The 229,239-nt window shown below is 40.1% G+C and overlaps 1 protein-coding gene across 4 annotated transcripts; it reads left to right on the top strand.

Annotated features, from left to right (window-relative positions):
- The first annotated feature begins 16,978 nt into the window (after positions 1–16,978).
- KIAA1549L (KIAA1549 like) lies at positions 16,979–221,237 on the top strand. Of its 4 annotated transcripts, none has more exons than XM_060766572.2 (21): positions 16,979–17,544; positions 116,882–117,208; positions 120,074–120,676; positions 121,555–121,667; positions 126,709–126,928; positions 128,196–128,329; positions 134,118–134,280; positions 142,289–142,348; positions 145,890–146,041; positions 147,334–147,505; positions 149,547–149,710; positions 165,297–165,487; positions 168,983–169,110; positions 181,590–181,768; positions 183,694–183,911; positions 192,322–192,451; positions 197,690–198,040; positions 203,764–203,861; positions 205,078–205,226; positions 213,310–213,461; positions 218,256–221,237. In XM_060766572.2, exons 1-21 carry the CDS (start codon positions 17,379–17,381, stop codon positions 218,535–218,537), a joined length of 4,152 nt encoding a protein of 1,383 aa, XP_060622555.2. In that variant the 5' UTR covers positions 16,979–17,378; the 3' UTR covers positions 218,538–221,237. The 4 variants fall into 4 exon arrangements, with proteins under 4 accessions (XP_060622555.2, XP_060622557.2, XP_067318787.1 ...); XM_060766574.2 differs by having other exon boundaries at positions 16,980–17,544; positions 120,524–120,676; XM_060766573.2 differs by lacking the exon at positions 16,979–17,544 and adding an exon at positions 105,287–105,482.
- The last annotated feature ends 8,002 nt before the right edge of the window (positions 221,238–229,239 follow it).

Genomic DNA, 229,239 nt, shown 5'->3' with positions numbered 1-229,239 from the left:
ATCAGGGACCGAGGGTATCCCTGACGAGGTTATGTTTTGAGGTCTGCACATGATGTCTCCATTACCATGTTCTGAACTTCTAAAAAAACCCCTGCAGTCCAACAATCACAAATGATTTTATCTTCAATCACATGATTAATAAAGTTTGCAGGGTTTTATTAAAACATTGGTTTGTGGTTTGGGATTTCCTTTAAGAATTAGAAACATTAAGGAAATTTTGGTGTGGAGCAGTTTCAAAGAACAGAAACACACATCTAAAAACATATAACCAGATTTACAGCACATCATTCCTGTGGATTTATGGTCTACTTCAGGTACACTTCCAACAGTGGTACTATTTACACTACTTCACACTTAATTTTCATTTATGATTTATTATTTAGCGCAGGGGTTCTCTAAGGCCCGTGGGCCAGATGTGGCCCTTCAAGGTCATTTACTTGGTCCCTGGTCTAAACTTTAGACTTAGGGTCACCCTAAGTCTGAAACAACTTTACATCACACAACAACAACAATCTGAATTGACTATCTGATCAGCCAAAAGCAGGCCCACCATTCCTATTGAAATACTGCTAAGTTTATGTTGATTAAAATAGTTCATCATTTTAAATACTGTATTGTTATTTCATTTTTTTTGCAGTACAAATAATATATCTGCAGTGTGCATAGGAATTTGTCCATGTTTTTCTCAAAATATAATCTGGACCCCCAACAGTCTGAGGAACAGTGCACTGGCCCTCTGCTTTAAAAGTTTGAAAACCCCTGATTTAGTGATTGGATAGAATATGCCACTTTTCTGGGATTCAAGGTATTCTGGGATTAAAAGAAGATAAAACAAAGTTTTATTTTACAAAAATTACAAAAGAAGTAGTTAATATTAGCCAGAATTCTGATCTTATTCTGGACTAAATAATTTATAAGAACTTATTCTGTTCTTATTCTGGACTGGTAAATTAATTAATTTACCTTTCTGTTGACACACTCTTCAGCCACTAATCCAATGGGTCTATGCTAGTTGGAACTAACAGAATTCCGTCCAATATTATTTAAACTGGTTCTAAAATGTAAAATACACTTAAAAGATAATTACTAATAACATATTTTAAAATATAAAATATAGCTTAACACTTCACACTATTGCTATATAATTTAAATAAAGACTTGTCTGGATGAAAAGGACTTCACCTGTTGGGAAAAACATAGGAAGGTGGCCAGATGGAGTTCTCATAGAAGGTTGTTCTACAGCTTGTGGAGAAGGCTTTCCCATTTCTGCACCAATTAAGCCTGTGAAGATGGTGGGACCGAGACAAATCTCGCTGCAGATTTTAAAGTTCATGCTGGCCTGTATAGTTTTCTTATCTACATCATCAATGAAAGTGCCTAAAGATTTATTTGAGAAAAACAAACAGACCTCTCAAGAAATACATAACATACAAACAAAACAGATACTCCTTATGTGAGTCATTTATCAGAAAACCAATATCTTGAAACAGACCTTGGATTTTGTTCTATAGAGAAGGTGAATGTTATTTATAAGAGGATTCTGTTTGGGGAAAAAGTAGAGTAGATCTTTTGTTATTTTTGTTTTCTGGGTCGTAAATGGGGGTCTTGACCACCTCCCACTCTTGTATGTTTCTGCCAATATTTTTATATCATATTATTATGATCCCCTTTCCTTCATCCTAGTTACTCCAAAATGTTTTTGAAAGTTACCTAACAATGTTTCTCTTCATTCACATTTTTTTTGGTCCAATAAATAGTACAAGAGTTTTAGCTCCAAAAACCCTTGCAGTGATAGTCTGCATATGTACAGATTATAGGCAGGTCCAAATGTTATGTTATACAGTGTAATCAATGGCACGTCAGAGACCACCCCCACTAGCTCTGGCAGGGGGACTGCTGTGCAGCGGGGTGGATGGTACACCAGCAGAATCCCCAAGCTGTTCCGGTTATCCACTCTCAGGTGAACATTCTTGAACCCAGAGCACTGCCCACTCAACTTACTTATACACACTTGCTAAGTCTTACCTGTCACTAGGGCAAGGGCAATGCTCCCAGCAATTGAATCAAAAATTAAGCACCAGCTGCCGCTCTGGGGCGAGATTGAAGAGGGGAAGCCAGGAAAACAGTTCCACCTTGTCTCCTGTGCCATCAGTTGGGGTACTATATAATACTAATATTGTTCTATGCTAATAATATAATATATTGTATATACATATAATATTGATAATAATGTAATACATTATAATACTACTAATAATACAATATAATAATATTAATTATATATTATATATTACATATAATATTACTAATAATATTGCAATATAGTGGTATAGTACAATATAGTAATATACTGTATAATGCTAATATTGTGCTATGCTAATAATATATTGTATGTACATATAACTTGTAAGCTGCTCTGAGTCGGGGTGAGAGAGGACAGGGTATAAATGTAGTAAATAAATAAATTAACATGGCCCTAGCATGTACATTCCTATAAATTAGAACTGTGTTTGATATCTTTCCGGTAGCTACACTAGCAGAAAACAGTGTAGCTTTTGGATCAGGCATGCTTATCAGCAAAGCATATTCTGACCACTCAATTCAGATTTTCACACTAAATCATAATCCGAAATCAATCTGTCCCTGGAAAAAATAACCAATTCAACATTAAATTTATCAAATAATAGAGTGGAATGCCCTTTGAATACCACCAGAGGGCTCTGTACTAACAGTCTATGTAGATTGCGATGGTAGAAACAATTTGTTCTTGTGGTTGTTTCTACAACTCCCTCCATTGGAGTTTCTTTATCATGTGGTAAGAAAATGGCAGGGGGGGGGGAGGCTTAAGTAAATTTGCAGTGTCAATTGTCCAAATTCAGGTTGGATTTTTATTTCATGTAGGCTTATTATATTTTACATTGTGTTATCTCTGTACTAAGTTCAGAAACTTCTATTACTTCAAAACACAGTGGCCAGACTGGTTACAGGAACACCTAGGAGTCAGCGTATTACACGCATATTAAAGTCACCCCACTAGTTGCCAATTAGTTCCTGGGCAAAGTACAAAGTGTTGGTTTTGACCTTTAAAGCCCTACATAGTTTGAGTCCAGGTTACCTAGAATATTGCCTTCCTCTGTACAATCCACTAAGGTTCTCTATGGGGCGTTTACTCCAATCAGCCAGAAACTGACTGGTGACCGTCATGCAGAGTACCTTTCCATCGGTCGCCCCAATGCTTTACAATGACAGCTAAATGAGCTGTCGGAATTTAAAACAAAATTAAATGCCTATCTCTTCTGGCAGACCTACCCAGTCAACTCTGAATCATTAGTTTTGAATTTCTATTACAGCTATATGTCGACTTTGTACCCTGTGTTTGGTGTATATTTTTATAATTATGTGTTTGTATCTATGTATTTTATTGTATGGATTTTATGTTCGTATGTTTTGATCCTGTTGTACTTGGTTTCGAGCTGTTTAGAGAGATAAGTAGCAAGTTGTTGTTTGTTGTTGTTGTTTATTAATTTAGTTGCTTCCAACTCTTTGTGACCTCATAGACCAGGCCACACCAGAGCTCCCTGTCGGCCTTCACCACCCCCAGCTCCTTCAGAGTCAAGCCAGTCACTTCAAGGATACCAACCATCCATCTTTCCCTTGGTCGGCCCCTCTTCCTTTTTCCTCCCATTTCCCCCGCCAAAGTACTTCATCTTTGCCTCTTATATCTTTCCTTCCAGTGAGCAGCCAGGCTTTATTTCCTGGAGCATGGACTGGTTTAATCTTCTTGCAGTCCAAGGCACCCTCAAAATTTTCCTCCAGCACAACAGTTCAGAAGCATCTGTCTTTCTTCGCTCAATCTTCCTTGTGGTCTAGCTGGGTAGCAAATACATTATTATCATTGCTGTTGTTGTTGTTGTTGTTGTTGTTGCCAGAAATGTAGAGTGGGGAGATACAATGTAAACACTAATTGTGAGTCCTAAAATATATTCTCGTTTACAGAACTAAAGGTTCTGGCCCAGACTACCTGTCTGAACGTATCTCCTGTTACGAACCATCACGAAGTTTAAGATCATCTGAAGAGGCCCTGCTCTCGATCCCACTGTCTTTGTAAATGCGATTGGTGGGGACGAGGGACAGGACCTTCTCAGCAGTGGCCCCCAGTCTGTGGAATTCCCTCCCCAGGGACATCAGATTGGCCACCTCCCTCCTGTCCTTTAGAAGGAAACTCAAGACTTGGTTGTGGGACCAAGCATTTGATCACTGAATAGCAGCAAGTGTGAAGAAGACGTAAGCAATTCAAAGCGACAATGAACTGACCTGGACTTTGATTTTAACTGGCATGCTTTTAACATCTGTTTCTTTAATGTTCGTTTTAATGAATTTGTTGAATGTTTTTATGTTTTAATGAATTTGTTGAATGTTTTTATGATTGTGATGGCACCGAATGGTGCTTGCTGTGAGGCCGCACCAAATAAATAAATAAATAAATAAATTTACAACAAATAAATAAATAAATACATTTACAATAATTTATCATAACCTCAGGCAGAATGTCAGCCAAATATACAATAATAATAATAATAATAATTTAATTTCTCGGTCACCTCTTCTCACAGCTCGAGGTGGGTTACAGCATCTATATGATTAACATATATATGATAAATTGTTTTGAAAAGTGCCACTATTATCTTAATTCTTCACATTATTTTATGAATTTGTAAAACTTGTAAATAATCAATAGAGCTTTTATGTCCTTTTCTACAATTTTGTCATATGCCTTTCTTGTTTGTTGCACTTCCCTTCCTTCTCTGACTTTTTAGAAAGTGTCCTCCTGCTTCCAAAGAGTATCCCCAATCATTCAAATGTTGAAATTTATATTATGTGCTGTGCCAGAAGAAAAATTAAGAGCAAGGTAGTAAGAATTTTTAATGCAAGAACTATGGGCAATAAATTTAAGAGCTCTTTGGCTATTCCAAAATCTTATTTCCTCCACCACATAAACTAACTATTCCCAACCTGACGCCCTCCAGTTCCCACCATCCAATCAACATGGCCAATGCCCAAAGGACAGTGGAAGATATAGTCCTTTGCTATTTGAAGGCAGGCCTTCCAAGGAGAGGAACAGATTGCACACTTTCCTCTTTTATTTATACAATAAATACAGTATTATTTCCCTTAGGAAACAAGCAAAATAAATTGTGTTAGGGACAGTTTTGAGGAAATGCAGAACATTATAGATAACAGCGGGGCACATTGTGTGTATGTCCATATGTTAGCAGATAGTGTCCAGACTGTTCTTGCTTGTCAGCTCATTTTGGCTCAATTAAAACATATACAGTCTCTACACAGTTCAGCTTTCTTTCACTAGGTATCAATTCGGCAGCTTCTCTCTTTAGCCAACCCCCCCCCCCAACAAACAAACAAACAAACAAACCCATCTCCAGATTAATATTAAGATTAATATTAAGAAACTCCCTGCTCTTAAATGTTTTGGAATTCAACCCCATGCTGCCCAAGTCTGCAGTCCTCAATGAGGAGCATATTGTTTTAGAATAGGCTGGGGGAATCCCTCCCACCCCACTCCTGTATTACAGTTGGGATGTATTTATTTGTTCTCTTTTCTGCTCTCATTCTGATTGGTTATGTAGAATGGATACTTTGCAGGTGCATGACTTTGTTTTGGACTTCTGCTTTTTACATCTTAGTGTATTGAGACCTCTCTCTGCTGGAATATGTCAGGAGAGATGCAGTGCTTGAAGATTTTCCCCTCTCTTTTGAACCCTAGAGATATGGGGTTTGATAGTAGCTCAGATCCAGTTCTTTGCTATTAAGAAATGTAGTTACTGTTTTTGTAAATAAACCTTTTGTAACTTTAAAGATTGAACTCTGCATCTTTGCCTCCTAAGCTTCCGAACACAACACTTCATGCTCTGCTTCTTGTGAACTGAATGCTCAACTATTAAGTATCCTGTTTGTATTTTTGGATGCTCTTCTGTATTTCTGTGAGCTCCCCTAACAAAAGGATACATGAAAAGGGTTGATGAGGGGAGGGAGTAGGGGAAGAAAATCTGGGCACTAGATTAAGGATGGGAAGCTGTAAAGTCCAAGGTACACCACTACCCCATTGCTCACCACTTCTTCAAACCTTAGCTAATGGACACCCATTCCATTCAGTGAAAACAGTAGGCCACTTACTTTATTTTAAAATGTACTTTAACCTATAACCTAAAACAAGGTGTGAATGGTACACACCTTGCTTTAAACCAGTGGTGCCCAACATATGGTCCATAGGCCACAGGTGGTCAGCATGAACTAGAATATCGTCTGCAGCCTCACTGTTACTATGAATCTCCAAGCGCTACATTTCTCCTGACACACACAAGCAGAGAGAGGTCTCAATACACTAAGATGTAAAAAGCAGAAGTCTGAAACAAGTCGTACACCATTGGAACGAGAGCGACTGGTCTTGCAAAACCCTCTTATAGTGCTGAGGCTTATTAAAAATGACTTTCTGTGAGTGAGCAGATGGTGACAACTAGTTGGCATCTCTGTGTAAACCACTTTAAGTCATCCCAGGGGTGAGAAAAGCGGTATATAAATATTGTAAATAATACATTAAATAATATGGCATACCTGAGATTTGTAGCTTGCGGAGGCATTAGAGCTCTCTGGTTGAAATATTTAAATGACCCTCCCTAAATCACCAGCCCCAGGATTTATTATTTCATATCAAAAGCACTGCATAAATAAGTATAAAACTGATAAAAATTGAAGGAGTACAAGCAGCTAAATATTTTTTGACCCAAAACAAGCAACAGCAACCACATTGTCTATAGCTTTAAACAATTCTTTCTCTGTACATGAGGCAGGACATTGTGGACAAGCATACAGATGCACAGTTGTTTGTTCTGCTCCACAGTCACACAAGGTGGAGGATTCTTTTAGGTAGTGCCATTTTGCCAGGTTGTTTTTTGATCTGCCCACTCCACCCCTAAGTCTATTCAGGGACTTCCAAGTTGCCCGTTCTTGGTTTGCCCTTTGTGGGTGGGGGAAATTGGGATTTCCTGGTTTAGCTGCCCAGGGGATGCTATTGGGGCATAACTATGGGAGTTCAAGCAGAATGTCAGCTCTATAATGTGAATGGCTCCTGGCATACTTTACTCACAGTTGATGGATGAGAACCATCAGCTTGTTGGCTCTGGAGAATCTCAGTGTCAGTGCCAACACCTTTTTATCAAGATCAACACAGGACTTTATGGTCATGAAGACACCCACTGGCATTTTGAGGGCATACGCTTGACCTGACATCCTCAAATAGACTGGAGACTGCAAGTGTTAAGAATGAGGGGTTTTTCATTAACTCCTTTGCCGTGACCGTTCTCTTCTATTGACCTATGAGATGCCCTCTGTGCAAATTTATCACACCAATATTAAATTGCTAGAGGAGGTTCCCTAGAAATATGGATCCATTACGATGCTTATGATACATACTTTGACACCATCTTTCCATCCAGTAGCCTTAGTTTGGTTCTACATTGTAGAATTCATGCAGTTTGATATCACTTCAACTGCCATGTCTCAGTGCTATGGAATCCTGAAATATGTAGTTTGGTGAGGCAGCAGCACTTTAGAAAAGAAGGTGAATGGCCTTGATAAAACTGCAGTTCTCATCATTCCGTAGCATTGAGCCAAGGCAGTGGAAGTGGTGTCAAACTGTATTAATTCTACAGTATAAATACACTCTTCGAGTCTTGCACAGTCACCTGGTGGGTTGATGAAGGTGAGCAATATGAGGCTCAACCTCGAAAAAGCAGATTAGGAAAAGGTGGGTGAGCAAATAATCAGAACTGGATAGAAGAGTAAGTTGATGTTGGATGGGGTTATGTTTAGATGTGCAGTTTGGAGGGTTCTCCTGGATTTGATGCCTTTGCTGGTGAGAAAGCGGACATTTTGGCCTGCATCAATAGGAGTATAGTGTCTAGATCCAGGGAAGTCATGCTACCCCTCTATTCTGCTTTGGTTAGACCACATCTGGAATACTGTGTCCAATTCTGGGCACCACAATTGGAAGAGAGATGTCAACAAGCTGGAATGTGTCCAGAGAAGGGCGACTAAAATGATCAAGGGTCTGGAGAACAAGCCCTATGAGGAGTGGCTTAAAGAGCTGGGTATGTTTAACCTGAAGAAGAGAAGGCTGAGAAGAGACATAATAGCCATATATAAATATGTGACAGGAAGTCATAGGGAGGAGGGAGCAAGCTTGTTTTCTGCTTTCCTGGAGATTAGGACGCGGAACAATGGCTTCAAACTACAAGAAAGGAGATTCCATCTGGAATTAGGAAGAACTTCCTGACTGTGAGAGCTGTTCAGCAGTGGAACTCTCTGCCCCAGAGTGTGGTGGAGGCTCTTTCTTTGGAGGCTTTTAAACAGAGGCTGGATGGTCATCTGTCGGGGATGCTTTGAATGCTTCTTGGCAAGGGGTTGGACTGGATGGCCCACGAGGTATCTTCCAACTGTATGGTTCTATGATTCTTTCAACGGATTTTCCAACTGAGCCTCCATCCCAGGCATGGGAAAACTCCAGATGTTTTGGTAGGCTGTTAGGAATTGTGGGAGTTGAAGTCCAAAACAACCGGAGAGCCGAAGTTTGCCCATGCCTGCTCTATTAGTAGGAAGCAAACATTACTAAAGTTGTGCATACATTATTGACATTTGGAGTTGGGCTACCATAAACTATGCTATGTGAAGCAACCATCTTAGAACAATCTTAGAAACTTCAATGGCTGCAGAATGCAGCTTCTCAGATATTCGTGCATGTCAATGACACTGGTTGCCAACTCCAGTGCAACCCCATTCAAAGTGCTGGTTAGCCACTTTGAATGCTTAAAACTGCTTGGAACTAAGTTATTTGAGAGACCCTGTGTACCTATCTGAAACTGTACAACTATTAACACAAACCACTGAGACACAAAAGGAAGGACCCTGTTAATGCTGGCTTAGTTACTGTGGAAACTCCCTGCCAGAAAAGTTCATTTTCCCTCTCCTGACTTTCAAATAGGTTTTAAAGATTTGGGTTTTTACAATTGTTGTTGTTCATTCGTTCAGTCGTCTCCGACTCTTCGTGACCTCATGGACCAGCCCACGCCAGAGTTCCCTGTCGGCCGTTACCACCCTCAGCTCCCTCAAGGTCAGTCCAGTCACTTCAAGGATGCCATCCATCCATCTTGCCCTTGGTCGGCCCCTCTTCCTTTTGCCTTCCACTTTCCCCAGCATAATTGTCTTCTCTAGGTTTTCCTGTCTCCTCATGATGTGGCCAAAGTACTTCAACTTTGTCTCTAGTATCTTTCCCTCCAGTGAGCAGCCGGGCTTTATTTCCTGGAGGATGGACTGGTTGGATCTTCTCGCAGTCCAAGGCACTCTCAGCACTTTCCTCCAACACCACAGCTCAAAAGCATCGATCTTCCTTCGCTCAGCCTTCCCTAAGGTCCAGCTCTCACATCCGTAGGTTACTACAGGGAATACCATGGCTTTGACTAGGCGGATCTTTGTTGCCAGTCTGATGTCTCTACTCTTTACTATTTTATCGAGACTGGACATTGCTCTCCTCCCAAGAAGTAAGCGTCTTCTGATTTCCTGGCTACAGTCTGCATCTGCAGTAATCTTTGCACCTAGAAATACAAAGTCTGTCACGGCCTCCACGGTTTCTCCCTCTATTTTCCAGTTGTCTATCATTCTTGTTGCCATAATCTTGGTTTTTTTTACATTTAGCTGCAACCCGGCTTTTGCGCTTTCTTCTTTCACCTTGATTAGAAGGCTCCTCAGCTCCTCCTCGCTTTCGGCCATCAGAGTGGTGTCATCTGCATATCTGAGGTTGTTAATGTTTCTTCCAGCAATTTTCACCCCAGCTTTGCATTCATCCAGCCCCGCACATCGCATGATGTGTTCTGCATACAAGTTAAAAAGGTTGGGTGAGAGGATGCAGCCTTGCCGTACGCCTTTCCCAATCTTGAACCAGTCTGTTGTTCCGTGGTCAGTTCTGACTGTTGCTACTTGGTCCTTATACAGATTCCTCAGGAGAGAGACAAGGTGGCTTGGGATGCCCATCCCACTAAGAACTTGCCACAATTTATTATGATCCACACAGTCAAAGGCTTTAGAATAGTCAATGAAGCAGAAGTAGATGTTTTTCTGAAACTCCCTGCATTTCTCCATTATCCAGCGGATGTTGGCAATCTGGTCTCTCGTTCCTCTGCCTTTTCTAAACCCAGCTTGAACATCTGGCAACTCTCGCTCCATGTATTGCTGGAGTCTTCCTTGCAGGATCTTGAGCATTACCTTACTGGCATGAGAAATAAGGGCCACTGTACGGAAGTTTGAGCAGTCTTTCGCATTTCCCTTTTTTGGTATGGGGATATAAGTTGATTTTTTCCAGTCTGATGGCCATTCCTGTGTTTTCCATATTTGCTGGCAAATGGCATGCATCACCTTGACAGCATCATCTTTTAAGATTTTAAACAGTTCAGCTGGGATCCCGTCGTCTCCTGCTGCCTTGTTGTTAGCAATGCTTCTTAAGGCCCATTCAACCTCACTCCTCAGGATGTCTGGTTCTAATTCATTCACCACACCGTCAAAACTATCCTCGATATTATTATCCTTCCTATACAGATCTTCTGTATAGTCTCGCCACCTTCTCTTGATCTCTTCAGCTTCTGTTAGGTCCCTGCCATCTTTGTTTCTTATCATACCAAATTTTGCCTGAAATTTACCTCCAATGTTTCTAATTTTCTGGAAGAGGTCTCTTGTCCTTCCTATTCTGTTGTCTTCTTCCACTTCCATGCATTGCTTATTTAAAAATAGTTCCTTATCTCTTCTGGCTAACCTCTGGAATTGCGCATTTAACTGGGCATATCTCCCCTTATCCCTGTTTCCTTTGGCTTCCCTCCTTTCTTGGGCTACTTCCAGTGTCTCATCAGACAACCATTTTGCCTTCTTGGTTTTCTTTTTCTTTGGAATGTACTTTGTTGCCGTCTCCTGAACAATGTCTCGGACTTCTGTCCATAGTTCTTCTGGGACTCTGTTTACTAAATCTAGTCCTTCAAATCTGTTCTTCACTTCCACTGTATATTCGCTAGGAATGTTAGTGAGATCATATCTAACTGGTCTGTGTATTTTCCCTGATCTCTTTAGTTTTATTCTAAATTGGGCAATAAGAAGTTCGTGATCTGAGCTACAGTCAGCCCCAGGTCTTGTTTTCACCGACTGGATGGATGTCCACCACCTTTGGCTGCATAGGATGTAGTCAATCTGATTTCGGTGCTGACCATCTGGTGAGGTCCATGTATAAAGCCGTCTTTTAGGTTGTTGGAAGAGAGTGTTTGTTATACACAGCGAGTTTTCCTGGCAGAATTCTATCAGCCTGCGTCCCGCTTCATTTTGTTCTCCCAGACCATGCTTGCCTGTGATCCCAGTTGTCATTTGACTTCCCACCTTGGCATTCCAGTCTCCTGTAATGAAAATAATGTCTCTTTTTGGTGTATTATCCAGTAGGTCCTGCAGATCCTCATAGAACTGATCTACTTCTGCTTCTTCAGCAGCTGTGGTTGGGGCGTATATTTGGATCACTGTGATGTTGAAAGGCTTTCCTTGCACTCGAATTGAGATCATTCTGTCATTTTTTGGGTTGTATCCAAGCACCGCTTTAGCGAATTTCTTATTAATTATGAAGGCTACTCCATTTCTTCGATGTTCCTCTTGTCCGCAGTAGTAGATCTGGTGGTCATCTGATGTGAAGTGGCCCATTCCAGTCCATTTCAGTTCGCTGACCCCAAGAATGTCTATCTTTAGTCTTGACATCTCACCAATAACAACATCCAACTTGCCCTGGCTCATAGATCTTACATTCCAGGTTCCTATGGTGTGTTGATCTTTAGAGCATCGGATTCGTCGTTCACCTCCAGTACCGTCGGCCGCTAGCCTTCCTTTCGGCTTTGAGCTAGCTGCGTCATCACATCTGGGGCTAGTTGAACTTATCCTCTGCTCCTCCCCAGTAGCATTTTGGCCATCTTCCGACCTGGGAGTCCCATCTTCCAATGGCATACCGACATATCTCTGGTTGTACTGGTCCATTTAGTTTTCTTGGCAAGGATACTGGGGTGGTTTGCCGTTGCCTTCCCCAGGGATCACGCTTGGTCTGACCTCTCTGCCACGACCGTCCCGTCTTGGGTGGCCCTTCACGGTTTCGCTCATGACATCATTGAGGTGCTCAAGCTCCAGCGCTTTTATTTGATACTTTTTGGGGGAATTTTTAATACAAGCTTTGCATTTATTTATTTGTCTATTTATTTACAGTATTTATATTCCAGGGCAGATTACAGTGCACATATACACGGCAAACATTCAATACCGTTGACACACAACATATATAGACAAACACAAAGGCAATGTAAGCTTCATGAGGGTATGTTCAAATTCCTGCCACTGGGGGAGCTGCCGCATCATGGTCTACTGGTGGCACTGAGTCCTTGATTATTTTTTTTGTGGTGTCAGGAGCGACTTGAGAAACTGCAAGTCACTTCTGGTGTGAGAGAATTGGCTGTCTGCAAGAACGTTGCCTAGGGGACGCCTGGATGATTTGATGTTTTTATCATCCTTGTGGGAGGCTTCTCTCATGTCCCCGTATGAGGAGCTGGAGTTGATAGAGGGAGCTCATCTGCCGTCAGTCCTGCTGGCACAGGGGTTTAACCCACTGCGCCACCGGGGGTTCCTGAGTCCTTGATTAAGTGCTTCCTCATTCTTTCGCCCACTGCTGGAGATTTTTATGGCATCATATATTAGTTAAATTAGCCCTCCTGCATAAGTGGTATCTAAATTTCCTACTTAACAGATGCAACTGTCTTTCAGGCTGCAAAGGTTGACAGCAAGCTAGACAAATCATCAGGGGCTTACTCCGACTCAGGCTGGCTTCAAACCCATGATCTTTCGATCAGTGGTGATTTAATGCAGCTGACTGCTAATCCACTGCGCCACAACTTATTGTACTGTGTTTACTTGATTTAAATGTGTGCTGCATGTTGGAAATAAGCAGCCTTTTCAAGCCTCCTCTGTTTAACGATTTGTCTGTTTATAATATGCTGTTTCAGTGCTGAAGTGTATATATGTTCTTTGGTATGCAGTTTTTCCTAATTCTATGTTTTTGAAGTTGTGGGAGGGACTACAGACCATGTGACACTGTTTAGAACACAGTCAGTTGAGGGAAGACCGTTGAAGGTGACAGTTGGAAGCAGACCGTTATAAAAGGAGAGTTGTATAGGGCTGTAAAGTGTTGAAGAGACTGATAAAGACTGAAAGTTGAAGACACAAAACAAAAAGTTTAAACTAAAAAGAAATGTGCCTGTATATTTAAATACATGAAGTTGTGAGGAAAACAAACATGTTATTTCAAAGAAGACTATTTTAAAGTTTGTCTCCTGAGAGCATGAAATAGAAACAAGATATTTATGGGAGAGCTTTTGAGGAGGCCCCGGTGGTGCAGCGGGTCAAACTGCTGAGTTGCTGAACTTGTTGATCGAAAGGTCGGCCTTTCGAATCCGGGGAGCAGGGTGAGCTCCCATTGTTAGCCCCAGCTTCTGCCAACCTAGCAGTTTGAAAACATGCAAATGTGAGATCAATAGGTACCGCTTCTGTGGGAAGGTAACGAACGGCACTCCATGCAGTCATGCTGGCCACATAACCTTGCAAGTGTCTATGGACAACGCAAGCTCTTCGGCTTAGAAACTGAGATGAGCACCACCCCAGAGTGACTGAAATTAATGTCAAGGGGAAACCGTTACCTTTACCTGTGTAGAGTTTGGTACTTCACAATGATTGAGAAACTGCCTCAGTGCCTCGCAAGCCTGCAGAGGAATGTTTATATATTTTTGGGGGCAAGGAAGGATTTTTCCAGAGAGGACCCATTCAAATAAAATTATGTTAGAAACAACATAACACAGGGCCTTAATATTAAAAACCATCCCTAGGCACATAACAACAATTTCCTTTTGTGTATTTGAGGACTGTCTCTCTTTCTCCAATCTTGTAAAGGTTTTCAAGGGGAGGGATTAATTTTCAGAGAGGACCCATTTTGGATCAACATAGATAACGTGGATTCAGAAACTGGATTTTCTTTTGTGTCAGGAGCGTCTTGAGAAACTGCAAGTTGCTTCTGGTGTTAACGAATTGGCCATCTGCGAGGACATTACCCAGGAAACACCCGGATGTTTGATGTTTTATCATCCTTGGGAGGCTTCTTTCATGTCTCCGCATGAGGAGCTTTATTTTTTATTTGTCGTGTCAGAGCAACCAGTCCATTATATTACATTTCTAACAAAACAAAGCAAACAGACAAATACAAAACTTGTGAGTTTGGTAGTTGGTTAAATGTCCTTTGACCAGTATTTGGCCACTTGGAGTGCTTCCGGTGTTGCTGCAAGAAGGTCCTCCATTGTGCATGTAGCAGGGCTCAGGTTGCATTGCAGCAGGTGGTCAGTGGTTTGCTCTCTCCACACTCGCATGAGGAGCTGAAGCTGACAGACGGAGCTCAATCCGCTCTCCCTGGATTAGAACCGCTGACCTGTCCATCAGCAGTTCTGCCGGCACAAGGGTTTAACTCATTACATCACCGGGGGCTCCAGAAACTGGATTATGTAGCAGTGTATAAAAACTTGGCATTATACTAAATGTCCTTTGACCAGTAGCTGGCCACTTGGAGTGTCTCTGGTGTTGTTGTGAAAAGGTCCTGCATTGTGCATGTGGCAGGGCTCAGGTTGCATTGTAGTAGGTGGTCTGTGGTTTGCTCTACTGCACACTTGCATGTCGTGGACTCCACATTGTAGCCCCATTTCTTAAGTTTGGCTCTATATCTCGTGGTGCCAGGGTGCAGTGTGTTCATGTCTTCCAAGTCACCCAGACTTCTGGGTTTTAGCCTGCCACTTTTGGACTCTTGCTTGCTGAGGTGTTCCTGAAAGTGTCTCTGTAGATCTTAAATTAAAGGCCTTGGTCTGTGGTTTGCTCTTCTCCACCCAGTGCCCTAATATATATAAAAACCCTCTAGGTACATAACGATTTTCTTTGTGTATTTGAGCATTGTCTCTCTCTCTCACAAGCCTGTAGATGTTTTCAAGGGAAGGGATGAATTTTCAGGATCAAAGCAGATAATGTGGATTCAGAAACTGGATTATATAGCAGTGGATATGGGACTGCCTAGCCTAACTGTGAAGGCCAGCATGTGGACTGCATTGTAATAGGTGGTCTGTGGTTTGCTCTTTTCCACATAGTGGAGTGTTAGGTACATAACAACGATTTCCTTTTGTGTATTTGAGAACTGTATCTCTCTCACTTTTACATATATATATACACAAACATGCATATATACATGTGTGTGTGTCTATATATATATATAGACACACACACACTAGCTGTACCCACCACGCGTTGCTGTGGTCAACCTTCCCACCCTCTTTCTCTCCTTCCTTCCTTCTCTTGTTCTTCTGTCCCCCCCCCCCCCTTCTTTCCCTTCCGCTTTCTCCCCTTTCTTCCTTCTCTACCTATTCTTGGACTGCAATTCCCAGCAGATCGATCAATCTACCTACCTATCTATATCTCTATCTAATCTATCTATCTGGACGATTGCTGGGAGTTGCACTCCAGGAACAGGAAATTGGAAATTTGCAGGAATTGGGATGCTCTCCAAGAAATCCCGTGAGAAGAAAGCTTGCAGCTTAGAAGCAGTGCATTTGGATCTTCCTCCTCTCCGAAAGGGCCTGGTCTAGGGGATGCTGGGAGCTATAGTCCGGAAAAGAGTGTGGATATTTTATTTATTTATGACATTTATATGCCGCCCTTCTCACCCTGAAGGGGACTTGGAGCAGCTGACAAGTAATATACAATGCAATAAATAAAATAAATACAACATCTTCCTGGACCCCTCTCTTTACTCTGGTCCGAAAGGAGCAGTTGGTGCTGGGGGGATGGGCTCCCAATTGATGACACTGAAGACAAGATGGCACTGTCCTCTTGGCCCCTCTCTTTACTCTGGTCCCATATTGCTATTGCATGCTAATTGTGTGCCGGGGGGATTTGTTTTTGCACATGTGCTGTAGCATCTTTTTGCTTTTTTTTGGCTTTTTAAGTCCCTTCCTCTGTGTTTTTCAGTGTTTTTATGGGTGATGGTCACTCATTGGCCTGATAAGTGTATTGTGTCGAAATTTGGTGTAAATTCGTCTAGTTGTTTTTGAGTTCTGCTAATCCCACAAATGAACATTACAATTTTTATTTATTGTGTCAGGAGTGACTTGAGAAACTGCAAGTTGCTTCAGGTGTGAGAGAATTGTTGGTCTGCGAGGACATTGTCCAGGAGACGCCCGGGTGTTTGATGTTTTACCATCCTTGGGGAAAGTTTCTCTCATGTCCCTGCCTGGGGAGCTGGAGCTGATAGAGGGAGCTCACCTCTCTATTCAAACCTCCGACCTGTGGGTCTTCAATCCTGTCAACACAAGGGTTTAACCCACTGCGCCACCGGGTGCTCCTTGTATCTCTCTCAAAAGCCTGTGTAGATATTTTCAAGGGGGAGGGATGAATTTCCAGAGAGGCCCCATTTTGGATCAAGGCAGATAATGTGGATTCAGGAACTGGATTATATAGCCGTGGAGACGGGGCTAACTAGCCTAAAGCTCTGAAGGGCTTCAGGTGGGCTTCGGCAAGGGCAATTTCCCTTTGGGGAAGGAAGGAAGGAAGGAAGGAAGGAAGGAAGGAAGGAAGGAAGGAAGGAAGGCAGGCAGGCAGGCAGGCAGGCAGGCAGGCAGGCAGGCAGGCAGGAAGGAAGGAAGGAAGGAAGGAAAGGGCGCTCTAGTGGCAGATGCTTGGGTCCTGTAGCGTGGATTCCCTTTGGAAGGTGGCCGCTGGCTGATCTCTCTCGCAGGAGAGAGAGAGAGAGGGGGGGGGTCGAGGAAGAGACGTCTCCCCCTCCTTTCCCGCCGGCTTTGGGGAGAAGAAAAGAGGAGGAGGAAGAGGCGGCGGCGGCGACGTGACTCCTTTGTCGACGGCGAGGGAAGAGGCGCCAAGCACGAGGCGGGCGGCAGAGCGGGGAAAAGGGGAGGCGGCAGCGGCGGTGAGGCGGCGTCTGTCTCTGCAGCGCCTCGCAGCAGCAGCAGCAGCAGCAGCAGCAGCATCGGCAAAGGCACCAGCCGCATCCTCCTGCTCTCGCTCCCGCTCCGCCCGCGTTGGCGCACCTGGGAGGCGCGAGGACTATGGCGGGAGGCGGCGGCGGCGGCGGCGGTGGCGGGGCCGTGGTGGCGGCGGCGGCGAGGGGCCCCCGGGGGGCATGACCGAGGCGCAGCGCCCCTCCAATGGCTCCGGAGCCCCCCGAGCCGCGCCTGAGGGGCCCGCGGGGCCTCCGCACGCCGGAGAAGGAGGAGGAAGAAGAGGCGGGCAAGGCGGCCCAGGCCAGGGGCCCGCTCTCCAGGGCTGCCATGCTGCTCGGGCTCCTCTTCGTCCTCTGCCACCGCGTCCAAGGTAAGCAGAAGAAGAGGCCCCCAACGCCGCTGCCTTTGCCTTTGCAGCTCATTGTCTTCGCCGGGGAGCGCTCTCTGGAGCAAGGCGGCAGCTGGAAAGAGGGGGGGGGGGGAGGAGGGAGGGATGGGCCATTGTGTCCCCGGAGCAGGTGAGGAGGGCAAGCCATGGCCCACCTGGTGACCTCTTGGAGGAAGCAGAGCGGGGAGGTCTTCACTGTCACCAAAGTTGACCGCCTTCTGGGCTGCCCACCCTGTCTTCCTCGCGATTGGTCTTTCGGGATCAGCCTCCATCATAAGCTGGGAATCATTCCTCATCTTTCTGTAGCACTTGGGAGTGTCAAAGAAAGAGAGAATGGAATGTATTCCTTAGGCTTCAAAGAAATGCCGGTATGCAGGCTGCAGATAAGTTTCCGGCCCCAATTCAAGGTGCAGGTTATCACCTACAAAGCCTTAACGGAGTGGTTCTTAACCTGTGGGTCAGGGACCATCACTGGGCCATGAGGACAAAAATCTGGCCCTCCTTCCTCTTTATTTTATTTTATTTATTTCCTTTCACACCGCTTGCCACTCCTTTCTTGTTGCTAACCATGGCTTATGTTCTGTATCAGAAGCTAGAGCTGATGTGGTCTATCCAATGTAATATTCTGAATCAGCACTCCAAATTGACTCTAAAGTTGACAAAAAATTGATTCGTAACCTTTTTAGTACTAATGTTGGAGAGTGGTCCCTGATCAAAGTAGTCCCTGGTCGAAGTGGCCCCTGTTCAAGTGATCCTTGGTGAAGTGGTCCCTGGTCAAAAAAAGGTTGCGAACCACTACCCTAAATAGTTCGGTCCTGCCTATCTTTGCAATTGCATCTTCCCCTATGAACCTGTGTGGGCTCAAAGATCTGCTGGGGAGGCCCTTTTCTCGCTCCCACCTCCATCACAAGCACGGTTGGTGGGGACAAAGGAGAGGGTCTTTTCAGTGGTGGCCCTTCAGCTCTGGAACTGTCTCCCCAGGGAGATTAGATTGGTGGTCACCCTGTCCACTTTCCACAAAAAGCCAAAAACTTGGATGTTCCAATGTGCTTTTGTTCACTAGATAATTTTGGCCCCTCCAGCCACAATTTAATATCTGGCTCCTGCACTTTACCATTGTCCCTGCCTTTTAGTTGTACTACACAAATAGACTTGGCCCGTTTAGCCCATACTTATCATCTGGTTCCCACACTTTTTTTATCAGCCCTGCCCTTGTCACTGTTTTGCACAAGCCCCTGCCTCGCCTCACACCTCAGTATATGACATCTAGTTTAGGCTATTGGTTGTTTTGGTGGTTTGATTGTTTATTATTATGTTTTTATGATGTTTTGTATTTGAATATTTTAATTTCTGGCAGACTGGGCTTGGTCCCCATGTAAGCCACCCCGAGTCCCTGTGGGAAGATGGTGGCGAGATGCAAAAACAAAGTTATTATAATATTATGATTAAAAGGAAAGGGGCTGAGGCTGTTAGGAATTGTGGGAGTTGAAGTCCAAAATACCTGGAGGGAGGTCCCAAGTTGGCCCATGCCTGATGTAGTGGAACAATGACCATTTGTTGACTCCTCACATTTTGCTTCTCATCCTCTTGATTGGCTGCTCCATTTCAAAGGGTTGGGTTCCTTATCTTATTTCTATCTTGGGAAGTAAGAGAAAAGTTCAAATCTGAGCATCATGATATAGCTTTGGCGGCGGGGGGGGGGGGGGGGAAGGTGCACGTTTGAAATGCACGGAAATAATAACCAACCCGGTGCAGTTTTCTATTGAGTATTATTAACCTATGAAGCACTCCATGCAGTCACATCCTGTATGACAGGGCAAATAGTATGGATCTGGCTGGATGTAATTTGGCTAAGTTATGGTTCATCATAGTCCCCTTTTCTGTACAAAGTGGCATCCCTGTTTGCAAACCTTAAGTTCTTTCCATTGGAGTCCATTATTAAGCCTCACGCTGGCTGTGGAAATTTTATTCACTTTCATACATAGCTTGACATGGTGTTTGGTACAGAAAATGAACTAATTTGATGGATTTTGCATTCTGGGTGTTGTTTTTTTTTATAGTATCTCTTTGATTAATATCCACAGCCCATCTATTGTTGAATGGCAACCCCATGCGAGAAGAAAGGGAGCGAGAAGGAAGGGAAAGCCAGCCTCCCTCTTGTTTCTGTGGTAACCAAGGTTTCTGCCGGCTGCTATAGATGGCCCTTCAAACATGGTTAGCTTTTGTTTCAGAAGTGTGTGGATCTGACAGGAATTTCTTGCTCCGAAAGTCTGGGGGAGCCTGGAATACTTCCTCTGCCTTCGGGAAGGAGTTCCCTGTACATTATAATCGGACGATTCCCTCCTCGCTGGTGAACTTTTCGGTTCATTGTTCATATCTGTGGTTCTTGTATCGCCTGCAAGGAGAAAACAGAGGTTGCTTAAATCCCTGCAAAATGAGAGCAAAGCCATTGTGTGTTCTAGTGCAGGCCTGGGCAAGCTTGGGCCCTCCAGGTGTTTGGACTCCAACTCCCATAATTCCTAACAGCCAGCAGGCTGTTAGGAATTGTGGGAGTTGAAGTCCAAAACACCTGGAGGGCCGAAGTTTGCCCAGGCCTGCTCTACCCCTATTTCAAAAAGGAAGTCTTTAGTACCCATTACTTTTTATTAACTCCCATTTAATTAATGTTCTTTGTGTTGTACTCCTTAGTATGCATCTTTGCTAGAGGGGCAAACAATTTTTTTTAAATTGAAGGGTGGTATTATTATATACTGATCTTGTTCAAGATCTAGGTCAGTCATGGGCAAACTTCAACCCTCTAGCTGTTTTGGATTCCCAACTCCCACAATTTCTAATAGCTGTTAGGAATTGTTGAAGTCGAAGTCCAAAGCACTTGAAAGATCAAAGTTTGCACAAGACGGATCTAACTGCTCATTGGGGACCCACTCCACACGAAAAAGTGTTTGGATCTTGATCACTCAAATAAACCCACGTGTAGAAGTTGCTTTCTACCATAGAATCATAGAATCCTTGAGTTGGAAGAGACCTTGTGGTCCATCCAGTCCAATTCCTCGCCAAGAAGCAGGAAAATCGTATTCAAAGCACTCCTGACAGGTGGCTATCCAGCCTCTGTTTATTTATTTTAAAATATATATATTTGTATTTATTTTATCATAATTCAATACATTTTTTATACATCATTTGTTGTATAGCAGACACATACTATTCAGTACAATCCATAATACATTTGGCATCTACTGTTATTTTTACGCTTATACATATTTTCTATCCCTCACCACCATGTTCCCCTCACCCTGAGCCACTCCTCTTATATATCATCTGCACAAAATGTTATTTCTTCTTGTGGAGGTAACTTTCCAGCCTCTATTTAAAAGTCTCCAAAGAAGGAGCCTCCACCACACTCCTGGGGCAGAGAGTTCCACTGCTGAGCAGCTCTCACAGTTAGGAAGTTCTTCCTCATGTTCGGGTGGAATCTCCTTTCCTGTAGTTTGAAGCCATTGTTCTGCGTCTAGTCTCCAGGGCAGCAGAAAACAAGCTTGCTCCATCCTCCGTATGACTTCCCTTCACTTATTTATACGCGACCCTCATCTTGTTTCCTCTCAGCCTTCTCTTCTGCAGGACCTACATGCCTAGCTCTTTAAGCCACTCTTCATAGGGCTTGATCTCCAGACTTCTCTGGACACATTCCCTTGTCAGCATTTCCCTTAAATTGCAGTGCCCAGAATTGACACAGTGGTCTGACCAAGGCTGAATAGAGGAGTAGCATGACTTCTCTGGATCTAGACACTGTACTCCTACTTATACAGGCCAAAATCCTATTGGCTTTTTTTAGCTGCTGCATCGCATTGTTGGCTCCTGTTTAACTTGTTATCCATAAGGACTCCAAGATCTTTTTCACACATATTGCTGTCAATCCATGGTCCCCATTCTGTATCTTTGTATTTCATATTTTCTGCCCAAGTAGAGTATTTGTCCCCATTGAACTTCATTTAAAGTCCAACAGATTTCCCTTGTTGGACTATATATAAACTGTTTTGTGCATTATGTCCACCTAAGCTACTAGAATTTGTCAGCAATTCTCTTATCTGTTCACCATTTGTAGTTGTTAACATAGAAGTCCATTAAATCACACTGTGCAATACTTGATGTCTTTTCAAAGTGTATTGACAGGGTTTTGGTTTTTGGTTTTTTGCATTTCTGCCCCATTCCTTTTGAAATGATATCTTGGAGAAAGCAGGTTTGAATTACAGATGCATTTAGCACTCATACACCTGTCTCCGTATAGTTAATGCCTTTTAACCTTTCAGAGAATATGTTTTCAGACCTGGAGTTGATATTCAAGTACTTTTGTGTTTTTACACTGTAACACAGGGTTAGGGGAGCAGATAGACCTCATAATGTAATATCCTGTGAATTCCTTTTCACATACATGCTCTTCTACTGTGTATACTAGTTGTTTTTTTGGGGTAACACAACTGTTGACAGAAAAGTTGGCAGTTCAAATGTGGGGAGCAGGGTGAGCTCCCGCTGTTAGGCCCAGCTTCTGCCAACCTAGCAGTTTGAAAACATGCAAGTGTGAATAGATCAATAGGTACTACTTCTGCGGGAAGGTAATGACACTCCATGCAGTCATGCTGGCCACATGGCCTTGGAGGCGTCTACAGGCAACGCCGACTCTTCGTCTTAGAAATGGAGATGACCACCATCCTCAGAGTTAGACACGGCTGGACTTAATATCAGGGGAAACCTTTACTGTAGTATACAATTAAAAAATGAATGAAAAGTGTTAACATTCAGTGCTGTTACACAGTCTGGTAGCATTTTAAGCCTTTATACAAATGAAGTGTCTTCCATCTTGGCAATTTATGTGCAGGGTCTGGAATGGTGTGATTACTTACTATCAATATTTAAAGTGTGTTCCTTAAACACAGTAGAAAACAGATTACAGAATCAGTCAGTTGAATAAAAGACTATTTACTTGACATAGGAAGTTTATAAAATAAAGAAATATACCTTATGTAAAGAATTTATTGAATCAGAAGGGGAACAAACCCTACAAAGAAAGTTTTGTTTTTGCTTTTGCAAATTGCAAATGTTACCAGAAAAGTGGAACTTGCTTAATACAAAAAATGGAAAGCAGAGTAAACTGGTAAAGTATCCTTGGGAGAAGCCTATTATCAAATAGTGGTTCTTTGTTTTGAAATGAACAAAAGAAGTTGAATTGTTTCAATCTCCATACCGCTAAAGCTCTGAAAAACCCATTTAAAAGAAACCATTATAAGCCAGATTTGCCTCTTCTTTTGATTTCTGTTTAATTTTTGTGACAGATGGAAATAGTTAGATGCATGTCTTTATTTCAAAGAGTAGCAACGTAATGGAAAAGAGGGAGATAAGAATGTTGATTGCATATAATTATGACATATAATAGAAAAGGTGTGGACCTTAATAAAATGATTGCATTAGAATGCCACAATTTTTTTGCCTGCTTTTGTTTAGTGTTCTTTGATTCTCAATAAGCATTTCCACTTCTTAGTTCTTTCTCTTTTCATTTTTTGCCATCCAACACAGAACGTGTTCTGGATGTTTTAACTTGTTTAAAGCCATCTACTTTATTGGAGAGATTCACCCCAGTTGCAGTAAAAATAAAGTTTTGGTTTTGTCATGAGGCTACAGAAGAAGAAAAAACAATTTTAAATAAGGGATAGCTTGATGTGGAAAACCCAGAGCCAAGTTACATGTGGCAAAAGGATCCACTGGACAATTTTGCTGATGGAAATTCTTCTGTCAGTAGGATTGGGATGTAGTAATTCTTCTGGAGCCTCTGTGGACTTCAAAACTTGCTCCACTGGTCTGGGAAACACTTGGAGCCAGTTTTTAGGAGAGCTGCAAGGCAAGAGGAAGAGGAGAAGAGTTGTGTTGGTGGTGAGGTGTCCTTATGGCATTGACTAGGGCACATTATGACTAAGAGGCCCTGATAACCCATTATAGTTAGAAAAAGCAATTTCAGGAGGAAATAATCTGGAGCAACCAAAGAATGGTAGAATGCCTAATGTTTTGCTAGTTTTTTTTTCAATGTCAGGAGCGACTTGAGAAACTGAAAGTCACTTCTGGTATGAGAGAATTGGCAGTCTGCAAGGACATCGCCCAGGGGATGCCAGGATGTTTTGATGTGTTACCATCCTTGTGGGAGGCTTCTCTCATGTCCCCGCTTGGGGAGCTGAAGCTGACAGAGGGAGCTCATCCACACTCTTCCCATATTCCAACCTGCGACCTGTCGGTCTTTAGTCCCGCTGGCAAAAGGATTTAACCCACTGCGTCACCGAGGGCTTGTTTTGGAGATGGGCAACATTCTAGATAAATATTCACCCTTGCAGAATCCCAGGGTAAGAAAAAGGACATTGGAGGAGTTGAATTTGAAGCAGAGAATGCCCTCTTAATCATTTTCCTCTCCAGGTTGCCATCTTCCAAAGCAGTGTTGCCTTATGAGATAACCAGTTTAGGGAATATGGTGAATGTAGGATTTTGGCTGGGTTTGGTACAAATAGTCAATGACTTTCTATATAGATGAATGCATCCTTCTCTGTTCCACTTTAGACCAGTAAGTGCCTGGAAATCATTTCTACTCCAGCCTGGCAAGTATTTCCTTAATCTTCCCCTCCTAAGCAAGGGATATACAATGATGTATGTGAGTATATAACTCCTCCACTCGACAAGATTGTGTTGCACAAGAGTACAACCTGACACTGTTTTGGCAAAGTCCGTCTGCCACTCCATGTGATGGTGTTGGCAGCTTAAAGAGAACATACACAACACAGCACCCTGTTTGGAATAGAGTAAAGTCTTTTGCTGCTGGTTCCCAAAATACTTGGCAGCCACTGGTTTTATGGAAAACTGGCTACAAACCTGTGTACATGGTGGCTTTGCATGTAACAAACTGTCTTAAGGCACTTTGTACAGTTGTCCTAGAGAATTATTGCACTGCACAACTGTTGTAGCTTGATTATCAACTTGCTAATTTTGCCATACATAGAAAATATATGAGCATCACTTAATCGTGTTCAAGGACTAACTCAAGGGAAATAAACTTGGAAGTGTATTAGATATGTGAATGTGAGAAGAGTCTCACTATGTGACAGTTTTGTTGGTTGAAAATTTGGAAAGCTCCTCTATCAACAGACAATGAAAGACGGAGAGTATGGAAATAATGTACACTATGGAGTGGGTCCTGATGAATGTCCTTGGCTCCATATAGACTGCCATATAATGCAGTTTGAAACTGCAGCATATGGTTAGTGGAGACTCCTATAATGCACTTTAGTTGCACTGATCATACAATGCCTGTGGTGGCGCAGTGGGTTACACCCTTGTGCTGGCAGGACTGATGACTGACAGGTCAGTGGTTCAAATTTAGGGAGAGTGGGTTGAGCTCCCTCTGTCAGCTCCAGCTCCCTATGCGGGGATATGAGAGAAGCCTCCCAGAAGGATGGTAAAACATCAAACATCTGGGTGTCTCCTGGGCAACGTCCTTGCCGATGGCCAATTCTCTCACACCAGAAGCGACTTGCAGTTTCTCAAGTTGCTCCTGACACGGAATCTCTATCTATCTATCTATCTATCTATCTATCTATCTATCTATCTATCTATAATGCAGTTTTAAACTGCATTATATGGCAGTGCAGATGGGGCCTTTTGCTTCCCTCTTCCATTTTAATCTCTCTTCCAGTTATCTTAAGTCACATTCTGATTGGTTTAGAGAAGCATTAATTCTTGCAATATTGTTCCATGGATTTTGCCAGGTGTTTTTTTCGGGGAGGGTTTTTTTTCAGGGCTTCTGCTCTTTTAATTTTTTTTAAACTGGGGCATGGGTTGCTGAAGAGGTGCTATCATTAGAAAGGTAAACACCCTCCTCTGAATTTTTATTGATTTTTTTAAAAAAATAGTTGTAGAGTTGTTGTACAAAAGTGCCATTCTACTAGTGCCCAATAGCCCTGAACTCTTAATACAGTAATAAAAATATTAAATAATAATAATAATAATAATAATAATAATAATAATAATAATAGCAAGGAGAAGAAGAGAACATATTTTTCCAGTATATCTTGGAATTAAAAAAGCCCACTTGAGGATGGGAATAAACTGTTTAAGCTGGTTCTAGGAATAGTCTGAATATGGTTGAACATAATAGAATCATTAGATATTTCTGTAAAAAATTCTGAAAACTATAGCAACAAATCTCCCAATTACACAACATATTTTCTGCCTCCTATTTGTCTTTGAGAATTGGGAGGACAAGAAACAGAGAAAAGAGGGGCATTCAGAAGGGAGTAAATAATAAACAACTAATGGGACTTAGAAGAATTTATCAAACACCTTGTAAACACTTGTATATCATCTTCTGGTGCTTGTTTAAAAACAGTTCAGTGTGCCAGGAGAAAACAGGAGGGGAGGCTTTTGTCTTCAGGCTTTTGGCTAAATTCTGTGATTCTGTGTGCTGGCTAGAATGAGCAGATGGCAATCTGAACTCTTAAATGACATTTTGACTTGGGAAAAGCATCTTGCAGACAGCAGGTATCAGGTAATCAATGCAGGTAGTAAGTAAGAGTTTTCTCATTGTGACTGACTAAAACAACAAATAAAACAGATCTTACTCCTACTGGTAACCAGAAGAGGAAATTAACCCTGTTTATACCCAAGTGCACTTGAATGTTCTTGAAGTAGCACATTGGTAGTACAGTCAGCACTCCACACGCCATGCCGTTGAGGCGTAGGACCCTTGTAAGAGTGAAAAATCACAAATGAAGAAATCACTATTTTTTTAACCTGAAAAAACACCTCTCTAGCAATTTCTAATTCTTCCAGCATGACTCTGTGGTTGCCTTCTATGTCTTAAGCTTCTGGTTGAAGCATGCCATAGAAACTCTGGAGGACGTAGAAATGTCAAGAGAAGTGTTCTCTGTAGAGCTCCAGGACAATTCTGTGGCGAACTCCCAGCAGAACTTCTTGTGGAAGCTGACCATAGAATTCCACTGGAAGACCCAGAGATTCCTAGAGAGGTGTCCTCTCAGAAAATTTCTACATCCTCCAATATGACTGGAGAAAGTTGACAATTGGCTCACAATGGAGGACCTAGAGATTCTTAGAGAAAACATTTAAATCAAATCCATGAATAACCATACCTGCAAAAAATGCAGACCTGAAGGGATGATTGACTATTAATAATAACATGGAGCATTAGTGCTGCATGAATTTTGTTTGTAGAGTTTGGAATATAAGTATATTTTAAAGAGTAATAAACATATTCAACATGTTAGTGATTGATTTGTGTTGGTTGCCTTAAATGGGTTTAAGAGATTAGTTTCTGGATAAAGAAGGAATTAAAGCTTTACCCTTCCCCCCCCCCCCCCAAAAAAAAAAAGAAAAAAAAGAAAAAGAAAAAAGGATTAGGGTAAACTGAAAAGGACAAGTGTGCTGGGCTGAATAGTTTTTTTCTGATTTCTAAAATGTCTAAAGATCTTTTCTAAATACGAAATATATTTGGATATTGACATTGGCAAGAGGATTTTAGGTACATTTACTTTTCCCTTAATATATATGTATATCTTGGCAGAAAATGTTATATGAAGTTCTCATTTATTCTAATTCCAGTTTGCACAATTTTTAATCCAAGTTTTAAACCACCTATCCCAGTGGTTCTCAAAGTGTGCTCCACAGAACCCTTGGGGCTCTTCAAAGCATACTAAGAGGCTCCATGTTTCTCTCATTCTCCCCTCCTCCTCCTCCAAGCTTTCCCTCCTCTTTCCTGCTCCTCTCTCTGCCTCCCTTGCCACCAAAAGCCTTTCCCCCTTGCTCCCCAAATGCCTTTTCCCCTCTCTGCTCAGATCCTTTCCCCCTTGCCTTCCTTGCTTCCATAACCCTATTTTCTCTCTCACCGCTCAGCCAACATAGTGATCTCATTTGCTGTATACTAATATTGTTGCATTTCGGTAATAATAATTACAAAGACAGTGTGACCATCTGTTGGGGGTGCTTTGATTGTGTTTTTCCTGCACTGCACTATGGGGTTGGACTGGATGGCCCGTGGGGTCTTCCACTGAAATGTTAAGTTTATGTTGGTATTTTTCCCCCATACATATACACATCATATACACTATACTATACCATAATTTATAATATAATATATAAACATTTAGTGGGGCTCCACAAGAAGCTTTTGCCTCAAAAAGGGCTCAGTGGCTGAAAAAGTTTGAGAATCCCTGATATCCTATTATCCATTTTTTTTTTTTAAAAAAAAGCAGAATTGTATTTTTTTTATTAATGGATCTGACTCAGGGCCTATAAACATTTCCAGTATTCTGCAGAATAATTGTGGAGAAGCCAGTTGTGTTTAGTGTCTTGTCATTTCAGTTGCCTGGTAGTTTGGAAGGCAATAACTCATTTTCTTCTTAATGTACTACTTTAACTGCCAGTTCACATTTTGCCAGTGGTTATTTGATGTTGCTTTTACTGAGACTGAAATACTGTTTTAAAGATCGCTTTTCACTACAAGCACAAATTTTTTTAGTGCAATTCATCTACACACACTGTGGGTGAATTGGGACAACATGATAAGCCAGGGCAGAATATTGGTGTTTGCAGTCTGATGAGTTAAACAAGCCACAAAGCTTTGCAGCATGGTTTATTAATGTTTTGCGCCATCACAAGTAGCTTGCCTGCTTTGTATTCCTTCTGGGTTGTTGCAAGAGAAGAAGGTCAGAGAGGAGTATCAGATTATTTTTGCCCATCATGATGAAAAAGCTATGGAGCTCCATAGTTTGTTTACCTTTTCATGAAGCAAGTGGGAATCACTGAGCCATGTGGGCCACCCTGGTTCATATAGAACAGGTTGGGGTGTCTGTCTACTACATTTCAACAAAAAGTAAACTAATTATTCTAGAATTACTTTCTTGGTGATTTCCTCGTTTGATACATATTGGATTGTCAACACTGGGCATCTGTTCCAGTTGAGCTATTGCAGATGACTGTATTATTCTAACATAAATTATAATATAAATAGTTGTTATGTCCTCATGGAATGCAGATTTATATGTCAATTCAGTCCTTGTACTCATACTAACATTTCACTGCAAGGCTGCATTGTTACACCGTACTGCTTAACACTGCCCAATTCCAGTTTAAAAGATTGTATTTTAGCAGTTGCGGAAGTGAGGTCTTTCTTTCAAAGAATTAATATGTCACTTGCAATAGCTCAACTCACATAAGAGTTCCACAGGACAAATACATGAAAACCTCTCCTAGCAGATGCTGACACCCAGTTGGACTGGATAAATTTCCAAAGCAGTCACAATACACAAAGAAAGAGAAAATAGTATCTGTTAAAATTCTTGAAAGAATACTGTTTTATAGTAATCTTAAGCCATGTCTTACAGTCTGTCTGAGTTGACCAAGTGAGGAATCTGAGGAGAAGCTCACAGATCTTCTTATTTATTTATTTATTTATTTATCTATCTATCGAGTCATCAGCAACCAGTCAATTATGTTACATTTCTAACAGAACAAAGCAAACAAACAAACAGACAAAATACAAAAATACAAAATACAGAATACAAAATTTGTGAGTTTGGTAGTTGGTTAAATGTCCTTTGACCAGTATCTGGCCACTTGGAGTGCTTCTGGTGTTGCTGCAAGAAGGTCCTCCATGGTGCATGTGGCAGGGCTCAGGTTGCATTGCAGCAGGTGGTCAGTGGTTTGCTCCTCTCCACACTCACATGTCAAGGATTGCACTTTGTAGCCCCTTTATAAGATCTTCTTATAAAGGAGAAGTAATCAGGCAGAACCTGTAAAGGATAGCACACACCTTCTAGATAAAGAGTCCAAATTGAGCACAGAACCGCCCAAAGATATTTGCTTTCCAAAAGGTAACTACTGGAGGAGTCACAAGAAGTTACCCAAACTCATCCAACAGTGTCAAGTTTTCATCAATTTTTTTTCCATACCTGGCTTTATTTCTTACAAGTTCATGTCTGGATTTGAAAAGGGGCAATGTCATCCCTTGAGGTTATTTTGTTTGTTTGTTTGAAAGAACTCTTTCTGAAAAATGAAACTATGATATTATTTTTCAAGGACAATCAATATTGGAAATATTTAATCCTTACATTCTTTCTCTTATATGGGAAGATTTTTTAGACTTTTTTGGGAATACTTTCAATAATCGTTTCATTTCCAGTTGTAGTTATGGCACCTTCAGTGCCACTTTGAGTTGCTGTATCACTGTACTTGTCAGAAGGAATATTTTAATAAGCTAGAAAAGTGAATAACATTGAAAGAATGCATTAATTTCCTTCACTGTTCAACTAACATGGTGTGAAATCCAATAGAACCAGGTGTCACATAACATTTTCTTACCCAGATCTGCTCCTCTGTGCTGGCACAGATTTTGAGCAAACAGTTGGCTCCCTACATTCATGGTTTCTGTATCCATGGATTCAGCCATCCATGGCTTTACAATACCCCCCCCCCCATTCCACCCCCCCCTTTGATTTTCCGTTTTATATAAGGGACTCCAGTTTACCCCACCATTTATATAGAATGGAACATTCCATGGATGTTGGTATCCATGGAAGGTCCTGAAACCAAATCCCCACAGATACCATAGAGCCACATTATATATTTGGGGAATGGCAGGAGGGGAGATTATTCTTCTCCCTGTTCCACAGTGATAAAAAGAGTTCTGTCCACTGTAAGAATCAATTGGATACCCACTGTAATTCTTACATCTCAAGGGGACATCCACCAAGTTTGTAACTCCTTTTTTTTTTAAAGAGATAAGATTAATCTGGTATGACTTGTTTCTGAGAAAAACTCAGTGCTTACAGATTGTCTAATGATCTGCTTCAGAATCTTTTCTGGTATTTCTGTCAGGCTGACTGGCTGGTAGTCATTTGGATCCTTTTGAAAATGGGGGCGACATTTGCCCTCCAGTCTGCTGAGACTTCTGTTCTTGAAAAATTCTCAAAGATTATTGCCAGTTGGTCTGAGATTATATCTGCCCATTAATACTACTACTGCTACTACTACTAATAATTTTTGTACCCCGCCTTCATCTCCCCAAAGGGACTCTGGGCGGCTTACATACGGCACAATGTACCTGGAACAACACAAAAAATAAACATACAATACAATAAAAGATAACACCAAAAGCATATAAACCAATTATTTAAACTTAAAAAATTATTTTAATACTTTTAGATATAGTTTATTTAGATTAGCCAGGTATACTTGCACTACTCCTTTACTTCATTTGTGTTGCATTTCCCCTGCTGCATCATCTGCTCCATTTCTCCCTGATTGAACACTATTTTTATTTTAAGTGAAGGCTGAGGCAAAGAAGGCATTGAGTAGTTCTATCCTTTTCTCTGTCATTGTTTACATTGTGGCATGTCGTTCATCTGGAGCAGTGGTCCCCAACTTTTTGCGACCAGGGACTAGTTTGATCAGGGACTCCTCTCCAGCATTAATACCAAAAGGGTTATGAATAATTTTTGGTCAACTTTAGATTCGGTTTGGTTATTTGGGGTGCTGATTCAGAAAATTGCATTGGAGAGATCACATCAGCTCTAGTTTCTGATACAGAACGTATGCCATCCAGTAATTGCCCACAGAAAACCATATTTAATAATCTAGAGCTGATGAAGTCTGTCCAATGCAATTTTCCGAATCAGCACCCCAAATAACCCCAGGAACAGGCCTAAAAACGAAGGCACTAAGGCTTCCAGGCACCACATGGAAAGGCTCCGTTCAGTGGGAAGGAGGAAGGAGGAGGAGAAGGTGCAGTCAGGAGGCTTGTTGTTGCGCCTTTCATGGGTAGTCAGACTCTCCCCTCCTGACATCCCTGTTGCCTTGGCACTATAAGAGGGTTTTGCAAGACCAATAGCTCGCGTTGCAACGGAGTAGTAATGGTGAGGCTGAGGACCATATTTTAGTTCTTGGGTATCACAGGTGGTCCACGGACCACAGGTTGGGAAACACCGGTTTGGAGGATCACAGGCTGAGTACTACTGATGTCTAAGACAGATAGATCAGAAAAGCAGCCTAAAGTAGACCAATAAAATAGATTTTTTAAAACAACCTAGCTAGTGTGCAGCTAGAACATTAGATAGGATTTCCTGCCAAAGAAGAGTTTGGCTTAGTTTGAATGACAGTGAGAAAAGCAGTTGATTCAATCAGAAGCAGAGTCAAACTGTTGACGTTACAGCTGTGCTATGTTAGATTGGCACTCTCACTTGAGCACTCTGAGTGGCACTTTCTCAATGCCAAATAATAATAATAATAATAGTGGAGAATAAAGGAAAGCAAGATAGAAATAATGAATTAGTGGCAAACAAGATTAGAATTTTATTGAATAAATTTTGAACTGAAGCAAAAGTCTTGGGAGGGCGTGCATGCCTTCATTCAAATAGAAAGATAATATTATGAGAGATGCTGAAGAATGTTGTATGCATTTTTTCTTGTCCCAATTGCTTTTCTGAGGATTCTGCTTTTTTTTCCAAATATTGTGTTCTTTCCATTGGTGCATTGGTTTCATTATGAAGATCGGAAACTTCATGTAAAGAAATATATCTTACATATGCTCAAGGGATAAACAATGTTCAAGGAAAGGTAGGCACTCTGCCAGTCGTATGAAAATCATCTTGCCTTCTCTTTTACTTTGGTAGCGGGATTTTAACAAGTCTCTCAGGAGATCCCTCCAACACACTGCTTCAAAAACTACTAGATATCCTTCTGAGTAAAGAAATCTTGCCTCATCTTTAGCTCCTTTAGGGACTTCATTGCTATGAATATTTTACAGGGAATGAAGTTAGTACATGCCAAACTGCCAGGGTAACATCTAATTTTGATGTCAGGAGTCTTTGTTTAACTGGTCATTACTGCTCGAATTGCCTAATTTTCTTTTGAGGTAATGCCAGCAGTGTGTTGAACTAAAGTTTATTGCTGGTGGAGCGGAAGTAAATCAGAAGCTCACCATTAAACATTCATATTGGCTTACACAACCTATTGTAGTGGGCAGAGGTGGAGGAGTGAAAATCTATGTCCTGTGGCTGTGACAAATACACACCCTGCAAAATGACTGGAAGCTAAAGAATGGTAGAGATGCTGGCAGCACCGCCTGCGGAATTCAATTTTATCTACCTTATTTATAAGCCGTTGTCCTTGATATGCTATCTGCTAGGTTTTCCAACTTTCAAGGCAATTTATAAACACTGATTAATTGAAAGCTTCATGAATAAGTCATACAATATATAAACGCCATACACACTTGTTGATAATCTTAGCGTTCCCATTTCGCAGTGATGTAAAGCAGATAATTAGGTCTTGTTGGAAGGCATGAGAACTATTTAGTGTTTGTAAACGATTTGCATGGCATTGAGGGGAGTAGATCCCATAGGTCTTCTCTTTCCCCTTTAAGTTCAGTGGACATCCATATCTGCAGTACCTTTCATTGCAGAGTATTCTGTCATTGGGTTGATAAAGGAAACCTGGGGGTGTATGGCATATGTAATGCCTGCCACATATGTTGGAGGCATATTTTTATGAGGAATTATTAAGCAGAGCACAGTGGTTTGGGCAGCAGTTCAAAGCTTGTATGGGTGAATAAACAATGTTCTGCTGCTTGCAGTGCATTGTGCTTGTGTACAAAATGTTCTTGCTTTTATTCTTGCTTTAGCAGGGAAGAATGTATGCCTCTTAATAAATACCGGTATTCTTCCCTGGAGTCTGTTGATCTTAATGCCCAGTTATATTTCTCAACATATTTGCTTATTCATTTCAGCACTATGCTTCAGCTTTTCAGTTGCATTTTTCATCCAAGTAGGCTATAACAATATTGCCAGCACTTACCAGGAGCAAAAGTTCAGAAGCTGGCAAGTGCCATACTCCTACTTCCCCACAGGTTTCATTAGAAAGTAAAGAAAACACAATAGAGATTTTAACTATTTCAAATGGAATTTATCGTGCACCCATTTGAAAAAGCCATATCCCATCAAATCAGTGAACCACTGAAATGCTTTTCAGGTAAGAATATTAATACTAATAGAATCGTTCTTTCAAAATCTTAATTATAGAGACAGAATGGTTGTACTTCATTGTGTCACACACCACAAAAGTCTCAGTTGAATGATTTACCTTTGATTTTGGATAATTTTCTTAAGTGCGGTGAGTCATATAGGAAGTCATAATTTAAGATATATGAAAGAGAATAATCATAAGAGCCTACAGCCCATGACTTGCCAGGAATAAATTCACAGTAATCTATTTGAAATGTTTACCTTCCTTGATTTTTTTTTTTTGTGAACACACATGCAACCATTAGTCTGAAGCTGGATTTGCACTGGCCTATATCCCAGGATCAGATCCCAGATGATCTGCTTTGAACTGGATTATATGGCAGTGTAGACACATATAATATTTGCTTATTATGTTCAAAGCAGATAGTGTGGATTATCTGCTTTCATAGTCGGGATTATATGGCAGTATAGAAGAGGCTTAAAATGAGGAATTGGACTAGGTGACCCATGAGGACTCTTCTGACCTGGCTTTTTACTAGAGCATTCGATCTCTGTTAATTTTTAATTTTTGTATGTGTTCCGTCTCCCAGGAGACTGGGTTTATTGTCTTTTTGGGTTGCTTAAATTGGTTGCCCCTTGCCTTTCGCCTAGGCCTCTGCAGCCTCTGCAAAGGCCTAAAAAGTTAGCAGCCAGAGGCAGGAAAGTCAGTTTTCAGGCCCTCTGCAATAATTGGCCAAAGAGTGGCTCTTTGGGCCCGCCCCTGTTTCCAGCAGCCATTTTGGAGGTCTCCCTGCCCCTTCAGTTTTAGAAAGAATCCATGATGTGCTGTTGGCAGACAAGGTACCTCAGAAAATATCATTGTAAAAACAATTGAGTAATTGAGTTTAATTTAGTTATAGATAGATAGATTGAGTAATTTAGTTTAACTGAGACCTATAGATTATAGATAGATAGATAGATAGATAGATAGATTAACTGAATATAGAGTTTATTAATATAGATGGAATTTATTATTCATTGATTGTTGTAATATTGATAAGCTGAGCCAAGTCTACCAGGACTTCGTAAATAAATACCCTGTTTATTGTTTAAGATTGAAGTGGACTCAGTTATTCCAGAAAGCTCAATCTGCCTAAAGAAAGATCCCAGCAGTTTCGCCCAGACATAGATAGCAGCACATCAAAGTTTTATTTTAAAGCGTCTGGGCGTAACGGCAAAGTTTTTACATAGGTAGCGGGGTTTTTTTCCGCCTGAGGCTAGCCTGTTCTGCCATAAAGACTTTAGTTTTAGTTGGTCTGTTGCAGTGAAGCTTGCTGCCAGACTGAAAGAAAGTGAAGGAGCGGGGCTCCATTCTCTCAGCCTTCGCTGTCCCCTGCTCTTTGGCTCGCGTGTGCACGCGTGGCCCAGCGGCTGCCTCTGGGTTTGCACAGCTGTGCAGAACCCAGCTACCCTCAGAGCTCTTCGGCGGTAGGCCTTGAATCGCAGAGCTCCAGCGGCAGTCCTTTTGGCTCGCACAGAGGCGTGGAGCCCAGCAGAACCAGGTCAGAATCCGGACGGGCCTGGCAACTCTGCTGCAGGATCTCGGCCGGAATAGTCGGCCAGCGGTAGCTCACCAGGATCTCGGCTGGAATAGTCGGCCAGCGGTGGCTCACCCGGATCTCGGCTGGAATAGTCGGCCAGCGGTGGCTCACCCGGATCTTGGCTGGAATAGTCGGCCAGCGGTGGCTCACCCGGATCTCGGCTGGAATAGTCGGCCAGCGGTGGCTCACCAGGATCTCGGCTGGAATAGTCGGCCAGCGGTGGCTCACCCGGATCTCGGCCGGAATAGTCGGCCGGCGGTGGTTTGCCTCTTTGCCCTTCGGTGGTGACCTCCCTTCACAGCGGGGAGAAGGAGTTTCTTCTTTCCTCCCCTCCAGAGCCAGCCTTGGAGCCACGGAGCACGAGGTGTTTGAAAATTTGGTGAAGCCGCCATCTTAGCAACTTGCGTCATTCGACCAAAGAAGGTTCCTCCCTCTTTTCCTGGTTTTTGCAGGGGAAGTATCAGGTGCCATTTTGCAGTTTGCCCACCAAAGTTTGGCGCCAAAAGTCTCGATTTCTGCAAAGTGTAGTTTTTTAAAGTGAAACGTATTGCTGTGTTTAAATACTATACACTGTGCCATATATTGCATTTGCCTTTACTGTAAGTTTAAATTGCTGTGCATTGTGCTATTTACTGTGTTTGCTTTTGTGTAATTTAATTGCTGTAAGGGTTCATAATGTCTGTGCAATCTCAAAAGGGTGCAAGTGAGATGCCTACTGCTGAGGCAGAAAGTAAGAGGCCCCAAAGAATTAAACATCCTTCAGCCAAGTTACTAGCCCAACTTGAGGAAGAAAAGGAATCCCTCCATGCGAAGTTAAGTTCAGCATGGGAGCGCATCACAATATTGATAGCCAGGATAGAAAGCTTAGGTATTACAAAGGTGCCATCCATTTTAAAGTCAGACCTTGAAAAAACTTTCGGTCTTTGGAAAGGTTTGGTGACAAAGGTAATTCAAGTTGTTGAACGCATAAATGCAGAGGACTCAGAGTTAGAAATAGTGGGTCTCTTAGCCGACACTGGGGAGAAAGAAGATAGGGTGAGGGCTACTTTAGATGCCCTAGAATCCATTTCCCCATCTGTTCAACCAAGGCCTGTGCCTAAAGAAAGACAGTGTCCCTCATGTAGCCTTAAGTCCAGCCCTTCTAGCCAGGCATCTAGAATAAGGGAGCATGCTTTGTCTAAGCACAGCCACAAGTCTTCCACTGCTGGAAGCGTCATCTCCTCACTAGCGGCATTGCACATTAAAGAAACTGCGCGTTTTGAATTACAAAGTAAGATAGCAGAGGCAGAAGCTGACGCCAAGATAGCTGACCACACCCTCCTTTTTAAAGCAGAAGAACAGCGACTCCAAATTGAACAGGCCCAAAGACAAAGTGAAATACAATTAGAACAGGCCCAAAAACAAAGTCAGTTGGAGATGCTTAGAATAAAAATGGATGCTGCTGCCAAAAGGATAAAGGCTGAGACTTTGGCTAAGGTCCTGGGTGGACAACTCACAGAAGAAAATGTAAGTCAGTTGCCAACACAGGACCCTTCTTCTAAAGTGCTTGCGCACCTCAACAGCATCAACAGCCAGCCTTCGGATGAGGAACATGAAGACTTCTATCCTCTACCAGAGCAGGCCCCTAAAGTTGCCTCCGAGTTCCCTGAAGAGCAGAGTGTCATAGCGGGGAGCTCATCCTTGCTCGTGTTGCCTGTGCCTCCCACTAAGATCCCAGGACAGCCAACCAGGGCATCAAGGCCTAGCACCAATTGGGCCCTACAGACAACTTCACAGGGAGCCATCGGTCCATCTGCAGGCAATGTCATCCCTCCAAAGAGCCAACAGTCGACACAAGGAACACGGCGGGATTTCACCCCACAACAGCCAACGCCTCACTTGTTCCCGTCGACACCTGAATCCCAGATTGTTTCCATCTTCAGGAGCCCCAAAAGGGACCTTAAAGACAAGGGAGTCGAAAAGTTTTTGGACAAGCCTGAGGAATTTCTTCTCTGGAAGGTCACCTTCCAGAGAGCAATCAGAGACTTAATGTTGCTGCCTGAGGAAGAATTGACTCTTTTGGCTGCGTGGTTGGGGCCAAATTCATCTTCACAAGTTAAGAAGATCTACGCAGCCCATGTAGCCAATCCTGACAAAGCCTTGGAAAAGGCCTGGGCCAGGTTGGAGCAGCGGTACGGAGCCAGCACAGAGATTGAAGCATCTCTTATGGACAAGCTCCAAAGGTTTCCAACCTTGAAGCTCAAAGACTTCAAGCTCTTGTGGGACCTCAGCGACCTCCTGGCAGAGCTAGAGTCGGCCAAGGAGAATCCAGAGCTGCCTGGTCTCAAGTGCCTCGATCAGTACCTGTCTCAGCGGCAGATCCTGAGTAAGCTTCCCTTCACCCTTCAAGAATCCTGGGGGAAGGAAGTTTTCAACTACAAAGAAGCCCACGCTCAAGCTTACCCTCCATTCTCTCATCTGGTCCAGTTCATCACCAGAGCGGCCAGAGAAAGGAACGATCCACAGACAGGCCTTCCCACCTTGTACCAAGGGGTCCAGCCAGAGAAGGCACCTAAAGTGGACAAGAAACCATCCAGAGAGGCCAAAAGACCAATCAGTGTAAAGGCGGTTGAAACTCAACATGACGAACCCAGGTCGGAGGTGAAAGAGGTGCTCTGTCCCATTCATCAGAAGCCCCACAGTTTGGCCAACTGCCGGGAATTTGGCAAGAAGCCATACAAAGAAGGACAACAGTTAGTCCAAAAGCAGGGCATCTGTTTTAGGTGCTGTGGAGCAATTCCACATTTTGCGTCCATGTGCAAAGAAAGCATCAAGTGCGAAAGGTGCAACAGCCCCAAGCATTGCACTGCAATGCACAACTCCAACGCTGTCTCCCACACCAAAGGGGACACATCTTCAAAGGAAAAGCCACCTACCGAAGCCACCAACAAGCAGGAAGATGTTCCAACAGTTGCCTGCACTGAGTTGTGCTCTGATGCGCATCAGTTCAGAGTCTGCCATCCCATCTGCCTGGCAGATGTGTATCCAGCCAAGAGCCCTTGGCTTAAAAAGAGACTTTATGTGGCTTTGGACTCACAGAGCGATGCTTCCCTGGCTACTCCAGAGTTCTTCCAAATGTTTGACCTTAAAACCAAGACGGTCGACTACACTATGTCAACGTGTGTAGGAAGGAAGAAGTTGCAGGGTCGTGTAGCTTCCGGTTTTGTTGTTTCCTCTTGCGACCAAAAGAGACAGTTCAAGTTGCCAGACCTCATTGAGTGTTCCTCCATCCCTCGGAACAAAAAGCAGATTGTTACCCAAGAAGTTGTGGAGGCCCATCCTCATCTGCGAAGGCTGAAGAATGCCATACCAGCTTTTCGGCCAGATGTGGACATTGCCCTTTTGCTTGGTGTGGACTGCCCGAGCTTGTTCTGCGTGAACGACCAAGTTAAGGGACCTCCAGGTGCGCCTATTGCACAACTACTGCCGTTGGGCTGGACAGTTATAGGCCCAGTGTGCATAAAAAAGATGCACCCTCCATCATCATTGGACTCCAAACAAGCACACGTGCTTAAAGGTGGACGTCCCACACTTATGCACAGCTGCCTGAGCCACATCTCAGTCTGCTGCCAAGGAATAGCTCCAGAGCGTTCCTCCATCTTTGAGGTTTCTGAGAGGGACGAAGACACAGCACTCTCAAAGGATGAACAGAGGTTCCACCGTCATCTGATAGGGAAAAATGGAGCCAACATCAACCGCATCAAGGATCAGCACAAAGTCTCTGTCCGCATCCCACCCGTCAACGAGAAGAGCAACCTGATCCGAATTGAGGGAGACCCACAAGGGGTCCAGCTGGCTCGCAAGGAGCTGCTGGGAATGACTGTTCACATGGAAAATGAACACATAAAAGACCTGATCATTGGGCAGAAAGGCGAGAAGGTCAGGGAGATCTGTGGCAAGTTCCCAGAGGTCATCATTGACTTCCCTGACCCATCTCAAGAGAGCGACATTGTGCAGCTGCGCGGGCCTAAGAACGAGGTGGGAAAATGTGCCAAGTACCTCCAGAAAGTTATTGCAGAGTTGATTGAAAATAGCAACTCGGAGGTAATCCTGAAAACTGGGAAGAAGGTCAATTGCAAAGGTGCCCAGGACCACATCCTGGCCATCCAGAGGGAGCTGGCTAACATAAAAGAAGTGGACGTCTCCATTCCAGCCAAACTGCACAATTCCCTGATTGGGGCCAGAGCCAGTCTTTTAGGGAGGGTATTTTGGGAGTGGGAGGAAGGTTAGCTAAGGCTAAACTTAAGGTGTGTAAGAAACCCCATTATCATACCCCCCAATAGTTGCATTGCATTGTTGCTTGTTTGTTATTACTATGAAAGGACAAAGACTTGCCCCACCATGCTTGGCCTATGGGCATCATACTAAAGACCTTTCCTTGCCCTGACGGTAAGGTCAGGAAAGTTCAATTAAAGACTTACAACAAGGACAAAATGTCTAACCTGGACAGACCAATCAGCGATCTTGTATTGCTCGTGGATAGTGTTTAATGTTTTTACTGTTTTAGTGTTATGTATACAAAGGAGTTTGTATATGTTTAGTGGTAAATTCCCATATCCTGGAGAATTTAAGCGGGGAGTGTTCCGTCTCCCAGGAGACTGGGTTTATTGTCTTTTTGGGTTGCTTAAATTGGTTGCCCCTTGCCTTTCGCCTAGGCCTCTGCAGCCTCTGCAAAGGCCTAAAAAGTTAGCAGCCAGAGGCAGGAAAGTCAGTTTTCAGGCCCTCTGCAATAATTGGCCAAAGAGTGGCTCTTTGGGCCCGCCCCTGTTTCCAGCAGCCATTTTGGAGGTCTCCCTGCCCCTTCAGTTTTAGAAAGAATCCATGATGTGCTGTTGGCAGACAAGGTACCTCAGAAAATATCATTGTAAAAACAATTGAGTAATTGAGTTTAATTTAGTTATAGATAGATAGATTGAGTAATTTAGTTTAACTGAGACCTATAGATTATAGATAGATAGATAGATAGATAGATAGATAGATAGATTAACTGAATATAGAGTTTATTAATATAGATGGAATTTATTATTCATTGATTGTTGTAATATTGATAAGCTGAGCCAAGTCTACCAGGACTTCGTAAATAAATACCCTGTTTATTGTTTAAGATTGAAGTGGACTCAGTTATTCCAGAAAGCTCAATCTGCCTAAAGAAAGATCCCAGCAGTTTCGCCCAGACATAGATAGCAGCACGTCAAAGTTTTATTTTAAAGCGTCTGGGCGTAACGGCACAGTATGTATGCATTTTATCTTTTATAATTTAGCTGTAAATCGCCTAGAGCATTCTTGGATGGAGGGCGATTAAAAAGTTATTAAATGATGATGATGATGATGATGATTCTATAGTTCTATGTTCTAAGGGTTCTTCTACACTTACCTAAAACCCAGGAGGAAGCGGGTTGAAATAACCCGCTTCCTCCTGGATTTGTGTCTCCACCTCCTCCCACAACCTTGGGCTTTCCCTTGGTGGGTGGATAGATGCCATCCTAGGTCAAACAAAAGTCAAACCAGATGGCATCAAGCCCTCCCCTCATGCCCCCCATTCTCCCCTCAAAATTTACCTGAGGGGAGCACAGACCTCTCCAGAGAGACCTCCTGACACATGGAAATGATGCATTGGAAGGGGGGAGGAGGGAAATCTCTCATCTATCCCACCTCCTGACATGCCATTTTCTTGCACAAGAAGGATTGTATAAAGGGGGCTGTGTTGCCACCAGACCTCTCTGGTAAGTTTTGGGGGTGAAATGGGGGGCTGGAAGGGAGGGAGTGGGTGCCATCTTACTACTCTGGGCTTTTGGGAGCCCAAAGGCGCAGGATGGCTGTGGAGACTGACCCCCGGGACTGTGAAAGCAGTCTTGGAATTCAGTCCCCATAGGGCCCTCATCTCTAAAGACCCAGACCTTAGTTTAAGGTCAGAATCTTTAGAGGTATTTAATAAATGTGGAATAAACTGGGAAAACCTGGTTTACTCTGCATTAATTTGCTTTTACCTGAGGCGTTATTTGGATGCCTCAGGTAAAAAATGAGACAGGTCCTACATTTTGAGCCTGTCTGGAAGGGCCCTCAGTTTACACTGCCATATTATCCAGTTCAAAGCAGATAATCTGGATTCAGAAACTGCATTATATGGCAGTGTATATGAGGCCACAATCAGACACCAACCAAGTCAGTTTTTGAGTCTTGACTTCCAATTGCTTTTATTATTTCGGAAGGGATATTCTTAGTTTAGTTAGCAAAGATGATGTAGTGTGCTTGCATAAAAGCTCATTCTCCAGAGTCAGCACTATTTCCAGTGTGCATCTGCACTGTAGAATTAATGCTCTTTGACCCTACTTTACCTGCCATGGCTCTGCTATGGAATCTTAGGAGTTACAGTTCTCTACTCTTCTCTGCAAAAGAGTGCTGGTCAAACTACAAATCAGTCTAGCAATTGTTGCCGGAGGCATCCACCTTAGGCTGGATCTTCACTGCCATATAATTCAGTTCAAAGCAGGCAATCTGAATTTTATATGACTTACTTTCCTTAAGGGTGGCCCCATCCTGTTTTTGTAATTATTGGGCTCAGACTGAAAAGAACAATACATGCACATTTGCTCCATCTTGTGTTCTTGACTGTACACTTTTCTCCTATACCCAATACATGTATGTACCTTAACTTTAGCTTCTGCTTTTGATATCTAGCACTTTGAAATATATATTTATCTGGTTGTTGTTTTTGTTCATTCCTTCGCTCAACCTTCCCTAAGGTCCAGCTCTCACATCTGTAGGTTACTGCAGGGAATACCATGGCTTTGACTAGGAGGATCTTTGTTGCCAGTCTGATGTCTCTACTCTTTACTATTTTATCGAGACTGGACATTGCTCTCCTCCCAAGAAGTAAACGTCTTCTGATTTCCTGGCCACAGTCTGCATCTGCAGTAATCTTTGCACCTAGAAATACAAAGTCTGTCACGGCCTCCACATTTTCTCCCTCTATTTTCCAGTTGTCAATCATTCTTGTTTCCATAATCTTGGTTTTTTTTTTTATGTTTAGCTGCAACCCAGCTTTTGCGCTTTCTTCTTTCACCTTGATTAGAAGGCTCCTCAGCTCCTCCTCGCTTTCAGCCATCAGAGTGGTGTCATCTGCATATCTGAGGTTGTTAATGTTTCTTCCAGCAATTTTGAACCCCAGCTTTGCATTCATCAAGCCCTGCACATCGCATGATATGTTCTGCATACACGTTAAAAAGGTTGGGTGAGAGTATGCAGCCTTGCCGTACGCCTTTCCCAATCTTGAACCAGTCTGTTGTTCCGTGGTCAGTTCTTACTGTTGCTACTTGGTCCTTGTACAGATTCCTCAGGAGAGAGACAAGGTGGCTTGGTATGCCTATCCCACCAAAAACTTGCCACAATTTATTATGATCCACACAGTCAAAGGCTTTAGAATAGTCAATGAAGCAGAAATAGATGTTTTTCTGAAACTCCCTGCCTTTCTCCATTATCCAGCGGATATTGGCAATCTGGTAGTAGTTCTAATAGACAAACAAACTATTCAATTCATATTTTGGAAGCCAAGGGCAGAAAGGAACACATGTATGTTTGATGTAAAATGCATGGGAAATGGTTTGTGTGTTTGTGTGATGTTGCTTTCACTGTACAGGTATAGTACAGTGAAAGCAACATCACTTTAAAAATATGTTTTGTGGTCACTTTGGAAAGCATGGGGAAATATACTCTTTTTCAGATATTGAATTGTAACCCACATTGATCCTTAACCTTGGTTGTGCCAACCAGGGTTGGAGAGCATTGCAGTCCAATAAGATCTAAAGTAATCATATGTTTCCACCCATGCATGAAATTGTAGTGGTTTGAATGTGAATGAAGAACATTTTTAATAACCAGAAGCTTAATTTGTTAAAATGTCTTGTGATATGTAGATGGAAATCCATCATGGGTACTAAATGATGAAATTCTGTTCTTAATGCTCTTTCATTGTTTTGAAGATACTTCATAAATAGTTTTATTTATACAGAAAAATAATTTATGAGTTCAGTGTTCCATGCTGACTGCGTGCAATTTTACCTGTCTTACTGAAGTTACATGTTTTGTTTGAAGCTTCCAGATGAAAAATAGCAATGTGTCATAGCTGCAGAGCATGAAATGGAATCTTTGGTGAACAATCAGAGCTGGAACTGAAACCTACAGGTAGAGCAGTCGTGTAAATAAGGCTGCGTCTACACTATAGAATCTATGCAGTTTGGCACCACTTTAGCTGTCATGACTCAATGCTATGGGATCAAGGTAGTTGTAGTCTCAAGCCTTCTCTGCCAAAGTGTGCTGGTGCCCACTAAACTACAAATTCCAGGATTGCACTATTGTAGTCAAAGTGATATCAAACTGCATAAATTCTGCAGTGTAAATGTACTCTTAAGTCCAAAAAAACAGCTAGCCCGGCAAGAGATTATAGTTGGCTCTCTGAATCCAAAAAGATTCCATATCTGTCTATCCGGATTAATGTGAAATCAAAAAGAAAATTAATACAAACTGATCATTTCATGCTTGACCATGATGCCAACATGAACTTCAAAACCCTGATGGCAAAGGCTTTCTATGAGGAGTAGGGACTATCATCTGCAGGGACTAGTAGCATGTGGTCTTAGACAAATACATTATTAGCAGAAGCACCTGCATTTACATGTTAATGTGGCTCAAGATAAAACAGGAATTACTAGAGTTTTGGAGGTGTGAATAGCTGGATTGGCCTGGAGCATACCTCCAATGAACTTACTGCTGTGCCACTGCCCACAAGCAGCTCCTTGGCAGAGACTTGCTGGTGATGTTTCCTCTGGTGAAGTCATACCAGCTGGACTAGCCATATGCCCTGAAAATATGATGTTGCCAGCAAGCTTCTGGCACAGAGCTATGCATGATTGGCCCCAATGCACACTCGACCTGCCTGTCCCTGTGGATGGCCAAAATGTTCTATGGTTGGGCCTGGACTGTATTGGGGCAGCTTTGGAGCAGTTTATCCTGGATTAATCAAGAAAGTGTAGACACGGCTGCAGGTGTTTTGATGTCACAGATAAGGCATTCAAATTGTGGTCAGATAGGAGCGATGGTGGGAATGACACAAGTGGGAATTATCTCCTTCCCCTGCCCTGATTAAAAAAGGGGTTTCATAAGTGGATGATCTATTCTAGAATGAGGATGTCTTCCTGAGGCTCTAGATTGACCAATTTAAATGCAACTTTATAGGCTGTCTGTCTGAGGCAGTAAGTAGTTAGTAAGGCATTTACATTTATCTCAAATTCTCAGACTTTGCATAGTATAGCAAGACTTCTTCTTTGATTAAGTTACTGTGGAGGACATCGAGGTCAATGAATTGCAAATTGCTCAAAAAGTTGAACATAAGACTTCAGATCCTCTTGTTCTGAACTGACATGAGATTCCTGCCCATCCAGCCTCTCTCACAGCAACAGTACACATTAAGCAGAGTGCTTAGGTGATGCCAACCTTAATGCACAGTACAAAGTGCACATTTTCAAAGCAAGAGTGGCAGACTTTCTCAGTAATATTTCCAGCATTTGGCATTTCCCCCACTTAACCGTACCTGTTCCTCCTCTATTTCATATTTTAACAACAATTTATATAACGTAGCAATTAAGTGGTCATCTCCAGAGTCTAGAACAATTTCAAGTTCAGGTTTATCAATTATAAATCCATTTTGTTTGTTTTGAATTGTTGTATCTGATCAGGATAAAGCAAAAAGATGATGGAAGGAATAAATTGAAATACTATTCCTTCAAGGAAGAACCTTTTGATGAGGAACTCACATTTTAGGAAGTAAAGCAGAACCTGTTTTTTCAAATGGGAGAGGGAGAAGAGCAAGGAAAGCAACCTATTGCTGTTAGGGACCTAGTGCAAAGTCTGTTACAAAAGGCAGAGGCAACAAGTGCTCTCACCTTATTATACCTGCCTTTCCCAAACCAGAGAAAGAAAGGCAGCCCCCCCCCTCCTTCTATACATTTTTCTACCTGTGCAGCACCCAGAAACAATGCAATGAAATCCAAAGAATGTGGTGCATTTGCCATTTGGTGCACTTCAGGTGAAGCACAGTGGTGGCAGTAATTTTAATAGGGCCTACTTCTTAAACCTCCCTGTAGGGAGATTGCAGTGGCCATTTTAAATAGGGGCTTACTGTATAAGCCCCACAAGGTTTGGCTGTCTCTGTATAGAGGCTTATATAGTAAAACTCCATTAAACCCCCATCAGAACTCTAGTTGTGTCCTGGGCACCATCTTTAGATAAATACATTCAAAACTGAAACATTTATATCCTGAGTCAATGGGGTCACATTAGACCATTACAGTTTGTTGGGTTTGATTCTAATTATATATGTCAACACAGCTCATCTTCCTGCCCCCAAGTCTTGCCTGCTGCTGCACAAGTGGCTGAAGGAGGGAGAAATTTAACCTTTCCATTTCAGTCACATTCCTCCAGCTATTAGATTGCCCTATATCTCAGGATCTGATCCCAGCTTATCCACTTATCTCAGATTATTTGGCAGTGTAGACCCATATAATCCAGTTCAAAGCAGATAATCTGGGATCAGAACCTGGAATATAGGGGATCTTAGATCCAGCTGTAGCGATATTAACCAAGTAGATATGCTTGTCCATCATGTAGTCCTGAATGACTGTTTTCCTCATTGCCTAGCAAGTGGGAACAGTACCTTGCATGTTTGGCCTATGATTCTGGCTATGGCATGGGGTTCTTGTGTATTTGATGTAAGTTTTGTATTAAGATTTTTATGTAGCTGATAATCTTGTGATAGCAAACACCTCCTGCCTAGTTGGGCATTTTGTCCCATATGTAAGCCGCCCCAAGTCCCTCCGGGGAGATAGTAGCAGGGTATAAGTATAAAGTTATTATTATTTACTATTGTGGAGCCTCTGGTGGTGCAGTGGGTGAAACCACTAAGCTGCTGAACTTGTTAACCGAAAGGTCGCAGGTTCGAATCTGAGGAGCGGCGTGAGCTCCTGCTGTTAGCCCCAGCTTCTGCCAACCTAGCAGTTTGAAAACATGCAAATGAGAGTAGATCAATAGATGCTGCTCCGGTGGGAAGGTAAGAGCACTCCATGCAGTCATGCCAGCCACATGACCTTGGAGGTGTCTACGGACAACGGTGGCTCTTCGGCTTAGAAATGAAGATGAACATCAATCAACCCCCAGAGTCGGACACAACCGGAGTTAATGTCAGGGGAAAACCTTTACCTTTTACTTTACTATTGTGGGAGCTCCAGTGACCTTCAAAGTTTGAACACATATTATAAGGCAGTACCAGCCACCATTCCATTTACAGAATAATGCATTTGAGTGAAAAGTGATGAAATCTCTGCAAATCCTGAAGTATATTTCCATGGAGAATTAGAAATGAAATGGGGTTGCTGAAAACATATTTTAACTATGTTTTGTTTTAACCTTGCAGCAACGGCTAACATGCATACAATGTGCAAGTGACAGTAGAAAAAGGCTCCCCAGGTTTTGCTGACTCCATTAACTCTTATCTTAGTTTTAAGGGCAAATAGAGCAAAACAAAAAGGATGAAGTCACTTTGAAAGATAGAAGGAGGAACAGACTCTAGGGAAGCAACATTTTCTAGGTAGTGGATTAATGGATAAACATATTAACACTCCTTTTTAATTGTAACCTGTAGATAAAAATGGTAGCATACTGCTACATCTCCTTCCTCATAATGGTTTAAAATTGCTGTCGATCATTTTGGGGTTATAGTATGATTATTGGGTATTAAGGAATAAAAGTAACGATAATCAGTTTCAGAAATATTTTAATCAAACTGTGTGCTGCAAAAGAGATTTTGCTGTGTTGATTCAAGCCTGAAGTGTTATTTTTGGCATTCATCCATGGGCACACATACCTAACTGCTGCAGTGATACACCCTGTTGTGTTGCTTAAATATTTAATAGAATTTCATATTATTGAAGCCAAAATGATAAATAATTTACACAACTGTTTATATTAGTAATTAAGTGTTACTGTTTCTACAGTTTGAACTATAAATGTAATCATTGCAATTAACAGAAGATGGTAAATTACACTGATTGCACTTCTAGTTTAGAATTCCCATTAGTCAGTTGTTTCAGTGATTTCCTCCTGCATGTTTAAGATGGTGCTATCAAAAGCTGGTTTTATTCTGATGGATATTCTATGATATGCACCAAAGCTTCCATGCTAGATTATCAAGATAATCAGTCAGATAGGGATCGACCACTATATTTTACATTACAAATACATTTGTTTACCAATTTAAGTATGCAAAATTATTTTTCCTGTATGTGAACTATATTATAGTGCTACTAATATGACAGAACAAATGGAAGAGCACTAGTAATGCTCTTTTTTTCCATGTTGTGTCTTAGTTGCAAATATTCTTATATTGGTAAATGTTATACAGGGTTAGTCAAAATGAATAGGCCAATAAGAAAATTAATTTTAGACGAATGTATGTTTATTGTAACCAAACTACAGCTACGTATCGACAGATAAATTATCAAAGTTTTGTCTCACCTTCAGAGATGTTCGATATGGGCGCCCCGTGTGACACGGCAGACGTCCAAGCGATAGTCCAGTTCATTCCACATCCGTTGCAGCACATCCGACGTAATGGCATCGAATGCAGCACATATGCGCTGTTTTAAGTCGTCCAAGGTCAGCGGTAATGGAGGTCGGAACACAGTGTCTTTCACATACCCCCAGAGAGAAAAGTCGCATGGTGTGAGGTCGGGGGACCTGGGGGACCACAGGAGGAATGGAAGATCAATCACTCCAGCACGGCCAATCCAACGTCTGGGAAGGTGTTCGTTGAGGTACACTGTTGTGCCAATGCGGAGGGGCACCGTCCTGTTGGAATACGAAATCGGGCACTTTCTTTTCTAACTGTGGCATCAACCATTCAGACAACATGTCAGCGTACACTATGCCTGTTACGGTTTTCTCCGCGAAAAAGAATGGGCCAAACACGTGACGGTTGGTTATTGCACAGAAAACGTTTACCTTCGGCGAATCCCTTACATGTTCCAATACGGCATGAGGATTTTCAGATCCCCAAAAGCGGAGATTATGCCTATTGACCTTCCCGCACAGGTGAAACGTTGCCTCGTCACTGAAGACCAGTCTGTTGGCAAAGCCTTCCTCCTCTAGTCTTCGCTGCATTGATTCGCAAAATTCGTGTCGTTTCGAATAGTCACCTTTTTTCAAAGCCTGCACCATTTGCAATTTATACGGCTTGAACTGCAAACGTTTGCATAACACGCGCCACACAGTTTTTTGCGGAACGTTCAATTCCATGGAAACACGATTTGTCGACTTCTGGGGACTTCGTTGAAAGGATGCACGAATGGATTCTACTGTGTCTTCGGAGACACGCGGTCGTCCTGTGGTTTTACCCTTGCATAAGCAGCCCGTCTCCTCAAATTGCTTTACCCACCTCGCAATGGAATGTCGATGAGGTGGTTCCTTGCCATACTTGGCTCGAAATTCTCGCTGGACCGTAATTACTGACATTGTTTTAGCAAATGTCATCACACAAAACGCCTTCTCTTTGCCTGATTCCGCCATTTTGAAAACAGCGACTCCTAGCGACGCCTAGCGGCATTAACGTACATGTGTGTTGCTCAAAAAAAACTTTGATAGTTTATCTGTCGCTACGTAGCTGTGGTTTGGTTACAGTAAACATACATTCGGGTACAATTAATTTTCTTATTGGCCTATTCATTTTGACTAACCCTGTATATTAAAGAGGCAAAGAAATGGCACCTAAAGAGAAGATGGAGAAATATTTTGAACTCTTAACTTTTAAGAATGTCTAGCGAAACTTATAGAAATCACTTATATGAGATATGGAGGATTGTTAAAACCATTAGATTTGTGGAATATAATCTGCCAGTGGATTTGTAGTATTTGTAGTCTTCAGGTAGGCCTACCCAGATAGTTTTAATCACAAATTTTAAACTTGTGTCTTATGTTTCTTTGTTATGTGTATTTTGTAGAAATACGTTTTAATATGTGTATTTTTTAGAATGTTTTTAGATGATTGTGTGTTTTTCACAGTGTTGTAACCCACCTTGAGTCATGAGGAGAAGCAGGTAAGAAGAAATAATAACAACAACAACAACAACAATAATATCTGTGGCCCCACAGATTCCACAACTATGGTGTCATATTGACTAGTTGCGTCATTGGTTGGAACTGATAGAAGATGTACTTCAGCAACATCTGGAGGGTCACTGGTTTCCTATCACTGGACTTGAACCATGTTAGCGCCATGTACAGGCAGTCCCCAAATTACAAACATATTAGGTTCTGTTGGTTTGTTTTCAAGTTGAATTTGTATGTAAGTCTGAACAGATACTTTTTAAAGTGTAACTCCAGTCATATATATATATATATATATATATATATATATATGTGTGTGTGTGTGTGTGTGTGTGTGTGTGTAAAAGAATTGGATAGCACAAGGAAGGAAAATGCCCCTGTGGTGTTTGTCTTGCTGTCTGTGACCCTTGTCTTCTTGTGGAAAAAAGGATTAGTGAGAAAGCTTCCACGGAGACCCCTTTCCCCTATGATAACTTTTTCAGGAGTAAATTTCTATTTCTAGAGATAGATTTCCTATTGTCTCAGTCCCATTTTTAACTGTCAGTCATTTGTAAATCACATGTTTGTAACCTGGAGACTGCCTGTACTGTACTTTTGTCATTTATTTAAAGCATTTTTACCAGTCTGAAAAACCTCACAGAATAGCTGATATAAGATTGCTAACAAGTGAGGCAGGGTCTGTATTTCAGATTTAAAATCTAAAAACATAAGATTTAAAAGCCATAAATCAGAAATAAATAAACCCAGACACCATTGAACAGATTTTTGGATATTTATTTAGAAAGAAAGCTTTTGCTTTCACCCCATACTTCAAGGTTTCCAGAGCCATCTGGCTGACCACTGTTGGAAACAGGATGCTGGACTAGATGAACCCTCTGTTTGATCCAGCTGGAATGTCATGTTTATGATGCTTTGCCGAGTAACAAGAGCAAAGACGCAGCTCTTGCCCTAAATAGCTTGTGCTCTCAGTAGTTCATGGTTATTTGTTTTTGAGAATATTTCCAATTTTGAAGGAAACTGTACACCAGAAAGACAGTTGTTTTAATTATGTGTAATAGAGCAATATGTGTTGTCTTTTCTAGAGGCAGTGTTGCTATCTCATTTTGATTTCAGATACTTTGGAATTATTTTTTATTTTATAAGTTCTCTTGAGTATACATGATAGAGACCAGCTCACTCTGAAGATCTTCAGCCAAAAACATAGCATATAAGACTCATTAACCTCAGACAGGCACTTAATGTAGAATCATAGAGTTTGAAGAGACCACATTGGCCATCTACTGCAACCCCCTGCCATGCAGGGAAAGCACAATCAAAGTACTCCCGATAGATGGTCATCCAGTCTCTGTTTAAAAGCTTCCAAGGAAGCCTCTGAGACAGAGAGTTCCACTGTTGAACAGCTCTTGCAGTCAGGAAGTTCTTCCTAATGTTTAGGTGGAATCTCCTTTCCTGTAATTTGAGCCCATTGCTCCAAGCCCTAGGGGTTTCTTCACATGGCTAAACACCCCAAAGTAAAAGGGAGGGCGTGGCTACGTGATGTTTAGCCAAAGTGTGGATGGAATCATGTTAACAGCTGAAAATCACAAGTTTAAAAGGTGCACTTTAAAACCCGATTCCACCTGAAAAATGCACACCTTCACATGACTGTATATCCCTGCAGTCATGCAAAACATGTACTTTCTTTTCCTTCCCCATGTGGATTGGTCATGCGCTTGTGCACTTTCTAAAAACCTGAAACAGCCATCCAGGCTGTCAAAACAGGGAGCTACAGACACACAAGTGGCTCAAGGGAAGCACAAGTGGAAAGCAATTAGAATTCTTTGAAACTATTTATTTTAAATTTGAAAATATTAAATAGAGCTTGAATTAACGATTTGGTGAAGAGAGATAAAAAATCTGCTTGTCTGTGCATTAAGATATTTGCATGTGTGCATATGAGGTCCAGCGCTTAACAGAGTGAATTAAAAAAAACGTCCTGTCAACTCTCTATCTTGATCTGCTACAAAGAAAGGCTGTGAGGATGGTGTGGGAACATTTCCTGGAACGGAAAGGTCTGTGTGTGGACCTGTTGTCAGGTCCTGGGATTTTTTGCTCCAGGACAGCAGAAAACAATATAGTAATAATAATAATTTTTTATTTCTAGACTGCCTTCTCTCCTTGAAGGGACTCAGGGTGGTTTACACACAAAAAAAGGCAAACATTCAATGCCTTCAATAAGTATAACACCTCAAAAAATACAGAGTAATGCACAATAATAACAGTAAACTTAAGAATTAAGCATCAAAATGAGAATAGAGTAAATAAGCCTAATCCCTCTTCCTTATGCCATCCTTTCACGTATTTAAACACGGCAATCATTCTCCTTTCCACCGTCTCTTCTGCAGGCTAAACATACATAACTCTTTAAGGCGCTCCTCATAGGGCATGATCTCGAGACCTTTGATCATTTCAGTTGCCCTCTTCTCAACACGTTTCAGCTTGTCAATATCTTTTTTGAATTGTGGTGCCCAGAATTGGATACAGTGTTGCATTATGATAAAAAAAACTCCAGAAAAAAACATTTATTCATTTTAAAATAATTTAAAATGCAAAATGGTGAAAAATAATTTAAATTTATTAAAATTATATTTAACAATGTAACACATTTAAGCAGTTCACGGAACTCTTACCATCAAAAAAATCTTTCTAATATTTAAGTGGTATCTCTTTTCCTGTAGTTTGAATCTATTGCTTTTTGCCCTAGTCTCTGGAGCACTAAAAAATAAGCTTGCTCTATCTACAGTATACTTTCAAATATTTAAACATGTCACTATTTAGCTTTCTTTTCTCCAAACTAAATAAACCCAGCTCCCTAAGCTGCAGCATTCAATATTTTAAGAATATCTATTTCTACAGTCAGCCCTCCACATTTGTGGGTTTGACCTTTGTTGTCAGCTCCTGCCAGATCTTAGAACAAAACCACGCTCACAAGGGCAATTTCTTGAACACGGGTTTATTCAGTCTATACAGGATACTTAGAAAGAGAGATCTGAGGGTTTCCCGCCAATGCCCAGCAACACATCCCCCTTGGTTTCCCCCCCCCCTCTTCCCCCCTTATCACAAGTTGTGGCTACATTCCATTCCCACATCAACAAAGCATTCTCTTCTGCCAGATGGCTCCCCCTATCAACCCATAATTCACACCGATGTCAGGAAGGAGTCTTCGAGGCAAGGAGGAGGCTCTGGCTGTGTTTTCTTAACTCGAAGGCCACATCCTGACATTTGTGGATCTGATTATTTGCAGATTTCATGAATACATTCTCTAGGGGCAAGTTGGATCACCCCCATGGCGTCCTTGCCTGAGTTAAGCTAACTCCTGATCCAGGATTTGGGCTTTCCCCCAAGTTAAGGGGAGTGAAGATAGTTGGGCCAGTTCCTAAATTGAACTGGCTGCAACTAGCTTTATTGCCATTCTGCATTCCTGGGCTCAGGTGGCTGGAAGACACAGGATAGCTGTCCCATGCCACCCCCTCCACCCTGGGTCGTGGCTGTTGCCTTCTTTGCTCTTTGGCACTCTCCCAGAGCACCCATGCGCTGAGTGGGATGGGAGGGGCACAGATTACTTTCCCCCTCTCGTACTCTGATGTCAGCCAAAAATACACAGTCAGCCTTCTACATTCACTGGAGTTATCAGTGATGTCAGCCAGAGCGCCCAAGACCAGCTAAGTGGTGGGTAGTAGCTGGCAATAGCTGTGTCACAGTGGGGAGAGGGGGTAGAATGGTTGCCCAGTGGCGCCAAACCGTATTCAGTGCAGTTGAGCAGTGGGGACTACTGCCAAGGCAGTTCAGGGAGTCCCTATTGGGCCTGTATTAGTTGTTAGTATAGTAGGGCCCCATAAATTTCTAGATCCTCCACTGCAACTCTGTGGTCCACCTCCACCAGAAATCATATTGAAGCGCACAGAGATTCCTAGAGAGATGTTATCTCAAATAAACAAATATTATTTTCTTTTATTGTGGTCTTTACACTTTTGAAGACTTCCTGTACCTCTAACCCCAGTTATTTTGGAGTGCTGAGGATGAGAAATAAAGTTTTTGTAAGTTTTATTTGTGTGCATGACTGACACTGATTCAGAACAGTGCATCTGTCTTCAGCAAAGTACATAGAATCATAGAGTTGGAAGAGACCTCATGGGCCATCTAGTTCCAACCCCCTACCAAGAAGCAGGAAAATCGCATTCAAAGCACCGCTGACAGATGACTGACTATCCTCTGTTTAAAAGACTCCAAAGAAGGAGCCTCTAGCACAGTTCGGGGCAGAGAGTACCACTGCTGAACAGCTCCCACAGTCAGGAAGTTCTTCCTAATGTTCAGGTGGAATCTTCTTTCTATAGTTTGAAGCCATTGTTCTGCGTCCTAGTCTCCAGGGCAGCAGAAAACAAGCCTGCTTCCTTCTCCCTATGACTTCCCCTCACATATTTATACATAGCTATCATGTCTCCTCTCTGCCTTCTCTTCTCCAGGCTAAACATGCCCAGCTCTTTAAGCTGCTCCTCATAGGACGTGTTCTCCAGATCCTTGATCATTTCAATCATCCTCTGGACACATTCCAGTTTGTCAACATCTCCCTTCAATTGTGGTGCCCGGAAATGGACACAGTATTCTATAGTGAAGAAGACTAATTTTTTTTTTACTGTAGGTCATGACTCCGGGGGCAGTGTCCAGCCTGGCCAGGACCGCATAAGTCTTGCTGCGCTATAACATCCTCTGTGTCACCGCCACCACTCACTACCAACCACAAAGTTCTGAATTTCTGGCTGTTGTGATCATGTCTGCTAATGTATGAATAGGGTGCCCTCATCATTAGCAAGGTTAGCTTAGGAAAAGACGATGGTATGTATCTGTCTAGACAGAGGATTGGGCTAACAGGACATGATCCAGTTGTCTAGACTGTTGTGAAGCCCCAGGACACATACTTTCCAGAAAACTCCAGACTGTAATCTGAGGCCCTAACTACACTGCCATGTAATCCGGTTTCACAATGCAGATTAATTGCATTGAACTGGATTAAATTGCAGTGTAGATTTATATAATCCGGTTCAATGCAATTAAATCTGCATTATATGAGTCTACATTGACCATTATAATGCAGTTTAAACTAGATTATATGGCAGTCTAAATGGGGCCTGACTTTGTCTAAAGTAAGAAAACCTGGGGTACTCATTAGAAGTTGTTGTGGAGACAGGTAGCAGTGGATTTGCAGTGAGACTAGGTTTTCTAGCTAGCGTAGACAAGCTTTACAAGCAAATATCGGGGTTATTTGTTTTGTTCTTTGTCATGTGCCTTAAAGAGCTGAACTATAGAGTATACCAGAAATTGCCTAATAATCTTTTTATTTGATCTGGTTGATTAGAAGTCAAAGTTATCACTAGATAACATTTAAGTGTTTTTAAAAATCACAGCAGTAAGTATTGTTGCTATAGTGATGGAATAAAACATTTTAGGTTTTCATGCTGCAAATGAAATTGTTCTGAAATAAATTCAGCATTAGTTAATGTATGAAGTTAACCAGTGACAAAATCAGCTCTTGGAAAGATGAAGCAATAAACCTTTTTGTAAGGATGTCAGCGTAGAGATGCTAGGACGCCAATAGATACAGGACTTGTCTACATTGGCTGAGAAGTCACTATTGCAGGTCTACACAGTGTCCAGGGACTTCTTAATGCAGGGTAAACCAGGTTAAGCTAGTTTAATCCTACTTTAAGGGAAGTTGGGAATACACCGAAATTTGGGCAAAACTCTGGAGCAGTCCGCGTACAATCGGGTCTGAAATGGACTGGTCCGTTGTCCAGGTGGGGTTTTGCTCTTTCATTCCTCTCTTTATCCATAGTTGTGCCCACGAAGGAGCTCTCCTGGATCTCTGCAGCTGTTTATCTGGTGCAACAGCAAGGTAAGGTTTGGGCTTGGTTGGACCATGTAGGCTCTATCCCACTGTTGGCATGGGTAGGGCATGGAGACACTTCTGAGGCCAATCTGGAACATTTCTGCTATGGATCGGCCCCAAAATATCTGGCCAGTATAGATGAGCCTACACATTGCATGAAGAATGTAATGATGGTTTTATGACATTTTCACTGACTTCACATTTAGTTTCTGGGCATAATTCAACCTGCTGCTTTTTTACGTCTAGATCCCCAAATAATCAGACTCAACAATGAGGATGCAGAATCATTCAAGTCTGCCTTCTCCCATGCAAGTCCAGCTGTATGTTTGGTGCGTCCTTGTTTGGTATAATGTAGAAGAAATATTTTTATATTTCTTTTTTATTTGAATTTTTATTTAAAGGCACAGTAGTAATAGTAGTAGTAGTAAAATGCCACAACAAACACTAATTCCAGCAGTATAAAATTACCCAGGCTAATTACATGCATCAGTAGTGGTAACAGGGATGGGAAGGTGATGGTCCGGTGGGGCCTAACTGGTTCACATTTGGTTGGATCATGTAAACTCTATTGCTGCAGAGTGTGTGGCCATCTTTGGGGCCAGTCCAGAGCATTACTTTGTCTTATCCTGAAGTGTTGACTATATTCTCCATTTTGATTTCAGACTGAACCCAGTAAGTCTCATTTAACTTGCTGTGACTGATCTCTGAATAGGCATGTATATTTTAGTCTCTCTTTCCATTCTGGGTTTTTAGTTGTGGTCTGAATTGGGTGATCCATTAGACTTTGAATATAAGTTACTGCATCCATTTTTTCAAAAGATGGCAACCAACAAAAAGTTATGCTAATGTAACCCACTTTAATGACAACTCAAATGCTGAGTTTGTCCGTGGTCTCAAAATTATATGCGCTGCATGTCAGAATAACTTAGCCATTCCAGAGGATAATTTCTGCTGATTCTGACCATGCACATGACACATCAGCTCCTGGAATCTGAAATCCTGGTGCTTTGTTGGCTATTGCAAACAGAGTACTGCAAGCTAGATTTGTTTTGACAAGGAGCTTTGGTATTCTAGATGACAGCAGCTCTTAAGATTCATCTTCTGCTTCTCTTTTTTAAAATGTGCATACAGACTTTCCTTAAGAATGCTTCTGAAAGCATTTTTCTCCCCGAATTTGCCCTTAAAATATATTTTGATATTTCCTGAAAACACAAGTTATGGGTATTGCCATTGGTCAGAGCTGACTATAATACAAGGAGGCATAACTCAAGAAGTTTGTATTCAGATTTTACCAAATAGTTGGTGCACCAGGGTGGCAGTTCATTCCTATAGGACTAAGCAGCTGAAATATTGATCTTAGAAAACATTTTTAGCTGCCAAGTATTCTGCCTGAGCTTATAGAGAAAGAGAAAGAAACACTCAACTACTTTTAGGATGTTGTAATGCTTTTTGCAACAATAATTTTTTTCCATTAACAGCCAGAAATATTGAATAGTTGAAAAAAGAAAAACTCATCTCTATGTGTAGGCCACTGTGATCTTCCCTCATTTTAAAATTGAAAATAATATTTTTTTCAGCATTGGCTGTGTAGCCAGAGATTAATGACACCAGAGATTAATGGAGCTCTAATAAAAAATATAGGAGCTGTAGTTGCCCATTCTTGCTTTAGAAGTCGTTGGGACTAGATGGGAAAACTCTTATTCTCCAGATTTTGGTGGACTTCTTTTCCTGTATTTTATATATTTCAAACATTTGTATCCTGTCCTTCTCAACCCCCAAGGGAGGACTCAGGGCGGCTTACATCCAGCAGGAATTCAATGCAAATGCAACAACAAAAAATATAAGACAAAATTGACATTAATTAAAACAATAAGTTATAAATATCGAATTAAAAACATTTCTAACAGCAGTATAATCACATCCAAGTCCAGTTCAGCACCCATAGTTCCAGTCTATAGCCTGTCCCTTATCAGTTCTCATGAGTCATTGCGGTTACTTGTTGGTCTGCTACCCAAATGCCTGGTCCCAGAACCATGATTTGAGCTTCTTCCCAAAGGAAAGGATAGATGGAGCCAATCTAATTTCTCTAGGGAATGTGTTCCACAGATGGGGGGACACCACTGAGAAGGCCCTGTCTCTTGTCCCCGCCAATCGCGCTTGCGAAGGAGGCGGGATCAAGAGTAGGTCCTCCCTGGACAATCTTAAACTTCAAGGTGGATCGTAGAGGGAGATACGTTTGGACAAGCAAACTGGGCCACAACCATATAGGGCTGTAATTTGTGGCCACTGGTCATAGTTATAGTCTGATTTCAGTTAGTCCAACAATGTGAGGAAGGTTACAGATTCCCCTTCTGAGAATTGTTTTATGTGTTTTGTCATACACTGGATATGAATAGAAAGGATATGCCTGGGGAGACATAGGCTTAAACTACATACTGCATAAAAATATATACACCTCTATATTTTGATGGACTCTTTTGCATGCTAATAAAAGCAGCTTGGAAGATAATGATTTTGAATTTAGATAAACAACAAGGTGGCACATAATCTTTCCTCACCCAAATTGTTCCTTGAATGGACTTTGGAAATTCCATGTATGTGTTCTGCTTTGGAAGAGTCTTTCGGAGTGCAGTTTGAGATGCAGACAGGCTTATGCACCTTTATCCCTCAACATCTGTCCTCAAAATCGGTCTCCTACATACACCTGTTATGCCACTGAACTGGGATTAGCCATCTTTAAATGGAACATGTGGCTTGCTTCACAGTGGCACAGTTTGCTAAGGCAGAGCTTTTTACTACACACAACTGTTTCTTAACAAAATATGCTTTTAGCGAGGATATGTAAGTCTTGTCAGCAGGATTGCCAGACTGAAATTTCAGACATTCTGGAACAGTAGCATGTGTCAAATGAGGTCAACATTTCAAGCAAAGTGAGATCTGAAATTTCAGTTTGCTTTGTACTAGCTCATATTTCTTGAAGAATGGTGGCTGCATTGTATTTATTTATGTATTCCTGATATTTGGAAACATCTGTATAAAGGGTTCATAAGTCAACGTGAGGACCCTCATTGCATGATGATTTTAAGAAAAAATATTTTGTAGATATAAGGCTCCATCTGCTGTAACATCTTGTATGGTAGGAATCTACAGGGACTAGCCAAAATGCTGTTGTTTTAATTCATCTTGATCAGCTTTAAGCTTTTCATTACATTTTGACAGAAGTATTGAAACATATGCACACACAATGAGAAGATACTCAAGGATAAAAAAAAGAACTTTCTCTAAGGATTAAAAAAGAACTTTCTCTTTTTATATTAGATGTAAGAACATGCTGCTCAGAGCTGGAATATATTTTCTTATGGTATATTGAGTACTGAGGGATGTCCATTTCCTTAGAGTTGGCATTGTTTATGCCCAGGGGTAGTCAAACTTTCTAATTTGAAGAGATACATGCTAAAATCTTTATATAGCCAAAGTCCACAGGGCAAGCATCTCTCCCTTGTTGCTGCTTCTCCTTTTCCTGGGGCCTTGGCAGCACCACAACTCCTACCAGTTTCCCCCCTGGGGAACCATTTAATTTTCTTCTTTTCTCACCAGGTGCCTGAGGGCAATCCCAGATGAGTCTTCGATCATGCTCTAAATCTTGCTTGTTTACTGAATGTTGTGGAGGTGTCACATGAATTCCTCCTAAACTAGTAACCCTCCCTTGTTTTTTTGTGTGGCTTTTAATGTTTTTTTTTAATTGGGGAAAAGGTACGTAAAGGGAAAAATATGGAACAGTTGTACAATGCATTCTCATTTGCCTAGCACAGAGAATCCTCTATCTGCAATTATCTGGCAAACTGTTTTTCTAGCAAAATTAAAATAAACTGTGAGGAACATATCACAGAATGGGAGGTTTAACTGGCTTTGTTAAAATTTCTGTACTCACATGACACCTCACTTTCTATATTGAAGGGATAGATGAGACAATTGGTCAGTGAGTGCCACAACTCAGAAGGTTCAGGATTATCCAAATTGCATATGACAGATAAGACTGGTTTGTCTCAGTCAAATTATTCTAAAGATTGCTTATGGAAAATAGTGAATATTCAGATTACATTGAATGAGAAATTTATAGTCCTTGTATTTTAGTCACTAACATTGGAAACAGAGGACTACAATTATGTCACTGGATGTATAAAACTGGGAACTACAGTTGTATAAAGTCCTCTATGTTTCACCTAATGCCAAGAGTTCTGAAAGAATAGGCCTGCTATAACTTGTGCCTTGAAACATCTCTTCAAAATATTTATGATCCATCTCCTTTAAAGTTCGAATAATGATTCAGAATCTTCCAAGTGTCATCTGTTTTATATGTCCATATTGAAAATGAGTTCTGTCAGTAATTTTTAAAAGCATATATGTCTAATCTGTATTTCACCACCTTCAACAAAGTATAATTTAGTTGGATTGATTTGGCATTAGTAAACAATTCAAGTCTACTCACACGCAAGCTTGAAGTAATTTCCGTTTTATGGAAGCTGAAGTCCCATCATTTTTTCTTCCTATCAAAGGCAAAGAGAGCAAAAAACACACACGGCAGTAATTGATTATATCTTTGCTTTTCTGAAATGTGCTCTAGAAATAATTTTCAAAGTTGGTTCAGCTGGGTACCTTGGGGAAACTGCGTTTACAAGGAAGCTTCTCTATAAGCAAAGCGAATCTCAAGTTGTGACAATCCATTACTGTGCCATAGCCTTTGGGAAAACATATCCAGTTAGCTTAGGTAGGCTTGTGTTCCACAATGCAAATTCCTTTCAAGTTTTGTTATGCTTCTGAATAATAATTGCTTGAAAGTGTTTGATACATTGAAATGAACTGCAGCAGTGCAGTAGAACATTATGTGTTAGATACCTTGATTTGGGGCACCTTAAGTGCAAAGCTACAGCTCTGCAGCAAAGTACATATGGTATGCTTCGATTACACTATTCAAGTGAGGATGAACTACATCACAGAGACAAAAAGTGAAGTCTAAGTATCAGAGTAAAAATACAGAATGAGAACTCTCTGAAATAATGGAAAACAATAAAGGCTGTGTATGGATGACAGTATTTATTTATTTTTATTCATTTATTTGTACTCATGCCTGTCTGAATACAAAAGCACTCCTGTCATGGTTTGAGAACTCTGCATCGGAATCCGAGGATGCCAAATAAATTCATAGCGGTGTCAGGTTTTGTGATGCAAATACTTTAAATAATATGGGGAATATGACAGCCGCACACTGTGGAGTATCATTGGACTATGATTCTGCATTGGGCTATGACTCTAGAGCAGGGGTCCTCAAACTTTTTAAACAGAGGGCCAGGTCACAGTCCCTCAAACTGTTGGAGGGCCGGATTATAATTTGAAAAAAAGCCATGAGTGAATTCCTATGCACACTGCACATGGCTTATTTGTAGTGCAAATAACACTTAAAAACAATGCAATAATTAAAATGAAGAACAATTTTAACAAATATAAACTTATTAGTATTTCAATGGGAAGTGTGGGCCTGCTTTTGGCTGATGTGATAGGGTTGTTGTTGTTGTTGTGTGCTTTCAAGTCGTTTCAGACTTAGGTTGACCCTGAGTGAGGGCCGGGTAAATGACCTTGGAGGGCCGCATCCGGCCCTCGGACCTTAGTTTGAGGACCCCTGCTCTAGAGATTAGGGTTTGGATCTCCATACAGCCATGGAATCCTACAGTGTCACCTTTGGCAGATCATCCCCAGCCTCCTTGGATTTTTTTGTTTGGTGAGGCAATACGCAGAGGTGATTTTGTCAGTTACTTCCTATGAAATGTAGATCATTCAAATATTAACTAGGATTGACCATGCTTAGGTTCAATAATCAGATGTGATCGAATGCCTTTTGGGTATTGAAGCCTTAGAAGGCAGTAGTGTAAAAACAGGAACTTTAGAAACATAAGTAAGAGGTTTGGGTGGTCTGAGAGGAAAAGAGAATAGCCAAGGCAAAAGTAGAACTGGAGTAAGTGAGGAGAATGTTTTATAGCAGGTAAGGTAGATCTAGAGAGTGAAGAATTGGGAGCCATGTTGATGGAACTTTACTAGAGGTGAATTCTGCCATCTCTGGTTTCTGCTATTACTTCAGCATTTTTATATGGCAGTCATAAAGAGACAATGAAGAGATGACTGGAAAGGACAAAGCTTTTGGTAATAGACTTCACGTTTTGTGAGATGGGCTATTCACATAGTGGAAAAGGTGATAATCCTTGGTTAGAAAAGAATACCTTGCTACAGCTGGATTGATTTAATCGAGGAAACCATGGCCCTAACTTTGGAAGATCCAACAGTAGAATTGATGACTGGAAGCCTGCCATTCATAGGACTCCCATATACAAAGTTGACTTCACAGCAAATAATAACAAGGGTGTTGTTGGAAATCAGCCTGTGTTTGTGTTCCAGGATCATGATGCTTCTGATGTGGGCAATGCTGTGAGAAATGATGAAGGAAATGATGGTGCCAAGGCTGAGGTGCAAGATGGAGATGGTTTGGTCAATAATTCTCATGCAGACAATGACAGAGAGACCCTAGTGCAAAGGGCAGTTTCTCATGAGAATATTCCTGCTGGGCATAGGGATGACGGTTTACTGCCTCTCTCTGTGAATTCTCAAGATTTGGGTTTGGAAAACAATCTGACACCTGGAAATTTTAATGAGCAGCCAGAAAGGAAGTTGAAAAATAGGCAGCTGGAGTTCAGCCAGGACCAACAACAAACTCAAGGTTTATGTCGCTCCAAAAGGCTTCATCAGATAAGAGTCAAGGGTGGGGGAAAATGAAACCAGTTTCTGGGTTTTGGGATATAAGGTTTGCTTCAAAGGAAAACCTGTTAGATCAGGCATTGTTTGGAAATCAAGTTCATGTGGCATGGAAATCTTGTTTAAGGGGTTTTGTTCCTGTCGATACTTCTAGCCTTTTGGTGTTGACTAGCAGCGTCTGGATTATCTTTTCATCCTGTTGATTCTTGTCTGGATAAATACTGCTTTGGATTGCTTTTATATCTTTTGTGGACATTGCTTTGAGTTACTGCATTTTACTGACTTTTACTTTTTGGAACTTTCCTATTTTCTTACAAGCATTTCTTTCTACTGGCTATTTTACTAAGCTTCAATAAAAAGGATTGGTGTATTGTCGAAGGCTTTCATGGCCGGAATCACTGGGTTGTTGTAGGTTTTTTTGGGCTATATGGCTATGTTCTAGAGGCATTCTCTCCTGACATTTCGCCTGCATCTGTGGCAAGCATCCTCAGAGGTACTTCTGAGGATGCTTGCTATAGATGCAGGCAAAACGTCAGGAGAGAATGCCTCTAGAACATGGCCATATAGCCCGAAAAAACCTACAACACCCCAAAAAGGATTGGTTTTATCACTCAAAGTGTGGTGTGTTTTAAAGTCAGAGGGTTTTTCCTGTCCTGGAGAGCAACAGGTGTGTTAGGATGAAACTGTACTATTTGTGTTGGGATCTGTTGGCGTCTAGGAATAGAGGGAAGACAAAAGGTGTGAAATTAGGAAAACTATTAGGAAGAGGATGTCTCATTGGCTTACAATTTGTTGTCATAAGGACAGAATGGGCGACTGAATTTCCCTTTCAGTTTTGCTGGTAGGTTGCAGCAGTATTATAAGATTCAGTATTGATATAATTCAGTTAATGACTGAATGAGTGAGAGTTATGATACATTAACATATACCCTTCTGTGGTGATATACTTCATGCTAATTTATAACATTCCTTATGCAATTAAATTTTGTTGCCTTTTATTCGGTGGTTTTGACAGCACATTGAGCTTAAATAAACATTACAATTTGAACTGCTTAATTTGTGATATGGTTTGTGACCCCTTTGATTAAAATTTTTTTTGGGCTTCTTGTCGGAAGGTGGTTCAAAGAACTAATTCATGTACTTACTTGTTCAGGACTTGTCCATATGGTTGATTGGATAAAAATCACCAGAGGAAAATGCTACTTATTAAGCCCCTGAGGATCAAAAGAGCTGTTATCTTCTCAAGAGCCCACCTAAAATTATATACTGTGTCAGATAGTTCAACAGGTTGCCAAGTTTGATTGGGAAAATATTAACAGATGTTTATAGAATTCAAAGACATAGCCATGGTAATCTGAAATATCAGCATACAAAGGATCTTTTAGAACTTTATAGACTCATTGAAAGAGCTATAAAGGTTGAAGGAATTATGGTCTTTTTATCAACCTTTTACTGCATTTGTTTTTAGCAGGGAATAGATGATTGCTGCTGCCTGCTAACAATTGAAATATGTACCTTCCTTAATTATTACTTTATATGTGCTCTTGACTGTGCAGTAATATTTAGTAATAATAATAGAAAGGTGAAACTATATTACTCTGCATTCAAAGCTTAATACAGTAGAGTCTCGCTTATCCAACCTTCGCTCATCCAACGTTCTGTATTATCTAATGCAGTCTGCTTCCCGCAAACTCTCCTGGCACATAGAAATTATGTGGCAGGAGTGTGTGTGTGTGTGGGGGGGGGGGGGAGGAGTGATTTTCCTGGTGCATCATTTCTATGGGCCAGGAGAGCTTGCCGAGGCTTCTAATGGAGGATAAGTACGTTTTTACTACTTTTCTAAGGGGTCTGGGAGCTTGGGGGGAGGGGCATGGGTATTCCCACAGTTTACTAGACTTATTTAGCCAGGTAAATTGAGGGAATGGTGTTTGGATTGTAGTATTCTGAAGTCCAGACCCAGAAGTACTGGATTTATCCCTCACCTTCCAAGAAGGCGTGGAATAAGTTCACTAACAAATTAATTCAGCACAAACCAAGATTTTCCTGATTTGTGCCAAATTAATGCGGGACTGCCCAGACCGTTGGCTGGACAGCTCCCATTTTATTGTGGAAGTTTCAATAAAGGGACTGTCTGGATGGGACCAAGGTTCCCATTGTGTTTGAAGTGCAGTGCCAATGCTTGACATAGGGGGCAGTGCCAGCACATAAGGGGCAGTGCCAGCACAGAGTGGTTACACTTTGTGGGCCACATAAAATGTCATGGCAGACTGAATTTGACATATGCATATGCATATGCATATGCAAAGTATGCATAACAACACTGCTCTGCTTGAAGGTATTTCTCAAGCATTTATAATAACACTGCCCTGCTTAAAGCTTTCTGCCCATCATAGGAATATTTAAAGTGAAAGTTGAAAGTGCAGTGACCCAGGCTTGTTTATGGACAACGGCTATGGCTTTGTATGATATGTGAGGTTATTTTATGTGATGTATTTAATAATGTTTAATATTTTATCAGGGGAGGATCAATTTTGATGTTTCATACTGTTTTTTATTGATGGCATTGGATTGTTGCCAACACCGTAAACCGCCATGAGTTCTCTTCGGGGTTGAGAAGGGCAGTATACAAATACCACAAGTAAACAAACAAACAAACAAACAAACAAACAAACAAACAAATATCAACATTAGCACAATTCTTTCTGCATACGATAGATAAATGTATACAGAAATTAGAACCCAAAGATTTTAATTTTGCAACTTGTGGGAGTTCTGAGCATGGGGACATGCTTTATTGTAACTTCAGCATGATATGCATGCAGTGATGTCTAAACTGCCCTAAGGAAAAAGATAATCCGTTTCTCTGAAAAAATGACATGAGATGTGAGGGAAAAAGAAGTGTGCCACTCCAAGTAAGGTTGTCCTATTACTTAAAGCTTTCTGGTTGGCTGGTCTTTTTTGAGAACCCTGTTGATGTTTGTTGCTTTGTTGTTGCGGATTGTTTTAAATATCTGTAAAAGGGATGCTCTTTGCCCTCCAAAACTGGGAAAATCCCATCTTAAGGCAAGGGAAAAATGTCCCACCCAGTTGATCCAGTAGCTCCTTGACTCCTTTGTGTTCCAGGGAAATTCTTATATTCATTTTATCCAAGATGGCAGTGATGTCTCATTTTGGATGACAAGAAGGAGGAAGCTCCAGGTCAAACCAAAAACAGGATGCTCCTAAGGAAGAGAGGATTAAAATTGTAGGCAAGTGTCTAATGGCAAATGGGGGAAAAAAGAAAAGAAAAGAAGGGCAGGCCTTAAGGAGGTTGGCATCTTAAGATGAAAGGGGCTTAATGTGTGAGCCAAGGAGGATGTTGTTAAGAAGTGTGACACGAGGGGCTGCTTTTTTGGGGGTGGGGTGGGACTGGTTGAGGAGGGGCATAAGAAGAGCAACACTTAAAGGTAGTTTTGATGTGGTATCATGGTAGTCCAAGGTCATATGATAAATTCCATGACGAAACAAGAATTTGAACTTTTATTGCCGTTTGAAGTCTAGCAATATAAATATTAATTAGTTCTCTCCAAAGAGTAGTTACTATAAGAAAATACAGAAGTATGAAACACAGTGGCATCAAAAGAACAATGATGTAATATATTGAATTTGCATAAGCAGAATGTATATTATGAATAATTATAAAAACTTGCACACATGCACATTAACTGATAGGCTATGAGGTGGTGTAATATGGCAACCCTAATCTATAAACTTGTTTCAGTTAACTTTTATAAAAGAAGTAATATAGAAATAGGAGTATAGAGTGGGATGAGGAGTAGCTGACTTGCCATTAGGAAAACAGGATTCAGTTTTTGACTTTAAGTTGCTGACCCAGAGCTCTCTGCCGTATCTCTTATGGCCAGTATCTTCAACCAAAAAACATGGATTGGAGATTTCTGGCTTTCAAATGTCCCCCATTCAATTCCCATCAATTCTCATTTTTGATATGCTGGCCAGGACCAATGGGAATTATAGTCCAACAATCTCTGGAGGTCCTGTCTTAAATGTTAATCTATTTCTCCTCTTACCTATGAATTTAGTCATCTCTTTGCTTTGCAATCTGATAACAAGCTCTGCATCAATATAGACTTTCATAGCTTTTTCTTGTCATTTCTCTGATCACAGTATCTTCTGCCTTATGCACGTACTGAGGTGGAACCACTATTTAGCTCTCTTGATCCTGCAACTGCCCCAAAGCATTTTCTTCTGAATGCTTCAGCCATGTAGAACTAATTCTTTGGCGTTCCATAGCCTTTTTGCATCTTTATAGAAACCTGCATAGGAAGGACAAAAATAGGATGACTACTTAGCCTAAGCTAATTTTCTTACTAGTTGTGATATTTTTTGTAGTATATTTTTAAATATATATCTTATTTTAGGACATACACATATACAAACACAACCGTTACAATTCCCACCACCACAAGGATTATTTTCTTTTACATATTAATCCTTTTTGAGACAATCCTTCTAGATTTACATGCTGTTTAACATTTCTTTTCTATTTCTTATGGCCTGATCTCTACACTTAGTCATAATATAATTCTTGACCCACTAGTTGTGGTATTTTGATCTCAAAACTTCGGGTGTTTAGAAGTGGTTTGAAAATCATGGTTCTGGGTAGTAAGTGCAAAGAACATCGAATGACCCTTGTAGGCTTAAGTGAGACATAAAGAAATCCACAGACTGCGCACAATGCCTTTCCCCCCATGATACAGCCCTGGTAGGATAGCGATATTTCAGAAAAGCTGTTGGGTATTCCGTCTGAGCACTTTTTCCAAGACTTTTTTTTGTCTTTCAAAGCACACAAAGGCATGAAATCTGCCTTTAACAAGTTTCAGGCTCAATTTTGTCTGGTGTCAAGAGCAATTAGGCTCCTTTTGTCAACTCCTGCTAAGCTCAAAATTGTTCTCACTTTGCACTCTCCGACACTTAAGGTTTGTCTCAAGCTTTAAGCTGACCAGCATAATCGATTGCTTCAGGTTTTTCATTGGGAAGAAATTGCAAAATAGACAAATTGAAAAATGGCTTATTTAAAAATGAGTGGTTGCAAGTATTTATACTAAAAACAACACAGCAATTCTTTCATATTTCCTGATGGTATGAACCACCTACGTTCCACCCTGCCCCTTCTGTTCTGACACCACTTCCTCTGTTCTAGCACATAAACAACACCCTCCCTTCTGCTGTCCCTTTTATAAGGGTGGGCAGAAAGAGTTGTGAACAGTATATGACTAAGCCTGCCATTTCCTTACAGAATAAGTAAGATGATCTCTTTGAAGTAATTTCTCTTGGTATAGAGATATGCAGAAATTTCATGTAGAAATCTTTATTTGCTAGAATGTAGACTGCCTGATCAAAAATTTTGAGTAAATGAAAGCTTGCATAAGAATTGCTCCAAAATAGATATGAATTTACCTGTTTTGAATCTGCCTTCCTCTCAACCAACTTGTTATAATTTGCTATTACCAGCAACAGTTCTTCAAGATTTCACACAGATGTCTTTTTCAGTCCTGCAGCATTTCATTTTCTCCATTTCAGTTCCCTCTGACCTAATTATTTACAATCCTTCTTTGGAATTGTGTGCATGTGTACATGTATGTGCCTGAGTATATCCATGCACATGCATACACACTGCTAATTTAGGTTAACAATTAATTCATCTGATAGAGTGGGTTGCAGAGAACATAGCTTCTGGCATGCATTTCTAACTGTTTTGTCCCTGTGAACACAGCTGGAATTTGGCAAAGTTATTACAGATTCTGTTCGAAAATGGCTTCCCTGGAGAGACTTCCTAGCCATTAAAAAACTTCCTTGGTGGCCAGCCTGGTCACAAAGTACAAAAAAAAAAAACAACTTTGTTGATGGAATTAAATACAAGATGGAATATGATTTGAAGCTCCAAAAGCCATTAACATTTTTATTCCCATGAAAATGAAAAGAATGCCCTTGGAAATTTGAGGCCCAGAGGTGTTCTGGGGACAGGACAAGGGCAATATATATATAATTTGAAAATTTGGGAGAAAAGGGGTTTTAGTTCATGTCAAAGAAGATGTTGGTGGGTTCTGTGATGGTATTGGAAGTCCCAGACTTACAACACTATAAATGTGTTAAGTCTTTATGGAGACAGAGCATTCTTTGTGGTTTGAATCTGAACTAGCCCCAGATGCAGTGATTTTTGACTTTCTGTTTGTGAGGGAGGCGTTCTGCCATTGGGATGTAGACTTTCTTCTTCCGTTTTAACATCCTCCCAAAATCACGCAATCCTTTTGAAATCAGTAGTGCTTGGTACAGTACTCCAAGGGGTCTGCACTACGTCAATATGATTTCTTTGGCCTATACTACTGTTTTATAAGACACTGAAATGTCTTTCAAACAAAAAAAATGTTTCAAACAAAAATTGAAATGAATTATTAAGGATTTATCTCCAGGTAACTAGTAGAATTATCAAAGCATTTTATTGCAGAAGGTTGTTGAGTGTTTGAGATCTGTTAAAATGTTTCATGAACAGAGGATAATTACTGAGGCCATTAGAAAGTGATTGTTAGGCAGTGTTTTCCCCATTTCTTGATAAGTAGTATCAAACAATATTAATTTGGCCACTCTCCTTCACTGATATCAATCAGCACTGATATCAATCAGCAATTACTCTATGAGCTACAATATCTATGACCATTGAATAAAACACACATTGGAACTCGGACCCATTATCATATCCTGAGACCATATTTTTTGGTAGACATTTAGTTGATAACACAGTAGATTCAACCACATCATTCCTTCTTTAAAGTTTGCTCAAATAAAGCATGCAGAATTTTTAGATATATTCACTCACCTTTGACTTTTCTGTTTTGTTTATTCGTGGAATTGAAATAGATTCCATTAACATTTTTAGCACCTCATATATACAAGTTAATCCTATACAAAATATGCTTATTGTGGCACAAAGTTATGCAAACAAATTGAATGTGGCCCATGTGGGTTGGATATCTTCACAGTATGTCTTGTACATGAAGTGGTAACAAAACCAAATAAACCCCTTTCAATTTCACACTGTAATACAACAACATATGGAGATGACAAAGTAATTCTGTGCAAAAGTAAATAAAGTCACCTGTGTTCACTATGTGTTACAGTGCTGTTCTATTTCCTTCTAATGGGGCTCTTCCACACAACCCTATATCCCAGGATATCACGGCAGAAAATTCCACAATATCTGCTTTGAACTGGGATATCTGAATCCACACTCAGATAATGTGGGGTTTCCTGCCTTGATATTCTGGGATATAGGGCTGTGTGGAAGGGCCCTTGGATGCTTTACTTTACAAGATTGGCATATATTCCCAAGGTCAATGTATTTTTGCTTTGGAAGTGATTGGCATCTACTCTGAAACTGAGGCCTGTCTACACTGACAATTTAGGTTGGTGTGGGGTTGGATTTGCTGTATACATTTCACTTTTTTCCACTATTAAGGTGGCCCTAACCCCAGTGAATGCGGAAGGCTAATTGTAATACAGCTGCAGCTCATTAAAAACTGGATAGAAATAATTCCTTAATTAAAGCTTCAGCCTTAAACATACTTACTGGATCCATGTGGATTCCACAGAATTCAGTGAAATAAAGAGCTAAGAAATACATTTAGCACTGAATATTTTCAACTTTTATAGTCAACGTACATATACACACACTAAATTAAGACAGTGCAGGTGAAACAATGGTCATTTGATTTTTTTTAGTTCCTTGACTTGATTTTTTGAGTTCACGATTCATATGTCACTAGCGTTAATTATATCTGCTCTTCATTTGAGTATGTATTCTACTCAAGGGATATGCCAAGAATAGTACCTCTTAACCCATTTCACATAATATATTATTTCTCTCAATTTACAATCCCAAATGCTTTAACAATGGAAGGAATTGCTTCCTGATTTTGTATAGTGTGGTTGATCACATGACCCATGAACATTTGGGAGTGATTGTATATTCTAGCTAGAGAAAAACAAAGAGCCGAAGAAGGGTATTGTAAGAAGCGGCCCTTAGATATATCAGGGCTCTTCTACACATGCTGTAAAACCTGGAAGTAATTGGGTTAAAAAGGGGTGGGTAGCTAAATGATGTTTAGCCAAAGTGCGGGAGGGATTGGGCTAAGAGGGAAAAACACGTGTTTAAAAGGTGCACTTATAACCTGATTCTGGTTGAAAAATTCACACCTTTTCATGACTGTATATCCTTGCAGTGATGCAGAACATGTGCTTTTCTTCTCACCCCCCTGTGTAGACTGCTCTAATGCACATGCACTTTTAAAAAGCCCAAAACAGCTGATCAGTTGTCAAACGAACACACTATGCGCTGGACCTCATGTGCACTTGCAAATCTCCTTATATTTATATTAAGATATTCATATGTGCACATATAAGATCTAGTGCATGCAGAGTGTTTTTTTAAAAAGACTTCTGCTGGATGTCCCCAGTCTGTTTTCTATCTTGATCCGCTGCAGAGGAAGGCTGTGACATGGTGGGAAACTGACAGGTCTGTATGTGGACCTGCCGTCAGGTCCCAGGATTTTTAAACCCACTTTTAAACTACTGGTTTTGGCGCTGTCTGGAAGCGCCATCAATTTCCCTTTTTTCTACCCAGAAAAGAATCTGCTGGTGTTGCTGATTTTTCTATATAGAATTATGTGGATAGGGAATGTCAAAAATCAAAGATGGGCAATAGTTAAAGGGTGTAGGATTTACACCATTTGGATTATTGCATTGCATATCTACACCTAGATTGAATTGAGACCGGATCTGCTCTATGACAACCAAACACCACACAGAGCTGATTTTAAGCTGTGCCACCTTAACACGGTCTTGCCTATGCTAACCAAAGTTCAGCCCAGAATTCAGACTATCCTCTGACTTTGGATCTGTTGGAACAGCTGGAAACTATTCCCACTGCCACCCCTTCTCCTGGGATCAGGTGGCCTGGGGACACAGGAAGTCCTACATTTGGCCATTGCCTGGACGACAGGGAAGAGAAGAGGGAAAAAGGAATAGGGAGAAGAGGAGGTGATGCCTCCTTTCTCCCTGGCTTCTCCTTCATTGTTCTGGCTGATGTCCCTGTAGGTGACAGCTGACAAGTAGGACCCATGTTATGGCTGGAGATCGCTGAAACATGGAGAGTGGGAGGGAATTATCAGTGTGGCCATCAAGTAGCACTGAACTGCAGCAGCTGGGAGAGTGCCTGTTTGATCCATGTTGGGGCCGATCTGGCATATGCCACACTGGATTACCCCTGGATTATTGGGTAGAGGTAGACCTCCCCTTAGACATACAATGTTCAAAGCAGCCGAGTTGAATTGGAAGTGTTCTCCCTATATTGAATTCCAGTTTTAACTATGAAAGCTTACAACAGAAATTAAATATGGACATGGTTTGACTGACATCTGTGATGCTGACTGGAAACCTTTCTGTGTCTTATGAAGCAAAGCATTTCCTTCATTTTAAATTAATAAAGTGATTAACTGATGGATAAACATATACATATATATAAACGGCGCTCCATGCAGTCATGCCGGCCACATGACCTTGGAGGTGTCTACGGACAACGCTGGCTTAGAAATGGAGATGAGCACCACACCCCGGAGTCAGACATGACTGGACTTAATGTCAGGGCACTACCTTTACCTTTAAACATATACATGGTACTCTAAATAGAAAGAAGGCAGCTTGCTTGAAACATGGGAGTGTGAGGGAGGGGGTGATTCTGTACAAGCATAGAATTTTCAAGAACGGTAATTGCTTTTTGGATGTTTTCCTTATTTAATGTCAGTTGCTGTGTGTGACAAGTCTAGTATTTTTGGGGAAAGAAGACACATCTATATGGGTGGTGTTTGACCATGTAGGATTTTTTCCCCCATAAAAGCAATACCCCTCCTTCCAGCATGGTGCCACCTTATTGGGAAAGGCTCATAAAATAGGGCTTAATCCATTTGGCTTGTTTTTTTAGAGGTCATCCCAACTTTATTAGAACTGCTCCTGAATAAAACCTCTTGCTATACAACTGAGAGAAAGAGCACATAAGACTGTCCTGTAATTTATGTTGCCATAAGGAAGCTCTTTGTTATTTTCTTTTCTTATGTTGTATTGTCACCAGATGCTGTGCCTGCAGACTTTGACAGAAAGAAAGTATTTTGTCTGAAAAGGCCCATGCATCACAATCATCCCTTCCCACCCAAATCCATGATAGCAAGCATGGAACAGGGACATAAGTATCCCCTTCCAAGCAGAGTGCTTGATTCTTCACAGTCTTCAGTTTCTCCATTATAGATGGATTTTCAAATACGATTACAAATTAGGACTCCTTCACACTACACATGTATTTCACTAGACTCTACTTGAACTACAGTGGCAACATCCTATGGCATCATGGGATTTGCAGATTAGGGAAGGGCATTTGGAATTCTCAGCCAGAGAGGTCCAAACTACAAATCCTCAGATCCCATAGGAAGTTGTCATGACAAATAAAATTGAATCATAGTGCTATAATTGACTAGTATGAAAGGGCCTCTAAGTTTCAGATGTAGCCTGACTGTGATTTTCACATCTCTTAGGCCCGTCGCAAACTCTGTTCCTGCGAGAGAAAACCTTGCTAGCAAGTCCCTGACGTCACGAGACTCCGCCTCTCTCCCCGCCCCTTTCTCTGCCCCTTTCTCCATGCGAGCGTGGTTTTTCCTTTGCTAGGGCAGCATTGCCCGCATTTTCTCTCAGTTGGCAGAATTCAACTGAGAGAAAATGCGGGCAATGCTGCCCTAGCAAAGGAAAAACCACGCTCGCAAAGAGAAAGGGGCGGAGAAAGGGGCGGGGAGAGAGGCGCAGGCTCATGACGTCAGGGACTTGCTAGCAAGGTTTTCTCCAGCAGGAACCTAGTTTGCGACGGGCCTTAGAGCCGTCGCAAACTCTGTTCCTGCGGGAGAAAACCTTGCTAGCACGTCCCTGACGTCATGAGCCTGCGCCTCTCTCCCCGCCCCTTTCTCCACCCCTTTCTCTTTGCCAGCGTGGTTTTTCCTTTGCTAGGGCAGCATTGCCCGCATTTTCTCTCAGTTGAATTCTGCCAGGAGGAGATGCGGGAAAAGGAGACCTCAAATTCGGCCAAATTCGGACCATTTATCTAAAACATTAACAATTCCAACTCGGTCTCCTAAGGTAAATTGGTGTAACCAGGTGAGCGGACCCTCTGGACTAAAGGTGGTGCTGTTGAACGCCAGATCTGTCAACGGTAAAATGACCTGGATCCAGGACCTAATCCTGGGCGAGCGGGCAGATCTGGCGTGCATCACGGAGACCTGGTTGGATGAAGCTGGAGGAGTAAATCTGACCCAGCTTTGTCCTCCGGGTTTCTCCGTGCAGCACCAACCGAGATCCGGAGGGCGGGGAGGCGGGGTCGCAGTGGTCTATAGAGATTCCATCCATCTGACCAGGTGCCCCATCCCGCAGACCGCAAATTTTGAAAGCGTCTACCTGAGGGTGGGTGACCGGGACGGAATAGGGATTCTGTTAGTGTACCGTCCACCTCGCTGCACTACAGTCTCCCTACCTGAGCTAGCGGGGGTGGTCTCGGGCCTGGCGTTGAAGTCTCAACAGCTCCTTGTGCTGGGAGACTTCAACATCCATGCCGAGGCGACCCTCACAGATGCGGCTCAGGACTTCATGTCTGCCATGGCAACCATGGGGCTGTCCCAACAAATATCTGGCCCCACCCACTGTGCTGGACACACATTGGATTTGGTTTTCTGCCAGGGATGGGAACAGGGTGGCGGTGTGGAGGAGTTGTCCATCTCTCCGTTGCCATGGACCGACCACTTCCTGATCAGATTTAGGCTCACTGCGCCCCCTAACCTCCGCAAAGGTGGAGGACCTATTAAGATGGTCCGCCCCAAGAGGCTGATGGATCCGAATGGATTCCTGACGGCTCTTGGGGATTTTCCCGCCACCTCGGTAGGTGACCATGTCGAAGCCTTGGTGGCTCTCTGGAATGGGGAGATGGCCAGGGCTATTGACATGATTGCTCCGGAATGTCCCCTCTCAAGTAGCCGAGCTAAACCAGCCCCTTGGTTTACTGAGGAGCTGGCAGTGATGAAGCGAAGGAAGAAGGAACTAGAGAGCGTGTGGCGTTCAGATCCGAGCGAGTCAAACCGAGCACGGTTTGTGTCCTTTCTTAGGGCATATGCCGCGGCAATAAAGGCCGCAAAGAAAACTTTCTTTGCGGCCACTATTGCGTCTGCAAAGAACCGTCCGGCGGAGTTGTTCCGGATTGTCAGAGGTCTTTTAACTCCCATCACTGCAGATGGGAGCCTTGACAATTCGGTCGCGCGCTGTGAAGCATTTGCTCGGTTCTTTGCAGACAAAGTCGCCTTGATCCGTTCTGGGCTGGACGCCGCGTTAGATGCAGTCTCCGAGAATGTAACAAGAGCACCTGCTTGTCCTATTTTGATGGATTCTTTTCAGTTTGTGAAACCCGAGGATGTGGACAAGATACTTGGAGGAATGAGGCCCACCACGTCCATCCTAGACCCCTGCCCATCCTGGCTTCTAAGGGAGGCCAGAGGGGGATTGGCTGAGTGGGTAACAGTGGTGGTGAATGCCTCCCTTCGGGAAGGCAAGATTCCAGCGAGCCTAAAACAGGCTATTATAAAGCCGCTGTTGAAGAAGCCATCACTGGACCCCACTAAATTGGACAACTTTCGGCCTGTTTCCAATCTCCTCTTTTTGGGCAAAGTCATGGAAAGCGTGGTGGCTTCACAACTCCAGGTATTCTTGAGAGACACTGATTATCTGGATCCGGCACAGTCTGGTTTCAGACCGGGGCATGGTACCGAGACGGTCTTGGTCGCCTTAGTGGATGATCTGCGCCGGGAGCTAGACAGGGGGAGTGTGTCCCTGTTGGTGCTCCTGGACCTCTCAGCGGCCTTCGATACCGTCGACCACGGTATCCTTCTGGGGCGCCTTGCGGAAATGGGTCTTGGGGGCATTGCTTTGCAGTGGCTCCAGTCATTTCTGGAGGGTCGCACCCAGAAGATGTCATTGGGGGACTCCTGTTCCACACCACAACCTTTGACTTGTGGGGTGCCACAGGGTTCCATACTGTCCCCCATGCTGTTTAATATCTACATGAAGCCGCTGGGTGAGATCATCCGGAGTTTCGGGGTGAGGTGTCATCTGTACGCAGATGATGTCCAACTCTGTCACTCCTTTCCACCCGCTACTAAGGAGGCTGTCGAGGTCCTGAACCGGTGCCTGGCCGCTGTAACGGTCTGGATGAGGGCGAACAAACTGAAATTAAATCCAGACAAGACAGAGGTACTCCTGGTCAGTCGCAAGGCCGAACGGGATATAGGGTTACAGCCTGTGCTGGACGGGGTCGCACTCCCCTTGAAGGCGCAGGTTCGCAGCTTGGGTGTGACCCTGGATTCGTCGCTGAGCCTGGAGCCCCAGGTTTCGGCGGTGACCAGGGGAGCATTCGCACAGCTTAGGCTCGTGCGCCAGCTGCGCCCGTATCTCGGGAAGTCTGACTTGGCCACGGTGGTACACGCTCTTGTCACATCCCGTTTGGACTACTGCAACGCTCTCTACGTGGGGCTGCCCTTGAAGACGGCCCGGAAGCTTCAGCTGGTTCAGCGCGCGGCAGCCATGTTACTAACTGGAGCGGGTGGCAGGGAGCACACAACGCCCCTGTTGTCCCAGCTCCACTGGCTGCCGATTTGCTACCGGACCCAATTCAAGGTGCTGGTTTTGGCCTACAAAGCCCTAAACGGGTCCGGCCCAAAATACCTCTCGGACCGCATCTTGGCCTACGAGCCCACGAGGACCTTGAGATCGTCTGGGGAGGCCCTTCTCTCGATCCCACCTACCTCACAGGCACGGCTGGCGGGGACGAGGGAGAGGGCCTTCTCGGTGGTGGCCCCCCGGCTGTGGAACACCCTCCCTGCACACATCAGACAGGCGCCCTCCCTCATGTCCTTTCGGAAAAGCCTTAAGACATGGCTGTTCGAGAGGGCATTTAATTAAGTGCTTACATTACGGTAATGAAGAATCGGAACGGAACAAGGAATATGAGATGGGTTATGATTCCACTATGAGACGAAGCGGATTTTTAGTGTAGTTTGTAAGTGTTGTTAGTTTAGATGTTGTTGAAATTGCCTTTTGTAATTGTCTTTTATGTGTACTGTACACCGCCATGAGTCGCCCTTCTGGGCTGAGAATGGCGGTTAATAAGTGCATCAAATAAATAAATAAATAAATAAAAACCACGCTGGCAAAGAGAAAGGGGCAGAGAAAGGGGCGGGGCGAGAGGCGGAGTCTCGTGACGTCAGGGACATGCTAGCAAGGTTTTCTCCCGCAGGAACAGAGTTTGCGACGGGCCTTAGACTGATGTGTCTGATTGCGTTGCTTGGAGTCTTAATGGTACAACTAAACACCGAGTCAGAGACAGTTCACATGACCCATTCTTTCAGTCAGGCAGAAGATTAAAACTATTGCCATTCCTGCATTGCTAGTGGAGGAATGATAGGAATGCTTCATTTTAAAGGACAGATCGTGAATCATGAGCAATAGCATTTAATTTTTCAGAGTTAACATTTAGCATATATACACATGTATAAGTAGAAATTATAGTAAAAAAGTAAACTCCAAAAATCTGGGTTGACTTGTTCATGACTCAGTGTGTGTACTGTACCTTAACTATTTATCAAAAAAGGAACCATTGCCTTCTCTGAGTAGGGTGGCAAAAGGCAAGAGCTTAGTCCATCCCATGAGAACCTTGACACTTTCTGCCATGTCTCTGGTTCTGGCCTTTCTGAATGGCTGTGTGAGGGAACGATGGGAGTAGCCAGGGACAGCTGGATCCCTGAGGTGGCATTGGTGCTTTTCCCTGTCTGTTGAATGCCCCCCTACTTATCCACATATCAAAATCCACAATTTTGGCCCCAAAACCTGCCCTCATCTTATACATGAGTATATATGGTAAGACCTGTGCTAATGGTGAACCTGGTAAAACTGTCTTAAAGCTTTCTCAACCACAGTGCAATCATTTAGAAAATCATTGGTTCCTTATGGGGTTTTATAAAAGGTATTAGCAAATCTATTTTGAGATCTTAACATGAGCCAAAATGAAGACATAGGAGAGATGGCAAGTATTTTGCAAAAGCCTGCCCACTGTGACTTCTGGATAACTGCTGACTTATTCTAGTCAGTTGTCAACCTATATAGGCTTAATAGCATTTCCTCATAGGAATTTTAGGATAATTAATTTCACATGTGTAAATGATCTAATATACTGTGAAATGCAATAAGCCAGTGCTGGGATAATTACTTACAAGAATTTTTTTTTTTACCTTTGAATTCATGTCAGTGATTTTCTAGCTATTGGTTCTTCTCAGCTATAACATTTCTATCTCTAACTATAAATTCAATTAGAGATATATACTAGTGGAATAAAGAAGTAATTATAGACAAGAGCCTCTATTACCTTTTTAACATATGAAAGATTTCATTTCTTTGTTTTACAAGTACCTTCATTTTCCTCAAATCTGTACCTGTTGTTAACTAAACTGTGAACTGGCCCATGAAAATTATATGAAACAGGATAGCATTAATATTAATTTCCTACATAACTCCTGTTCTGAGTTTTACCCTTCCATTTGAAAATGTTATGCTATGTTGATGGTGGGTGAGATGGAAAAAAAGAACTATATAAAACAAAAGAACTTTGAATTTTTAAATTGGAAATATTTTTGGCATGTAAGTTATACAAAGAAAGAGAAAAGAAAATGATTTTGAAAATATAAGTGGGGAAGGAGGTGATGGATAATGGAAAAATCCAGAAAGCTTGTTATTAATTTTATTCTCCTTTATATGAAAGACAAGAATTTTTTTCAAGAGAGGGCGGACCACTGCTTCTTTAAGGCAAAGAAAACACCAGCAGTTGTCTTTGTAGTTTTATTTAAACTAAAAGATAAAAAGTTCAAAAAGCAAAAGTATATTTCAAAAGATCAATCCAAGGTAACATAGGCAAACAAGATCCATGAAGACACAGGCAAAGCAAAGTCCCTTAAGTGCATGACAAAGTCTTAAAACATGAACATGAAAGGCTACAAGATAAATCCCAAAGTCTCTTGGTTAAAGCGTGAAGTTGCTCTGACACCGAGGAACATTCAAACAGTCTGTTTAATACTCTTGGGCCAGCATGAAGGTGTTCCTATGGCCTCGGGCTTCTCTCTCTCGCCTCCCGATGATCCTGACACTCCTTCGCACTTTCAATTCCAAGCGATCAGCCCTATCTAAATTACCGTTCCCATTGAGGTCAAATCCTTCGTTAGCTGGCTGAGAACTATCCTCCCTTTCTACATCCTCCCTTCCTACATCAGGCACCTGGCTCTCAGTCTCAGTAGTTTCACTTTCCCCAGCGTCAGTCCTTGCTGTGGGAAACAACTGAACTTCTGCTCCCGATCCTGGTCTTCCTCGTCTAACACAGGAACATCCTTGCTTCCCATCTGATCATCCCTATAAGAATAATTGATACAATATGGTACGAAAGGGAAAAGAAAGAAAAGAGTTTTGGTAACCACTTTGTGAGAGCATCCCTATTAAGAGTATGGCAAAAATATAAAAGACATTTTTATTCTAAAACACCTTTATGGGTCTCTCCTATGGAGGCAAATCAGCAAAGACTTTTAGGATGGAGAAAATGGCCAACCTACAAAGATTTGTTAAATAAAGATACAAACAATGTTAAGACTTATGAGGAATTAAAACAAAAATTTTCTAATATTACTTAGCTACATTATATGCAAATTAAAGAATATAACAATCAAGATAAAAAACTTGGCTTCTCTTGGGAGGAAACAGCATGGGATAAAATTTTAAAATTAGAAAAGAAAGTAATATCGAATATTTATAACATATTACTTACCTGGCTGACTGAAAAAGAACAGGTTAAAAACTGTATGATAAAGTGGGCTCAAAGTTTAAGAAGACCAATTCAAATGAGGGAGTGGGAACAGATGTGGAACAAAAAATTAAAATATACATACGCAATGGATTTAAAAGAAAATTGGATAAAAATGTTCCACAGATGGTATACCACACCGAAACAATTGGCTAAAATGTATAAAACAGTTTCTGATAATTGTTGGAAATGCCTGGAACAGGCTCCTTCTACCATATGTGGTGGACTTGCAAAGAAGCAGTAAAGCTTTGGAGGGTAATTCATGAAGAGACACAAAAAATTTTTAAAAGAACATTTATAAGAAAACCGGAGTATTATTTGTTAGGTTTTACAGATTTAGATCTACAATTGACGGAACAAGAGGATAAACTTTTTACATATATGACGACTGCCGCTAGAATTGTTTTTGCTAGAGAATGGAAGAAAGACTCAGTACCACCCGTACAGGAATGGGTGGAAAAAATCAGAGAAATAAAGGACATGGATGAATTGACTTTTTTGTTGAAGAAAAATACAGGTATGATACTAAGAAGAACGAATTGGGATAATCTCCATGAATATCTGGACAATTTGGGAAAATAAGAAACAAGAGAGACAATTTCTTTTTGAACTTATTTTATATTTTTGAATAATAAGAAGATATGATCCAAGAAGATGGAATGGAAGTCATTTTTTTCTTTTTTTGTGTTTTTTGTGTATTTTTGTAGAATTTTTTTTTTAGGGGTTATTTGGGATTTTAGTAAACTTTTGTGTTTCTTCTTTTTTCTCTTTTTTTCTTTATTTCCTCACTTTCCTATACTTTATTGTTCTCACTCTTTTGTTGTAATCTATATAAAAATTAATAAAATTCTAATTATATATATATAAAAAGAATAATTGATACCATCACCATGTGATTCCAGCTGAGTCATAACAGATATAAGACAATATGAGAAAATTAAAGGCATTACTATTAAAAAGAGAAAGATATAATTTAAGGGCACCTGCCAATTATTTCTAAAATAATAGAAACCCTCTGATTTTTTTGAGAAAAGACAAAGGGTGCTTCCAGACAGGTATTTAATGCAAGTGAAAATGGGTTAAAGTAACAATTTTTGCCCGCTTTCCTGTCCCCACACCTTCTCACAAAACCCGGGCTTTCTCAAGTGAGTGTCCCTATGCTATCCCGAAAACTCAGGATGGTATTGGGCCATCCCCAACCTTTTCTTTATTTTTAAGGCTTTTTTGGGGCGGGGGGAGATTGGTGGGATGGGTGAGTCGGGGAGGGGTGAGCACCCTCCTGACTTCTCCGGGCTTTTGGAAGCCAGAAGAAACGAGATGAGTGTGGGGACTGGCCCTTGGGAGTACCCGGTAGGCAGTCCCCACAAGGCCCATGCCTTATTTCAGAAAGGCTTGGGTCTAGTGGGGTATCTAATTAATTTAAGCAGGGTTTTCCTGCTTTGTCCTGTATTAATCCTCTTTTACCTGAGGTGTCGTTTGGACGCTTCAGGTAACAGTCTGGGCCCAAAGGTGATTAAATGGTCATTGATTTTGAATATTAATAACAATGTAGGTTAAAAGAAGGGAAGTGGGAGGTTAGAAATTATTATATAACTCTAGAAAAGATAGTTGGAAGTCAAACTGTTAATGTATTTTTGTTTTTGCTTTGTTCTAGTGTATAGTTTTTTTTAGTATGTAGGGCTCTCCATTGGGAAAGTAGTGGTGCTCAAGGAGTATTCCAGACTATTCCCAAATTCATGTTTATTTGCTTTTTTAGCATCATTATCAGTGTCTTATCTATCCAACTGTTTCATTTAGCAAGGCAGAACTCCTATATACTCCTCTAAATCAGCCTGCTGTTATTTCTCTGGTAAATATTTGTTTCAGTTAAATGTGGAACATTCAGATGGGAACATTTTGACCTGTATTATTTAAATTAGTTTGTATTTGTCTTCTCAAAATTTTAAGCATGAGCAGGTGGGGTGGAGGAATGACATTAATATGTATTTCCATGTTTACAGAGTACAATGCTAGAATTGAATTAGGACCTAGCATTTAAGTCACAAAATGTTTCCTCATTTAAAAAGTACCTGTGATGTGAATGAATTTTGTTTTTAAATAAAGCATCAATCTTCCTTTCCCAGACAGCATGGTAAATAAAAGAAGCTATTGTCAGTTCATGGAGATCAGTCAGCAATTCATTCTTGACAAAAGCCATAAAGCAGGACAAATAAAAGTGTATTCCTAAATGAAAGATGGATATACACGGTTTAAATGGCTGTAGAGATTACATTGGCTCCAGGAAGTTAGGATACTTAACAGTCTCCTAATCTGGTGGCTCAAAATCTGCTGAAACAGTGATCTGCTGGCAGAGCTGTTCTGCTGACTAATAAATAGGTTAAGGAAGCCAAATTGGTTATCAAGAAGCTAGGAAGATTATCAGAAGAAGGGGGAAATAACAGGTATTATTACCAATCCTAAATTGAGAACTGTTAATCATTGGCAGAGGTTGTCTATTAATTGAGACATGAAACACTCCAAAAACTGTAGACCACCCGGGTCCAAATTGCAAGAGGAACCTCTAAACAGAATGTAGCAAAAATGGGGTTGTTTCCAACAGGTAGCCAGAGTTCCTGTATTGCCTGAAAATGTTGAAAGTTTTCAGTCTCACTTAGTTTCTCAGCAGTAATTAGTTTCCACATTCTCAGATGACCGACTCCCAAGAAGATCTTGATTGTAGCATCATGCGGCATCTGAGGGAGTATTTGGGCCAGATGTTCCAGCTTATGCCTCTATGGATGGCTTTCCTTCTTCCTCCGCTGTGGACTAGCTTGTTGAACTGAAAAAGGGCCTGGCATCTTTGGGCATCTTGTGGGTCTTCATTTGATGAAGACTCAACATAACATTTGATGAAGCCAAAGAAGGAACATGATAGGTTATATCTGATCCAAACCTCCTCCAGGACATGAGGCACAGTCACAGTGCTGCTCCAGATAGAACAGGTCAACATAATTTCAAACAGCTCTAAGTGTGTAGGAACTTCTATCTTAAATTGGGTAGGACAAAGTATACTAGCGAATTATTTGTTACTTCCTAAATGCCTTTGAGTTTCGGTGCAAGGAAGTAAGTTTATTTTATTTTGTCTTCTGTTGCCTTGTTTCAAAAGCCTAATTATTTCATTGAGCTACCTCATAAGTGGAATGGAAGTTTGGCACAAGCAAAATAAAGCATAATTCACTGAACTTACTGTTCATAAGCCACTATGTTAGATGACATCTAAAGGTAGGTCAGCAGTAAGGCCATTAATGGGAAAGATACCTGATGGCAAAATGCAGCCTTTGGCCTAAGGGGCAGCATAGCTTTAACTCATTAGTTGCTGGACAGTATGAGTGGGTTGGTGCTATCGCCCTCATGCCCTTCCTGTGGGTTTTCTGAAGCAATCTCTTGGCCAATGGCATGGTTGGTGGAACAAAAGGTAAGTCTGACTAGAAGTGTTTTTGCTCAAGCAAAATTATTGGAGACTGTAATTCTGTATTACTTTTGTATTGTATATTTATTTGCAGCTTCTCGGTCTGCTTGACAAAAAGTAAAATACTATCAGTGAGTAAGTTTAAAAAAGAGCTATCTAAAGGTATTCTTGATAACGGATAATCTCAATTATCTTGTGCTATTGTTGCATTTTGGCTTTAGTGTTAAAATTATTGTTAATTTTAATGGCAGTTTCAAGATGTTGAAGTTCTAGAGAGAATTTCATAAGAGAGTACTTGGACTTGAACGAGGAAATTTGTGTCAGTTTCTTGTGTTGTGGTGAAAAATGGACAAAAGGTTTCAGTTGGGCATTCTGCTCTCTGTGGAAACTGACTGATTAATGAGAAGAGGTCTAAGAGGAAAATAATACTAAAATGTTTGTCTGCAGGACCCAGGCAAATTGGCTGACCTTGATTTCAGTGATGACATAGTATTGATTTTAGCATAGGTAATAAATGTGCCAGAGCAAGTAGAAGAATGACATTATACCAAAGCTCAGTAGCATGATAAATATTTCTTCCATAGAAGGTGGGTACAGGAGTGAGAAGGAATCATTTATCAGGATAACAGTGGAAAGGAAATGAAAGACATTTGTGGAAAGACATATTGGATGCTGATGCATTTGAGACGCAATTGAGGAGAGATAGCAGGAGCCCGCAACTTCCTCCAGGCATCAGTTTCAACTTGTAATAAAGAATTTCTCCTTCAACTCAGATTTTACAACTCCATGATAAATTAAGTTGTTTAAAAAGGTATACTTGTTTTGCAAATGCAAAAATGGACTGTGCGGTATTTGGAAAACATATGTCACTCCCTCCCCCTTTAAAAATGGGAGCATTTTACACTGATCTTTTGATTGTCTTTCCTTTTTTCCAGCGCTTCCCTGTAGATAAGGCGTTGATGCTCACATAACTGAGAGTCCCTTAATTGCTTGACACTTCCTCTTCCTTTCGCCATCTCCCCCATAACCGATGTCCTTCTCCTCTACAGGATCAGACTTTGAGTGAAGCTTGGGTGTTTGCAGAGGCAGGACCTAGGACCCATTCTCTTCCTCACAAAACCATTTTTCTGCCAGTGAAGCTGTTATGACTGAGGATAAATGATTTTGATGGATGGGATGTGAGTGTGACAAAAGGGTTCAGCTCTAGCTTATCCTGTGTCACATCCTGCCCTTTAAGCATCCCCTGCTTTTGCATGAATTTGATGGCAAGCAAATCGGTATCTTACCATTGCGTCTAATTTGATCCTGAAGTTAATTATAGGAAATTGAAAGAGATGAGGAAACACCTCTGGGAAAACAGTTGAAGAAAAAAGACCTGTGGTGGGAAAGAAACAAATGGTTAACCACAGTTTTCATTTTGCAGCTTAAAAGACTTGTTCTGTATCCCAAACCAGCTTTCTTCTCAATATAAGTTTGGCAGGACTATGGAAGATGGTCTTTTTAAAAAGTCTTCCACAAAAACTTTGTGTCCTTTAATACATTTTTGTGACATGTAACTGGGTTAGAGCACAACTTAGAGCCGTGACCTTAATTTTGTGCTTGAGCCATATGAAATATTTCTTCTTTGCATCAGTGAGAATTAAATCACATGAAAAATGATGCCACATACTTTCAGTACAGACAAGGATAGCGGATGAGGCACCTCTCTTGCATCCTCTTTAGCATGGCACAAAATCCTCTCTTGCAAACACTTTTTATTCCCCAGTAGGTTATGGTAAAAGAAAAAAAACAAGAAATTACTATGCACCTAAATACAGTAAATCAAGCCCAACGAGATCATTTGGGGAGACATCAGGGAAGCATCTCAAAATAACTTCTAAAAACTTACCATTATGGCATATATGTGGCTGTCATTGAAGTCAGAAATACCTCCCTTCTCTTGTCTTTAGGGCATTTAATAATGCAAGATACATGATGCTTGGTTTCCTTTTTATTATCATTTCTTGAGGACATTTTATTGTGATGGGTATGTTTTCCTCAAAGCCTGTTTTATTTGCTTCGTGGGATTTCTATTTCTGTGTATTTGTTTCTTCGGAGAAGACAATTATGCTGGGGAAAGTGGAAGGTAAAAGGAAGAGGGGCCGACCAAGGGCAAGATGGATGGATGACATCCTTGAAGTGACTGGACTGACCTTGAAGGAGCTGGGGGTGGTGACGGCCGACAGGGAGCTCTGGCGTGGGCTGGTCCATGAGGTCACGAAGAGTCAAAGACGACTGAACGAAAGAACAACAATTTGTTTCTTGATTTATATTCTGTGATTTTCTTGTCAGGGAAAGATGGGATAAAGTAAACAGTTATAAGTGACATGAAAATATCACACTGAGTTTTCCAATTTCCGATCTTTTTCATTTGTTGCTGTATGCAAGGCTGTGAGAGCTCAGAGACATGGCATTGCTGCTTTTGATGGCTGCATAACATGTAGTCAGGGCTAAGATTTAAATTTGAATTAAGGCTTCAGTTGAAAGGAAAAGATGTAGCATGGATTGATTTTTAAAGTGTGGTTTATAGGTGAAGCAGAGACCAAACTGTCTGCTGCTGTTTTTATTGGTCAGTAACAATGTGGCCAAGTTTACAGATGACTCCATTTTCCATCTTATTTATTTCTTATCGTATTGTACCCCTCCCCCTTTTTATTTTAATACTCGTAAACTGTTTGTAGTTTTAATTCAAAATAGTTCCTAAAATTTTGAAAATGCAGGATTATTCCAGATAAAGTACATGAATAATAATTAACCTGTGGAGTTCATTAGTAAAATGTTTTTTGAAAAAAGGGTAGCTGCGAAAATAACATTTCTGAAACGAATTCTATTCAGGAACACTATGAGGCCACTTGCAAAGGTAACAGTTACTGTCCTTGAACAAATTACAATTAGTTCTGCTTTCATACTGAGATTAGGTGCACTGCTTTTCCCCCAACTATTGTTCAGCTTTTCCTATCAGAGAAAGAACATTGCTGCCTAATCTTTTCATTACTTTGTCCATCTGCAGTATGTTCATCAGATGAATACAAAATTTCAGTGGTGGTTTTCTCCAGTGAAAGCTACTGGATTAGCTTAAAAAAGAACTCTTTTTAGAAGCCCAAGAATCTGAAAAAACAGCCCTACTCCTTTAAAATGAAGACTTGGCTTTCCCAAAATGGTTGGTAGATATGTTAGAAAAAGAGGAAGACTACAATCAGGATGCCACAGCCCTCAATCTACAAGACCTGAGTAGGACTATTGAGCATAGGATAACTTTAATGTCCTCATTTACATTTACATTTATTTATTTAAAATATTTATATTCTGCCCTTCTCACCCCGAAGGGGACTCAGGGCAGAGCACAGCATATATACGGCAAACATTCAATGCCAGGACATGATATCATTAGATGCATACATAAGCATTAAAACATTTGTTTCAATATTAAAATACATTGTTTAAAAACCGGCTTGATCATCTGCATCTAATAGAATTGGCCTGGTAAGGTATTTCTGTTTTATTGCACTGTCCCGAAAGCTTGAAATAACAGCCAAGTTTTTACCATCCTTCTAAAGGACAGGAGGGAGGGGGCCGATCTGATCTCACTAGGAAGGGAGTTCCATAGCCAAGGGGCAATCACCGAGAAGGCCCTCTCTCTCGTCCCCACCAATTGCGCCCGTGACAATGGCGGGACGAAGAGCAGGGCCTCCTCAGAGGATCGTAATCTCAATGATGGTTCATAGGGGGAGATGTGTTTCGACAGGTAAATTGGGCCTGGGCTGTTTAGGGTTGCATAAGTCAGTCAACTTGATGACAGTTAACAACAACCTCTATCATGGAGAGATGGATGGCAGTTTAGATGCAGAGCAAGGCTAGCTGTGGTTCCATGTCTGACATCTGGAAATTATTGTTGTTTGTCATGTTGTTAAATGTCCAGGACAGCTGGTTGAGTGCAGGGAACGAGGTCAGAAGTGAAAAGGGGCAATGTAATGTCCCATTCCAAAATATTTCACTTGGGACAGAATGTTTCACTCTGCTTCATGTAAGAGAAACACCTTTGTTTTTTTACTACTTGTGTTTTCTTGCCCCTAATCAAATCAATACAGTACATTTGTTAGATACTACATTATTGTTGCAACAAAATGGATACCTTATCATAACAGTTATAATGAACTCCATAGAATATAGACCATGCATATTTTTTTAATCTTTGTATTAATCTAGCATAAACTAATTGAGCAGTATTTTCACGCAAGATTTGTTAGTAGAATTTGATCACCAAGGTGTCAATAACTTTTTCTATAAATGCATTCATGTCTTATGGGCTTCATTCTTATCAACAAATTATTTTGACTTTGAGGATTTGTTGTTGTGTCATCAACTCAGTCGACTACTGCACCTGTTCACATTTCTCATGTATCCAAGAAGTCTACATGACCATTTTGTGCTGTCTTTTTACTTGAGCTTAAACTGTAGTCTGCAAAAATATTTTATTTTCAACCAATTTGGCAGTTATTTAACCTTTTGCCAGTCTTTTCCTGTCTGCTTTTAGTCTTTTTGGTTGTCATTTGGGATGACTGATTTTATTACTAGCGGAAATGGTATCATGCCAGATACATTTACAGTGATTTTTTTAAAAAAGGTTGAGAAGGTGAAGGAGCCAATGTAGAGCTTTAAAGATGAGATATTGCTTTTGTTGGCCCGCGAGGGAAACACAACCCTCAAAGTGAATGTTAATGATCCATTTCTCATCTGCATCAAGCCTAGTGAGAGTCCTCAAAATGGCCTTTCTGTCTGATGTTAGTTTGGTGTTTAGGTGTGATTTATTAAGAGAGGCAACTTTGCAATTAACAGCTCAGTCAACTAAAAAAATTCATTAAGATGTCAGTATTAATTGCGGCATTTTGCTCTTGTTATATTAAGCAGCAGCCATAGCTTGAAATAAAAAGGATGCAGAAAAGATATTCTGCTGTGTTGTCTCAAGTGCCAGCTGTATTTTTATCATTCTGAAACATTAAAGTCACCTTGCATCGTGGTGGTTTCTTCCCCCTTTTTAATGATAAAGCTACTTTTAGCACTTGTGTGTCCTTTCCTGATTTCTTTACTCTCCCTCTGACCCCTCAAATATTGGTAAAGCGATCAAATTCTAAGATGATCTAAAACTAAATGGAAGGAAAACTTACCAAAACTTCTAAAAAGTCCATTTGTAGGAAGGAGTTTGGCATCTTCATCTTTCCTTCTCTGTCATAAACTTATAGCAGCTTATGAAAGTGTACGTGACTATGTTTTCATGGATATCAGTGGAAAGGGCAACAACCATCCCTCACTCATTCACCTACCCCTCCGCATAAGCTAATTCAAGAGCTGCACATATGACAGCACCAGAAATACATAAGCCCCAGCAAGGGAAGTAGGCTCACACATATAAAAGTCCGTGGCATGAAGCTATACCACTTTGGATGCCCCTTCTCTTAGGAATCTGTGATGAAAAAAATGTACTTTTAGTTTTGTGTCTGTTGAGTCCACTGAGCCACAGCTCTGCATATTAGGTTACTGTATTTTCCTAGCACCACAAAATGTGAATAGGAGTGCCTGATGCATGAGGAGGTGGAGAAGGCATAATTGCTTGGGTTTCTGGGAGACTATAGAAATTATCGCTCCTGACGTGACAAATAAATAAATAAATAAATAAAATTAACCTATTTATTTATACTCTGCTTTATCTTCCCCAAAGGGGACTCAAAGCCTATCCGGAGCTTTTCTTCTGCTTATCTTTATGCTTGTTGAAGAAGGAAATGTGAACTTTAACCCTGCTGCTTCTTTGTTTTCCATCTAAAATGGGTATCGGCCAGCCAAATCCCTAAAGGGTAGATTTTTCTTATGGAGAATGGTATGCTCTGGTTCAGAAGGACAAGAGGAACCCTAAAGTGTACTACATTATCATTTCTTCACCACAACATGTTTCCATTATGTTCTTTTAAGGGAAGTGTTGCAACTGAAAATATCAGGGAGGACAAAGGTTCCCATCACCATGGTGTTTTTCTGCGTACTGCAGTGGTTCTCAACCTTCCTAATGCTGCAACCCCTTAATACAGTTCCTCATGTTGTGGTGACCCCCAACCATAAAATTATTTTTGGTGCTAATTCATAACTGTAATTTTGCTACTGTTATGAAAGGTAATGTAAACATCTGATTTGTAGGATGTTTTTTTCATTTACTGGACCAAATTTGGCACAAATACCCAATTTTGTCATTTGGGAGTTATAGTTGCTGGAATGTATAGTTAACCTACAATCAAAGAGCATTCTGAACTCCATAAATGATGGAATGGAACCAAACTTGGCACACAGAACTCCCATGACTAAAAGAAAATACTGGAAGTGTTTGGTGGGCATTGACATTGGGGTTTGGAGTTGTAGTCACCTACATCCAGAGAGCACCGTGGACTCAAAACAATGATGAATCTGGACCAAACTTGGCATGAGTACTCAATATGCCCAAATGTGAACACTGGTGGTGTTTGGGGAAAATAGACTTGACATTTGGGAGTTGCAGTTGCTGGGATTTATACTTCACCTACAATCACAGAACATGCTGAACCCCAGCAACAATAAAATTAGGCCATACTTCCCACACAGAACCCCTATGACCAACAGAAAATACAGTGTTTTCTAATGGTCTTTGGCAACCCCTCTGACACCCCCTCATGACCTCCCAGGGGTCCCGAACCCCAGGTTGAGAAACACTGGCCTATTGCACGATGTCATCTTTACATGGCTAATATCCCATGGTATTTGGGGGAGGAATTTTGATTGATGAAGTGGTCAATCAGATACCTTGTGGGATTGACCATTATTGTTGCTGCATTGATCCCTTCTTGAATTGCTATGTCACATAGTTTCAGTGTAGCCATGAGTGATCAAGTAAGCTACACCATAGTAATGTTCTTGTCTTTTCTGTATGTGTTGTGCAGCTAGTATTGGTTGCCATGTAGACTCAGATATCTTCTATATGACTGATGCTTGGAGCATTGTTTCAGTGTTGGTGTCAGAAGACAAAAGGAGAAGAGAACAAAGCAAATAACTTTTTATTGGATTAAAGTCTGTTAGCTCCAGTTTTCACATGAGTTTGTTTCTGGGCACTGCATGCTTTAATGCCTTATAAGGGCTTGGAATGTACATTAGAGATTTGCTTTGATTCTTCAAGCAAGTAGATCTATTTGAATAGAGGACAGAATTCCATCTGCATTGATTTTAAGATTCTTTTGTGTGTGAAGTATTTTTTTATCAGTGCTATCAGTATAGGACAGGGTGAAAAACCATAAATTAGATCATACAGATGCATAACTCAACATTTTCTTCCAGAGTCCCAAATGTGTACTAATGAGCCTGCCAGAAGTTTTTGTTTCTCCCTCCAAAGGTTTGATGGTTGGAAACTTACCATTAAGGAGGTAAGAGAATGCACCGCAGGAACACTGATCTCAAAAGTGTTCTGTGACTGATATACATTTTCTTTCATTATTTGCTTAGTGTATCAATTAGAGCCACCCCACCTTCCAAAAGTGGAATCTCTTTTTCAACTAAAGACTGACAAATTCCTTTATAAGTGCTTTCTTAAGGATGTTGTCATTGTTAGGTGGGCCATGTTGAGTAAGTTTCTTGCAATACCAATCCTATATCTTTCTACCCAGAAATAAGTCCCACTGAAGTCCCCAAAACTTTATTATCTACCTTTAAGTCATTTTTCAATGTATGGTTACTTATCATATGGTGATCCTATGATAGGGTTTTCTTGGCAAGATTTATTTAAAGGGGGATTCACCTTTGCCGCCTTCTCTAGCTGAGAGAGTGTGACTTGCCCAAGGTCACTCATGGCTAAGCAGGAATTTGGATCCGAGGGCCTGTCCAGACAGTACCTTTATCCCAGGAGCTTCCGCAGCAAACAGGAGGGCGTCCAGACACAGTTCTCTGTAAATGCGGAAGGAATCGCTGCAAAAGGCAAAAACCGCGAGATTTACAGGTGTAGGAATATCACAGTTTTGAGCTGAATATGCGGATCTTCACATGTCCGTATGTCCCTGCAGTCGGAAATCACAGGATTTTTTTATCTGGATTTGTTCCTGGGTTTTAGATGTCTGTTCCTGATTGGTTAGTTCCTACTTGAGTAGAAGGCAAAAACTTTGTGTGCCCAAAATTTCATGAAACATGTGGATGGCACATTTTCTCAACTAGGATAATGTTGTGCATCTTTTCACAAGAAGAACAATCAGGAACAGCCGTGTATAACCCAGGAACAGCACCCTGTTGTTTGATGCCACAAGTACACAACCAAATCTGTCTGGACAGATGGCCAGGCAGCCAGGCTCTAAAAAGTGTCAATAATGACAAAGTTCTGTTCCTGGCTTGAAAGTGTATGTTCCTGTTTGATGGTGCAGTGCTGACTGGGGCAGAAGTGGTCCTATCCCATAAACATTGTTTGTGTGGCAGATATTTCATGAAATGTCTGGAGGGTACAGTTTCTCTGGCCAGGGGAAAGAACAGAACTTTTGCAATGATTTGCATATCTGAATCCCCACATATCCATGTCTTGAGGTTTTTTTTTTTTTTTTTTTTGCTTTTTTTTTAAAAGCTGAAGTTTCCAGCGGAAGTCCTGCAGCGGCTATCTTGGGAACCTCTAAATCTCGCAAAAAAGCATCAGGTCTGGAAAACGGAGGCAGAAATCCTGGGACCAACTGGTCTGTATGTGGACCTCTTCTGAAGGCCCAGGATTATTTGCCCCTGTTTAAAACCCATGATTTAGTACTGTCTGGAAGCGCTCCTAGTCTCCAGAGTCACAGTCCAATACTTATTTATTTCATATCAAAAGCATTGCATAAATTAGTATAAAACTGATAAAAATAGAAGGCTCAAACTGCTAAACGGTGATGGCCCTGGAGCTTATTCCCAGATTTTGTTTTGTTTTGTTTTTCTCAGCTCTTCTTTCTTCTTTTTATGCTTGTTAATCTTTATTAAGTAGAGTTGCAAAACCTTTTTGGGTATCTGCAACCTTAAGCTTTGTTGAATAACAGAAAAGGTTTTACATAATACCCATTTCCTCTCTTTCATTAGGCCAGGGAACACATTATGTGATTCTTATTTTACAAAGACTTATTTCAACTCTGACTATTCCCATTTACAGATGGGAAATCAGGGCTTCCATAGACAACTTATAGCACATATTGTGTCCTCATGTTCATTAGGTACATATAGATCTAAATAGTGCACATTAGCCACTGAACCAGCCTAGTTTGAACAGTTCCTGTTACACTTATTTCATAGAGTGGGACACCTAGGACTCATCTACACTGCCATATAAAATCCACATTATCTGCTTTGAACTTTATTATATGGTAGTATAGACTCATAATCCAGTTCAAAGCAGATAATGTGGATTATCTGCTTTGATAATCTGGATTTTATGGCAGTGTGGAAGGGGCCCTAGTTGACTTGGAACGAAATATTTAAGATGCTTTGACAAGATGTTGTTTTCCATTGCATGCCTCACATTTCTAACAATGCCTGGGTTCCCACTGGAGTTAGAAAATTTTAAAATCACATTTGTTCGGGCAGAACTGACGTTTATTCTGTGATGATATCCAGAAATGGCAGACTGATTAATAGTAATTAAATAAAGTTCACAGTGAAAGCTGTAAAGAGAGGAAAGCAAATGCCATTTAACAAAGGTTAAGATGATCTTCTCTTTGGAAAACCAATGGTAAGTGTATTTAGTATTGTTTACAAAGAACCTTTGAATAACAATGTAGCTGAGTGGGCAGTATAGCTAGGGGGAAAAACATCCTAAAAACGTTGGCAGGAGAAAAACATACAGACAGAGGGGTGCACACACAGACACACACACATATATACACACACACTCCTCAACACAATCGGGTTTGTATATTTAAATTTGGCTATCCCACCTTTCTCAGTTGACAAACGAAAGCCACACTGATTGCACCCATAAGGTGATCTTCATATAATTCCCATTTATGCAGACAATGCAGGACTCTTTGGTTTATCTCTTTTTTTCCCTGTTTTTCAGTGCCTATTCCTTCTTTTCCATGTAGTTGTCCAAAGATGTTAAGGTACTCAAAATGCTTTTCAAACGTAATGTTGCTTTTTTACTTTCGGAATCCAAAAACAAATAGCAGACTTCCTTTAACAAAATGCTCTTTTTTTGCAACTGTAACCTGATGTATTACTAAAATGTACACTTGGCAAGGAGCTGCTGCCAGTCCTGGCTCCCTGGTAAATGTACTTTTCTTATACCCATGTCTGCCAATGCACGCTTGTCGCATTCACACGTCAGATTTTTTAGTTGCCTGACCTAAAAATATCATGTGTTTTCAAAGTTCTTGCATATTGTTTTCTACAGCACATGGACCCCAGTGACAGAGTCAAGTAAACATAAGGAGAAGAGCTGTCTGAAGGCTTTAACTGTTGTTGCTCCATTGTGCATAGGTATATTTTTAAAAAATCTGTGGCTCAGAGTGAGCTGCAATTAGAATAGTAGAATAATAGAGTTGAAAGTCCAACCCCCTGCCATGTAGGAAAAGCACAATGAAAGTATCCCTGACAGATGGCCATCCAGTCTCTGTATAAAAGCCTCCAAGGAAGGAGCTTCCACCACTTTCCCAGGCAGAGAGCTCCACTGATGAACAGCACTTTCAGTTAGGAAGTTCTTTCTAAGTGTCTGCAAAACCCATAAAGTAAACATAAAGTCAACTGGCCTTAGTTCCAGGTTCCAGTGCAGCTGCTACCCATCTTATGCTAAGGATGCCTAAATCTTGCATCTAAACCTGTTCTCAAAGGAAAGGCTGGCAGTCCTTTTCGTTGATATGGAAGTATATATTTCTGATTTGCGCCTCCTGTTCCAGCTGTAGCGGTCAATCCACAGAGTACACGAGCCATCAGTAAACGCACAAGGAAGTGCATCAGAAATGGGACTGATAAGAAAGCTCTGTTATATGAATGATCCTTTGGTCTGCTATCTCCTTCAAATGTTTGAGGTTTTTTTTTTGACCCCTCACAACTTGTTCAATATGCAGCATTCCTTTCAAGCTTAACATCTGTGTGTGAATTTTTGGGACTTACTTTTCTGTACGGGTGTCATTTTGGAATCAAGGGAAGAAATATGACTAATAATAAACTTATTTGAAGAAGGGAATATGACTCCTGATCACAGCTGTACAGTATAAATAAACTCCCCCATCTTGATCCTGCTGTAGGTTTTCAAATCCATCTGCTCAATCAAGAGATCAGGAAATAACTTTAAAAACAGAAGCGAAATACAAGACTATTGTAGTCAAAGTGCAATTGCAAACACCAGCATGTATGCTGAATTTGATGTATAGCTAATAGTAGAAAACTAACAGTTTTAGGCTTGTTACGGAATTTGTCTTTCAGTTTAACAGGAAGAGGTGTGAGTGATCGTATTGCTCTGTAATCAATCATTGATTAAATTTTTCTATATGTTTTGTTAACGTTGCATTTAAATGGCTAATATAAGATCCATATACCCCGCCAGATTATGTATTGATTCTAATGAATTATGACAAGAGTCTTTATTTTTGACCCAAAAGTCTTGCCTAGTGTCCAGTGTAACACTATTGATTGTTTATATCCAGATATACACCAGAGTATGCACAAATCAATTCCCTTTTCTACTAGCAAAGGATCAGTGCACATGTGAGAATGTGTATAGTGGTGAAATTCTCTCTTGTTTCCCAGTGGTCTCTGCTAAAATTCCTGATTTCCTAGTAATTATGGAAGGCAGGAAACACAATTTTGTTCCTGGAATCCAACTGATCAGCTGGGCTGCTGGAAAAGTTTAGTGGAATCCTCAAATGTTGAGGACCACAGGTCATAGGTCATATGCTCCTATCTATGGTTAAAACTTTCTAATGTGCCAACTGTAATGTGAATTATACTCTTAAAAGCAATTGACTTATAATATTGCCCACCCTTCTATCTCACATTTTTCAGCCTTCGTCATTTGTTTTCCTCTCCAGCATAGAGTCATTTAATACATTGCTGGTAACTGGGTTGAAATGCACATCCCATGTCCTGCAAAACCCAATTCTGGTCATGTGCGCTTAAATGCTGGAAGCCAATGAAGTGCATCTGTGCAAATGGATATGACATTTGTGCGTTGTGATAGCACTGCCGTGACCACATGCATTATGTAGCTGCCATGTTTGGCATAGAATGAAGGGCTATTGCATGTGGATTGCTGAATAAGTATGTTCGTCAGAATTGTTCCTCAGAGTAAGCTATATGAGACCATATTGCTTCTGAACTTTTGCACATGGAAGTGACTAATTTTCCTGACGCTGATGAGAAATCATGTTAGCTGACTTGTTTAAATATGCATGCTGGTGAACTACTATAACCTTTGCCACATATCGCCTGTAGAGAGCAATATTCTGTACACCGGAAAATCAATTTTTGCACATTCATCATTTAAAAATTAGTGCAGATTAGTGAACTTTATTTGATGTAATAACTTCAATAAATGTTCATTAAATGCAAACTCCATTTAGCCTCAGCAGAAATGATAGTTCCTATCTGTTTTAGGACACACGTGGGCCACGGTGAATGTGCTTCACATTCCACAATTAACTGAAATAGTAAAGGTGAGGAAAAGGTTAGGTCTTATGAGATAGTAGCAGGCAATGTGATTTTATACTAGAGCTTCCAGGTAAGACAAACAGTCAACATTTAGAAAACCCAAATTCTTACAAATGAATCCTCACTGCCCCAGTACTTTTAGTAGGAACGACAAACAGTAATTAATGTTCCATCCTGAGTGTATCTTGTGGACCCTGGCAGCTAGATTCATCATAGGTTCATATTGGCATTGAATGGTTTCATAGTATGACTGCTAATTTTGTTCTGTAAGTGCTTGCACAAAGGTTCATGCAGTGATATATTTCAGTTTGTATTTTTCTGGTTATGCCAGAGGTTACATCTGTGGTAGATCAAGTTTGGATTTGGTTTCATATACGCTTCCCCCCATGATGGTGTAACACAACTTCCTCCAGATCTCATCCAGATCTCATCCAGAAGTGTAGGATTACAACTTGCACTTTCCAAGCCAGCAGAACCCCTGGGGTTGATGGATATTGTAGTCTAACACATCTAGAAGACACTAGGTTTCGGGGTGGAATGCTTTCGTAGAAGGTGTAAAATGATTGCTTTTGAATTTAAGAAAGAATTTGCTTTCCTCTGTCTATGATGTGGCTTCCTCTCCCTGTGGCTTCCTCTCACAGGGAGGAGGGAGCAAGCTTGTTTTCTGCTTCCTTGGAGACTAGGATGCGGAACAATGGCTTCAAACTACAAGAGAGGAGATTCCATCTGAACATTAGGAAGAACTTCCTGACTGTGAGAGCTGTTCAGCAGTGGAACTCTCTGCCCCGGAGTGTGGTGGAGGCTCCTTCTTTGGAAGCTTTTAAGCAGAGGCTGGATGGCCATTTGGCAGGGGTGATTTGAATGCAATATTCCTGCTTCTTGGCAGGGGGTTGGACTGGATGGCCCATGAGGTCTCTTCCAGCAATTTGATTCTGTGATTCTGTGATTCTATGATAACATGAGAACTGCTTGGAAGCAGACAAGGGTCTCTCTGGTATAATTATAAATTTGTCCAGTCGGGGGTCATTGCTTGAATAATAGAGCATCTGGTGTTACTTTCTGCTTCCTAGCAAATAATTTTGTTCTTCTGTTTTGACATCTAAAAGACTGCATTTTTATTTAAATATTTCATGAGAACCTGGTAATGTTTTGCTTTGGTTTTTCATTCTATTTAACATCTACATGAAGCCATTGGGGGAGATCCTAACCCCTAACCCTTGCCCCAACTCTCTGGGAAAACCCACCACCAGCATTCCTTTTTCATTATGATTTAAAATGGTGATCTATTTTTATCCATTTTTGTAAAAAAAGAATTGATAACAATTGTGAACAAGACCATCATGTCTGAAAAAGATGGTTTGGTTTAGATGAAGTGGCTAATAGACGCTAATAGACCCATCATATTTGAAATTCGTGAAATCACTGGGCTTTGTATTATAGATAAGTACTTAGTACTAATAAGTATTGCATTGAGCATTCCCAGTAATTTCTTTGAATAGCCAGGAGCTGTAATATTATAGGGTATTTTCCGCGACACTGCTTTCTATGTCATTTATAGATTTATGAACTTCCGTTATTTTTCTGTCATTTGAAAAGAAAAAAAAAAGCCCAATTCATTATAACAGGTTTTGTCGTTTTAGTTTCCCATTTCTGTTACAATTTTCAGAATATATTATTTTTATTGTGATGGAGCAACCAGTATTTTAAATATGACTACACAACAGAATTACATAAAGCCGACATATGCTATTTAATTTTTAATCTCTTTTGTAATAAAGCCGAACTCTAAATTTAGCCATTTCAAGACTGCTGCACACTTGACTTGACATTTTCAGTGAGCTTTCTGTTAGGGGCCAAGATCTTTCTTGCGTATTCAAAATTAGTTTAAACCCATCAGACCTCTGATGTAATGTGGACTTGGGAATGGGCCATATTTGGATGTTCATGTATTATTCACTCTCCGATGCAAATTTATCTTCTCTTCTTCATTTTCATTGAAGTGTAGCATTGCATTTCCACAAATCCTATTGATTTTAATCAGCATTTTAAATGAAGGTTTATTCTGGATTAGAGAGGAAATATTATGAAATAACTCTAGTTGACCTCAGCACAGCTACTGTATATTGCCAAGTCTGGGCTAAGGTAGACAGAAGGAGAAGGTGGCAACTTTTTGTTGAACTCTCGAACCAGGTCCTTCATACATTGTGCATGTGTCAAGGGTAACTTTCCATCCAACCAATATTCTGGCAGATGTTTTGATTATGTGTCCAGGACAAACATTTAAGCTGGCTTTCCACAGGCTCCTTCCAAGTAAAAACTTAAAGCAGTGTTTCTCAACCTGGGGGCCGGGACCCCTGAGGGGGTTTCAGAGGGGTCACAAAAGACCATCAGAAAACACATATTTTTGATGGTCTTAGGAACCCCTTTTGGCTGAAGGGCTCTTTACCTGTACTTCCCTTCTTTTTAGGAATCAGATAGTGAATCCTCCAACCAAAACCCCTCCTCCGCTGTGATTGGCCAGCCTCTCAGCCAAGCGGTGGGCTATTTCTGAGATTCCAAGCAGGGAGGGGAGAACAGGTGTACTCAGCACATGGCAGCGTGGTGTGCATGTATGGGCAAGGGAGAGTGTGTGAGGCTGAAGGGAAGTTTGTCCCTTCAAGGCATGGGGATTCTGTGTGGGAAGTGTGGCCCAATTCTATCGGTGGTGGGGTTCAGAATGCTCTTTGATTGTAGGTGAACTATAAATCCCAGCAACTACAACTCCCAAATGTCAAGGTCATTTCCCCCCAAACTCCACCAGTGTTCACATTTGGGCATATTGAGTATTTGTGCTACGTTTGGTCCAGATCTATCATTGTTTGAGTCCACTGTGCTCTCTGGATGTAGGTGAACTACAACACCAATCGTCAAGCACACTGTCTCAATTGCAAAAGGTATACATCAGATCCTATTTGCAGTCATTGGTTCTTGCAAAGAATAAGGGGAGTTGAATTGTGCGCATTTATATAGCCATAAATCCAGTTCATTCAAGTAAATCATGTGGAAGTCAGTCAGGTTATGACTAGCCAGTACTCAAAGTATGCTTAGGTTAGATTCAGCAAACAGTGTCAATTCAAATTCATCCAGGTTATTATGAGCAGCATTCAGGACCTTGGCCAGCTCCCAGTGTGCTCTGGTTGCAGTGTACTTCACATAAGGTTTCAAATAATTTGGAGTTTGAAGAAGGTCCTGGAAGAGCTGACTGAAATTCTTCAAAGGGAGAGAGCCAGCATGATATGGTAGCTTGGGCACTGGACAATGTCTCTGAAGATCAGGGTTTTTATCCTTGCTCAATTATGATAACCCGCCTGGCCCATTACCATCTTCTACCATTTGGGCCTCCACCATCTGGGCAAGCAGTGTGTAGACCTCTTTGCAGTGTGTAGACCTCTGGGCAAGCAGTGTGTAGACCTCTTTGTGCTGACCTCTCTGTGTTGACCGATATTGTGTAGACCTTTTTGTGCTGACCTTTTTCTGTGTTGATCGATATTGTGATAGACCAATTGTGCTGACCACCGCCGTGTTGACCATCTCCGGAAGACTGAAGACTCATCCGCTATTTTACATCAGCCGTCCATAGATTACACTTTGAATCATAATAACTTTACCTAACTGTTATCACTGACAACCTCTTAATATTGTGTTTACATATTACTAACATAGCACGTTCCTTGTCTACCTTTGCTGCTAATTTGGTATTAAGAACGCAATATAGCACTTTAAGGCGCCTGCCTCTTTGGCTGCTAAATCGTACCAGCACTTACGCTCCCTTCCCCTATCCCTCCATGCCGCACTTTAGTTAGCGCTGAGAGCCAAACTCGGGTATTTGTCGCACTTTAAGATCCTTGCACTTTATGAACCTGCCCTAATGGCACGTAGCTGTGATGCCTACTGTGTTGCACTTTAAGACTCTTGCACTTTATGAACTATCTAACTGTCGTGGCTGAGACGCTTATTACACTTTATCACTATCAATTCTACTGAAGTGTATTATTATTACCCATGTGGTTCCCCATCCCCCTATTTGTACTGTCCCTGTTATTAGTGACTAGTGGAAGGGGCAAGGGAGGAAGTGGGCTGGAGCCTGTGGACAACAATGAGGTGGGGAGGGGGGAGAAAGGGAAGCAAGGGAGTTGGCAAGGGCCAACAAACCAAACAACTAGCGAAACAGAAACTAAGACCTTGATTTTGGACTGCGGCATGGAGGAGGGGAGGTGTTCCATTAGCTGAGGGGCCCCCATAGAGGTCGTGGTGGGGAGGGGGAGATGCGGTAAAAGGAGACCTCAAATTCGGCCTAATTCGGACCGCTTATCTACATTAATAATCCCAAACCGGTCTCCTAAGGTAAATTGATGTAACCAGGTTGGCGGGCCTTCGGGATTGAAGGTGGTGCTGTTGAACGCCAGATCTGTCAACGGAAAAACGACCTTTATTTATTTATTTATTTATTTATTAGATGCACTTACTGACCGCCATTCTCAGCCCTTACGGGCGACTCATGGCGGTGTACAGTACACATAAAAAGACAGTTACAGAGGCCAGTATCAACAACATATGACTATACAACAAATACAAACTACATAAAAATCCGCTTCGTCTCTTAGTAGAATCATAGCCAGTCTCATTTTCCTTATACCGTTCCAGTTCTCATTACCGTAATGTTGTTGCTTAGCACTTAATTAAATGCCCTCTCGAACAGCCAGGTCTTAAGGCTTTTTCGAAAGGACATGAGGGAGGGCGCCTGTCTGATGTGTGCCGGGAGAGTGTTCCACAGCCGGGGGGGCCACCACCGAGAAGGCCCTCTCCCTCGTCCCCGCCAGCCGTGCCTGTGATCTAATCCTGGATGAGCGGGCAGATCTGGCGTGCATCACGGAGACCTGGCTGGATGAAGCTGGAGGCGTGAATCTTACCCAGCTTTGTCCTCCAGGCTTCTCCGTACAGCACCAACCGAGATCCGGAGGACGGGGAGGCGGGGTTGCAGTGGTCTACAGAGATTCCATCCATCTGACCAGGAGCCCCATCCCGCAGACCACAAATTTTGAATGTGTCCACCTGAGGGTGGGTGACCGGGACAGAATAGGGATTCTGCTAGTGTACCGTCCACCTCGCTGCACTACAGTCTCCCTACCTGAGCTAGCAGGGGTAGTCTCGAGCCTGGCGTTGGAGTCTCAACGGCTTTTTGTGCTGGGAGACTTCAATATCCATGCCGAGGCGACCCTCACAGGAGCGGCTCAGGACTTCATGTCTGCCATGGCAACCATGGGGCTGTCCCAACAAATATCTGGCCCCACCCACTGTGCTGGACATACATTGGACTTGGTTTTCTGCCAGGGATGGGAGCAAGGTGGCGGTATGGAGGAGTTGTCCATCTCTCCGTTGCCATGGACTGACCACTTCCTGATCAGATTTAGGCTCACTGCGCCCCCTAACCTCTGCAAAGGTGGAGGACCCATTAAGATGGTCCGCCCCAGGAGGCTTATGGATCCAAATGGATTCCTGACGGCTCTTGGGGATTTCCCCGCCACCTCGGTAGGTGACCATGTCGAGGCCTTGGTCGCTCTCTGGAATGGGGAGATGGCCAGGGCAATTGACATGATCGCTCCGGAGCGTCCCCTCTCAAGTAGCCGAGCTAAACCAGCTCCTTGGTTCACTGAGGAGCTGGCAGCGTTGAAGCGAAAGAAGAGGGAACTAGAGAGCGTGTGGCGTTCGGATCCGAGCGAGTCAAATCGAGCACGGTTTGTGTCCTTTCTAAGGGCATATGCCGCGGCAATAAAAGCCGCAAAGAAAACTTTCTTTGCGGCCACTATTGCGTCTGCAAGGAACCGTCCGGCGGAGTTGTTTCGGATTGTCAGAGGCCTTTTAACTCCCGCCACCTCAGGCGGGAGCCCTGACAATTCGGTCACGCGCTGCGAAGCATTTGCTCGGTTCTTTGCAGACAAAGTCGCCTTGATCCGTTCTGGGCTGGACACCATGTTAAATGCAGTCTCTGAGGATGTGACACGAGCACCTGCTTGTCCTATTTTGATGGATTCTTTTCAGTTTGTGAAGCCCGAGGATGTGGACAAGATACTTGGAGGAATGAGGCCCACCACATCCATACTAGACCCCTGCCCATCCTGGCTTCTGAAAGAGGCCAGAGGGGGATTGGCTGAGTGGGTAACGGTGGTGGTGAATGCCTCCCTTTGGGAAGGCAAGATTCCAGCGAGCTTAAAACAAGCTATTATAAAACCGCTGTTGAAGAAACCATCATTGGACCCCACTAAATTTGACAACTTTCGGCCTGTTTCCAATCTCCCCTTTTTGGGCAAAGTCATGGAAAGCGTGGTGGCCTCACAACTCCAAGTATTCTTGAGAGACACGGATTATCTGGATCCGGCACAGTCTGGTTTCAGACCGGGACATGGAACCGAGACGGTCTTGGTCGCCTTAGTGGATGATCTGCGCCGGGAGCTAGACAGGGGGAGTGTGTCCCTGTTGGTGCTCCTGGACCTCTCAGCGGCCTTCGATACCGTCGACCACGGTATCCTTCTGGGGCGCCTTGCGGAAATGGGCCTTGGGGGCACTGCTCTGCAGTGGCTCCAGTCATTTCTGGAGGGCCGCACCCAGAAGGTGTTATTGGGGGACTCCTGTTCAACACCACAGCCTTTGACCTGTGGGGTCCCACAGGGCTCTATACTGTCCCCCATGCTGTTTAATATCTACATGAAGCCGCTGGGTGAGATCATCCGGAGTTTCGGGGTGCGGTGTCATCTGTACGCAGATGATGTCCAACTCTGTCACTCCTTCCCACCTGCTACTAAGGAGGCTGTCGAGGTCCTGAACCGGTGCCTGGCTGCTGTAATAGTCTGGATGAGGGCGAACAAACTGAAATTAAATCCAGACAAGACAGAGGTACTCCTGGTCAGTCGCAAGGCCGAACAGGGTATAGGGTTACAGCCTGTGCTGGATGGGGTCGCACTCCCCTTGAAGGCGCAGGTTCGCAGCTTGGGTGTGATCCTGGATTCATTGTTGAGCCTGGATCCCCAGGTTTCAGCGGTGACCAGGGGAGCATTTGCACAGCTTAGGCTCGTGCGCCAGCTGCGCCTGTACCTCGGGAAGTCTGACTTGGCCACGGTGGTACACGCTCTGGTCACATCCCGCCTTGACTACTGCAACGCTCTCTACGTGGGGCTGCCCTTGAAGACGGCCCGGAAGCTTCAGCTAGTCCAGCGCGCGGCAGCCATGTTACTAACAGGAGCGGGACGCAGGGAGCACACAACGCCCTTGTTGTTCCAGCTCCACTGGCTGCCGATCTGCTACCGGGCCCAATTTAAGGTGCTGGTGTTGGCCTACAAAGCCCTAAACGGTTCCGGCCCAAAATACCTTTCGGACCGCATCTCGGCCTATGAGCCCACGAGGGCCTTGAGATCGTCTGGGGAGGCCCTTCTCTCGATCCCGCCTGCTTCACAGGCACGTCTGGCGGGGACGAGAGAGAGGGCCTTCTCGGTGGTGGCCCCCCGGCTGTGGAACACCCTCCCTGTAGATATCAGACAGGCGCCCTCCCTTATGTCTTTCCGTAAGAGCCTAAAGACATGGCTATTTGAGAAGGCATTTAACTAAGTGCTACAATAATTTGGTAATGACGACTGGAACGGAATATGGATTACGAGACTGGTTATGATTCTAAGATGAGACGGAGCGGATTATTTAGTGTAATTATATTATTGTTGTATTATTTATATGTTGATTTCGTTATTACCTTATTGTAAATTGTCTTTTATATGTTGTACACCGCCGTGAGTCGCCCTAGGGCTGAGAACGGCGGTCAACAAATGCAGCAAATAAAATAAATAAATAAAATAACCCATTAGGGGACCTTGGGCAGATCCCACTCTCTTAACTTCAGAGGACGGCAAAGGCAAATTCCCCCTGAACCAAGAAAACCTTGTGATAGGGTTTCCATAATTGAAGGCAAACAACTAAATAACCACAAGAAGCTAATTCTGTAGTCTTGTGTTTGAATCGCCACTGTGAAATAAAGAGATCAGACACAAGAGGTGGAGAAATAAATGGGCCATTTATTGTGCTGCTGGAAGGCTGAATGCAAAGGGCCATTTATTGCACTGCTGGAAGGCTGAATGCAGAGGGGAGGGAGCTACCTGTAGGAAGGTTCCCAAGGGAATGTCAGCCGGAACCAACTGGTCCTTAGTGGGGGGATTCAAGTGGTCCTCTCCGGCCATTTGGTTGGCCCTTCTGTCCAGAGATGTGGTTTTTGTGTGGCTGTAGAGCTAGAGAGGCCACAGGAGAACTGAAAATGAAGGAGAGGTAAAGAAAGGAAAGCTATCAAGGATATTCCCATTCCTCAGTGAACTGCCATTTACACTGCAGTGGATCCTATGTGAAGGAAATCTAGAATTCAGATGCATCCGATTTGTCAAGATTAGAAAAGGCTAAATTTACACCCAAAAGCAGAAGGGTTTCTTTCTGCTTTTGATCTAGCAGATGGATTCTACTGACAACAGGCAGGAGGTGGTTTTGACCACCTTCCATCTTTTTCCAACCTCATAACTGTGTGGACTACAAACATGCTAGATCATGTGTGGGTTATGAGCATGGTAAAATGTCATTTGCAGTTACACAAAACAACAGGACTCCTCACATCAAAGACTGGGCAGCATTGATTCTTCCCTTCTTTCCCCAATTAGCTGTTCAGTTAATTTCTACTTAATTCAGTGCAGCTGTGCTGCTCTTTGCTGCATATGTCTTTGGGAATATGCATGACAGTTCTGCAAAAGTCTGTGGTTGCAGAGGAGTTCTATACTGCAGAGAGTTAAACTTGTGTGCAATTTTCTTCAAGGCCAGGACCTTAGGGATGATGGAGAGTAATGATTTTTAACAGCAGGAGTCAGGGATGATCACATTACTTACAAGTTATGGAGTGAGATATGCTGATAAAGTCTTTATGCCATACTCTCATGTCCTGTGGACTGGCTGGCAGCTTGGCAGGGAAATCTCCCCAGAGGCATTATTTTTATTTTGAAAAACAAAAAACAAAAACAAAGTATTATTCATGCTGAATTCCACATGCTGGTAGGGACTAGAGCAGTGGTTCTCGCTCTGTGGGTCCACAGGTGTTTTGGCTTACAACTCCCAGAAATCCAAGCTAGTTTACCAGCTGTTAGGATTACTGGGAGTTGAAGGCCAAACCACCTGGGAACTCACAAGTTGAGAACTACTGGACTAGAGTGGCATGTACCATTGTAGGAGAACAATAAATGAATAAGTATTGTTACTGGATTAAAAATTCCCATGCTTATTTCAAGAGTTGTATTCCTGGAACTATTGCTCACCCACTTTTTTTTTCATGTCAGGAGCGACTTGAGAAACTGCAAGTTGCTTCTGTTCTGAGAGAATTGGCTGTTTACAAGGACGTTGCCCAGTGAACGCCCAGATGTTTTTGATGTTTTATCATCCTTGTGAGAGGTTCTCTCATGTTGTTGACAGAGGGAGCTCATCCGGGCTCTCCCTGGATTTGGACTGCTGACCTATTGGCCAGCAGTCCTGCCATCACAGGGGTTTAACCCATTGTGCCACCGGGGGCTCCTGCTCATCCATTGTGAGATGTAGATGAAATAGCAATTTACTTTCCATATTATGAGGTACTTATCCCTTTGTGCTGACATCATTACATTTTCTGTGCAGACTGGTGTGTGTGGAGAGGACATTTCTCTGGGTGCTGTCTTTTCTTCTTTCTTTCATTCATCTCTTTCACCTTTCTTTGTTGATGCATTTGTTTAGGAAGTGCTGGTTTTGACCTATAAAGCCCTAAACGACTCCGGCCCAGTGTACCTGTCCGAACGGATTCTCCCCTATGAACCATCAAGGTTATTAAGATTTCCGGGGGGGGGGGGGGGGCTGCTCTCGGTCCCACCACCCTCGCAATCACGGGTGGTGGGTGACGAGGGACAGGGCCTTCTCGGTGGTGGCTCCCCGGCTTTGGAACTCCCTCCCACTAGAGATTAGATCTGCTCCCTCCCTCCTGACTTTCAGGAAACTACTAAAGACCTGGCTCTGGAATGTGGCATTCGAGGACTGAATCTATAACCTCTGTCCACAAGGAAGGAGGATGATGAACTGTGACTATGACTATGACTATGACTGGATTGACGACTTGGCTTAGGTAATTGTGATGATGATGTTTTTATTGTACTTTTTTGTACTATTTTAATCTGTAATGACGTTGCACTTTGTTGTACTTATATATTATTGTATTTGCATATATGTTGTAAACCGACCTGAGTCCCTCGTTGAGGTGAGAAGGCTGGTATAGAAAACTTCTAAATAAATAAATAAATAAATAAATAGGAAGGCAAAGCAGGACCACTTCTTTAGGAGCTTTGCAGTTATAGCTTTTGGCACTATCATATATGAAAGTGGCCAATTATCTGATATACAGTAGAAAAATTGCCATGGCCATTGTTAGAGATATGGATGAAATCCTTGTATTTGTCCCATTTACTGGTAGGCTTAGTAGGAGATTTTTTGATGAGATTTTTTGAATATCTATAGAACCCACTGTATCTATGGGTTCAGCACCCATAGATTTTGTTATCCACAGGGGTGAGTGGGTCATGAAACCAAACCTTATTGGACACCAAGAGCCCATTGTACTTGCTGTGCAATTATGAGAACAAAATAAGGCATTCACAGGAAAGAAAAGGAGTGCATACTTTTACAGTAAATGACTTGTGGAAGAACTCTTTTGCCTTTTGCATTGTAATTTGCCAACAGGCTTTGGCAATGAATCAAATAAGACGGAGTCCCGGGCACCAGCTGCTGCTGAGAGAGCTGAGAGAGTCTGGGTGGTTTATAATGCTTTGAGTTCCGTTCATGAAACATTTTACATGAACTGTAGTTCTATGTCTATGTTTATATGTATATGTGTGGCCTGACTTTTCCTTGTGCTGTCCTAGGCTCAAAAGGTCATGTGAAAAGCATGTGGGTTTGTGCTGAGATCAGCCCTGTTCAGTTGTTTGTACTCATTTGCAGAAATTCCCAGAAGCAACATTTGTAGTTAACTTCATTTTATTTATAAATACAAGGCAAGTTCTTGGCAGTAACTAAATATAAATATCAACAAAGCATTGTATGGTCCAATATAAAATATTAATGGCACTAGGGATGATTTTAAATTTTACATTGTGTTCATTTTTTTACTTTTACCCCCATCTTGTTGTGTTTTTTTTTCTGTAGCAATTGACTGTTGCAGTTAAATATGCAAATAATATTTTTAGAGGCAGAATCCAGATGTGCACTAGGAGTAATGTGTCTAGTTTCCTTAGCCCTGCTTGTCCTTGCTAGGCTTAGATATTTTCTTATTATGTGGGAAATCTTGAAAGAGAAGAGCTTGGGAGAGTTATTTCTTTGGTTTACAGCTTCTATAATTTTCCTGCCATGACCAGTGTGGTTATGGCAGCTAGAGGGTTCTTAGGAGATACAGTCCAAAAAAGTAATTTCCTCAAATTCTGTGAGCGTACTTGCATTACTTACTTACTTACTTACTTAGGCGATCCCTCGTTGGACGAGTAAGATGGTCTCCCATTATGGGTTTCCTTGTGGGTCCGCATGTGGCTGTGGAGCCCTATTCTTGCTCTGCATCTTCTTCCGCAGTGTGGGCATTGGTTTCCAGGTGGAAGGCAGTCCCAGTCGGGGTTGGCTTGACGCGCCTTCCTCCTGGCACGTTTCTCTCTTTCACCCTCCACTCGTGCCTCCTCGAATTCTGCAGCACTGCTGGTCACAGCTGATCTCCAGCTGGAGCGCTCAAGGTCCAGGGCTTCTCAGTTCTCAGTGTCTATGCCAGAGTTTTTAAGGTTGGATTTGAGGTAATCTTTAAATCTCTTTTCCTGTCCACCAACATTCTGTTTTCCGTTCTTAAGTTCAGAGTACAGCAACTACTTTGGGAGACGGTGGTCAGGCATCCGGACAATGTGGCCGGCCCAGCGGAGTTGATGTTGGAGGACCATCGCTTCAGTGCTGGTGGTCTTTGCTTCTTCCAGCACGCTGATGTTTGTCCGCTTGTCTTCCCAGGAGATTTGCAGGATTTTCCGGAGGCAGCGCTCATGGAATCATTCCAGGAGTTGCATGTGACGTCTGTAGACAGTCCACGTCTCACAGGCATATAGCAGGGTTGGGAGGACAATAGCTTTATAGACAAGCACCTTGGTATCCCTACGGATGTCCCGGTCCTCAAACACTCTCTGCTTCATTCGGGAAAATGCTGCACTTGCAGAGCTTAGGCGGTGTTGTATTTCGGCATCGATGTTGACTTTAGTGGAGAGGTGGCTGCCAAGGTAGCGGAAATGGTCAACATTTTCTAATGCTACACCATTAAGCTGTATCTCTGGCATTGGGGAGGGGATGGCTGGTGACTGCTGGAACAGCACTTTGGTTTTCTCAATGTTCAGTGACAGGCCAAGCTTCGTGTATGCTTCTGCAAAGGTGTTTAGAGTGGCTTGTAGATCTTCTTCCGTATGCGCACATATGACATTGTCATCAGCATAGTGGAGTTCTATAACAGATGTTGTTGTAACTTTGGTTTTGGCTTTCAGTCTGCTGAGGTTAAACAGCTTGCCATCTGTCTGATAGATGATTTCCACTCCGGTGGGAAGCTTTACATCAACAAGGTGAAATATCATAGCGATGAAGATGGAGAATAGAGTTGGGGCAATAACACATCCCTGTTTGACACCGGATTCCACTTTAAATGGGTCACTTTGGGAGCCATTGCTGTCTAAGACTGTTGCCATCATGTCATCATGGAGGAGCCGCAGGATGTTCACAAATTTGTTAGGGCACTCGATTTTTTGGAGGATGGTCCAGAGAGCGCTGCGATTCACTGTGTCAAATGCCTTTGCAAGGTCGATGACTGCCACATACAGAGGTTGGTTTTGTTCCCTGCATTTTTCTTGGAGCTGTCGTGCAGTGAAGATCATGTCCACGGTTCCTCTGGAAGGGCGGAAGCCAATCTGGGATTCTGGGAGGGTGTCTTCTGAGAGGGGCAGAATGCGGTTTGCAAGGATTCTTGCGAGGATTTTCCCAGCGGAGGTTAGAAGGGAGATACCTCGATAGTTTCCGCAGTCTGTTCTTTCCCCTTTTTTGAAGAGGGTGATTGATGATGGTGGCATCCTTGAAATCTGCTGAGATTTTCTCAGTCACCCACACTTTTTCTATGAGCTGGTGGAGTTGGTGTGTCAGCTCGGGTCCTCCCTCTTTAAAGATTTCAGCAGGGATCCCATCCGGTCCGCTGGCTTTGTTATTCTTCTGTTGGCTGATGGCATTGCTGACTTCTTCCAAACTAGGCAGTGCTGCAAGCTCATCCCTGGTTTGTTGTGGAATTTGTGAGAGGACCTCTTCAGCCAGATTGGAGCTGCGGTTCAGGAGGCTTTGGTAGTGTTCTTTCCAACCGCCGTGACGTGCTCCTCACAAGAGCCATGACAGGTGCTGACGACTGCTGGACTGACCACAGGCTAATCCGATCCTCGATGGCTATCAAGATCGCTCCCAAGCGCAGGCTCCAAGGAAGGAAGACAAGGTGCAAAATGAACACTCAAGCCCTTCAGGAGCCCTCCAGACGAGCCCATCTCCAAACAGCACTCAAGGACCATCTACTCACAGTATACCCCGAAAATGTTGAGGAACATTGGAACAAACTGAAGACCTCCATCATCCAAGCCTGCAAAGAAACTATTGGATACCAAACCAAGAAACATCAAGATTGGTTTGATGAAAATGACATCGAGATCCAACAACTAATTGACAAGAAAAGGAAAGCCTTCCAAACATGGCAGAGAGACATCAACTGTGCTGCTAAGAAAAAGATTTACACCAGTGCAGAAGCTGAGAACTCAAGAACATCTGGTGGACAAAGAAGGCTGAAGAAATCCAACACTTGGCAGATACCCATAATGCTCAGGGATTTTTCAAAGCCACAAAGGACCAAGAAACCATGGCATACAGCCTCTACGCTCATCAGATGGAACCAAACTCCTGAAGGACCAAAACTCAACTCAATTGCACTATGTACTTGCATATGTTTATACCATTTGCCTGATCTGGAAACCTGATCAGGCACTATTTATGATTTCCTCCTTTGGATCTTTTGTTTATCACGCAGAGGTCAGTGGACCTGATCATGGCAGATTTTCAAACATTTAATAGTAACCATATATGCATGAGGCTAGCCAATGAATGATTTTGATTGGGGTGACAGTGCATGGAATGGTGCAGTTACACCTCTCTTCCCTAGTTGTGGTCCTTTCATAAATCTTCATCCAATACCAGAAGTTTTTTTATTGCCGGTTATAGCATAAGAGAGAGGATTTTGGGTGGATGGTGATGAAGATGATGATGTTGGTAATGGTAATAATATATTTATTACCGCTTCTCCTTGTGGCTTGAGGTGGCTTAGTGATGGAGTGTGGCAAAACTTCTCCTTCCTGAAAGCATGCAATCTTAATTTAAAAGGTATCCTTGGTGCTTACTGTTGAAGTCTACACTAACACTTGTAACAAAATAGGTTTGTGATCCCAGATACTGCCACCCATAGGGATAAAAAATATTAGGGTTGTGTATTGCATATTTGATCCTGGTCCGTGTGAATACCTGAATTGGACTTATGCACACACATGAAATGAGATTTTTTTTGTGTCAGGAGTGACTTGAGAAACTGCAGATTGCTTCTTGTGTGAGAGAATTGACCATCTGCAAAGATGTTGCCCAGGGGACGCCCAGATGTTTGATGTTTACCATCCTGTGGGAGGCTTCTCTCATGTCCCTGCATGGGAAGCTAGAGCTGACAGACGGTAGCTCACCTCACTCCCTGAATTTGAACAGCCGACCTTTCGATCAGCAGTTCAGCTGGCACAAGGGTTTAACCATTGCACCACCGGGGGCTCCGGATGAAAAGAGATGTGGTTCATGGCAATCTGTTACTGGGGCCCTGCTTCTGTGCATTCAATTTCATGTATTCTTTATTGTGGTGCACATGTGATTCTTAAAATTGGCACATGTGATCAATATTGGGCATCCAATCTTTATTCACTTGTCTCTCAAATATCACCAGCTTTTTTTCAAAATTGCAGTTTAATACAGTTAGAAATTCAGTGCAACCCTGTCACTGCTAATACACTTTCCCCCAATTTTGTACTGTTTGGTCGCTTATTTCCTGTGTTCTATAATTACAAGCTGTTCTTTGTCCTCCATGCCTGGACTGCTTTGTGCTTCTAGCTTCTCTGTCTCTTAAACCGATCCTTTTGGCATTGTCAGGCATGTACAGGAGCTGGGAAACAATGTCGAGCTTTGATAATTAGCTGTTCAATGCAGTACATGATATCTGATGGGTAATTTTAGAAGAGCAAAGCCCAAAGGAAATGCAGGATTCTGAAAGCAAAGATTGCAAAAACAGTTTTATCTTCACAATTATTCTGGAATGTATTTCTTCATTTAATTTCTGATTTACTTTTCCAATAGCTACTTAGACATATAATAAATCTAATAAAAATCAAGTAGGATTAAAAAAAATTCAGGAAATCATACAGGTAGATACTGCTTAGTATGTCAGACAAGGAAATCAGGTTTGGGCTAGTTGTTGTCATAGCTTCCATGCCCTCATCAGCTTCATTTTATTTCCCTCAAATTGCACATACTTGTGGCCATTTCAGCATGTGTGTGTGTGTTCATGTGCCTTCACATTTTTTGTTATTTATTGCAACCCATGGATTTCATAGGGTTTCTTAGGCGAGGAATATTGTTAATCACAGCAGGTTTTATCTTGCTGTTACTAGGCATGCTGGATAGCTTTGAGAACATTGTGAGCCGCAGATTAGCATTACCAAGACTGAATAAGTTCATTTTTGTTTGCCATAATAACCATACTCATTTCTATAAACTACACTTTCTAGCATTTGTTTGTCACAGTAGTTTTCGGTCCTGCCATTACCAGGCATGCTGAATAGCTTTGAGAATACTGTGGGTTGGGATTAGCATTATGGAAGCTGGAGAAGGTAATGGTCTCCCTCGCTAGGAAAAGTTGACTTCCCCCCAGAGTTGGTCTACTGTCTTTCACTTTCTGTCAGTTTTCCTAAGACAAGTCTCCTGCATTCATTAACTTAGGTGGAGGTGGCAGACTTGCAGATACGTGGGATGTTACCATATAAGCTCAAGCCATCCTGGTTAGTATTAATCACTCTGTCTTACTCTAGGCACTTAGAAGTTAGGGATAAAATCCTGCCGCGGTTAAGTATTTTTATGTTCCATTCGTTACAGTGGTGGAATAGAAGGCGTGCTTAAATCACTCCTGTTTTAATCAGCAGGATTCAAAATGCTTTTGGCTAGATTGTGCCCTAATTGTTTTGTTACTTGATCTTCCAGGTATAGAAGCAAAACTGAGAGCTCTGTAATTCTCTGGATAATGTTTCTATTTCTGATCAGAGGAAAGAACATCAGTTCTTTCCTCAACTCTTTAGCATCCACACAGATTTTCTTGTTTGTTTTGCTGGGGTTCTACAGCCAATTTCTCCAAATATTTTGGCCTTCAGTCAAGCTTTTTGAAATTGACTTTTGATTGAATGGGTTGTAACCATATCTTATATGTGGCCAGGCCACAATGCACCATTTGTGTTTATGGAAAGTCCTTCTGCATGAGCAGTGGTTTAGGGATGATATCCTAGTCCTCGTGGAATACAGTTTGATGCGAAGCTCTCTGACCTTAGGTGAAGGCTTTTGAGATATTTTGGATTCTTTATCTCTTTTCTCTTTCTCTTTATGCTCAGTGTTCCTAAATGTTTCATTTTGAAGTAAAGTCCAGAAGCGATAAATTCAAGTCATTTTATGTCATTCTGTTTTGTTTTTACCCTGCTCATTAGCAACCCTGTTAGAGTGGCAAACAATTAAAAAGGTTAAAAGCCTCGATTGTTTGGTTGAGGAAAAAGTTGAATGTAGATAACAACAATAACAAAATCACAATAAAAATTGGGATGATAAAAAGTATTTTTCCAGAAGCAGCAAAACATTAAAAATAGGCAAGTATTCAGGAACGGGAGTCTTTCACTGTCAGGGTTGCACTACTGAATAGGCTGTTGTCCCTTTAGCAGCTGCCACAAGTTACTTAACGGGCTCGTCGACTCGATCTTTCTCTTCTGAAGGAGTATAAATGCTTTAGTACCTTCTTTTTTTGTTTATCTTTTATGAATGTATTTGTTCATTTCAATGATATCACTAGAAATTCTCCTAGATTAAAATAGTTATCACAAACAGCAAAACAGAATATATATATTTTAGAACTTTGCCAGTATTTCCTATATATCAGCATCCTTTTATAAAATATATTTTCTGTTTTCACTATAATAGTTTATAGACATACAAACATGCAGATCTGAAATTCTGAAACTACAATCACTGCTTCTGGTCTTGAAATCCATGTGTTCTTAACCACAATATGCGTTGTGAGTTAGGCAAATGTGCTTTTATTGCTAGCTATAGTTCGTTCAGAATGGCTTCTGTGAGGGCACTGATCTGTTGCATATCTGCTGGGTTTAACAATTTGAGCATGAACGCAATTCAATTCAATGCAATTCATTATCCCAAAAGGATGATAGAGTCCACATTGCATCTCATTAGCAGCTGCTAGTTCGCTCTTCTTTCTGTAGCTAGAGTAATGTCTTCATTGAACTGTTCCTGGTGAACAGGAAAAGGTAGATTATATAAGTTTGCTTGAACTTTCTGTTAAAATATATCCTTTGATTCATTCAAAGTTGGCATTGACTAATTTGATTTATTCTTCTACATTCATCCTTATTCTTCCCATTGTTGTAACTCACATCCCTTGTTTCAATTTGCGCGGGTTGGTGTTAGAAGCATTCAATTTTATGCCTTTTTGACATGTGTCTGTCTTTCCTCCCTACCCAGTTAATATATTTGAAATACGTTGCTACTTACCTGAAGTATATTATTAATTTTATTTTTTCCCTGTTAAGTATCAGTGATTCCTTAAATCAATTTAAAATGTGGCAAAGGCAAGTACCTCCCTCTTTACTATGAATCAGAGTAGCTCTTAAATCAAGGAAATGTGAATCAATCCTGGTCATATAAAATCTACATTTGATATGATAATAATTCTTTAAGAGAAGTCAATAAAGTTTTGTCAAGTTATTTCTCCCCAGTTGACTCAGTTTAGGCACCTCTCTGTGTGCCTTTAAATAGTTGGTCAACTTATGTTGTTCCCAAAAATTTAATGTGGTTTTTTTAAGGCATGGAATACTCTCGAGGTGATTTTGGGATTTCCTTCCTTTGAAATGTGGGTGTTCTTCCATCCAAGTGCTAATAGGACTGACCCTGCTTAGTTTCCAAGATAAGATAGGATTATTTAGGCACACAGGCGGGCATCTGTTTAATTGTTTAATTAGTTAATCTGTTAGGTAATTAAATTGTACAGTGGCTTCTTCGTGGTGTCTGTGAAATCGCACATATGGGTTTGTTTGCACATGTGTGGTGTAGTTTGGAACCTTTTAGATCTCTAATGAAAACATTTTGGAGGTAGCCCCTCCCACTCTCCCCAGATAGTATAAGTAGCCATGGGCGGGGCTGAGCCTCAGTTCCTTTTTTCCACCGCTGATTGCAACGAGGAACTTTTTCTCTCTCTGCTTTCTGCTATACCATTGTGCTGTACTTCACTACTTGTTACCTTTCCTAACGGTTTTTGACTCGGACACCTGTGGACTCACTGCTTTTCTCTCTCCTTCGACCTTGGACAGCATATCAGACTTACATTGCTCTTCTCCAGCCTTGACCCGAACTGGACACACACTACAGGCTGGTCACCATTATGGCCTCTGCCTTTCTCTTTAAAAATTGCTCCGCTTGTGGGACTAAGCTCTCCAAAGCGGATAGCCACGCCAAGTGGTTACTTTATTATTATTATTTCATCAGAATATATCGTTAATTAATTTTCCAGAAATAAGAAAATAAAGAACCCATATCTAGGTCGCGAAAATACATTTAAGAAAAGACATAAACATGTTTTTACATCTCAATACAGCTTGTACATTCTATCATTAAACATGTTGGCATTTTACATTCTCTAATCTAAAATAACAATGCGACAATAACCTGCTACTCATCTAATTTTAAACTTTTCCCTCATGAAACATGTTATGCTTATAGTTCTATAACAATTTTCTCTCTATTTGTGTACATTCTGTTTTATTATTCCCCTACCCTTTTCTTGTGCCACCTTCACCTGGACCTCGTCTTATCTAGTTATTCCAAAATGTCATTGTTTCTCATGCGGGTTTATTCTTCTTTCCATCAGTGAATATAAACTCAATACATTTAGCCCATATGCCCTAAAATCTGTTTGTTTACAAATATCCTTTTTAACTTTAATGTCACAAGTCAGTTTATCATTGATCGCTATATTTTGATTATATGGCAGTGTAGACTCATATAATCCAGTTCAAAGCAGATAATGTGGATTATCTGATTTGATAATCTGGATTATATGGCAGTATAAAAGGGGCCCAAGGGTCAGTGACACTACTTTCAGTAGTTCCCGTCGCCATGGGGCTATTGAGTGTCCTCAGTAGAAATACATTGTTTTCCATTGTGGTTTGGCAATGTATAATAGCATGTCATGAGGCAGAATTTGTTTCTGACTACATGTTATTTTACAGAGGGACCTTTTACACTGCCAAAGAATCCATATTATCAAAGCATATAATCAGGATTTTATATGGCAGTGTAGAAGGCCCAGAGAGTAATGAGAGTCCATGGCACCAGCTGCATCCAACATGCATCAAGAATATAAGGAGTCTTACCAGGCACACAAGTATACATGTCACTTGTAGTATTTATAATGTTTATATGAATTGGTGACTTTGGTTTGTGTTTATCATAGCAAAACCCTTTAGCTCAAATCCAATAGTTGGAACCTGTGGAATATCTATTACTCACATAAGTGTTGATATACTAGATTCCCATTGATGCAACGAATGTCCCCTAGTTGGAATAAATAATTGGTTTTAGACCTTAATGATTTGATTTCATAATGCAAAAGATGTGTATATGGACATATGTTCAAAGATACTTTAAAGCAGGCATCTTCAAACTGCAGACCTCCAGCTGTTTTGGCCTCCAGCTCCCAGAAGCCCTTGCCAGCTTGTTTACTGGCCAGGAATTCTGGGAGTGGAGGCCCAAACAGGTGAAGGGCTGCAGTTTGAGGATGCCTGCTTTAAGACCGGTAGCTATTTCTGATGCATAGTGAAAGTGAAACAGTTTTGGAATTATGATTAAAATACCCCAATTGTTATGTGTATGACTGTATCAATCTATCAGTATGTGAGTATTCCTGCACATATAGCTAGTTCCATGCTCCATTTTGATATTTATTCTCTCCTTTCTTATTTAAATCCTCGTTTTCTTTTTCTTCCTGCCTACATGTTGCTGTACACATAATTAAGGTTGGCAAGATAAACACCTACAGCTGCTACGTAGAGGAAGTGAGCCAAGATTGACAGTATTCCTGTGCTCTATTGTTTGCCAAGTTAGTGATTATTTGTTTTAGGATCCATTTCCTTTTTTTACCTATGACTACCCTCAAACTTCTTACTTCAGATATTGGCACACCATGGCTGATGGCAACAACATTGCGAGTACTGTCAAATGAACTATGGTCAGGCCTTTGCTATTTATGTGAACAATAGCATTTAGAATTCCAGGGCATATTCTCATATTGTCTTGTCAGCATAATCAAATGATGTAAGAAACATTCAATATTTATGCATAGTTTATCCATACTATTCTATGTTTTTTGTGTGTATGTGTAATTTCAACAGAGAAATCATAGGAGTTTCGCCTACCTGAGCTCACTAATTATTTTCATTTTATTATTATTATTATTAACTTTATTTGTACCCCGCTAGCATCTCCCGAGGGACTCGATGCGGCTTACACAGGCCGAAGCCTCAGAACACAATACAGTAAAAACATAACACAACAATAAACAAAGCAAATCAAAATAGTTAAGCAGAATAACAACAACAGTGACAATACATCAGGACACTTTAAAACTGGGCCGGCCAGAGCAATGGGGTACAGGGTTAAAAGTGCGGAAATGGCAGGAGGCACGTAGGATTAAAATAGTGCGGTGTGCAGCAATATTAATTGTACTAAAGTGCTTCTAGGACTTGGGATTTTTGTCAGGTTCTCTTTTCTTTTCTCCTTTCTTTTGGGCAATCTGAAATAATGTGGCCTTTGATCCTGCCAACTTTGTGAAGACTTGCTTTGGGGATTTTCATCTCCAGCTTAAATGTTGTATTTATATTCATTATTGAAAAGGTGATTGAAAATCAGGGAATGGCATTTTGACCCAATCTGTTTCTGGCCATTAGTCTCTGAGCTAATTTTCCTTTTTTCATCTAGATTGGGGCGAAGGGGGTCAAATGTCTTCATGAAAAAAATTGTGTTGCAGATTGTTTGAAGATGAGATCTTCTAAGTGTAATTAATAGAAATCTATTATTTTACAGGTACTGAGCAACAGCCAATAACGGTTGCACCTTCTTCAGAGTCTTTTACTAACTGGAGAGCTATATTATCACCAACATGGCCTTCTAGAGAACTTGAGTCTTCCTCAGTGGGTGACATTTCAATGCGGCAAGCCTTGGAGAATGCCAATCTGCTTCAGATTATAAAAAGTACATTAGCAGGGACACGGACCAGAACTATGGACCAAACTAGGCCTTTGCCAAGTCTGTATCAAGGCAGCGGCAACAGTGCATCCCAGGAGCCTTCTGAAGTATCTGCTGAATCGCCAGTGAAGTCCCAAGATGCTGATGAAATGACTATTGTATCAGGTTTGCCTCAAATTAGTGTGTCCTCTGCATTGTCCACATTACCATCAGTGACGTACTCCGCAACTAGTGTGTCATCTCAGATATTGCCATATTCAACATCTTCCATTTCAAAAGAAGTCTCACCAGGATCAGACATATTTTCAACCACTCCATGTTCATCCTCTTTGCCATTGGTAAAAAAGTCATCTCATGTCACTATTGTTTCCAAGTTGACTGTGCCACCCACCAATGTGCCTTTGTCCACAAATAAAAAGCGTTCATTCACCTTAAAATCAGCTAATTCTCATGTTAGTAAAAGTTCAGGTAACTTACTGAGCACAATACCTGCTGAAAATTTTAGCAGAACAAAAAATGCATTATCCATAAAATTTAAAGCACTTTCAGCTGCTACACATTTTAGCAATACATTTGGATTGATAAATGGAGAGCCTGCAACATCAGTAGATAGACAGACAGACCCAAGGAACAGGAAATTGCATTCTCGCACTTTCCATGTAATAATACCTACCCTGACTTCTTTTTTATTATCTACTCAAATACCACTGAATACTAGCAAAAATAGTCCTTCCTCTGGATTAGTTGACAAGGCACCTTCCACAGCAATGCTCACAAGTCAACCTGATGCCGTGACATCTTCTAAAGACCCTAACATTTATGTAATTGCATCACCCCCCGTTCTTAAAAGGAAGACAACAGTTCCTTGGAGTTCTACATCAGTACGCTATTCCTTGAGTATCCCATCTGCATGGCTGAAAATGACTGCCCATTTGCCTTCTGCTTCAGTTTCTAGTTATACCAAAGAGAGAGCTTTATTGTGGGCTTCTGGAAGTCCAAAACTTTCCCATTTGGTAACAGATGTGTCTTCCCCAACAATGCCAACTAGTGTTATTTCAGAGGCAATAAATACCAGTAATGCAATAGCGCAAGCACCAGCATTTACAAATATGTCCTATGCAACAAATAAAGTTGGTTTGTTAAAAGTGGATGCAAAACAGACTTTTAATCAAACAGTATATGCTGCTGTTTCCATACCAAATACTAGAGTTGCTTCAAAGACTCAAGTAAGAAATCCTCATATCAAAGAATTAACAACCTTTGCTGATACAGCATATGACATTCCTCCAGCAACTGTGGAACCTACCTTGTGGCCTCCCACTTATTCCTTGGTAAGACAAGTACACCGCCGATTTGTCACAAAAGATATAGCTCCAATGTTCACATATATTGATGTTAAGAGTGTCCCTCCTTATCAGTCACCACAGAAGCAAACTAAAAACTTAAATTTCGAAATTCCTGTCAGCAAGCAGGCGCCATGGAAAACAAGGTTTGAGATGTTTTTCTCACTAGAAAGAACCAACTCCACTGCATTTCCACTATCTTTGCCGACATCTTTTGGGGGCCTTTTGAAATCTCAGTCTTTACCTAATGATTCTAGAACTTTACAACCAACAAGGAATTTAACTAACAGCTTAACAGAAGAGGAAATGGGAAATGCAAAGAAGTCCACCACTCTCATGTCATATATAGAACACTCCTCTCATGCTACTTTAAATAAAGCTGATTCTGAAATGCAGGAAACTTCACAGATGCCTGATGTAACCTACAAGACTACTAGTGTTCCTTCAGACATAGATGTATTGGCCCCATTTACTCCAGTGCCAGAACGTATTAACAGTGTTGTGCCATTTTCTGTAGAAACCTCTACTGTTGCTTCAACAGATATCTTAGATACTTCAAATCCAGTTAAAACTGGTAAAACCACAGTTTTAGTCTCTGAGTGGAACATTGGGAATTGGCCGTCATCTACTAGTAGTGTTGTGACTTCTGAAAGAAAAAGAACCCAAATGTCCAAAGCTGAAGTTGATTATGCAAATACTATAGCATTAAAAACAATGTATACTGAGGTTCCAGATCCTTGGCAGCAAACACATTATGCAAATAAACAGATACATTTTAGCTCTGGATCATCATCTGTTGATACACCTTTAACACCTATTCAGAATGTTACAGCTTCAATTTCCACTGAAATTAGTTCTAAAAGTTCCACAGAACTTAACACATATCCATTTACTGTAGAAACATCTTTTAATCAGTATTTGCCCTTTCCTCAACACCCGAAGGGCTCCTTACAGAGCACAGGAGTACCATCACCACAGTCAAAAAAGGACACAACCTCACCTGGAAATATCCTGGAATATTTACCTCTTCGAAATATTAATTTCACTTCTGGCTATGAAAAAATACCCAGTTTCTCATTTAAGGATTTTACAACAAGTAACAGAAAAACCTCTACCAGCATGGATGCTGTTCCCCCTACTTTGTCAACATATTCACATTCCTGGTCTTTTGATTTTTATGCCAAATCTCTGACTGTGTTGAAACCTCAAGCAACTAATGCCAAGCCCCCTTTTTCATCAACAGGTGCTTTTTATGCAATTTCTTCTTCACCATCATTGACCTCTCAATTCATTGCTAAACTTACTATTCCAGCAAGTAAGGGAATTACTGCCATTAGAGATAAAAAAGAAAGATTGTCACCCATCCCAGTGCATGATTTGCTAACTTTGACTCCAAATGTGATTGAAGAATATATGACGTCTGGGGAAAAAATATTTGTAAATAACCACAATTCAGAAGTGAACAATAACTTGAGTACGAAATCAATGACATCAAGCACAGGAGGGAGGTATACAAAAGGTACAAGTGGTATCTTAGATACAGTTAAAGTCACTAATGAAGTCACTAAAATCACTCCATTGCAAACATATACCACTAATCCAGCCATCATAACCCCTGCCCATACATCACAAACACAACTAACTTCTTTGTTGCCAACAACCAACTTTACCCATTCTGTCATTACAGTGTTACCGTCTGTGTCTCCTGGTGTAATACCATCTGTAGCAACTTCAGAAGCAACACCAGTTACAGGAAAATCAGCTCCAACATCACCAATGCTGACTTCATCTTTGTTCGCACTGAGCACTGAAAATTTGCCATCTGTGATGGCATTAAGCACGTTAATATCAACACTAGCAAAAAATAACACTGCTACAAAAATGTCATTGACTTTAAGCCCAATAGTGACACATTCGACCTTTCCCGTTGTATCAAGGGACGGCTCTATAACACCTGTGCATACCACTAGTTTATCTCTAATTCCCAAATCTAGTACAATTTCAGCTCCCACCACACATACACCAAGACAAATTGAAACAACAGTACTTGACACCAGGAAATCCACAAGCCCAGACCTCACTATAACATCAACTGCATATCCACTGACAATTACAGCAGCTTTGACATCTATTACAGCATCAGCGAAAACAACTAGACTTCTCCCTACACCTGCTGAAAATACTTCTGCAGCTACTCCTACTACACCAGCGCCAACTGCAGCTCTTGTTAATACGACAGCAATTCTTCCTTTGGAATGCCAGCTCTCCAGAAACCTCCTTGTTAAGACAGGTATGAATATGTAGAGATTGTGTTGTTGTTAGATACTGCCTTTTAATATGAAAGCAGTATTGATGGCAGGAAGCAGCTGTACCCCCCCAAATGTACAGAATTTGATAAGAACTGTTGATGACTGTGTCTTTTAGATGTCTCTCTTGTGGGGTCCAAACAAAGTTATCAAGATTGGTTTGATTGATAGCAGAGAGATAGGTGGTCATTCATCTGCTAGATGGGGATGTTACTAAATTTGAATATTCTGTGCATTACAAAATTTATCCAGCTCTGAATGTTGTATTTCCTGATTCAGCTGTCAGCTAAATTGGGAAAGGGCTGATCTCTTTCCCCAGCTGTAGTCCTTAATGCACCCCAAAACCTGTTCTGGGAATCTGGAAACCTCCCAGAACCAGTTTGTAGGTTATCACAAGAGCTGCAGGGGAATGGAATGGAATGGAATGGAATGGAAGGAAAGATCTGTTGCGCTGGTCCTGTGGCATCAGTGCAGAATTGCATTTAGGCTGGAGGAATGCTGGTTTGTTTGGGACAATTTACTTCACAGATTCTTGCAGGCTAGTATCTCTGAGTCACACGTGTCGATAAAGCTAAATCACTTCCTTTATCTATCTCTGATAATCCTCATTAAATAAATAAGAGAGAGATCAGGAGAGAGAGAGACATGATTATGATGACTCAAAATGCCTTTGTGGGCTTTAAATAACTACCGATTAATGTTTTTGATTCCCAACAATAGCTTTTTCCCCAGCTGAAGGCTACACTGCTGAGTATAAGTTCATTTGCAGAGTGCGGCTTTTTCATATAGCACTTTTTGAAATGGGGTCTTAAACAAATGAACAGAGAGTACTTTTAAACTAATGTATGACCTTGTATTTTAGTTTTGTTTCTGAATACAAGAAGACTGCTGCTAAATGACTCCTTAAAACAGAATGTCACAAGAGGTCTCACCCAGGCATTGCGGCAAGCTTTCAACCAAAATGTCAATGCTCAAGTAAGCAGATTTACTCAGTGTTTTGTAAACAAATTAAGAATGCAGGCTGCAAACAGAATAATGATGTATTTATATTTTTGGTACTTCACATGGAATGTACAGAGTTGATGGAAATGTTTTCACTCAAAAACACAAAAAAATGACCTATTTCAAAATACATTTTTGTATTATATTTTACATCATTAGAACCATGAAATCTATCTAAATTCATGTCACATCATTAGAGCCCAGAAAGGCATATCACATCTAAGAAAATCATGAATAAGTAAACGATTTCACCCTTACATATTTAGGGAAATTGGGATAATTGATGGAACCATATTGTGGGTAGAGTCTGGTCTCAGTGGTGGCCTTTCTGTTTATGCAGCAAATTGCTGGGATACTACATATACAGAGGACTGAAAATCAATTTAAATAATAATGATGAAATTCTGTAGTATAATTCTTGGCTTTAACCAGTAAAATCAATTTAAATGTAATTGTGAGTTCCAACTAGAATGTAATTGTGAGTTCCATTGGATCATTTTATGGCATTAAGTCAAGACTCAGAGCCATTATGGTATAGTGGTTTGAGTGCTGAATTAGGACTTCATGTCCTAATTCCTGTTCAGCCATAGAAACCTATTGGATGACCTTGAACAAATCACATTATCTTAGCCAGGATCTCCAAACTAAGGCCCATGGGCTGGATCTGGCCCTCCAAGGTCATTATCCACCCTTGGCCTAAACTTTCGACTTAGGGTCGCCTGAAATCTAGAATGACTTAAAGGCACATAATAACAATAATCCTAATTAACTTAACTATCTCATCAGCCAAAAGCAGGCCCACACTTCCTATTGAAAGACTGGTAAGTTTATGTTGGTTAAAATTGTTATTCATTTTAAATAATTGTATTGTTGTTTCAGGGGTTTTTTTTGCACAACAAATAAGATATGTGCAGTGTGAATAGGAATTCGTTCATTTTTTTTCAAACTATAGTTTGGTCCCCCAATAGAGGAGCCCTTGTTTTAGCCTTATAGGAAAGATCATCCTGTGATAGATTCCTTTTAGTATTGGCATGAACAGCTTGATCACACAACAAGAGGTTGAAACCCGTTAATTTCTACTAAATAATTATAATTTTGTAGATTAAGCATGTAAAAGCCCCATCCTCTTGCCTTGTTTTGATTTGATAAAGAACTAAAAAAACCCCTCTCTCCTAACCTTCAAAAAGTTGCTTAAAACCCATCTATGCACTCTGGCATATGAAGAGGAGGAAGACTAACACATCTTGACTTACATCCTCACCTAGATATGTTGAATCTTGTCTAGATACTGGAACTGATTTCAGCCTGTTGGTTGCTGTATATCATGTCATCTTTTTATAAGGTTTTAGCTATTCGTTTTTAGATATTTTTATCTAGTGATAAATTTATATTAAGCGCCTATGTTTGTATGGGTTATGTAAGTTTTCATTGTCGGTTATTTTTTTGTTTATTATTAAGTTTAAAGTTAGGTTGCTTTTGTTTGTACGTTTTTCCTTTTTTGGCACTGAATGTTTGCCATATATGTTGAAAAGTGCCCTGAGTCCCTTCGGGGAGATAAGGCCGTCTACAAATAATGCTTTATTATTATTATAATAATAATATTATTATTGAGCATGAGTTTCAAAGTCAGCCATGCTAAATTGTGTGGCATTTGCATGCCTAGAACTATAGCTTAAATATGGAATTTTGTTTATTTGCGAAGTAAATCTGTTCATTTGAAAACTAAATCTGTTTCTCCTACAATAACCTTTTCTATGTGCAGATTTAGGGGTTCTTTTTTTGGGGGTGGGGAGAAGAAGGGCTAATGGTGGAATGCCGGTGTATGACACTATGCTGTTGTATATAGTTACGAGAGCAAACAGTATATTTACCTGTCATTTAAAGTGAGGTTCTTGTCACTTGGAAAATAATGTTTCTTTGATTTCCTCACAAAACAATGAGAAATACGACTTTCATATCATTTTTCTTGTCATGGTTAGGTTTATATTATCTCTACTCCCCTTCCTTCTCATGTTATCATAATGGCTATAGATTTATTTACTTGATTTCTAGGCAGTCCATGACAGGAGCTTTTACTTATTTAGACTAAAAAAAGTCTGGGCATTTTTATAATGATGACAGACTGTCTTTACAGTGCTTTCAAATAGTGCCAGTGAGTGAAAAAAGATCTGGGTCCTATTTTTAGGCGCATTTGTCAGCTAACTTCTGGGCAATGTATGTTAGGAATGGATGCCTATGACACCTGGAATTAGAGAAATGGGAACATTTTTGTGTTGTGCTCAGTTTTTCAATTACTTTCCTAGGACAGGCCATGTTGTTAAACTGTTCTGTATCCAACATGGTCTGATGTGTTGATTTCCATATAGTTTAAAATCTCTTCTGCTAGGGAAAAGGGTAAATTGAAGGTTGTGAATTTGGAACCACATTAATCACTGTCCCTCTTAATTACGATGAAGAAAGGCTTATCTGGAGTGTAAAACTACTAATGGAAATAGATTGTAGAGTTTGTGATGTTAACATGTTCCAAATACAATTCTTGAGGTAGCTAAGAAGATTCTGTGCATGCTCTTCTAGGGAAGACATATGTTAATATTTTAGGTGTAGAAGAAAATAATTGGGGAATACCCAAGTTATTATAAAGGATAGGGATTTATTTGGTAATAAAATCTCAAAATGTTCTGGATTCGCACTCAGGCTTTGCTCTGAGGTAACACTGAAAGGATTTCTTCCTTAAAATATCCTCTGCCACCATTAAACCTTTTACTTCTTCAGTAAATTGCTTTTAAAACTTCCTACACAGGCACACGTGAGGCAGATGTTGTGAACAATAAAACAATGATGTTTATTTAAGAGAACTTGAACAAAACAGGTATTAAGCTTAGTTGGTTTGAAAGATTGTCTTAAAAGCATGTGGTTTCTTTAAGCAGTTCAAATCTTGGTTGCAAGTAACACTCCTTTCGCCCTCCAGAGATTACTGACAGGATTTCTTCTCTGAAAGTAATCCCAAACTCCACACAGACAGTCCTTTTCCTTTTGGAATCTGTCACTCCACTCCCCAGCTATCTTCCCTAATAGCTGTAATCTTCTCACTAGCTACCTCTGCTAGCTAACTGACCAACTTTAGGCCTCTCTCACTACTCTCTTCTCCACTCCAAGCTCCTAACTCCTTCTCCTTTGAAACCCATATCCAATCTGCCTGACAGGGTTTTAAAACATCTCCTTAAAGTCATTGTTTTCCCTTTTCTAAGTTAAGCTCCGCCCACTCCCTCCTAGCCAATTACGAACTCCTCTCATTTCCCTCCAAGTACCTAAGCACGCCCCCTTCAGAAATGAGATTTAAAATGGATGCCACCGGCACCCTTTTCCAAAATGGCTGCCACACTTCCTGGGCCTACATTTTCCTAGGCTTTTCCAAGCCTAACAGGTAGGGAATTTACTACAGTTATCTAAAAGGGTTCATTTAACTGCAGGAAGGAAGAGAGGAAAAAAGCTTTATCTGTTATGTGTCATCTTCTGTTTGCCCAGTACACAATCCAACTGAAATGGTCAACAAATGAATACTATATATACTCATAAATAAGTTTAGACATTTTAGTAAAACACCTTACTTATCCATGGGTCACTGTAAGTACTGTACCTTCACTCTTATCACAAAAGGAACCATCATCTCTGAGTAGCAAAAGGTGAGAGCTTAGTCATCACAAGATAACCTAAACAAAGCACTAAGACACTCTCCTGACTGCACCATAGCACTGCTTCTGGCCTGTATGAATGCCTGTATGGGAAAATTATGGTGGCTACAGAGGTGAAGCGGCACTGGTGCTGTCATTTATTTTGAAAGTACTTGTATACTTCAGAAACTTCATTTTTGTGGCTGCCACAAACTATGTTGAATTGGTTGAGATTCTATGAGATACTCATTGAAAAACTATAGCAAAATCCACTGCAAGATGTCTTGCAAAAACAAAGTTTTTGCAGTTTAATAAACCTTTTCCATGCTTTTTTGATAGAACCATTTAGAACATGACATTTATAACCTAGGAACAAAAATTGTATTACATAATGTAATTAATGCATGGAGATGTTAATCTTGGTGCAGTGTGTGTGTTTCTGTGCCTCTGCATGTGTACACACATACACACACACTGGTACATATGAGGAATGTAGTTGTCTGTGTTTTGCATAGAGATTTCCTCTCTTTGTCTTGTAAGCTGAGCTTTTACTCATTTCAAAGCTTGACCAAAAGTTGGAACCACAGAACAAGCTTTTATGTATATGGCATTGAATGTTTGCCTTTTTGTGTGTAAACCACCTTGAGTCCCCTCGGGGCGAGAGGGCAGTCTATAAATAAAGTTTTATTATATTATTTTCACCGGTTACATTCCAAGCCCACCAGTTGCCACGTTTGATTACTGTAAGTCCTAATGAAAAGAGAAAAAGCAACTTACAAAGCCAGGCTACAGTCAGCATCATCCATCTATCATATAGTCCTCTGAGAATAGCTTGTACAGCTTTTGAAATAGTTTAGTGAAATAACCGAGAGAGCTGACCATAAGGCTTTGAGTGATGTTGCATACATGCCAGCATCAAGGCAAGTGGCAACAGATGGCAACAGATTTACAGGTCACTGGTAGCCCACGTTTGGCAGCGCCTCTTGATTTTGTGTTCATTTAATGCATTTTATAAAATAATGTTTCTCAGAGTTATTCACAATTTTATAGATAGGAGAAAAAATGCTTTAATCTTTTGAAAGTTGGTGTAGAGATTATTTCAGAGATTGTTCTATTGGTGGCCCATAGAACTGGTGAAATACCTGTTGTGTTCATGCTTCAGTACTTCTCTGGACCAGGATTTAAAAATAAAAATAAAATTGTTATTTTCCTGTTAGGACTCATTCATGTAGTTCTCTACAAGCTTATTTGTGCACAACTGTAATGAATCAGAATTAAAGTTATTAATTACAGAAGATGTGTGAAGTCCAGATAAATAACATTTCTTCATGTGCTTTTTTCAGATTGAAATTCTGGAACAATCAAACAATGTGACAGTTGGTTACTATGTAACTCAAGAGAAACTAGTTTTCATACCTGCTGTGGTTATAGAAATGCTAATTGCTTATGGTGTTAGTAATGCCACTTTGGATATTAAGCAGCACGTGCCAAATCTTCATTCTGTTGCTGTCTTAGCCTTGCCCTGGAGGCCACTGCCAGCTTACCATTTTCAGCTGAAAACAGGCAAGTCATGAATATACATCTCTGAAGACCGAGGACTATAATCTATTGCCAGCTCAGCCACAAAATCTAGAGATAGAAATGGAAATAAAAAATTCATATGTGTAGTCCAGCTTCTGAATCATTAGTGCAAGTGTTCTGATTTCAATGAAATCTAGGGAGATCCATTGAAATGCATTCCAACACAAATAAAATTAAGCAGGTTGTTACTTGATAATAAAGAAATATTAGCTTACCGTAATTTAATTGATTGATGACCAGTAGTCTTTTTGCAGAGTTGATGAGATGGCCCTGACAACATTTTTCTCCCTTTCCCTTTGTTGTCACTGCAGTATAGATTGAGTAAATTTATGAGTCGGTTTTTCCAATATTAATGATATATTTGGATTGTCATTTGTATTTTTCCTTTGGAGTAATAGAAGAGTGATTAACCAGCACGTCATGTAGCGCCATAATGATGGTCTTCCTGAAAAGGATTCCCTGTTTCATGCAACCCAATTTCTATTGTCAGGTGCCATTTCATAGGATTATCATAGATGTTTTGCTATGATGAATGCCATAGACTCCAGCTAAGACAAATGTTTGCTGATGAACATGTTTTGTCCCATTCCAGCAAATTGTGATCTTTGGATTGCCTGTTACATGTGGCTTGCTTTCTCCATCTCCTTTGTTATTTTTCACTTCAAGTACGTGATAGATGTGCTTGATATGTCAAATTGAAAATATATAGAAAATTACTATGTTCGGTTTCCTCCTTCACACTGAATGAGAAGTACTCTATATGTTATGTTTTATAGCCAGGGTTTCCCAAATTATCTGTATACATTCACATGTTTAAGTTCCATTCTGGAGAATGATCCCTGTGCCTAAAACTGAAATGTATCAATTGCCCTTTTTATTTGCATGTTTCAGCACAATTAAAACAATCCAATTTGCTTTTATATATCCTCTCACCAATATGTCCATTGGTGAGAAAATATATCTTCTTGAAAATATATCTTCTTGTTCTCTGGAGTGATCCTATATTATTGTTAAGCACCATTATAAAGGTAGTTGTATTTAATCATAATTTATTTAATGATATTTATTGGCCAGTTGCCTGTGCAGAAATCTCATAGTCTTTTATTAGTACAATTCTGTGCATGTCTGTTCAAAAGTAATTATATTCAGATCAGTGGCACTTACTGCCAGGTAGGCATATGTATGATTACAGACCATGAAAAACAGAAAAGATATGTTCTCTAAACACATTTATTATCATTTTATCTAGAATTGCAATTTATGGGTCAGTCAGACAACATACACTCATGCAGATTTGTTCAGACCATGGAACAAAGATTGCAGAAGGCATTTCAGGATGCGGAGAGAAAAGTCTGGAACACCAGTAGCAAGTTAACTGTTCAGGTATAAATTTTCAGTTACTATCAGCTAAATATGCTAATTATTTGCAATGGTTGTATTAACCACGGTGTTGTAAATATAACTAGTTGCCATTATGAAAATATTTCATAATTACGTTTAATAGGCCTGTGATTTATAAGGCTGCATTAGTTATCATAGATGCATAAAAACCTCTGAAATGTATGATCTGCATAAATTTTTCTTAGGACCAGATACTTAATTTCCTTCTTTCCTCAGTTTTCTTCTCTTCGATCCTTATGTATCAGTTTTATATTATTAACAACACAATCAGTGAAAAGAATCAATCTTTGTTATTGTATTCTATCCATTTTTCTTATTTTCTTAGGGGCTGAAAAGAACAATAATGAGTACGATGTTAAATGTATTGGTTCAGTCAAAATATAGAAGTATTTAGAGTGGTGTTCAGTACAACAAGAAGACATATATATGGTAGCTTTAAAAACAATTATACAATCTTCAGTATCATGGGCAGTTATTCATAATGTAAATAATTTCAGGGAAAATCAAAATTAGAACCTGATGCTCTTTTTAAAAAAATGCTTATTACATGTCCAGTATGTTCCTAGCAGCTCTCATATAATGCATGTCTTCTGAACCTAAATATTATCTGAGATTTACCCAGGTTTCTTAACTCTATAGAAAGTGTTAACAACACAAATTAGTGGTAAAATGGATTTTTGATAATTACCACAAAAATCCTCTCTCTTAATTGTATGCATAGTGTGTTAACCTATGTTGCACCAAATTAAAAACTGTCCTTATGCCCTCCTCAGTGCTTGATATTATTTCTCCCATTTTTGCAGTTATTTGAAAACCGCAAATAAGCAGATTTTGAGGGTTCTACAGGCAGCTTTACTCTGCTAATGTGTTGTAAGCCATAAATGGACCTGTAGTGCACATTATCTCCAGCAAAGGATCACCGCCTTGTTGTGGCGCTGGAGCTTGAGCACCTCAATGATGTCATGAGCGAAACCGTGAAGGGCCACCCAAGACGGGACGGTCGTGGCAGAGAGGTCAGACCAAGCGTGATCCCTGGGGAAGGCAACGGCAAACCACCCCAGTATCCTTGCCAAGAAAACTAAATGGAGTATGGCAAGGCTGCATACTCTCACCCAACCTTTTTAACTTGTATGCAGAACACATCATTCGATGTGCGGGGCTTGATGAATGCAAGGCTGGGGTGAAAATTGCTGGAAGAAACATTAACAACCTCAGATATGCAGATGACACCACTCTGATGGCCGAAAGCGAGGAGGAGCTGAGGAGCCTTCTAATCAAGGTGAAAGAAGAAAGCGCAAAAGCCGGGTTGCAGCTAAACATCAAAAAAACCAAGATTATGGCAACAAGAATGATTGACAACTGGAAAAATAGAGGGAGAAAATGTGGAGGCCATGACAGACTTTGTATTTCTAGGCGCAAAGATTACTGCAGGTGCAGACTGTAGCCAGGAAATCAGAAGACACTTACTTCTTGGGTGGAGAGCAATGTCCAGTCTCGATAAAATAGTAAAGAGTAGAGACATCAGACTGGCAACAAAGATCCGCCTAGTCAAAGCCATGGTACTCCCTGTAACCTACGGATGTGAGAGCTGGAACTTAGGGAAGGCTGAGCGAAGGAAGATTGATGCTTTTGAGCTGTGGTGCTGGAGGAAAGTGCTGAGAGTGCCTTGGACTGCGAGAAGATCCAACCAGTCCATCCTCCAGGAAATAAAGCCCGAATGCTCATTGGAGGGAAGGATACTAGAGACAAAGTTGAATTACTTTGGCCACATCATGAGGAGACAGGAAAGCCTAGAGAAGACAATTATGCTGGGGAAAGTGGAAGGCAAAAGGAAGAGGGGCCGACCAAGGGCAAGATGGATGGATGGCATCCTTGAAGTGACTGGACTGACCTTGAAGGAGCTGGGGGTGGTGACGGCCGACAGGGAGCTCTGGCGTGGGCTGGTCCATGAGGTCACGAAGAGTCGAAGGCGACTGAACGAATGAACAACAACAACAACAGTGCACATTATACTGAGCCAATATAATTAATAAGTAGTGGTGTGTTGAAAAAATGCCTTCACATACTGTACCATGAAAATAATGAGGAAAATAGATGGTGGTTCATTACAATGCTTTGCATATATGTCCCTCTGCTTAACTTTTCAATGTTTTGCTATGCAAATTCAAGTGGATTTGATTGGCATTGTTGCTACTTGAGGTACATAAATTTCTCAACACTGTAAAGGGGCAAAATAATTTCAAAGTTACCTAAAATGTGCCAAATTGTGAATATCCTCTGAAGCACCATTAAACTCGGGCAAGAAGGGCTTTATTGTGGCACAAAAGTTAAGTAAAAATTCCAACAACTGACACTTATTGGTTGCATACATAGTCAACTCCTTTCTTGTGACAACCCTGAATAAAGTCTGTTTCCAGAAGTCATAAGTAGTTGAATGGAGTACACCTGTATGCAACTTCAGTGCCACAGGGTCTCAGACTAAAAGATACATGCTTCTGGAAGGCCTCTGGGTTTATTGAGGAACATATATAAACAAACAACATCATTAAGACCAAGGAGTCATTAAAACAAACCCAGGATAAACTTGGGCGGAAACTCTAGTCCGGTCTGAGTTATTTAAAAAGATATCCCAAATGGTGAACATCCTCTGGAACACCATTAAACCTAGACAAGGAGGGCTTTAATCAGAGGCCAATGGTATGTTGGAAGTTGCTAAAGAGATCAACAGCTGCCATTCATGGCATAGCTATCACATGCATCCTCTATAAATCTGGGCTTTGTAGAAGCATGACAAATAAGGAAGAAATTGTTGAAACAAACTGATATTCAAGCCCATTGGGAATTTGCTTAACGGCAAACATGTTGGAACAGTTTGACTGGTCTGACCCAAACTGAACACTATGACATTGCTTTAAAATGTTATGTGGGGTTTAAGGCCCTTCTACACATGCCCAATAACCCGTGATAGGCAACCTGGTTTGATGCCTCAGATAAACCCAGATTAATGTGGGGTGAACTGGGATTTTCCAGTTTACTCCACATTAATTTGACACCTGGAAAGTCTGAACCTTAAGCTAAGGTCTGGATCTTTGCAGGTTCCAGGCATGTGGGGATTGACTCCTGGGATTGCTTCCTCTTTCCCGGGGATCAATCCCCACAGCCATCCTGGTTCTTCGAGGTGCTGGAGCCCCCAGCCCTCCAATTTACCCAATCCCTCCCAGTCCCCCCCAGACCCCCATCTCCCCCAACTTACCTGAGGGGCCTCCACTTGCATTGCTGGCAGGCCCCTCTGGTAAGTTTTTAAAGGGGGAAATGAGGGGATGGGGAAATGGCATCTAGCCACTCCTCAAGGGAAAACCTGAGGTTTGGGGTGGGGTCAGAAACCTGGGAGGAAGTGGGTTAAAATAACCCGCTTTCTCCCAGGTTTCTGCCCTGTCTGAAAGTACCCTCAGTTCCCATAATGAAGGATGGTAGTGGCAGTATTATATTATGGGGATTTTTTAAAATCAGGGATTGGTTATATAATCAGGATTGAGAGAAAAGATGGATGAAGCTACACAAGGCAGGAAATGCCCAAAAGCTAAGCAACACAGAAGTGGTTTCAAAACAAGAACCTGGATATCTTAGAATGGCCCAGTCATTTAGTTTACACCTGAACCCAATGGTGTCAAATCCTCAAAGTTGTTGATCAGTAATGGTCCCCCTTCAACCTGACAGAGCAATTTTGCCAAGAAGAAGGAGCAAACATAGCAACATCTGGATGTGCAATGTTGATAGATACTTACTCTACAAGAGATTCACAGTTCTAATTGTTGCCATGGGTGCTTCTGCCAAATATTGACTCATTGGAGTTGGTGGATGCATGAATGATTTATGCCACTTACAAGTGTCCGTTTGTTTTTGTCTGCTTAACATATGTATAACAACCAAACTATTTTACCTTTGCAGCTTTAGGTGTCTTGTTTAACAATGGCAATTCCATCCAAGCTGCAACATAATAACATGTGGAAAATCAAATATGAGTGGCTACTTCTTCAAGGCGCTGCATGCCATTTCACCAAGTGGTGGGATGGTACTATTGCTTATTTGAATCAGCGTGGGAACAGATCTGATACTTAATTGCAATAAATTTCTTTCAAAATTCTTTAATACTTAGATTGTGAGCAGTGCCACACACTTTTTAGGCACATTTTTGTTCCCAAATAATTAAGAAGAGTAATCCTTGCTCTTTTGTTTTCCCCATGAACATCAAATAAAAAGATGGAGACCTTGTCTGCCCTAGATACTTGCTTCAGGTCAGTGCAAACTGAATGCACGTGCATTTGACCTGCATAACATGCTCTGTTAGCATATGGGAATCTGTGTGGGCATGACATTCCTTTGGTGGAAAAGGCACTGATGTGAAGACAGGCACATTTTCCCCACTTCCGTTTATTGCACTGATGCAGTTTGTGTGGATGGAAGAAGATGCCTATTGAAATATTGTGACGCACCTGTGCATGGAACATTTTGTGTCCTTTTTACTCTCTTGCCAATCCCCTTTTCCACTTCCTCCTCAGTTCTTCTTTGTTTAAAGGGTAAGGTCTGCAGAGTCTTGCCTCCAGCATATCTTCCCTTACAGTCTGCACTATTGGCAACCCTGTCAATCTGTTCTAGGTGCATTAATCATAAAAACAGATGGGTTCACTGTGTATTGAATGTTCAGTTCTCATTGGTTAAAATGGAGAGTAACATAGTACAGTGACTGAAAATCAAGCATATCTAAAGTCACCTCAAATACCTCTAATTAATACTCTAAATGTAGCATGAGGGAGAAGCAAATAACAAAGGGTGCATCTACATTGTTGAATTAATGTAGTTTGAATTCACTTTAACTGCTATAATTCAATGCTGTGGAGTTCTGGGATTTGTAGTTTGGTGAGATACCAGCACTTTGGCAGAGAAGGCTAAATACCTTGTTTTTGTTTATTCGTTCAGTCGCTTCCGACTCTTTGTGACCTCATGCACCTGCTCACACCAGAGCTCCCTGTTGGCCATGGCCACCCCCAGCTCCTTTAAAGTCAAGTCAGTTACTTCAAGGATACCATCCATCCATCTTGCCCTTGGTCTGCCCCTCTTCCTTTTTCCCCTAGTAAAACTATAAATCCCATGATTCCATAACATTGAACCATAGCAGTTAAACTGGAGTCAAACTACATTAATTCTACAGTTTAGATGAACCCAAAGACCTTTGAATACATTTGATCTTACATCACTTTAGCAGGAAGCAGTAAAGGTGTATCCTTAATGCTTGTCCAGGAAATAGCTTCTTGGGGTCCTGGCTTGGCTTTTTAGTGTAAAGTTGAGAGTTAGGGCAATGCATTGCGTTTGTTTATTTGTTTACTGAAATATTTCTGTCGCAGCTTATATCAGCAGTTTTCTGAGCAGTAAACATTTTCTTCCATTTTACCCATTCAGTCCATACATGCCCTGTGCCTGCCAATGCTGGCCATGTGAACCTAGCATAGAATAAGGCACCCAACAGTTTTGGATTGTATCTGGATGACCCCTCTTTGTCCTAGAGTGGAAATACTTTTTCTTCTGCCTGTGCTCTGTAATGAATCTGGGATAGTCTAGCTAAAGAGTTAAACCATTCACGAGCATGTGTGTCTTCCAAAAGCAGCATGATTAACAGGTTTTTTTGTCAGTTGCACTAATGTGATATTATATGGAAACAGTAAAGTATAAAAACTAAATTACCTCTTGCTTCTGTACTTTGATTTTTTCCTAGATCTTGAACACATCAAATGTTTCTCAAGCTGTCACTCTCTTTTATGTAGTGAAAAATGAAAGCACAGTCTTAAATGGCACTGAATCAAGCAACCTTCTTAATCATCTTTCTGCAGAACTGGTGGGTTTTTATCTCACTTACCCACCTCTGACTATTGCAGAAGGTAAGCCTTCAGGACTTTCTTTTCTCTCAGTATTTGGTTATTGTTAGAAGCTAGATCTTCCAACAGCCCTACCACTTCGGTATCACCGTTTTCTCTCTGATTAAAATATGTTTTACACCTAACATACAGTTCCTTCAGCCATCTACCTAACTGTGACCATCAATGATTTGCTCCTGAAAACAGGCCCATCCTAGATAATAAATTCTGTTTTAAGTGTGCACACAAAAGGCAAATGATTCATGCAGTTACATAGGAACAGCAATATAGAAAATGGAATTCAAAAACATTTTACAAATATAGGCATTTAAGAAATGATTGACCAAGGGACAAATAATAGTTTGAAGTTTTTGCAGTGATGCGCAGGACACACAATATAATATAAATATTTGTGTATAAGTTGAGGATAGGTTTGGGGACCAAAATTATGAATTTGGCTTTAATCCATTGAAGTCAAAAGTAAAAGTTTGGGGCATGTAACAAACAAATCTGTTCCTATTTTTTTTGAAAAATGCAAAGAGGGAACATTTAGGAAGAGCTAAAGAGGAGAGGATCTGTTTAGTGAGTTAAATTAATACATATATATAAATGCGGTTATGGAAAGAAATACAAATGAGGTAAAAGAATGAGGATGCAACCTTTTAAAAATAGGGTGGGGGAGAAGACCAAGAAAAGCGACCTGCCTCCATAAAGGACTCAATGCAAACACAGTGATAAGAGGCAGAGGTGAGAAGCTCCCCTCCCCCTTTCCCAAACTAAAGCCATGATGGCGCATGTGTGTTCTACACTGAATTGGGGTTTTCCACCTCAATCCAAGGAAATTCCCCAGATCTTGGATCATTGTCTGGCAGCTGTGATGGACTGGACGAGGGCCAACAAACTGAGACTTAATCCAGACAAGACAGAAGTTCTCCTGGGCAGTCGTGAGGCCGATTGGGACATAGGGTGGCAACCTGTGCTTGACAGGATTACACTCACCCTAAGGACACAGATTTGCAGTCTGGGTGTCCTTCGAAATTCATTGTTGATGCTTGAAGCTCAGATGTTGGCGGTGGCCGGCAGGGCCTTTGCACAGTTAAAACTTGAGCACCAGCTGTGACCATACCTCGAAAAACCTGACGTGGCCACAGAGGTCCATGCCTTAATTACATCTGGAATGGGCTACCATAGTGCACTCTATGTGAGGCTGCCTTTGAAGATGGTGCAGAAACTGCAGTTAGTACAAAGGTCGGCTGCCAGATTATTAACTAGAGCCATGATGGTGAACCTATGACACGCATGTCAGCACTGACACACGTAGCCATTTTCTATGACACACGGCCACATGCGGCTGCATACAGAGAAGTATGGGGCTGCATCAGGGGCGGCTGAAGCAACTTACACAGTTGCCAAATCCCTGGCTGTGGGTTGCTTGCTTGCTCGCTACTCCAAGCGAGTGAAAGAGAGGGAAAGGAGAGAGAAAAACAGTGTGCTGTCTCTTTAAGGCAGGAGCATGTCTCGGGAGAAGGAATCCTCCAGCCCCGCCCCTTGGATGCCAATCACCCAGCGGCGCCTTTGATCTGACCCCCTTTGGGGGAGGGAGGCAGGCACGCGCTGGGGTCTTTTTTTCTCCTCAGCTAAACCCCTCTGTTCCAGGAGCATTCTCTCCTGACGTTTCTCTCACATCTTATGGCAGGCATCCTCAGAGGTTTGTTGGAAACTAGGCAAGTGGGGTTTATATCCCTGTGAAATAACGTCCAGGGTGGGAGAAAGAACTCTTGTCTGTTGGAGGCAAGTGTGAATGTTGCAATTGGCCATTTTGATTAGCCTTGAATGGCCTGGCAGCTTCAAAATCTAGCTCCTTCCTGCTCAGGGGAATCCTTTGTTGGGAGGTGTTAGCTGGGTCTGACTGATTCTTGTCTGGAATTCCTCTGTTTCCTGAGTGTTGCTCTTTCTTTACTGTCCTGATTTTAAGAGTTTTTTAAATACTGGTAGCCAGATTTTGTTCATTTTCATGGTTTCCTCCTTTCTGTTGAAATTGTCCACATGCTGCTTTTGGATTTCAGTGGCTTCTCTGTGTAGTCTGACATGGCTTTACTCACAATTTTTCCCTCTACGTACTTTTGTGAGACCTTATTCTCAATGTTAAATAATATCAAAACCATCAAAAGAAACAGATTGACAGATGATGTTAGTAGCACTTGCTTGGGCTTGAAGTGTACAAAATACCAACCTTCAATTGAACATTTAGTCAATGAAATTCAGCAACAAAAAAGTCACTAATAGGCAGCTTAGTTAAAGAATTTCTCCTCCCATTATGCATTTTTGTTATTTAAACTATAAATATCACAAAATTATGGGTTTTTTTTTCTCAAAGTGGCACCCCACCTGAATTATGCTTGTTTTTTTTTTTGGCGAATTTTGACACACCAAGCTGAAAAGGTTGCCCATCACTGAACTAGAGCTAGCTATAGGGAACATATTATTCCCCTTCTCGAGCAGCTCCACTAGATTCAGACAATTTTCCGGGCTCAATTCAAGGTGCAGTTTATTACCTAAAAAGCCCTATATGCTTCGGGTCCAACCTATCTTCGAGACCGCATCTCTTTCTATGAACTGCGGCAGACTTTGAGATCAGCAGGTGAGGCCCTTCTCTCGATTCCACCACCATCTCAAGTAAGATTGGTTGGAATGAGAGAAAGGGCCTTCTCTGTAATGGCTCCCCAGATCTGGAATACCCTCTCAAAAGAGATTAGGTTACCCCCACCCCTGACTCCTTCCGATCCAGTCTAAAAAACATGGATTTTTAAGCAGATTTTTTGGCTTTGAGTAGGCTGAAATGGGCCCATATGAGGTTGATTTATTTATTTATTTATTTATTTATTTGATGCATTTATTAACCGCCATTCTCAGCCCTTTAGGGCGACTCATGGCGGTGTACACACATATAAAAGACAGTTTACAAAGAGGCAATTACAACAACCTATAAACTACACAACAATTACAAACTACACTAAAAATCCGCTTCGTCTCATAGTGGAATCGTAGCCAATCTCATATTCCTTGTTCCATTCCAGTCATCTTTACCACATTGTTATAGCACTAATTAAATGCCCTCTCGAACAGCCATGTCTTGAGGCTTTTTCGGAAGGACATGAGGGAGGGCACCTGTCTGATGTCTGCAGGGAGAATGTTCCACAGCCGGGGGGCCACCACCGAGAAGGCCCTCTCCCTCGTCCCCGCCAGACGTGCCTGTGAGGCAGGCGGGATCGAGAGAAGGGCCTCCCCAGACGATCTCAAGGTCCTCGTGGGCTCGTAGGCCAAGATGCGGTCTGAAAGGTATTTTGGGCCGGAACCGTTTAGGGCTTTGTAGGCCAAAACCAGCACCTTAAATTGGGTCCGGTAGCAAATCGGCAGCCAATGGAGCTGGGACAACAAGGGTGTTGTGTGCTCCCTGCTACCCGCTCCAGTTAGTAACATGGCTGCCGCGCGCTGAACCAGCTGAAGCTTCCGGGCCGTCTTCAAGGGCAGCCCCACGTAGAGAGCGTTGCAGTAGTCAAGGCGGGATGTGACCAGAGCGTGTACCACCGTGGCCAAGTCAGACTTCCCGAGATACGGGCGCAGCTGGCGCACAAGCCTGAGCTGTGCAAATGCTCCCCTGGTCACCGCTGACACCTGGGGATCCAGGCTCAACGATGAGTCCAGGGTCACACCCAAGCTTTGGCACTTTTGGCACTTTAGTTGTGAATTGAAGGCAGCTAGTTTTAACTACAGATGATCTGTGTTTGAAACTGTGTTTTTATTTTATTTTATGTGTTGATAGTGTTTGTTTTTATAACTTTTATGTGATATTGTTTTTATACCATGTATTATATACTACACTTGTAGTGCCTTGTAAGCCATCCCGAGTCCCTTTTGGGAGATGGTGGTGAGATAAAAATAAAGATGATGATGATGATGATGATTAAAAGGGCCAGTGCAGTCTTAGCAAGGAAAGCTTATACAGAAAGCCCTTAAAATGCCTGGCATTACTCCACTCCATCTCCCCCAAGTTGCTGATGAACTCTATTCAGGCCAAAAAGAAGGTGAGAAAGGAATAAAGGTTTCCTTTCTTTCTCTGGGTTGGAGAAGGTGGGTGCTAATGGGCTGGGAACACGTCAGAGTTCTGCCTCTTGTCACTGCCTGTGCACTGGGCCCCTATTCCAGCATTGACTTAGGGCACTTCCAGACAGCACCAAAATGTGGGTTTTAAAACTGGGGCATAACATTCCAAGAAACACAGACCTGTCAATCCTGTGCTTGATCTGTGTGATGCTCTTTTAAAATTGTGTTAGATATACATTTTAATATAAACTGCTGAGGGGGTATTTGACAGAAATTTTAATGGAAATAATACATAAATTATAGGAGTTGTTGTCCAAAACACTTTCAAGGCACCAAGTTGCCTATCCTGATTTAGAGGAATGACTCATTGATTAGCCAAAGGGAGTCTGAGCTGAGTACTTTCCTGCATTTTGTTGAACAGTAGAAGTCATTTATTTTTATTGAGTAGTAATGTTTTGGCTTTGAATGTTTTGACTTTGGGAGCAAAATGTGTCTTTTTGAAGGTAGGCTTTTGGTTTTAACTGTTAATAACAATGGAAAGAAAACGTATTTTTGTTTCAAAAACATTATATATGTCTTGTATGAAATTGTTGGTTGCATGGTGCAGTGAAAATTCCAGTCTGGGGATTTGGAGGGAGATTAGTGCTTGATGAAGCCAGGCAACAGCTCCAATTCTGCCTTAGTCCTCAGAAATGGATTTTAAGACGATTAGGACTTGTAGTCCTGCGGGTTTGTCCAGAAAATCCGATGCCACATTGTGAACGAAGATGATTACTTACGATACTTGGTGTCTCTTCATTTCAAACCTCAAGTCGATGTAGCTAATAAGATCTCGTGCAAACTGATGTTGTATCATGAGGCATTGCCCTCACGATGATCCTAAAAGAGAGTGCTAATAAGGATAAAAAATACTTAAAACCACTAAAGATAAAATGAAAATAAAGTATCTTTGGTGAAGAGTGAACAAACTTTATAACAAATACAAGAGCCATTCTTTAGTTGTGTTGTTTTGTGCCTTCGAGTTGTATTTAACTTATGATGCCCAAATTCTTCTATCAGAGAAACTTTGCATCTGATACTGAGAGAGTGTGATTTCTCTAAATTCACCCATTGGTCTGCAGAGTTGTAGTCCATTGCTCAAACCAATGCATCGTGCTATAATGCTGTAGAAAGCTCCCCCCCCCCCCCCCCAAAGTTACTTGTTTTCCCTGACTCTCAGTCTCCTAATTTGCCACATTTGCCATATTGTCCTTGTTATTGTTATACTTTCAAACAAATCAGCAGAGTAATTTCTTTTACAGAAATGGTAACTCACAAAAATGGTTTGGGGCCTTATTAATGTGCAACTGTATTGTTTTAATTTAAAGCAGGCCATTTTCCTTTTAGATCAATTTCCGATCAGTGGAAATACAGCTAAGTTCTATGCCACAAAATTTAATATGGAAAAAACATCCAGTTCAAAATATAAGGTCATTTGCCAGGTTTCATATATGAGTGGTCGTCCCACTAAATCATTGATGCATGCATTAGTGTCTGTTTGAGATTAAAGTACTTCATACATTTCAGTTTAAATATTTATACCTGTATACAAAATACTTATGTATATACAGACCAAGATCCTCTTAACTAACTATGACAGTGTAAGTATGTCAGCATAGGTAATGGCATGAGAGTGACAGGAAGAAAATAACTGTGTGTATAGCAGAAGCAGCAAAAGACAAGAGTCATTATTCTTGGGAGAAGTGGACTGCAGCTTATTTCCCTAGAGCACTTCTGGGAAGTGTGGGTGCCTTTGGAGCCTAGATTCTTTGGGAAACCTGGCTTAGGAAATCATGGTGCATCTGGAAAGCAAGCATTGAAGTCAGAAACTGGTTGGAATTTCTGTGTCCTTTTCCAGAGAATACCAATGAGAAATTCAAGGACCTAGAGATTTTTCACAGTTCACTTTATGAGACTGATATTGATTGCAGTTTGTTTTATATTCTGCAGCTATTGTTGCATTTTATTGATCTTAATCGGGGTATGTGTGTGTGTGTGTGATGTTTTTGTGTACATTTCCGGCCATGGGGGCAGAGTGCTGTCACTCCATCTCCCTGCAGAAGACCTTTTGTTCGTAACTTCCTCCTTTTGATTGAATCACCAACATTCTTTATGGGTGCCTCAGAATACCTCCCTGCTTTTAAGAGGTACCTATCTATCTACTCACATTTGCTTTCCAACCACTAGATAGGCAGAAGCTGGGCTAAAGGCCAGGAGCTCACCCTGACTCAGGCTTCGAAGTGGCAGTGTTTTGACCGACAAGATTTACTACAGCTTGTGGTTTAACCAGCTGTGCTAAAGCCCGGCCCTTTGAGTGCTTTGTGAGTTGCTCCAATTCCCTCCGGGAGATGGTGACAGGGTAGAAATAAAGTTTTTATTATATTGTATGCCTCTGTTGTTGCCACAGCACAACTTTGAAAAATGCATGTGCTAGATTAGTATTTCCCAAACTTGGTCCTTTAGGTGCTTTGGTCCCAAAAGGTCCATTGAACTTGGTCAACATTTCGGAATCCTGGAAACTGAAGTCCAAAAACTGCTGAAAGACCAGTGTTAAGGAACCACTATTGTAGACCATCATGCAGACAGAGTGCACCATCTCGATTTCAGCCATTCAAAAATGCACACACATATTGTATGTATACCTACTTGTTTTGGCAATATTTTGATATTTTGAAACACAAACCACTCATACTTCTGAAATCTGCCACTCAAATTAACTACCAAGTGAAGGGAGAAGTCAATGTCTCTTTATACTCTGGAATACTTGGTGTATTTCAGATTTAAAACAAATGAATCTTTTCATGGATGCAAAAGAAATGTACTTCTCATTCCAATAATGTAAAATTACATCTGCAATGTACACTGCCTTGCAGAAGCATTCACACACGCCCCGTGACCTTTCCACATTATACCATGTTAAAACCTGAAATACTAATACTACTACTACTACTACTACTACTAATAATAATAATAATAACTTTATTCTTATACTCCACCACCATCTCCCCGAAGGGACTCGGAGTGGCTTACATATGGGACAAAATGCCCACAGACACAATACAAAACAATCCATCATAGCAAAAACATAATTGAAATAAAAAACATAGTTAAATGTAACATATAATGGATTTAATTAGAATGGTTACAGCTTGTTGCTTATACTGAAAATGCAAAAATATTTTTATTGTGATATAAAAGTTAAATAAACACAGACATAAAAGGAGGCTGGCTTTTTTTCAAGACTCTTTATTTTCCACTTACCGTTTTGGTCAGAAGTCCATTACATTCTCAAGGAAGTTATTATTTTACATAATATACCTAATTTTTGAGTCGACAGGATGCACTTGGGGTTTGATTTAGGTGACTGCGGGCTCAAGTCTCCTTACAGACACATACTTAATATCTGATCTTAGAAAAATAGCTGTGCCTGTATGGATGATTTCCTGTCAAGTTTCTCTTCTATCAGAGCACAGTTATTGGATTCTGGCTATATTAGACATCCATATGTGGATGCAAAATGTATCCAAGCCTTGGGTACAAAAATGCTATAGGGTTTAGTTGTGAACTGGATTGTGTGTGGCATATCAATACTGTGGTTTGAATATATACTATACACATACTACACTATCCTCTGAGTACACAGGGAGATGTGATTTTGCTTACCAACCACATATAGTTACTTTTCATGCTGGAAAACACATTTAAAGTGCCTTAAAGTGAACAAAATAAGTCAGTAAGCTTTAAATAGCCAACACATGCAAACAAAAGGAAGCAGTTTGAGTTCCAGTGAGAATCTCCTGTATTTGTGTCTAATGAATGAATGTTCCTCTCTATTCAGAATTACGATTACTTGGAGTAAATTCTTTCCTTTTTTCTTTTTCTTCAATAGCTTTGGAATATCCAAATCTGGATACTTCAGATGCAACTAAGGACTACTGGGTAACTACAGGTAAAACTGCTTTTTTTAAAGAAATACTTTCCCCATGGTCTTGAGAATACCATCTCCTGCTGTCAATACAGCTAGCCTGTGTGACATTTATATTTTATGTGAAGCTGGATAGTGGAATGTTCAGTGATTTGTGATTTTTGCAGTTGGTGGCTAGCCTGTTGTTCGAACCGTTATTTCCTTCTGATCTCTTAAAACTATGAGTCACAATTCCAAGAATAGAATTACTGGGATCTATATGTCAGGGCTTAAAGATACATAAGTAGGAAGATGCTGAAGCACAACAGGTATTGCATTGGTATTAAAAATGCATGTCTATATACTTCTTGCTGTCTTACAGCAAGTTGTGTCTACTCCATTTCTCTAAGTATTAATATTCTTTGTTTCTTCAGGTTGCCTATTTCTAATCCATATATCTGTGCTTTTTTGTGACTCGCTTAAGAAAAAATGGGAGAACATTTTGTAACATGTGATAAAATGTCTTTATGTCCTTTAGTTCTGTGGCTTAATTACAATTATTGTTATAAGATGGAGTGGAAAACTGGTTTGTCCAAAGCCCAATTTTCAGATTTCAGGTTGCCAAAAATCAACTGAACCACTTCCCCAAATTGGAAGCAGCCTAAAATTTACTTCTCGTTTTTGAAAGCCAGCTATTTTGTTGTTAAACAAGGCAAGGTGGTCCTATGGCCTGTAATGTACTGTTTCTGACAACTTCCAGGAAAAGCAGTCACCTTTTACGTAAAAAGAAGAATGGTCTGGGACAGAGCTTTCCAAACTGAGTGTCAGGACACACTAGTATGTCCCTGTAGTCTCTGGGTGTGTCACGTGACAAATGCTCCCCCCTCTCACAAAAAAGTGGTCTAGGAAATGCGAGTGCTTGGTCTTGGGGGCTGCATGCACTTTTGTCCACCTTTCTTATAAGGCTTAAATGTATCAGAAGTGATGTGACTTCATAAATTTATAAGATTTCCTTAACTTGTTGCATTTGTTAATGTTGTTAGGTTGCAGACGGGATATTCCTTTGTCAAGAAGGTCACTTATTAACACCTGGGAATTGTTAGTGGCTTATTTTTCAATGGAGATGATGTTTGGGAAGTTTGTAGGCACTATTGTTGTGTGTCTGAATATGAATACTGTCAGAGCTTTTAGAAAGGTAACATATTCTGTCTGGACTCCTTCAGTTAAGGCCTTTGGGCAGGGCTGTGCCTGAATTAAAACAAATTTGTGGTTTGAAAGAAACATGAGAGCAGAAGCAGAGAGTAAGCTTGTCGCTAAAAACGCTGTATGGAGCTGATTCAACCATAAGTCTGTATCTTTATATTTCCATGTTTGTAAATAAAGGAGATCTTAGCAAACCGTTCCTTTACTTTCTTTTCCAAAGCAAACAAAATCCAGAGTTTAGCCTGGAACATTTCGCTTCTTGGGAAACTGGAATTTTTTTTAATAATATGGTTTTAATTTTCTTTTGTACACAACTGGATTGGGTATAATTTATGCATTAATATGCTGGAAGAATAAATGCTTTTGGGATCTGCAGCATTTTGTCCGCTTGCTTTATTTCACCTGGAACTGTCTCCACAGAGACCATTATCCAAGTTAAACAGGTACTTCGTTATGCAGTTGATTAATTTCATCTTTTCTACGCACCTGCACAAATACATTTCCAGCCGGTTCTTTGACAGGGCCAGATTTTTCCATGGTGCTATGACTTCCTCTCCAATTCCATTTAAATCCTCACTACCCATTGGCTTTTCTGCAGGTGTACGCTTCCATTATGCTGGTCTTAATTCTTACTGCCCTAGAGATAATCTCCTGTTTTTATACTGCTTTCCTCTCAGAGGGCCATTCCAGAAAGGGTCCATATTCCGGACCCTGTTGGATTTTTATCTGAGGCATCCAAATGATGCCTCGGGTAAAAGTGAAGTAATTCAAGACAAAGCAGGTAAACCCTGCTTTGTACTGAATTACCTTGATTCTCCATATGACCCAGGTCTAATGGAGTATAGGGCCCTGTGGGGACTGACCCCAGGTAATCCTGAGATTACCAAGGGGTCAGTCCCCACATCCATCTTGCTCCTTTGGGTGCCCCCTCCCCCAAAGCCTTAAAAACAAAGTAAGGCCTCTCTGCAAGCCTCATGGAATGTATCAATTGTGAGGGTTGGTAAATGTAAATAAGCAGAATAAGTAGAAGCTTTACCACAGTACTTAAACCAAGGTATATCCTGCTGTATAATAAAATGTCACTCAGGCTTGTAAAACAAGTAACAGTATCTTTACTTTAGTTCAAAGGTTCAAACATGGTAAAAATATGTACATCAGTCTCTTTGAATTCAGTCAGAAAACAGAGAGGATAAACTGGTCTTTTAAAATAGTCTTTAAAATAAGCCTCATGCCTTAAAATGATCAGACTTTAAGATAGTTGGCAGCCAGCACTATCTCTTCACTATCCAAAGTGAGAACAGTGGCAGAATGACAGTTAGAACCGTTGGCCTCAGCAACTAGCCAGAGGCAGCAGCCAATCAGAACTCTGGTCCCAGGCACACTCAGCCAATCGGCTGCTGACACATCTCTCTCCAGCTAACCCACCATATCATGGCGTCCTTTTTCAAATCTTCATACCAATGACATGCTAGGAGGTGGGGGCAGGGAATTCCTCCTCCCCACATCTCCTAGTGCATCATGGATACGTTCCACAAGGCCTGTAGATAGGCCTAATGGTGACCTGTTTTTACTTTATTTTTAAGGCTCTTCAGGGTTTTTTTTTTTGTTTTTTTTTGGTGGCCTGGTGCCATCCCCTAAGTTTTTGGGATGGCATGGGGAAAACCAATGGGCAAAGCCCGGGATTTTCCTCCTGGGATGTGAGGACTTAAGGCCTCTTTGCAATGGATTTAATTTATGTCTGGAAGCACCCTAAGAGGTGCAGCTGCCCATGAGGACGCCCAGCTCCAAACATGCTCATCCTGTTGAGGTTTGTGAGGTTTTAGGCTGTTGTCTTAAAGCTCTTAATGTGTTTGTTCACTTCACCTCTGATTCCCATTCCCCATGTGAGCTGTACTATTCTCAGGCATACTTGTTGTCAGGCATGCCAGGCTTCCTATAGATAAAGAACAGTGGAAAGAATTTTTTATTGCAAAGAAAGTGTGTTCAAAGCAGATGACACATTAATAATCCCTATATTTAACAAGATCTTATAAAGAAGAGAAATGCCATTAGAGCAGCAAGCAAAGGGATTTAAACTGTGAAGTGGCAAATTTAGATTAAATATTAGGAGAAACTTCTGACTGTTAGAACAGCTCAGCAGTGAAATAAGCTGTCCCCCAGGGGTGATGAACTTTTGGAACTTGCCTCCTTGGCAGTTTTCAAGAAAGAAAAAAACTTTCACAGGCACTCTGTAGGTTTTGTATAACCAGTCATAAAGGAGGAAGTTGGATTAGGTGACCCAATTTATTCTTCCTAGATCCATGACTGTACATCTCTCTGCAGCCCACATGTAAAGATATCATTAATCCATCACTACAGGGTATTTTTTCCTTTACTCTTGCAGTTATACAGGGCATTGATATCACACTGCTGGGGGTGAATAACCAGAGTTTTGCGAGACTGATGGAGCAACGTTTAGCACCGCTGTTCATGATGTCCCATCAGCAAGGAAGACGATTTAAACGGGCTACTACAGTTGGGAGCTACACTGTGCAGGTAGGTAATAAGGTCATAACAATGTTCTGTGATATTACTCCACTCTTTTTACCATTTTTCTGTTAGACATTTGAGTATATTGTAGAAAACACATTGGAGAGCCCCTTCAAGAAGCATTAATTGAAGCCAGTACAATATTTGAGAACCAGTTTAGGGTAGTGGTTGGTGTTTTCGACTGGCCTAGGAAAACCTGGGTGACCTTGGGCAAGTCGTATTCTCTCAGTCTTAGGTTGGATCTACAATGCCATATCTGATCCCAGATTATCTGCTATGAACTGGATTATATAAGTCTACACTGCCATATAATCCAGTTCAAAGCAGATCATCTGGGAGGAAGGCAATGGCAATACATATGTTAGGTTTGTGTAAGGGTTGTCATAAATTGAAAACAACTTGATGGTAAACAACAACAACAATATCTGAACTCACTTTTTATAGAGGAATTTATAATTAAAATCATACCACAAAGAATTACTTTCTTCTCTTTCCATTAAATGTGAGCTTCATAGTTTTTAATGTTTTCTATATAACAGATCCACTGAACATTTATTCTCAGAGCTTTCAAATAAGAAAAGCTCACTTTGTACTCTACAGGGACGGTCTAAACAATATCTTTTTGTTGTTGTTTTGTCACACTGATAGAGTAGGATAGTTTACTAAAGGCCTTAAACTGTCTGTATGATGCCAATCAAAGAACATATTTTTTCTGCCTCAGTTACCTTTCCACATTTTCTTTCCTCTCCCATTAGTGAGTTTTCTGTATCAAAAATGATTGTGGGGGGAAAAAAACTAGAAAAGTATCCAGAGTACCTCATTATTGACTGAGTACACCACTGGCTGTACCAAAAAGTCCGTATCTTGCTAGCTACATAAGACGCAACCTGTTGTTCCCCCGAATAGGAGTTAGAGTGAGGTACTTGGAGCAACGGTGAACATGAATTGCTGCTGGGCTATTGAGCAATTCTGTAAGGTATCAACAATTCAGGGTTTGGAAAAGTTACTTTTCTAATACCACAACTTCCAGATTCCTCCAGCCAACATGGAAACTGGCAGGACATTCAGGGATTGTGGTTCAAAAAGGTGACTTTTACAAGATCCCACATTTCCACTGTCAAGACTATATTGTACCAAATATTTTCTTTTTGAATATTCATGCATGCTGCAATTCTAATTGAGAATCTAGATTTAATTTACCAGTCTGTTTGCATAGCAATTCTATCTTGTTGGCACAGAGATGAGCTTATTAAAATTGTAGATGTGATCTTTTCCCCTATGTTGCTGTCATAAAAAAGATGGTGAAAATGCAGCGAATTCCAGGTCCCAAGGACCCTGCGGAATTGACTTATTATACATTATACAATGGGAAACCTCTGCTGGGCACAACTGCTGCCAAACTTTTAAGCACCGTTGATTCACAAAGGATGGCGTTGACACTGGGATATGTTGTTCAAGTACAAGCTGATCGTAAGAATGTTCTTCTGTGCTTTTTCTTCTTTTAAAAATAATTTATCATAATTATTATGATTGCTTGTTAGAAAAATTCAAAATGTGACATCTCATGTGATATATTTAACCATTAAGTAGCAGCAACTCCTGATGAGTCATGATCTTGCATTCTTTAAGAGTAATGCAATCAGTAAAACGATGCAGAACAGCTCTCTGGGAATTTGTCTGTATAAATTTCTGAAGAAGATTGCTGAAAAATAGCCCTCTCCTGTCCTCAATTGAACTGCATTGATCAGCTGGCTGTGGTCAGGCTGAATGTTTTTATGAATATATGTATGAGTCTGTGTGAGTGTATGTGTGAGCAAGGCTGCATTTACACCAGGCAAATTACTCCAGAGTAGTTTGCTCTGGAGCTGCCTTGGAATATACTAGAAAACCTAACGCTATGCAGCAGTTTCAGCCACCTGCATTGTAGCCATTTTGATGTTTTCCACAAATTCTCCAGTAGCTAAAACTGGTTAATCTTAGGGCCCTTCCAGACAGCCCTATATTCCAGAATATGATCCCAGGTGTTCTGCTTTAAACTGGATTATATGAGTCCACATTGCCAGATAATCTGGGATAAACAGAAAACCTGGGATCAGATCCTGGGATTTAGGGCCTGTCCGGAAGGGTCCTTAGTTTCACATTATCTCTGAAGAAGGTATCCATGATTCATGACTTCCAAATAGACCAATATACATATAGCCACAGTTGAAAGTTGGCTCTTATATCTTGGCTTGTACTGAAACAGTTAACCATAATTCTCAGTTGGGGCAGAATGAGAAACAGAAGTTCTTGGACTTCAGTTCACATAGTTTTATCAAATGATCTAACTGAGTCCCAGAAACTTGCACATATTTTGATGCATTCAGATTAGATACTGGTGCTTTGACCTAGGCCAGTATACCTTCGCTAAAGTTGGTAGGTTGCGATGGAATTCTAACATAAGTTGTGCATGGCATGGCTAAAGCAGAAATTATATGGATTATTCTTATTTATTTATTTATCAATTTTATATACCACCACTCCCCGAAATAAAATAAAAGTATATATTGTCTAGTTAGTTATGATATATTTGTATTTTTTATGGATTGTATTCCATTTCCAGTTGGAAATAATAATATGACCTACCCTTTTCCAGTGTTTAGTCACTTCACTGCCTTGAATGCGGTATTACATGTCATTCTCTCATAAACAATATTGCTCAAATATTAAGAAAGACAGCAGGACACTCAGTACTACAGTATCAGTGGATTTGACACCAGCAGTCCCAATTAACTGTCCTCCAAAAAATACCCTCCAAAAATACCTTTCTGGATCAAGTATAGTCAAACCCAGTCTAGGGTTCGCTATGCTCCACAATTTCAAGCATCCATGTATTGGAACATATCCCCAGGAGACATACTATAAGAACTAGTATTGAGGGAATGCAGTTACAACATATAGTATAATCCATGTTTCAGCATGAATGATGTGGAATGTAAGAAGCTATGTTCCTATACTGAGTTGTACCTTTTACAACTCAGCTAGAAGTTTTTCTCACTTCTCCTGAAGCTAGAGCTAGAGCTTGGAATCTTTTGGCAAGCCAGAAGTTTTATCTGCTGCTCGGCTGTGGTCTTTCCTCAAAATGTGATTGAGTTAGTGTTTTGTTTCCTGTATTTTCTAGTCATTTTATCTGATTTCTGAGTAACTGATAGTACTGGTTTTCCTATAGCATGAATAACAAAGTACGATTTATGTGCTTATGGTTCCACGTATTGGTATCTTCAGTTCAAATCTTGAAAAAGTTATTTTGGGCTGTAACCCTCAGAATTACCCGAGTAGGCTAACCACTCTTCATGCTGCCTAGGGAATTTTGGGCATGGTAGCCTATAACATTTCCAAGCTCGGCCCCAAGCTCTACCTGTCTGAAGATTTGTGAGAACACGTGTGTCTATAGGGATTTATTAGTATGGGTCTGTGGTCTGTCTTAAGAGGGCATTCTAAACTTGTTGACTTCCTTTCTTGATGTACATAGCTGTGGTGAAAAATCCACCCAACAACCTATGGATCATTGCAGCAGTGTTGGCTCCAATAGCCGTTGTTACTGTCATCATCCTCATCATTACAGCTGTTCTGTGCCGGAAGAACAAAAATGACTTCAAGGGGGACACAATGATGAACTTGCCCCAGAGAGCTAAAGTAAGTGATTTTCATCCTGGGCTTGGAAATGCCATTATATGTTTCCATGTTAGAAGGGTAATACTGTAACTTCTTTGGACTAGTTTTACTGAAGAAAAAAAGTAAATGATGGAAGTACAGCAGAGTCTTGCTTATCCAACATAAATGGGCTGGTAGAACGTTGGATAAGTGAAAATGTTAGATAATATGGAGGGATTAAGGAAAAGCCTATTAAACATCAAATTACGTTATAATTTTACAAATTAAGCACCAAAACATCATGTTCTACAACAAATCGACAGAAAAACCAGTTCAATATACAGTAACGTTAATTAGTAATTACTGTATTTATGAATTTAGCACCAAAACATTGCAATGTATTGAAACAGCAGTGGATCCGGGTGGGAGGCAGACTGTGTTGGATAATACAGAACGTCAGATGAGTGAAGGCTGGATAAACAAGACTCTACTGTAATATGCAAAACATTTCCAAGTGCAATAATAACTATGCTTAGTGGTGGTACTTTCTCTTTTCTTTATTAAATAAGTCAGCAAAAAGAAGATCTGGCTTATCTTCCTTGTTTAAAGCGATACATCGCCACACAGTTTGTTTTGGGACTCCTTCCCTCACTTTCCAAGAACAAGGAGTCTACATGAATGAAGTGTCTTCAGAACAATCTGTTTGTATTGTCATCTGTATTAGCAAAAACACAAAACAATCTATGTGTAATGTCAAAATATAATGTCAAAAGAGCATATAGTATGCTATTTAACAAAATCCCGAGTACATAGCTCAATTCAGTGGCCCAAAACAAAATCAAAAGGAGCAACCGCTCTCAAATGTAACAGTTCCAGGTCTGAACAGAGGTACCACTGTATATAGGCTTCGGGGATACATACACTGAGACAAATCATACACAAAGTGAACACAGAGTCATGAGGCTATAATGTATACTGAAGTCAATAATGAAGATGGAGCACCACTCTCAAAAATCTTCATGGAATAAATCCAAATCAAGTCCAGTGAAAATGGAGCACTGCTTCTCAAAATAAGTCTCTGTAGGAAAAGTCCAAATGGTATTCAACAGGGGTGCCCGGGTATTTTTGTACCCTGTTTCGGGGAAAGAGATCCCCTTCTTCAGGAGTTGAAGTTATCAGCAACTCTAGACTCTTATCTATAACAAGATATAACATAACATAACATAGAGTAACAAGTATTCTCCAGCAAAATTACAGAAGTAAAAATAATCCATACAACAAACATATATACTTACATCATGCCAGATAGCATTTACAACAAATGACTCTGCTAGTAGTACATTCACACTGCGAGTACTTCTGTAGGTTCATCCACAGGTTTATAAAGGGTAATTAGAAACTTAAAGGAAACAGCTAAAATTAAGTGACTCATTAAGTCCCTGAGGGGAAAAGGTTTTCAACTTAAAGGTCCAATACATTTCCCTTTGGGATAGTAGTTTTTCTAAGTCCATATGGGGTTTTGGAATGATGCATTCCAGAGCACAAAATTTAAAGGAGTTGGGTGAATGTTTGTATTGTGTAAAGTGTGAATATAGGAGGGACTCAGTAGATAAACATTTTATTCTGGATTTATGTTCAGACATTCTAATTCTCAAAGGTCTGGTTGTTTTTCCAATATACCACAAACCACAGTCACATGCTAGAAGGTAAATTAAATTACTGCTGTTGCACGTGGAAAAATGTTTAAGCGTGGTGCCCACTTTGTTCCTGTAGTTGTGGACCTCCTTGGTTTTCCATGATTGTGGACAACATTTACAGCGTCCACAGGGGTAATGTCCTCTCAAAGTGCTTTTGGGTGTAGTGGTCGAAGTGATTAAATCTGTATGGATTAACAAGTCTCTTATATTTCTGGTGCGTCTATTACCGAAAATGGGTGGTTTTTGGCAACCTGGGATGTCTTGGAGAAGATGCCAGTGCTTTTTAATAATCTGGGTGATCTGTTTGGAATAAGGTGATAATTCTTGTGTCCAAATAATTTGATTTTTTATGGGTTTAGGGCATTCTTTCAGTAAAGTAGTCCTATCTATTTTATCAGCTTTGATTAATGCTTTTCTTATTACATGTTTAGGGTAGCCTCTGTTTCTGAACTCATGGCTTAAAGTAATGCTTTCCTGAAAAAACTGTTCCTTGGTGCTTGAGTTACGTTTCAGTCTGAGGAGCTGTGAAAATGGAAGATTGGTTTTTAAGCTAAAGTGGTGGAAGCTGTTGTAATGAAGATATGAATTTTTATCTGAGGGTTTTCTAAAATTCTTGACCAAAAGTTTATTGTGATGTTTATATACTGTAACATCCAGAAAATTAATATGTGACAGGTTGAAATGGCTGGTGAACTTGATGGACATATGTATAGTGTTGATCCAATTTGAAAATCCTACTGCGGCCTCGGTTGATTTGAATATCACGAATATGTCATCAATGAATCGTCCATAATATATAATATTGGTGTGATACATATTTAAAGATGGATTTAATAATACAGTGTTCTCTAAATTTGTCATAAATAAATTGGCAATTGAGGGGGCCAATGGACTGCCCATTGCCACACCAAAGACCTGAAAGTAAAATTGATTTTGAAAACGGAAATAATTTTTCTCTAAAACTATATCCAACAGGTCCATAAGGAAATGTGTGGGTGGATGTAACTTGGTTCTGTTATGGAGGACATTCTCTATGGTGGTAGACGCACCAGAAATATAAGAGACTTGTTAATCCATACAGATTTAATCACTTCGACCACTACACCCAAAAGCACTTTGAGAGGACATTACCCCTGTGGACGCTGTAAATGTTGTCCACAATCATGGAAAACCAAGGAGGTCCACAACTACAGGAACAAAGTGGGCACCACGCTTAAACATTTTTCCACGTGCAACAGCAGTAATTTAATTTACCTTCTAGCATGTGACTGTGGTTTGTGGTATATTGGAAAAACAACCAGACCTTTGAGAATTAGAATGTCTGAACATAAATCCAGAATAAAATGTTTATCTACTGAGTCCCTCCTATATTCACACTTTACACAATACAAACATTCACCCAACTCCTTTAAATTTTGTGCTCTGGAATGCATCATTCCAAAACCCCATATGGACTTAGAAAAACTACTATCCCAAAGGGAAATGTATTGGACCTTTAAGTTGAAAACCTTTTCCCCTCAGGGACTTAATGAGTCACTTAATTTTAGCTGTTTCCTTTAAGTTTCTAATTACCCTTTATAAACCTGTGGATGAACCTACAGAAGTACTCGCAGTGTGAATGTACTACTAGCAGAGTCATTTGTTGTAAATGCTATCTGGCATGATGTAAGTATATATGTTTGTTGTATGGATTATTTTTACTTCTGTAATTTTGCTGGAGAATACTTGTTACTCTATGTTATGTTATGTTATATCTTGTTATAGATAAGAGTCTAGAGTTGCTGATAACTTCAACTCCTGAAGAAGGGGATCTCTTTCCCCGAAACAGAGTACAAAAATACCCGGGCACCCCTGTTGAATACCATTTGGACTTTTCCTACAGAGACTTATTTTGAGAAGCAGTGCTCCATTTTCACTGGACTTGATTTGGATTTATTCCATGAAGATTTTTGAGAGTGGTGCTCCATCTTCATTATTGACTTCAGTATACATTATAGCCTCATGACTCTGTGTTCACTTTGTGTATGATTTGTCTCAGTGTATGTATCCCCGAAGCCTATATACAGTGGTACCTCTGTTCAGACCTGGAACTGTTACATTTGAGAGCGGTTGCTCCTTTTGATTTTGTTTTGGGCCACTGAATTGAGCTATGTACTCGGGATTTTGTTAAATAGCATACTATATGCTCTTTTGACATTATATTTTGACATTACACATAGATTGTTTTGTGTTTTTGCTGATACCCTACAAGTATTCTGGGATATTGCATAGTTGTCATCTGTATTGTCATCTGCACAAATTGGCTGACAAATAGTACATTTTCCTGAATAGGACAGCAGCATATGATAGTTAAAATACAAGCTAAACACTTTAACATAAAAACAAGGAAGGAAAGAGGGTTTGGATTGTAATTGAAAATTTGATCCACTGCTCGAGAATATTTTCTGACAGAAAGATACTGTTGGGTGTAGTCCTGCACAATGATTTATGTTGTATACCACAATATTCATTGGTTGACTTTCTGTATTTCTGTTAATGACTAACTATCAACAATGGTACACATCATTTTCTGTGGATGTCTTAATATAGTCAATACTTCGGTAACTGTTTAGACAAAAATTATAGTTCTTTTTGAAGTAGTGAATATAAAACAAAAGAACTTCCATGTTTCTTGGAAACCTCTCAAGGTTTTCCAAGGAAAAAAATAACCCTGAAACTTCTGTCTAGGCTAATAGTGGGGGCAGATAATTTATCTGATATAGCGGTGTTTTAGCTTGCTTGATGAGAATTAAGATCTTAGGCTTGCTCCCCACTGGAAGTGACTCTGTAATATATAATGTTCTCTGGCATCTTTGGACACAAGGTTGTTTGCCTGCTTTTTGGTGTCATATTATATCCCTAACTTTGGGAAGGAGCACTGGAAGGGGCTTTGGATTGAAACTCTGGGAACTCCTGCCATTTCTGAGCTAAGTGGTCCAATAGTCTGACTTACTATAAGGCAGCTTTTCCTATGAACTCTTCCTGTAAACACTGATATAAAGTGTTCCCCTAGAACTAGAAAGTTTGAAAAACACTCATGTAATAGAAACTTGCCATGAAATTCAAACCACTGTTACTGTTGTTTTCCACATGAGTAGGGCTGAAGCAGGGGTAGAAAACTGCCCCAGGTTTAGGAGGCTGCCATATCTCATGCACCATCCTGCATACACATAATTTATTTAATTTTTTGAATAATATAATATAATTATTCCATTTTTGATTTCTATATTCCAGTGTAAAATGGTCTGGTTAATTAAATTTGAAGAACATTTTATTTCTATTTTAGCCTGCTTGGAGTTTTCATCAACTGGGCATAACAGTAATTATAATTGCTAGTGAACTATTAAGCATAAGATCCTCATAACTCAGAATAGTTGCCAGCAGTATATGTGTGTCTGTTGAATGTTAATAGACTATTTGTCAAAAATTCCTAAACCTGCTTGAGTGCCGCAGACCTTTCGGATAAAAAAAAAATCTGCTCTTTGAATATGGTTGAAATAGTGTTATTTATTTGATTATCAAACAATTCTGTGTAAAGAGTCATGTTATTTTTAGATTTGAAAGCTATTTTAAAAATTAGAATCTTTCTATTTTTATGCTTGAATGGTTTTAACTATGAATTTTTAAATGCTGTTTATATTTAATTCTGTTTTAATGTTTGCATATTTGTATATTTTAAATTGTGTGCTAATGCTTTTATGTTAAGTTGCTTTGAGTCCTCTTCGGGAGAGATAAAGCAGTGAATAATAATAATAATAATAATAATAATAATAATAATAATATCTCTTAGGGCAGGTGTTGTTGGGATCTTTGAAGACATTTGCTTTATAAAACACACACACACACACAACTCAAGCTCTATAAAGAGAAGTGTCTTTGTGAAGTTTATATATTTTACTTGTCCTGCTTGCTCTGATTTCTCGTATCAAGGGAAACGAAGAACATGGTGCTGCATAATCGGTGCTGCAGTCGTGCCGCTGTTGCTGGTAATAGACTTCTGTGCACTGCAGATCTCTGTATGGAAGACCACCTCTTCGAACCTTCCCTTAGTGGATGGAACTAAATGAATTAATGAAAGGGATAATTAATCCTTTAGCTTTCTGTATTGCCACGCACAGTAGGAGGGCAGAAGATAGCTGCACAACCCCAGCCTGCTGTAGTGTAAAGAGCAGCTTTTCAAAGGATGCTGGGCTGGGTAAAGGAGCATAACTTGGAAAAGATGCGTGGCTTTTCTAAAAGTGTTGCAGCCATTGTGCAGTTACTATCAAGAACATCTGGAAGGGTCTTAAATATTTTGCTATCCTTGGCTGATTTTAACAACTGGGACATTCTGTAGTACAGCTAACGACATTTGTTTCAACAGATTTAGCTAATAAATGGAGATAATGTGAATGAATCCGCATAAACATTCACTTCTTTATTCACAGCTTCAAAATAAGGATAGCTGAGCTCGTGAAACTTATGAAGAGCCTTTGCCTGATATCTCTCAAGGATGAGTAATTAAAATTAGATGTGCTGGTTTTGATCTTTTTTTATATCTTGTTTGGATGGCTATGGTTGTATTTTTGTGTTAAATCTATTCTCCTTTTGTAATGGACATGGTTTTAGATATAGCAGATTTATGCCTAAATGATAGGAAAAGTTATATTTATCTTTAGGTTTTTCACTCTAATGACAGGTGGGGTGTACCTGCTAGGTTAAATTGTGTTTTATATGAATTGATGTCTGTGTGATCCCATTTGCTCACAGGTGCATCTGTGTGCCCTGTCTTTTCACAGAATGCTTCTCAATAAGCTTTTATTTTAGTGTTGCAATTGAACTAAAAGCGTATTATAGGACTGGAAGGATTTTTGAGTCTTATACCTGGACCTCACACATTTTTTTTTCATTTGTGTTATCTTGCATATTAGTTAATAGAATTGGGTTTACCTTTATGTCAAGTAAGTAGTAGGTGGGACCCCTACCTACATGCTGGAGAGGGTAGAGTCAGCATGCTGGATGTTGTGCTAGAACTCTGGAGACCAGTTCTTGAATGTGGGACTAGGACTCTGGAGACCAGGATTTGGTTGAAATAGGACTCTGGAAACTCACTTGGGTGACCTTGGGCAAGTCATATGCTCTCAGCCTCAGAGGAAATCCATCACAAAATCCAACACAACTCTGGAACAGATTCACCTTGGGTTACGCTAAGTCAGAAATCACTTGAAAGCACACAACAGCCACAAACCACAGGAAAAGACAACAATAGGCTATTCAGGTGTTATGTGCCTGTAGGTCTACTCCAACTTTTGGCTACTGCCTTCCTCTGAATTCATTCTAAAGCACCTGCTATTTCTTGATATTCTCCCACTCAAGTAAGTAAGAAAATTCTAGCTTCTGGGATCAGACAAGATTTGATGCTTCTGGGTTATTTGGATTGATTGCAAACCATATGGAATTAAAAAGCCAGTCTCCTAGAATTTAGGAATTTAAGCAAGTAGACTCAGCAATGAAAGCTTATTCTACAATCATATTTCACTCAGTCACAAAGGCCCAACAATATTCATTTGCATATTGAACCAGACTAATATAACTATGTCTTTTAATTCTACCTCCTAGAATTTAGATCAGTCTGGTTCTGTCCAAAAGCCACATCCTGTAGAAGTCAGAGAGGGTAATGTAGCACATCTGTATGTCTCTAGGTCAGGCTCCACACCTGGGTCGTGGCAGACTTTAGTCCGCACAACAGCCCCAAAAGCCCACGTTATCTGTAGGGGGTTCTAGATGTTCTCCTGGTACCTTCTGGGAGAACACCCAGACACCCAAGTCACCTCTCCCCCCAAATTTGAAAAATAAAATAACTTACCTGGCTGCTGGAGGCCTCCTGGTGCATAGAAATAACATGCCATGAGAAGGGGGAGGGCAAATGCGTGATTTTCCTCTTCACCCTCCACCCCTTCTTCTGCCATGTCATTTCTTCATGCCAGGAGGACTTTGGCAGCACGTTAACGGCAACTGGGCAACGCGGGTGGCGTTCGGACCCGAGCAAGTTAAATCGAACACGGTTTGTTGCCCATCTAAGGGCATATGCCGTGGCAATAAAGGCGGCAAAGAAATCTTTCTTTGCGGCCAATATTGTGTCCGCAAAGAACCGTCCGGCTGAGTTGTTTCAAGTTGTCAGTGGTCTATTAAATCCCACCATTCCGGATGGGAACCCTGACAACTCGACAGCCCGCTGTGAAGCATTTGCTCGGTTCTTTGCGGACAAAGTAGCTTTGATCCATTCCGGCCTGGATACCATATTAACGGCAGTCTCTGAGGATGTAGCACGAGCACCTGCTTGTCCGATTTTGATGGATTCATTTCAATTGGTGAAACCCGAGGATGTGGACAAGATACTTGGAGGAATGAGAGCGACCACATGCATCCTAGACCCTTGCCCATCCTGGCTTCTAAAGGAGGCCAGAGGGGGATTGGCCGAGTGGATGGTGGTGGTTAATGCCTCCCTTCGGGAAGGCATCATTTCAGCCAGCCTAAAACAAGCTGTAATAAAACCGCTGTTGAAAAAACCATCACTGGACCCCACTCAATTCGTCAACTATCGGCCTGTCTCCAATCTCCCCTTTTTGGGCAAAGTCCTGGAACGTGTGGTGGCCTCACAACTCCAGGTATTCTTGGTAGACACGGATTATCTGGATCCGGCACAGTCTGGCTTTAGGCCGGGACATGGTACCGAGACAGCTTTGGTCGCCTTACTGGATGATCTCCGGTGAGAGCTAGACAGGGGGAGTGTGTCCCTGTTGGTTCTGCTGGACCTCTCAGCGGCCTTCGATACCGTCAACCACGGTATCCTTCTGGGACGCCTCGCGGGAATGGGCCTTGGTGGCACTGTTTTGCAGTGGCTCAGGTCCTTCCTAGAGGATTGTACCCAGAAGGTGTTGTTGGGGGACAACTGCTCGTCCTCACAACCATTGTCTTGTGGGTTCCCGCAGGGTTCAATACTGTCCCCCATGTTGTTTAACATCTACATGAAGCCGCTGGGAGAGATCATCCGGAGTTTTGGGGTGCGGTGTTATCTTTACGCAGATGATGTCCAACTCTGTCACTCCTTTCCACCTACTACTAAGGAGGCTGTCGAGGTCCTGAACCGGTGCTTGGCCGCTGTGTCGGACTGGATGAGGGCTAACAAATTGAAACTGAATCCAGACAAGACAGAGGCACTCCTGGTCAGTCGAAAGGCCGAACAGGGTATAGGGTTACAGCCTGTGTTAGACGGGGTCACACTCCCCCTGAAGACGCAGGTTCGCAGCTTGGGTGTTACCCTGGATTCATCGCTAAGCTTGGAACCCCAGGTCTCGGCGGTATCCAGGGGAGCATTTGCACAATTAAAACTTGTGCGCCAGCTGCGCCCTTACCTTGGGAAGTCTGACTTGGCCACGGTAGTCCACGCTCTGGTTACATCCCGCATAGATTACTGCAACGCGCTCTACGTGGGGTTGCCCTTGAAGACTGCCCGGAAGCTTCAGATGGTCCAGCGCTCGGCAGCCAGGTTGCTAACGGGAGCAGCACTCAGGGAGCATACCACTCCTCTGTTGAGCCAGCTCCACTGGCTGCCAATTTGCTACCGGGCACAATTCAAGGTGCTGGCGTTAGCCTATAAAGCCCTAAACGGTTCTGGCCCTACTTATCTCTCCGAACGCATCTCCACCTATGAACCGACTAGGACATTAAGATCGTCCGGGGAGGCCCTGCTCTCGGTCCCGTCTGCGTCACAGGCGCGGTTGGCGGGGACGAGGGACAGGGCCTTCTCGGTGGTGGCCCCTCGGCTATGGAATGCCCTACCTGTAGACATCAGACAGGCCCCTTCGCTGCTGGCGTTTTGGAAGAAGGTTAAGACCTGGCTCTATGAACAAGCGTTTGGCTAACAGTGCAACTGAATATAGGAGGACGGAAAAATTTGATCTCGGGAATGGCACAAGGATTACGAGAACGGATTCTGATTTCATATTGAGGCGTTATGAATTGTTAATGATTGTTTGATTTTGTTGCTGTATATGATGTGTTTTAATTGTTTAGGATATTGTTGTGAAAGTATTGATGTTATTGTGATAATTTTCATTGTGTAAACCACATTGAGTCGCCTTATTAGGCTGAAATAAAGAAAATAAATAAATAAATAAATAAATAATAAATATTTTATTTTAAAAGGTTTTAAAATGGTTTTTAGGGAGCAGGTTACAGCCTTATGAATTTTCCAGGCTGATTCAGCTTGGAAACCCCAAGAAGGCGGTCCCCACAAGACCCATACTGGATCAGACCCGTGTCTTTGGGGAAAACCCTGATCTAATCCAGTACCTAATTAATTTGGGACAAACAGGGCTTTCTGCTTTGTCCCAAATGAATTCGGTTTTACTGGAGATGTCGTTTGAATGTCTTGTGTAAAACTGCGGAAGCTCCCGTGTTATGGGCGCTGCCTGGATGAGCCCTTGGTTTTCAGCATGCCTGCAAATGCAGTAAATACGTCATGGGGATGAATGGTCCCATACCTTCATATGCTCCAGATTTGATCATAATGTCAGCATACTAATTGGTTGGGTCACTGATTCTTAAAGTATGAGACCCAACCCCAAATGGGTCAGTGTTGGGTTTACGAAACAGTAAAAGGTTTCTGAATGCCATCAAGACATTTACAGAAATAATGTGCAGGGTTTGCTTTGCTGACAATGTTTCAGCTATAATTCATTAAAAGCCTGTTTAGCAATCCTTGCAAATGCTGATTTATTATCAGTAAATGTGATTTCCCCCCATATTTTGTGTACCTATATAATTGAGATTGAGTAAAAATTTCTCAGATGGAAAGGCGTCATGAGTGGAAAATGTTTATAAAGTTCTGGATTGGGTAATCTGTGTAATGAGAAATTGTTGTGCAGATTTTGCAGTTCAGGTCTGTGAGTATGGTGATTCATGTCTCTGAGTACAATTATCTTTGCGGACATTGCGGCTGAATGAATGGATCTTGGGTACAAGATCCAGCATTTGCAAATAGCATTTGCTCTTTTACTTTTCTAAATGTTTGTACAGACAGGGTGAAACTTTAGCACACAATTGTGGCACTTGGATACCACTTTACTGGTCATAGTTCCATCCTGCGGAATTATGGGATTTGTAGTTTGGTAAGGTATATAGAATTCTTTGGCCACAGAGGACAGCACTAGAGAATTTTCAGTACCTCTCAAAATTACAAAATCCCAGAATTTCATAGGATGGAGCCATGCTCGTTAAAGCATCAGCAAACAGCTTTAATTGTACAGTATAGATAAAATAGTGGTACCATTCTAAGCAATTCCTCATTTCCATCCCCATTGTATTGGTTCCTTGTTCAAACCACAGAGATCCCAACACCTCCTAGTTCTCCTGTTCTAAGTACTTCTGTTTTGAAATAATTCCCAATGATTTTGTTAACATTGTTTCAAATTGAGCTTGCTTAAAAAAGCAGTTCAAGCATACTCAGGGGAACAATAAATCCTTTAAGGAAAAATATAATCAGTTGAAAATAATGTTGAGAAAAAGAGCAAGTAATGACCAAAGGTCAGCCTAAATGAGATTTAGCAGAGGGAGAGTGCAGTGGCTTGTTTTCAGATGCTGTTTCAAGAAAGAAACATTTTGATAGTTAAATGTCAGCTAAATTCATATGTTTAATTTGTCTGAAAAACAGTTCAGCACATTAAAAATTGAGAAGGGGTGAGAAACCTTTCCCTGAAGTTGTTTTTCAATCTGTTACATTTTTCTAGTCAAAAAGAAAAAGAAAGAAAACAAATTATGTAGTGTGGTAGGTGATTCATGCAATGTCTTTTGAACAGGAATTTCAGGAATAAATAGTGGTTGAGTCTGGAGGGCCACAGAGGGGTCATGACCTTGTGGATAATCAGTGTTGTTTTAAGACTATCTAATTTCAGTGGAGTGCTGAGATTCATGGTTGAAATGAAAAGGATGATTCCCAACTTTAAAATAGGCCTACTTTTGCTCATTAGTATATGGAGAGGAGAAGGATTAGATGATTGAGAGGTCACTGCCAGGCTTCTGGTTGAGAACTATTTGTATTTGGGCTTTTTTTGGTCCACACCAGCCCAAAGACCTCACCTGACTACATAACCAACCCACACCGTTTTGTGAACCCTTGCTGGCTGTTGTACACTAATGTGGTTTTTTTTGTTTAGATTTATGTGATTTTAGAATTTTGTCTACTACGTATAGTTTATTGATGTCAGGTTTAATCTACTGATATTAGGTTTTAATGTTCCTTTCATATGTGGTTTTTTTTTGGTACTTTATGTTATTATGTGTTTTATGTAAGCATTGAATATTTGCCATTGTTATGTTGGAATCCTCCCTGAGTTCCCCCCCCCCCTCCTCCTCCTCCTCCTCCTCCTCCTCCTCCTCCTCCTCCTCCTCCTTATTACTTATCGGTTCTTTGTATCAATTGTTTCACTTAAAATATCACAGTTTCATCACATCCTTTTCTCATTGCCCCTAAAGTATTAATTGTTTATATGGAGAAGAAGGAAGAAAATTTCTCAATCTGTCTAGTATATTAACAGTTAAGGTTATGATGAATGGGTTTTTGATAAAATATGGTAATAAGTGTTTAGGCCAAGAACTGAACTGACATTATCCTGATGAAATTAATTGGACTGGAAAGCACAGCTCTAAGAGTGGCAAATTTAGCCATTTGTTTTACTCAGGCAGAACCCATGCTTCTCATCTTCCCACTCCAGAAGACTTAATTCAACATTCCTGCTCTTTTCTCTCCCAGAAAGAGGAGGATGATATAATTGCAGTACATATTTACAGTAGTACATATTTACAGTAGACCTGCATAATATGTGATCTTGTTGAATGTAATTTTGGTAATTGGGAGAGTTTTGAATACCATAGGACCATGCAGAAGATAATGCCTGGAGAAGTGCTATGCTCAGCTTCTGCTAGAAGTTTCAAAAGGAGTTGACCATCAAATTGCACTGGAGGAGTACAGATCACCAGCAAACACTAGAGCAGTGGTTCTTAACCTTCCTAATGTCACAACCCTTTAATATAGTTTCTCATGTTGTGGTGACCCCAATTATAAAATTATTTTGATATGCAGGATGTATTTTCATTTTTACAAATTAAATGTAATTAAAGCATAGTGATTAATCACAAATACAATATGTATTTATATGAATATATGAATATATGAAACATCAGGGGAGAATGCCTCTAGACCATGGCCATATAGCCAAAAAACCTACAACAACTCACAATATGTAATTATATATGGCTGGAGTTACACTTTAAAAATGTATCTATTCTGGCTTATGTACAAATTCAACTTAAGAACAAACCTACAGAACCTATCTTGTTTGTAACTTAGGAACTGCCTGTATATTCTTAAGAGGAGGGATGAATTTGCAAAGACTGGAAATGGGATGTGGATGAGAAGGTTTCTTTTATAGAAAGCTCCTGCTCTGATGTAACTTCAAACCTAACCTGGCTTTTGGAAATCTTAGTCCAAAACCATCAGGGGGTTCTTGGCCTGGTTGTGTTGTCACCATTGCCTTCCTCTTAGGCTGAGAAAGAAAGATAGGGGAGAAGAGATGAGGAGGAGAGAAAGAGAGAAAAAGAGAAAAGAAAGGGAGAGAGAAGGAGACGTAGTGTAAGGGAGGGGAGAGAAAGAAGGAAAGAGAAAGGGTTACAAGAGAAAGAAAAAGAGAGGAAGAGTAAAGGCAAGATAAAAAGTTAGAGAAAGAAGGAGAGAGGAGGAAGAGAGAGAGAGGCTCAAGCGAGAAAGAGAGGGAGAGGAAGAAAGAGGAAAGAAATAAGAGAAGGGAGAAAGGGGCACAAGAGAGGGAGAAAAAGGAAAGGAGAGGAAGAAAGATAAAAAGTAAAAGAAAGAGAGGGGAGAGAAAGAGAAAAAGAAAGGGAAGGAGAGGAAGAAAGATGGTGAGAGATAGAAAAAGAGAAGGGAGGGAGAGCAAAAGAGAAAACAAGGGATGAATAGAAAATCAGGAAAGAGAACTAGAAGGGGAAAGGGAAGGCGACACAAAGAAATAGAAAAAAGGATGGATTAAAAGAAAGGGGAGAAATGGAGGGAGATAGGGGAGGAAAGAGAAAGAGAAGAGTAAGAATTATCAATAGAAAAGGGAGGTATAGAGAGAAGAAAATATAAGAAGGAAGGAAAAGAAAGGGCAGAAAGAAGGGAAGGGAAAGGAGGGGAAGGAAGACAGAAAGAAAGGAAAGAACTAGAAAGAAGAAGGAGAAAGGAAAGAGGGAGGCAAGAGAAGAGAAGAGAAGGGAGAGAGAGAGAAGGAAATGAGGAGAAAGAAGGGAAGAGAAAGAAGGTGGGGGAAAAGAAGAAGCGATATAAAAAGGAGCAGAGGAGAAAGGGAGAGAAAAATGGGCAAAAAGAGGGAAGAAAGGGAGAGGAAAAGAGAAAGAAAAATAAAGGAAAGGGAGAGAACAAGAGAGAAGGAGAAGGGAGAAACGGTGAGAAAGAAAATGAGAGAGAGAACAAAGAGAGAAGGAAAGGGGGTGAAAGAGAGCGGGCCCCACGTCATTGCCTTCTCCCACCACACGTGCTTCTGACTCCTCTCTGCCCCATACTACTGGAGGAAGAGGAGGAGGAGTCCATTTTCGGACTTCAAGGAGGTGAAGTGGCATCCCCTGTGAACGGTCATTTGATCCCCAAAGAAGCTGCAACCCACAGGTTGAGAACCGCTGCTCTAGAGTATCTCCCGACTTTGCCCAAAGCAGGGCAAATTTGGTTTAACCTGAAAAAATTGCAATACTCATTGGAACATTGTGGGAACAACCAGAAGTAAATTAGAGGTTTTTTTTGGCCGTGTAGATGTGTCCTCTATCAAAAATATTCTGTTTGAAATAAGAACATTTTTATCTTAATTAAGCGCTGGGTTAAAAGTATAAAGGCACAGTAAAAGCCATATACGTGTAGTCAAAATGCAAACAACATTTTGAATAGACAACATGTATAATTTTATGACTGATGTACCAGCAGGATATTGTATGCATCTGTTAAATGTAATTTATTGTCACAAGTTGCTGAAGAGGAACAAATACAAAGCAGATGGTATTTTGAATAGCACATAACTTTGTTTCATTGGTAAAGTTTAAAAATGGATACGTTTGAGCATGTACCTTAATATTTTAAAAAAGCCCTTAAGGAATAATGGCTAATTTTCTAACTCATGGAGAAAAGTACTCCAATGTTCAGTTTGAAGCAAATGCTCTTCCATTTATTGGTTTGTCTTTAACTGCAGCATTTCTCCTTTACATTTTAGAGTCCTACAATGGTAAACTTAATATTTCAAAACCATTTTGTTCTTGGTGACAAGCCTTTGAAGTCACTTTATTTCAACAAGGCCAGACTATCACCCATTATTTTTTCTATCTCATCCATTTCATCTGCTGAGAAGATTGTTTTAACAAATAAAAGTATTTAAAAATAAATATTTGTTCTGGTGCATCTCTTTTCTTATTTCTTTTCATTTTGTGTTTCCTCTAAGATAGTGCAAAATATAATTTACTGCTGTTTTGACACACTTTTCTGCTCTGTCTATTGCTGCAACTTCTTAGAGCCATTTATCTATTTCTTTGCCTCAAGAATTCTTGGTTTTGTTTGTCTACTTTGGGATTCAGTTGTTTTGTTTATGGAAACTTGTGATAATGCTGTGGATGCAGAAACAAGCAAAAAATGAACAGTATAATGACAATGAAGAGAACACTGTTGGGTACCACAACTGCATCCAATGTGTGTGCTCAAAGGTGTAATTCTTTCAGATTTTTAATATATAAACACCAAGATTAATCTCAGTTGTAAAATAAACTATGTACAGACTTGTTTTGTTTTGTCTTTCTAGCCTGTCCAGGGCTTTGACTATGCCAAGCAACATTTAGGTCAGCAGGGAGCTGAAGACGAGGTTTTACCTGTTACCCAGGAGACTGTAGTACTTCCACTTCCTGTCAGAGATGCTCCCACATCCCAGGAGAGGGAAATTATTCAGGATGGAAGCATGGCTAAAACTGCCAAGTCTAATGAAACAAGAAAGAGGTATGTATTAACGGTGACAGAATGAGTGGGACTGAGATGATAATTGACTGATCTTGAAAACTACTCTGAATTAAGAAGTAGTTTCAATGCTTATATCTTGATAGTACTAAACACCTCCATGGGTTACAGCACCTCAGTTCAATATTGAATATATAACCTCCAAGAAGAAATTTCAATAAAAAGGACTGTGATGTTGTTGCAGGGCGTGCCTCTTTGAAAAGCATTCATTCTGTGCTAGATAGGATTACATTTTGTCTAATGCAGGGGTTAGTACTGATCCCCCAAGACATTTTTTCTTTCTTTCTTTCTTTCACCATCCATCAGCAGCAATGTCACTCCTGACACAACAAAAAAAAAAAAAAAAAAAAAAAAGGAAAGAAAAGAAAAGAAAAGAAAAAGAAAAAAAGAAGCAGCAATGTCCTTCTAGTGAACAAAATGGAATCCCCATACCTGATTGTAGCTCTCACCCCCAGAAAAAAATAACCTAGAAAGTGGGGTCCCTCCACTCCTCAAACTAGAAATGATCTTTCACTTGCTTTCAGTTTTGCTTGGAAGGGTTATTAAAACTGTTGCTGCTGAAACTGGTCCACATGTGTTCTAAAGGAATTGCTCCACCTTTTGAGCTTTTCCTAGATCAGCTTTGTCTATGGAGATTCAATTTGAGCTCTTGAAAAAGAGGCACCTCTTGTTGTCTGTGCTGTGGCAGCCTCCAGATTAGACTGCTGTGAGGCATGTTTCTGAAGTCTGGAAATTTCTGTTAATAAAAAGTAGCTGCTGAGTTGCTGAGTGGGACTGAATGATGCAGATAGAGCTCCCAAGTGGTGGTACAACACTGGCTCCTTCTCAATTGTCAGGCACAATTCCAAGTTCCCTTGAAATCTCTTTGAAGCTCTCAATAGGTTGAGGTCTGTATAGTCATCCTTGGTCCAAATATCTCACCTTTGGCCCTGCCCACTGCTGGAATTTTAATTATCCTGGTGATGGGAAGGGTTTTCAATATAAATTACAGTATATATAGGAATATGTCCCTTGAGAAATTCTCTGTAAATGAATTCTGCCCTCAGGTTGGCTTGCTCTTGCTTTTATACATAGGATTTATTTCAGTAAAGAGTTGAAGACTTAAGTGGAGAAATAAAGAACTATATCCAATTGTTAGTGCTAATTGCAATAGACTTATTGAATCAATGGCAGTTACATAACTGTTACTAAATTGTATTTTATTAAATGGGTGTACTAACAATTGCATTAAGACCTAAGGCTTCTCAGAGGATGTTGGTTTAAGAGTAACAACTAAAGGTTTTCTAAATTGCTAAGTAATACCGTAGCTTCTTCAGTGCCGGCCATACACCCAAGGCAACTTGAGAGCTATTAATTCACTGTCAGAACATTCTTTAGTTATGAAACGGTTTGTCTAATATTTATTTCACAGTGGCCTTGTGCTTTGATTTCACTGTCATTGCTTGTTACTTAACTGGATAACCCATACATGTAAACAATAAAAGCATTGTTGATTTGCTTCAATTCCACTTATACCAGTATTGCTAAAGGGAACCGAGGAATGTATTTGTAATAGTACTGCCTAAAATCAGTTTTTAAATGACATCATTATGATTTATCAGCTGAATCTTTGGCTGGAATGCCTAATCCAGCATCTCACATTACTCTAAAGAGATATGCATATTCAGTGTAGTATCAGGTATACATGGACTGTGTGAATGTTAAATCTGAGAAATTTAACACACAGGTGGTTTTGACATTTCTGAATATCGGAAGAATCTGAAAAGAGTTTGACAATTCATATCAAAAACTTACAAAATGTTTGTTTTATATGTTCATAAGAAGATAAGAATAATCTTATATGAATTGATCCTGTCCTGTGATTTGTCTATATTGGCACATTATGTTAAATCAGGATCCTTGGATTATTCTGATTTACAATTGATGAGCAGCACGCTGGTGAACTTAGCCTGTTTGCTTCTGGTTTGCATAAGTATGTCAAACTAACCAATGCTTTTGTCATTATTCCCATGTCTACAATCCTTCTCTCAAAGAACCCAACTCTGTTAATATGTAAGGAAAAAAGATCAAGCTTTGTTGTTGGCTTGCTAATTCTATTTTATTTTTTGGCTTGCCAGGTTCCCAGATTCAGGCATCGTGATAAAATGAGTTAATTTTACTCATTTGTGACAATGTGGTAGCAAAATTGCTTGGCATCTCAGCATGCTGCTTAGCAAACCAGGAATCTTGGCTTGTTGTTATATACAAATACATTCCTCCCTCTCCATTCTCACATTCACCAACACCAGAAACAATACTTGTCAGAATCAAGGGAAGTCTCACTTTCAAATGAAAGAAGATATTCCCTATGATGAGGAAACTAGAACATATCAAACAAGACGCTGCTTTCTTTCCCATGTGGATACAACATTTGAACAGAAATGGAGAATGGTTGAGTGATGCCCCCATTATGTGTGGCAGAGATGCCTGTGGCTTGGTGGTTTTTTGGTAGTACCTAATCATCATAAGTAAGCGTCTTAAAAAAAGGCTGTGCTCATACACAATATTAAACTGGTTTGTGAATGCCCTGAGCTTATGTACTACCACTTGACCGACTTCTGGCACAGTGGTAAGGAAGAGACTGGAAACATTGGCTCCCCTCCTTAACTGTTGTGTGTTGTTATGTCTGAAAATAGACAAACTGTGATTACTGTTAACTATGCTATGATTAATAATCCTGGCTTGTTTGACTATGCTACACATTAAAATAATTTTGGGTTAGATAAAAGTGACAAAATTAATACTAGATGCTTGCAGTCTCCTTCTTGGTTTGGATCATGAACCTACTGTGTAGCTTATTTTTTAAGAACATATGTTTTTTAAAATGTATACATATGGTGTGTTAAAGTTATCATACATTTACGGTTGAGTGTCCTTTCTTTATAAACACACACTGATAAAGGAAAATATTGCAAATGATAAGAAAGACGAGGGCTTTTCCACTATATAAAAGTCCATCAAACAGGTATATTTCTTTTGGAAGTATAACTGAAGGCATACTTAATGAATGAAAATATATTGACTATGATTGTAGACCTATTTCAAGTATGAAAAGATGTGGAATGAGCCTGCTCGGCCTTTGCTGAAAGAAGATTTGGACTATCAAAATTATTTAGTGTTTGCTCTGTGGGGGGAAATGATCTTTTTATCCTCTCAAAATTTCCCCTTCTCACAGTGAGTTTGCAGAGACAAGGCATTCAGTTGTGAATGCACAAAGACCTTTCTTGGTTTTGAGTTTTTATTTTAAAAAATATGGTATGGATATTTCCCTTCTTCCATTGTGTTTCTTTGCTGCAGCATCATTTTTATTCGTTCTTCCTTGTATAAAAGCCAGACCTGAAAAGCCAGTGATGCAAAGCGAGCAAATGCAATAACCTTGAAATGAGGAATATGCAGGAGAAACTTAGTCTTCTTCCTTGTTGCTATGGTTACTTGCAGCAGGTCGCCGAGCGAGAACGGTTCTGTCATCAGCAACGAATCAGGGAAGCCCAACTCAGGCAGAGGCTCTCCACAGAAAGTAATGGCACAGCAGAAAGTGACAAAAGAGGAGGGAAGAAAAAGAAATGGTGAGAAATGTTTCCTGATGAAAGATCTACTTTGTGCCTGCTATTTCTCCCATGGAGATGGGCTGCTGCAGAAAACCCAGTCTTGCAAGCCACCCTTTAAGAGAAATGCCCCCCTAATCTAATAATCCCTTTGTGGTCTGTTTTTCAATATATTTGGATGCCCCTTTGTTTGTGTTTGTTTCCTTTGCACACATTTTATGCTCTGTGCAGCGATCCCTTTATCACCCGACTCAGTATTTATAGAGACTAGAGGTCTTGCCATCACAGGTTTGTTTTCATGGTGCATTGCAAAAATTAGACGGAGTGGTCTGTGTACATGGTTTGTGTCTGCAACACATGGACTTTTATACCTACCTCCTTCTGGCTTTCAGTTGATCAGGATCCAATAGCTCGGCTTAATTGGGCAAAATTGGGTGTGAAGAGGCATTATTCCCTTCAAGCGACAGTTTGCTCTTTGTTCGTTAAACACCTCCTATTTTGCGCTTGTCTTTGCTCTGTGGATGTTGTCACCCAAAGCATAACCTGATGTTTAGAATCTCATTTTTTTCAAAGTGATGCTTCAGGCTTTTGATTAATAAAGCAGCACCTATGTTTAATTAGTATTGATACTCATTTCCATTTATCTTTCCTTCTTTTGTGCTTGCTTATTCTTCCTGAATTGGAAATGTTGTATGTTATCAACAATTGCATGAAGTGAGTGTTGCATTTCTTCTGCTGTTTGGCTACTTGTGACTTACTCAATTTTAAAATTTGAACACCCCCCCCCCCCAAATAATGTGTAGCATCCACTGGGGCTAACATTTGTGATAATGCAGCATCATGTACATTATACACATAATGTAGCATTCTTACATTATAAGCTGCTTAGATACATTATGAAAGGTACATAATTGTTGGCAAGTGTTTAGGATCAGATTAATTGACTTCTCAAAACACATGATATAAAAAATATCAAAGATGAAATATGAGAGTGGTATTGAGCATAGATATCTTCCACTCTCCAACATGATGTTGAAAATCATTTATTTCAGAATACGTTAATTATATATAGCAATTCGCCAGTTGTAGCAATTGTCATAAAGTTCTAATCATTGCTGATTTTTCTGAAAACAAAACTCCATGCAGCTTTCCACAGATAATTTTTTATGTTTAAAATTCACTCCACATTTTTAAAAAATCTTCTTGGAAACAATAAAAAACAATTTATTTTCAATTTGTTTATATGTGTGAGGATATGTTATTTTTTGTGTTTCTTCTTTGACATTTAGGTTTTAGGTCATTTTCAAAGAAAATTGGTAAAGGATTTTAGTTTCTTAATTAAAACTGAATTCATAATTCATTTAAGCAATGATGGCCACAATATAATTGCATCTTTAGGATAAACATAATGGCTATTGAACTACGTATTCACTGCACTTTTCATCATTTTATCTCTATGTTGAAACTAGACATAGTCATTGTCCACTTAAATCTGTGGGACAAATTAGTTGTGACTAAATTTAATTCCATTGATTCAAGTGAATCTGTTTAAGTTGGGATCCAACACAGTGACTATCAACATTTTATTACATAATCTTACCATGTAATCCCTCTGCAGACAACAGACCAGTGGGGTGGGAGGGTGTGTGTGATTTTATCAGTACTCTCCACATTTCTGTTTTGTCTAGCACTGTCCCCAAATGACGGAAGAAGGAGGAGAAATATCAAAAGGAGCCCTTCCTCTCTGTTGTCACAAGCCTTTTATCAATGAAGGGACACTACAGTCTTTCAATACCAGCTATTAATTGTGCTACTTGCTAAGGTTAAGATAATGAACAAAACTTTCTCCCCCGCCTTTTCTGTTCTCAAGGGAACTCAAGAAAAGAGACATTAAAAATCTGATGGTTCCTGCAGTGTTTTCCCTGACCTTGGTAACTACAAGTAATAGACTGTAGCTGTAGTAGGAGAAGCAAAAACTTTAATTTGGGACATACTTTGATAATTTATATGTTCAAAGTCAGATATTTTCTCTTCAGGAAAAAAAAATCTAATCAGAATCCAAACATTTAAATAAATTTTCTTCACTGTTCACATTAGTTGATTTTAGGGGTTCAAAGATAAGGATGGTTTATTAGTTGTCATAGTAACAGACCAATTTTAGATGTTAGTCTTGTGACATTTAGTTGGAAAGGAAAGTGGAACGTTTTGTGGTTACTTCTAAAGGATAAACAATAATGTGGTTGTCCTTAAAACCTTCCCTAATTTGGGTATAAAACATGAAGGTGCCACAGAAAGTGTTTGGCTGGGTGAGTGAGAGAGTTTTCCATTATATTGGTAGTTGGCTCTAGGAGTAAGCATTGCAGTCCATCTTTTCCCTAATGTAATCACATATGCTATTGGCATATTTGAAATGTTCCTGCCTGATTTGTAATTTTAAATATTGACATCCCTCCTGGAGATACTTTTTGGTTTTCTATCATTTCTGGAACCTGACCAACTTTGTAGCTCTAGGACATCCCTCTCTCTTTTGCCAGGAGATGTCATTCATGATCTGGACAGTCCATTCAAACTCCAGATGGAGAAATTACTCATGCCTGCCTTCCCTCAAAAAACAGTAGGCCTTGGTTGCATATAGGGTGAATCTAAATGAAATGAGACTTTGCAATAAGAAAACTAATTGAAGTTGGAAGAAAGAGAGAGCTGCATAAACACACTTTTGATAGTTCAATTTGAGTGGCATCTTTCTTAGGATGTTACAACATGTAAATTGAGAAGTTTTGCTAATGAACTGAGAAGCTTGTAATCTCTATCTAGCAAATAAATGTTGTTTCAATGGAGTATAACAAGAAAACACTGAAATGGACTGGAATATGATTAGAATCATAAAATTGAAAGAGGGACTGCAAGGGCTATTTAAATCTGTTGTTTTCTGTGTAGGAATACACATCTAAAGTACTTTTGGTATATGACCATCCAATTTCTGTTTAAAAGCCTTCAAAAAAAGAGAGCCCATCACTTTGAAGGCAGTTCATTGTACTGATTTCACTGTCAGTGCATTCTTCCTAATGTCTAGATGAAATCTCTCTTATTGTAATTTGAACCCATTGGTTTGTGTTCTAGTTTCTGGGGCAGTAGAAAACAGCTTGCTCCATCTCCTATAGGAGGACCCATTTAAAGATGACTATCATGTCACCACACTCAAAGTTAAACAAACCCAACTCCCCTAGCTGTTCCTCATAGTATTTGAATTTCTGTGTAATCAAAGCAGCTGTCAAGATATGCAATTACTCGACAGATAAGAATTAATATCTGAGTAGATGTTGTTAAGATTCTTATTGATATGATGCAAGAGATAGACCTGGATATGTAAAAATCTTTGGGAAATGGCAAACACCGTGGGGTATTAAAGAAAGTGTTGAGAGCCTGATGATTATGATGGGAAAAGGACTGTGTCTTATTTCTACATGTACAGGTAGTCCCCAAATGACGAACAAGATAGGTTCTGTAGGTTTCTTCTTAAGTTGAATCATAGAATCATAGAGATGGAAGAGACCTCGTGGACCACCCAGTCCAACCCCCTGCCAAGAAGCAAGAAATGTGTTTGTAAGTTGGAACAGGTGCAATTTTAAGTGTAACTCCAGCCCTATATAATATTACATACACACACACACACACACACTTTAGATAGCCCAGGGAAGGGTTAATACCTCTGTGGAGTTTATTTTTCTCTCTGTACTCTTGGTTCAGAAGATTTCACCTTACTTTCTGTCCCTGTGATAATTGGATTTTGAAAAAATTGACTTGTGGAAACAAAGATTGGTGATAGATCTTCAGTTGAGATACGTTTTCCTATGATAACTTTCGATTTCCCTTTCTAGGGGTAGATTTCTCTCACTTTCTGTAGTGTCACCCTTGTTTTTAACTATGAGTCATTTGTAAGTCAGGTGCTTGTACAGACAGCCTTTACATATCATTATCAACCCTATTAAACAGCCCAGTAAAGAAATAGGGTTCAGCCTCTATGAGAGTCTTTGTGAATCTCTTAAGGCAATGTTATGTGCTGTAATAGAAAAATATAGGTCCTGTAGGTTTGTTTTTAATGTGAATTTGTGTGCAAGTTGGAACAGGTACATTTTTAAAATGTCACTCCTGTCAATTTTTTTAAAGTTTTGGATAGCATAGGGAAGGGTTAACAACCCTGAAACATTTGTTTTGCAGTCTGTGCCCCTGTGCAGATTTCTCCTCACTTTCTGTTCCTGTGACAGTTGGATTTTGAAAATTTGGGGTTGTCATGGAAACAAGGATTACTGATAAAGCTTCATTGGATACACCTTTTAACCATGATAATTCTTACAGGAGTGAATTTCCCTTCCTAGGAGTACAGGGTTAGTCAAAATGCATAGGCCAATAAGCCATTCAATTGAATGGCTTATTGGCCTATGCATTTTGACTAACCCTGTAGATTTCCTCTCACCTTCTGTTGACTCACTCCCTGCTTGTAAGTAGAAGTCGTTTGTAAGTCAAATGTTTGTAACTCAGCCACTGCATGTATAATGCTTTCTATGCAATGGACTGAAATGTAATGAAACTTAAACACCCAGATATTGATAAGCCTGTTGCTCCTTAAGGTAAATGTATATATTTTTATATCTATAATACCAGTAATAAGTAGCCTACATAGAACATAAAGAGACCACTCATTTCCCATTTAAATATTTTGAGATTCCAATACTTAAGGCTGCTTAAGTAGGATGCTGGTTAACACAGCTAACATTATGAGTTGCTGACCAGAAGTTTATTTATTTATTTATTTCCGTTACTTTTACCCCGCCCTTCTCACCCCCCGAGGGGGGACTCAGGGCGGCTTACAGAAGAAGGCACAATTCGATGCCTTTATCACATATACATACATATATAAAAGCAATTAAACAGTTACAAATTGAAATTAAAATCATCAGTACAGACAATACAATAACACAATAATAAACTAATCCTGAGCTCAGCGTTCGGAGTTCCGTAAATTCATTCCGTTTCGACAAATTCCTGCTCATCATCAAGTCTTCTTTAGCTGCCAGAATGTCCAAATGCCTGGTCCCATATCCAGGTCTTCAACTTTTTCCTAAATGAAAGAAGGGAAGTCGCCGATCTAATCTCCCCGGGGAGTGAGTTCCACAGGTGAGGGGCCACCACCGAGAAGGCCTTGCTCCTCGTCCCCGCCAGCCTCACTTGTGATAGAGGCGGAGTCGAGAGCAGGGCCTCCCCAGAAGATCTTAGGTTCTGAGGTGGGATGTAGAGGGAGATCCGTTCGGACAGATACATTGGGCCAGAACCGTATAGGGTTTTGTAGGTCAAAAGTTGTCAAACGTTGACAAAGGTAATCCCAGATAGGATCCAGAATTAGCTAACAAGGACTCTTAGTCCCTCAGTCAAATGTTGGATTTACACTGCCATATTACCTAATTTCAGAATGCAGATTAACTGCATTAAACTGGATTTTATGAGTCCACACTGTCATGCACTCCATTTCAATGCATTCTGCATTTAATCTATGACATGAAACTGCATTATTTATTTATTTATTTAGGGTATTTCTACCCATCCTCATAATAAATCATCAATCAATAACATCGATAAAATAAGATAAAAGCAATAGCCTCCTCCCTGTGTATGTCCCCCTATGTACCAACATTAAAATCCCTGATATCCTCCCCTACTTCAGTTAAAAGCCTTATTAACTAGAAAGGTTTTAACTTCCTTCCTAAGTTGAGAAGGGATGGAGCTGCTCTTAATTCTATGCGAGGAGGGAGTTCCAGAGTGCTGGAGCAGCACCCGAGAAGAAGACTTCTCTCGTTACGCGTAATTTCATACTGGTGGGTGCTCGCCTGGTAATCCGTGTTTCTTCGTTAGATCTAAGTTTGCACCCTGAAATGTATCAGGGGTTATGGTGCATCAGGTAGGCTGGACCAAAGCAGTATAGGGCAGTGTAGATCCAGCCTAAGAGAAAGAGGATGCAACTACATCTATTTCACTGGGAATAAATCTCACTGAAAGTTATACCATACTAGCCGTTTTTCATCACATAACATACATATAGAGTTTTTTTAAAATTGGAAAAGGAATATTTACAAGTAACTTGATGATATGTAACAAGTTAGTTCCAAGCTGTTCCATATGCTTTTAGTTAATTTTCCAGTGCAGTCTTTATCACTTTGTACTTTTAGACCTATGGGAAGAACAGAGGCCATCTTGTTGAAGAGCATGCTTTGGTCTCCAGGACTGGCATTTACAAGAACAATATGATACTAATCCTAACCCTTCGGTTGAGAGATCTGCAAATTCTCCCAGTTGTTTTGTCGTCTTTTTCAATGGAACTGTCTTTTCAGCCAAGAAGCATTTATAACCTTGGCCTCAAAATATTTGTTCTTTAAATTTGAGGAGAAATAGTGTGGGATGTATGAGATTTTGTGCAGTCTCAGGAGGTTGGGCTCCTCTAGAAAGATCGTTAATCTCAGCAGCTCAAGTGCCAGTGCAAATATGTAGAACATTTCAGTACACTGTAGTTTCTATAGTAACTATCATTTTTTTTTTTTTTGCTTTCCAAAAAAGTCTAGTAGATGCTTATTGTGCCTGAGCTTTGGGAGGAGTGATTCGATGTAATGAATGTAAAAGCATGCTGTTGAGCTGTGTACAAGCTAAGATGTAAAATAATCACCTCAGTTGGAAGTTGTTCCTCCTTGCCCCTCCCCTTCATTGGAATTAGAATAAACAAACTACTTAGCATTGGAAAAAGCAAATGATTCAAAAGTGTTCTTTCCCTCCACACAGAGAATTGTTAAGTTGAAGGCCATTTGTCCCAGATGTCTTAAGTTCTTTTTTTTAAAAAAAATTTTTATTATGCTTTTACAAAAATATAAAACAGAAAGATAGCGTTGTTATCAGCGAAGAGAGAAGAATCCGGAATAGTAGAGAGAGAGGAGATAGGGGGTGTGTGGGAGAGGGGGAAAGGGAGGGGGATAGCCGGGGTATGGGGGGGTGCACAAGATGGTGAGGTAGGGGATGGGGGAAGCAAAGAAAGCGGGGTGTGGAGAGAGGTGTATTCAGTTTAAAGTTATCAAGAACTTAAGACATCTTTTTAAACTGAATACACCTCCCAGATGTCTTAAGTTCTTGATAACTTTAAATTGAAACATTACTAAGTAGTGCTCTACATATGCTGGCAGATTTGCTTATGACTACTGCAGTTAGTAAAATGATAGCAAAATCTAAGCAGCCCAACACTTGCCTGTTATATATGTCTTGTTAGAAATCAAGGGTTAGCAAGGGTTTGTACCCTTGGCTGAACCCAAGAAACAATTGAAAAGTCTCCTTTTTGTTTTTCATTTGAGAGCTTTTCAACTTATTTATGATTTTGATGATGATGTTGGTAGACTATAATCAGATTCTTCTGAGCATTCTTTGTGTGAAACCACTGTGAAAGAGAGAGACGAGCAAACATGAACTTCCCCACAGTGTTTGCATACACTTCATTACTCAGGTAAGTGACAGCTTAAGTTTGCCATCATTTGTGAACCAAATCTTGATTTTATAATGCATGTATCAGTGAAATGAAACACAAGAATAGAATTCAGATTTGTTTCCTGAAAGCCAGTGGTTTTCAGGCTATCTGACATGGGAAATCAGCAGTCTTGTCCCCTATCTCCCCCAGTGTGCCAAAGACCAGCACCATCTTTGTTGCCATTGGCTAGTATTATTTCTTTCTTTCTTGGCAGCACTTTGAGGGACTGGCACTGCTCCATAGAGCACTATTGATTTAAGTGACATTTACTGAAACAGTGTGTTCTATTCAGAGTAAGAAATTTAAAGGTTAATTTTCTTATATCATTGTTGATATTAACAAGTAATTCATTTGATTTGAGTAACAATTTTACAGTTGATATTTTGTTCCCATGATGTATTGCTTTTAACATGCATTTCAAGACATCTTTGGAAATTTGTACTGAAATGTAGGAAAGAAGTATTTTGATTTTAAAAAGTTACATTTGCCATAGTCTTGTCAGTCAATTTTTCAGACCATTTTTCAAGGTTATCTTAAAATTCAGTTATGGAGCATTTAATAAATCAGTGGTTTGCAACTTAAATCTCTAGATCAGAGCTTTCCAAACATTTAATGTTGGTGATGCACTTTTGAGACATGGATTATTTTGTGACACAGTCATTCAGTTTTAATAGCAGACCAATCTCTTATAAGACATTCAGACACATACATAAATCGTAATAATTGTAATAACAACACATTTTATGGAAATCTTTCATTTATATTTTATATGATTTCTTTCTTATTTGTGTGACATATGATGTTATTTTATGTGATGTGTTTAATAATAATGTTTAATGTTTTATCAGTGGATGGTCAATTTTGATGTTTTATACTGTTTTTAATTGATGGCATTGAATGGTTGCCAACACTGTGAACCCTCCTGAGTTCCCTTCGGGGTTGGGAAGGGCAGTGTACAAATACTGCAAATAAATAAATACATACATAAATACATACATACATAAATTATTTCACATAGACACACCTGCACACTGCAGCCAACACACTCATGTGTCATGACGCACAGTTCGGAAAGCTCTGCTTTAGATGTCAGCTATCATTTTATGTCTTGTCGACATTTTGTCCCAAATGTAAGCCACTCTGAGACCCTTCAGGGAGGTGGTGGCAGGGTATAAGAATGAAGTTATTATTATCATTCCAGAAGACTGTGTGTGTTGACTATGGATTATTGATATTGTAATTCAGTGCACAAGTTTAGGAAGTATTGAACACACATGGGAGGGAGGTGATAAATGGAATATCTTCCAAGTCCCCTCAAAAGCCCCCAGTCTCCCCAAATTAAATAAAAAAAAACCTTTCAGGTGCTGTTTCTCCCCCATAATGTTCAAGATAGTTTTTGCCCATCTTCAAGCCCTCTCTTTCAATCCATCTTTTCTTTAGCTACCAATCTCATCATAGAGACTATGCTAGCTATGATGATGGTGGTGGTATCTGGTCATTTTACATTTTGAATTGGTACTGCAAATCTCTGTAAAGGACTGAGGTCTTCAAATACGTTTCTTTTGTTTTTTAATTTTATGGCTTTCCTATTCAGATATTTTAAAGACAGTTCATGCATTTGGTTGAATTATGATTTTGCATGCTTGGGAGCTGTTTAAAATGCTGTTTAATAAACGTGAGAACTGATAACAGTATTCAGTATCTCCCAGTAGTGTTCAGTATAACTGTGAGCCCCTTAAATGTTTATTTTGGGTCATGGAAACTTCACCTTGCAGGTCTCACTGCAGTGGGTTTAAGAAGAGAGACAATAGTAACAATGGAACTGGTCTTTTGTCTAAAATTCATAAAAAGCTGGAACTGTCCAGGAATCGCTGTGTTCTCAGTGGAGTGGGGTGAAGAAGAAAATTTGGGGCAGGGTGCATTTTGCTGAAGGTTTGAGAACTTTAATAATCACATGTATTAATACTGAAGTATTGAATAGTTACATTTTTCTTGCTTCATTCCTTTATTTCATCAATATACTTCCTATTACTTCTTTCCTTTCCTGTTAAATCTTTTTAAAATTGTGGTAAAGGATCCTGATGTAGAAGATAGAATGAAGACTTTCAAGCTATAACTTTATAATGTGGTAACCCATATTACCAGTAAAGTCAATTCGGGAGGAATTAAAAATATGCAGCAAAACCATTGCCAATACTGAAGCAAAAACAAAATAAAAGACATATATGACAAATTTTGAATGTAAAAATTCCTAATGGTTGTGCTAATATTTCTATATATATCCCTATGTCCCACTGTACACAAATTAAATGCTTATGCTCATATTAAAAATTATAAGACTAAAGGCAGATGATTTAGATATTTGATGTAATACTAAATTCATATAAAATGTAATGCTTGATTTTTAAATATTACATATTCTACACATTTTTGTTTTTACTTGACAATTGTGACATGTAAACTTTTCTATAAAACAAAAATATTAGATTATATAGTTGCTCTATGCCTTCAAGTCATTTCTGACTTTTGATGACCCTATGTTACAGAATTTTCTTGACAAGATATCATTTGATGAGGAAATTTAGGGTGCACCTACGTCAGTGGTTCTCAACCTGTGGGTCCTCAGGTGTTTTATTTCTGTTTCAGGTACCATGTTTCTGTTAAAAAAGTAATATTCAGGAATGCTGCTACTTTGTTAACAGTAGGCTACCTGTGTATTTATTTGAAAATACATTTGAGGAAACAGATTTAGATGCACAGTTTTGCACATCCCAAGAAAATAGTTTAGAAGTCTGGCATAACATTTATGCTTTTCAGCAATTCAGATAAATTATAATCTCAGGCTATTGTACATAGTTAGGTATAATAGATTCATATTTTGATTCACTTGTAAGAAATACTGTCTTTGCAGACATACACTGGTAATTCATCCTTTTATGGGGTATTGTGAGTCTACACTGTAATTAAAAAGCAATACATTTTCAGATAAAGTAAACTTTCTAGATTACAACTCTGTCAGTTACTACCAGAAAGTGATTTTTTTCTTGTGTCATCCTGGAGACAATACAAACATCACTCAATTTGATGGTGACATTTTGTAGTTTGATGCAATCTCTACTGAATTTCGTATTCTCTCCCTTATGAATTCATTTAAAGAAAGGAAGAGTAGAATAGGTGTATGTTTACAAAATAAATCAGATAAATCCTGCTTGCAAAGTATAGCTGGGAGAAGCAGTATATGAGGCTGCTAATTCAAGGAGTGGAACAAATTCTTTGGAAAAGATTTGTTATTGCTAAATAATTTATTGTCTTTCATGTAGTCATTGGATGGTTTGTTCTATAAAGAATAGTCATGATCACTAACGTGGTAGTAGCCCATAAATTTGTTTCTGCCAAGTTGATCCCCTTAACCTCATTACATTAACCCTAAAGATAGTTGCCATCTGTCAGGTGCTTTGCCACTTCCTCTGCTTTCTGAGGCAGTGTATGTTTGTATGTTTCTTTGAGTCACCTTTTGACCACATGAACTTCACAGAATTTTTCAGGCAAGGAATGCTCAGAAGTAGTTTTCCCACCTGGATTATAGTCAGCAGCACCTGGTTTCATTGGTAATTTTCCATTCAGGTATAACAAGGGCAGGCCTTGCTTAGCTTTCCAAGATAGGATGGGATCAGGTGCCTTTGGGGGTATTTAGGAGTAGAGACAGTACCATGTGAGAATTTTTAACACCTCAGGAAATTGAATTGAGTGAGGCTTTACTTCACATAATGCATGCATTCATTATTTTTGTCCCACTCTAAATGCCTCTAAATTCTAGAGAAAAAATGGGATAGTTGCCCACACATTCTTTCCAATTACACTCTTTGTGTATTAGATCCTTCTTTTGAGATGTGTGAGTATGAAGTAATAGTAAATCGCATGGTTGCTTGTTTCTTGTCTATTTTATTTCACCCTCCTTCTTTCTTCTTGTTGGATAATATCATTTCGCACTCATGGCTTCTAGAAGAGCACCTTAAAACATGACTAAATTATGCTGGCTTATTCAGGAGTCCCAACCTTTTCTGGCCATAGCCACTGCAGTCCTTGTGATGAATAGAAGGAGCTGTGAATCAGGCTGACCAACCGTTTTCAGTAGCTGGTTTTGTATCCCAGAATCTATTCCATGAGAGGCAGCCTGATGAGATTCAAAGAAAAATACTTTGGCTAATGTACTGAGCTCAAAACAGAGGTGTAGTCTGAGTCCCACAAGGCAAAGTAACCTATTAATGAAAGACAGATTGTTCAGAGCAAAATATGTGCATTATATGAAAATTGTACAAAAATCAGGGCAAAACAGATGCTAGTTGAAAAATTCTCACCAAATCCAGACTAAACACATACTCTTTTTTGACACTCAGAAGTAGGGAAAGCATCCAAAAAGAACTATTTTGTTTTTAACACACCAAAATGCCAAGTATAGTTGTGCACTATGCAAACAAAAAGTACCAGTCTGCAGGCACAAAACATTTTTATTGTGTGGTACTTGATAGCATTATAGTTTCCCTGTTGTTGTTGTTGTTGTTAAAAACAAATTTAAAAGATCAACAGAGACAGGAAACTTGGCATGTTCCAAGGGAGATGTTTGAATAGACAGCATGGCATGTTGTGGACCTGGGGTTATTTCATGGAGCAGACTCAAAAGTCGACACTACTCCTGCCTGATTTTTGAAATATTATTGCCTGATTAATAGAGCTGTGTTTTTGACACTTTCATGGCTTTTTGATTGACTCAACATAGATATTAATCACAATAAGTATTTTGGAGTTTATTTTATGGTCAACACACTTGTCCCTGTATTAATAAAGAGAAAGTATCAATTACATGAATTCATTTTCACTTTCCCTCTCACTGTTAAAGAATTAAAATGCCAAAAACTTGTTCTAATTGAATCCTAATATATTTTAGTGCCCACTAGTGATGAAGAGGAGGGAGTCATGCTCTTTGATAATGTTGCAAAGTCTGCCATTGATCCCTTCGACACATCATCTGGATCTGTACAACTGATTGCCATAAAGCCAGTAGCATTGCCTTCTGTACATCCAATTTCAGACAGGAATCAGGAAACTGCTGTCCTTAATGGGGAGGTAAGTGACAAATTTTGTGTGATATTCTGCACTTTGTCAGGTTTTTACAATAAATGCTCAGCAGAGGGGAATGTGATGTGACTGGTTATCAGGATAACTGATAGGAAGGGCTAAGAGCAGTTAGGAACTGAATCACTTGCTGATGTCTGGCATAAAATATAAAAGGTTATCTTTGGACTAGATCTAGTTACAGGCCATGTCTCTCTCAATACCTCCATTAAAAAAAATACTTTTTATTCAGCGTTTTCAGAGATACCAAAATTTTATAAATATATCAAAAGCAAAAAGGGAAGGGATAGAGGACAAAAATGGAATAAAAGATGTTAAAAGATAAAGCATAAAAGAGAGAGATTAAAGAATAAACAAAAAGAAAAAAAATCATCCTTCTAACAATATATAACATCCGGAGCCCTTCCAGACAGACCCTATATCCCAGGATCTGATCCCAGATTTTCTATTTATCCCAGGTTATCTGGTAGTGAGGACTCATATAATTCAGTTTAAAGCAGAAAACCTAGGATCAGATCCTGGGATATAAGGTCTGTCTGGAAGGGCCCTCGCTGTGCAAGTTCAAGACTATGACATTAGAACAACAGATTTACAAAGAGTGCTATGAGCCATCAAGTCCAAGGTGCTGCTCAGTGTAGGATCTCTGACTAGAGCATTCCCTGCCAATAACTGTCCAGCCTCTTTTTGAAGACAGTTGGTTCTATTTCTGAACTGCTGTCACTGTCAAGAAATTCCTTCTAATGCTCCATCTAAATCTACCGTCCTATAACTAAAAACAATTAGGCCTAGTTCTACCCTCTTAGACAGTACAAAACAAGCAGTACGCTCCTTTTTATGGCAGCCTTTGAGGTATTTATTGAGTGAATTTTGTCACCTCTTAATCTTCTCTTCACCAACCTGAACAAGCTACTGAACCACTCCTCATTTATTTTATTGTCCATAACTCCTATAATTTTATAGCCGTTCACTGAAACTGCCCCATTTCTATTTTATCCTTCTGCAAATGAAGTGCCCGGAAAACTGTTCTGGGCACTTCACAAAGTTTGACTAGTGCAGAATACAGTGTCATGCTTATTTTGCTTAACTTGTAAACTGCTTCTGTTAACACAGGCTCAGATAGCATGCCTTCACATTTTGATGAACAATAATCCCAGGTAGTATTGCTGAATCATGTATTTATTTTGTGACCTAAATGCAGAATTTTGCCTTTGTTACTAATTAATTTCATGTTATTAGTTTTCAGTACAGATTTCTAGTTCATCAAATTCCTTTTGAACATTGTGCCTATCTTCCAAAATGATAACTATCCCTCCCAGTTTTGGATAATCTGCAAATTTGATAATGATTCCTTCACCCTATCATCTCAATAATTGATTAAAATTTTGAAGAGCTTCAGCTCTGCGACAAAAAATATTCCATATTTAGACAGTTTAATAATCAAAATATCAATTATATTGTAGTGGATATGTTACAAGTGAATTACTAACAAGACTTGCAGAAGTGAGCTGGAAGCTGAATGTGAGAATGCTATAAATGTATTGGTTCTTTTTGTGTAAGTATTGGGATTTGCCTGATTTTGGTTTTGGCATAGGCAATTCAGAGTTGCATTCTGTTTTAATTATCATTATTCTTTCTGTTTGGATCTATCCATATCAATATCTACCAAATCTGCCACCAGTGAAATTAAAATATATATTCAGAGATGAAACACTGCAACCTGTTCTTATAATAAACCATTTGAAGGCTATAAAAACAAACTTGCAAGAAATCTCCAATAACTTTTTCACAGCAAGAGAATAAACTCAAGTGTTATATTTATCATTTCTGGAGTTTAATTGCCTGTGGGAAATTGTAGTATGACCTGCTAATTTTTATAATTTATTTTTTATTTTGTGGGTTTTCCCACTTTTTGCCAGATAAATAAAGCGTTGAAACAGAAGTCGGATATAGAGCATTATCGCAATAAACTGCGCCTGAAAGCCAAGCGGAAAGGCTATTATGATTTCCCAGCAGTTGATAACAATAAAGGTTTGGCAGACAGAAAGAAGATATATGAAAAAGCACAAAATGAAATAGATCACATTTTGGATCCTGATACAGATGGGTCTTCTCCATTTATAGAGCCCAAAAACAGGTGGGTAGTTCTGTGTATTTTAATTGCAGCCTGTCCAACCAGTTCTTGTCTCTTTGCGAAAAAACATCAAGAAGTGAGAAAAAAGACTTTCCAAGTGCCTTATCAAAGAATACAAGTTTATTTGCATTCAATAATGTCTTCACTGTATGCCTATTTTATCAATTCATTGAATTATAACTTCCTCAAGAGTACTGTGTTTTATGATGGTGGGTTTAAATCTGTAACATGATGATGGTTTTTTTAAAAAGTGGGAATCTAGTCTGGCCAAGGGGATAACGTTCTTTCTGTGTTATGCTTTGATTAGAATTGGAAAGCACTGTTATCTCTCAATATCAAGACAGGAGAGTTTGCCCAAAGGGGACATCTTAAAAAAACAAACAAAACCCAGATTCAGAAACATATATACACACACAAATCAATTATAAGTTTGCCAGTCTGTGATTTCCTTAAAAACAGCAGGAGGGTAAATGATGGCTTATGATGCCCATTTGAGTATTATGCAATAACTACAATCTAGGGAGTTGCTTGAAGGCTTACGATTATGAGTTTTTAAAGTCTTTCCCCCCTATCTTTAGAAGTGATTATAGATGTTCTGTCAATTAAACAATACATGTGAAACTGGAGAGAACTGTGGATTTGTTGCATTTAGGAATGTAAAGTGTAGAAAAAAATAACTGGTGGTCTATTTTAAACAATTTATCTTTGAAGAAACACAGGTACTCCCACCTCTTCTCCAGTCTGTCCTATAACAACATATTGAGAATAGCTTCTAAGTAGTCTAGGAGTACTCACTTTAAAATCTTTCTTTTTGTGCAAAAACATGCATTTTATTTAACCAAATCTTAATTCCTTCCCTAACAAATATTGTTGATCAGTAACTTGTTCACAGGTATGTGATTATAATGGTTTTAAAAAAGACTATATTTACACGTGCGCGGGGCTTAGTTTCCATTTCCCCTTGAGAATACATGTTGGCACTATTCACATCAAAACAAAAGATTGCCTTCAAGAGGTAATCTTCAACAGATAATAGGATTCCTGATGGGATATAAGAGAAAAAGTGTTATTATGGGGTAGGACTGAAACACTAGCACTAGGGTCTCCCAGGTGGGACACAGAGTCAGGATGAGCTCTAAAACAGAACGGGAAGTGAAGAGACAACAAACAATAACTTTGGCCAAAGAATCCACCAGGACTCAAAACTGTTTTCAGTCCAGTTTACAGCATTGGTCAAGATGATGGGTTTATTTGAAGCATCAATATTTTATAGAAATTCAGAGTTAACAAAGAAAACGATAAACTGTACATGAGTAATATCTAATTCATATGTGGCAATTCTTATCTAAGGTTATATGAATAGCACGGAATATAGCCAAAGATTGTATGTTGTTTACAAAGATGTTCTCAGGATCTGGCACTGTAGGCATAACATCAGTTTGGGGTGGCCCTGGGCACATAATGTTGCAGTTACAGCATTTCTAGCATAACATAAATGGAAGAGCTCAGCAAAACAATAATGGCTACGAATGATATGTCAGTTATGGAAAAAACTGAATTAATCAGGCCAATTACAACAGACCAGATGGATTTGTAATTCTATTTTATGCTAACATCATCTGGCAGGGTCTGGGCAGACCAAATCAGAAATATATCAACTGCTGAACACTACAGTAATATACTCTTGAGCAGAATTGGGGAATCTCAATGTGGCTGAATAGGGTCCTCTTTGTGTTCGGTTTGGCCTTCTGGACTTCCTCAGATGCTGAAATTTAATTTAGTCTTTGGTCTAAAAGAGTTTCTTCACCCTTGTTTTTGACAGTTCTCCTCCACAGGGAGTTATTGCATTAATTCATAACTATAACTTCTGAAACCCATAATAAGTCCTATTTAAAGTGCAAAATAATATTTTTGCTATCCCTGAGGCATGAAGGTATCAGAGAGTGCTTTTCACTATGAATGAAATTGGTAAAAAGTGTTTATTGACATTCTGCAATATGGAGGCACACAAGTGCCAATGTCAATCGATTATTCATTATGTATAGCTGGCTTCCAACTGAAGTGGAAATAGGAAATGCTTGTACCAAGCAAAGATGGTTAAAATTATCTGTTCTCTGGGTTAATAGGTCTTTGCACAAGAATATACCTTTCTTTGCACCATAAGTGTAATTCTCCAAGATACTTGGCAAAACTGAATATTCTTAAATATAGAAATACTTTTTCGTGATTAGGCTGATTTTTCCCCAGTGATAGTCACAGAAGAAGGATTTGAAGGTTTGAAACCCTACCCATGATGAAATGGCATAATCAAAATACTGACATTTTTGCATGTTGTGATAATTAGTTGATGCTTCACTGAGCAAATTTGCTATTTGCTTTTCTAAAATATATTCTTTGTTTGTAATATCTGTGAAGATGCTTGACCATAAGACACTCAGTATAATAAATTTTTGCATGTTGAATTTGTGACCATAACCCTAACCTGTGCCCCCACCAAAATTACCAGCCTTTTGTACATCCAAATGCAAGCAGATAGGAAAAGGTGTTTTCACTTGTGAGTTACTTCTGCCTTCTCCATTCAGAGTATTGGTTTTTACTTGCTGATTTTAGCATATGCTCTTTCCCAAGAAGGCAGATAATCTATTCTCCAAAGTGTGAGTGAAATCTTAAAACTAACAGCAAACAGTTAATATAAAATGGACATGCAAACAAAAGCAATTATGAGTCAGAATGAGAATTAAAAACCTCTAATCCTCCTCTTATTAACCAACTCACTTGTCATTCTAAAGGAAGTCACTCACTACTTTTAATTCATTTCCCATTTGTAAATTTTCATTGAGATATGTGACTTCCCACATTACATAATTGAAGCTCTATATATCATCAATAATACAACTACTTTTGCTAATCCAAGAATTAGCTAACAGAAGACAGAAATAACATTAATTTAACAAAATAGAAGGCAAAGAAACCATATGTCCAGAAATACTGCAAAATGCAGATTAACTGGACCAAAAATGGTTCTTGAGTTTTACTTTCCTGACTTTCGGTACCACAAACAAACAGAATTCTGCACCACAAAGAAACCCATCTAATTATTGTCAAGTATTTACCTCTACCTCAGCAGAGTAGTGAAAGTGTCCCTAAGTTACGAACCAGCTAGGCCCCAGATTTCCCAGGGCAATGCAGGAACTTCACTGTGTCAAAATAAAAAGACCAAACACACACTTCAATATTTTGATGAATCTGCTCCCACATGTTTCTCAAAATAAGCATTTTTGCAAACACAACTTTCTCATTGAAAATTCAAACACCTTTTTCTTTCCTCATACCCAAGGAACCTGAGTCTTTGCCATTTCTTTTCCTCTCTCTTTCTGTAACCTTTGGGGATTTACACATTTGTTTAACTTCCAAAGACTCTAAGGTACTTAAGTGTTGGCCTTTTGTTGTACAGTTTTAAAAAAAACTGAGTCTCATTAATGCAATAACTCCAACATCTGTTTAATATATGTGTGGCTGTTTAAATTGCTTCAGCCCACAGTTCTCCAGGAGTTTTGACATCATTCATTGTGCAATCTTTCGTGGTTTTCAAAACTCCAGTTTTTCTCTCAGTGAGTGCCTTTGTGGTCTTCTGGCTGTAAGACACCTGGAGAAATCCATTACATAGAAGTCCTGAAGTTGTATGGACATAACAGAGATACTCACTTTGGGCATGCAAGGCTCAGCAAAGAGGTATCTTCTCTCTAACACAGTGGTTTCCAATCTGTGGTCCATGAACCACCAGTGGTCCCCAAGAACTAAAATATGGTCCGCGCCCTCACCATTACTACACCATTGCAATGAGAGTGATTGGTCTCACAAAGCCCTCTTAGTGCCAAGGCTTATTAAATATAGATTTTGGTGGGTGAGCAGATGGTGAATACTGGTATATGTTCTGTATCAGAAACTTGAGCTATCCAATGCAGTTTTCTGAATCAGCGCCCCAAATAACCAAAACAAATCTAAAGTTGACCAAAAACTGGTTTGTAACCGTCACTGTAGGGAAGGAAATTAGAGGCAAAGATGAAGTACTTTGCTCACATAATGAGAATACAGGAAAGCTTGGAAAAGAATACAGGGATTATGAAATCTAGTAATCTGCATAAATACTATGCCACAGATGAAACTTGGGTAACCTTTCACAGTGACGGGTTGCTTAGATTCAGGAAGTCTCTCTACTGAGAATCTTTATGGCAATAGTGAAAGCAGTTATGCTCTATCATCAACTGGTTTATTAGGCTATGAGAATGAAGAGTAATGTGTACCTCCTAGATCAGGGGTCAGGAACCTTCGGCTCTCCAGGTGTGGTGGACTTCAACTCCCACAATTCCTTGAGGCTCAGCATTCACCCCAAGGGCTTACCTTGGCCTCAAGGAATTGTGGGAGTTGAAGTCCACCACACCTGGAGAGCCGAAGGTTCCCCATGCCTGTCCTAGATGGTTGCTGTTGTGTGCCTGGCAGTGTAGACTCTCATAATCCAGTTCAAAGAAGATAGTTTGGGTTATCTGCTTTGATTATCTGGATTATAAGGCAGTGTAAAGGGGCCTGAGTCTCCCATTTGCTTGATTCCAGTTACTCCCAACCACAGCCAGCATTGCTAGCAGTTGGAAATGAGAGGAATTGTAATCTAACATCATTAGGAGCATTTGAGAGTTTCTACCACTTTACAGAAAAACTATCAAATTTATAAAATAATCCCATGATTCTAATATTCAGCATTCAGATGTTAGTAGATATAAAAGGGTTCGATCTTAAAACTTGGCCTATATGCCCTTTCTAAAATAGTCTATACCAGTAAAACAATAAAAAATAGTTTTCAGTGAAACAATAAAAATCTAGCAAGTTTAGGATGGCAAATGTTCCCCTTATTCCTCCTCTGTAGCTAAATTTGTTCTTCCTCTTTTTCTGTACTTTGAAATGTAAGCCAAAAAAGTCAAAAGCTAGCAACAGCATAATTTAGGCAGGCCTTCTTTACAAATTCATATTTTGTATAATAGCATTCTAAAAATCTTTACAAATTGATAGCGGTAAATAATACGGTCTGTACAAAGACCAGGTCCTCAGCCCCGTCTGTTCATTCCCCTTGAGTACTCTCTGCCACATATTCATTGTATTGAAATGCTTCTATTCTGCTCTCTTTCAACACTGGCTGACCTCCATGCCTGCCAGTTGTTAATGCTGACACCTCCTTTCTCATTAGCGAATTCTCCTTAATTCTGCTAATTGGCAATCTCAGGGCGATTTCACAAATCCTTCTCATTATACGCTCTGGATTCTCCTCCCTACTTTAATGATTTCACAATTAGGTCAAGGGTGTGATTCTGCCTCAATAAAATGAAAACAGTGAAATTGTTTAAGCACAGAAAGGTTAGACGTGTCAGTCCTACCATGCTCTACTTGATCTTCAAAACCACTGGGAGCCATCCTTCTTCACTCATCTCAGTGGTTCTTTGTAAAAGGGAGGTTTAATGCCCCTGAATTGCTCTACCCTCTAGCATGGAAATTCACTATTCATATTTATGCCCACTGTCTCAACCTGTTATGTAAGGTGGGGAGAGGGCAAGAAAAGTCAGAGCTTAGGAGAGAGATTTAGATCAAGGCATGGAAGAATGTATTTGCTCAGCAAAATGTTAAATCTGGGCAAGAGCCAGCTTTAGAACTTCCTTTCAGCCTTCCATTCAGACCCCTCAAAATGATGGTGGAAAATAGACTTTGTACTTTCCCTCTTATATGTGCCAAGGAAAGGGGCTAAAAACCTATTCATGCAAAAGTGAACTGGAAATTAAGGCATATGGGTTAGAGTGATGCCAGGAGCTTCCTTAGAAGCAGACGCAGATTGTTCTGAGAATGCATTTTTGTGTTGTTTTTATTGTTTTTTGATACAATGGCAACAAATTAAGTGTAAGCACATTACCAGGCACATGGACAAAGTGATCTATGAACCTTTGTTCTGTTAGTAAAGAGATTGTATATTTCAAAGGTTACTAAGATGGCAATGTTACCATCCACATTTCAAGTTCAATCCTATGGGTATAGTGACTTTATTTCAAAATAAAGATATATACCAATAAAAAGATATTAATCAAGGGTAGGATAGCTCTTACAAGCTATTGCTTTTGTACAGAATTTTAAACTATTATTTAAAATAGTATAGGCAGCACTTAATGGTAAATTTCAAAACAAAGATAGATAGCAATAAAATTATATTAATTGAGACGAGGTTGCTGCACAGAAAGGAGAGGCCACACACTTTCCCCTCCTCTTCTCTCAGCACAGAGATCCAGCTGGGCTGCTGTGCCAAAAGGGAAGGAGGGACACAGCTGGTAGAAGCTCTGCAAAGGGCTGTGTTCAGCCCCACACCTTCCCACCAGGATCCTCACTCGAGTATAACCCGAGGGGACCTCTTTCAGCATAAAAACAGTGCCAAAAACCTAGGCTTATACTTGAGTATATACAGTATGTGATCTGTGTTATTTGTGTGATGCCCGTTATGTGTGAGGTGTAAGATGTGGGGAGGGGGATGGAGGGTGGGTGGGAGTGAAGTTAGAGGAGGGGATGGAGAGGGGGAAGGGAGGGAGAAAGGGGAGGAGGGACAGGGAGGGAGAGGTGTGGAAGGAAAGGCAGGGGAAGGGGAAGAAGGGGAGGGGAGGCAGCTTGGGAGTGGAGGGATCCAAGATGGGGCAATGGTAGCGGTGAAGAGTTACTGACTCCCTCTCTCTCGAGTCTATTAGTGTTTTGCTATTAAATCATTTAATCGCATCCTTTTGTGTGTCTAGAGCTTTTCTCCTTAGAATAAACCATAGAGTTCTAATTCAGTGCTTCTACTTTATGATTTTCTTCATGGATTGCATATCCTCATATGCATGACAGATCTATGAAAGTTATGCTATATTAACTGTAGATAGATAGTTAGTTTACTGCTTAGACCATAGGTGTTTCACATATAGGACAGACAAATAAATACATAAAAACCAGATTATAAAATACAATATAAGATACACCATTAAAATACTATATAAATCATTAGAACTATTAAAATGCTACATAAATCGACGATGAGATGCACCCTTAAAATACTACATGAAACTGGTACTTCCATAGGTAAAAACGTAGTAGAATTTACTAAATTTTAAACAAGAAACACTTTGGGTAGAAACAGCCACATCATGATTAGGTAAAATCGTCCCCAGAACAGTTGACTGCAATGTCAGAAATTTATTTATTTATTATTTACAGTATTTATATTCCGCCCTTCTCATCCCACAGGGGACTCAGGGCGGATTACAATGTACATATACATGGCAAACATTCAATGCCATAGATACACAACACATATAGACAGACAGGCAGAGGCTATTTAATATTCCAACTTTTTCTGGCCACCAGGGGAGCTGTTGCTTCACTGTCACCGTCCATCTGCGATACTGATGAAGTACTTGTTGGAGATTTTTTATGGCCTCATAAATTAGTTAAATTAGCCTCCCCACATATAAGTGGTACCTAAATTTCCTACTTGACAGATTGAACTGTCTTTCGGGTTGCAAAGGTTGACAACAAGCTACACAATTGGTCAGAAGCTCACTCTGACCTGTGCTGGCTTTGAACTCGTGACCTTTCGGTCAGTAGTGATCTTAATGCAGCTGACTCTCAGCCAGCTGCGCCACATCTTGTGCTGCCTGAACAAAAAGAGATACCTTGTGGTATGGCAGCACTATTGTTAGAAGCAAATTACTTTATAGCCATTGGGTCTTTTATCAATCTACTGTCTATGTGTTTTATTTATGAAAGAATATTTGGATCTATTTACTATGCTACTCCTTTTGTTAACTAGTCTTACGTTGTCCACCAATTTAAAAATTGGGGATTATGTGTTGTTTTTTCTCTTTGGCCAACACAGACATTAAGCTTTTCTACTGGAATCTGGAAGTAGAATGGAACCTAAATGTGCAGTAAGCTAATTGATATGATGTGCTGCCTTTATGTTTTGGATGGATTTCAAGCACTCCTGGCTAATCTATCATTATAATTAACAAGGGGTTAGATGTATGGTTATACCAGTTTCAAACTAGATTTGTACACTAATTTTCACTCATCAGAAGGTTTTAAAAACCTTTTTTTAGAGTTCATTGCCTGGTAGAGTCTAGTTCTCATCTTTCAAATACTTTATCTTTCTGTCTTTACTGAAGCAACCAATATATAATTTGATTCAATTGCTTCCCCAGTGTATGTGTATTAATAGCTCTCTCTCTCTCTAAATAACTAGAAATCTTTTTTAAAAAATGACTTGCCATCGAAAGTAATTTTTCATAGATCAGAGCAAATATAATAAAGGCCGTAGGGCTTACTGTCACTTAAATATTTTGTATTTCTGCAGGCAACAAATGAAGAACTCTGTATACCGAAGCAGGCAATCTTTGAACAGTCCTAGTCCAGGAGAAACTGAAATGGATCTTCTGGTCACAAGAGAGAGACAAAGGCGGGGTATCCGCAATAGTGGCTATGATGTAAGTATATGCACGTCCTACTTTTTGAATAAATTCCATGGTGGTAGGTGAGGACAGGCAACAGAAGCCACATTGGCCCTTGTGGAAGGAGGCATTCTCATCACTGAACCCCAATGCAAAATGGTTAATGCCCTCTGCAAAAGGGTTTTTGACCTGCACCTGCTCCCATTTTTGACTTAGGACATAAAAAAAGATTAAGTGATCTAAAAATGAACTTTTGAGGTTGTTGATATTAGATAGAAGACCTATCTTGCACATTGCACACTTTAGAGGGTATTTGGGGCACTTCAAGGCAAACAGTGGGGAGTGTTGGTGCTCTGGAATATGTGCAGCGTAAAGGCCACTTTCTTCACCCATGTCTCAGAATAATAATGAATAGTAAAGTAATACTCGGAAAATGATTTCTAGAATTCAGATACACAAAAGCACATTTACAGATTTGACAGAACCAGTTTTCTGTGTTTGAGACTTCAGAATTAATCTTGCTTAATTTTGATATTTTATGGTAATCTTGTTTGAATGTCCTCATATATAATTATATGTATGTATATATATATATATATAGAGAGAGAGAGAGAGAGAGCTCAGAATATTTTTTTTCATAACTAGTTGAGTTTATTACAATGTATAAGAAGGGCAGTCTTCAAAATAAGGTTTGAATGATGATGATAATAATAATAGTAACTTTATTTTTATATTTATTACGGAATTTCTACCCTGCCTTTCTCTACCCTGGAAGGGACTCAAGGCAGCTTACAAGTAGGCAACCATATGAAGCCATAGGATATGTACAATTACAAATATATAAATAGAGTTATAAAATACATTAAAACAGTTTTAAAACATAGAAAACAATACATTAAGAGTTAAACACATGATCCATTAAACGTAATCCAGCCATTCCAGTTACATATCTTTTTATTTCTCCCAAAAGGGACTCGGGGTGGCTTACACGGGGACAAGCCCAGAAATCACAGATAAAAGCAACAGCATTAATTCATATTTATTTAATTACTGCTAATTGTAGCAGTTCAGACTTGTTAAGCAGGTAATAATTTTAGATAGAACAACTAGCAGGAAAAATAAAGCAAAGCTAAACAACCCCCTGTTATTTTAAATGGTTGTACTTGATACACATCTCATTATACCTTGTATAAGTAAGCATTATTAGAATCTGGTACTAGGCATAGGGATCTTGAAATCTCTGCCATCCCTCCCTCTCTTTTTAGCAAGTTATTACATTGACATAAACAGTCTTGGGTGCCTTCTATCACTGCCAGATAATCCACGTTATCAAAGCAGAAAATCCACATTTTCTGATTTGAACTGGATTATGTTTGTCTACATTGCCATATTATCTGGTTCAAAGTAGATAATGTAGATTTTATACAGCTGTGTAGAAGGAGACTTGGAAAGCTGTAAAAGAATTGCATTGTAAAGATAAGGCTGTAAGGGGATGGAAAACTATGGAAGACTTCTAGCCTCTAATGCTGTTCTGCCACTAACAGAACAGTGGGATCTAGGGCAGCTCGGAGGGGTGCAATCAACCCTTCCTACAGCAGTAATCTATGCTCTTGAAGGTCTGCCTTGGAGGATGGGGAAAGCACCCAAAGCCAGTTGTTGCGTGGCTGTGGAACCAGCAGTAGGAGGGGAAAAGGAGGTTTTTATGAGTGGATTTACACAATTAACATTAAAAAGATGAAGAAAAAGAAAGTTGTACTGTTTGGCAAGCAAGGCAGCCATCAGTTCAGAAAGAGTTTGACAACTTGCAGAAAAATGTTAATTTGCATGACTTAAAACTGTTGTAACAGATTGAGAAGGGCTGTTTGGAAATTAATAGAGAATTTTCACCAGTCCCTTCCTTTGTCTTTTAGAATCCTTTGGCATGAGGCATGACAATTCAATTGGTATAGAATTATTATATGCTTGTACGGCTGAAAATGTTGGAGCTCTGAATTACCAGCAGCTTTTGCAATTATGGCGCCATGTTAAAATGAGGGACTCTGATGTGGTGGTAGAACTTGTGTTTTGCTGTATTGTATTGTAAAGGAAGATGGCATATGTGTCAACCTAAATCATAAAATTAATAAAGTTTATGTCTCACTCTCCTGCTGGTCTGTTCTGTCTGCTTGGATTGATTGCATTATTGCGTGATTATTATTATTGGATTATTGGATAATTTGGGAGTAATGTCAGGAGCACAAGTAGGCATCAGAACATTGCTATGTGCTGGCTGATCTAGTCTGGAAGCAATTAATGCTTAGGCTTAGCATGGGCATAATGTCAGCAGAATATATAGTTTGCTTTCAGTTGGTCTTGCCCCAGAGTTAGTGCAGCGAAAGATGAAGCCATGAATTTAACAAAATAAGAGCATATTGGTTTCGGGGCATGAGGTTTTTTTTTATATATTAGGAGAGCCCAGCTAGATCAGATCCAGCAGGTTTTTCAGCAACAACTTTTTTTTTAAGCTTGAGGGCTTATAATGCCTTTAAAAAGTTCTGCTGTATGCTGAGTTAACTTGTTCATTTAGCAATTTGCCAAATCCCAAATACAGTAAACAAGGATAGCAATGTTTATTATGTAATTCATAACCTATTTGCCCATTGAACAGTGTATGCTCCTATGCTGTGACATGTGACAGAGGTGAAGGAAACCGTGAAACATCAAAAGATATTAACAAGTGTACATTTCTGAAAGGATTGTCTGTGTTGTGACACTGCTTGTCAGAAAACATAAATCATTTTGTGCAGTGTAACCAAGATTGTGGCCTGCCCATGCTGTAGTGTGCTTCACTGCAGCTGAAATTTAAAGGAGCAGCTGGCTTAAAGTCTGTCTTTAAATGTACTACTTTTCCATAGTGAGTATGCGCTTCATATTACAATGTTGCTTTTGGAAAAACAAAGTAATTTTCTCTGATTAAGTATCAGGCAATAATTGGTTTTCTATTGTTCATCATGAGAATTTTTTCTTTGATTGCTTTAAAAAAAACCTAATTTCTGCACAACACTTCCATCCTCTACTATATTCAGGCTGGCATAAATGGCTTTATGTCTCCTCCTCATTTTATTCCCAGAACAAGAGAGTTGGGGGGGGGGGGGGAGGGAGAGAGAGAGTGTGTCACCAGGTGGGGAATATGTGATCCAATCTCATTCACTCTAGAGCAGTGGATCTCAACCTGGGGTCCCCAGATGTTTTTGGCCTTCAACTCCCAGAAATCCTATCAGCTGGTAAACTGGCTGGGTTTTCTGGGAGTTGTAGGCCAAAACACCTGGAGACCCACAGGTTGAGAACCACTGCTCTAGAGTTTCTCAAACAGTGCTCCTCCAGATGTTTTGGACTTCAGCTCCCACAATTCCTAAAAGCTTTTAAGTTGGTTGGGATTTCTGGCAGCTGAAGTCCAAAACACTTGGAGGAGCACAGTTTGAGGAACACTGCTCTGGTCCAGTACTACAGAGTAAAAAGCAACTCTTTCACATTTAGGTTAATGTACTATTATTAATTTTAATCTATATTGGTTTCAATAATTTATCCCCCACCTTGAGATTCAATACTGGAGGAAAGTGGCATATAAATGAATATGACAACAACTTCTGTGTAGGCCTGCACTATCTCTATGATAGTGCAGTCTAATTATCGCAGCCCAACCAAAAAAAAATTGTTTTTCTTGGTGTCTTGGCTTTTAGGCCTGTTCCTCGGGTTATTTGGGTCACTAATTCAGAAAATTGCATTGAATAGACTGCATCAGCTCTACTTTCTTAGATATGGTTATCATGGCTTTCTATGGGCAAGCAGATCGTGACTAGTATATGTCATATGTTCTGTATTTTAAAAACTAGAGCTGATAGGGGGAAACTGGTGCCATTTTTGGAATCAGCAGGCAAAATATACCCAGAAACAACACTAACATTTCAGGTACCAAAATGCTTGTTGGGTAGTGTTGTCCGTTGTGTCTTCCTCTACTTGCTCTGAGGAGGAGTTGGAAGAAGAGAAGGCTGAAAAGGAAGGGGCTGGGAATTCTGGGCAGATGGTCAGGCCTACTCGGGAAGAGGAGGGAGGCATGCTGGTTATTCCTACCTTTCAAGAACGCCAAAGGGAGCTATAAGCAAGGCGTAGGTCAGTCAGGATTGCTGAAAGAGGTTTTATTTAGATTGTAAGCCTGAGGGCAGGAAACTCTCAAATTACTCATTTGTAAACTGCACTGGGAGCCTTTCGGGCTAAAAATAAATGCACTTGTACATAAATACTTGCTGGGGGTCCAGGCAGGCGATGATGTGTGATTGTGTCTGGATGGTGACCCAGAGCTCCCTCCACCCCAAGCCACTGATTTTGTTGGGTTTTGCCCTGGTGCTGTCAGGCTAAATTGTGCAGTTGTCATAGCATAAAATACACTGAAATACTCTAAACCAGGGGTCCACAAACTTTTTAAGCAGAGGGCCAGGTCACAGTCCCTCAAACTGTTGGAGGGTCGGATTATAATTTGAAAAATAAAACATGAATTCCTGTGCACACTGCACATATCTTATTTGTAGTGTAATAAAAACTTAAAAACAATACAAATATTAAAATGAGGAACAATGTTAACAAATATAAACTTATTAGTATTTCAATGGGAAATGTGGGCCTGCTTTTGGCTGATGAGATAGGACTGTTGTTGTTGTTATATGCTTTCAAGTTGTTTCAGACTTAGGTTGACCCTGAGCGAGGGCTGGGTAAATAACCTTGGAGGGCCGCATCCGGCCCCCGGGCCTTAGTTTGAGGACCCTTGCTCTAAACAGAACGTTGGCCTAACACAGCTGGGCAGATGGACTGATCTATTACTAAGGTGAGGGTTGCAAGAGACCAGTATTCATGGTCTCCCTGAAGTAATGGCCTTGTTATGACCAATACAGGAACACAGGCAGGTTTGGAAAAGTGGAAAGGCAGGCAGGCAGTGAAAGGTTGTTGTGTTAGTTTCCCAGTCTCCTTGCCAGGCTATCATGGCAGGATTCCAAGAGGCTATAGAAAGTTTTTTTCTGTCTCCTATACACACAAAAATATAAACTGTAAAGGTAGACCAGAATGATAGTTTCAGAGTTTCCAGTATATTTGTAGACTTGAAAAGATGTGTAAAAAAAAAAAAAATCTATGGTGCTATTTGAAACTCAGATTAAACCATTGTATAGACCTTAAACATAAACATGCGTTTATGTGGATTTTTTATTCATATAATGTTCTCTTTACATACTCCTTATCCAATAGACTGAACCTGAGATGATAGAAGAAACAAATGTTGACCGTGTCAATGAACCCCGGAATTATACCAGAGCCCATCAAGCAAAAGGCCATTCAGAGACATCAACGTTAAGTTCTCAGCCATCCATTGATGAAGTTAGACAACAGATGCACATGTTACTGGAAGAAGCCTTTAGTTTGGCCTCAGCTGGCCATAATGGACAGAGCAGGCAACAAGATGCTTATAATTCTACACAAAATTTGCCATACTCTGAAGTTGTGACAAGCGCTCCTGGCACCATGTCTCGGCCCCGAGGGGGAATTCAGTGGGTACCCACATATAGACCAGAAGTGTATCAGTACAGTTTACCAAGACCTGTAAGTGAATACTTATATGTGATATGTCCAGAACTGTTGTGAAAATACTGTAATTCTTTGGGGGTTTTTCTCCATGCACCCCACAGGGATCTTAGCATAAATTAAGCAATGAATTCAGTTTTGTTTACAGAATGTTACTTCTGGTTTTGTGGGAGGTGGTTTTATTTTAACAATTGCATAAAATATTTCACTTCTTAACTCTGGAATGATTTTGGGGTTATATGTTCATTTTGATGAATGACTAAAGCTAGTTTTAATAAATAAAAGTGAAATGTAGACTACAGTTCTGTTGGATGATGTGACTACACTGATCTAGACGATAGCATACTTGGCTATGCAGCAGCAAAGATAAAATGGCCACTAGTGATGCAACAACTTGAGAACTGCCCTGTTGGCCCCCAAGCTTTTGAAGAGTAGATTTGGCAGCTTTCTCTGGCAACAGATATGCTTTATTGTCACACTGTTGTTGCTCACTGCTCCAAAAGAAAAAAAGTGTTTTCTGATATCATATTGGAGTGCCATGCACACACAAGTCACCAGCAGGATTCCAGCCTCTAATTTCAATGCTCATAGCAGGAGCATAGTAAAGAGCCAACCTGAAATTCAAATAACCATGTCACAGTGTGTACATAATTTGTTTTTGTTTTTTTACAACTATATGGTTCTCATTATTTTGGTTCATAAAGATGAGGCTATAATTTGGTTAAAGAAACACAATCCTTTTTTTTTATTTTTTAAGAAGAAAACTGTGTCCTGACCCCAAATTTCCCTGATAGTCCCCTGCCAAGTCTCTTGAATCAGTTGCCAACAGATCTAAGGGACCTTTTTTCTCCTGTAGCAAAAAGTTGATTTCGTGTTGGAGAAAAGGCCTAAAATGACTCAGAAGGTGAGGGTGGGGTGGAGAGAAAAAAATAAAATTGCCCTCCCCCATACCACTTCGGGGACTATTTGGGGTGTGTGTGTGTTTGAATTTTTGGGAGGGTTGCAATGGTAAGTCTGGCCCCATAACCCTAACTAAGAGATACCAAGGTTTGCTTGATGTTTCACATGTACTGACAAATCAAGAGCCCAAATACAGATGGCTCCTGAATAGTCTATAAATTTAATCAGTCAGATTCTATACAAGGGATGTTTTCTCACCTTGTGTATTATCTGGTCACTGTTGTGTATACAAAGTAAAATGATATTATGATTAACACACAAGCATTGAGATGTACATGGTTTTAATCATTTATTTAAAATAGGCATGTTGCTGTTTCACTCAAAGCATATAATGATCAAAAGAAGGAATTGTAATATCATTTTTCAGATTTTTTTATGTGACACCAATAAAACAATTTTGTGTTATAGGCTGGAATGCACAGCATACAGATTTTAAGGAAAGGGTCACACTCATGAAACATTCCCTTAATTTCTGCAACAGTTACATAAGAATAAAATATTTTAATAATGGAACTTAGTCAAATATGAATCAGCCTGCAGATATAAAGATATACTATAGTAAACCTGCGGAGGCTGTTAGGGGAAAATATAACTAAACATAAACAGCTGGTGATGTCTAATCTACATACACCCTGAAGAAATTCACACAGAAAAATCCTGCTCCCAAGCATCCTTTCTTCCCCGTGTTGATTCCTAAGATGCTTGCGAGCCCAATCTGTTTCCTTTACTAAGGCTGGAGTATGCCTTGTACAGACATGTGGGTAGTGCTGACTAACACCTTCTCATAAGGTGTAAATGAAACATGTGGGACTTTCAGATTAGAATTTCCTCCTTCTTTGTGTCAGCCAACAGAGCAATGGGGAAGGAAAACGTATTCTAATGTGTTCCCACTAGAACTCAAAGTTTGGATTTTATTTTCCAGACTCTGCCATGTTGACTGTGGGATTCTGAGACTGGATTTTAGAAAAGAAAACTTTTCCCAAACATCTGAATGTTTTTAATTGTATGGTAGTGTGGCATAGAGAGGAAATGTGGGCTTGTAGAACTGGCAAAATATATATCATCCAATACTAACCCATTTTCAGAAGAAGTATGTGCTTTCCATAGTCTGTGCTGGATGATAGAGATGCCACTACAAAGACGGCTCACGTTCTGTTGGCAGTTGTGATATTTTCTGTTAGGCTTAAGATCTTTTAGCTTTTTGATATTTACCTGTATTTTCTGGCATATAAGACAACTGGGCGTATAAGACGACCCCCAACTTTTCCAGTTAAAATATAGAGTTTGAGATATACTCATTGTATAAGACTACCCCTCTTCCAACGCACACCAAATAAAAATTTAAAAAGCATCAGATTTGATTTCAATATGGTAATTTTCCGATTACTGTACCTCCTTCCCTGCCTCTCAGATCTCGCTCATGCGCACCTGCACTACTCCACTGCAGTCTTCAGGAGCAAGATCTGAGAGGCAGAGGAGGAGGTACGGTAATAGGATACAAGGGCGGGCCAGACAGGTAACAGAGGTGTGTTTTTCTGGGCCCAGAGCAACACTATCTCTTTTTTTCCATACCCTGGGCGCCCTGGACGCCTGCATCTTCTTCCGCCCTTCACTTACACCTTCCCGGTGAGGCGCATTAAGTCCACGAATCCTGATTAATGGATTTTCTTCTACTGTACTTGTACAACGTCGCCCTTAATGCTTTCATACGGCAGGGACGCGGCCACTGCCAGTTTTGAGCTCCCCCCACCATATGCGGCAACCACAGATTCTCCAATCCAGATTGGAAGTTTCAGCACCCACTCTATAAGACAACTCCCACTGTATAAGATGACTCCTTTTGTATAAGACGACCCTTGACTTTTGTGAAGATTTTCTTGGGTTAAAAAGTAGTCTTTATACACCAGAAAATACGGTACATTTGTAAATGTGAGTGAGGCACTGAAAGGTGATACACCCATCCCCCTCCCATAAGCCTTGGGTGTTACAATTAGTTGTGATATGTTCCCTGCTGGGTCTCTGCTTCTGCTTGCTTTACTACTGCTTGTTGCAGGGGGCTGGATGTGTAATCCTTTAGCAACCTTGTCAGCAGTGTAGAACTCCAATACCCTGGACAGTTGCCTGGATTTTAAGGTGGGGCTGGGGGAGGGGGGTTGTTATCTGAAATGGGAAGAATCTATCCTAATGTTCAAAGGGAGGAAATTCTAAAGCCTAAGAGCAACCATTGAAAAGGTCTCTCCTCTGTTTCCACCACTTGAACCTGTAAAGTTGGTGGGACTGAAAAGAGGACCTTCTCTGAGGATCTTAAAGCCTGAGCAAGCTCAAGTAGGGAGGCATAGTCATTCAGAGCTACTTTCCATATGACCTTGTCTGCTTGTCCAGAATTTCACACATAGAATTTAAAAAAATCTTAACTAAGGAATATCTCTTGAGTATTAGAAATGAATGAAGCTCACTGTCCTACCCTACAAAAATCCATGCCTTGGGCACTTATACTCTACATAATTGTAGTGCTATAATTCCATTTGCTGTTGTTGCTGAACAGCAGAAAATTAGCAAGCCATGTTGATCTATATCCTTGGCAAATCTACCAGTTGATTTACGTCTACATTGTGTTTATTCTTGTCTTAAACTATTATTGTTGACAGACACCAAGTGTCTAACTTGTCTAGTAAGACAACATTCTGCACAGATTTATTGAATTGATGTCTAACTGTGGCCCATTTCTCATAACTACCTTAGTGTGGTGAAGGCTGGTGGCACTGATTTTGGACAGATGGTGAACCTACCCTGGGTGTTACTCCAAACCTTAAAAGAGCTATCGAATGTGATGATTCTATTTTACATTCAGGACCCTAGACAGCTCCTTTACATTTCAGACAGTAACTGAAGCACATTGACCAACCCATTAACATTGGAGCCGCTGGCCACGGTTGCTTCAGTGTGTGCTTTTGAGAAAAAAGTGCACCCATTGTGGTCCATGATGGTGAATTTAGCCTAGGTGCTACTCCAAACTTTAAGGGAGCTATCAAATGTGATGAATCTATTTTACTGGTGTACATTCAGGACCCTAGACAACTCCTTTACATTTCAGACAGTAACTGTAAGCACATTGACTAAGCCATTAACGTTGGAGCCACTGGCCACTGTTGCTTCAGTGTGTGCTTTGAGAAAAAAGAGCACCCATTATAGTCCATAATAGAGCTCCATTCATGTTATGTTAAATTGCTATTGTAACACAGAGACTAAAACTATGAGCTCAGTGGTTCCCAGGTAATAATGATAATAACCTTTATTTATATCCCACCACCATCTCCCTGAAAGGACTTGGGGCAGCTTAAAAGGTCCTCCAGGGTGCACTTAAAGCATACAAGAGGTTAAAACAGTACAAAAGTATAAAACGAATCACATAAAATTATAACAACAACCACCATAAACACATGTAGCATAAAATCAAAATAATACAATTTTAAAACAACAGTGGATAAAACAAACTGCCGTCAGGTAGAACTTTCACCTTAGCCTTCTGTTTGCTGGAGGGCCTTACCTTAAGAAAGCCTAGCTCTCTCAATCTCAGACTCACATGTAATACTAACTGACAGCGTTGTTACAAGATTTACTCAGCTAAAGTGTGGGAAGTTGTGAATGTCCTTGAAAGCCCTGTGCTAGATACTAGTATCTATTTGATGCAGATGCCTACATGCTGAAGCTACATTTGGCCAACACTGTTGGCCAAATGTTCGAGAATAAGATTTGTAAATCAGCCAGATAAATATTGGCATTTTATACGATACAAGGTGTACAATACAAATGTATTATTAGCTATTTCTTTTGAAAATATAGAGGAATAAAATAGTGTAGTGGATGAGTTAGAGACCACGAAGGATGGAATAGAGGGATGGATTGAAATATTGGAGACCCCCAGTTGTCTGATTTTTGCCTTGTATTCTATGACAAGGTGTACAACTATGTCTCTGTATTTTTAGGGTACTTATAATGGCACACTGTACCTTATGGTGATTTTGATATGCAGCTCTGCTAGGCAAAGGAAGGCCAGAGGGCATTTCGGTGTAGCTGCTAAACAGATTCAATAACTATCCCTGTATTCCCAAGCAAACTTGATTACATCAATCACAATACAAAGCCTTCAAGATGAATATCTCATTCTTGGGGCCATAAACAGATGGAAACGGGTGTCATGAAGGTGCTTTAACACGTGTATGAAATGGCAAAATCTCTGGCTGTGCTATATGTCATTTGATGCCAAGCATTGTAAATCCAGCTCAAGAAGAATCAGAGTGACTGATCTGATGGACTGTAAAATCTGATCCTCAGGACTGTGTTTTTTGTATCTCTGTGTGTCTTTAAAATTAAATTGAAAAATGTTTTTATTGTCATAGGACAGTATTTTGAATTTTGTTCCTTGTCCAGAGGAAAAGAGCAGAATAAAAAAATCATAGAAGACACCAAATTATAAAATGGGTGCTTGCAGTCATGATCATTCAGTGATGGGGCATGAAGCTAACAAATGTTATGACATGAAAAGCTTTCTTTTTTAGTGGGGCAGATTCAAACTAAGGAGAATTTTGAAGTTTGGGGTTTTGGAGTAAGGCAAAAATACTGACTTGGAGATAACTAATATTATGTGGTATGGAATTCAGTCAAACAGTTTTCTTACTATCTGCTTCTCTCATAGTATTTGGAGAAATGCACTGTAGTTTATTTTAAATGAGAATTCAATAGATATTTGAGGAAATATTGTTTTCCCCCCTTCTTAATAGGCATATAGGTTTTCTCCACTCCCTGAAATGGTGATGGGTTCTCCACCTCCGCCTGTGCCTCCTAGAACGGGACCTGTTGCCGTCACCTCTCTTAGGAGGTACTATGTTGTTGCTTTATCTTTTAGTTGAGAATCACGTGTTCAGATGTATTGCATTGATATATTGTTGTACCAAAGAGATATTTGTAAATTTTCAGCTTAGTGCTGTCATTTTACAAAGCTTCAATCTTCAGACAAGCAAAGAAAAATGTGGGTCTTTATTCAACTGCAAACTGATCAAATACCTAAGAAATATACAAAATCAATACCATAGCCTCTTTCAAATTATTATTGAAGCATTCTGTTGTAAAGGCATAATGTCAAATTAATTGTGCTATGAAACAAGTGAATGATTCATAAACCTCCCTGTTTTTCTGTCTGGAATGACCAGATGGATGCTGCACAGTACAATGTATATAGATGACCTGATAAAACTGGGTTTCTTATGATTCCTTTAAATTAATGATAAAGATGACGATGACTCAGTTTTAACATTCTTTTAATATTTAGTGCACAGTTCTCCAGCATTGCTGTTGTGCAACCTCCATTCATTATGCCTTTTAATCCCTGTATTTTCACTGTTAGCCAGCTCATACAGTGCATTTCTCAGATGCTGTTGCTTGGGTGCAGGCTTATGAAATCACATCCAAACAATGGGTTTTACAAAAATCACACCCTGGGCCATCTGCAGAGCCACAGCACTGGATGCATGTTGTATTTTACTGTGCATTGCCACAGGAATACAGAAATAGCTGAGCTGTGCTGATTGGCTGCCAGTGATGTCAGGTAAGAGATGTGCAAAAATACCAGTGAACTATAGAACACAGGCTGCCATGTTTATCCTTCATTGTCAGAAAAAAGACTAGCAACACCCGCCCACATCAGAAAAATGTGAACTCTGGTGAGATCATTGTGCTTTTCAAATCCGAAGGTATAGTCAAGATACAGTAACTATCCAGTGCAGTTTGTTGGAACTTTCTTACTTTTAATTTTCAAACATTTATTTGTGCTTTGCCAAAAGCAATTTTTCTATACTACAAAAGAAAACATTTATATATCAAGTAGAAATCAGGCTTTCTCCCTAACTGCCTTTAATTTCCTCTGGCTCCCATCCCTATAAAATAAAATTGTTGCCTTGTGCTTAAGATCTATTTTGGTCCATGGCAATGTTTGTAAAATACAGTTCTGTGATAGATGATTGGAGTAAGTTGTAGATAGCAGCCAATGTGTCTGTGATGTTGAAATGACTCATGTTTCCAATATATATATTGTACAGGTCGACCTCCGATATTGGCAGCAAGACAAGAATATCAGAGTCCAGTGGGACTGAACAGATACAGCCGCATGATCATGCCCCTTTTGTCCCAGTATCAAGAGCCCCAGTATCTGTGGCTCCATTGGATCAATCAGCTTTGAATTACTCAGGTGAAAAACGCATGCGGTACAAACAGAGACCACATCTAAGTCTGTATGGCATAGAGACGAGCGTATGAGATCTTGCCAACATCTTTCTTTAGAACTGTGTTGAATTGTTCTCTTGAAGGCTTGAGGAGGAGGATTGATAAAAGCATCCCCACACACTCTTTCATTTATCACATGCAGCATATTTCTAATATGGGAGAGGAATTGGGGAGTAAGGACCTAGTCTTTCTCTTTGAAGCACCTGGATGTGGTATGTTTCTGAGACAGGATTCTGGAACTGATGGTGTGTTATGGTACAGAAAACAAATGGCCATGTAATGTAGTCAGTTTTCCTTATGATGGCTCCTTACTCTTGAGTTGGAAACACTCTGGGTTGACCTCAAAGCCCCAAACTCTCTTTAGAAAAAGCTAGTTCAGGTTACAACTTCTAGCTCCACATGGTGAAGCCACTCTGAATTGCTGCTAAATGTCACGTGTTTCTTTGTATTTCCAACTTGCAAGCTTGCATGTCTTTGCAAACCAGTCAAAAAAGATTAGGTGAGGATATCCTCATTAGCGACTAAGAGACTGCCAGTGTGGTGAATTTATTCAGATTAACTTCACCTCGTCATTAATAAGCTGAATGCATCTTACGTATAGGCATGGCACCAGCAACCACTTTTTAATGCAGCACAAACTTCAGACAATTAACATATGAAGCTGCTTCATATTGAGTCAGATCATTGGTTCATCTGACCCAGCATCATCTATTTTGATAGACAGAAGTTCTCCACAAGGTCTCAGACAGCAATTTTCAGATATTCTGCTGAAGAGCCTCTTAACTGGAGATGCTAGGGATTGAAACTAAGACTTTAACCATGCTAAACATATTGCTCCTGTTGAGCCTTGATCCCAACATATTTCTTTGATTTCAAAGAAATTCCAGTCAACTGATCACTTCTATTTGTATAAAGAAATGCTGCAGACATAATGTCTTCTTAGGTACACTGGAATTCTACATCTTAAATGTTTGTATAAGCTTATTTGCGAATAAGTTGGGCTCATCTCCTTTTTTTAAGCATTGTAACCGAACTGCCATTTTATCAGTCTTCTTGTTTTCATTATATGTTGCTAAAGTCCATGGCATTTAAGACTTGAAAAAAAATACTGTTGATCAGGAAACCAAGGGAATGTATATTGGCTTCAAAGAAAGAATAGTGAGACAGGAAAGGCAGGTGCAGGCAAATCCAAGTGGGATCCCTTAGAATTCTTGACCATGAGGAGGCCTGGAAGAAATCCATGCCTTTCAGGGCTTTTGACTCCTGCTGGAACCACACTGATTGCTTGCTCTTCACTCAGTTATCTACAGAAACAGCATATATGGCAAAGTAAAGGTGAGCAAAGAAAAAAGAGCTGTTCATCAAAATCTTTTGGTGAGGATGAAACTGGGGTTTCCTTATGCTTGCTGATGCTATTAATAAAGTATGTCTGCTATAGTTGTATCATCAATATGTTCCATCTTTCCCCGCCACCCATCTCAACCAATACATCAAAAGAACTAAGCATCCCCACATATTTGGGAATACATGAACCCAATTCTGCGAAGGATCTGCAAATATTTGGGAATAAGTTAATCTGATTCTCCAGCATAATGAGACATTAGCTTCTGAACCAAAGCCTAGAAGCAAGATTTTTTTTCGTTGTACTGCTCTCAAAAGAAATTTGGGTGATGAAATATGAAAAGGAAATAAGTTTGTAGGAGAATATGGTATCTTGTTCACAGATTTAATGCTGTTATTTCTGAAGGTTTTTTCTTTCCTTTGAGTTTTCCACATTATATTTTACTGTTTAATACTAACTATTGTTCAGATCGTGGGAATTGATCTATACATAGTTAATGACAGTCCTCTATGTTTTTAAGTCCTTTTGCTCCATAGTTGAGGTTTCTATTTTCTATCTGCTGTTGTAATATATTTTCATCCAAATCAGAAAAGTAAATAAAAACCTTTCCTGTTCTGCTACAATGCTGATGTCAGTTTGTATTATCAGTAGCAGTAAATGATCAGTGGAATAAATTTGTACTTCCTATCAACTGGACGTTTGACATTTTAATAAGTAATAATTAATACATTGCAGGCTTGATAAAATATGTTAGTAGGCTCATGGAGGCCAGGAATAGGCACCTATCCATGCTGATGATAAAGTGTTCCAACACAGTTTCTTGATTCCTGGAGTAAATAGGAGGACATGGTTTTCCATTCGCGATTAGCTGTCAGACATTCTAAAACCTTAGAATCAGGAGAAATAACTCTGGGCTAAATGAACTGTTGATCTTGAAGCATTTGGGTTTCTTTTATTTTTGTGAATCTAAAATCATAAATTACTTATTGGAAGGACACTGTGTCCACGTTTCCTACACATGTAAAATAACATATTTGTAAAAAACAGAATTTCAATATGTTTTACAAGGTCAACACCAAATAATGCCTTTATCTTTAAAAATAATCTGCCCCTACAAAATAGCGACAAAAACCACACTTACATGAAAGCAAGTTTCATGGAAGGAATAGAAGTTGCAGTGATTCTCTGTTTGAATAAGCTATGGACTGGTTTTGAAATATTTCTTTACTTACTTTGCACCAAGTTGGAAATTAAGGGCTTGTAGAAATTTCACTGTATTGCCTTAGGCTATGATCCAGTGGAGCATTTAAGTTTAACTTAATTTTAAGCATGTAAATAGTCCCAGTGGGACCACTCAGCACAGTTTGCATGTTATCAGGCGATGTGGTAGTGATTATGTGCTCTTTCACTCACAGCTCCTGATGGCTTTAAAGGCCCTTTGCTTTTCTGACAGACAGCAATTTAGCAGGACCTTTGGGGCAGCCCACTGCCACAAATAACTTTTGTCATGAGCTGTTTCTGAAAAAGTGCAGTCTAGCTGACCGTTTCTGGAATGGACCTGTAATATGATTGTATAAAGATAATTATTTAACTGTTGGAATAGGGAGAAATATGATTCTGGCAGCATCTGGTTAAGTAGCACAGTAGTTCTGCCTTGCTGCTCTGGGGGATATTACTGTTAATTTCTTATCCCCACCTCTAAGCAAGCAACCCATTTGCCATTATATAATGCTTATAATGCCCTTTCTATCAAAGGGCAGAGCATCAACTATATACAGTCAGAGACAAAAAACATAACATAAATATACATAAAACCCACAACATCCCACAAGCCATGTCAGGCACAACTCAGCAGCTTAATCTGGTGAATCGAAGAGAAAATCGGGTGAGATTCTCCTCCAGAGGTCTAAAGGAAGACCAACCCACTGATGCGGAGTTGGATCTTGAAAGCACCACATTTTTTTACGGAAACTTGGGAGATTCTACACACACATAAAATTCTATTTGGACCACACTCCGCATTTTGACATCATACATGAAGTGGACCCAAAGAAAATAGTGTTATCAAAGTTATGGATGACCTACTTTTCCTATTGATTTTGGTGTATCTGTCAAAGCATGACTGTGCCTGGAACTAGCCCACTAACATTTTAAGAAGCACTACAATTAAATTGAGATGCAATCTTGGTGATTTTTTTAAATGCACCTAAATATTTACTCCTGAACATATTATAATCTCATCTTTCATTATACCCATTGCATCTCTTTAGGAGTAGCTATAACCAATTACATGCACATAACTGGAGCTCACTTGAGAGGACACTTGAAGCATATGTCCTAGCCTGTTTTCCAAGGTGGGGGGAAGAATATAGTGACCATCTGAATTTTTATGATAAATTCTACTTCTACTTTTTCTTTATAGAAACTCTATATTAGTTTGTGTAAGAGAAGTGCAGGTTAGCTGGGATGCCCTTAGGAAACTCAGGAGATATTCTAAGATGGCTGTTACTTGAGCCGTATCAGCGAGCCTGTCAGTGTCTGGCAGGTACAGCATAAAAGAACATCAAAACCTAGGAAAGATAATGTTATAATTTCAATCTGCGCTAGTTATTAACAGGGTTTTTTCTATGAATATTTTGTAACTTGAATTTAGATTAGTGGATTTTGAAAGCTGGTGGGTGGAGGATAACAGGGGACTTCTCCCATCTTAACATATGCATTTTTAGTCTTGATGTTTTGAAACTTGGATGAAAGCCTCTCGTGGGTGTAAATCTGTAATTGGAGGCACTGAATGGACTGCTTCAGAATAAGAATGACTAATTGGAGATTTCAGTAGTGAGGAAGCATGGTAAACTATCAAGGCAATGTTTGATCTGTGATAAAGAAGCACTGCGGAAGCCCATGTAGCTTTTAAGTTGCCATGGAGTTACAATCCTAAAAAAAAATATTAAAAAAAAGACCAGCAAAAACACCTACTTGAGTTCAAAGCCACTCTACTGAATTCTGTAGGACTTAAAAGGTCTCAAGCAGTATCACTTGTATATTTTAGGATCTACCACTGTACAATTTGCAGCATACTGGGAATTAGATATCTTTGATCATAAATCCTGAAACCACCCAAATCAAGAAACAGGTGCCCCCATATGCACCATTAGAAAAGCAATGAATGGTGGTTCAGCTAGCACTTTTCAGTCTGAGGAAGTGCAGAATTCCCTAGGGCTTCAGTGTTCTTTGACTACCTCAGAAAAAAGAATTTATGAAAACAATAATTAGCTAATTCCTGACATTTAACTCCATCAATACTGGTTAGTAGGCTATATGGGGCATTTAGCCACTTATTTTGAAGTGACTGAACAAGACACATTAAATTTCATCCAGTCCTCATATTATTGATTGTGATAGTAGTGGTTTCCCCAGAAATCCAAGCAGGTTTCTGCTAATTGTTTAATTGTAAGAACGAAACTTTTATGGTAACTCTACAATATATTGCCACTGCGATGTTTGAAGAGTCCCTTGCGGCCACATGGGTTTGATTTTAGTGGTGTGCATGACTAAAATTCTTCTCTTTCCCAGCAGAAACAGTTTGAAATGTATACTTTTATGAATGCAAAACGTGTTTAATAATTTAGCATGTGTATTGGATGGTGAGTTCTGTTACAATCAGGTCCTGATTTTGAGTGGCCCTTTCTGTATTTGCATTACAACAGGCGCCCCATTGTGTTTTTGGAATTTGAGGGTAGGAGGAACGTTCACTACTGCTCTTCTGCTCAGGATCAAAAGGGTTGAATGTGTGGAGAAGATTTATACCTCTAGCACTCTTGCTTTAAAAATTATTTTACTAGTCATGAATTAATGGTAATAATGGGACTTGCTGTCTTATTTTTCATTGAAGCTTACTTAAGATTTGCAACCTTCTTGATCTGGGATCAAAAGATTGGCACTGAAGAGAAGCTTACCATTGTCCCAGCAGGATAGCAGCTCCTCACTACCCTCAACTTGGGTTTAATGTCACAAGCCATCTCTGTAATTGTGAAGTGTGGTGTAAATATACAACTATGGTATAAATATTAATACTGGAAATGGCTTTAAGCGGTAAAAGCTTTTTCCCAGTTTGTGTTGCATCTACAATCACCCCAGCCTATGAGTTTGAGAGACTCTGATTGTACTATGATGTCTCTGTTTCTTAACTGTTTTTTTTTTAATTGCTGTTTCTAGATTGTTGTTGAGTCCCATAAGGGTAAAGGCACCCCATACTACTTCTGATCAGGAGTATCAGCAAAGGAATATAACCTCCTGAAACAGTTTAAATTCAGATTTCAAGGCATCACACTAGAGTGATCATGTGTCATTAGAGGAAATTACTCCAAGAACACATGCGGTGCACTTCTAAACCCTCCCCTGCTCCCAATAAAGGGTGTGTGGTTGGTGTCCTTGGTATGACTCATCTCATGTAACTCCATAAACTCCATTTATGCAATTCTGACAACCCCATTGTAGACAACGGAGGCTGGAAACTGTGCTGTATACTGAATTGGAACAAAAATGGAACTTTGTCTTATTAAAATATATTGTTTCTGTTTAACATCCCCCGTGTGTGAAGTGTTTTGTTTCAGAGTTGCTCAGCTAAACCTGTCCATTAAATAACATACCACATGCAAAGGACTGGGCTGTTTTGTAGGCAGACAATTGTTTACAAATGATGACAATAATGAAACAGCCATGTAAACTTTTAAATTATTATTAGCTGGCTTATTGCCTAGAACAATATGGTTTTCATAATATAAAGATCAAACGAATGGGAGACACAGAACACATACGTTATATGGTTGAAATACAAACCATATTGGCATCAGGAACTAGCCCTGAATGCTTTGAGTGAATAAAAGGAAGTGTTGCTTGCTATGTTGGTAAAGGATTATTAAGTACAGATGGCACTGAATTAAGACTTACTGAGTGTCTTGACTCCTGGCTACAGATGTGTTCATCACTTGGAACATTTTAACACACAAGGCTTAATTTTTCCCTTCTATAATATGAGCACAGACTAGAAATACACATATTTTCAAAAAGCTAACATGTTGTACATACCAATAATGGGTAAACATTTTAGATCCATGCATGGCGTCACTTTCAAAACTAATGTAGTCTTGGGTAAGTCCTAAAAAAGACATTCTAAAGCTGGAATTTCTTCTTGGAAGCGAAACTCATTATCTTACATTTGTCTTAATTTTCAATAAATATACAAAAGCTCTAGCTGAAAATCCAGTAAGTTTTGTTATCATAGATTCAGACCAAGGGGGATGGGGGAATGGGATGTTAAATGTTGATAGCTTATGTTATTGATTTCCCCACCTTGCCTCCTCCCAAAATAATGGGTCAGCAGCGCAAGAAGGGGGACATTTGCTACTGAAATAATTTAATGCTACTGAAATAATCTTAATGTTTTCATGCCTTTTATTTAAAGCCTTTCATTACATTTGAGATTCTGATTCAAATAAAGGTTACAAGCTGTAGTCAAGTGCTTGTTGCATTTAATAACCGTGCATGTTGGAAACAGATGCATGCAGTGTGTAAGAGAGAAGCTTCGCTGAACAGAAGATGGAGATGGATTATTTTTCTAACCCTTGGCAACATATTTCAAGCTGAAAGTAGTGATGTGTTGCTAGCAATTTAACGAGCAGCTCCCAGATGAGACCAGTGAGACTTAAGCATTTATCCATTTGCCAACTGATAAAGAAGATCAGCTTCATGGACAAATAAAATGTTTATGAGAAAATGCTAAAAAGTATCAGAAGACAACATAACACAATATGGTCATGAAATATTTGTTAATGTAAAACTGCTGGAATAGGGGATGTTAAAGGAATTAAAGATTCAAATAACATTAATTTAAATACCATGTGATCAGTACATTTTATGAACTATGTGAAGTCAAATCCACACAAAAGAGAAATAGTCACACCTCCCTTTACAGTACTTCCCCCTCTTTATTCTCATAGGTAATAACTGTGCATATATAGTATTAACTACACAGAATGTTTCATGTAGGAGTATTTTACAGAATGTACACACAAATCAATTTACAGGGTAGCAACAGGGCTCATCAGATGATCTAAATACTGCTGTAATTGCTTATTGTTCAGTAGGATTCTGTGGGCCAAGTATACTAAGAGCATGTCCAACAATGGAGATAATGAAAACAGCACTGTGTTAGTTTTTCAGATAATAAATTGTGTACAAGAAACTATATTCTAAACCAGCACTTGAACTAATATGTTTAATGCCATATACATTTCTTTACATGAATTAACAAAGCCATTAGAATTCTGACTCGCAACATCTCTTTGGCTTTCTTTCTGCATTAGCATAAATCTTAAGGAATTGTACCTGCACTTTGCCTGTGTTCGGTTGCATAATGGCTTGACAACTAATATATGGCAGACAAGTACTGTCTCTGTAGTTATGTGATCTTGGTGATGGCACCTCCATCAAGAGCAACGTCTTTACTGGGATATTTCATCCAACAACAGTGGCAACAAGGCACTAGGTGCAGATTACAGTCATATGTGATCTGATTCTGCCAAGAGGCCCTCTGTTGACAGAGCTAAGTGGCATCTAGCTGGAACATCTCAGGTATCCTTTGAATGCTCCTCTGCATCTGGAGCAATGTGTTTGATTGCTAATCATTTTCCCTATTTCTTGATAGGAGGTACAGTTCCAGCAGTGTTTGCCATCCCAGCAACAAACCGACCTGGGTTTACAGGCTATTTCATCCCAACACCACCAACTGCATATAGGAACCAGGGCTGGATGTCCTATGCTGGAGAAAACGAATTACCAGGACAATGGGCTGACTCGGTAATTATACATATATTATTTCAATTGTTTGTTTGTTTCTTCGTATGCATGAACACTAAGATGAAGTATATGGAAATGGAAATTTCAACAGAGATAGCATTCGTTGGGACAATAGCTTGCAATAGCTAAAAATTTAGCTATGTTGCTTTTTCATCGATAGAAACAGAAAGATTAAAATATGATTGGACATAGAAATGGGTGAGGATTTCTCTCTCTCCTAAGGTCTTTAATAATTCAAATTTCATCAAAATTTGTGAGCTCAAAATAGTGGTATTCTACTACATATTTTACGATTGACAATTCTTCATTCTGCTGAGAAGAATTTTGCTATAGTAGATATTAGAACTGTCAATTATACAAATGTATAAATGTATAATTGTGGTTTTTTTTTAAAAAAAGCAGTCAACATTTTCATTTACCAAAACTATTTGTATCTGTATTTTGACCTGCCCTCCTAGGCCCCATCTACACTGCCATATAAAATTAAAATTATCTGCTTTGAACTGGATTATATGGCAGTATAGACACATATAACCCAGTTCAAAGTAGATAATGTGGATCATCTGTTTTGATAATTATAGGGCAGTGTAGATCCAGCCTTAAAGAGATTCTGGAATAATCTCATGCCTATAGTCTATATATTGATTAAGTCAATTAGTCAGCTCCAGTAACTCATCAATTAAAGTTTAGAGCTCACCATATCTTGGACCAATGTTCCTATAAAGGTAAGCTTGGACTTGTGGTGTGCTTTTCTGGGGTGTTGAAAATGAGTTTCTGAACCATGAGCTATGGGCAATTTATTGTAGGTTTATATTGGGCCCTTGTATGTTATGTATGTATGTATGTATGTATTTATTATTTGAACGTATATGCTTCCATTCCCTGGGGCTCGAAGTGGCTTACAAAAACAGGCTAAAATCGAACACAATTTAAAACAATTTAAAACAATTTAAAAACAATCAGAGATCAAAGGCCCGTCGAAATAGATATGTCTTACATGCCCTGTGGAAAGCTGATAAATCCCGCAAGGCACGGACTTCAGGTGGGAGAGTATTCCAGAGTGATGGTGCCACTGCTGTGAAGGCTCTGCGTCTGGTTGCTGTTAGACGCAAGGTCTTGACACTGGGAATTTCCAATAGATCTTGGTCCTCAGAACGGAGGGATATCTGGGGTTGGTAGGGGGTGAGGCGGTCCCTCAGGTACATCGGCCCCAGACCATTCAAGGCCTTAAAGGTGAGTACCATCACTTTGAAAGTGATCCGGTGCTCAATTGGTAACCAATGCAGCTGCAGTAAGATTGGTGTTATGTGGCATCTCATCGGAGTTCCCTCAAGAAGCCGAGCAGCTGCGTTTTGTACCAGCTTGAGCTTCCGGATCACCGACAGAGGAAGGCCAATGTAGAGGGCGTTACAGTAGTCCAGTCTTGAGATGACCGTAGCCTGGATCACCGTAGCTAGGTCGTCCCTGGACAGGTAGGGGGCCAGCCGTCTAGCTTGCCACAGATGAAAAAAGGCGGTTCTGCTAGCGGCGGAGACCTAGCCTCCATTGTCAGCAGAAGGTCCAAAAGGATTCCCAGACTCTTTACCAATGATGACGGGCATAGCGCCTCGCCATCCAGGGTAGGCAGCTGGATATCTCCACTGCCTGGTTGACCCAGCCATAGGATCTCCGTCTTTGCTGTATTCACCCTCAATCTGCTGGCACGCAGCCATCCAGTAACGGCCTCGAGGCACTGATGGAAACAATCGGGTACAGAGTCCGGTCGGCCTTCCATCTTCAGCACAAGCTGAGTGTCATCAGCGTACTGGTAACACTCAAACCGAAAACCTCGAACCAGCTGAGCAAGTGGTCGCATATAGATGTTAAGCAATAGAGGCAGGAGAATGGCCCCTTGAGGGGCCATTTTTTTTTTGCCTTGGAGAGAGAGTAAAATAAACTCATCTTAAAAATGCATAGAAATCTGAAGTTATATTTTGAAACGAACTTTGTTCTGTTTTTAAACAAGCCAACTTCAGATTATGGTGTATAATACACCAACATCACTAAAATTAATTACTGCAATAGGGAAAAGGAACACACAATAATATTTTCCTCTAAATATTAGCATTTTATTAAAATTCTGTTTTCCCTTTTGATCAGCAAAGTTTCACTAATACATCCTCTATGCAGGTAGATTCGGCATAGAGTTAAAGCAACCAGATTCTGTCTGATCTTGGAAACAAAGCAGGGTCAGCCCTGGTTAGTATTGGATGGAAGGCCTCAAATGCAAATGTACTTCATTTCAGATGAAAGGCCTGGCAAAACCATCTCTGCAGATTCCTTACCAAAGGAAACTTAGCAAAATTCAAAGGGGTGGCCATAAATCTTCACATGACTTGATAGCACATACACACATGTGCACAAACTGTTCAAAATAAATATCAGTAATTGTCTAACAGTAACAACAATAATTTTAATTCTCACTCCCCAATAAAGATTAAGCCCCCCTTTACACTGCCATATAAAATCCAGATTATCCGCTTTGAACTGGATTATATGGCAGTGTAGACTTATAATCTAGTTCAAAACAGATAATGTGGATTATCTGCTTTGATAATCTTAATTATCTGGCAGTGCAGAAGGGGCCTAAGATTTTGAAAACATTTGCTCCCACCACCTCAATTTATTATTCAAATAATGGCTTTGCAGTGTCACTAACAGTCCTAGAAAAATGAAAACAAACATTAGATTGGCAAAGCAGTTTACATCTCTATGATGCTTTGTCTCTGAAGCTGTGCAGTATTTCACAAACTAGATTAGTGAAATACTGGCCTCTAGTGTTTGTTCTCACACAGATCCATTCACTAAAGGTGCCTGGTTTACACAATTATTTATTTATTTATTTACTACGCTTATATACCGCAATTCTCAGCCTACTGGCGACTCATTGCAGTGTACAACATGAAAAGGTGCGAAAAACAGCATACAATAAAATCCACAATACATAATTATCAACATCATCAAAACATCATCCTTACTACAAGATCATTCCGAGTCGTCTCATCGTCAAATTCACAATCCGATACCATTTCCGTAGTTCCATTCCTATGGTCAAGTTACCAGTCATTGCACTTCTATTCAAAAGCCTTCTTAAACAGCCAGGTCTTCAGCTTCTGTGACCCGGAGCTCTTCCAGGGCCCCATTGATGGCGCCCAGGTAATTGGGGAGGAGGTCCAGGAGGCAGGCGGCCAGGAAGACCCCGCTGGTAAAGCAGCCCAGCAGGCCGAGGGACTCCCTCCGGAGCGCGGAGGAGCCTGGAGAGAAGAGGCGCAGGGGCATGAGCCCGCCGAGGAGGGTTGCGGCCAGCAGGGTGGCCAGAGAGCCCAGCTTGACCGTCTCCAGCCCTGCGGAGTGGAGCGGCGGCAAGGGCCCCCAGGCCAAGGGCCCCAAGGGGTCCTCCATGAGCGCGGCTGCTTCAAAGCCAGGACCCGATGGCAAGGCTGCCCTACGTCTCCTTCAAAGGGTCACTCCTTTGCCGGACAGGTCATGCTCCTCAATGGAAGGCCACCGCGTGCCGCGTCCCTTCAGGCTCCAACCGGAAATAGGCCTTCACACGCCTCTGGAAGTCCCGCATATGGGAGAAAAATCACTCAATGTCACTCATGTCCCAGCATTCCCTAGATTTTCATGGTGTGCTTACCATTGATGAAATGGTAAGTATTTTGGAAATGCGTGAACAGGAATGAGCTAACAGATGGCAACCCCTCAAGATTTAATTGCCACTTTGTCAATCAGTACAGAATCTTGATGTCCAAAACTGAGGATAAACTTCTTTAAGTAATTCTGGAATTGGAGCATATACAATATCTCAGCTGTTGTATTTGCTTTCTCCCCCAACACAGGTGAATATCACTGATGTACACTATTAAAATGGTATTGAAAGACCTTATATGCATGACTGCAGCAAATTTATTTTTGTGCAGTATTTTACATATGTGCAAATGTTGTTCTTGTGTGTGAAGAAAACCATATGAAAAGAATATTGCTACAAGACTGTGTATGAAAATTTTAGATATTTTGTATTCTTCATTATTAGTATTTACATGTGCATTGCCTAGGGCAATGTACATGCATGCACATTAAAGGAAAATGGGTTTGGATATTAAAACAAGCAAGTGCAATCTCATCCACATAAGCAATAAAGATTTCCCAGTACATCAGCTCTACTTGGAACAAGACAAAGTATTTCAAACCTTCAAAATCCAAGGGGAAATTCAGAGAAGATCAATTTTGAGAGTTTTTCTAAATACAATCCAAACCTTTCTCAATAAAACATGGTAGTGCGTTCAAGTGACTTGTTTTGATGGTGAAGCAGGTTTTTTATTCTCCAAGGATCAGTGTCCATGGCTTAGAAATTGTCCTTAGGTGGGATGCTTGTATATACAATTCTCCCCTGGTTTCCCCCCCAATTTAGCACCTTGTTTATATCTCTTACCATAAGCACAGATTTAGTGGGGAGGCTTGTCCAAATTACTGCCTCTGAGTCTGCAGATACAGGTGTACAACTATGCATAATTACATTGCTCACATCAGATAGTTCTTTTGACAACTAACACACACATTTATCACAATAATTTAAAAAAGTATGCGATAATTGGCAGTTTGAAATGACTTTCCTGAATACATGGGCTGATAATTTTTCAATGCTGTCCTCTAATGGCTTCTTTGCACATGATACCTACTGTGGCTACTCAGCATTGTGTCAAAGCAAATTATCTGAGAGCACTGTATCTGTCTAATTGAAATCTTCCATAGGTCCCCCTGCCTGGCTACATAGAAGCTTATTCGCGGCCCCGGTATCAGCACAACTCTCCTGCTAGGATCCCTCGACATTACAGCCAACCGGGAAATATGCACCACATTTCGGAACAATTCTCACTGCCCACCACTGCTGCTTCTCAACAGAGCTTGACAGAAAGTGATCCTTCCGATACCCCGCTGGCCAACCTTTCCACTGCTGCTCTGGTGAAGGCAATAAGAGAAGAAGTAGCTAAGCTCGCAAAGAAGCAAACAGACATGTTTGAGTTTCAGGTGTGATGGTTTCACATGTTTATATCAAAAGCAGGCATCTAGCTTTCAAATAAGACTTGTGGTGGCTTTTGCCAAAGCAAATCCATATTTTCCTATTCTGAAACAGTCAACACTGGATTTTTTTTAAAGTGAGTAAATAGACTATTCAATTTTAACACCAGCTCTCTGCCTGTTAAGGCAGGTGTTCCCTGGTAATTTGTTAAAGACTGATGTAATATACTGATCATATGCAATTGTCTGTCACATATCTTTTGATCCGCGAAGCGTCTGTCCTTGGAAACGTTACTTAAACCATATGCCTGTCTAATGTTCCAGTTATATTCAGAGCTTGGGAAGCACAAATATAAAATTACTCTCTTGCAACCTGTGCATGTTTAAAAAAATCAACATTTTGTCTTTTTGAATCAAGAAGAAACAATAATAATTTTATGGCAATTGAGAGCCATGACTTTATAACTTAGTGATTGACTTGATACATTTCAGAACCATATCACAAGACTGGTTGCAATAAAGCAATAGAGCTCAGTTCTGCCTAGAAACCACATTTAAATGGTAAGAACTGATGAGAATGTACCCTGAGAGTCTTTTGTAAATATCCCTGGACTCATCATCTTGGTTCATAGCTCCAGAAGGAAAAAATGAATAAGCATACTGGTTTAATTGGTGTCTAAAGAGCTGGGGTAATGTTACAATGGAGTTACACAAAAATGACTTCATTGTGGTATTTCTCTTCACTGTGAAAAGGGAGAGAAAAATGACAAAGTTAGTAGGTGTTAAAAGCTCTTTGAAACCTCTCAGTGAAAACAAATTCTTTGAAAATGGCTTATATTCAAAAAGCTTTTTGTTGTGAACACATGATAGTGGTAAATTTGAGAACCTTGAGTGCAAGTTTGTTCAGAATAATGAATATACCTGCTGTTACAAGAAAACCTCTGTTTAACATAAAGCTCTCTCCCTTTATCCCCAAACAATGATTTCTAGTGAAATGATGCCAGAAAAAGCTGACCAGAGCTATCACTGACTGGTCATGATGGGATAATGACCATTCAAACTCTTTTAAGTAATCACAATGCCATTGCAGCTTGATTACAACCTGTTGGTTAGATTAAATTGTAAATAAGTAAACAAGTCCATGGATGGAACCGGATAATATTCTGTAAGTGGTGGTTAGGAACGGATATTTTGCCAAATCGAGGATTGTAGAGTCTGATAGATAAATGTAATGTATTCTACAACAATATCATGAAAAATACATCATCTCCTTTGAAAACATGATGGGAGAATACAACTTCATTCTGATTTATGTTTGGAAGCTGGAAAAATGGTAGACAGTTGCGCTAAAGAAAAAGCTTTTGATTTTGCATCTATAGATTTCAGTCCCAACTGATAGACCCATCTAGAGTGCATCCATTGAATCAATTGTTAAATAGTAATTCAACACTTACATAAAGTCCATTGATTCATCAGGAATTCTGTAGTTAGGATTCGCAACTGCATTTATGCCATAACACAATTTGAAGATGAGCTGAGATGGTTCATGGTATAACGTTCTGACTACGTTGATATCTGCTGCATTAAAACATACTCTTTAGCTTATTTTATTCAACTTTCTAATGTATTCTGATTCAGTAATGATTTTTTAAATGAGTTTCTTTGGTATCTCCTAAGGGAATTAAGTAAGGAATGTTGCTCCTAGTGATAATCACATATATACATCTATCCAAGAAACAGAAAAGAGACACAAGAGAGTTAAATTTGGAAAAGAGATAATTTTAAGGAAGGTGGTCTTTAAAGAAAATGGAAGAAAACTCACTTTTGTAAATATTACTTTTATGTTATATGTCAAGATCTCCTCAAAAGTCTCAATAATTGTAACACCTTTTGGTGTAAATTATTGTTATTTAAACAAAATCCATATAAATAAAATGTATTTTTATAATCATATGAGTGTATATTTATAAAAATGCTCAATCTGTTACAAAAAATAAATAACAATAAACTGACTTCAAAAATATTAGGAAATACCAATGTGTTGTAGCTGGAGATCCTAGTTGTATATAGATGGTGAGACAACTTTATTAAAGAACCAAAGAAACTCAGTCTTGTAAAAATGAATCTAATGGCCATTTTAAACCTGTTATCAGCCAATTAGTACAAATCGTTTTGCGTTAATGCAATGTGTGTATCTTTTGTCTGTGTTCTGTTCTTGTCCCTTCCAAAGAATTGTAGCTGACAATGCAGGGGAAAGGTATGGCAATTAAAGCGCAATTAATGTAGAAAGATTTCTGACAACAACTAAATTGTGGTTGTAGCTATTCAGATTTATAGACTTCCGCGTAAAAGAAGTGAGCAATCAGCAAAGGCTTTCCTAGAGGACAAAAGAGCCTTATTGTTTCACACCTCTGAAATGGATATGCCAGTCTCATTATTGTTTGCTGGGAGTGGGTGTTTGGGTAGCTGGCCTTCCATATCCATGTATTCAACCATCAAAAGCATGAGAATTTTTTTAGAAATCAAAAAAGCAAACATTCATTTAGACATTTTATTAAAGGGATGTCATTTTACTATGTAGTTATATATACAGTAGATTCTTGTTTAACCAACATAAACAGGCTGGCAGAATGTTGCATAAGTGAAAATGTTGGATAATAAGGAGGGATTAAGGGAAAGCCTATTAAACGTCAAATTATGTTATGGTTTTACAAATTAAGCACCAAAACATCATGTTTTACAACAAATCAACAGTAAAGGCAGTTCAGTACATGGTAACGTTATGTAGTAGTTACTGTATTTACAAATTTAGCACCAAAACATCGTAATGTATTGAAACAGCTGTGGATACGGGTGGGAGGCAGACTGCATTGAATAATACAGAACGTTGGATGAGCGAAGGTTGGATAATCGAGACTCTACTATAATGGGATTTTACCATCCCAGTAATCTGGGTATCCGCAGGTTGGGGAGGGGGTACTAGAACCAAACCCCAGTGGGTACCAAGGGCCTATTACCTCAGGCAAGAAAGAAGGCATCTCCTATTTTGAAGGTAGTTGTGCATATCAGTGTAATGTCAGCTATTTAATATCTCAGTTGTGTGTAAAGTAGATTAATCTGTAGTGAATCCTTAAATTTGTTTTGAAAATAACTCATTAATACTAAGCAAATCCAGAATTATGTTTACATTTGTAGATGATATTGCTATATTACTTTCCGTTTTCATATCAATAGAATATCAGCTACTATTCCTTTAAACATATTTGACAACAGGTAATATTGAAAGGCCTATAGGAGTATTACATTTTAGGATCTTGAACTTCAGTCATCTGAAGAGTTCAAGTGAATGCTTTGATACTTTGAAAGCCTTTAGTCTCCTGTTCACAAGATACTTTCATTTATAAACCTCCTGCAAGACTGAGATAAAAGAAGATGGATTGTCTGTTGACTTTTACATGATTTTTAAAAGTCATTTAAAAAATAATCTGCCTTTTATCAAATTGGCCATAACCCAATGCAGATTTATAAAGTTCAATTGATTTCAACAGGAAACACAATTTTGTCCTCTTTTCTAGCCAATATAGTATTTGGTCACCTGGAAACAAATAACGAATCAGCAATCTTCCAGACAACAGTGTCTGAATACCTTATTTCTTTAAAAAGCTGCATCATGTATTGAAAGTAAATACTTTTTTAAAATGCTCCCCGATGTGCAATTGATAGGTGGAGTTGTATTGATTTCCAAATTCAATAAGCAATTGACTTTGTTTCTAACACATTAGTGCAATTTATAGAAGTCGTAAGTGCGATAATGTCTCAGGATAAAGGAAGAAGTTTCTGGAAAAAGAAATCACATTCTAATCTATCAAAACCATGATGAGTCAGTGCATTCATGGTGTAAAAATATGGTGTAAAAACAATTTATCTATATTAAATATGCTGCATGATAATTCTTGCAACGTTACCTTTTAGATAGGGATTTCAAAGAGAGTTACTACATCACAAAAGCTATTCTTGTGCTACTGGCACCCACTTTTATCTTCAGCTACCTGGTGCATTAGCAGTCCTCTAGTCATAGATGTCTTTTGCAGCTCCTTTATTCCCAGCCCTTTTGCATCAGACCATTCCTCTCATCATGTTTTCTTTAATCATAATAATCATAATAATAATAAAAACAACTTTATTTTTATACCTCGTCTCCATCTCCCTGAAGGGACTTGGGGCAGCTTACATGGGGCCGAGCCCAATCACACAGAGTTAAAACATAGCATATAAAATATAACAATAAGACAAAACAGTGTAAAACAACTTTATAACAATAATAAAACAAACATCATAAATATCATAATCAACAACCAAGGATAGACTCCAAGTCTTGTTGTGGGAGGGCGGGCTGGTGTGCAAACAGGTTAGAAAATAGGCTAATCAATAAGGTGCATAGATCATGTAGCAGTGTAAGGATAAGAGCAGTTATAGCAGGGACATTATGACTTTAATAGTGCACATTTCTCCTAGCCACGCTGAATTTATACTTTTTATTAACTGTGTTGATTTGCGAGAACCCATTAACTATGCATCATAAGATCAGAGAGAAGACATTGCCCTCTATCACCCTTAGCATATCCAATGGTGAGATATAATAGAAGTTGCAAGCTAATCTCTGGATAACCACATTCTTGTTTCAACAAGTTGTTACAAATATTAAAATCTTAACCTTGTTTGTTCCCGCTCTTGTTTCACCCTTATGGCATAATGTCATTCTCTCAGTGCTGTTGTACTGTACAGTCATCGAGAGCGTGATAGTTGTCTTGCTGAAAACAATCTATTAATGGCCCCCTTTCGCAGTAGCCAATGTGAGTGTGGATGTCTCATTCCACTTCATTATGAGAGCTAGGTATGTTTAGCTTGGAGAAGAGAAGGTTAAGAGGGGACAGAATGCCCATGTTTAAATAATTGAACTGATGTCATATTGTGGAGGGGTCAAGCTTGTTTTCTGCTGTTCCAGAGACTAGAATACAGAACAATGGATTCAAATTGCAGGAAAAAAAGATTCTACCTAAACATTAGAAAGATCTTCCTGATGGTAAGAGCTGTTCAACAGTGGAATATGCTTCCACAGAGTGTGGTGGAGTCTCCTTCTCTGGAAGTTTTTATACAGAGGCTGGATGACCATCTGTCAGGAGTGCTTTGATTATGCATTCCTCCATGGCAGGGGCTTGGGCTGGATGGCTCTTACTGTCTCTTCCAGTTTTGTGATTTTATGAAATAGTGGGTACAGTGTGGGTATGGTCTGGTTGTTCCTTCTTTGGGAATTTCCAAGAAAATCTCCAGAAGAAAACGTGTACTTCTGGTGCTTGGGTTAATTGGAAATTTTGTTTTGAAGTAAATACCTGTATTTTCAACTCTTTTCTGATTTTTTAAAAATATTATTGGTTTGCTGTTATAATGCAGTGACACTTCTATCCTGACTCTGATCCTCTAAAGTCACTATCCAGATGCCTTTGCTGCATGGGGATGTTTTCAGAAGATTTCTCCACTGCTTTCCTGTAGTGCCACCAAAGTGTGTTGCCACCAAAGCATTACTTTTTCATTTTACATTTTTTCCAAAAGTTATGGTGCTTTGACATTTTGCTGTAATTGTGTTATGATGGCTTGGTGAATACAAATGAAAGTTTTGGAACAGGACAACTGGCTAGCATGATAAACACTTTTGGTTTTCACAGGAGAAAGATATGAAAATGAAGGAGTGTGTGATTTCCGTTGATTGGTATGCCATAACATTATTACACACACATCTATATCTATATCTATGCTAATCAATCATGATGGTGATAATGGCATTTGTGCAGATTTATTTATTTACAGTATTTATATTCTGCCCTTCTCACTCAGCGGGGACTCAAGGCGGATTAGAATGCACATATACATGGCAAACATTCAATGCCGTAGACATACAACATAGATAGACAGATACACAGAAGCTATTTAACATTCCAACTTCATGAGGGTATGCTCGAATTCTGGCCACCGGGGCAGCTGTTGCTTCACCATCCACTTGTGACACCGATGGAGTACTTCATTCTTTTGCACGCTGCTGGAGATTTTTATGGTGTCGTAAATTAGTTAAATTAGTGACTGGACTGAGCTTGAAGGAGCTGGGGGTGGTGACGGCCGACAGAGAGCTCTGGCGTGGGCTGGTCCATGAGGTCACGAAGAGTCGGAGACGACTGAACGAATGAACAACAACAACAACAACAAATTAGTTAAATTAGCCTCCCCGCATAAAGCAGTACCTAAATTTCCTACTTGACAGATGCAACTGTCTTTTGGGCTACAAAGGTTGACAGCAAGCTAGACAAATGGTTGGGAACTTACTCCCACCTAGGCTGGCTTCGAACTCATGACCTTGTGGTCTGTAGTGATTTTAATGCAGCTGACTCCCAACCAGCTGCGCCACAGCCCAAATGAAAACACTTCAGATCACAGTAATACTCTGAAAATGTTTCAAGATTGTGATAAATAGCACCAACAATCAACTATAATTGGGAGTATATCTGAGGTGGTTTTTGAGCAGTAAACCAGACATAACAGGATAGTGTGATAAGGACATACATCTGATCAGCAGAGCTACATCAAGACATGGTTCAAGCAGAGAAGCAGAGGATATGTTTTAATATGCACTTTAAGCGACAAAAAGTTGTATTGCTTCTTTTAACTATAAAGTCTCATTCTACAACTGGGGAACACAGACACTCAGATGTGCCAGGAGCTTTTTGCCCCTTTCACCTATATGAACCAGGATGAGGATCTAGCATGGCTCCCATCCCTATGGTGCCAGAGATATTTACAAATAGAACATTCTGGTTGTGTGCCTGCATTCATTCTCCATCTCCCTCCTACTCCCCATTCCTTTGTCTGTCTGTTTCGCTCATACACATACAGACAGTTCCTTTGGTCGTAATCTCCCACACCTCCATACTAGAAAAGTCAACACAGTAAAGTATTTGACCTGCCATTACTAGTCACTATTAGTTGCCAGTCTCACCACAAAGCACTGTATTAGCTTGCCTCATTCCATAGGGATAGAGCAGCCTTCCTGAAGCAGTCTATAATATACTAGCTGTCCCCTGCAACGTGTTTCTGTGGCCCAGTCTGTGTATATGGGTTTTGTGTGTATGTGTGTATATATGTGTGCGTATATTTGTGTATGTATGTTTGCATATACATATGTGGTTTTACACCTGTGTTGTAATGTTTTTTTTTAGTTTTTTTTTGGCTTTTTCTCTTTTGCTGTGTTTTTCAGTGTTTTTATGAGTGACGGTCACTCGTTGGCCTGATAGGTATATTGTGTCCAAATTTGGTGTCAATTCGTCCAGTGGTTTTGAATTATGCTAATCCCACAAAAAAACATTACATTTTTATTTATATAGATTATAAGGATTATAAATACTGTAATAAAGAATTACTTGTTTGCAAAGAAATCTTTCAGCCCCTTGAGACTAACTGAGACAACTAAGTTGGTAGCACAAGTTTTCATAGACTAAGGAAGTAGGATACAGCTATACTGTAGACTTAATGCAGTTTGCTATAGAGTCATGAGAGATGTAATTTTACAAAGTTTTAGCCTTCTCTGCCAAAGAGGGCTGGTGCCAGTGCCTCACCAAACTACAAATTCTAGGATTCCATGGCACTGAGCTGTGACGGGTTTTTTTTTTTTTGGTCGTGTCAGGAGCAACTTGAGAAACGGCAAGTCGCTTCTGGTGTGAGAGAATTGGCTGTCTGTAAGGACGTTGCTCAGGGAACACCCAGATGATTTGATGTTTTTATCATCCTTGTGGGAGGCGTCTCTCATGTCCCCGTATGAGGAGCTGGAGCTGATAGAGGGAGCGCATCCGCCTCTCCCCGGATTCGAACCTGTGACCTGTCGGTTTTCAGTCCTGGCGGCACAGGGGTCTAACCCACTGCGCCACCGGGGACTTGCCATGACAGTTAAAGTAATGTCAAGCTTAATTAACTCTACTGTGTCTATTTTATCCTGGCTGCAGGTGTGTGTCTATATTTATTGCAATCACCTAGCTCTAAAAAAAAAAAAGAACCCCCAAACCCGACGAATGACTTTTTCCAGCTGTGTTAGTTAGATACACACACACACACACAGATACATGGTTTTAATAACTAGATAATGCTCAATTCCTGTATCAAAAAGTTACTGAGACCACAGGTCTTTTTACACTAACTTCAGTGTTTTAATGAGCGTGAAAGATCTGTGGTTTCAGTAACTTTGCTGTGATTCCATTTTAACTACTATGATTCAACTTTGGTGCTATGGTTCCATTTTAACTGTAACTTTGCTATGTTTAGTGCTGTGGTTCCACTTTGTGGCTCCAGCCTATGGAATTTGGGGATTTGCAGTTTAGGGAGGTACTTGGAATTCTCAGCCAGAGAGCTCTAGTGCTTGCACAGTATAGCCACACTTTAAGACAAATGGAAGTGTGCTTATGGCAGCATAATGAAAGTGACTGCTAATTAAGAAGTCACTGCAAATAATACAGTAATCATAAGAAGTGCATTAAAATTTAGTGCATGTTCCTCTGTTGTAGAAAGTCGTCAGGGATTTCAGGACACCCCTTCAATCTTATTTTTGTGAAGTCTATATGAATGGAAGTGACCTGCAAAGATGTGCAGGTCATTCCCAAAAGGAGTGCATGATTCAGTCCATGCAAGCCAGGATCTAGGTTACTAACTTTGGCTTGTCTGGGGTAAGATGGGAGGGAGGCACTCCGGCGCTGCAGAATTTCTGGACTGGGTATTCATAACTTTGACATTAAAGATCCTTGTCTCCAGCCTTCCACTATTATTAGAGGCTTCCCTTTCGGTTGCATACTTTTCTGGAAATGCATGCAGACATACTTTCAGATATAATTCAACACAACACTCCAGTGCTGAATGAGACTGGCTCCCTCTTGTTCTCACATAATATTGGAATTGCTTCCATTCCACAGCTGTTTCTATCATCTGGCCAACTCCTGCTTCTCCTATGCTTTAGGTTAGCCTTTCCCCTTTTCATTTTTGCAAGCTTCATTTATTTTTGAATAACTTCCAAGGAATGGTGAGTCCCACTGATTGCAAGCCATCCACGGGGCCTTGCACCAGTACTGTGATTCCTGGTGCTGCTGCATCTTCCTCACTGCTGAATACTGCCAATCTGGATAGCAGAGGATTTCCACACCTTCTGGATGGGAAAACCACAAATGACCTTTTCTTTGGCAACACAGCTCATTCTCAACACTGTAGAAGAACCAGCACAGTGTCGTGGGTTTAATGTTGGATTTTGACTCTGGAGAACAGGGTTCGAATATGCACTTGACCATTGCATGACACTGGGAAAATCACATACTTTCAGTCATATACAACTCTATGAAAGGGTTGCTGTAATGGGGAGTTGCCTCCCAATAAGGATTGTGCTCTACACATATTTCTTCAGCCTCCCAAGTTACATGATTACAGTAAGTTAACATTTCATTTGAGTGTTTAGAAAAACCGTTTGAACTTCCAAAGATATGAATCCTGCAAAATTTCAGCACTAACACTTAATTAACCTACATGTACAAAGAAGCTTTTTCGTGCATATATACTTCGTACATTGTAGAGCTCTCCTTTGATACATCAACAGCTGTGTGAAATTTTCATTCTCAACCATGGCATATGTTAGCAGTATACAGGCAGTGACTTAAAGGTACACAACAAAGTTCTGTTGGACATTATGGTGTGGGACTGTAGAGGGTTATAAAAATAGTATTCGCGCACATATTATTTACAATTTATAATGTATTGCCCACCTGTGATGTAATAATCACAACTTGGGTGATAGTTTTGAAGAGGAAAATCCAGGATTCATTCAACAGCTGCAAAAAATGCATAAGGTATGGGGCTGGATTCCTTATAGCTCAAGTACACACGGCTCCTATTTCTATACACTTCCAAACTAATTTACTCTAAAATTAATTCCTCAAAGATGCATGTGGCATGAGCACTGCTTTTGCATGATACCCTTGGCTTCGATTGTGCTATTTTTAATACTTTCCCCCATAAAACACAGCTACTCTTTAAAAGAAATACAAGATACCATTCTATTTACCATGCCATAATTTGGGGAAGGGGGTGCCACCACTTGGTTTTCTACTTTGAGCAGCAGAACAAACTTTCTAATTCATATAGCAGTAAAAATTGCTGCCTGCTAGCAGTTTACATATGAATTCCAACAGGGAGGTCTATTTGACAAAAAATAGATGATGTAGGCAAGAAATTCGTACCTTGGGGACTCATTCAGTGGACAGCTTAATGAATTATGGAGGAAAGCCTCAACTGCATGAGACTCACAAATGTTAAATCTTTGGTGAGCACGGATTTGATTAAACCTACCCAAAGAGTAGTGAATATACATTGTGAATGTTGAGCTGTGAATAATTTTCTTAATGGGCTTTGTTTATATGTGTATGTCCATTGATCTATCTCCTAAATTAAATCCACCAATTAAAAGTTTGCAAAAGTTGCTGTAGGAACTGTCTCATGACAGCCTCAAAGCATTCTCACAGAAACTTCTCCAACATAGTCCAACATACAGAGCTTAGTAGTTCCAGCACGTAAAGCCTTGATCACATAAGATGATTAAAAGCTGTTTATAAGTGGAACATACTGCCTCAGAATGTGGTTGATT

Source organism: Anolis sagrei, chromosome 1 (assembly GCF_037176765.1).
Source record: "Anolis sagrei isolate rAnoSag1 chromosome 1, rAnoSag1.mat, whole genome shotgun sequence".
NCBI lineage: Eukaryota > Metazoa > Chordata > Lepidosauria > Squamata > Dactyloidae > Anolis > Anolis sagrei.
The sequence above is the reverse complement of the archived record's forward strand: the minus strand, read 5'-3'. Positions and strand labels throughout refer to the sequence as shown.

Coding starts and splice junctions, on each gene's coding strand:
- KIAA1549L (XM_060766572.2), top strand. CDS start 17,379: ATGGCTCCGGAGCCCCCCGAGCCGCGCCTGAGGGGCCCGCGGGGCCTC. Junction 134,281..142,288: donor ACCTCTGACTATTGCAGAAG/GTAAGCCTTCAG, acceptor TTTCTTCAATAG/CTTTGGAATATCCAAATCTG. Junction 169,111..181,589: donor GGAGGGAAGAAAAAGAAATG/GTGAGAAATGTT, acceptor AATATATTTTAG/TGCCCACTAGTGATGAAGAG.